Source organism: Aquila chrysaetos, chromosome 3 (genome assembly GCF_900496995.4).
Source record: "Aquila chrysaetos chrysaetos chromosome 3, bAquChr1.4, whole genome shotgun sequence".
NCBI classification, from domain to species: domain Eukaryota; kingdom Metazoa; phylum Chordata; class Aves; order Accipitriformes; family Accipitridae; genus Aquila; species Aquila chrysaetos.
This window is the reverse complement of record NC_044006.1, coordinates 23,899,147-24,129,913: the sequence shown is the minus strand read 5'-3', so window position 1 is coordinate 24,129,913 and position 230,767 is coordinate 23,899,147. Positions and strand designations below refer to the sequence as shown.

The 230,767-nt window shown below is 41.7% G+C and overlaps 6 protein-coding genes, 1 long non-coding RNA gene and 1 other non-coding gene across 16 annotated transcripts; 3 read left to right on the top strand and 5 right to left on the bottom strand.

The window, feature by feature from the left end:
* Positions 1–3,691: 3,691 nt before the first annotated feature.
* LZTFL1 (leucine zipper transcription factor like 1) lies at positions 3,692–15,132 on the top strand. 4 transcript variants are annotated; one of them, XM_030010629.1, is made up of 10 exons: positions 3,692–3,821; positions 5,325–5,449; positions 5,926–6,120; positions 6,618–6,678; positions 7,531–7,599; positions 8,982–9,047; positions 9,184–9,261; positions 12,584–12,742; positions 13,227–13,330; positions 14,151–15,132. In XM_030010629.1, the coding sequence occupies exons 1-10, from the start codon at positions 3,819–3,821 to the stop codon at positions 14,167–14,169; spliced, it is 879 nt and encodes a 292-aa protein (XP_029866489.1). In that variant the 5' UTR covers positions 3,692–3,818; the 3' UTR covers positions 14,170–15,132. The 4 variants fall into 4 exon arrangements, with proteins under 4 accessions (XP_029866489.1, XP_029866487.1, XP_029866488.1 ...); XM_030010627.2 differs by having other exon boundaries at positions 12,569–12,742; XM_030010628.2 differs by lacking the exon at positions 3,692–3,821 and adding an exon at positions 3,843–4,126 and having other exon boundaries at positions 12,569–12,742.
* Positions 15,133–15,240: 108 nt separating this feature from the next.
* On the top strand, positions 15,241–34,483 carry SLC6A20 (solute carrier family 6 member 20). Of its 4 annotated transcripts, XM_041122092.1 has the most exons (12): positions 15,241–17,271; positions 17,392–17,552; positions 25,706–25,846; positions 26,441–26,532; positions 27,143–27,370; positions 28,670–28,780; positions 29,172–29,413; positions 30,326–30,488; positions 30,975–31,179; positions 31,958–32,117; positions 33,163–33,328; positions 34,282–34,483. In XM_041122092.1, exons 3-12 carry the CDS (start codon positions 25,732–25,734, stop codon positions 34,429–34,431), a joined length of 1,632 nt encoding a protein of 543 aa, XP_040978026.1. In that variant the 5' UTR covers positions 15,241–17,271; positions 17,392–17,552; positions 25,706–25,731; the 3' UTR covers positions 34,432–34,483. The 4 variants fall into 4 exon arrangements, with proteins under 4 accessions (XP_040978026.1, XP_029866485.1, XP_040978027.1 ...); XM_030010625.2 differs by lacking the exons at positions 15,241–17,271; positions 17,392–17,552 and adding an exon at positions 17,577–17,846; XM_041122093.1 differs by lacking the exons at positions 15,241–17,271; positions 17,392–17,552 and adding an exon at positions 20,563–20,913.
* LOC115339950 lies at positions 21,811–34,285 on the bottom strand. The gene is made up of 5 exons (XR_003922873.2): positions 34,044–34,285; positions 32,194–32,506; positions 31,819–32,102; positions 26,416–26,875; positions 21,811–23,345 (listed from the first exon to the last, which is right to left on the bottom strand). It is a non-coding gene; the product is annotated as an uncharacterized LOC115339950 (long non-coding RNA).
* Positions 34,484–35,702: 1,219 nt separating the features above from the next.
* Positions 35,703–41,792, bottom strand: SNRPD1 (small nuclear ribonucleoprotein D1 polypeptide). The gene is made up of 4 exons (XM_030010631.2): positions 41,598–41,792; positions 41,036–41,112; positions 38,337–38,528; positions 35,703–35,886 (listed from the first exon to the last, which is right to left on the bottom strand). The coding sequence occupies exons 1-4, from the start codon at positions 41,609–41,611 to the stop codon at positions 35,810–35,812; spliced, it is 360 nt and encodes a 119-aa protein (XP_029866491.1). The 5' UTR covers positions 41,612–41,792; the 3' UTR covers positions 35,703–35,809.
* Positions 41,793–42,142: 350 nt separating this feature from the next.
* On the bottom strand, positions 42,143–74,376 carry SACM1L (SAC1 like phosphatidylinositide phosphatase). 2 transcript variants are annotated; one of them, XM_030010622.2, is made up of 20 exons: positions 74,156–74,373; positions 66,348–66,445; positions 64,610–64,684; positions 61,944–62,071; positions 60,793–60,942; positions 58,137–58,196; positions 56,483–56,516; positions 53,612–53,713; positions 52,721–52,806; positions 52,445–52,531; positions 51,916–51,984; positions 51,729–51,808; positions 49,654–49,752; positions 46,813–46,951; positions 46,516–46,585; positions 46,353–46,425; positions 45,801–45,894; positions 45,626–45,718; positions 44,907–44,964; positions 42,143–44,216 (listed from the first exon to the last, which is right to left on the bottom strand). In XM_030010622.2, the coding sequence occupies exons 1-20, from the start codon at positions 74,206–74,208 to the stop codon at positions 44,080–44,082; spliced, it is 1,785 nt and encodes a 594-aa protein (XP_029866482.1). In that variant the 5' UTR covers positions 74,209–74,373; the 3' UTR covers positions 42,143–44,079. The 2 variants fall into 2 exon arrangements, with proteins under 2 accessions (XP_029866482.1, XP_040978025.1); XM_041122091.1 differs by lacking the exons at positions 42,143–44,216; positions 44,907–44,964 and adding an exon at positions 45,187–45,455 and having other exon boundaries at positions 74,156–74,376.
* A 323-nt stretch (positions 74,377–74,699) lies between these two features.
* Positions 74,700–74,772, top strand: TRNAR-ACG. Its single transcript has one exon. It is a non-coding gene; the product is annotated as a tRNA-Arg (tRNA).
* An 848-nt stretch (positions 74,773–75,620) lies between these two features.
* LIMD1 (LIM domain containing 1) lies at positions 75,621–109,631 on the bottom strand. Its single transcript, XM_030009894.2, has 8 exons — positions 108,358–109,631; positions 98,858–98,959; positions 87,815–87,882; positions 86,443–86,505; positions 84,853–84,983; positions 83,674–83,725; positions 82,916–82,984; positions 75,621–81,942 (listed from the first exon to the last, which is right to left on the bottom strand). The coding sequence occupies exons 1-8, from the start codon at positions 109,526–109,528 to the stop codon at positions 81,805–81,807; spliced, it is 1,794 nt and encodes a 597-aa protein (XP_029865754.1). The 5' UTR covers positions 109,529–109,631; the 3' UTR covers positions 75,621–81,804.
* An 11,266-nt stretch (positions 109,632–120,897) lies between these two features.
* On the bottom strand, positions 120,898–210,016 carry LARS2 (leucyl-tRNA synthetase 2, mitochondrial). 2 transcript variants are annotated; one of them, XM_030008647.2, is made up of 22 exons: positions 209,887–209,986; positions 208,859–208,904; positions 206,949–207,199; positions 204,982–205,110; positions 194,835–194,926; positions 191,312–191,372; positions 183,392–183,481; positions 179,041–179,184; positions 166,836–166,943; positions 165,148–165,307; positions 161,813–161,917; positions 158,913–159,028; positions 157,658–157,941; positions 154,276–154,374; positions 151,844–151,981; positions 142,552–142,655; positions 141,179–141,361; positions 138,750–138,919; positions 137,631–137,708; positions 135,424–135,535; positions 126,731–126,858; positions 120,898–121,263 (listed from the first exon to the last, which is right to left on the bottom strand). In XM_030008647.2, exons 2-22 carry the CDS (start codon positions 208,869–208,871, stop codon positions 121,084–121,086), a joined length of 2,745 nt encoding a protein of 914 aa, XP_029864507.1. In that variant the 5' UTR covers positions 208,872–208,904; positions 209,887–209,986; the 3' UTR covers positions 120,898–121,083. The 2 variants fall into 2 exon arrangements, with proteins under 2 accessions (XP_029864507.1, XP_029864509.1); XM_030008649.2 differs by lacking the exon at positions 208,859–208,904 and having other exon boundaries at positions 209,887–210,016.
* Between the last annotated feature and the right edge of the window lie 20,751 nt (positions 210,017–230,767).

Below are 230,767 nucleotides of genomic sequence, written 5' to 3'. Positions count from 1 at the left end.
GATTTGGCAGAAATAGAACAGAACTTGGGGTTACACCCTCTGCTGAGGCTAACCACAGTGAAAACTGCACTGTGCTTGCACTACATCTGTCTTTTAATATACCTATTTTCCCCTCCGCAGGTAAAAGGAGGACATTAACCTGCTTCTCTCTGAGCAGGCTGTTTTACTGGTTCAACAGCCCCTCAGTTGGTCTGTTCAGGAAAGGCTGTGGTCACGATTCGCCATCCTCTATGAGGAGAATATTTGCACTTGGGGAGATCGGTGCCTCTTGTACGCAAGCGAATAATGTTATCTAGGAACTTTCTATAGATCGAAACACTTGAGGCAAGTCCTAGGAACATAAGACTGGACATGACAAGTCACCTCAGCTCTTCCATGTTTCTCCAAAGTGAGGCAAGACAAAGCACCTGGGCTGTTCCTGGCAAGCAAGAGTTGCTTTCCACTGAGTAACCACATCTTCAAGCAAAGAAAAGAAGACCCTGCATAATATCATCCCCACCCTAGACACTCGCAAACACTTTGCAAATCAAAAGCATGGTTCTGTAGATCTTTTCAGCATTTCTTATTCCACCAATAACGCAATTCAGCCAGGTTAATTGCTTAGGTAGACTACGCACAGGGTTTCCTGGGGCTTTCCATACCAAGCTAACAAAAGGGTGTTCTTATTCCCATTTCTAGCGGGTGTACAGAGTCATTACAATGATCCAAAGTGTTTGCAAGTTCAGACATAAATTTTGAGATGTGTGAGACCTGCCTGGTTTGGTTGCTTTTTTTCTTTTTTTTTTTTTTTTTTTTTTTGAGGGTACATTGCGTTATCCTAACTTCCCCTTGACTGACCCAGTTGCGGGTGGAAGCGCAGGCAGCACTCCTTGAATGATTCCAGACATAACACACTGGGTCTCCAGAAAACAAGGTACCTACGACCCGCAGCCACCTGCAACGACAAAGGTCTGAGTCCCTCCCCGCTGTCACAGAAGGTCGCCTCGGCAGACGCAAGGTTAGATGCTCCAGCGGGGAGCCGGGCTGCCTTGGTTGCAAAGCCCCATCTCTCTCTCTCTCTCTCTGACTTGGTATTTCGAGAAAGACGGATTTGACCTTTTTAACGGTGCTGAAATCTGTGAATTACTAAACTCTTAGTCTAGATGGATTAGGTATTCTTTTGGGGCTAGAATGTGGTTTTCTAGTTGTGATGAGTTCTCATTTTCTCAAATTCTCAAAAAAGGGTTTAGCCATGAGTTTTTCAAAATGAATTTTGCACAGTTGTTCCAGGCCTTTGTTCACTCAAGAGAATCTATTTAGGCTTCACCATTTTAAACTGCATCAGATCATCCTGGTTACACATATGTTTTACTAACTGTATCTATTGAAATGTTTTACAGGGCCAAACATGATTTCTAGTAAGGAGGATTAATGGGTTTAATTCAGTGAATGATGTCAGCATGCACAATATTATCAGTGCTTTTGCATAAGAGATTGGTGATGTGGTAATGGTAAATCACACTTGTGACAGCAGAAACTGTGAATTAAGTGCGCTTGCACAGGGGCAGTTTGCGTGTACAAATACTCAAAAGTGAATGGTAACAGACGATATCATGGCCAAAGCCAACAGGTTATGTCAGTTGTAAAAACAGATAGGTAAATAGTCTTAAGATTGCATTTAAGGAATCAAGAGTTGTAACACGGGGTCCTTCTCGTGCTCCTTGATCAAAAAATTGAAAAAGATTAAAAGTCCAATCATGTCAATGGACGAATGTATTCATTATCGCAGTTTATTTTGAAGACAAAACCATTGTAATAACTGTAAAGAACACAGATACATCTAGTGCATTGCATATGGAACTAACAAGTGTTGCTAATAGGCACATTACAAACAGATGGGCTATATTATATACTATCTAATTTCTACCATCTCTACAAAAAAATTGTAGAACTCATTTTTTTATGGCTGCTATGAAAAAATATTGAAAAAAATTGTGTAAATAGATCATTACCTATGAATAAAGCCCATTAAAATCGATTTGTAAGGCCATGATATGACTAAGACTCTGATCCTTCCATCTTTTTTAAAATGCTTCACACTGCATAAACTCTTTGTACTTGAGTCCCAGCTGTTGCTGGGAAAATAACATTTATTTCATTGTTGTATCATCCATCTGTTTCTAAAGATAATTATCGCTGTGATTTCTGTTTGCTGCTTCAGTTTTGGTTGTTTGCCTTATGGAGCACAAGCAAAACTAAACTTAGGAGTGTCCAGGTTTCAGTTTTATTAAGCACTCACCATATTGTATGCATCTAACACTAGAACGTTATAAACAAGTTTATACTGTTTATAAACAATTTCAGGTTCTGTCATGTAAGGGCTATTAGTCCATATTTAAAAGCTATCAATCTTGTCCAACTCAAGAATTCACCATGGTTTCCCTAAGAAGAAACTCCAGCAGTTCCCCGGGGTACTGGGTCCAGTGCCAGGCTCCCCAGTACAAAAGAAGAGATGGACGTACTGGAGAGAGACCAGCAAAAGGCCACACAGATGGTGAAGGGCCCAGAGCATCTCTCCTATGAGGAAAGGCTGAGAGAGCTGGGACGGTTCAGCCTGGGGAAGAGAAGGCTCAGGGGGAATCTTACCAATTTTATATAAATACCTGAAGGGAGGGGGCACAGTGGACAGAGCCAGGGTCTTTCCAGTGGTGCCCAGTGCCAGGACCAGAGGTGATGGGCACAAACTGACACGCAAGAGGTTCCCCCTGAACACCAGGAAACAATTCTTCACTGTGAGGGTGACGAAGCGCTGGCCCGGGTTGCCCAGAGAGGCTATGGAGTATTCCTCCTCGGAGAAATTTAGATGTCTGGACACGGACCTGGGCCACCGGCTCCAGGTGGCCCTGCCTGAGCAGGGGGTTGGAGCCGATGAACCCCTGAGGTCCCTGCCAGCCTCAGCCATGCTGTCACCCTGCGATCCGAGCGTCCACCCTGTTACACCAGAGCAGCGTCGGAGCGTCAGGCTACCGAATGGGAGGTATTGGGTGTCACAGGGTTACGGCAGTGGTATGAACCAGGACAGATCAGATTTGCAACACCTCGTGCGATAACACCGAATGCAAAGATCTCAGTGCACAACGGAGCTCCTAAACGAAACTGCTTTACCAATTACAAAGCTCATCAAGGCACACCCACTTCGCTTTTATTATGATTTTAAGGGGTTCCCATTCACTTTGCTCACCTCCGTCCAACTGCCAGGTGTTCCCTCCCCAGGAGACTCCCTCCCTCTTTCATATCTTAACAGTGAGAGAAGCAAAGAATCCCAAAAGCTGAACAACTCTTTTATTTCCTGATGGCATCAAGAAAAGAAAAACAACCGACCAACCCCAAACCCCCAAATGTTGCAAAAAGCCCTTCGCACAGCCCTTCCCCCCTGCTTGCTCCCGCCTCCGCCCGCCCCCGTTTCCATCGGGAAGGAGGGCACCCGCAGCTCCACCGACGGACCCCCACCACCCACCCGGGCCTGACAGGGCGCCGCGCAGTTGGGGGGGGGGTAGGTGCGCATGCGCAGGCGGTGACAGGGGGGAGACAGGGTCCGGCCCGAGCGCGAGCCCCCGGCGGGCAACGGCGGTTGCCCCGGGAAACGGGCGCCGCCGCCCGCCGAGAGGGCGGGGCGCTGGGAAGGCGGCTGCGCAACCCCCTGGGGAGGGGAGGGGGCGGGCGGTGCGAGTGACGTGCGCCAGCCGCCGCCAATAGGAGCGCAGCGAGGGTACTCGCGAGGCTGCGTTCTCTATGGCAACCGTCAGCCCCGCTGCCTGAGCGCCGGCGGAGCGGCCGCCATGGTGAGTAGCAGAGCCGCCGGCCCTCAGTTCTCCCGGGTGGGGGACGGCGTCGCCGTCTGGCCGACCTTGTTCCCCGCCGCAGCCGTGAGGAGGCTCTCCGCCTCGGCCGGCCGTCGCCGTGCGCCGGGGCAGGGCCCCGGCAGGGAGGCGGCCCGGTCAAGTCCCACCGGGGAGAGGCGGCCCATCGTCCGGGGCGGGGGGGCGGGTAGGTCTGCTGCCTGTGGAGACCAGTGGGGCTGGGGTTTTGTGCGGGATCCAGTGCCCCGGTTGCTGAAGGGCGTCTCGGCGCGGCGGGCCTAGAGATGGCGAGTGGCTTTGGCCTGCGTTGATATGTTTATTTACTGGTTTAATTTCTTTCGAGGCTGTTTTCTAGATTGTGAGGTTTCAGCACTGTCTGCCTTTCTGTCTGTAATGAATAGAAACTTTTCACCTAAAGAAAACCCAGCAACAGCAAAGAGAACATTAATGGAGCTTTTCCTATCATCTCTCATTTGTAAGATGTGGGACTTTGTGGGAGACGTGGGACTCGCAACCATGTTGTTTTATTTACTGCTGTCGCTGTTTCCTACGCTGCCTTTACTTTCCAGGCAGTTGGGGTCTGCGCTCACATTTTCAGCATTGTTCATCCAGCTATCGCAGTATTGCATTTTGACTGGAGCTACCCTGCGCAGTTGGATTAATAAGGACTGGGTGATCAGATTAAGTGTTTGTCTGAATTGCTACGTTGCTGTCTCCAACACCAGCAATACTAAGTACATTGGAGTAAACAAAATGGACTTCACCTGTGGTTGCAGCAACTCATCGGGGACTGTGATGATAAACTCCCATTTGTGCCCTGTCGTGCCTCCTTGTGGCTTGTGCTACCTGCAAGGGCAAGATTTATTCTAACATAATTGGCCATGCCAATACTCCTCCTTTTCAGATAGAGGCATGCATAGAAGGGCTAGTTAGCCAGATTTAAAAACGATTCCTTCTTAATTTGCCCTGGGAATATTTGTTTCTGGGCAATAGGCTGTTGAGAAACAAATTCAGATTATCACTTGAGATTATATAAGAAGTCTCAAGATTTTACATATAGAATAGCAAAGAAACATAACATACTTTCCTGTGTATTTTTGTTAGCACATCTATAAAAGATACATCATTCGGCTACTTTGTACACATGTACGCCTAATACAAATTTACTCAAGAGCTTCCTCTCCCCTACAGTCCTTCTGGTTCTGATCCTCTGATTGTCTCTGATTTTGTGTGACTTTTCCAAGGGTACTGGTCACTTGAGGACTTGCTTCCAAGCACTGGTGCTTTTAGAGGCGGTGCACTTATGTGAGGTACATAGGGATTACATGTATGAAAGTATGGTTGTTTTTTAACATACTAGTTAACATGATGACACTATGAAAGCAAGCACAGAAACTAGTTGGAAGGCAAGTCTTCATGAGGCTTGTGCTCCTTTTTACTTGCTTCAGTGTGCATTTGTCTTTGTGCTTATATCCTTATCGGCAGGCAGAGCTAGGCCTTAATGAGCACCACCAGAATGAAGTGATCAACTACATGCGCTTTGCTCGTTTTAAGCGTGGCCTGTGTCTCAAAACAGTGGATTCTTGTTTTCAGGACCTTAAGGACAGCAGGTACCGTGGGGGGCAGTTCTGAGCAAGAATAAAGCAAAATATGCTAGCAACAATTGCAGGTTTAAATGCTTTATGGGGCGACTTTTCTTTGTTTACATTTGTATATTCTTAGTGAGGAAGAAAGACCCAATAATTTTTGGAATGGTACAAGTCAAGTCCTTGTAAAACTAAGTTGTTCAAATTCTTAGGAATTAACATAGATATTGACAGCATGACATTTACTTTATATTTTGCTTCTGATGTCTAAATTTGATGCAAGACTGTAGCTGAAGTAATATTTGTGATTGTAATGTTTCCAAGAGAAAATTTAAATACAATAACCAATTAGTAGCGCTATGGTTATCTAATAACTACTGACAGTGAATGATTTCAGAAGGACATGGCGTTATATAAGTGATACCTGTGTAGCGAAGTCTCTTAACAATCCAAAATTGTTACCTTTATGTTACATGACACATCTTGACTGCTCTGTTTAGACTTGTTGAGGAAACCTTCACAGTCGATGAGGTGATAGACATGCTGGATGGACTGCGGACTGTTGTACACAGTGAAGTGGAGTCAGAGCTCATAAATACAACTTACACCAATGTTTTACTTCTGCGGCAGCTCTTTTCGCAGGCTGAGAAATGGTACCTTAAGTTACAGACAGACGTCTCTGAATTGGAGAATCGGTAACATATACTGGGATATACAGAATGTCTTTCAATAATAAGAAAACTTCGAAGTGTTGAATATTTGCATTCTTTTCCTAACCATAGAAACCTATTCTTTTACTATTGTATTGATGATAGGTTAGTTTCAAGTCTTCCATCTATAAAGTAGCAAGATACGCAATAATTTCAAATTTGTCTGGAAGATGTTTTTATTGGTAATATTCTTACTTTAATTAATCAGTTAAGAGCAGGTGACAGGATTTGACTAAAAAGCCTTTGTTGTCTGAGTAGATTATATTTTAATCAAGGATGCTAAATCTTGACAGTTCTAATGCATATACCATACCATTGCATGACATGATCTGTTGCATTTATTATATTTGCATAGAACTTCATTCTGTACTTCTAACAAGAATCTTGCATGCGATAATGAGCATAGCATCAGCCTGGTAAAGTGTGTTTCATAGCATAGCTCTTTTAGTAAATAAATGCCTCCCTTTATTTTTCTTTTCAAGAGAATTGTTGGAACAGGTTGCTGAGTTTGAAAAGTCAGAATTTACATCTTCGAACAAGAAGGTAGAGTTTTATTTTAATCAAATCATAATCAAATGTCATCTGGAGTCATGACAGATGTTTAAAATACTTAGTACTGACTCTTTGTGTTTAAGAGAGAAAACCAAAACAAACCCCCCACCCTTTTTTCAAAACGATCTTTGAAAGTCTTCAAAAAGGAGCATTTTGCAGTTTGGCACCAAGGCTCACACTGAATTGCCTTGGCTGTTTCCAGATTGCAGATTCTGCACATCCAGGGCATGTCTCATAATGCTCATCCCAAAGTCAGCCAGACCAGGGATGTGTTGGAGCGTCTGCTCCCAAGTTCCCTTCATCCTGGAAACTGGGATAAGACTGGGACGTTTGCTGTCCCAACATGGAGTCAACAGCTGAGAAGATTCCACAATGCAGATGTCACTCTAGCTTATCTTGTATGATTATGGTTGCACCTTATTTGGTTTGTAGTGTAAAGGTATATTTAGTTAATATATATTATATTTGAATACTTAAAATAAGAAAATTATTTGGAGCTGTGTAAATAGTTTTTACTTTTACAATCACTCAAATATTTTTTTTCTGTTTTCCTTGCTCCTTTGTCTTTGGTTGCCGTAGCATTGGTAGTCTTTTGTAAATTCAAGTTTGCAATCCTTTTATGTCTCTCTGCAGTATTTTTGTTTAACTTTAGCTGAAAGTGAAGTATATAACTTAGGAGCCGAGGTACCAGTAAAAAATTAACTTGAAATACAAGGTCATTCATTTGCTTTACAAAAGGAAGCTGAATTGACTGTCAGTAGTTATCTTGCAGACTAAAGGAATACTTTTCTTCCTCCTAGAAATGTGTATAATTTAATTTTTTAACCTTTATTATTTCTTTAGCCCAGTGCAGATCTCATTAAACCAAAACTGGCTCCATTAAATGAAGGTGGGTCAGAGCTGCTAAACAAGGTGAGAACTTGTCTGTTCATGCGGTTGTGGTCAATGACCATTCTGCTTATTCAACTGAACTGGATAGCTGTACAGTAATATTTGTATACTGCCTGTCACTATATAGACGTCAAGGTAATATACCCCAGAATGTAAAGGAAAATGCGAATAAATTAATAAATATTGTAAAGCAGCTTAAATTGTGCGGTTATCATCTCTAACATGTATTGCAATATTGACCTTTCTTTTGCAAAGACATTTTGACCTTTGTAATTATTTATTTTTCCATTTAATGAAGTACATTAGTAGAAACCAGTATTCAGGTTGTTCCGTGCAGCTGGCTGGCTTTCCAACAAGGAAGTAAATTAAAATATGTAGCTGGCTGAAATGATTAGGTTATCAAACATTTTCTGTATCACTCGAAGTCAATCTTATTACATTCAGGTTTTTTCTTTTGTTAGTTGGTTGAATTCCTCCTAAAGAAACAGACACTTAAAGAATTTGGGATTTACTAGTTCTGAAAACGTCTGACTTGCCACTTGCTAGAGATTTTCAGAATTACAAAACACATTCCAGTATTTAATGTCATTGATAGTTTTTATTAGGTATTGAACTCATTTAGTTCAACTGAACTTTTTTAAAATGCCACACTTCTTACAATAGGCTTTTAAGTTAGGAGCAGTCAAGATATTTAGCGAGGAGTTGCGTTTTCTGTCTTCTAGCCTGCATTACTAAAATGATCTGTCAAGTATAGTGTCTGAATCAAACTGTTGTTAGTCATTAAGATAATTAAAGCATTCAAGAATTCAGACTTGTGTTTTACTTAGATCAATGTAGTTCTTTCTCAAAAATAATTTCAAAATCTGTTTCATAACAGTTTTTGTTGAATATGTGCATCTGATGTCTTTTTTTTTTTTTTTTTTCCCCAAAAAAAATAATTCAAAGTTTATATGGTGAATTTACTCTGACTGATAAAACATGGTTATTTCCTGTGACACAGAACATGATATGCAGTAACCTGGTATTTGTCCCTTTTAAACAGGAACTAAGAATCAATTCTTACTTGCCTGTTGATTGAAAATACAAATGATGAGCAGTGATGAGATTTGCATTTTTGAACACGCAATTTTCTTTATTGTGAATCTTGATACTAACAAGATGCTGAGCTCACTAATCTTAATTCAGTAAAGCATGTGCCAAATTTAAGTGAAGTAATTTCTGATGACTGAGGCAGAAAACACAATAAATAAATGGATTACTGATTTCTTATGAAGGCCATTTTTATAAGCATTTAGAAGCTTGTTTGCTTTCCTAAGCTATGAAGCATATTTTCTTACCTGCAGTATTTGGAAAATTCAAAATAGCACAAGTGTTCACAAACTTTTTCTCATTCATTAACCCAGACAGTTGCTTGTCTCCAAGAAGAAAATGAAAAATTGAAGACCAGACTCAAGACCATAGAAACACAGGTAAATTCCCTGTAAGATTGGATAATTAATGCTGTTTACATATTACAAAGTATCTAAATAAGAATCCCATGGTTATTATTCTTGTGTTTTCAACTAAAATGTGTTTCTGAGGTTTTACATTTTCAATGTATTGCAGGCTACAGCTGCACTAGATGAGAAGTCCAAGCTAGAGAAGTCACTGAAGGATTTACAGATGATCCAAGGAGATCAAAAGGTAAATATAATTAGGATTTCCCCCACCGCCCCCCCTGTTTAACACAACTGTTGCCTGTACATCTACAAAGTTGGTCTGTACAGTGTGTTTCTTTTCTGGAAATACAAAAGTTCAAGTTAGTATTGTCATGTTCCTGCTGACATTCTCTTCCTGCTGCTCTGTCAGTCAGCAGATAATCCAGAATGTTAGCTGATGTTATGGTATGTATTTTGTGTCACACAGACCGTGGTAAATTATTATCGGAAAGTATTACTCCAGGTACTATTGGGAAGTAGTGTTCCAGAGTTCATATTCTCAGGGGTGATATTTGTATTAACAGATACAGATTTGTTTCTGTTTGTTTCTTCCCATTTACTAATGAAAGAATGATATCTAACCTGGGTTTTGTAGCAACAATAAAACGCTAATTATTTCAAGCATTTGTCACATTTGATATTGACGTGAACAAGCCAGACTTGATGCTTCTCACTTCAGACTTTAAATACCTAAATACTTACATCTAACTGTCCAGTGTCCTATACTCTTAAACGTCAATTGAAGTTTTGCTACAAATGTCAATGATAATGGGTCAGATGGCAAATGTTTGATTTTATGTCGTTCTACCCATATCAGCATACTGTCAAAAATGGTTCACCGTTTATTTTTACTACTTAAGGTTCTTAATCTTTTTTGTAAATGAGGATTCAAACGTGAGTTGCTACTGCAGAAAAAAACCATAAGAAGCTAGAAGTCATGCAGGTTGATACAGATAAGTCTGTTCAGGTCACCTTAGTATTATTTTAAGTTTGTACCTTTATTTTGTCAATAATTAGAATTCTCTAAAGTTTGTTCATGTGTGATTGTTTCTTAAATTTAAAATATTTCAGTTCAAACTTTTAACAAAATTAGAACACTTTAATCCCATTATTTTGAGAAACTGACTTTTTAAAATTCCTGCAGCATTTACAGATTTGGAAGTGAAGTTCAATGTCATAAAACATTTTCACTTTAATTTTCCTGTTTTAATCCTGATTTCTTTTTATTTTGCTTTCTAATTGGTTTATGGTATGTACTTGGCTTGCTTAATATGTTATAATTTTATCTAGTAACTTTCAAAATCTATATTCAATAATATTACTTAATAGGGAACTTGATTTATCAGTCATGGCAAATATTTTCTTTATCTGTTTTGTTAAGCCTTGAATTATTAAGGGTTTAAAATATTAAAGGGGTTTATTAAATCCTGGATAATAGTGTTTGTAGCTTTAAAAGATTGGAAACAAATCTCATCCTACTTTTCTGGTTAAACATGAATTGGCCTCAATGTCAGGGCTGCTGAGTATCTTCAGCTTTCATGTCCTAATTTGCTCTCTATAATCTGTCACTTTCTTCTCCAGCTCTTACATTTTCTATTTACAGGGTATATATGTTGTTGAAACTAACTAGTAGATATAGTGCTGAAATGTGCTACTTTATTTAATCAATTAAAGTGTTAGTTGTTTGGAGAAAATGCTGAATTTTATCTGGTTTCACTCTGTATTTTTATAGGATGGGTGTCAATAAAATCATATGAACCCAGCTGCTCATTAAGGCAGTAGTTTTCAAACTCTTTGGACACACAAATGACTGCCAAACTACAATGGCTCTTAAGGACTAACTCTTGGCTCAGCAGATTTCTACCTTTTTTCTTTCCTTGGCTTTTTTTTTTTTTTTTAATAGTTAATATGGTTCCACACACCAAGTGTGAACCACGGTTTGGGAGTAACTGCTCTTTTGGATCAGTTTAACTTGAGGATTTCTAATTTTTACATAATTTACTTACATCACAGTTGAGAAAAATTATCACTGTCTATTCCGATCTGAAACGTTACACGATGTAGTGCTTTTCGTCATTGCAGCCTTGGACTCTGTCTCAAAATTCAAAATAAACTTTTCTTCTGTACAGGTACTATTATCAGGTGGTTTCCTATGCTCAAATCTTACCTTCCTGTTCTGGTTTCGGTTGGGATAGAGTTAATTTTTTTCCTAGTAGCTGGTACAGTGTGTTTTGGATTTAGTGTGAGAACAATGTTGATGTTTTAGTTGTTGCTAAGGTGCACTTAACCCAAGTTAAGGATTTTTCAGTTTCCCATGCTCTGCCAGCGAGCAGGTACACAAGAAGTTGGGAGGGAGCATGGCCAGGACAGCTGACCCGAACTAGCAAAAGGGATATTCCATACCATAGAACATCATGCCCAGTATATAAACTGGAGGGAGTTGACTGGGAGGGGCAGATCGCTGCTTGGGCATTGGTCAGCGGGTGGTGAGCAATTGCATTGTGCATCACTTGTCTTTTCTTGGGTTGTGTTTCACTCTCTTTATGTTACCTTCCTTTTCATTACTATTATTGTATATTTTTGTTATTATTGTTGTTGTTATATTTTATTTTATTTTAGTTATTAAACTGTTCTTATCTCAACCCACGGGTTTTACTTTTTTTCCAATTTTCCTCCCCATCCCACTGGGAGCGGGGAAGAGTGAGTGAGCGGCTGCATGGTACTTAGTTGCTGGCTGGGGTTAAACCACGAGACCTCCACATGGAAAAAAGAGCAGAACTTCCTCAGTTTTAGATTTTTGTTCTTTTTAAGGTGCTGCTCGTTTGGCCTCAACCTGAGTCATTATACTTTTGAGAGTTTGAAGCTGAGCTTTTAAACCTGAGAGGGTTTTTTTTTTAAATGGAAATCCGTAGAACAGTTACATGAATAAAATGTTTTGTGACCCAGAACTGATGGCCAGAAGAGTTTGGGTTGTTTCTTCTCACAAGGAAGCAGGAAAGTTGCTTCACAAGCCACTGTGGAGGCTCTTTCTATAATGTATCTGAGAACAGTGCAGTATCGGTACCTGATTGATAATGAGCCTTAACACTTTCATCCTTTCCTACCTGTATTACACTAATGGCTTTTGAAATGCCTGTGATCCTTTACCTGCTTTAAAAAGACATTCTAGCGTAGACATTCAGATCTTAAACTGTAATTTACTATTTCAGTATGCTAAGTAACTCCTCCTGATACGCTTCATCCTGTGGCTTCACCTAATTCCTAAAGAGGTGAAGTACAAGAACTTGAAATCTCAACTTGGCAGAGAAGACATTCCAGCCATCTTTAAAATGCATTTATTAACAAATTTTTAAAGTTATAAATTAGTTAGTGCTGTAACTAGTTTTTTTTAGTAGGAATAATGTGAACATAATTATTAAAAATTAAGATGTACCAACTTTATGTGGAATTTTGCACTTTTAAATATTTCTTCTCTTGCATTTGACATATTTAAAATATTTTTTCTATTGAAGACTAATGCAAACCAGGATATCACTGAACTGGAGAATAAGGTGGCAGCTTTGAAATGCCAGTTTGAGAAGACTTTGAATGACTCTACTGCAAACCAAAAATTCTTGGAAGAGAACTTGGTGACAACAAAACATGACTTGCTTAAGCTTCAGGATCAGCTATCCACAGCTGAAAAGGTTAGCATTTTATTGTAATGTAAAGATGAGATCCTTACTCACATTTTAACCGATTAGTAATTTAACAAGCATACACTACAGCATGCAGACTTTACTGGGTCACACTTGTGCCTGTGTATTTTTGTTATTTCAGTGGAAAGACACGCATTATATGTAAAATAGCAAAACCACAACTAACTGCATGATTACAACGAGATGAATACTTAAAAATTGCCTATTTGTCTCCACAGAAATTGTTCAATGAAAAGTGTATTCCCAGTCTTCAGAAGACTTTTAGCCTGATTTCATTAGAAAATAAAGTTTGTGTTTCTCCGCCTCTCCCAGTAATCTTATTTGAATCTACTAGCAGACTTCTAAATTTGAATAATATAGAGAAGCTATTATTCTGAAACTTGAGGAGGAAAAGCAAGTAATCTTTTTTAAAAAGCATATTAGGCTGGTTTTCATAATAGGTAAATAGTATGTTGATGTTGTTATTATGTAGGAATTGGAGAAGAAATTTCAGCAAACATCTGCCTATCGCAACATGAAAGAGATTCTCACTAAGAAGAATGAACAGATAAAGGATCTACGTAAAAAGCTTTCCAAGTAAGTGGTGCTGTTCTGTCTCTCCAAACAGGATCCTTCTTCTGGATCCATGTTCTGCTCCCATTTTGTTTTTAAAATGTGAAGCTGTTTCTAAAACAGACTATAATTTTTCCCTTAAAAATAATTTCTATTAGGCTGTTCCTGATTTTTGACAAGCCAATCCTTTTAATGGATGCTAGGTGGATAGGATGGATATGTGCAACAGCAGCTACCGTGTAGCAAGTAATGAGAGAATTTCGTATGGAGAGGATACAAAATATTCATGGATATTGTAGATAAGCCCCCAGGTGCTACACACAGAGATACAGATGGGAGATGTACCAGATGCTTTGGGATTATCTTATTTCTTCCACACTTGTTTATGGGAATGACAAGTCCACAATATATAAACAGGGTATTGAGTAAAGAAAGATGCACCTTGGCCATTATATTGCGTAGAAGACTATCATTCTGCAAATATCAAGTGAGCTTTGGCAACATGGATGCCTTAGACCTATGCTGTAGGAGGACAGAGGTGGAACTTGAAACTTCTGTTTAAATTTCTGCCTGTGTCTTGGGATTTGTGGATGGGTTCCTGGTCATTCCTTCATTCTACTATTTGATAAACTGGCCAATTTTAAAAGGAGAAAATAGTCTAAAAAGTATATACATTTATCTGTGTCCAAAGTCATACAGTGAACCTTGACAGGAATGCATCACTAGTGGGAGTAATTTATTACTTGGGTTTCATATTTTCTTTAGAGACAAAATGTCTCTTTGGTATTTTCTACTCTGTTTTAATGATTTGTTTTATTTTGTTTTGTTTTTTGTTAATCCTCAGGTATGAGCCAGAGGACTAAAATACCAAAAACATCTGATCTATCAGAAGCTGCCATAGAAAGAAAATGTAGACTGGTATTATTTTTCAGTAATTTTTGTTTTGAATGGTATATTTTTTGCTTCTAGTGCTTAAAATAACTTTTTATTAATACTAATAACACACTGAAACTCCTACCTTACTTCATTGTAAACCTACAATTTATAGGTATTAGTTTCCGTAGTCATGTTCTTAATTGTTAATCATCGACATTCCTTGAAAAATAGCAAACAGGAGTTTACTGAAGAACTGAGGTCATTCTCTACAATGAAAGGAGTTTATTTTTGTTAAGAAAAGAAAAAAAAGAAAAAAAAAAGCATTAAGGTTTTTTGATGTCTCTGAGGTGGAAACTCCAGTTGTTATTTTGCATAGTTAATGTAGCCATGAAGTGGCATTATGTGTGGAAATTCCATCAGTGGAAGTAATAAGTAGGAGGAAAAAAATGAAACATGCTGATTCTGTAATGTTATTTCACACTGGACATGTCACACCTCACCAAAATGTTGTTGTTAATGTTTTGCTAGAGGATGTTCATTAGATAGTGAGGTAAATATTCTTTATAGCGGAAGCGCTGGATCCTTTCAAATAAAGCCACTAACTGAAGTTATGCTTTTTCACTTGAATTTATTTGAAACAAATTTGAACATCAGAAGGCAGATTCTGATTTTGCCAGTATTCTTAACAGTAAGATGATAATCTGAAAATGCATAGGGAAGTTCCTAATGGAGCATCTTTCTTGGGAAATAAGTTATTTTGGATGTTTTCATCTCCTTTCTTAATGTAACCTCACCAGAAAATGGCTTACTTCTTTCAAGTGTTTTACTTGTAATCCTCTGCCTTGCTTTTATCTGGCAGCCTCTTAATAGTGCATTCTACTTGTTCATCTGTCCCTGTTCATATGTATGTTGTATTTTACTCCAAATAAAACCATAATGTTTTTCAAACATTTAATCCTTAAGGAGCTGGGTTTTTTTGTAAGACTGTTTTGTATAGCTCTTTTTTTAAATATCTGTAGAAAGGAGTGGCAGATCAGCAAAGAATGTTGCTAGAAATGCAAACATGTAAATTACAGATTCATGCTCAAAGCCACACCACATCAAACAGCTGTAAAAACGTGTACCAGTGGCACGGCTGGGAAAAGGCTGGGGGGGGCAGGGGTATTACAGAAACTGGCATTTAATAGTGCTCATCTCAGGAGCTGCTTGAACTGAAATGGATCGTTTTTCCTCATTCTTTCTCAAACGAGCAAAGCTGTTAAAATTGCTCAAGGAGTGATGTGCCAGTCCAATCTGCCATACACTTGCAGTCTGTAAATTCTTTTGTTGTTCTTTGCCCCCCACTGGTTAAACAAGATTGGTTTGGGATGAAGTCCTGTGTCTGTAGCATGATATTATTCCTGTAGCACAATAGTAGAGCTTTATGGGGTGACATACTCCTCATGCAGGAATTAAAAATAATAATAATAATAATGAAAGGTATTATTTTGCCCCTTGTACAGTCACTAAAATATTAAGTTCTTAATAGGGATGTGCCAAAGAGCTTTCTGGCCTGTGTTTGCTCAGAGCAATTATGTTGACACCAACAGGAGTACTTACCTGGGTGAATATTGTGTTTTTCTTTGTAATACAACTCTTTTTAATATTTCTAAAATGGCAGGTAAATGGTGAAGAAAGGCAGAGAATCTCATGACTTCTGGTGGTCTTTTCTGATAAATCTTTGGCTGTTGACTTAGCTAGAATCTTGACTCTGTGATAGGCCTTTGTTATCTGCTTAGAAACCATCTCAACTAGAAAGTACACTATCAACTTCAGTATATGGATAGGTCTCAATGAAATAAGTTGGCTGTAGGCAAGCATGGTTACAGACCTTGTTATCTCTTCAAATGAGTAAGGCAAATCTTGTAGAGGACTGTGCAGTGCAAAATTGAAACCCTGACTTTGATTACTTTCATTTATTTGCGGATTGCCAGTTTAGTGAGTATGAGATCAGTGTGATGCTCTCATTGGTTTGTGTTGCACAATGGCTAAGTAAAGGTCTTGTAGAGCTCTTGATGAAAAATACATCATCTGTCAAAGATGAGGTATCTGTCAAAGAAGACCTGGAGCATTATACAGTAGCAATTCTCTCTTTGTTGAGATAGGTACAATATTTTGAAGATGGAGATGACATCTGAACCTCTCCTGACAGTGTCTGATGTTTCTAAAACTTCACTTCTTTCCCTGAGGTGTAAATTCTAATTGCTTTTACCAGCCTTTGTTCTTCAGAATTTCATTATACTGCTCAGATAGACACCATCCATTTCTTCCTCTTCAGCTGTTAATTCCCTACTTGTGCCTGAAGGGAATGTTTAAAAAGAAAATTTCTCTATAACTGGCTGATCTGCAGGGATCAAATCTCTTTCAAGCTGGGTGGGGTTTTTTTGCTTGCAGACAGAAGAATATTTTCTTTGGGAATGAAATCTAGGCAGCTCATCTTCACTAGTATTGACTCTGACAGCTAGCAACCAACCCTATGCTCTAACTGTGACTTGAGTTCAGAGGTTGATTGTTAATAAATGAGCCAGCAGTGCTGCATGCTACCATCTTAATGAGACAGTACATTACCCAATGTTCTTTAACTGTTCATAAAGTACTCCTTAATCTGTTTTTTCTCTTGTAGATAATAGCCATTTTTTAAAGTGTCCTAAGATGAATGCTAATATGTATTAACACTTAAACTGCAAGCGCTCCTCTTTATCTGATAGACTGATGTAAGGACAGCTGCAATTTGGACAGTTCCCACATACCTTGCTTTTGGGAAACCCACACTCATCTGCCAGGCACTTAAATTTCAATCCAGCCAAAAAGTTCTTATGATTCCTCAGTTTGATTTCCCTCTTCTGGCATTATCAAAGATGGCTCTTGGCTTCTGCGTGATACCAAATACTGTCAGACCACAGTGAAACGATTCTTACTGCCTCAGGAAACAAACGTGAATCGTCTTGGGATGTCACGTGCCTGAATGGATTAAGCTTAAAAAGTTCGATCTGTTCTAGGAGGATGTGCCTTCTAAAACATATTAAAAAACAATTTAATGTAATTTGAAGGTAAGTTTGTATGTGAGCAGGTAAGAATTGTTGTCGTAATTATTATTGTAAATGATTCTAACTGGCATTGAGCAGAGAATGTGCCCACAGGAGTTACCCTCTGACTGTTGATTTTGACAGTGTCCAAGTGAAAGCGTTGGCCCAGAATTCCTGCCCAGCTGTGGCTGCCTACAGACTCTCCCTGAAGGCACCTAGATCTGCCCTCCTTATCAGAGTCTCCTCTCAGACATATCCTGAAACATTAGGCAGCCTATTTGGGGTCAACTCTTCTCCAAATAAAGGCGGGTAGATAAACGTCATTCTGTTTCAGCAGTCTTAATATCTATAGACTTTTATTTTTTAATTATTTTTTCATTATTATTTTTAGGAACCTGTTAATGTAGTGTCTTGGAGTGTCCGTTTTAAGTGATGGTGATGCTGAGTGGTTGGTGCAGGACTCTGACGGGGCAGCTCACGACTGACAACTGCTGGTGAATAAGAGAGCGGCCCAGAGACCTCCTCAAACTGCAGGCAGGCTTTGACAGAGAGAAAGCATGAACTGGCAGAGGGCAAGCAGAACTGACTGAATAGGCCACGTAGCTTTTTTTTATTTTAGTGAGGTGCCAGTTTGTGGCTCTTTTGTTTTACACAGGCCAGTTCTGAGGTCTGGGTGAATTGGGTGCAGTTCTGTGAATCAGAACTGTGTTGAGTGCCCCTTCATGCAGGGAGTACCCTAAAAAACCCACACAGTCAGAAGATGGATAGAATTGTGGTGCTAAAGAAAAGCAAGGAAAATAAAGAGGGACTCTTCTCAGGTGTGCTTTTCTTGGGAGACTGAGGTAACGCAAAACAGTTTTAAGGGTGTTTAAGAGGCTGGATATGACTTCAGGGTGCAGACCTTAAGGGCATCATCTACAGTTTGGCACCAAGCAGCAAGTAGTAGTGATGAGCTGGAAGGAATAACTGCAATCCTAATAACTGCTTAGAGGAGTAACTGTAATCTCCAATAACGCATAGAGCAGTCACCCAACAGTTGTCATGGCCTATGAGTTGTCAAAGATCTGGAAATCCAGCTGGGTTCTTTCTTTCTCCTAAAGTAAGGAAACATGTAGCTTAGAGTAGCAACTGTGAACAGAAACAAACAGAAAAACTGTTAAGTAGGAGCTGCTACTCTCTTGGCTGTATATCTGCTTCCCTTGATAACATCACTAAAGATTTGCAGAAGCTGTGGAGACTCTTCCATCACTTCCCTTTGATGATCATCTAATATGCTAACAGCCAGCATGTTTCCATTTGGAAGTGGGTGCCTCCAGGAATGGCAGATACTAAACACCAGAGCTAGTCCCTGCCAATACTTTGTCCCTCTCCCACATGTCTGGCTCATCAAGGAAAGCCCAGAGGGTTTCTTTTTAAATTTAGGGGTTATATGCTACATGTTGGGTGTGGCATAATAAAGTCCAGGCTACCTGGTAGAATTATCTAGGATTTGTCTATACCAGACTTCTTCCACTGCTGCTTATTATTCCTTCCTCCCTTGTTTCCATCTCTTTTGCCAATAGAACTGTTAAGCTTCTCTCACACCCTCAAATCACGGTCCCCAACCTGTTGCTAGGACCGCAGGCTCCCTTTTTGTGTGATTTAAGTAGCTGGCAGAGGCGTTTGGCTTCTTACTGTACTGGCATCAAGAGACGCAAACCCAGGATTTTTAGTCAGTACCTTCACCTAAGTACTTCCAATTTTGCTTCAGTGAGAAATGGGATTCTCTGCTTTGTTTACTAGCTTCTGATTAGGTTTACATAGGGCAGTTCTCATGCTGTCCCATCAGTCCCTGGCCTGCTGTGGAAGTGAATCCCTGCCCTTCTCACCCACTCCCCCAAACCTCACACTCTCAAATTTGTTAGGTACTGGGGGAAAAAATTCTTACTAATCTTCCTTTAACATGAGCAGTGAAATGATCAAAAGTTCTTGCCATGTGTCTATTAGAGGCTTATCTTTGTCCCTGAAGATAAAGCCCAGGTCTTCCCCCAACCCAAATGAAGGAAGTTCAAAGGAGATAAAATCTTGAATAGCATCAGAAAGAGCATATTGATTATCTATCATCTGAGGTGTATATGGAAAGTCCCACAGCCAGAATTCCTGAGTGTTACCTGTTTAAATACCTTTAAATATATTTAAGCCTGTCTCTCAAGGAGCCACTGGATGACAGGCACTTTGCTGGCTGCCTATGAGCATAAAAAAAACCCTCATAGTAGTTTGTGATCCAAGCTGCTTATGAGACTGACATTTGTGAGAGAGGCAAGGATTCGTTTCATTGCATCTGAACTTCCTGATCTGGCCTGACCCGAGCTGAGGACACTACACCTCTCTGCCTGCACAGTCTCCCCAGTCCATTAGTAAACTAGTTTGAAATGTAATGGGAAGGAGGTACAGAGCCAAGGAAATGTTTAACTTGATTATGCTCATCAGTAGCAGTAATCTATTCATACGGAAGCATCCCAAGTGCTAGTGATGTGCTGGGTTTTTTTAAGGCTGTCCTGTCTGTGAGTTATTAAATGCTGTAAGTTATTTATAAGCATCATTTGTAATAAATCCCACTAGCAGTGATGGACGTTTAACGTTTTAATAATTTGCAAAAGTCTTTGTGATGTAGGACAGCTAACGTATCTGCAGCTTCTCAGTGTACGTCCTTCAGTTTAATAGCTTATGGATCTAAAATTACCTTGGATTTTTCCTTCCAGCAGAATTCAGGTTTACCCATGAGACATATTTCCAGGGCTAGCTGGCATGTCTTGCCTGCAGAATTGCAACAAGAACTGCAAGGATGTTGCAGAAGAGCCACAAGCTCCCTCAAAACTATTCTGGAAGGGTTTGGCAAACCCTGATGTTTTCCAATGACAACCTCCATTTCTAGCAGCACAAAAACGTGCTGCGAAGAATGGATTCACTCATGAGAGATGCGTAAACCTCTTGCAGTCACCTTTTCTAGCACGCAAAAAAGTAGTGTCCTGCTTTGTGACTTTGCTACTACAGGTGGCTGGTCAGCAAGTCCACCAGACTGGTTCTCCTCGTCTCAGCAGTGCTGCACAATATACTCTGCAGTTTGGGCTGATGTCCAAAGGCCCCGTGGTAGGGGTTCTCACCCGCACCCGCAGCTGGATGCCTCGGCTCTGCCAGTGCCTGATGGGATGCTGGAGCAGCACACACAGTGCCGGCAGGGAGCAAGTTCCTGGCGCTGGAGGAGTGAGACTGACAGCAGCTGAGCGAGTCTTACTCGTAAAATGGACCTGAAAGGTGCTCAGTCCTGGCCTGAAAAAAACCACATTTAGACAGAGGAAGGAGGTTGAGTCCTTGGCTTGTTCAGTCCCTTTTTATTGCTACAGACGCTGCCGGCAGCCTCCTTCACTGGGAGACCTGTCTGAAGTGGTTGAGCTCAAAGTGTACCTTGGCAGGGGCCCAAGGTCCCAGGGTTCATGTTGAGATCTGGCATCTCAGTGTGCGTTCAGACGACCCAAAGGCCTCCTAGGTCCTTCTGCCTCCACAGTGGGCCACAGACACCGTCTCCCAGTGGCCTTTGTATATATTTGGTCCCTGCTGCTTGAAAGTATTTTAAAACAGCAACCCCTCAGAAAAGTTCATCTGCAGCAGTGGAGTTTGAGCATGAAGGTAAGTGAAAAGAGACTGGGCTATTTCAGGCTCTCATACACATGCAGAGCAGTAGAGGGAGGGTAGTATTCCTGGAGGGTCAAACTTGAGTGTTGTACTCGAGGCTGCAGCAGGCTGGGCACCTGCATGGCTGGTAGGGACTGTTTCAAGGCCACTTTGGGAACTGGGGAGTGTGCTGGGCTGGTTGGGGTGAGCACCAGCGCACAAATGAGTGATGGGATGTCTGAGGACCTGTTTAGGGCAAGGGACGCTAGGAGTAAAAGGCAGCTCTGACAGTCACTAAGCCCAGTCCTAATGGTGTGGGAACCCCTTCCCTATGTTATCAAATCCAAGCTGGTGCCTCATGCACATGAATGCCACTCCTAGGGAAGAGAGCCCTGTGGGGAAGGAGTGTCCCATTTCCAAAACCAAACTGCAGCCCCAGTGTTATTTCCTCCCAGTGTCAAGTCAGCATGTGAGCCGATAAAAATCCCTGTGCTCACATCCTTCCCAGAAATGCCAGTCAAAACCCAAGCAGCTATTCACCCAAAGTACCAATTTTATAGTTCTGTCTGTGTCTATAATCTATTTACCAGCATTCCTACTTCAGTATGTGCCTGTTAATAAGATTAGTAATTAAAAAGCTTGATAGGAATTGGCAAGCATAGCTTCTCCGCCTTTCCCTCCCCTCCAAGCCGGGCTGGTGTGGAGTCTGAGGCAGGGCTGGCAGAGTACCTGAAGGAGTGAAGGCAGGAAGGCTGTGCTGAAACTTCTGCCTGCCAGTAGGCAATGGAGAAATCCCGGCCGCTATGGGACAATCCTCTGCAGTTTGTTTTTGCCTGCATTTCCTATGCCGTAGGGCTGGGAAATGTGTGGAGGTTTCCATACTTATGTCAGATGTACGGAGGAGGTAAGTGTGGTTTATGTTTCTTGCTTCCCTCGAGGAGGAGTGTGGCAAGCTTTAAATCCAACAGTATGTTGTCCATGCTACACCCTGTCCACCCAGCAAGGTCCAGGGCAGAGTAGGAGGTCAGGCTTTTTGTTGGTGTGCAATCTCTTCTATTGCTGCTTTATTTTACATATTCTTTAGTATAAGGCTTTTACCTGACAGCTGCCCCAATATAGTGGCACTCATTTCCTAGAAGTGCAATGAAATAGTGGGAAGGCCCGTGTTTTCTTAAAGGATGGAGGTAGAGTGAGAGATGTAGGTCCACATGGTGTTAATTTATTACTTTCTTGCCCCGTTGAACCACTCTGAAGGCATCAGAAACTAGTTCAGTTCCTTGTAGGTTCACATATGGGGACTTGGAACATACTGAGAAGGGGAGATGCCTACGCTGATTTAATTTAAGGATCAGCTGTATCCTTTCAAGTTTCTGTCATCAATGTGTTGTCTTTTATACAAAGCCTTACTTTAGGAAGTGATAACTGGGCTGCGAATCTGCCTTGAAGTTGGCTGAAACTCCTTAATCGACAGGAGTTCTGCAGCTAAAGCCTCCCGGGAAGCTTTGAAAACAGGGAATGAATTGGTTTGGGCTCCAGAAAAAGGCTCTTTGAAAGTTTATCCTTCTCCAAGGTCCAAAGTGAAGAAAGGTGATGTCTGTATTGTATACCAGCCACAGATGTTCTTCCTTAGAAATCAAAAGTCAGCTAATTAGATTAATTAAAACCAAACACTAATAATCTCTTCTAGTATACAGCTACCACTGGTTAATGACCATGTTTTGAATAATCCTTAAAGAGATCCTGTCTTTATAAGACATCCCAGTATTATACTGATTCTCGCACTGCATCCATTGTCATAGTGTTGGACGCATCTCAGTTGGGCATTAAGTAAGTGACACAATGAGCATCTGCTTCATTTGCTTCTGGTCTGCTTCCACCTTTTCTTCCTTTCAGGAAGAAACATACTGAGGTGTTTGAGTGCTTTTTGCTTGTTTTGTGCTTGTTTTGTTGGCTTGTAGCTTACTTCTAAATAGACATGTGGTGGTAGGAGTTGGTTCATGCTGGTTTTTGAAAAGCCAGCTCAGCACTGGGACTGCATCAGAGCTGCTCTCTGGGATCAGGTCAGAAAAATCCAGGTAATACAGTGGGTGAAGTTACAGTAGAGGCTAGATGCTGCAGTGGCTGAAGCTTTCTTAGATGGTTCAGGTAGCAGACGTGACAGACATGCTGCAATTCTGGGTGTATTCTTCTACACAGATGCTTTTGAGGGTAAAGACTTCATGTCTGACAATGAACTCTAGCACAAAGCTTAAAATGCAAGTGTTTCTGTATGCAGTTGAACTGCATGTGATTAGTTCACTAGCAGCCTATCCTGGCAGACATCCTGAAGGCAGCAAAACTCAGACACTGGGGGGGGGCTCTGCGTGCTTTAGCTTATCAGCCATCAGCAGTGTAGTAGATGGTGAAAATTCTATGAAATGCAACCAAAACTGGAACACTTGATTAACCTGAAAAAAAAAGATTAAATGAACCCAAGTATTTTCTGAAAAGTGTGTTTTTTATAAGAATAGTTTCTCCACTATTTTTATCCTCCCTGGTTAAATTTCCCAGGGGAGAGGCAGCTGTCCCTACTGTGAAACTAAAAATCCTGACAGCAGGCTTTGCTTTTCTTAATTGTTTTTCGCTGCCCTCTTAAAAAGGATTCAGTGGCTTTCCAGGGGTCTGCAAAACACATGCAGACAAAACACTGTTTCAGGAATTTAAAAGCTGGATATGCCAGAGACTGAGCTTGGGGGGGGATGCCAGCAACTGCTTGTTTGGCATCTTCCTTGTAGAAAAGCACAGAGCCAGTCCCTGTCCTGCCCAGCAGAGCAATAGGGCCTTTATTGCTGATGATACTCATAAACAGGATATCTGCAGACTTTACAACCTCCTGTCTTTCTGTTCATCAGCACATTGTCTCTTTCTCCTTGCTCTCCTCCAGAGAGCTTGACCTGAGCAGAGGTGGGGGTTCAGACCTCGTAGGTGCAGTTAGTCTGCCCGTAAGCAGGCTGGGCCAGGCTGAAGTGACACTGGGGTGGGTTTACAGCAGGGTGGGTGCTCAGCAGTGCTTGACCCTGAGTGAGGAAGCCCCTGGGCACCAGGCGGGATGCTGAGCAGAGGCGAGGGTGTCGCTGGCCAAGCCCGGTGCCTCGACCAGACCCACGGCACACTCCACATGTTGTGCCAACTGCAGGGGTCTGGCGTGGGAGCTGGTTTTTGCAGGCAGTTGGCACTGTAGGGAGAAACGCTGGGTGTAAATGAGCAGGGACGTCAGTGGAGCTGTGCTGGTTCATGGCGGATAAGGAACTGGTTCATATGGCTGCCCTGAGTCACTTTTAGATGAGCCATTTTGGTTCAACCCTGTAGGGAAAGTAGTGTTGGGAGCAAGAGCTGCGTGCAAACAGAGTGCAGAGCAAGGGGCTCAGTCCCGGCACCCCCAGCTGCAGGGGGACATTGGGGTGAAGAACAAGCCTGAAGGCACTCTTCCTCCTTGCAAGGTGGCAAAGCCAACGCCAAGCACGTGGCAATGCTGCTGGGAGGGTGAAAAAGCCTTTGCAAAGGGCCTAATGCTGATTTCCCCCCGTCATATGTGGCAAAACTCCCCTCGGTGGCTGCTGGGGCAGCTCGCACCCTGCTGGGACAGAGCTGCTGTGGGAGCTCTTAAACCTCCAACAGCTCCCTTGCAGCATGGGAAGTTATCTAACAGACTAACAAAGGGGTTGTTAATAACAAGAGAGCCAGGAGGTGGGAAATTAATTCCCAGAATAAACCGGATTATTGCTTGGTGTTTATTTCCAGTTCTTTGCCTCAGTCACTCCCCAGAGTTCATTCCTCCATGGTGCTGCACAGAGCCCATTGCAAGGAATGTTAATGCCACAGATTAAATCCTAAATAAGAGATATTTACGTAAATATTTTTGGCTTGCTGTAAAAAGGGAAGCAGGAAAGCCTTCACAAAAATCCAGGTTTTGACTCAGTCAGCAGCTCTTTCTGAAGTGAGCCCCAAGTCGAGGACAAGGATTTTTTTTTTTTTTTTTTTCCCCCAGCAGAAATTTAAGCCAAAGTGCATCCTGGTTGCCAGGTGGGAAGGTCCTTTCCCCTCCCTCACTGCCAACCTGCCCATTCCTGTGGGTCTTAGTTCGGGGGAAGCAGGTATGAGCAGATGTGGGGTGGGAGGAGGCTGTATGCCTCCTTCCCAGGGTCTGCTCCCGCAGGTGGGACCCTGGGGCAAAAGCCTTAACCCCTTTGCTGGTGCTTTGCATGGGAGTTTTGGGGGTTGGTTGTTTTTTTTAAGCCAGGCCAGACTTCAATATGTTACTCAAAACTCTCTATTCAACACAGATGTTGCTGTTACTTTTTCATTGAGCACTTTGGCTCTGCCGCTGAACGCCACACATTAAGTAAATCTTTCCCTCGTCCTCCTTCTCTCATTATCTTTTACAAGGTTTGGCTGGGGGTTAGTTACCCTTTAACAGCCCCAGCCCCGAACATTGCTCAAACCGCCCGCAAAACACCTGAGCAGCCCTGTCATGCCAGGGTGGTGACCAGCACAGTTTAACAGCAGAAATCCCAGCTCTGCCAAGTGCCTGCGGAAAATTCCCTGGGCCCAGGCGCTCGGCACCCACTGGCACCTGGGACACCTCCCGAAACCCTGTGAAATGTCCTTCAGGGTTGGGCCGTGCCCATAATACACAAGGTGCCCGGAGAGGACCCAGCCCCCGCCAGCTCCTGGGACACTGATGGGGCGATTTGACCACAAATAGGGCAACATGATGTTTATTATGCTGCTGATCTGCTGAAGGCTGTCTGTTGGGTTTTTCTTGCAGGTGGCTTTTTGATCCCATATTTTATCATGCTGATAGCTGAGGGGATGCCGCTACTCTACTTGGAGCTGGCTGTGGGGCAGCGCATGCGTCGGGGCAGCATCGGTGCCTGGAAAATAATAAGCCCCTACCTCTGCGGCGTCGGTATGTTCTCATCTTTAAGTGTCTGGGGATCACAGGTAATTTTTGAATGGAGAGCTTTGTCTTCCAGAGAAGAAACCAGGCAGGAGCTGGGGTTTTACTGAGTCTCACCAGGCTGAGCAAAGCAGTTATCCAGACACCTCATGGCATGCATTCACCCCATCCCTTGATGGGCATTGGGGCCAGACCCCAGCTCACTGTGCTGGGCCCCTGGACTCGGTGTGAGTCCCCCTGCCCTCAGGAAGACTGCCAAAATCATGGTGTGAAGGCCAGCACTAAACCCAGGCCCTGGGGCTGCCTGCACTGGGCTTTGACCCCAAGAGCATCTTCGCAATAAGCTCAACATGGAGTGATAAAACAGTGCCTTAATTTCCTACCATTGCTGCCTACCGTTTACCAATGTCCACTCTTAGCTATGTTGTTACGTTATCACATTACCCTGGTAACTCAAACTGTCGTTAATTTGCTTACACATTTTATTTTTAACCCTGATGGGAGGAGGAGGCAGCTGCAGTGGTGGGTGCATGTCCTGTGCTGACCACGGTGCCCCTCCTCGGGGTTTTGCCACTGACCGAGTGCCTCCCTCCATGCCCGCAGGTGTTGCCAGTGTCATCGTCTCCTTCTTCCTCTCCATGTACTACAACGTGATAAATGCCTGGGCCTTCTGGTACCTCTTCCACTCCTTCCAGGTGTGTGGGTGCCCGGCGGCACAGCTCGGCCCCGCTGTGGCTGCGGAGGGTCGCAGTGGCGTTGTATTGGTGCTGGATGTTGCATGATGGCACCTTCGTCAGCTGGGGTCGAGGGGTGGGGCGGGCAAAAGCTCCAGAAACCCTCCAAGCGCTTTTCTGGGAGGAAAAATGAGGCAGTGGTGTCCCCCTCCAGGAGCTCCCCAGGGGCATTGCAGTGTCTTCTCCTCACCACGAAACACAGGTCGAGGCCAGGCCCATGATGCCTTGCTTGCATATGCCTTGGCAGCCATGGTGTCCTGCACCCTGGGATGGGTCTGTCTGAAGGCAGGGGAGAGGGTTGGCCCTGGGGGAGAGGATCGGAGAGGGTCATTCCCAGGGGAGAGGGTCAGAAACCATCAGTCCTTGGGGAGAAGGTCATCCCCAGGGGGGAGAGGGTCAGAAGAGATCATCCCCAGGGGAGAAGGTCATCCCCAGCAGCACAATGTGGAGACAAGCAAGGCCCGGGCAGAAAGCCACCCTCCTTGCCTTCATCCCCCCCGTCCCCCACTGGCACCCTGGCTCTCCCCACCATGCTGACAGCAGGCGCTCTCCCCATGTCCCTCCCTCCCAGGACCCCTTGCCGTGGGCCACCTGCCCCCTGAACAGCAACCGTACCGGCTATGAGGACGAGTGCGAGAAGACGTCGTCCACCCAGTACTTCTGGTACCGGCAGACCCTGAACATCTCTCCGTCACTGGAGGCCAGTGGGAACGTGCAGTGGGAGCAGGCGCTCTGCCTGACACTGGCCTGGCTGGTGGTCTACCTCTGCATCCTCCGTGGCACTGAGTCCACCGGCAAGGTGAGAGGCGGGGGCAGCCCCACTGAGCCCGGGCAGGGCCTGGGGAGAATAAATGAGTGCCAGAAGGCAGCGGCTGTGGCTGCTGTTACTTGGGGTTATGGCATTTCCCCTGGAGCAGCCAGCCCCGCTGCCTCTGCCACCCTGTTAAGTTGCAGCTGAAGAAGGCTCAACCAAAACACTGAGCAATATTAAAAAAAAAAAAAAAGTCCAGAAAAGTCCTTTAATTGCAGCCACCTCTGCTGCAAAACCAGCCACCAGGCTGCTGGCCCTGTGGAAAGCTGTCTGCCACAGCAGAGCCGTGGCAGGAGACATCTATTCCTCAGTCTTTGCAAGAAAAAAAAAAAAGACGTCTACTGGGCATTTTGCTCACTTTTTATTCACAGCAGAAGTTATGGGCAAGGGGGAAAAAAACAGTGTCCTGGCTGAGCCTGCACTAAGAAGTAAGCTGAGGGCTGTAATCCCCAAATCGTCTTAGCCGAACGCAGAAAGCCAAGAGACTGTAAACTAAGAATAACCTCTTAAACTTGTTGCAGCTGGCTTTGGGGGCAAAAAAGAAATAAATAGCCAAGGAGCACTGAAACAGCATCATGAAGGCAGGGTCTTGTTGGGGAGGGCACGGGGGGCTTCCACTGCATTCCTTGTGCCAGAACAGCAGCGGGTTATCTAAGTTTCTGGGTGAGCTATTGGGGTACATGCCAGCAAAGATCAGATTCTCCCTTTTTGTTTTTTTTCTGCAAGTGGCTTTTTCCAATGTGGAGACTGAACAGTTAAGATTCAAATTCAGGGGTTTGATCAAAAGCTCATGGAAGACAACTGAAAGACTTAGTTCCCCCCATCCTCCATCTGGGTTACACTAAGTTAAAGTCTTTTTCCCATCTGAATTAAAATAGTTTGATTTTTCACCTTTTATGAGGCCTTCCTCCAGAGCAGATGATGGATAACCTTTGCCTAATGAGTTTGTGTAGATAGTTGCAAACTGGTGTTACTCCACTAAATGCTGCAGAACTGAGTTTGTAAACGCTGCAAGTATTTTAGATTTTGTTCTTATTTTTCCAAAGAGAAGACCCTGGGAACAGAAGCACAGGTCTTCATTATTTATAAAAACTTGTCTCCCAAAAGCCCAGATCTAAAGTTAGATTTATCTGAAAATATTTCTTTGAAGATTAATACAAGGTAACAAACACAGTAGCGGAAACTATTTATGTAAAGTAAGTTGGACTGACCATAGTAGATTAGCTCTGTCTTATGTATTCTTTACATATTACAATTTTACAAGGTATTTCCCCCTCCTTCCCCCAGGTTGTCTACGTAACAGCCTCTTTGCCATACTGTGTTCTCATCATATACCTCATCAGAGGATTAACACTTCATGGAGCTGTGAACGGGCTTGTCTACATGTTCACACCAAAGGTACAGAAAAATAATACTGAATTTTTCATGAAATGTTATTAGTTACCAAACATGTAGGTTTTTAAAAGGTGGTGATGCTCCTTTTCCTTATATTGAATTTTTGCAGCAGCAGCAGCTTAGGTCAGGCTGTTGGAAACTGCAGCTGAGAGTGGCTGGAGGCTGTTCTGCCACAGTGCCCATAAGCTGCTTGCTTTCTCTTGCAGAAAAAGACCTGCGCATTAACGTAACCTGTAGCATACTACTTTCAGACTGAGCAGTAACCCTGCCCAGAAAACACCCCTGAGCTAAAATGGGTGCATGAAGGGGCCTGTCCCCATCCCCATCCCTGCAGGCTGCACCGGGCATCTGTCCGCAGCTTCATGCTCCCGCTCTCCCCATCTGGTTTTTGCAGCTGGAGCAGCTGTCGAACCCTAAGACATGGATCAGCGCAGCCACGCAGATCTTCTTCTCGCTGGGCCTAGGCTTCGGGAGCCTCATTGCATTTGCCAGCTACAATGAGCCCACCAACAACTGCGAGAGGCACGCCATCATCGTCTCACTGATCAACAGCACCACATCCATATTTGCCAGCATTGTGACTTTCTCCATCTATGGCTTCAAGGCGACATTTAACTACGAAAGCTGTATAAACAAGTAAGAGCCTGGTATTTCACTTGTTATTCACCGCAAGCCTTTCTGGGGAAGGTAAGAGGGGAGGTAAATAAATAACAGCATGCAGTGCTGCCAGGGTTGCCCCGAGATCAGATCTGATACTGTTCTAATAAAGCTAATGGTGCTATTTAAAGCGATGAAGGCTGAGATGAAAGGTCAGGGCGGGCTTGCTTTTTGACACCTGGGTGCCACTTCCAGGCATGGGCCAGGTCGAGAGGATGCGTTTGCCTGGGCAAGTCACAGCGGCGCCTTCCCCTGTGCCCTGGTCCTGGCACATGCTTCAGGGGAGTGGGGGTGGGGGCTGATTAATAAAATGCAGCAATGCTCAGATCCCCCCCTTTAAGGCTAAGCCCTGTGCCAAAAGCTAAGCCTCCTCAGCGGCGATGGTCTGGAGGTGCCCAGCAGCCTGCAGGATCGTGCCCCAGGGCAGCAAGCTCACATGCGCTTCCTGGCACAGGGCCTGCGGCAGTTACACTTTTACTCATATTTTTTTACAGCTTTCAATCTATCTGCTGATCAGAGAGGAAATCAGAGCTGCTAGTCCCTGCTCGTTGCCAAAAGGCTCGTTAAATTGGTGGGGTGTGGACGTGAGACCGGAGGGCAAAGGGGAAGAGACGCCAGCCGGCACTGGCTGGCACCCAAAATACCTGCCTGGGAGCAGCAGTGTGGGCGCAGGAGCTGCTCCCTCCAAAGCAGAGATGAGCGCAAGGTCGCCCACGTCCCCACACCATGCTGGAAGTGCCGAAGCTCCCACCTGGGGAGACCAGAGCCTTGGGGCTGGCAGAGCATCCCTGCATGGTGGGGGGGGGTGATGGGGAAGGGGACAAGGCGTAAAGCCAGCCTCAATTTTATACCGTGGCTTGAAAGCCATTAAATTCCGGTAATCTTTCCCAGGGTGATCCTGCTGCTGCTGAATGCTTTCGACCTGGAGGAAGGCTCTTTAACAGCAGACAACCTCAACGAGATGAAAGACTACCTCATGGCCACCCACCCACAGGAATACGCCCAATTATCGCCACAGCTTAAAAACTGCAGCTTGGAAGCTGAACTAGATACGGTGAGTCGCTGCTTTGTGCTGGCACCTGGGCTTCACTCTCTCCTTTCCCCCCACGGAGCCCGGGCAGCCCCTCAGCCCCACATGGGCACATCCGCAGCCCCAGGAGCCGCCTGGCCAGGGGCTGTGGTGGGGCTCATTTCTACACCTCAGGATGGGGCAGGGGGCACTAGCTTAGCCCGACAAAGGGCTCACTTGGGTCATTCACAACTGAGCTGGGTGGCAATGCAGCAGGACTGCGGGCTCCAGCTGCGGGACAGGGCAGGTTGCAAAGGTTTGGGGCAAATGTTTTTGCTATGAGCAGCACTACGCCAGTTTCCATGCAGTTTGAATAAACTGGCAAAGATCTCATCTGCCTCTGCTGTGCAAAACCACTGTGGGTGTATTTTGTCATGGTGCAGGGTCAGTCTCTTATATCCCTGTTCTTATGTCCTTTACCGGGCTGAGGTGCTGCCCATAACTCACTTCTTCCCTGCTTCTTGCTGGCAGGCTGTCCAGGGGACAGGACTAGCATTTATAGTCTATTCTGAAGCGATTAAAAACATGGAGGTGCCCCAGCTGTACTCTGTCCTCTACTTCGTCATGCTGCTGATGCTGGGCATCGGCAGCATGCTGGGAAACACTGCCGCCATCCTCACGCCGCTGACCGACAGCAGGGTCATCGCCACCCGCTTCCCCAAGGAGGTGATCTCAGGTAAGCGCCCGCCACGTCGCAGTATAGGCCACACACTGAGAGCACGCGTGTGCGCAAAAGCTTTGGTGCTCCACAGCTGTGGAGGGTCCCTCTTTTGACCTCAGGTGGAGCAGGGGAATATCAAATACACTGGTGGAAGGGTTTGCCTGCCCTTGGGAAATCCTGCCCAGCCTGTACAGCACTTTTCCCTCGGGAGCTCTCAAAGCACTAGAGCAATCATGGCTGTGTATTTGCAGGCTTCCCAACACACCCCAGGTCCTTCAGACTGGTGTCTACTGCCCAGTGAAACTCAAAGGGCCAGGACAAATGTCAAGACACCTGCAGTGAGTGGCTCTTCCGTCACATCACCAGTATCCCAACTGTGAACCACCTCAGTCTTTGGCCAAAAGTGATACGCACTCCCATTTGGGCACAGAAATCGTTTGTCCCACATTAAAACCTGTTTTAGCTGGATGCCCAGCAGTTACAGCAGATGCTGCACACACATGGGACAAGGCTCTAGCCAAGACTTGGTTGTTTTGACCCTGCTGGGATGATGTGCTGTGACTGTGCACGTCTAAGGAGCAGCAGTTTAAAGATACACCAGCATAGTCACACACACACAGAGACAGGTCTTTTCCAAAGGGAAAAAAAAATTACCTTCCTCCTCTGAAAAAGCTGCTCCCCTGCAGAAATCAGTAGAAATCCCACCAGCTTTTTAGTCACAAGAAGTATGACATTTCCCCCATGCAATTAGATTTCCAGGTGTAACAGCAGGGTCCCTGTTTTATCCACGCAGGTGTTGTGTGTTTCATTAACTGTGTGATTGGCCTAATCTTCACCATGGAGGCCGGAAATTATTGGTTTGACATATTCAATGACTACGCAGCCACCCTCTCACTGCTGCTCATCGTGCTGGTAGAAACCATTGCTGTGTGTTATATCTATGGGATAAGAAGGTAAAAGCTTGAACCCTCCTTTCTTCACTGTGGGATAGCTGGGGAAGTGACCACTGGCCAAGAATAAAAATACTACCTTGGGCTAAATTTTTCTCCTACGCTATGGTACCAGCAAGGCGATGGGTGTCCCCCCTGCCCTGCAGCCTCCTCCAGGGCCTCAGGTTCAGGGCTGTGCGGGGGCCAGGCTGGGCTGACACCTTCTCTGCAGGCCAGGGAGTATTAATGAGCTGTACACACTGCTCCCTGCTCTTCTTGGCTTTGGTCTCCAAAGTACCTTCTGCCGAAACTCTGCTCCTCCTTTCACAGCAATTCAGTGCAAGCACAACAGTGCCAGTAAGTCTGGTTTCAAAGATGGTCACCTTGCACATCGCTGGTCTCCCAACTCATCCCTTGTGGGTAAAAGCAAGAATCAGCATCAGGAAAGGTTTTAAACAGCAGAGGTGTTTGTGCTCAGGGCAGCTAAAGGAAAAAGCTTTAGTATTTTCTGTCTTTTGTCTATTTGCTGCACAGTACGTGTACAGGCACCTATGCTGGTATTACATCCTTGATGAGTTTAAAGCCTTTGAGGCAGATCCAGGTTTCCTGTGTGATTTTAGGTACCATCCCCAGCATCAGTACTTCCTCAAAGAGAGTCACATAACAGTGCTGAGAACAACTCAACTACGCAAAAACAAGCAGTGTTTTCTCCACAGTAGTTAAGTGTCATTGCTTTTCCCTGCCAGCTTACAGCAATAACAGTCTGAACTTAAGACTCCAGGCAGAATTTGGTTGGGGCTTTTCCTGCTCTACCTGTTTCTAGCTACTGCTCTGCAGTTTGGGATCCTCTCGGAAGCCCTGCTATCTTTTTTATTTGATTTCAGCCTCACTGTATGATCCAGTTCTTCAGACAAGACCCCTCTGCTCATTACTCTTCTGGCCAACTGTACTCCCCTTTCCTATTTTACATATTTAATTCTGTAGGTGGTTTTGAAGTAACTCAGATCAAGGTATCGATTGAACGTATGCAGCTGTTCTCAAAAATATGTATTTTTGTTTTTAAACACAGATTTGAGAAAGATCTTTACACCATGATTGGACGCAAGCCAAACTGGTACTGGAAAATTATGTGGGCTTTTGCTAGTCCTTTGCTAATTATAAGCCTATTTATATTTTACCTCACTGACTATATCCTCACAGGAACGCTACAATACCAAGCATGGGATGCCACACAGGTAAAATAGTTTTGGTTTGTTGTTTGTTTTTTTTTTTAATTTATTTTTAACTTTCCTTAATTCCCGCAAGGACACAGCCTTCCTTCCTAACTACATTGTTCCACAAAACTGACTTCTGAAAGCTTGCAGCTGGAGCTGGGGCCATCCCTGGTAAGGTAAAATGGGGAGAACTTGACCTAGTGACAAAAATACAATGGTTCTGTAAAATGGACTCATTTCCCTCTACGATTCTTAATTGACCCCTTCAAACAGTAAATTGTATTTGTGTTGAAGACCCAAATATCATCTTAAAAAATACACTTTAAACAGAAAAATTACTTTCAAAGTATGGCATTTTGAACAAAATTAGTGGTGTTTTAACAGAACTGAGCTGCTGCTGGAATATAGTCTTCACTAATTTCCATATACTTTTTCTTCATGGCCAAAACACTTTTGTACTAATACTGAACTGTGTATTTATCACAGAGGAATTACTACTGGATAAGTAACCACTGGTTTCATAACCTTTTGTAGAAATGTTTTTAGCACACAGAAACAAATTATGCACACTGTTTTCGTGTTATCGCTGATTTGGGACCTGCAGTAGGCCTGCCCTGTTGACTAGGTGTCAGCATGAGCCCCACAGGCTCCAGGAGAGGAACACAGAGACCTGACAGAGGTCAGGGCTGAGCCATCTCATTAAGAAACACAAATCAAGCCAAAATCTGCTCTTTACCAAAGCTTGCAGAAGTTTTTCCCACTATTTTCGTCAGCAGCTCTGTTCTTGTTGTCAATTTTAAGCATGTATGGTTGGACAAAGAAAACCACCGAGGACAGTCATGGGCTGCTACAACCTGCACATGCTTCTCCGCTGTCCTGCTTAGATACACATGCGCAGCTTTGCTCCAGACCTGGCTCCAGGACCCTGAAAACCACCGATCCCACAGCTCCAACATTGCTTCTCTCCCTTGCAGGGGCAGCTGGTGACAAAGGATTACCCAAGCTACGCCCTAGCTGTGATCGGGCTGCTGGTGGCAGCATCCACCATGTGCATACCCCTGGGAGCACTAGTAACTTTTATAAGGAAGAGACTGAAGAGGGAAAGGGTTTCAACTGTTGCGTGAACGCCAACAGCTGGATTTGGGAAGACCTTACCCCCACTGTCAGTGACCGGGCACTTCTGGAAGACAGCAGCAACCATTATTTGTAGCAGCTATTTATAGAGTTGAGAATCGTGGGTGCTATATTGACCAAAAAGTGCTCTTAGGAGGTTCCACGATGGTTTGGAAAAAAAAGCTCTTCTCTAACAAGATGAAGCTTTAAAATGGCCTCTGTAAGAGAGGGAAAAACAGAAGAGCAGCTCACAAAATGCTAGCTAGTGCATATCAACCCATTACACAACATTAGGTAATTCTTTTCCACTCTGTTGTAGCACTGCCTATGTGGAAACATGAGCAACCAACTAAGCATGTTCCTGCACCAAAGTACCGGCAAACACCCTTGCCATTCAAGAAAGCCACGCTTAAAGCATGCATGTTATTTGAAATGACATCTGTATTTCATCAACAGATGAAACTGTCAAAGTCTTGCAATACAAATGTGATAGTCTCGTTCCTACAAGGGAAAAGTCAGTAGGATGGTATTTGAGATCAATGTGGCCAACACTGCTTCTTTCATACTTGTGTCCAGCAAAGCAGTTTGTTTATATATATTTATCTATACACACACACACACATATATATGAGCTGCAGAAGTTCTCTCACCTCCAGAAGAAGTAAACTTCCAATTCCAGTATGTAATTGTGCACTGTGCTGTACTTTGTATTTTCTAGGGATGCGCTTCAAGTACACCAGAAGAAATCTGTGATAAAACGCTTTACAAGCCCCACCCAAACAAAAGTATGCCATATCATTAGCTCTGACAAAGTTCATATCCAGGTATACTTTAATCACGAGATGTAGCAATAATCCAGCAGTTCCACAGAACTGGTTAACTTCCCTCTGTGAGCATTTTATAAAGAAAACAACGTGTTTAAATTGTAAGCTTAGTAAAAAAACAGTAAAATTATAACTATGAACATTAAAGAGGTCGCTCTGAAGAACAACATAAGAGACACACTCACGGGATGCGGGTTCTTAATATAGTGTCTTAACTATGTAACCATCAGAAGATGGCAAGTGCCTCATAAGAAGGATTAATTTCAAGCAAACATTGTTAAAGCATACCAGCACAAGTCTGTCTCTCTGGGGCAAAAAGCAAGAGGCAGCTGTACAGCCTTCAGGGGTGGGTGAAATCTTGACACACACAACCAACACCAACAAGACATGCTTAGTCTGCAACAGGCTCTAGAAACAGGACATGCCTCCCTCCCCAGACTTAACTAACAAAGGAAAGATTACTTTTTCACATTTCAGTTTATTAAAAATGGATACCATAAACAAGACCTGTACAAAAAAATATCCAAAATTGCCCAGAATTTGGTAACAGTTACGTGGTGAGAAGTTATCGTCTCGGGCCCCCTCTTCCTCTTCCACGGCCTCGGCCTCTGCCACGGCCTCTGCCACGGCCTCTTCCAGCAACTTGGCAGATGAAATAAAAAGGATAAATCAAATGAGACCCAGGAATACTTTCATTTTCATTAAAACATTCTGTATCAAGCATAAACAACACACTGCTTCCCTGTGAGGAGACATCAAGTCAGATATTAAGGCTGTCAATGCTCAATAAGTTTCAGACAACATTTTCATCTTTTGTATCAGGTTTTTCAGTATGCAACTTCCACAGGCTACCGTCTGTCTTTGGCTTCACTGCAGAAAATGAGGGGAAATAACAGTTGGCTGCTCCCAAATGCTAGGATAAGTCTGACAGACAACTATGATTCCTCCTCTTTTTTTTTTTTTCCGATAAAATCTAGTTTTTCAGGCATCAGAAAAAGCAAATGCAAGACAAGAGTATTTTGTTACTGTTCATTACAGTGGAGAAGAGATGGGTTTTTTTGCCACAGCTTGCACTGTGTTTTATAAAGTACTCTGCTGAAGGGAAATCCAAGTTTTAACATGCTGTGAGATTCCCGAGCTCAGCCCTTCTCAGGCACCATGTGAAAGGGCAGCATTTTGAAAGGATCCCACCACCAAACGGCTCCTACTGTTTTCAATGACGCCTCTGCCAATTTTGGACGTGATTCCTAGGGCAAAGTCTTGGCTGTGTGCTCCTACTTTTAAATGCTGCTATTTAACGGTAAAGGGCAGAATAACTGAGGCTGCAAGCAACTGCTGGAGGTCACATGATCCATACAGTGATAACACGTCAGTTCACCCCTTTTTCCTAAAGAAACACAACCTGTCCCATCAGGTTGCAAGGCCACCCTACAAACTTTTGAAATTACTGGTTAATTTCAAACAAGTCTGTCAATGTAGGGCTCAAAAAGATACTTAAAATTCTGGGGAAGTGGGTGGCTGGGTAAGAGACACACACCAGCATCCCCACTCACGCAGCAGGCTGTAACAATTACTCTGTTCCAGCTGACAGTGCCTAGGTTAGAAATGCAGTAAAGACAGGAAGAGCAGAGGCACAGGAGAAATTTGTGAGAAGCAAGGCATCATTTCTTTTGCTGGTAATAGACCGACTCTGTAAAATACGCCCAAGCATCAACACCTGACTAAAAGATTACAGCATCTACTCGCATCAGTAGACAGTCGTGTTCACTAAGTGCCAGCACACTCGGGCCCAAGGCACACGTGCCCCCTACATCTCTCAGCGCCAGCATCCTGCCTTCCACCGACGATTTCGCTTGCCAAGGACAGACCACGTGTTAGATGCTGTTGAAGCCCAAGGGTGTTTACAGATTAAGGCAAAGCACAGCACAAGAGTGCTTCAGTACGTGGAAGATGCAAGGAGTATTAAACCGAGGTGAACAGCGCTATCACAGCTCCTCTTCTGTCTTCAAAGTTAAATAGTGACGTTCTTGTTCACATCACACCATGAGGTTCAGAAAAAAAGTAGTCCCAACCACACTCATTTCTCCATGTGGTCAGATTATTTTTAAGGGACATGAGAGGAGCAAAACACTTTCCAGGAGCTTTATCCTTATTCTCTGTAAAGACAGCAGCTGCACCTGCACTTCGTGATGCACGCACCTGAGGGTTCCTTATACCATTTCAGTAAAGGTAAGCACACCAATTTGTAACATATACATGGATCAAAGACCACAGATCCAAATACTTACTTAAATGCTAATTACAGGAGAAATGGTACTACATTATTTTAGAGCACAATTAGCTTTCACTTACTATTCTAAAAATACACAGATGGCAAAATATATACTGCCTGAAGACAAGCTACAGATTTTCTGGGGTTTACTGGATATTAATCTGTAATAGTGTGGATGAAAACTGAAATTGCTCTCTATACCATTAGGCTTCTAGGGAGAGGGTTTTTGTACAACAGCCTTTTGAAAAAAAAGTTCCAGGAAGAGCACACAGTGGAGCACTACTGGGAGCCAAAGCTACAGAGCTGCTCATCAGAACACAGCCTAGACTTCCTCAGCTCCTCAAATCTCTCAAATTCAGTTCTCCAACAGATTATTTGTATCCACTACCAAGCGAGATTTCAGTGAAGAATTCAGCACTGTTCAAGAGGCTGTTCTGTACTGTCTTATTAGGCTACGTGAAGTCCCCCATACAAACCGGGGAAACACAGCAGACATTTGGAGAAGAGGAAATGTAAATCTCTTTGGTGTCAACTCTGAGCCTGTGATAGGTTAAAATTTACTCAAGCTTCAAAACATTTACATTTTTAAAAACAGATGTGTGAAAAGCCACACACATAATTTCACATGAAAGCAAGCTCTGCAGATGCCAAGAAGGTGGGGCAAGGCAGACTTAGCCAGTTCAGTATCAAACCCTCAAAGATGAGAGAACTAGCTGCCAAATGCAGGTATTAAGACACTCAAACCAGATGCCTTCAGGTTCACAGTACTAAAATGCATACAAAGGCAGAACAAACACAAACTGGGAAAGCAGCAACTGACCTGCTTCTCTCTTCTTGGATTTGACTTTTGGTTCAACATCCACTAGCAAAGTATCCAGAGGCAAACTGTCTGGCAGAATGAAGTATCGGATGTTATTCCCTCGAATACTCAGCGTCTCCAGCTGCACAGGTTCTCTGTTCTTCAGTGTCATTTTCACAGCTTTGAGATGCGTGTTCATACTGACATCCACTCCTGAAACAACACAAGTCTCATTTCAGGGATGAAAGCCTGTAAGACCATCCCTTGTTGGCTATTTTTAAGTGTGCACATGTTGTGTTCATTAACACTGGCTTCTACCACTCACTAATTCAGCCTCTAACTGAAGGAAACAACATGGCTTTTTCTCTCTTAAATTACACTTGCAAATTTATCAATTGCTGCCTTTAACACCTCATCGGTAGAGATCTTTATCTAGGTCCTGGCAATAGCAATTTTGTAAACAGTTAAAACAATTCCTTTGAACAACAAATAAACTGCCACTTATTACAGAAGCCTAATACTAGTCTTTTTACTCCTTTAAAAAGAAGCAAAACATACCTTTGAGACAGAAAAAGAACTTGATCATTTCCTCTTTCTGTAAGCCTTAGAAAAATCCAACTGCCAAAGCAGCATTTATTTTCTGATAAAATATGTCTAATACTAGTGTGATATCTTCCATGAAAGTACATGAAATACACCACTGTAGGGAACAATCATTGTGGTTACAAATTCCGTGAACAGCCAGTATGTAAGGGCTGTATGGAATCAGTACGGTGCCCACTATGCTGTGCTATGTGTGTAATCCGAAACTGGAAAAAAGTCTCAGTTGGATGCATGTATCACAGAAAGACAAACTGTAAGATATCTTACCAAGGTAAATAACCCAGAATGGCAGGCCAGAACCAGAACCACCGTTGTGCTGTGCTTATTCCATATATTTCCCTGTCCTCTCCCCTTACTCCTAGATTTTACACAGCTGTCTGGCACCTGCGCTCCACCTGAGCCGCCCCCTCGGTTTGTGTAAGGTGTGCATTGCATGAAACCTGCCCCTCCAGCAAGCCTCCTCTGGCCGGCTGACGCACCAAGGGGAAGAGAAGATTGTATGGTTCACGCACCAGCGCAAAGGGAAGATTGTCATTTTAGAAATATGGATTGTGTTCAAAGTTTTTACAGATTTTTAGCAGAAAAGGGGAGAGACTTTGCCCAACAATTAAGCCTGCAAGAGCACTGAGGTCAGGAGACAAGCAGTTTGTTTTCTTCCTACCTAGCTGGGTTCAACAGAGCATGCTGCAATCAGGTACCAGGGTGGTGCAGTCAGATATAATCAAAGCTGATGGATCTGGCTGCAAAATAATGCCCGTTTTGAGCTTTGCCAAATCTCAGCAGATTGCTACTGGCCAAAAAAGCACCTAAGCAATCCTCTGGAATACAACTCTGCCAAGTTTGAATTTTATTTTTTTAACAGTGTCTGGGCAGAAAAACTTCTAAAAGCAGCCTGCGGTGAGTGAAGGAAAGGAGATCAAGCACATTCATTAGCTTAACTGTGAGGGTTTGCTTCATTAAATACAATGTGCCCCCCGGATTGTCCCTAAAGTAATGCTAACGTGAATGTTCTCAGAACAACATCCCTCACTGATACTAGTAAAGCAAACAAAAGTCTGCATGTTTTTCAGTACATATGAGGACCATATAACGAACCATAAAGGCTATTGCTACAACTTTCAGTTCAGTGATAAAACCAAGCACCCACCAGACAGTAAACACCCACAAACTTGTATGACAGACCTTTGGCAACAGCCAGGGACCAGATTCTCAACACCAGGATTCCTTTTGGCCGCGTCCCCCATCAAGCTATGTCTTTTCAAACCCACTTCATGGAATCAATGCAAATATATGCAAAGATTCATTTCCATATGAGTTCACCGTAATCTGAGCAAAACCATGCTCAACAGAAATAACTCATTTTTTAAATTAAAATTGCCTACACACAAAATTTAACCAATTTAAGACTGTATCAGCACTTAACATCTGCCATTTATCTGTGCTACCATTAAAAAAAGAAGCCCTTCTTCAGCCGTAAGGTCTTTATTGCTTATTTCACAAATGAAAGTCAGATGTACTTCAACACCTTACAAAAAGTTAGCTGTATATCCACTACCAGTTTGACATAGTAGTAAAACTACCTCACCACCATTATCATGCTGCTAAAATTCTAAGAGGACACCATGCTTACACCAGCTTTCCCATGGTTTGGAAGGGTTTACTTCCTTCAACCCCAAGCCTGTTTGTAAGGAAAGCCTGCAGTCAGGCTTAGTGACTCCCAGGACTACACTGAATTTACTGCCTCCCAGCAGCACCCTATAAACAGAAAGCTTACTACAAAATATATCAACAGCGCACGGGCGAACTCGCCCACTGCTATGTCAAAGATTATCCATGACCGACTGAAATTTCCAAGTATTCCCGTGGTTGCCTACGGAAAGCTGGCTGGTCACCACTCTGCACTCTGTCCCCAGCAGCTTCTGCCAATGACCACCCTCTTCTGTAACGAACACACCTCCCGCTTGCACGTAAAGACGGGAATTAAAAAGGAACATCTCCCGATCCTACAGAGAAGGTCCCCGCAAGAGGGAGTACGGAACAAAAAAAGCTCAGTCCGAACCACGGCTGCCCGCTGTGAGCAGCAAGGTAACAACAGGCAGTAACTCTGCCGGCCGTACCTGTGATGGTTCCGTGCACCTGCGTCCCGTTCTTCAGCTCGATGGTCACGGTCTCGTGGCTCAGCTTCATGAGAAACCTGGGAATTAACAATAAAGACCGCTCACTCCCATGGAGAGCCGTACGCGTTGCACAGCCTCTTCCAGAAAGCCCCCAGGCACCACGCACTCCCGGCTCCCGAGCCTTCCCCGCGCCCGCGGGGTCTGCTAAAGGCGTTCAGCGGAGCGCGACACGAAGGGAACTGGGCACCGAACCCAAAGGGGGCCGGGCACCGAACCCGACGGACCCTCGCGTCCCGCCGACGCCGGCAGACGCGGCTGACACACCGCCGAACCCCGCGCCCCACCTCCCGGCGAAACCCCCGTTGCTGTACGAAAGAGGAGACGTTTTAAGACTCGTTAATGCCTCGGGAGGGCCCTTCTAGCCGATTGCGGGTCGGTTTTTCCCCCCAAAAGGGCGGAGTGCCGAGCAACCGGCGTCGGCCCCGCTCCTGCCGCCGCCCAAAGGGCCGCGGGGCGCGCGGGCTCCCTCCCCGCCGCCGGCAATCCGCCTCCATCCGCTCACCTGACGAGCTTCATGGCGGCGGGAGGGCGGCGCTGGGGCCGGGCGGCCTTCGGCAGGGAGCGGCGGCCGGCCCGCGGGGAGAGGAGAGCCCCTCGGCGGGAAGGGCCGGCGGCGCGGGCGGTGCGGAGGCCTCCCCGGAGCAGGCCGCGCCGGCTCTGGCGCCAGGAAGCAGCCGGCGCCGACCGCCGTCAGTGGGCGGAAGGGGCGGGGCCTGCGGCAGCGCGTGCGCGGTCCAAGGCCGCCCTGAGGGAGAGGGAAGGCGGCAGCCATTTCTTTACAAAGAAGTGAGGGTTAGTGCTAACAAAACCCGTCTCCGACGAAGAGTGCCAGAAATCCGGCCGGAGTCGTTCTCGGGCGGAGAGCCGGCCGTGGCAAGGAGGGCGGGGAGGGCAGAGGCTGAGGGAGGGCGGGGTGCCAGGCCAGCAGCGGTTCTGCACAGAACAGCAGGGTCTTCTCAGGCAACGAGCATCTTCCCGGGGAGAAACGGGGGCTAAGGAACTGGGAACGGTCCGCTCCGAAGCGCAAAACGCACCCCAGACAGTGTATCTAGAAAAGTTGAACGTTTTATTGTCATTTATGAGTACACCAGTTGTGATTTTAGAAATACAGACTCTTTGCAAAGCACTGAAATACAGGTGCTGTCCACCTTCTAAAACCTACATTATTTCAGGTCTTACAAGCAATTCAAGTTTGGTCTTTGCTGCAACAAGTTCATCACCCAAGAAGCAAAGATTCAGTTCTAGACTGCAAGATGACTGAACCGAGCTTCAAACGCCACCCGCCAGCAAGCCATCCAAACCACAATTTTCAAAGATGGGGTCTATGATGGTCTTGTACTTTGTGCCCATAATGGAGTTCACCTTAAAAAACTTAGTTTTAGAGGATTTTCCAGTTAACCGTCAACTGGTATTTCCATTACAGCATCTAGAAGCAAATAGATACTTTGCAAGTACTAGTGCTTATGAACAGGTTATGTTTACACAAAACCCAGAGAGGCCTCCAGAAACATTCAAGGTTAAAATGGACAGTTAACAGTTGCAAAAATCTGTACATATTTTCAGTCATAACACAAGGAAACACTGGAGTATCAGTGTGTTGTGTTCTAGCTTCAATAGTGACAACTGTGCTAGTCCTAGTATTTATTCTACATGTTCCTCCCTTCCCCCCATTTAAATTTTATACTCACAATCTGAATATACAGCTGTACTTACAGGAAATATTAAACAATGCACAGCGCCTTAAGCAAGTTCCATGTCTGGTTTTGAACAAACCATATAAAATAAGTGACAAAATAGTTTAAAATTGGTCCTTGATTAGGATTACTTATTTTTATACAGCTTGGAAGCACTAATTTTAAAGACACACATTTATTATTAACCAGCACAAATTATTCTGTAGCTTTTTTTTTTCCTCTTTTTTTTTTTTTTTTTTTTTTTAAAAGAGTGTGTTACAGTATCATGCATGAAAAGCAAGCTGCTGCTCCCAAGTGCAAACATGGAGTTTAGACTAAACACCTTCTCCTCAGGTTGTCATTCCTTCTTTCATAAATTATTTCAACATAACCAAGAATAGAAGCAGCTAACCAGCAAAACAATATGAAGTTCACCTTTTACATTGTGACCCATTCTAAAGTAATAGAGTACTTTGGACCTTTAGCATAAGGAAGGTTCAATAAACACTGCAAAGGATTTTTACATTCTTTGATTTCATTTACATCTTTAGAAAGAAAACTCTGCATTTTAACTTGCTAACTAATGAATCATCATCTGGAGACGGTAGTATTGAAACAGTGCAAGACATCTGCAACTTCAGGAACATCCAATTACACTGTCCTTTCACCCAAACTACGATTAGTAGAATATTGCATCAGTCCTAGATAAACAAGACAGGACAAAAAGCTCATTTTAGAAGAGCATTAGGATTCAGAAATCTTTTATATTTAGTGAAAAGAATCCACACACAAATACGCACGGACTCCTTCACATGGACTTTCTCACAACAAATGTAATTCAGCTCTAAGTCTTAGAACTAGACTTTTAATTGGTATGAAGCCATCTGTTCAATGCTTCAACACCTGGGGTTTTTGACACATGAACAGCATCAGAGCTCTCTCCTGTCAAGCCAGAGACCAAAAATTGAGCTGAAACAACCCAGGTGGACTATGAGCTTAAGCAGTCCACATATGCCCTAAAACACACCAGACACCAAAAAAAGCTGGCTTTCATCTTTGCATTATCCCAGTAAGAGTGGAGCCCCCTCCACTAATGCAATATTCCAAAGACCACTGCAACTAAGACTGTCAAGTCAGTTCTCAGTTGAAAGCTACCACCACCAAAGGACACGATTTTCTCCTCCCCCCCCCCCCCCTCGCTAAGGAAGAATGTTAAAAAGACCACTATTTGGTGTGGAAAGCAGGTCAGTAGAGACTCCAGGTGTGGCTCGAGGAATCCTCAGTACCAAGCCGCTTTCCACACACACAAATTCAGTCCATCTTCTCTTTCTGGACCAGCTTGGGTGCATCTACAAAATCCTTGCCATTGTAAAGGATGATGGCAAAAGTTCCAAAGCTTGCACTTCCCCAGAAAAGCACATAGGCCAGTGTCTCTGTCCATGTATCACCTGTCAAGGTTCAGATACAGATTTTAATTCATTATCTCCAATTACCAGAGACAGGTTTTTCTAGTACAAAAGCAAAATATTTCAAGCCCTCCCTCAGAGATCTGCTGTCAAATGAAGTTAGAAGTCTTCCATGAGTACTGGGGTCTTCTCTTTCTGTTTTCTTACCTAGGAAGACTATGATGGCCACACAGTTCTTAGAACACTTTGAACAGACAGCTACAGAAGTCAGAGTCAATAACTGTATTGGCACTAATGTTAGAAAATTCAAGGCAAAAGCAGGTGGCCAAAAACTTTGCAAATCCCACCACAGATTTTGGTTAGGGGGACATCCAACATAACAGGCTTATGCCTAGATCTGACTTTTCTGAACTGTCTTTCTGCCCCAAATTAGGTAGATATTCATTCAGCCTATAATAAAGCTAGATGTCTACTCAGGTGCAACTAAATTTGGGGGCAATTAACTGGCCCTTGAGTGACTTCTACAAAAGGTTTAACATTGTTTTCTGTAGTACCTCAGGTTTTTCCACATTAATGATATTAGTGCTGAGCCTCAATCTCCAGAGCCATGCTCAAATACCTTTTAGTATGACTGAGAAGCAATTTTATACTGAATAGTTTCTGGTAACCATATAGAGAAAGTCCACACCCAAGCAAGCTCATTTTGTGAAATTAAACTCAATATTGACTTACCAGCCATTAGCAAACAAATAATGCACATGGAGAAAGCAACCACCATAATAATAGGCAACTGGGGAAAGAGAAAAACAACAATCACTTGATACAACAGCACATATATTCCTTAATTTCCTTTAAGATGGGCTATACTGCAAAGCTATTTACTTGCTTTGCAATGAAGTTGCTTAAATAAAATTTTGGATAGCTCCAAAATTTGGAAAAGTGTGTTCAATAACTAGGTTAAGAATTAAAATACACCTTCTATCTATTGAGAGGTTGGTGTTTTGTTTTTAAAAAAAAAATACACCAGCCACTAGTTAAACCTGTAGTGTCCCCAGATCCCATTTCACAAAATAGAAGGGGGAGGGGAAAAAAAAAAAGTTTTTTTTGCATTACAGTCTATGCTTCTGCATGAAGTGTGAGAAGAGATCTTCACAAGCTTCTTCTGCAGAAGGAAACAGTCATGATGGTGACTAGTAGAATTTCTCCCTCTCCACTTGATGAAGCAGATTTAAAAAAAAAGCAAGCAGCAGTTTTTTCAATACCTCAAGGACACTCCATTTTCTGTCAAGGGAACAGTCTGGGTTTAGTCCTATAAGCAGGTATCATAGAAACATAACCAGATTATAGGGACACTTCATTACTAAATAGACATGTTCTACTTAGTCAGATGAAGCAAGTGACTAAAAGGTGGTATGTGCTTCTCCAATCATGAATAAAGTCTCCATACTCACAGCTAAGAACTTCCAATCTTTCTTGACATGTAGAGGACTAGCAGGTTCCACTTCATCCACTGAATAATTTCCAAGAAAAAGATCAATCGCATCCTGGAAGAGAAAGGGAGACCAAGAGTTAAAATGCACAGCCATGTTTATCAAACATTTCCCCACAGTTAAAAGCTTAGCTTACTTGTCTAAATCCATCAGAAAAGTTATTTTTGTAGTAACGTATTAATGAATTCCAGCCATCCATTATTAAGCCCCACTGAGTCCTCTTCCCAGTTCTGCAACAGGAAGTTTTGAGAAATATTTAAAATAGATTTATAAATTCAGGAAGACAATTTCAGATTTACAGTTCTTTCATTGTTCGAATGTGTACTTTGTTTAATGAACACCTGCATGTAAATACATTTATCTACTGCTGCCTCTGCATTATTACCACACATACTTGTAACAAAGCTTGAAAGTAAAATTACACTTCTCTCCACCCCACAATATAAATGTGCCTTGAAGAGGTACATTTCCTCGGTTTTATTTCTAAATAGCCTTTTCTCCTTTCATATAAACACAGTGAAGAATGGTGTTCTGTAGATTTTAGTCTGACATTTTACCAGTTGAACCACTGCAAAACTCATTAATGGCCTAAGCCCCAAATTAATAACCTTCTCAGATGTGAAGGCTTAAAGAAAATCCCAAACATCCCCCAAAACCCACAAGGCCTTTACAAGAAAGGCTGACTTGCCTTGTGTAATCTGTCTTTAAGGCACCAGTTCCAGCATATTGTTTGGCACAAGCATTAGCATTATCAGCCCATGCTGTGAATAGGAAAACATTAAGAAAGATTAAGGAAGTTATGTACGCTGTTTGGAAAAAAAATGATTGTTTGAACTCTATAAACAGCCTACCATTTTTGTAGATTTTCTCAAAGTCTGCTTGCTCTTCAATTCTCTGTCCGACATGCAGAACACCTAGCCTCTAAAACACAAAGCATACTGAGGCTCACTAGTAGTTCACTAGAAAAATTAGGATTTGCTTTCAGAAAAAGCTATATTTCTTAAACTAGAGTCTGGCCAACACATTTCAAGTAAGTAGTACAGTAACTCAAGTATGCAAGCTCTTATTCTAGTGTTAAAGTTACATTTCCATTGCAAACAGAAAGCCTCTCTCCTATCCTAGCTTGTTAAACAACAATAAATATTTACCTGAAGCTGGGCTTGAAGAGATCGGCGTGCTAACAAGCTCTGAATCACATTAGTCCGATCAAGGCAGTCCATGCAGTTACTGCGGAATATTCCTTCCTGCTGAGCCACTATTTTACCATCGGAATCAACTAGAAAATAACTAACACATACAATCCACCTAAGTATTTATAGGTAACAGTCCATATAAACCACATGTTTTCAGAAGTAAATATTCTAGCAACCAAAAGACAGTTGTCTTGAGCATACAAAGACTTCTTAGCCATGTCTTTGAACTTTGATGCCTCCCTGAATACTTCCCCTCCCATGCTGAAAAATAGCATCAATATATGAACATTTAGTAACCTCAGGGCAGTATTTACTCTTATCATTTAGAAAGCAGCAATATTGAGTTACATGCCACTGGGAAGAGCAGCTTCTGGTGCAAAATCAGCGACTTATATTTTATGTTCTTTAGTTATTAGAGGGTCTTAGCTCCACAGATACCAAGATCATTAGTAGAGTGTAACAGCAGAAGTAACCAGATTTGTGTATCACCTGGTCACCTGGTTCAATCCAGTCACCACTGCGTGAAAAGTCATATAAGCTGTCAGGCACAAATCTTCGAGGAAGGTAGTCAGATCTTTAAGGCCACTACTGAAAATCTGCTACTGTCACTTGCTCATCTCTTCCATTACATGAACATCTGGGGGAACCAGATGTTCCCTCTTGCAATGGCATATGCTGTTACCTCAATCTTTTTAATCAGCTAAACCAAATGTTTCTAGTAATTGATAACAAACAGCTCATTTTAAATACTGAATTGCATACAAATATTCTGATAACTGAGCTGGTAAAACAAATATGCTGATCAAGTTATCAGCTGGATGTGTGAATAGGACAGAACTACACTTGTCCTTCTGCCACAGCATGAAACTTCCAGTTGCCTAAAGATTTACAGATCATATTCTGTAGATTCGGTTACTCCATTATGTAATTATGAACTCTGAATGTGAACAAGCATATTATCCACTGGTACTGTACAGCATTTTAAGCTTATAGTCTTAAGAGTCATGCAATACTGAAGTCAAGAGCCTTAGAAGCATATGCATTTACTTTGATCAACCTTGTGTTAACAAGACCCATTTTTGTCATTCTTGGAGAATTAGTTTTGTTAAACCATGTTTTACATTGTTGTATGATTAAAGGAGACAATAACACCTATGAAATCTTCATTTTCCCCTTTCTCCTCCCCAAGCTTTGCCTAGAACAGATATTAGGATAATTAGTGTAGTTGAAGAGTAGACATTTCTGGTTAATAAGTTAGTTTAAGTGCTGCATCTCCTATAATTGCTCTAAAAAAATTAAAAACAAACAAACAACCCCCCCCCCCCAACCCAGCACCCTCCCCAAACCCAACAAGCCAGCTCTCCTTTCTGACAGGTCTTTCACAACTGGATTTAACCTGCAGAAAATAGAGTTGTTTACCTCCATATAATTGTTTACCTCCCTCAGGGTTACAGAACTATTTTCTAAGAATATCAGAACTCAGACTTTTCCGTTCCTATTTAAGCAATAGTCACCCTAGATGAAACAAAACAAGGCAAGGTAGAGCCAACCTAATCTTGAGGAAGAGCCTTAATTTTTTTATCTTGTTTTAGAGACACATAGCCTTTTTTTTGTCTGTCTTCATTTCAAAGAAAGCTGGTTCTTTTGTAAGCCTCCAATGGCAGGCGACAGTAAACAAGTCACAGGATTCAGTATTTGTTCTAAGAATAAAGGATTCTTGCTGTATAGTAAACCTACATGCTTATTTCTCCTTTGAAGTGCTCAAAGCCAAGTTATTCTTCAGCTCTTCATGTGGTTTTTTTAGGCTTTTTTTTTTTTGGTGGTGGTGGGCAGACAACATTCACTATCATCTCATTAATTTATACTACTCCCATAGCCTTCATTCCAGGCAAGAGATTTCATTCATGAGACTCCTGTTCTAGTCCGCAGCTTACCTCATTTGTTTTTTGGGTTGGTGTTTTTTTTGTTTTTTTTTTTTTTTTTTTAAAGATAGAATATACCACTACCAGTTTTGTACTGTTTTAGCTGATCTACTTTGTGCTTTAGGCACAAGACTTTAGGAACAGGAAGGAAGCAATCGGAAAAGCAGAACAAAGTAAACAGTTTCCCTAACAATCTACATGTCTACAAGTAGCAAAGACCAAGAAGTGCGTAAAACCACACACTTCTGGGACTAAACAAAAATTTAAGTTGATTTGGACATTTAGTCTACCTTTTTATGACTAAACAAAATGAGAATTTGTTTCTTTATGGGTTACTTATGTTAGCAAGGTTACTTATGTTAGTCAGTGCCAAAGTTTGGTGCCACAAGCAATGTGTATTAGAGAAAACACTTTTAAAAAGACAGCAGGTGCCTGTGGAAGGAGCACTAAGTATTTGATGCTATGTAGCAGAACAGTTTGCTGTCAACACCACGTGAAATTACTACTGGATGAAAAAAATATCACCTAAGGAGACTTTTCTCTTTAAATAACTTCGGTTGTATGCACACTTATTTCTTTGTCTAAACTTTACCCAAGGTACAAAAGCAGCTTGAGTCACAACACAGGGTTACTACGATTCTCAGAACCATTTTACTGGGACATGAAAAGGGCTCTACATCTTATCCACCACCAGGTCTCTAAGCTTGCACATAGTATCAGCAAGAGATCAGAGATATGGAAACACTAATGCATAGGAATGCATCTTCTTTATAGAAGGTTACAGCTCTGTTTTACTGTGCCTAACTCAAGACAATAGAAACTATGAGAAAGTGATCTCATTTTAACAGTGCAAAGTAGAACCGCAGAGCCTTACCTAAACTCATCTTGCTGTTCTGCTAGTTGATCCATCAAAATCTGAAGTCGATCCCACCTCATCCGACTGCACTCTTTATGGAAGTCAAATGCTACATATCTGTTAAGAGAGAGAAGCATCTTTTCAGATTACATACATACCACAGTAAAGGTCTCAAAACCCCACAGGGAAGGGCTGATCTATAAAACAGGTAGTGACAGAGGATTTGGTTTTCTTTAGAGATGGCTTCCAGCAAATACCTTTTGATTTTGTCAGTGCTCTGTAATCTTCCCAAGGCTGCACCCTTAGCATGCACGGTGACAGCATTTACATTTCTTTACAAGATGCCACCAGTCTGGGGAAGCACACATTCAGTTCCAAGTTACTCATTCTACGTTCCAGCTAGTATTTTTCCTCCAGAAAGTACAGAAGGGATCTGGTTTCACCCCCCCCCCCCCCCCCGGATTCTTTTGCCCTCCTCTCTTCCAAGCAACTGCATTGGGAACTTCAGTTCACTTTGAAATAGACACAGGTGTTGAAATGCAACATTCTTTGCTGGCATACAGCATAATTCCCTTGACAGCTCTCTAGAAACCTGAGTCAGGTTCTGTTTAAACAGCTAACCTACTCTGTCATAAGAAAATTACAGAGCTACTGACTTGGAACAAGATTTTAACAGCCAATTCACTTCTGGCAAAAAGTGCTCTAGATGAGTGGTGTTTGATTCAATGTGTTTATATATATGTTTGCTGGGAATTACAGGGCAGTACATTCCTCCCCTCAAGTATTCATAATACAAATGTTATTATTTGCCAAGTTTTCAAGACTACTTGCATGAAGAAAGATGGTATATATACTCTGAAGACTCAAGTCTCAGTCTGGCAGGTAAACACCATCAAAACTGATTAACAAAGAAAAAGGATTTTGGCAGCATTAAGAAGATGGGGCTGACAAATACCACTTTTTAACAAACAGAACAAGCATCACTGAAACACACCCTGACAGAATTTTACATCTTGGTTTCCATCAAATGGTTTTATAGCAAAGATGTATGGAATTCCACAAGCTTTGTACAGCTAAGGTATCAATACCAGCCTAGGTGTGAGAGTGAGGAAAGAGCTCACCTTAGAAGTGGTCTTTTTTAATAAAACCAAAAGAAAAATCCACACCTACACACCAATAACACAAACACACCCCTGAGGGTAGTAAAAGAAGCACACAGAAGTGAGAGACACATCTGAAACTACCCTGGTGAAGGCAGCAGCAGGGCATCTTACAAGCAGAAAACAGCTTGGAAAAAATTCAAAGTATGTCAGGATTCATAAGGGCATTTTGATTATACTCTGCAATTCCATAATTATGCTGACGGAAGTGAATCCTTATTAAAACAGGATGCCTTTTTGCTTAGAGGAAGGATTTTGTCCTTTGACATACATGAGTGACAAGAACACTATACAGCAATTTCAAGGAAAAGGTAGAGGTAGGTATCTGCAGGAGTTGGATGCTAGCCCTCCCCCTAGAAGTTAGTGAAAACAAGCACAAGCAGGTTGTAAAATTGTATACTGTGCTCAAGATTCCCACAAAGAGATGGAATTTCTCTTACGATTAAAAGTGCATTCTCCGCTCTCTTGGCCCATTGTTACACTGAGGTCCAGGCATTTAAATTACATGTTCCCCTTACTGTTTCCTCCTTTACCTCATCACTGCTTTGCTCACACTCAGCACTCCCTTACTTAGTAATGTAACCAAGCCCTTTGGCCAGAAGCTAGTTCTACAGAGCATTTCTTTTTCCTAAAATGCAGGAGATCTCCACAGTTCTCATAGCATACTGTTACTCCAATACTGACATTACCATTGCCTCTGAGCTCCCTTTATTCTATCTGTCTTTTCTCTGTCTCACACACTTCACGGTCTCATTTCTGCTTAAAATATGAGCTCTGAGGTAGGGGCATTGGTCATATGCAAGTTACTTCATAAAAATAAAACTCAAAACAAATCAGACAGTTGGTAAAGGCCCCCAAAGAACTGATGAATCTGTGGGTCTGAGGCAATGCTCAACTTTCAACACAGGATGTATCATTTCACTTCACATGTACCTGACCATTCCATTTGCCATGCTGTTTACCATTTTTGCAAATGTTTGCTCAAGAGGCTTCTCTGAACCTTTTTGGTTAACCTGGGAGACAGAATAAAAAAAAAAATTTTAAAAAAAGAGACAGTATTACTCAAAAGCCTGCTTAAAAGAACAGCAGCTTTTTCAGGAAGAAAAAAGTGAAAGCATACCAAGTTGACAATCATTTGCTTTCCATAGCTAATTATTTGCGAGTCAAAATGTCTTTGGAAGCCATCCATCTAGAATAGAAAGGAAATGTGTTGACAGATGTACACTCCTATTGAGATCTGTGATTTACAAGAAATCTCTATAATCATCATTTTGATGATACTGCACAGATAGTTTTATAACTAAGAAAAGTATTTGATGTTCTCTATTGTGTCAATACATTTCTACTTTCAACCCCCCAGTCCATTCAGCTCTCCTTATTAAACATGCCACAGATAACGAGTATGGTACAGCTACTAAAACCGCTGCAAACAAGAATCAAAGAGAAATTACCCCCATTGATGTCTGGATTTTTTTCAGGCTCTGAACTCATCCTAAGGAGTACGAGGCTTCTTGCTACTACTTTTTAAAAACAAAGCTCAATCCAGTATTGCTGATTTTTATTCTTCTGATTACAGTTTGTTACCCTATCACACAAACATGAGCCCAGAAATATATTAAAACCCCAAGACACAACAAACACTCACATACATGATTTACTGACTTGCTGATCTGTGGCTTTGGTTTATACTTGAGGTTTGGTCTTTGAGACCAGAAAAAAGGAATTGATCCACGGGTCTACAAAAGAACAGAAATAGTTTTAAACAACAAAACTTACAAACTCACTTGCCATTTAAAAATAAAACAGACTGGTTTGGTTTGTTTATTTGTGTGCATGCACATCTTATATACAATCTATGTTTAGAAACACAGAGCTATCTATGTCTACATCTTAAGCCAGTGAGCAGTTCCTTACACTGACTTTACCTGAACAAACGACGCCTTGCTCCCCTTGTAATGCACAATTTGTTCCGTTTCAACAAAGTTCGCAGCATGTCCTTCTGAATCAATGCCTATATAGGAAAAAGACCACATTAACCAGCTCAGACTGGCTGCAGAGCAGTGACAGTATATCAGCAAAAGGCTTCCTACCCATGCCTTCTAAGCGCTCACAGAAAGCATGAAAATACCACTGAGCCACCTCAAGATGGTAAATTAAACACACCTTTGGCAAAAAAGTTTAACACAATCTGTACGAAATTTAGCTTGAAGAAGTACAGTTGTGCTTAACACATTTTGGTATTTCTAGCCCTAGAAATTGAGGGGTTTAATACAAAATAAAACACGAGTGCTTTGACACCAAAATATTCACAATTCAATAGCAATGGTACTGCAGAAACAGACCAATTGCTTCAAAAGCATGTATGTTGGGACTAAGAACAGAGAAGGTAATTTAAATCCATTTCCTTGTTCACTTTTTAACTTGAAACAATTAGAGAGCACCACTATTCAGGGCTCCTCTGCCAGCACCAATGATACTCGCAGTTGCATTTACTGCTAGGCCAAAAGGGCTAGCACACTTGCATTTAACTCCAATAAAACCAGTAAAGTGTTAAAAAACCACTATAAAAAAACTTTTGCAGTTATCTCTAGGAGGAATAAAGAAGAGTCAGTTTTAACAAATACCAGAACATGCTTCCATTCATCATACAGGTTCCTAGTATTTTCTTTGATTTTCTTTAGTTTGTCTCACAAGGTCCTTGCTCTATTACAAGCATTTTTTGTGCAAGTCATTATACAGCAATTATTCTTAAAGGTAAGTCACATGTATAGATGGAATTCACATTATTTTTAAAATAAATCAATTTGCTATTTTACCTCTTACATAATAGCGTACACCAGCCCTGAAACAGCTTCTTCTGGAAACAAGCAGCCAGTCAAAACACTTGCCATTTATAGAACAAGAATGCATAGTAATAACTAATGACTAACATTAAGGAAAAAAACCAAAATTTCATTAGGATATTTTTATATATCAAGAGGTAGGAAACATCAAGGAACCAAGTACCCATATTCAAAGAAATCTGTAAACATCTCACACCAGCAGCAGTTGAACATTAAACTTGAGTGAGTAACTTAATATTAGGATCAGTATGCACATCACAAAAAGACAGGCTATAGGTGATATCATTGATGATCACATATTAAAACTGCTATGATTTTGAAAAAACGGGATTTAAAAAGATTAATCTGATCTTATGGTCCTATGGTCACTAAAAGGACTGACCTCTGAGGTTCTATTCAGTGCTACATCGATCTCATCCATAATTTTATTAAGCTATCTTAACAGTTTCTTGCCCCTATTGCTTTTAACAGAAAATACCACTTCAAAACTCTTTTCTAGGCTTTTAGAAGAATGACTAAGTTGGGCTGTTATACCTTGCACCTGTAAGTGCAACATACATCACATTTACAGATGCCAGAACTAGCAGTAATGTAGACTGGCTTTCAAATCCATGTGAAGAAAAAGAATGAACATGTACCAAGTCTCCAGTGCGAGCTTTTTACACAAGCATGATTTCCTGCTCAGGCTAAATACCCAAAGTGGCAGATATACCATAATCTGGGACTAATCAACAAACACGGGCCATTGACAACTAGTTTCAGTTTTAGAGTATTGTTCTGTGCTGTTTATAATTGTCTTTATTTGGGACTACAGTAAACTATCAAGTCTAGTAGAGACCAGCATTCATCGTGAATAATTTCTCCAGGCAGATTCACAGGCTTTCTTCCTTTGTTCCTAAAAATAGAAACCTACAACTTTAAAGCAAGCAAAAGATCAAAATTGTCAATTTTTGCAAGCTGCACTATTAGCATACTACAGTCTTCTATTCTTTGAGGAATCTAGACACTTTGTCTTAAGGTTGGTAAAGTAAACAAGACATTTTATTTTTTAAAATAGCACATTTTACAGTGAAATCTAGATTCTGCATTTATGAATCAAATAGGACATAAAGCAGCTGTGTCATATGTGAGCACCTACACTATGTTAAAGAGCACACTGACTACATATATGGAACATCTTGAGTTATGTGGGCAGTTGTGCTAATACTGTTTGTAAAGAATTAAAAAAATGATACAAATTGGCCCTATCTAGTCCAGAATGTTCTCACAATTCATAACTTAGACTGAAAAAGACCGATTCCTCTGCTTTCCTGGAAAATTACTGCCAGGTCCTACACCCTTTAATTCAACACTTGTACAGCCAACAGTTTCCTGCAAGAAAGGTTACCTCTGAACTTAGCTGCTTAGCAATAGTCAGCCCATTTTCTGTCTGCAGTCTCTGTCCTAACTTGAATGGCAGCTTGCTACTGGCTACTTCCACTCACACAAAAAAGGAAAACACAACAATTGTTCTTTAGAAGGGGCTTTTTGGAACAGCAAGGGAAATATTAAATCTACTTTAGGCTTTAGGTGGTCAGTCTTGATTACCCAAGTCAGTCCATTATTTCTCATCACTGCAAGACTAGAATCCCAGTCCAGATAGCTGAACAAAATCTATTTAGGTTTATATGGGGGGAAAAAAAGAATCTTTTATTTTATTGAAATAACTGTTAGCAGCCCTGGAACAGTCTGCTTAGGGCTCTTCCTAGTATTTTCATCACTAAAAACCTAGTTTCTTTGAATTCCTGGGTTCTCTAAGGTGTTTAGTTAGTATTAGAATTATAGTAAAACATACATTATTTATGCTAATTATTTATAAAGTGAAAATAGGACAGAGGAAGGTGTTAATTGCAGTCTGCCAATTGCTAATTGCAATCTACCCAGACTCTTCCACCCAGGACCTGCAGGATAAGGCCTGGGTTGTTTTGATAGTTCCCTTTTGCTATCTTTCCTTGCCTCTCCACCTACTCCCACAACATTTTCCATTAAATGAAGTCACAGGGAAGAAGGGCTGTAGATCTGCCAGCTGCTAACAGCCCTACCAGAACAACCGATGCAGTCTAGAAGCTGTTCCCTGCACACACCTGAGGGGCCTTTGCGATAGAGGAACTAAGGAGAACGCAGCATGTCCTGCTCTGTCCAGTCTTGCCAGTCCTTCTCATGCTGCCAGTCCAGGAGCACCTGGGACTTCTTGTTGATCACACACTGCATGAGGAACACTGCCTCCTGAAAGCATTAGGCTTACTCACAGCATACACCCCTTCTCAAAAATAAACTCATAACTGCTTTGCTAAAAAGACTGTTACCCAAGGCATTGGTGCAGGAAAAACAGCTGGCTAGGAGAAACATTTCACAAGCCTTCAGTAGAACTCCTTATCCTTTTATTCACCAACAGGAACATCCATAAGCACTCCTTCAAGTCAAAACTGTTCACCATTATTTTATATTCAAAGTAAATGCTACATGACAGTATCCTTACAGCAAGATAAAAAGTACTAAGGCTGATGTAAGAGCATTTGCCATATTCATCTTAACCTTCAATCCCATTGAAAGAGTTATGCAATTCGTGCCTGTAAAATTAAATACATTAACCCTTAAGAGCAGAATATTCAAGTGAGTTATCACACGAGTGAGCTGTCAAAAAAATATGTAATGCTCATATCTGAAAGAGCTACACCTTAATTCTGACATTGCGTTCTATGTTACAGTTGCCAACACAGCCAATAGAGCAGCTTCCTCAGCAGCCATTTTGCTATTAGACTACCATATTCAGCACTGAGCTTTATTTACAACGTAGAAGGATACATCCATGCATCACCGGCGTAGCAAACCTATGGATCTGAAACAGACACACACCACACGTTAAAAATATTAAGCACCAGCAGCCAAAAGAGGTATGTGGGTGACTATGCTTTGTCTAGGAGTTTTTTTGATAGTTTTATATACTTTTTATCCTTTACTTTTTGTTCAGGGTGCAGTAATTCTTTCTGAGAAAAAAGTTCAAGGAAAACAGCAACATCTGTAACCCTTATTAGCAGCAGTGAAAAAGTGAAAGTCTATCTAATCCTAATTAAGTGACCTTGACAAAAAACAAGCTGCTTTGATGTCCTATACATGACATTTACTCTTCTACAAACATGCCAGATATAAAGCAGTACACACTGAAAACCTTTTGATATGGTATTTGCTGTACCTCCACAGTAGGATGTAAGCAGAGATGGTAGTTAACAACACAGGGCTTCAGTAAGGGATACTTCTGTGTAATTAATACTCAAAATGCTTGTTCCAGGGTTTTTCTCACCCTGCCACTCCTGAATACCTTTGGTCTTTCAAGAAAATATAAAATTAAGATTTTCCAATACTGGAAGTCAGAAATAACACATCTCATTACCTAAAACTGTTACTACAGCAAGTCACCTGTAGTCAATACTAGGTCACACTTCCCCTCACACATCGGTTATCTCCCTTTTCAGCTTCTCTGTTTTGCCTCCTACATCTGCTTTCACTAACCAGTGACACTGGGATTTTTGTTGCTCCCACCACAGCTTCTCTCTCATCTCCCAAGCTTTGATTGCATAGCACTACGCAAACTATATACCCAGTCATATGCCTCCAGAATATGCACAACAGCCCTTTGCCTTATAAGCCGTTATCTTCACATTCCAGAAGCACTGCACAATCCAGCCTTTTGGAACAGTGCTGTCTAACGTAAAAGCACATCTCCACAGGTTACCGAGACAGAAATAGAAGCAGCATGTCATTCACTTCGATAAATGAGAAGTACTGATAGAGAGAAAAGGTTGTGGTAGCACAGACAATTCAAGAAGTTTAACACACATCTGAAGTCTCTAGTAGGAAGGAGCTTAGATCAGTCTGGCCATTGAGGTACTGCAGTTGTGGCTCATGGTCACGCACCTGTAGTTGCTGGACTAAGTAAATTCAAAGGTTACACTGTGCTAGTCTTCATCTGAAATAAACTGAAAGGGTCTAACCATTAGTCTTACTCTTAATTATCAGCTTTATGACCTACTCACGAGGCAAATGGAATTTAAACTGCACTTGTGGAGAAAGTTGCTAGCCAGTCTTAGGAAAAAAGTGATGAGCCAAACCTTGCCTATACCTAAAGATAAGTAAGCAGCTAAACTTCAAAAAGCTACAGAAGCATACGCTGTGCAGTGTAACTTCCCCTTTGGTTTATACAAGCATGATCTCAGCACAGTATCTTCAAATGCAGGCACTTCCAAAAGTCAGCTTTACTACATGTACTATTGAGGACATTGACATAAAATTGGGAGTTTGAAAGCAGAATACTGTCACTGTGCTAAACTAGAAGATGAACAGCCACATTATACTAGATTTTGGCTGTCTGAAACAAGAGACAGAATTACAGGAAACTGTTGTATACTTATAGTAAAAGTACATTCATCCTCTATTAATATAATCATTACAAAGTGTTTACCTCTGGTTGAGCAGCAAATTCTCTAAGAAGATGTCCGTTCCATACAAACCGTGGATCTGCCTGCAGTAAGAAAAAAAGCCAACATGCTTTTAGAGACTGTCAGTTCTGTTGAATTAAACATAAAGGCAGTATTATTGTATCCACGCATTACACAAGTTTAGGTGAACAGGTATACACAGGGATGGAATGCCCTTCTCTCATCAGTACCCTTCATACCCTCAACTAGAAATCTAAATAAAATAAAAATAGTTAAAAGAAGAACAGTTCCCTCCAATCTTTAAGGGCATTCCCTGATACTTCAGGCATGCTAAACCATCAACAACTGAGCTGCAGTATTGGAAGAACATTCCAGTCTTCACCCTAAGTAAACAGGGCTTGAAGAAATTACCCAAAATTTTAAGAACAGTAGCAAGGTAACACTCCTAAAATGGGCAGAAGGTAAAAATGCAAGGAGTCCTGTATGCAATAATCAACCATTCCGAGAACTGAAAGTTAAACAATACCTGTAGTTTAAAAGACGAAAGTATTTATATTCTGCTGTGTAAGTGATCCTCTTCAACTTCACTTATTTGCTATTCTTAATTCACCTCAAAAGTACCTCGAGCAGGTTGCTGAGCATGTTCCAGAAAGCTACCAAATTAGTCACAAAAGTGATGTTTGCTGTAGAACGTAGTGCAAGCTCTGGGAAGTGCCATATATCTCAACTTCAAGATGAGGCAGGCAGACAATATATCACTGAGGATGAGGGTTAATTCAAGCTCAGCATTGGAACAGTCCTTTGTCTAACAGAAAACAATAAATACAACTATCTGCCAGGAACTGTTCAAATCCTACTTGCAGTGTCTTGAACTAGTGAAAGAACATGATATAATGCTTTGGTGCCCCTATACTGGGTCTGTTTCCTTCTACCAGTACTGTTTAAAAAAGAAAAAAAACCAAAAACAAACCAAACACCCACAAATATCAAACCAAAACACCCCCACACCAACCACAGGCCAGGCTTCTCTCACAGAGGGGAACTGCAGATGCCCAGAACTGCCACCACCCTTTTGTTAAGGCATTATACTTTAGCCACGAGTATGAAATTACATTAAAATTGTTTTAACCATCTAACATCTGAATTTACTTGAAAGTGACACCTTTTTACTGTACTTTGCCTTTCAAACAACCTTCTGAAGTGCCACAATTTTAAGGAAACCAATCCTTTCATGTCAGCAGCTGCTCTCCCTGGCAAGAGTACTGCCAGAGCAGCATTTGATAATGCTAAATAGTCCCCAAGTATAAAATGATTTTTAAATTGATTTTTTTTTTTAATTAAATCTTTGAAAAAGTGTACTGCTTGCCCAGCTTAGATAGTTTCAGTAACTAAGAGACAACATCTCGTGACTCCACTGCCACCTCTTCGGCAGAGGAAGAAAGATTTCAGTATTCCAAGGTTCAGTATTTCAGTGTCTAGGCAGTTTAGACCTTGTTTACACTGCAGGATAGTAAGTTACCAGACTAAGGATTCTGGAACTCTGGAGGCACAAGAGAATTTCAAGCTCAAATTGCATTTGGCTATGTGATTCTGTTGTCTTTAAGACAAAAGCAGCGTATTAAATTCATGCTTCAAACATAAGGAATAGGCATAGTTTAGACAGAATACAATATCCCAAGGCCAACAGCCATAAAACCCACAGTTCTGTTCGATGTTATCCTGGAAGAGAATACGAAGTTAAGTGCCATTTATTCCACTTCAGTGTTTTGTTTTTGTTTTGTTTTTTTTTTTTTCTTCCCCTGATTCTAGGTCAGAGGAATGACTTGCTTTCTCACAATTTTTCTACTTAGTTCCTTCTTGTTGCAATTAGAAATGTTCAATATTAAAATCAGAGGTGAACTTTCATTTATTTTGAAATTTTTTAATCCATTTAAAGCAGAGTGCAGAAAGTACTTTTAACTACCTGATCTAGAAGTCTGACATCACATCAGAACAGACTTCTGGAACTTTATGTTGCTCACAAGCTAAGAGACTTAAGGAAGGGTGGACTAGTATGCTCAGTCGCAACCCCTAACAGTTTCCATAAAATGCTGCAGTGCTGAACAAACTTGTGTACTGAAGCATTACAGACCAGCAATTTCCACCCTTATTCTGAGCACCCTACAAAGCAACTTGAACTGTAACTTGATTCAGTCAGTGTACCTTGCACACTTGCTTGGTTGCTTCTTTTTCCTTTCACTGTCAGCTTCTTATTCCAGAGAACTGCCCCAGTACAACTCAATTAACAAGATCACAGCGATAGTCTAGTTACACAGCTATTTTTTCCCAGTTCAATTATAAGGATTTGCATCTAAGCAACATGTAATCTGTTTCACTAGTTTAAATTAATGATTAAAATAGTAAAGCCATTTTTAGTTTAACAGAGGACCATAAACACTTTAACAGTATCTGCTACCATTTAGCATACTAATTCACTGTAAAAAAAAAAAGTTTAAGCTCAAGAGTAACGGGACCACAGACTTCAGCAACAGCATCCTAAACTTTATGTAAAGTTTCCTTTAGTTTGTAATAGTTTGTTTTGACATCATTTAAACATCAGCTGCATAAACTAAACTTAAGCCACACAGAACTGATTGACAATGTCTGAGACACAGATACTAAGCAAAATTAAATCCTTACCCTCTCTAGGAGGCTCATTTCCTGGAACTCTGGGCTCGTGTTGGCTAACCGTTGCAGAGTGTGCGTTAGGTCGTACGTTGTTGAGAAGTAAAATCCATCCACGCTCAAGACATGATTAAGCATTGATAAAAATACTTTATTGTCCTGCAACTGTTGAGAAAAAAAAGGACAGAAGAGCTCTCATTTATTACCATCCAAATATCTTATTCTTATAAGCTACCACTACTTTGTGAAGTGATGAGATGAACTTTGCTAGTGCTCTAGCAACACATGACATCATCCAGAGATTACCATACGAGGAAACCATAAGATTGCAATTTTGATACCAGTTCACTGGTAACTTACAGCTAGCACACTGCAACCAAATTCTGCAAGAACAGTGGAGAGCAGAGAACAGTATTCCTGTGAGGTAAATAGCTACTGATATTAAACTAATATTAGCGACTTCCAAGCAAAAAGGAAGCCATTAGTTTCCCTGAAAACCATTCAGTCAAAAAAACCGAGACAAGATGGCAAAAGAAAGGATATAACTTGCTGTTAGGATTACCCAATAACTAATCTGTTTTCTGGTTCAAGTTTTAGTTAACCTCACTCCTTTCCTGAAAGAGCATCAGATTCCCTTTCGGCTCCATTGGTTAGACACCCTTATCTACTACTCTTTATCAATCCACAACATATCCACTGTAAACAATTTTCATACTTTCCCTCCCTCTCAAAAAAAAATTAGTTCTTCCCTGCTGGGTAATTATGTAATTGAACAATTGCATAAATTAAGCAAGACAGATAATTAGAAGACAACAAGGCAGCTTATTGTAGGGGCTATCAGAACTGTGAGAAAGACTTAACGGGAAGAGTGTTGGGAAGAGTATGCCATCTTTAAAGGAGCAAAAATGCACAATATGCAGATCAAACTCTGGGGGTGATATTCCAAGTTGCACAGTGTGAGTTTCTTATCTTGAATGACATAACTTAACATACATCTATATCCAAATATTACATCAAGTATAGTAGCTTGAACAAATCAAAGAAAAAAAGTATAGTTCAAAGAGCTGCTTAAAAAAATTTTCATAGTTTCATCAAATTAGGTCCTGTGGTAATGGACATTAACATAAGGTAACATTCCCCCACACTCCCCTAATCAATCCACCTACCTGAATATCAGTTAAGTGCAGCATGGTCTTTTTGTAGGAGAGGATGTCAAAGTCTGTTGCTTTCCAGATTGCATGACTGAAAATCTCACCTACTTTTTTCTTTTTTGTTATTACAATAAGATATGTGCCTGTAAATCAGAAAAAGCAAACTTAGAAAAAAAACCAGACGTGCATATTAAGAAAAGCAGCCTATCACCATACCAGAAAACTGAAACCAATAGGAAAGAGTGAGTTTTCTTCAAGTTACACCTAGGACTTTATGTTCTTAACAGTAAGGGGCTGGAACAGAAGCAAAATGCACTTGCTAAGCTACCCATTTCTCTGTGCTCACAGATCTTGAGGTACTCATTAAGTTTAAGGAATTAAAAAAACATGGACAAGACAGTGTCAGCTACTCCAGACCAGAGACAGTCTGGAAGTCTTTAGGCTTGCAAATGCAGAAAGAGGACAATGGTCTTGAATGTGGTTTGGAAAGCACAGACCAAGTCTGAAATACATGAAAGGAAGCATGCTTCAGAATCCAAAAAGCCTATTCATCTTGTGCTAAAAAAAATGCTCATCCTAACAGGTTCAAAACGGAGCAAAGAGAAGGGTTTTTTTTTAATAATTTAAGACAGGAAGTTTGTTGTTTTCCTGGTTGCATAAGCAACAAAGCAAAAAAACCCGTAATTGTAACAGTTCACTCAAAACAATTAATTTACACTTGTCGGTAAACACAACATAGCCTTATTTCTAAGCCTATCGTATTTCAGTGCCATTTTGGTTTTGAATAAAAAGGTTACTTTATTAAATTGGATCTTGATAGATAAAAATATCTCACCATCTACATCTTATAACCATTATATGCTTACTTACAACTTCAATAGAGCAAAGCAATGAGCAGGCCGTGCAGAAGCACAGAACCACAAATCTAGTACATTTTTGTACTAAAGCATTCAAAGAAGTATAAATGCCAAAGCAGAAACAGTTCATGTGTGCAGTAAGTTTACCCATTGTTTGTATTTACTACTATACCTAAATATACACCAAGTTTTATGGACAGGTGAATTATTATATGGGGTATCTAGTCTATAGTTAGTCAAAGAACAGGTACCACCCCCACTTTTTTTATCTCTGCAGGTCTAGTGTTATACCTTTTATTTGGGTGGAATATTCAAGCACTTGAGAATGCTCTAGCATGTTTGAATCTCGAGTTAAACACTGCTTTTGGTTAGTATGTCAGAAGCATCCACATACCTTATAAAAACAGCACATTACATCCACAACTATACCACAAAGATGCTGCACAAATAGATACATTTAATCTGACATGAATTTTCAGTGTTGTCTCTTCCTATTTGGGTATGCAACCTTCTGTTTGAGATTTCAGAGCTTCAGATATTACTTCAGCAATTTTTTTCCCCCCTTAATACTGTAATAGGCAAAGAATATTTGTGCTTGTTAAAGACACTGCATTGCTATATATGGAACCAATTTTACAGTTAACAGATAACAGTGAACTGCCTAACAACACTTAGCTGAACAGTTACTTTAACTGATATCATCTTTAGTTTGACAGCTGTATACTAACAATCAGTGCAAAGCTGTGGGGGCTGGAAAGAAAAAACCCAGGCTATTAAAAGAAGTTACATACTTCTATATTTTATCTAATATTCAGCCAGATGAATGAAAGTCATTGCCAAGCCTGCAAGTTGTGAAAATTCCCCTTTGGGGCAGTTCAGTTTTAAAACAGTCAAGGCTTGTCAAGTACCTAAGACAGAGGTGTCCATTACATTGCTCTTACTCTGCAAGATCCACAATTCTTTAGAATATGAGCATATAAAGTTCAGTAGTTTAAGATCCTGCCAGAAGTTACTGCACTTAACACAATGACACTTTGCTTCAGTTGAGAATACTGCCATGAGTGAACTTAAATCCTTTCTACGTATGGAGACTTCTATTCAGTATGCATGCTCCTTACTACATCATTTTTCAGACTACTTTAGTTCCAAACTCTAATAAAGTCTATCTTTTGAATAGCAACACTTAACTTTCCTGGAAGCTTAGACTTTACACATCAGGTTTATTTGTGGCAGTGACTGTTTAGATCTGAACAGCACTGAGATACTTGGAAGAAGCAGACAGCCTATTCTTACCTTATCCTACAACTCCCTGAAATTTAGAATAGTCCCAGTCTGTCCTTTTCCTTTTAACATTGAATTTTCTTTTTATTTGGAAGGCTGGAACACAATCATTACTTGAACAGCTGCATCTACCAATCTAGCACCCTGTCACTCTTAGTTATTTGTGTACCAAGATTATTGATTTAAAGTCAAACTTCACGACCCTGTATTTGACTGTTGCATCAAATCCTGCAGCTAAGATTAAAACAGTTATGAAGAGTAAGTAGACAAAGTTCTTTGCACACATTTGAAATGCATTCCTTAAAACTCAAAAACCTGTCAGTTAACCCCACCTTTAGAGCAGCTACAGGTTTAAGAGGTACATGAACATTCAGGATAGACTGTATTTGGATACCTCCATCCTCTAGCAGCCATAAGGAAAGTCCATCAGAGTGATCAAAGTGTAACGTCAGACACTTGCAAATACTATGTTTGTCTTTAAAGCTTCTTTAGCAATACAGCTGGCCTAAGTATTTTTAAAGAGCACAGTTCTGCCTTCCTTACCTGCCACCAATCGGATTGTTCCCAAAATACCATAAATAGGCCTTGTAACGGCTGAAGGGGGAACATCTTTCTTAACTGAAAAGCAGAAGAAAAAAAACCACCAAGATTTCAGACTGCTTCTTTCATGACAACATTGGAAAACTATTAAGCTAAGTTTGTCAAAGCTCCTTGGTCAAATCTCAAGTTTTGCTAGAGTCTGAAGTATAAGAAGGAATGCATCAGAATTTCAAAGCCTGATGGGGGGGGGGGGGTTGAGGGGGAACGATGTGGAAGCATTCTAACCCAGTTTCTCATGTTTAATCAAAATAGTCATTCATTCAATTGAATAAATTCAAGCTCATTCACATGATAGTATAGCAAGTAGACTCCTCAATAATGTATTGTCCTGTCAGCTTCCAGAAGCTTTTTGTTTTGAAGCCATCAAGACATCAAGGACAAACAAACCATAAACGTTTGTGCCTCCCAGTTTGACTGCTTCTTCTGAGCCTCCACCTATTTCCATTTCAGAAGACCTAGTTCACTTTTTGGTCTATCTCTGCAACACTGCCAACAACAGCTTAGATGTGGCAAGGGATACAGCATTCCAAACAACATACCAAGAAATCCAAAAGGTATCCAAATATCAATTAGAAGTCTTAGCATGTTAAACTTTCATCTATCCACATTTCTAGAATAACAGAAGGGATATTGGAGAACTTTTAAAAAAAAAACAAAAAACCCAAAAAACACCACAAAACACCCACACCAGAGTAAAGCATTTTCCCAGAGTTTAGAGAACACAAAAAGATAGCACGTGAATTTTCCTCTGCTTTAAACACCTTGCAGGTTCATCTGGTAAAACACCAGCAATGAGAACAGATGTAGACTAATAAAAGACTTGGGATAGCTATCTTTACAGTTTTGAAGGGACAACTTTGAAGTAGAAATTGAAATATTATACTACAACACCAAAAGTGTCAGTGGGATGGGTACACTGCTCTTACATGAAGTATGCAAGAGGCCTAATAAAAGAAAGAGAATGACTGCTTTTATATTAGTATTACTGCAGCATTTCTGTCTGTTTAGAGATTAGTAATACTGAGGTACAAACTCCTGAAGTATCAAAAGGGATGTCACCCATCACCTTCATTTCATGTTGTCATTTAATGCAAGTACTTTGATTGTTTTTATGCATTAATTTCAAATTCTTAAAAAAAATTCAAGTAAAGTTTTGAAGATCTCAGCATCAGCATGCTGAAGACTACTTGCACTGACATTTGAATCCAGATTTGCAACACAGAACTACATTTACAGTGAGGGGTTTTTTTTACTGTTGTTGTTTCTAGAGGCTTTATGAAAATTTAGGTTTCAGTATTAAATAAAATACAGCACTGGGACAATTTGGCAAAAGCTGCAGAAGCCCAGTGTTCAACCCTTTCCATGTTTGATCTTGGAGTTGTAGCACAAACCCCAACTAGCTTGGATGAGTCAGTTTTTACTGTGGTGATGGGCAGTCTTACCAAAAAGAGGCAAGCACTATCACCCTGGTTACCCACAGCATCAATCCCACAGTGAAAAGGCATTTCAAAGTTCTTTGTAGGACAGAACACAAAGCACTATTTTAAAAACAGGAACTAAAGATGAAAACAATTTTCCCAGTATCAACTTAAGGCTCTGAAGATCTTCTGGGAGTGCCTAGAGCAAAACAGACAAAAAGGACAAGGAACCCTATATTGAGAAATACTGGTGAGGAGAGTACCTGTAAGAGTGACTTCCGTGGAGACTCTATCAATTGCAAGCACATCATCTGCTCCATCATCACAAGCTTCCACATAGAACTTCTCTGGTGTTATATGCCTTTAAGAGAATGGATAAGAAAAAGGAGTTTGTTTAGCAACACTTACTTTGGGTTTGTTTATTCTTCACTACCTGAAGACAGAACAATCAATTTTAAACCTTATTTCATCTGCAAAAACCAAAGTTCTCACTGGATTACTTCCCAACAGCCAGTAATGATAACAGTGCAAAGAAAGCAAGTCAAGCTAATCAGTTACTGCAAAGTCCATGGCTTGTTTAACAATCTTAACTCTTGTTTATTACTGGAATTTAGAGACATGAAAGTGAGTTTGTGTACATAGGGGTCCACTCTAAGTCATGTAAGCTTGAACTATGTCACTCAGAAGTCTGATAAGCCAAAACCAACCTTCAAAATCAGAAGTTTTTTTTAACAAAACACCTTCTAATATATCAGAAAATAAAGCACCACATTGCTGATGCAAGTCTAGGAAACACAAAAATAATATCCAAAGTGGCAAAAACACCTGTTTCACATGAGTGTTACAAGTATTGTAAGAATCCACCGGAAACACAGAAAAAATGGAAAAGTTAAAGTGGCAGACAAGTTTATTGAAGCAGGTGTCTCAACATTACCATTCCCCAGATTTGTTAGCAAGGTCTACATGACATGCATGGGGTAACCGGTATGCTCCCCATCTGACACATCAGCCAAATCACATGCTGACATCCTGTTCAGACTTCACAGCTCTTTCCCTTCAGAAAAACTGTATGCAGTACAACACTAGCCATAAAATTAAACATAGTTTTCAGAAATATCCCTTAAAAATATACCTGTTGAGATACTTGCAAGAAGCCAAGCATGTTGCACTGTGCAGCAATACAAGAGGTATGCAGAAATGACTTGTAGCTGTAGGTAGGAAATGCTAAACAAACAAACAGAGCCCCAAACACTCTTGAACTAGTTCTTAACTCTCATAATGATTTTCTTAGTTTAAGGCTTGACAATACCAGGGGTCAGAGTTCTAAACATCTTGTTCTGGAAACTTATTCTACAGGATTGATATTTTTAGGCTGCTTCTCCCTAAATAGATCTTGCATTTCCTCACATCTTTTGTATTTTTTTTTAATCCTTCAGAAAGCTGAATTAGAATCCTAATTTAGATCAGAAGAGCCCTTTGAAAGAGGTCTTCTAGACATCTTTTAACATGTCTAACACCCCACCTTCCACGCACTAAAAGCGGTGCCAACTTCAAAGTTTATCCTACTTCAAAGTTAAACCCTATTTCTTAGGGTGTGTTTTGACTCTCTCCGAGGATGGGGATTCTACAACTTCTCTGGGCAATTAGAGGAAAGCCAGGAGACCAAATGCTTAACTGAACTGAAAAAAAAAAAACCCCAAACAAAACCAACATAACACAACAAACCATAAAGCAATCAATAGTTAACTGTTCATCAGGTAATTTAACTTTCTTAAAGGAAAATTAGGCTATGGGTCCTAAAATGGGAATCACATCAACAGTATTCCCTTTGTAAATCAGCCTTCACGTGAAAGCATATGAAATGCTTTATCTTTGAAACTAAAAACATCAGAGCAAGAAATACAAACATGCAGTCTGTTGAACACTGATGCCTTAAAGCCCCTACTGTGCTTTCATTGCTCCTGGTTTTGACAAAGTGCACATGTGCACCCATGGCTCTCTAAGGGGGGGTTCATCACAATAATGGTGAAGAGCAAACAAACAAGTTTACACAGATAGAATGGGCAAGACAAGCTTAAGGACATTTATAAGCCCTGTTTATTAAGGAATTTAAAAAGAAATCAGGAGGTACTATTTAAGGTACAGTCAGAAACCTATTGCTAGTTGGTAGGAGACAGAAGTAGGCATTTTTTTCACAAGAGATAACTGCAGCTACTTAGCTTCTGTTGCTTTAGTTGAAAAGCCAGCTTTTTCTGGGAGGTCAGTTGACACACAAGACTCCAGCTAAAAAAACCTGGGGAAAAGACACTGCAAAGTTTAATATTGGACCTGTTATGCCTTTAACATAGACCCTTATACGCTCTTACTCATCTATCTTAAGCAAAATAAGCTGGAAAAAAATCTTTGAATGTAGTAGGTTGTAAAATAGTGTCCAAAGTAGTGAGAACGACAGTTTCAGTTCTTGAATACTCTGTATAAAGAGCACAACATAGACCAGACAGCTACACTGACAGTACAAAGCACAACTAAGCATTTCCATCCATGATCAGTATTTTTAAAAGCTGCTCTTTTCATTATAAAGTGCAACATGGCCATGACTGTACTGTAGTCTCAGCAATGAGATTCACTTGCATATTAGTTAAAGCCTATTTTCAAACAGCTGAGAAAAAGCTTACAGGTGTAGAATATTTGTCATCTAAACAGATTTTCTATTTACTACACTCAAGAATAATACTTTCTCCCTGAAGAACATGAAGTCTTTTACCCTCATCATCCACGAGTTAAGAGAAATGAGAGAAGTAAAGCTGCCAGTGCAAATTATACCTGCTCTCTCAGTATGTCATACACCCTGCTTCACTAGATCAGCCCCCAGCATTTCTCTCTCAAATCCTAGACCATATTTTGTCTCCTGCCACTACCATTGCCCTTTTAACAGGTTTTTTTAATCACCTTTATCTCCTCTTAAACAATGCCTGTGCATTTCTAACTTTGCTTAAACTACATTTTACCCTCGATACACACACAAAAAAACTTTGCCATCAAAATCCTCCTTCCCACGGTCCTTTCCAAAACCAGATTTGGTGACAAAAGTGTCTTGGAGAACACAAGACAAGTGATCCCTGTTTTCAGTTCAATGGACCCAACTGGCTCTAGGCTTCAGCAGCTTGCAGCACACTGGAATAGTCTTCTTGTTGACTGTTTTGGAGCTTTGGTTGGTTTTGTTTTGGAGGTCTTTTGCGGGGGGGCAAGAGGAACTCAAGGTGCCAGTCTAAGAAGTTGAAAGAACTTAAATACTTCTCTGTTGGGATCACCATTAAAAACTGCCTAAAATACAACTGCACAACCCAAACTGAAAAGCCTAATGCCCTGCAAAATGTTAAATCCTTGCTTCAGAAGAAGTGGGAGAATTAGTGCTCTTCAAAGTTTTTACCAGAAAGATGATTCACTTAGTCCTTGCTTCATTTGTGCAAATAGCTGAAAGTTTTCTAAAATAAATATAGTTGAGGAAGAGGCCAAGACTCAAATAGGTTTCAGCCCAAATGCTGATTTACCAACTTACTGATTACCAGAACTAGGCTAGTAGTCTCATTCTTGTTTAGATGAGCTTTTCAATCATAAGATTGCTATAACTAAGATGATTGCCTCTCACTTCTCTTTCAGGAAGGAAGCTGATGAACATCACATGCAAGAACATTTTTCCACAGACTCTACTCAGAACCAAGTCTGTATGTCTATCACAAGCTTAGAAAGATAATACACATGCTTATTTTACTGATCTGATTAAATGCTGAAAGAAGGATCATTCACAAAGACTAGGAACCTGCAGACAGATTCATTCTATTCTTTTAATGAAATAAGGAACAGATGAAAGTTGAAGTGCTAGTATTATATTAAAAATAATAATAATAAAGAAATCAGTATTTTCTAGAAGCCCATCATGTCTGTAGTCACTTTTGAAACTGGTTTTCATATACCAGGCCATATTCTGGTTTTGTAGAACCTTCACATTTGACACTGGAGCCTGCCTCCTCCTTGGCTATGTCATCACTACCATCTATAACCATCCAAAACATCAAGAACTCTTAACAGCAATATCTTTCTTTCATTACAGCTTAACAGCACATAAAATCTTCACAAAATTTGAGTTCCTCTCATTTACTTTTTTAATGTGAAAAAAAATCCCTGATCACCATTATCATGGACTATTTCTCAGTGTTGCTAAAGAACAAAGGGAGTGATAGAAACATTTGACATGGATAGTATAACTCATGATACTCAAGAAAAGGAAAGGTATTGAAGAACTGCAACCACCAAATTAATGTTTCAAGCATTGCTGAAGGTAACTTGGATCTCATTTTGAAAATCTTCTCCAATTGAAACTGTGTGGATTGCTGCCAAGAGATAAAGCAACTCACTCAGATTTTATTCCTACAATTCAAGATTGAGAAAGTGTTGATTCCCAAGATAACAGAAACATAAAAAAATGCCCCTAAACCAACCAAACCACTGCTTGCTCACCCCAGGTGTAAAGTCAGCTTCATTTACAGTTAAGTGAGATAGGTTTTTTTTTTTCATTTGTATATTTGTTGTGAAGTTTCTCTTCATTAGTTATATTATAAAGCAGTGTTGTATATCATGAAGATGATGCAGAGCTGCATCCCACGTTTTAATTAGGTTGATCTTACAGACAAGAATATTCCTGTGTTCAGACACAGCATGGAAGAGGACCCATCATGCTCTAGTGACAACTAAAGATAGTAGTTCACTCAATATCACTTAAGCCTTCTGGGCCTCAACAGCCAAACCCTTACTTCAGTAATTGATTATTTCACCATAAATACTTAACATTGCTCTAATGCAGGAAACTCTTTGATGTCAGCCTCTAAATACTGTAATAAAGCAAGCCAAAAGCACATCCTGTACTCTGCAGCAATGCATTTGCTGTACTCAAGATACTGAAGTGGTCTGCAGTGAGATATAGGAAAGACATTAGTATAGGCACAGAGTCCCAACAGCATGTTAAGTAACAGTGCTAACACGCTGATGGTTTCAACCCTCCAGAGATTCCAGATTTTCTAGGTGAGCAAGTGTGCTAATTATACATCTACAATAAATATTACTCCTTGAGCAGAAACAGCTCAAGGAACTGGAACATGTCCCATGGAGCAGTAGTTGTTGCAGGGAGAAGAAAGGGAGTATAATCCCAGGATTAAAAAAAACCACTAATGGAAATACCATTTAAAAACAACAAAAAAAGGCACCTATTAAAGGCATAGCTTCATTAGTGAAACTGAACTGGAAATAGTTATTAAGATTACAAATAATTTACTTCATAAGTTAATGCCCTCCTGAGCTTCATCATGACAGCCACTTAGATTAAGCAGAAAAAAAAAAGGACGTATAGCTGTTCTTTCTAGAAGTATTACCCAAACTCTTAAAACTCAGTTTAGAAAACAAGTGGAAAAAAAACCCCACAAAGACAACATGCACTTTTGGGCCTGTCCCCAAATACAGACAGGCAGAAGGCACTGTGTACTAACAACTGACAAGTACTTTCAAAAAGCATGTAGGCATAACTGTGGGCAGGAGGAGTTAAATTTGAAACACAACTACTGTCAGAGACCCACAGGATACTGAGAAGGCTATCAACAAGCTAAGTCTTCACCCAAGCACAAAGAAAAAAGTGATTTTGAGCGAGCCAAAACAACAGCCAGGATTCTCTCTATTCTGCAGACAGCTTTATCAATTGGTTTTTATTGATTAATTGGACTGGTAGCTTCACCACCATCCACTAGCTTGCTACCTGCAATAGCCATTTGAATTTTACCATTTATTCCTGAGGCTACGAGAGGAAGTTAAATAAGCATAGCAGTGATGCAGATGACAACTACGGATAGTGGTTTTCAGGTTAATAGTCCTCCCCTATAACTGCTGGTGTAACTCAATTAGTTCCAACGGTAGCACAGACACTAGACATCAGCGTTTTCACTGGTTCACCTGAACCTGACTGATGACACTGGTCAAGGCACAAAGGGGTTGAGTCGCTACTTTTGATAACGTGAGAAACACAAGAGGTTTGCATTCAAAGCTAGAACTTGCAATTGGAGGTACAGAATGGGACCCTGCAGAGTGCTACAACCAGTGAAGCTCCATACAGGACCACCAGCAGAGGTATGGTTGCCAAATCTGACCTTTTCATAGTAAGAATGAGAAGTCAGTTAAAAAAACAAAAAAAACCACAAAACAAAACACTGTTACCACTAAATCCCCAAGGTGAAGTCTAGCCTGAACTCCTCAGAACATTCTCCTTTGAGCTTGCCAACCTAGTAGGGTTGACTCATCACCCAAGTTATGGCACTATATCTTAAAATGCTTGGTAGAAAGTCCACAGGCATTACTACAACTTGGTGTAATAACAGGAAAAAAAGCCCGTTTTTCAGAATGCAAACCAATTGTTTTCAAGTTTATGAAAAAAAATTCACGTGAAACTACACTTGAGACAGCCTTGTTCTAAAAAGATCAAGGCTTACTTTTAGTTAAGATTAAACTTTAAATGAGAGAATTCTTTACTAGTCTGTATCCAGAAAGTGCTTTTACTTAAAACTCTCAGTATGAATGACTGTGTACTACAAGCCACACAACTGCTACTCGTATAACTCACCTTTTCTCCTCTGCAGGCAAAAAGACCACAAGTTCAGCTTAAAGAAAGACAAATACTGTTTAGGTGACAAGAGGGGGGAAAAAAAAAAAAAAAAGATTTCTGCCAAACAAGAGAGTCTTTCAACCATCACTGATGATCTTACTCTTCAGTAATACACAATTATCTACACTGTCTGTGTACCCTCACATAGCTACCTAATCAAAATAAGGAAAGAAGCCCAGTGATTTTTAAACACGTAACAGCATTATGACAAACTGTTTATACAGATCTCTGAGACAGATCTAAGCATGTTTGCTCTGAATCCAAAAGATGACTGTCAAATGAAATTTAACAGAGCATTAAGTACAGTTAAATCAGGCTTAAAAATCACTTTCAGATACTGCTGCCTGAAAATGGCATCAGTAACTCAATTAGAGTTTCAGGCTAATATTTAGAGGTCAAAAGCCTGGGAACGCCTTTAGGACACACAAGGACATTTCACTGTTGGCTTCAGACGGCCATGAAGAGTCTCATGCTCAGAGGAGTTTTCTCAGGAGTTTCAACTGGCCAGCGTGAGGGCTTGCAATGGAAACGCCTCTTCAGTTTTAACTTTGTATTGCTTCGGTTATGCAACTTCTTTTGCTGTATAAAAGGCAGCAAGCAAACATCTGGCACAGACAAGTTCAAAGGGTTACACTCTCCCCTAAAACCTTTGCTTTAAAGAAAAAAAAAAAAAAACCAAACCCAAAAAACTATGGCAAGACGTTAGAAGGATTTATTTGACAAGTCCCAGCAGGCATTACGCAGGAGAGGCCCCAAAAGTTCAAAAAAAAAAAAAAGCATCAACTGGCATCAAAACCGTACCCACCACCCCCCCATCGGTGCCCCAAGAGACTGACGGCTACGGAGCCTTCTGCTGTCCGGAGACACGGCCCCCAGGAAGCTTCACGGAGCCCCACGGGTGCTCGGGGCTCTACCGGAGCCCCCCCCACCTCAAGCGAGCACAAGGCGGCCAAGGGCCCCCGCCTCCCCCGCCGCCCAGCCCCTTACAGGCGGCCCCGGGCCGGTCACCGGCGCAGACCCGCACCCATCAGTCCTCCCGTACCCGTGGGACAGAAACGGCACGGACACGCCAGCCGCCGGCAGCCTTTCTACCCGGAGCCGCGCTATCACAGGGCCGACGAACGGCGGGGGGGGGGGGGGGTGGGGGGGGGGTGGTGGTGTCGGGAAAGGGAGGTCGGACCTACCCCTCGCAGGGCACCGGGGCCGCCGCCGCCGGCGCGCGGCCCCGAGAGGGGAGCGACGCGCGGGCCCGTGAGGGGACAGGACAGGCAACCGTTGCTCCAACGGCCGGCCCCTCCCCTCCCCTCCCCTCCGGCAGGGCCGGTGACAGAGCCACCTCCCCGCCCCCCCTCCCGGCGGGTCACTCACAGCTTCAGGCTGGCGTAGGCCGCCGCTGCCGTCGTTCCTGCCGCCGCCGCCATTCGTCCCCCCACGTCCGGCCGCCGCCGGCTCGGCCCCGCTCCGCGTCGCTCTCGCCCCCTCCGCTCCCTCTCGTCCGGCCTGACTGACGCGGCCCCCGGCCGTGAGGGACGGCAGCCCACACAGGACAAACCTCCTTGGGCACGTTAGCGAGCGCCACAGGGCGGGGCACCATCTATGGCAGAAGGGGGAGGGCCTAGGCTGACTCTCTGGCCCGGCGATTGGCTGAGCCACGGCGCTCTAACCCCGCCCCCGGCGCGCCAGGGGCCACAGGGGCACGGCGAAACGATGACGCGAGGGGCGGAGGCGTTCGAAGGAAGCCGGTGGGGATTGGCCAGCGCGCGGGTGGAGGGGTAAGCCACGCCTCAGGAGAGCCGCTGGGAGGAGTGTCGGCGAGGGGTTGCGCTGGATTGGCTGTTCTCTGGCTGGCGGCCCCGCCCCGGCGGGAGAGCTGTGGTGAAGTGTGTGTGGGCAAGAGAAGCCAGTATGAGCAGGGCCAGTGGCGCAATGGATAACGCGTCTGACTACGGATCAGAAGATTCTAGGTTCGACTCCTGGCTGGCTCGGTTGCTCGTTTTTCTTTTTTTTTTTTTCCCCCCCCCCTCACCCCCCGCCTCTCTTTTTTTCCTCCTGGACTCCAGCCCGAGGGTGCTGCCTGTACCCCCTCTGCTCTTGGGCAGCCCCCCTACTCCTGCACAGACCCACCCCGGCCACCCTCATGCCCCCAACGTGGGGCTCCGCCAGGTGTAGGGGCCTCCAAAGCACCCCAGGGTTGGGTGGCATTGCAGGGGCTCGTGCCCTTCTGCGTGGCCCTTGGCAGCCCCCCACCACGGGCACCACCTCAGGGACGGCTGCTGGAGGGGAGGCTGGAGCCCACCTGGGCACCCTGTCTGGGCTGCAGCAGGGGTCCCAGGTCTGGGGGTTTGGCACGGAGCAGGCCTGGGGCACCTCCTGGCCAATTTTTCACTGGATCCAGCACTCTGGTATCATCCCCTGGTTTTGGGCAGCTTCTTGCCTCCCAGAGCCCCAGGAACTCTCACCAAAAGCTTCTAAGGAAGCCATCCCCACCAACACTGTACAGGAGACACCCATGCTGGGATGGGAGCCTGCTCCCACCCGTACCACATCCCTCCCCAGCTCCTCACCCCGGGAACCCTGCTCTCCCCAGAGGGACGCCGGAGCAGGACGGCCTCCGATGGGACTGCAGCAAATACCAGCTGCCTGCGAAGGACTGGAAACCCCCAGTGAACCCCACCGAGGAGGTTCCCCCCGCCGTTGCTGCTTCAGCGACTGAGGTGGGGGGAGAGGAGAAAGGCAGAGGTTGGGAAACCATCATTTCACAGCGTAACTCCCTCCCCGTGGACTCAGGGCAATGACAATGATCATAATTTTAGGAAAGACTTGATGCTGAGCATTGCTTTACGATACTGTCTTTAATGACTGAAATCACAACAGGCCAGCGGCTTCGCCCCCACTGCCGGCCTTCATTCTTTATAAATATTTAACAGCACAGAAGAAGAGGGCTGTGTTCACAGGTGGCTAAGGTTAGTTACACCAGCACAAATCCTAAAATACTCTCTCCTGGAGTTGAGCTTTGAAGGAAACATAAACAAAACAATTAGTACCATTCAGTATTGTTAGCCAGGCTCTGGATTTGCTTTCCAGATACAGAAAGCCACAGCCTGTGTGTGTATGTGCCCAGGTCCCTGTCCGGCCGTGCACCGCAGACCTGCTGCGTGGGGACGAGGGTCGATGCCAGGAGGGCTGAGAACCGCAGCCCGGTCATCCTGCCACCGGGCTATCCTTGTCGTCTGCCTTTGGGGGCTCTATGCCATGTATTTTCATGTGGGGACAGTTTCTTCCCATCTCTCATCTCGTCTTAGCAGGCTACTGATGCATATTGCCACGCGAGCTTCTGGCTGCCCTGGAAGAAAGCGGTGTGAGGATTTTTATGGCTCAGAAAAGCTTAATTTTGCTTCTCCTTAGGAAAGGGGTGGGTGAGCAGCTCCAGGCTCTGTTTGGGCTCATGGCAGGAAGATGCCTGCCCAACTGGCACCGGTAAGTACACGTAGTGCCACTGCAGCCAGCGAACAGCAGGACACAGAAACAGAAAAGAGAAATGAAGGGACAAACACTATGCGATGAGAGGAGCAAACACCCTCCCAGCAACACAGATAGTGGGCCCTGTCAGAGCATGGGGGAAAAGGGATGTGTATCTGGCCATAGCCCTTCCCTGCCCATAGGTACTGACTCCAGAGATGTTTCCCCAGCGATGAAGCCTGGGTCAACTTGTCCTTACATTCACGCACAGAAAGTTGCTCAAATGCACCGACAAATACTTGGCACGGGTACAGAGGTGTGAAAGGCAGGTCTCTCGCAGGCAGCACGTGCCGCACGTCCATGTGCATAGGCACGACAGCACGCATCACCCTAAAAGTGAACACAGAGCACGCAGCCGAGGCTGACATGGGAGAAGCACAGTCCAGACAGGTGTACGCAGGTGCACTACCCCTCAAAACCCCCTCTAATAAATGTCCAGAAATACAATAAACCAAAGCAAATCCCCTCCATGCTGCCTTCTCCCCTGCTCTCTGTAACCACCTGCCCTCTTTTCCCTACAACTACTCTATCTTCTGAGTCACATCCTTCTTTCTCCATGCACCTCCACTGCTTCAGTACATCTTTTTGTTTATTGAACAAAAAAGTTGGCAGTCCATTTCAGCCATCGTTTCAAGGCAACTTGCACACTGCCACAGATTCACCCTCAGGTATGCCTTATCTGTAATAACATCACTCTGCCCTTGATCCAACACTGACCTACGCACACACATTGATTTTCATGTACGTGCGCAGCCTTATTGGTTTCAGTGGGACTGCTGGCGCAGTTGAAGTTCAATGCAGATGGAGTCCTTCATGTGATTTTCTCAGCAACAGCAGCGGAGTACAAAGCTGCCGCTGCATCGACCAGCAGCAGGCTGACAGATAATTTGGAGGATCAGGTCAAAGCGTTCAAGTAAGGATGGAGAGCATGTGTCAATTTTCCTTGAAGCAAGGACTCAGTTTTGCTGTTGCTGAAATAATAAAGTGGTAAAATTTCCAGGGAAGTTTAAAATAGGGACTAAATTCATTAGGAAGCCTGTGCCTGCGATTCTCCCCAGGGCTGTGAACTCACAGGAGACAGAGGTGGAAGTCACAGCAACGCTTACGAACAGACCCGAATACTGAAGTTCAGAGATGCCAAAGATTTGCCCAGTGCTAAAAAATCAGCACAAGGAGAAAGCAGAGGAAGATATTTACTTTCTTCTCTCAGCAGCCAAAGATAACCCTTTCTTTTGAATGGCCAGCCAGACCCATACCAGCTCTTACGAGCGCAGTTTCCCCCTTTCAAGGCTGCCATAGCACACCTGATGCTGACGAAACTCCACCATTTCCAGACCAAGGAGCTATTTACTCTGTAGTAAAAAGATCTATCAAAAAATCATTTAAACCCTGAAAGACTGGGAAAACATTTTAAAAGCCCCCAAATGAAACTCAGAAACTGAAGAGCCACAGACCTCATCAAATGCTCCTCACTGGGGTGTTTGAAACTGCTGTTCCCTGTGTTTAACATCAGGGTAGTTTCCTAAATCACTTTGATCACAGGTGTTTCTTACACTTTAAATTACACGAAAATATCTGCTGCTTCTATAGCTGGGGCTTTTCCCCGGCTTTTATGCAAACATCCCTATTTAAATGAGTTTCTGTATTCTAAACAATAGAAATTTAACAGCATGATCTGAATGAAAAAATCTATTAAGCTCAGGTCCTGAAAGCAAATTTCAGGGAATTCACTTAACTATTTGCATGAGAGTTACTCATTACCGGCACAATGGGACTTCCAAGGCTCCCTTACCCTAAAACCAGTCAGAAGAGCATGCTGGGGGAGGAATTAAGACTAACTTTTCATAGCACATTTCAGCATCTCAATAAATAAAAAGAGAACAAGGTTCACGTGAACAGCAAAACCCAATACGTATCAGCCAGGAGATAGGCAGAATTTAACATGTTTTCTGAAATTCTTCCGCAGAGGACACAAAGCCTTGCACCTCCAGCTCTAGGGGTGCCTGCCTGCCCATTTTTCCCTTTGGGGGAGCTGCCTGAAGGCAGGCAGTGAGGGTTTGCAGCTCCACAGATGCCTGCCGGGGGAGCAGGAGGAGCAGAAGCCTCCCCTGTGCAGGGTGCCCCTGCCTCCCCCCCAAGCCTGGACCCACCGTCAGGCAGCTGCAGAGCCAGGGACAAGCGTGCGACAATCAACAGGGACTCAGACACCCACAGCCTAGGAGAAAGAATAATGAGCTTAAATGAATTCAAGCTCCCAGAGACAAAAGCAGTGCAAGTTAGCATGCGTAGGGGAGCAGGGCAATGCAGTAGATGCTTTAGCTTCAAATCCACGAACTCATGCTGTCTGTTTTCGATAGCTTCACATTGTTGTTTCTAGCTCTTCGTAAATACAGGAAAGGAGAGCATTGGTACTTAATAATTTATACGGGACCTCAAAACTGAAAGTAGGGCAGCCTTCACTTCCCCAGAGCTGAGGGATACGGGACGGCTGACAGGAGTAACAAGACACTGTGGGAGCAGAGATCAAACTTTCCGGTGATGCAAAGGAGGCTCCTGCAAGACAGCTCGCCACAAACAGGCTGCTCGAAGCTTTCCACGAAGGGAAATTGTCCTTCTCCCCTTCCCCTTCTTTCCTGTTTACTTTGGGGGAGGCTGCAAGAGTGAAACAGTAGTTTAAACTGCAGCTTAAAAGGAAAATAGCAGTCCCACTAGTGTTTTCAGCTCTTTCCAAAACGAAGGCCAGAAAACGTGCATGAGGGGTTGCTCTAAAAATCAAGAGCTACCAAAAGCCTGAGCCACACAGCAGCTGATCTCTCAGAGACGGAGCAACAGATGAGCAAGGCTGGTGTTTCCAGCTCACTTCCAGAAGCCACTTTGATAGCTCGCTGCCTTCGCTGCCAAAGGAAGCTCAGGGAGAGGAATCACCTGCCCAGGACTCTCTGAATTATTTACCAGGGACATCAGCTGGCATTATTTCCCACCTCAGTCCCTGCAGACAGTCCTAAGATCACAGTCACACCTTGAAACTCCCCTGCCCCAGGCCTAGCTGCACTGCAGGACACAAGCTGATGTGATGCTCCGGGGTGAGAGCACTGCAGGATCTGCCCCAGCTGGTTCGTTGCCCCCGATCCATACTGCCTGGATATAGCACCAGTTATATTTTGTGTCGGCTCCCATCCCTTCACTATCCAGCATTTGGAGGCTAAATTTAAGGCTCTAGGGACCTCATGTATTTGGGGTCAATTTTACCTCCTCTAAAATCACAGGTAAAACTCTCCAAAGATATATATGCCTCAGAGCCATGTGTACTGCAGTGGGAAAGTCCCCCCCCAAGCCTGGAGCTTTCGGTCACTCACTGAGGGGCTGCATGTCCCCAGGAGAAACAGTGCTGCAGAGCCAAGCTACAGCAAAGCTGGAGCTCCGGATGGTTTCCAGCGCAGGACTGACCTCCCGCCGCGTGCTGCTGTCCCCATCCCGAACAGCAGCAGCAACAGGCGCAGGCACTGTTGGCGCAGCAGCATCCAGCCGTCGCTGGATGGGGCAGCAGGCTGGATGGTCTGTCGGCCCCATGAAACTCCATGCCAAAACCACCAAGCTCCTGAGGCTTGGGCAGTTTCAGACATTCACATTTCAGCCAAGGCAGGCTGATACAGATGTGCAGGAGGGTGCTGACAGGCCACTGGTCTCCATTTGTTTTACAGCAGATGCTTGTGCCTCTGTTTAATACTTAGTGCAGCAACTGGCACCACGCAAAATGGAAGCCCGGGGTATTTATTAGCATGGGCAGAGACAAGCAGCTTGCTGCTACCCGGTGCCTGTGCTGGTCCCGATGGATACACGAGGCAGCCTGACTACACGGTATGAAGTTCAAGCAGCTGCCTAGCTACATCCCTGCTACTGGAAAAGAGGTTTGGTTGAACCATAGTGAGTTCTCATCATGGGCTTATTTCGGGAGTCCCAGTGCCACTGCTCAACTAATTTGCTGTAGTTTCCTCACTAAAATGATTTTCAAGAATGTCATTGCAGCCTCTACCAGCCAGAACCAAATTTATGTCTTTAGCGTAGATACATGAGGATTTAACTAGTTTTCCACACAATATGTTGGAAAGGGTAGCTAAGATCCCCAGCTGCATCTGAGGCTTTAAATTAAAAGCTTCTTCTTAAACAAAAACTTTGTACCTGTACACGAGGGTCTGCACAGCTTTGGTACCTGCAGAACATGCACTGCAGGCACACCTATCATATATGTAACACATACTGGGGGAGCAGATTTCTTTGACTATAAAGCGGGGGGGGGGGGTGTCAAAAAGAGAAACAATTTGCTTTTCTGCTTTCTCAGCAGAACAGAAAGTAAGGGTCAAACTCTCTAACCCCTTGCTCAGATAAGCTGTTATTGTTCATGGGAGCAAATCTGTTTATATCAACATACTCATCTGAGTACAGGTTGTGGAGCTGGGCTCTAAATCCCTGTGTAACAAAGCCTTTGTAATGATCTCAAGTTTGTTCCCAGAGCTCTAAATAAGCACCATTACGAAATGGCTTTGTGCTGGGTAAACACCACAAGAAGGAGTGGCCAGGCTGGGGGCTGAGCTGTGGGGACAAACTGGAAAACTCACGCAAGTGTCTGCATAGGGAGAGCTTTTTTCCAAAGCGAGCTCTGCAAGCAAGAACGAGGATTGATTTCCCCTGTGTCCACGCTTTCAGCATCCCGACCTTTCCTTTCCAAATATGATCCACTATTTAGACTCTGACACAGCAGACTGGCCCCTGCGTATCACGCTGACACGCAAACCTGGGCCCCAGGTCATCGCGGTAGCTCAGCCTAGCTTGTTCCAGTTTTTTGTTCTGTTTGAAATGGGATGTCGGCCTCCAGCTGCCAGCCAGCATGCCTGGTTTGTGCTCGGAGAGTTGGTGCTTTTACAGCAGACTTGATACCGGAGTTCGGAGAATTAACTGGAAGGTCTGAGTATGCCATTTTGCACAGAACCCTTTCTTTTCTTTTCCTAAAGAATTAATAAAAAGAGAGAGAGAGTCTAAAAACTGGTATTAATAGGTTGATGTCCTTCAGGGAATCTGATGAAATGTGCTTGTCAGGAAACGCTTAGTAGACTGACGGGATGTCCCCAGCAGGCAGGCAGGCAAGCCTCTGGCTTTTTATTGTGCATGGCACGATCTGAGTTCATAGGAACGACAGCAAATTGTGCTTTCACTGAAGAATCTTCCAAAATGAGCCAAGAGGAATCTCCAGACAGCAGAAAAAGGCACGTAAACCAATCAGTTTAGATAACACGCCACATTCTTGGTCAAGTAGACATGGTCTGATACAGCTGGAACTCACAAGCATACAAACTCTGGGAATCCAGCAAAAATCTCTCATATCCTTTTACAGGAACATTGTCGACTGGTGAAAAACATGCACAGGAAATCAACTGAGGGTGGGGAGAGGGAGATCATGTAACAAGTCTTCTGTCCCGGCTTTCCGATGTCGGCCATGCTGGCTAGTAGTGGTGCTGGTACGCAGCTGCTGGGGTTGTGCCGTTCTCTATGTGTTTCAGATGACAGGAGTGACAAAGCAAATGTTCATCTAGTGGGTAGCAGCGATGCCCGTCTTCATCGTTCAGTTCCATCCCACAGTCCTGCAAAGAGAGGCCGTGCAAATTATTAGAGCATGTGTTCATCTTCCAGTGTCAACTGGGGTCTGGCTTCCAGGAAGGTGGTTTTGTGACAAGGATAGAAGACACCCAGCCAAACAGCTCCTTCCCAGTAAGTCCAACATGTGCCACGAGAAGGAAAGCATCTGACATTGGCTCTTTGAGGGGCAGCCTCGTACAAATTTGTCTTAAGCAGTTTTACTGAATAAGCTTTATCTCGTGGCGAGGTGCAACCCTACGTATTTTAAACGTGCTCATGTCTCCTTACGCTCTCAGGTAGGATTCACCTCTTCACATTACATTAATTGCAGCTGTACTGATGTGAAACCAGCCTGCTGGGTCAGGGCCTCTTTTCACTGCATTATGAGCACAGTGAGAGAAGCCATCTATTTATTTTAATTCACAGCACAGAAGTATGAAGGCTCTCTGGGAAGCCCTGCACGGAGATCAAACAGTGTTTAAGAGCTGGCATCTCTTGGGATTTTTTTTCTGCAGCCATATCCTTCCTCCAGCCCTGACGACACATTCATTTCCCATGAGAGTGACGGTAACTTACACTGCACAGGATCAGTCATCACCTTAGCATTTTTGTACAACCTGACTTGGAAATTGGATACAGTAATGTGATCTGGAGCTCAAGGCTTCTGAAAGGCAGCAATAAACCTTACTAAGTCACCACGTTTCCTTCATTAACAAATAAACTGCCAAGCTGAGAAGTGGTAATTAACTCTTTGCCCATAACTTCATGGATAGCAAATGAAATCGCTGAGGCACATTGCTGCAAAAACTTTTGTCCTCAAACTGGAAATTTCTCAGCCACGGATAGAAAGAGTTGCACAATGCAAAGTTTGAATTGCTCATCTGCTGCCATTGAAAGGGCAGAGATTTATTTGCCTCTTAAAAATAATACTAGTTATCACTATTAAGTGCCCAATCCCTGAGAAAGTTGCTGACCCACCTCGCAGTGATAACATTCCACGTGGTAATCCTTGTCCATGGACACAACCCGAATGGTCTCATCAGAACCCTGTAAGCGTTCAAGCAAAAGAGAAATGACAAAGGATTACAGCAGGATCAGACACATGCACTCTCTGTAGATTGCCTCCTGCAAGAATGTGAACGTTGAGGAAATGCATTTGGGCTGCTGGTTGGACACCACAAATAAATCCTGCCACCTGCAGTTATTTTTACAGTAAAGCTTCATCATAACTGACTGCAGATATCCTCTAAAATGTAACATCAGAAATTTAAAATTCTCTCTGTTTAACAGTCACATCTATCTCCAGTCACGCATTAATGATTTAGTAATTTCAATATATCACATTTCTCAGCATTTTAAATTGGTTTTGCCCAAGATGCATCTCCTGCAAGTATTAAAATGAGTTAGTCCCAGAGGGGTCACACAGAAGTCATTCATGAGTGCCACCAGCATTTATTGACACGGAGAAAAGGTATCCCGAAAATAAAACTAGCAGCAGTGCAGGAGATGAAAAAACCAGCCTGGCCCAGCAAGAATAAGCTTCATTATCGAGCAAAAGGGTCACATCTCAGGAACAGCATTTGAGCTTAGGTCAAAAGGTTGCACTCCAGAGGGAGCGATCATCTCTCCCCATCCGCAAGGACATTCGTCTTGGCACAGGGTCAAGTGTGAAAGAGAGCAAGACCTGAGACATGATGCTCCCTCCCCTGAGGGGATGTGGAATTAAAGGCTCTCACCTCGGAGGGCAGAATGGGAAGTCCACACGCTGCACACTTGGGAGCTAAAACTCTGGAAGAGCAATGAGAAATTGAAGGCAAGTTATAGATCAACATAAAAAGAGAGGCCTGTAAGTTCTTGGTGATAAGATGAAAAGCTGCAGCTGTAAATAACTTATCCACAGGAAAGCTTTGCATCCCGAGATCAAAAATTCATTTTAGCATTGATTGTAAGTAATGCTTGGCACACGTTGCTCAATCAGGCAAAGAGAGACCTTATGTTTTACACTTAGTGCCAGAAAAAAACCCAAACCCACTGTAAAATTCTTGGCTGCTACTGAGAGATTTGGAAAAGAGAATGAGGAGAAACTGAGCAGGACTCTCCCCAGAAAAACACGTCAAAAGAACTGGCAGCCTCGGGGCAGGAAACCTCAGAGAAAATACCGTGGGACTGTATGGTTCCTTAAGGCCTTGTAACACAACATAACACGATAAATAAATAATTAAATTAAATTAAATTGCAAGGAAATATGCATCATTTCAGAACAACGGTGGCACATGGAAGCAACTCTAATCTTGGCACAACACAGAACAATTCCAGGGACTGCCTGAGCAACACTTAATGCTCTGCCTGCTCAGAAAACGGAGCAAGGAGCAAAGCACGCCAGGACACTCAAAATGTATGCAGCTCTAGTATCATAACTACCAGCTAAGAGCACAGCCATTTTATTTTACTGTCTAAATGCCAAGTGATTTTTTTAAGTGGATTTATCAGTTGTTTAATTTAGAGCTGGGTAACTTTTGCTTTGCAGGTTCAGTAGTGATTCCTTGAAAGTCAAACTCAGCCCTTCAGCTACTCAAAAAGTAACTCACATTGACTTCCACAGGCATTCACAGTCTTACTTTAGAATGGACTGATTTCTTACATTACTGAACACTTCATGAGCACTATTTCTCACTATCTCTGCTTTGCAGAAGGGGCAGCTGAAGCCCAGGAGTTAAGTGACTTACTCAGAGTTACACAGGAGTCAATGGCAGGACAAGAGGAGAGACATTGGGGATTTCTAGGGTCTAGCCCCATCCTCAAACTTCTAGCTTCTAACCCTGTTCCTATTTTACTAATCCACACTTCCTAACTAGCTGAAAAACTAATTAGAGACTTGCTGATTGGAGCATCTCTGCTGTTTATTTTGTCCTTACTTGTGGTAATCTCTGACACAGTAGATTTTGTTTTCAGAGTCTACAGTGAATGGCACACCATCCAGACACTCGTTGCAGACCACACATCGGAAGCAGCCTGGATGATATGATTTCCCGAGAGCCTGCAGGATCTGCAACAAATGAAGAAACAGGAAAAATGCATGTGAACAGCCAATAAAGGTGAAAATAATAAACACACAGCTTTATGCCAGGCAATGCTGCTTATTCATCAGTGGGCCTGTGTCTTTTTTCAGGCACCTCATCTGAAAAATGAGCTAACAGGGATGGAAAGGGCAGTATATATCACCTGGTTCCAGAGAAATTGATTATTAGCATGGGTAAGAAAACAACTTAGAGTCTCAGTCAAGGTATTTAGCATTACAAAACATAGAAGTGACGGAATTTAAAGGAAAGAAAATTTCTGAAGCCAACAGTTAGAGAATACTTAGGATCACAAGGCAAGACGTAGCAGGACAACAAAAGGAAATACATCTTCATAATCTCCATGAGAGGCTGAAACAAATACTATTGCTAGGTTTCCATAATTCCTTAGATATCCAAGAGCTTTGTACTCACTAGCCTGGGTTTCTAACTAACACAGACTATGGAAACTGCATTGAACTCAACAGCTGCAATTCACCTGCTGGCTTTGGGGCAGCAATTACTACCTGGAATACCATGGTCCATCAGCCAAGCGATCAGACTTCTGAGTATAAAATAGCTTTTCCAATTTTAGTGCTTTCCAGTGTGAGCACGCAAGCAAAGATAACGATAAGCATTAGAAAATCTTGGGAGGCGTACTGTGAACTGACCACCCAGAAATTCCAAATTTCTTTGCCTCAGCTGTAGTTTTACACCACCAGCTACACGATCATGAATTTGTCTCCCTCTGACTCACCCACAGCTGAATGCTGCCCAGTGTCGGCTAAAGGCCAGCTGACCCCCTGAGCCGTGACCCACTCCGTGCACATCTTGAATGGATGGATGGTACCTGCTGTAGGCTAATGAGAGCTGCCTGCTTCAGCAGGATGTCCATGCATCTACTGAAGAGTTTGCAAGGACTTGGGCAGATCTGAACTGAGGTCTGGATCACATACTCTGGGTCAAACCTGTTCCCCAGAGCATCAGCACTCACAAAAACCAGCAACAAGACAGTAGCTTCATTCTGAAGGTATGTGGGAAGTCTCAGCGTGACTCCAGGAAAGACAGGCTCAGCAGACCCGCACCGATGCCCCGCAGCCGTGGAGCACTGCAGAGCCACGGCACTTCTGAGCAGGAAGCATCGACAGGGTTATGAATACACTGCCCAGGGGAAGCCCGAAAGAGGATGAAGGAGCTGAAGGCTCTGCTTTTCAACGTGCACTGAAAACAGGCAGAGCAAAGTCTCTGCACCACACACAGCAGGGCGCCAGCTTTACTTCCTTGCAAAAATCAACAAAAGGCTTAGTGGATTTTCTTTTTGCTACCAATCTCACACTAGGCACACTACCAGCTGATCACAGACAGTACTGGATATGAATATATTTTGCTTTTGATGCATTCTTCTAAAAAGCTGTGGGATTTTTTTCTCCTAAAGCAATTATCACTTACCATGTCCATTATCAAATGACCACAAATGAAACACCTGTCAGCTGACTGCTGGAAACCAGAATACTGCAAGGACAAAAAAGAATTGGCTTAAAATTTCACAAGGCTAGTCAAGCATAAACAACAATGTATTGTGGGGTGTTATTTGCATGGCCTTTTTCTGTACTCTTTACACAAGCTAAACTTTCCAGTGCCTTTTTTCAGTACATGAAGCTGTGGATGGGTTCCCAGAGGATATTCAGTAAAGACACCAGACTTCCAGGGTTCAGAAGGAGTACAAGTTCCTGTAACTTCCAAGTCCTAAATTTAAGTTTAATTGAGTATGTCAGTAAATACCATAAATGCACATGCAAATAAGGCATTTACTAAGACTTACATGCTTATTTGATCACATGGATCTACAAGACAGGAACTTACTTGTGTTTATCACATCACAGTATCTGTATATATAGGCTTGGAAAGCCAAATTCTTCCTTTGGTTACACCGTTATAGGTCTACTGAAGCTTCTTTGAGGTCAGTGGTATTGTCCCAGCTCCCTGTTAGTATAACAATCAAATTTGGCCCAGAGCAACTTTTCTGCTGCTATTGCTGAGATCTAATGGTAAGGAACTGCCTGCCACGTCCACAACATGCACCTCAGGCACAACACCCTGTCGAAGGTTTCAGTCCTATCTGAATGGTGGAAATGCAAACAGGAAAAATGAAATATTTTAGATGCATTTAACCAATCTTTCCATTTTCAGCCTGCATAGAATATACTGATGAGAGCAAAGAAGATTAATTCGCTTCTCTCTGACAGAAATCACGAGACTTCCCCAATAAGTAGGCAACTATGACTTTTTCAAGTCTCAATGAAGGCTTCATCTATCAGGACTCAGGGACAGAAGGGTGTATGGCTTTTTATCTCCACCAGCCAAGAGAGGACCGTGGGGTTGCTTCATGCTCAGGTACGTTCACACAGAATCCATTGAGGGCAACACAAAGATATCCATTAAGATGCCCAAGCAAACCCAGTTCATTGGAAAGGGCAATTCACTCATTCATTCTTCTGTAGCCATTCATCTCGCTCCTGCCTCCACAGCACGGCCACAGAGACAGGCTTTGAAGGAGCCATCGCAAGAGATCACAGCTTCGACTAGGCGCTCTGCACTGCAAAACCATGGCCTCTCACTTGGTGACTTCCAGCACCACGTGTGGGCAGCCACCAGGGTCACCATGGCTGGGGCTGACCCTGGGTAAATGGTGGAGCAGAAGGGCCAGGCAGGATGCTGGACCAGTGCTGTGCAAAATGCAGGCAAAGCTGACAGGCAGAAAGGCTGCGTGTCTGCAAGGGAGGCTGAGATGTGCCAGCACAAGGGTCAGCTGCGTCCTTACCAGGAAATCTTCTTCACAGAACACCTTGCCGTTGACAAAATAAAAGGCTTTTCCTCTCAGCTTTCGACCTGAGGAAAAAAAACAGGGAGAGAAGAGAAAGGTCAGCAGGGAGCAGGGAGAAAATATGAGCAAAAACTGGCTGCTGAGAAGCGAACGAGGACATCCGAGCATGGCCGCCGCACAGCTGGAGACGAGCACCCAACCCCAGCATGGGTCTTCTCAGCCTCCAGCCTGACTAACCCCAACTCCTCTTCCACTGGCAGTCACTGATGAATGCCAATAGCTGGATCCAGACAACAGTCCCACCTCCGGGCAGGAGGAGGTAGCTTTGCAAGCCTGGACCACCTCCTGGCAGATTACAACACAAAATAACCTGGCAAGAGCGAGTGAGGGTAGTCTAACTCATGCTGGAAAACACCCCAGGAGAGGAGCAAGGAGGAAAGAAGAAAGGGCATGCAGAGAGTGATCCATACTTCACAGCGTTCCTCAAAATGTCACACCCGTGCTGTTCTGCTAGAAGGTGCCTTCAACCAGCAGCTGCCAGGTAAGCCACTGCAATACCCAACCACCTGGTCTGTCCCCAGCAGAGTGCAACGCCAGAGCGCTCAACACGCTCCTCTGCTCCCTACCAGCACATTTGCTACTGCAGTTGCCAACATGAGTTTGAAACCATTTAAAAAAGAATTTTTTTTTTTTTTGAACCAGAATGTTGTAACAGAGTCAAGATGAAAAGTTTTTCCAAGAAAGGACTCTACATGTGGGGGAAGATTTATATTTACTGCAGGTTTTGTGTTTATGCCTCACGTTTGCTGTCTGTTTTCAGTTCCACGTAACTAAGGCAATGCATGCTCCTGCTGCCACCACTTTTAAACACCCGGAGAACAGGGCTAGGTTTTATTTATTTATAAAAAGCTGCTCCTACGTCTTTGCAGCCTGGTTTCCCTATTCACCCAGGGGTTTGAAATGCAGCCTAGAACTGGAGCGGTTCTGCTTGCGCTGCGCGGTCAAGGAGCCCCAGGTGTGTGCCCAGAGGCAGCGCCTGGGGCAGGGGAGCAGCCGCTGCCCAGGCACAGCCGGAGCAGGACCTGCTACAGGCTGCTTGCAGGGACCTGCCAGGCATCGCTGGAAGAAAATCAAGCCTCCTGCTTGATATGCTGCACGTGGTAAGTATCGTTAAAAAAAGCGATCATCGGCTGCTGGGTGTATAAATGAGGACGACACAGGGCAGTGGTCTGGAGGTCACAACTTGCTGCTTCGTGGCATGCGCCTACCTGGCAGCCTTTGATGAATAACCATGCTGGCTGCAAAGCTTTAAGTAAAGGAGGAAGCCGAGTAAAACCACCTCAATAAACTACAATCTTTTCTGTCTCCTGAGTACACCAGAGGGCACTCTCAGACGGGGAAACAACTCCCGCTCCTCCCTGGGAAATGGAGATGCTCCAGTGAAGGTCTAAAGTTTCAGGCAGACCAACATTTCAGCAGTAGCCCTTAGTGCCTTGCCCAGGTTTCAGCCAGGAAGGCAGGTGGAGGACGTGGCAGCGTGTTTCTCGAGGAACAAACCCCGGTTTGCACATGCAGCAGCTTCGTGGTGAAGCTGCAGGCGTTGCTCAGCTGCGTGTTTAGCGGGCGGCATAGGATCCAGAAGCACGCTGCCCCAACACGCTCGTCATCCCCTGCTCTCCTCTAATCCCAGCTGGGGACAACTGCATTACCCGGAGGTCAGAGATGACCCAGGGCACCAGCCCATCCTTGCACCAATGCAGACATCAGACAGGACATGGAAGAAAACCCGACAAACCCAAAAGCATCCCACTCTGATTTCTCTCACCCACCCTGATGCTTTGCCAAGGTTGCTGACACCAAAACAGGACCCAGAGCCCAAAATAAAAAGTATCTGATCTTGGACACGCTAGCTCTGTGGCCCATAACCAAGGGTGCGTATTTGTATGATGACCCCCTCCTGCGTGCCTGCCTGTCTGCAGGTAAGCCCGGCACGCTTGCCGGCAGTTGCAGAGCCCCAATTTCTGAGGAGGGGAAGGAGAGGCACGGGGATACCTGGGATTTGCAGCACCCTTGTCAACAGTGGTCCTAAGCGAGTTAACAACAAGCCTGATGCAGCAGGAAGTACCCCTGAAAATCTCCTGCTGATTTAAATACAACATTGGGATTTGGCACTCCTAAAAATGAAAAACAAACAAAAAACATTTAACTTTGATTTTAATTTACTTGGTAGCCTGGGCTCCAGTTGAGCGCAATGGGCAGGTGCCCAAGCGACTTTCCACCTGTATGCAATGTCTCTCCTTAAAGACAAGCTGGCAGTGGTGAGGAAAAACATACGTGTGGAGCTATGCAATGAGGAGACACTTCTTTGGACGAAGGCCCTGGCCGGTGCATAAGCAGCCATTCCAGTAGAAGAGATGAGGTTTGGATCGCTGCCACCACATCATTCTTCCACGGTGACAAAAAAAGCATTTACCGGCCATTCTGCACCCGGTGTATTTTTAACACCATGACATTAGCATTAGGTCAAGATTGATGGCGACAGACCTTCAGAGAAGGTGCCACAGCCGGCACGTTGTGTCTGGGCTTCTGCTGCAAGCTCATTCAGCAGAGGGATAAACCCCTTTATAAAGGATTTATAATTTGGCTGTTGGCATTATGTGGGTCCATGAAGAAGAGGTGCTGACACCAAAAGCACTTTGAGGGGGGGGGGGGATGATTTAATTACTTTCTTTAGGGAAGAGGTGGTCATTTTGACTATTTTTAGCTCCTCTCCATGAGTCTCTTCAAGCCTACGGCAGAAAAGGAAAGGTGTAAAAGGAAATTTGCCAAAACCCACGAGTAATCAGGTGCCCCTGCAGCCACCGCGGGAGTGGTGCACGCAAACAGAGCCGAATTCTTCCTCTGCTGCTCTCAGCCTCTCCCTGCCCACATCGGGATGGGCTTCTCCCAACGTCCCTTTGAGGCGAGGAAGCATCTCCTCATCTTACACGTGGGAAAGCAAGATGCAGGAAAAGCTCACTTCCCCACGCCGTGCTGGGGACCATCCCGGTGGAGCTGGGAAATGCACATTCTGGCTGCAGCCACACCAGTAAAATGAACAGCACTGGGACTGCCCCACAGTGCAGAGCAGGACGGCCGCAGCTTCTGTCCCTGCACTGAACTCCCTGCTACAGGACAGTGCCTTAAATTAAACAAGTCCCTCTCAAAAGCGATACTTCTGACTGTGTGCCTGCAGAGGCTGGCACAGGTTTCACTTTAACACAGAGATGCTGTCATACTTTCACCAAAAGAAGGGATTGAGAACTTAAATGGCATATAAGGAATCACACATTGATCACTGCCTACTTTAAACATGCATCACTTTAAATATGCGTCATGATGACTACAGAGGCAAAATCCTTTGATAAACCCAGGAATATCAATGCATGGCTTGCCGCTTTCAGGATCAATTGCTCTACTACACGTCTTAAGCTGCTGGCTCCTGACCATATTTCACTTTCACTTCACCCTGAATTTAGCTAATCTCTCACCTGAAAAAATTCAGACAATTAAAATTCTTCGGCATTTCAACCGTACTGTCTTCAGCCATTGTTAGAAGATTTCTTGTTCCTCTCCCTGCCAGGAGGTTTGAGCCCTGAGCTTTTATGTATGGCTCATCCCTAACACATCTGTCTAATCTGTTTAGCTGTGGGACCTTCAGGATGACCTCGAGGTCATTTCAGCACCAATTTCAGAATATTTCAAGCTTAGTCACTAGTGCCTTTGTGCTAAAATAAACACACTTTGCTTAGCAGCTGATAAGAGGCATACCATCAGGCTGCACTCCCAGGATGCCAGTGCTTTCGTCCATAATTTTCTCAAACGACAGCTCTCTCCTTTTGAAGTTCATACGGAGAGGGGTTTACCAGGGACTCGCAACGGCCCAAGGAGGATGCTGGGAGATGCATTTGCTTGCTGGGGAGCCGGACCCAACTTTCTCTTCTGAAGTTGCTTTTCCATCACTTATTAAAAGGACAATGGGGTCACAAACCCATGTTCACAGACAAGATATTGCTCTCAATGCATATAACGGTACAAGGCCAGGTCACACACCAGTGGGACAGCAGGCTGGAAACACCATCCATCTAGCTGCTAAGGATTGAAACAAGCTCCTCCTCAGTCCCGGGTGGCTCTGGCTCAAGCTGCAGTCCTTCCCCAAGTTTTCACTTCCACCACATAAAGCCGCAAGGAGGTTCGGATCGAAGAACCTATGCTGGTCCGTCTGGCAGTAAGACGGGCGCAGGCAGAGCCCAGAGACCCTGGCTCCCCTGTACCATTCACAAGTCCCTGCTGCCCACAGTTCAGCAGTACATGAGACCCACCGGTCCCCAGCCAGCATGTGCATTTTTGGAGCCCTCCATGGATACTTTGCTGACAGGCAGTGTGGCGTCCTGCCATGCGCGGCAGACTAGTTCAAGCATTAGAGAGCTCTACTTCACTTCTGCCATCTGTCCCATGTCTGTTGGCCGCCCTTAAAACTGGATGCAGCACTGAGGCTGACACAGAAGTGTCGATATTTTCAACCCGCTCTTGAATTGGGGCTCCACAAAAGGGTCACTTAGATGCCTGCACATCCTCTAAATCAGGTAAACTCAGACTGCGATCAACTGGCAGACACCCCACGTCAGACCAAAGTCTTGCTGAAACCATGGGCTGGAGGATAGGATATCTCTTAGAAGAAACTGTGCTAGGACATGTCTCTCAACTGTACCGGCTGTACTGTAAAATTGCAAAAAATGCCCTCTGTGCTCTCACCAAACATTTGAGGCAGTAAAACAAACAAAAAAAAAAGACCTGATGCCTGGAAGCCAAAAGCATGCTCTGGCACATGTAAGAAAAGGTCAGCCGCCTCTAACGGCAAAGCAACCACAGGCAAAGGCAGAAATGGCTCCTCAGAGGGAAACATTGTGAAACCACAGTAGGCAACACAACTGAGCAACACCTCTCCTTTGCTGATGGCAAACCATTGCAAGAAGATATTAAAATATTTTTCTTTTTAGGGAAAACCCCTTAGAAGCTTCAAAATTCAGAGGTAAGATAAAGTCACCCTGGGACAAAGCAGCGCTATGATCCAGGGAGTCCCTGCTGAGGGACTGGTCTTCAACCCAGTGCCCAGCCGCTCTCTGCATTGCTCCGGGGATGGCTGCCCTGTTCCCCAAAATGCACCAAAACCAGGCGGCCGTCGGAGCTGGCCTCCCACCCCATCACCCACCGACGGTCATCGAAACGCCCGGCGGCTTAGAGGAGGAAGGAGGGGGAGGCAATCTTTGTGTCCTCGGTGAATGTAACTCTGCATCGAAACTATAAGAGAGAGCAATTTTTAAATTTCTCTAGGTATGGAAGAGGCCTCAGTGCTTACTAAGCCACTACTCAGAAAATTACTCTCAGGTACCATTAAAACATTATAAGAAACTCTCTAAAATCTTTACAGCACAGTTAATCCTATGCCTGTTCTTAACAAAAACCAGTACTTTGAAGATGACATTATAAAATAAAAAGACTAGAAAGACTGGAAATATATTCCATTAAAGGTTTCAACCTTTTTTCTCACATTGTCCTAATGATTTCAGACTTTCAGCCAGCACTAAAACACATGCAATCAACTCAGACCACTAGCATATTGATAAAGCTCTGACTGCATCCCCTGTTGTGTGAGCTGAACGCTTGCAGCTTTCCGGCAGGGATATCTACTGAGGACACCTGGACCATGCCAAAGCCCCTTCAGCTCAGACCCCAAAGCACTACCGCCCTGAAATCTGGCCAGGAGAGGAACAAGTACCATCATCCTACCGTGAAAGCTGCCCCGGTTTTTCTCATCTGCGGCAAGCACTTCTTGTGCCAAACAGCAGGGATTTCGCACCAGCGAGCTGAGAGACTGAAGACAAAAAGTCAGCAAGAACAAAGTAGCAAGTTGGGCTGGAGCAGAAACACACACTGATGCCTTCCCTGTCTCCCAAACTGTAAAGCCAGGGACATCTGAATCTTTTCTGACATTACTTTTGCTAAAAAAATATATATTATTTACTACATGGACTCTGGCATGATAATTTTATTAAAGGGATGCTGAGGAAGGATTACTGGCAATACTGTGATGATCTGCATGTTTCTCACACGTGTCGATCCGTGTAGTGGGTTTATATCCAATTACAGGCAGTAAATTCTGCCTCCACTAGAAAAGCTGGCAGTTTCTACATCTGAAGATAACCATACAGACACATGTGCCGTGGGGAAATTCACTTGGCAAGGCTGGCTGTCCTGCTGTCTGGGATTAAGTCGCACTTGCAGAAAAAGGTGACTTTCTACTAGTAGACTTACTTAGCGGTGCCAATAAAAACCATGGCCTTGTTGTTCCAAGAGTTATATACCAGTACAGGACACGCTTATTCAACATAATTAGCCCAAAGACACCAAGAGCTGCATTGCTCTAAGTAGCCATGCTTTATAAGCACTGCAGCAAGACTAATTAGCCCAAGCAGAGGGCTATGCTCGCAGACAATACTGCTTCGATAGCTTAGCTACCTCGGTTAGTAAATGACCCTTGATACCTCTAAACACAACTACATTGTGAAATATTAAATAAAAATATATATACCCAGAGGGTGGCAAGAGACAGCCAGCTCGTGTGATTTCAAACTCTGCCACTGGAACAGCAGCCTGTTACCCTTATGCAGACATCAACATTAATCTGAGCTTACAAAAAAAAAAAAAAAAAAAAAAAAAAAAAAAGAAAGTAATGCAGTAATGTTGACGTGTCAAAGATCGAATTCTGTAACCTGGCAAACACACAAGGTTTCCACCTCTTTGCAATAAGGGGCCAAAGTCTGGTCCTCGTTTTGGCCCTTCTGCTGTAGTTCAACATTGAATGCTCCTTCAAGCCACCTTGCAATCAGTTCTTTCTTTCAGACTTCCTTCCTCGCCTACTGATTTCCTTCAGTCATCTCTGACGCTTCCCTTGCACTTTTTTAGCTTTCAGATTTCCTCTGAGGACTAAGAGGCTCAAGTACAAGGCCCTTATGCTCTAAATTATGCTGCTAGCAGAGCTTAAAAAGGTCTGTTTTCCAGGCAACCTGCGGCAGTCGGATATAAGCCTGGCTGAATCCTAGAGAAAACACTAAAACACCACAATAGGTTAGGGTGGTACTGTCTAGTTAAATCTGTATCGTTTATAAGGTCTCCCTACTACCTAAATAATAAGTATCAACACCTGCATCTTTTGTGTTCTGAGGAGGTATAAACTAGTGGTTCAACTTACATGGTTAATGTGTAACAAACCATTTGATAACTACAACTGTTTGTACAAGAAACTGAAAAAAAAACCCCCAACCCCAGAAAAAAAAACCCTCAAGACTGAAACGGACACCTTGAGCTTGCAGGAAATAGCTGTATGAGTTTCGAGGACTTTTTTTTTTTTTTAACCTACTTTCATGGCCCTCCTGTAAAGCAAATATAATTTATTACTAATCCTGCAGAAAGAGCCCGAAGTTTTTTCCTCTCCCCCTCTGCAAAAAGCTGCCTTGTTTGTGTCTCTGCCCTGTAACAAACAAGAAGATAAATGAGACATTTATGCCAAAGTAATCATTCTAAATCTGTTGTTTTGACCTCTAAGCCAAATTTTCTGCATTACATGCCAGTGGCTCAGATAAAACAGTACAGTTTTTTTTCCTGACAACTGAACCCTGTATGTGCAGCTCTGCTCAACAAATTGCTCTATCGTTTATCTTGAACATATGTGTATCAGGAAACAGAGAGTGCAGGAAATTTGGCACTATGAGGTACCACCCCCCTGCCCCCTTAGACCCTCTTGGTTTTCTGCATCTGGGAAACCAATGCACATTTGGACACAAATCCAACTACAAGCAAAATTAGAAATCCTCACTAAAATGAAAACAGCAGGACAGCGGATATAAATATCTGGAGGACAATATGCTTTACCTTAATAGGTAATTTTGTGTATTTTATTTATTGGAGTGGAGATATTCAGCATTCCACCAGAGCAGAAATTTTAGGATTGAAATTGTGGGTGACCTTGACTTCTCAAAGACAAGTTTGTACTGGATAGTGTTCAAGATGAACTCCACTTGACCTTAAAAGCACTACCTACTTTTTAGCTAGAAATCAGAGTTTCCACACAGACTGCTCAAAGACGTGCTTTCCAGCTAGACAGACAACACCATCCAGACAAATAGGTATTTTTCTGGCAGATAAAATGGTCTCATCCTATTTACTGCAGCGACCCAGATGACAGAAAGCCTGCAGAGAGGCACGCGCTCTCTCCGGGCAAACGACAGGGCTGCGTGCCCTTTGTCCCCGTAGCAGCGGATGGTCCGGGGGGGTCAGGGAAATGACCTCGGTCTGTGGAAAGGGGGGATTCCCCTCGGGCACGTTTCCTCCCCGAGCGCAGGGCAGGACGGCACGTACCACCCCAGGCATCGGTTAAGCAGCTGCGACGCAAAGAGGCTTCGTGAAAAGTCAGCCAGCTACGCCTTCACCAGCACAAGCGGCCGGGCAGCAAGCCCCGGAGCAAGCGACTGGTGCACGAAGCCCCCGCAGACCGCAGCGCAGGAAACCACCCCCCTGTGCTGGAGGGTTTCTCACCAGCCTTGCTACTCGTAGAGGGGCGTGCTGTGTGAGGGAACGCCGCTACTGCGGGGGCCGCTCCCCTTCGAGCGCTGGGAACCCCGCGCCACCAGCCCCTCCATCCGTCCGCGCCGTCCTGCCGGCCGCCGCCGCGTCCACCTTCCGTCTTAGCACGGCCGCTGCCCCAACGGGAGGGACTTGAGCTTTCGTGAGTGACTACTCTCCAGCGCGTAACAAGCCGAATTAGGCTCTCGCTTATACTCCCGTGACTTGCATTCCCCTTTTTTACCTCGTATGGAAATACAGTGTTTTTACAGCAACATTATTATTGCTCCCCCCCCTTTCTATTTTTTTCCCCCTATCATTTTCACTAGCCTTTTTTTTTTTTTTACTTTCCATTTGAAACCCTTTGCCCCAGCACATCTCCTCAGCACACTTCTCAGTTACAGCCTGGGTAAGAGAGAAAATGGGCTTCACTTTGCTAAACTTAGCTTCTTTCCATTTTTGTAAGTCTCATCTGATACCCACAACTTTTCATCTTGCATTGGAAATCTTTGGAAAGGGTTGCCTTTTAGAAGAAGCAGCAAATAGCTATTCTTTCAGCCTTCACCAACCCACCTCATCAGAAACCTGATTAAGCTATTTTTTAACCAAACACAAACAAAGATAAACGGAAGTAACCACTGATACCTCTGCGATCGCAAATACTTCTCTAGCGCTCGTCTCCAAATAAAGGTGGTAAAATCCATTCTAAAAGGGGGATTGAAAGTGTTTCTTTCTAAAGCACCAGTTGCACAGTAGTAATTTTAGAAATTTAAGACAGCTTGAACCTGCTGCTGGATTATTTTTAACAGGAGCTTTGTGTGCAAGGGCAGTTTGGAGGCTGCCCAGCCACGGAGGGCAAGAGCTCCCTGAAGCAAAGCCCCGGCTGCAGCCAGGAATCCTCTCTGCGGGACAAGAGTTCGAATTAATTTATAAGAGAAGACAAAAGAGTGAGCTGCTGACTTCTGAGCCTTTAGGAAACTGCCACCACGTGCAAACACCACTTTTTCTTTGCCATTTTTCTGTCTTTGGTCAGATGACGGTGAAGTGCTCTACTGAAAACATAGGTGAGGCAAGCAGCTGGTGTCGGACAGCTGGGAAATGAGCAGAGTTCAAGGTTCAGCTATTATTAAAAAGCATACACATCTTTCTATATTTATTCCCACTTTACAGCTCCAAATAAAACACATGCAGTCCTGATGAGTTTACAACTCTAAATACAACACAGGAGAAAAACCCTAAGACTCATCTGGGAAAACCAAACTCATATATACAAAAGCACTAGAAAGATTATTACTATTTTTTCTGCCACCACATATACAGCTCCATTTCTAAAAATACTCTACTAGGCCTAGAGTTAAACACAACAAAATAGAAAAACCACTGTCTTACAAACACAGCCACGATTTGAAATCACGTGGCCTGTTCCTCACCCCAGCTCCAGCACGGACCTCCTCGAAAAGCCGCTTAGGAGGATCCACGCGTTGCAGCATGCTGTATGCGCCAGCAAGCTTCAGATGTGGGTCTGACAAGCGGCAGGGAGCTCAGCAGGGCCAGTTGAACTATTTACCCTGCTTCTTGGGCAGATTTCAGAGGGCTCATCATTGCTGCTCCCAGCCTGATACCTCTGGCACAATAACCAGCTCCCTCCTTGCAATAACCAGAAAGCAAGCTGGCAGAGACATGCCCCTCATCTCGGGGCATGTCTCCATTTCTCCAGAGAAAGAACAAGCAAGATGTGTAACCTGGGTCATTCATGCACTTAGATGCTTTGACCGGAGGTCCCTCAGAAGGGCAAAATCATTTTAGCACGTAAAACTAACGCATGCAGTGAAAGCACCATCACCGGACCGACCGTGCAGCAGCTCCATCTGAAAAGGTGTCTCTGGCACTCACGGAGCCCGCTGTCGATGCTCGCGCCCTGCCTGCGTCCTCGGCACGGTGCTGACCCGGCGGCTCTCCCTGGGGTCCGCAGACTGAAAGGCCAGAAAGGCTGTAAAGTCTCAGCTGACCAATAAAAAACCCTCTACATGCTAGCTAAGGCATATTCACTGCCACTTTGAAAAAAATACTCTTGTAAGTAAGAAAATGTGGCTGTAACTGAGAGGCAGAGGAATGAAAACAACCGTCCCCCATACCAGAAGGCAGACGGCCGGCACAGTCCAAAATATCTTTTCTACATGCCTTGCAAGAATCCGTTCAAAAACAAACAGCAACCACCACCACCAAGACATACAGCTGTGGCAGACTCCAGCTGACAGATAATTCAATAACCACCTCCCTCTTTTCCCTCTTTACACCAGAAAAATGCTAAGCCTGAAGAGTTTGCCCCAGGGCCCTGCACCGGCGGCACTGGTGGCACCGGCGGCAGGAGGTACTCACTGCAGGCTCCGCAGGTGAAGCAGCCATCGTGGTAGAGGTTGCCCATGGCCTGGCAAGCCTGGTTTGCTCCGTACACCCCCTTGCTGCACTTCACGCAGGTGCCTGGAAGAGAGAAAAGGAGACAGAGGTGAGGAGCAGGACCTGGCGGGACAGCTGGGGTCACTGGCTGGGCGACCACACCTGTAATTCAGCATGGTCGCTTGGCAGCTGAGGACCAGGCGGTTCATTGAAGCCACGAGATGTAGGTGACATCAGTGTCACCTACCCTGAGAGATGCTGTTAACAGTGGTCACGACGACAATCGAACCTCCATGGTGAAAGCCTTTTGCAAAAAAGTAAACTGCACAAGAACAGCTGTGTCTGGCTACAGCAACATCTCCTTTATTCTTCCATCCTTCCCTGCAACCTTTATATATGCAGGCAGAAACGCAGCGAGGCTGCCCAAAACCACTAGTAGTGGCCGGGGAGAGAAAGTCCTTGTCCAAGGAAAATGACACATCAACCCTGTGTATGTACTTCAGGCATTACCCTGTGATTGTGCCAGACTGGTTTTAAAGCAGCATCACCCTTTAACTACTCCAAATGAGCAACTTTAATCCGTGTTTAAGCAAATAAACACAGATCTACCCAAGCATCATCTTGCTGGAGATCTTAGTCATGCCGTGGTTAACAAAACTTCACTTCTTTGGGGGCACCGCAAGCTCTGGAGTAATTGGAAAGGTCTGGTGAAAGTCAGGAAGAAGCCCAACGTACTTACGACAGCACTGAAAAGTAACTCCCAACTCCGGCAGCACCACGCTGGCACTCCCAGGGTGGTTAACAATTTCTTCCTGCAGCAGATAGCTGCAGCCGTCAGTTTTCACACTACAGGGATAAAAATGCTCAGGAGCCCTTTGCAGCCGCGCACATATGGCTGCTGAAAAGCAGACACTTCATTTTCCCGGAGTGGACCTGGCTCTCTGTGCTGCAGCTGCCTGCATGCATTCAACCAGCATGCTGAAAGCCATCCTAGCGCTGCTCCAAGCCCCCTGCTCTCAGAGCCAGAGTCCAAACTGACACAAACCTGGAGAGAAGGCTGCAGAGAATAATTAGTTGCTCTGTTTTGTCCAAATCTGACCTGAACTAAAATGCTAGCTTGGCTGCGGTTCCACCCCAGCACGCAGTCTGGCACCAAGTTAGCAAAACTTGCTGGTTCTCTTTGAACCAAGCAGATTTATCTCATTTATTGAAAGAAAGATTTTAAGAAAGCAAAAGATAAATCATGCAGGCTTTAAAAAAAAAAAAAAAGAAAAAAAAGGAAAAAAAGGACAAGACAAAGATAAGAACATTTGGCTTTTCAAATGGATGTGTCCTCCCAGGAATGCATATGTTCAGCGGCAGCCTGAGATGCTGTGCAATCATCTGACACAAGAGCTAATGGCTACCTCGCAAAACTCCCTCCCAACTACAGCAATGCTGAGCAGAAAGTTTTGAGAGCAGAAAACCTGCCAACTTTTGCTGCTCGAAGCCTTCTTTCCACGACATTCACCAGGCTTTCCATAGAACCAATATATTTATTGCACTGCAAGTGCTGCATTTTCCCCTTCTCTGTGCCAATGAGCAGCTGCTCCAGAAAAAATCACCAGCGTGCTCCGATTTCCTCCTTTCCAGAAAGCAGCCGGGTGACACTGAATATGGATGAGCAGCAAGAAGAAGCAGGAGGGAGAAGGCACAGCAGCTGAGTGCAGGCGCAGCACTTGGTAAAGATGTCAGCAGGCATCTAAAGCCACTATAAAATACCCTAACGCAAATCCCATGGAGGGCAGAAATTGCTTCTGCTGTCTCCTGTCCAGCCCATTTAAGCTTCAGAGCGTAGGCACTGCCCCTGTGGTTTCCCCAGCGGGACAGATGATAGTTCGGCCAGATCCTGCAGGAGCTGCCCGGGCTCCCACACCCGCATCCGTACCCAAACCTTCCTCCATCATCCGCCCCTCGACCCCCCCATCCTTCCTCCCTGCTTTCACTACATGCTCCACTTCATCCCCTGCTTAACGCTTTTATCCACTTCTTTCAATATTTAGGCCTTTAAAACATGGAAAATAAAGTCACAGAATGAGAGGGGCTTTAAAATAAATTGACAATGTTGTCTGTAAAAACTATAATGTGCTAAATTACCCAACTATGTAATAACCAGCCATGCTATAAATATTTATAGCTGTCCTGTGGCAAGGCTGACAATTGAAAAATGGCATTATAGCAAATCTGTGTATAGTTCATGTTTTCACTTCTATCTGCTAAATCTTACTTGAAAGCCAATTAAATCTCAGTAGCAATTGGAATTATTCTAGAAATAAGTCTTTGCTTCTCCCAAATATAATATTCTGAAGTATTTTAAGCAACATACTTGAGCCTTCATCTCTGACTCAGCACACCTGGCCTGAAAGGGGGGAAGAAAAGTGATTTTTTTACTGATTTTTCCTTTCCACTTTTTTTTTTTTTCCCATTCGCTCCCCGCTGCCACAATGATCCTGTTCTTTCGGCTTAGGCTACGCAAGGAAAAAGCGATACCTGTTGCTGACAGCAGCCAGTCGCTGAGCTCGGCAACACGTGTGTGAAGCCAGCCTGAAGGAAAGCAGCGCAGCACAGGCCACATCCAACCCCATCCCGCAGCAAAACGGGCTCTGCGCCCTGCTCCGCGCCAGCTCCGACGACTATTTCCCGAAACAGTGCTAAGCGTGCTTTCTGCTAGCCAGGGTGTAGAGTTAAAATGTCAGCAGCATCAGTCCAGCCCCACATGCCGCTGACACTAGTCAGCAGCTCTGGGTAATTTTCTTGGCATAGAGCAGCTTTTAGCAAAAACTTCTGTCCTTAGCTCGAAGCAGAGGGATCCCAAGTAGCCACAGCTCAGCAAGATGCCCGACTCCTGCACTCCGTCACTTTGCTGCACATAACGAGCGCTTAGGCAAGCGCCGATCTGAGCAGATATCCCCTCTGAAATTACAACTTTTAACCCCAGATGACATTATCAAGGCGTTATTAAGGAGAAATGAAAGGTTTCTCTTTTGCCACTGGGACAACAAGCCCAAAGTACCGCACATGCGCAGCGCCGGTAAATTCACGCTCGAGCGCACCGGCAGAATGGTAGCCAGATTTGGAAAGGGAAAGGGATGGAAATTGCTGATTTCGGCTCAATTTCTGCCGGCAGGGCAGCCGGGCCCCGGACAACAAAGAAATCTCTGTTCCCTTTCGCATCATGCGGCAAGCAACCGCCCGCGCTGCAGCTGAGCGCCTGAACAAAGGGACCTTTGGGGCAGAACTGGGACCGAAAACATGCCCTGTAAGCCACTTCGCAGCGCTCGCCGTACTCCATCTCGGCACTGCAAACCAGAAGGAGGGCTGCCACCGGGAACAGCCTCGGCTCACAGGTCCGATGCAGACCTCAAAGGCTATCAGAAATGAAAGCGCTCAGTCTGAAATGTCTGTCCCACCCTCAAAGTTCAACAAGTGCATTTCCATTTACCGCTGGACTCAAAGCCTTTAGAGAGACATTTCTTCCTCTAAGTGTTGCTATTTCACTTTTACCAGAAGGAGCTCAGTTACTATATCCCACTTGCTGAAAATCCAACGCAAACCATGCTGAAGAGCAGCATTTTCTGGGACTGGTCGGTATGATTTATTTCCACATGCCAGACATCATCTGTCTACAAACCCAGAACACAGTTGTGGGTTTTTCCAGCAGCATCCCCCTTTTTTTCAGCAGCATCCCCCTTCTAGCAACATCCAGGACAGCCAAGCTTTCCTACACGTGCTCCTGGTCGGGTTTTCTAAGACTGTCACTTAATTTTGGAGGGCCAAATGTGACGGTCTGCTACTTCAGTGGTGAGATTTCCTCGCCATGTCAATCCGGTCTCAGATAAAAGCAGTGCAGCGGCAGGATGATTCTGGTGGTGTGGGTCTGCATACGTAGCTAATCCAGAAACAGCACTTGGAAGAGTAAGACTGTCCTCCCCTTCCACTTACTCCATGCAAGCCACATTTCTACGATCAGCTTGACTCTTCTCCATCACACGTAACTTGTTTTTTGCCCCCTCCTTACAGGAGGCTGGATTTATGCTGAAGAACCCCCAGCTGCATTTGGAAGAAACCCCCAGCGCCTTTGCACATAAATACCTCTGGTATCATCTTTCCCATCTGCCCAGACACGCACGCGGCTAGCCCAGAAGTAGACCCTGATGCTTCTTGGCAGAAGTTGTACCTTCACGAGGGTCCTCCCCATCAGAGTGGGCAAGAGGAAAGCTGGCAGGGGAACTCTTACCTTGTTCCTCTTTTCCCGCTCTGATGGGGAGGACCCTCATGAAGGTACAGCTTCTGCGTTTCCAACTCACCTATTCATAACAGCAGAACCAAGCCCTCCACTTGGACACCCATTTTTCAAAGACTGTCCGCTGAGAAAAACACTTCGCCCTGTCATACCCAACGTGATGCTCAGTTCTTCAGGTTTTACTTCAGACCTTCTCCAGAACCTGATGCCACCTCCCCGTGGCTCATCTTAACCAAGTAATTTCTATGTCAAACTCTAAATTGGACACATTGTGTGTCTCGCTATGCTGTTAACCACTACTGTGCAATTGATCTTGCCGGAGAGCTGATTTCAAGGAGATCTGGAGGCCCAGGTGAGATCGAGCGCTTGGAAAACCTGGTAGTTTGGTCCCGTTCACCACTGGGTGACTGGGTGACTCAATGGTAGCAAACATGTACAGGCACTCCCTGCCCAAAGAACCAGAGAGCTGGTAAATGCAATTTTTCTGTACCATTTTTGCATGCTTTGTTCTTGACCCCCGATTTTGCTGTAGACAGTCGTGTACACACTGCAAGCGAAGTACAAAAATGCCATCAAACTCACGTCAGTGACATTTTAAGTACCTTATAGCAATGTCAGAGATTATGTTAACTCCAGTGCCACATGAATGAGGCTCCTTATTCCTTTCAGTCTCCACTGCCACAGTATCCTGGCCGGACGACCTATTGCTCCTCTGCCTCGACTCCTTCCTTTTTCTTTCCTTTTGGTAGATTTTTCCTTAGCTTGCAAACCCAGCTGAGCTCCCAAGAGGAAGGGAGGAGAAGCGCATGCTGCTGTAATCTTGAAGAGCCGTATCCCAGGCAAATAGTTATTTGCTTGGTTTCTCGCAATGAGATAAGCTTTGCAATCTGCACACACCCACTAGTCCACGTGCCGTGATCCTTCCAGCTTTCCTTGTTCCACCAAGACCCGTCTCACCCTGCCTCCTGCTCCTCTCCGCTGCAGGCAGGCATCTCCTTCCAGCTGCGGTGTTCTCCCAGAAGCAGACAGCAAGGGATGCTCCGCTCATTCCCGGTGGAAACAACGCCATTATCATCACCCACATACAAAACAAACCTCAGAAGAACTTTCATTTTAACCAGAAATTCTCCACTTGGCAGCCTTGAAATTACCCTTGCTGCTGCTGAAGCACCCTGGTGCACCATCAGCAGCAGGGTTCAGTAAAGTCTGCAGGTGCGTACAGCCTGAAAGTTAAGTAAATTGTGGTTTCGGCAATGATAAAACACTAACTTCACTATACACTAGACTTCAAAAAAGCGCTGCTGGCCTTCGAGCTGATCACACCCATTCAAAGGTGCTGGCATTCCAGGTCTCCACAGAGTTCAGCGATTCAGCTACTGCTCTACTTCTGGCAAGGGGAAAAGAAATCTGCAGACTTAGCCACGAGATCTTCTCTGCCAGACTGCTGGGAAGCATCCCAGTATTTCGCTGCAAAACAAGATGCCTGGGGCCCTCCTAAAATACCTGCAGCTTATCAGCTCTGCTCGAAATAATAAGGAAGTCAGAACTTAACACCTAACAAATATTTATAACAAGAAAACCATTTATAAAAATTGTTTTAGAAAAAGCTCTTGGTAAGGGTGTAGATAGCATTCATCAGATGGAGATTTCCATCTAGCTGTATGAAATAAGCACTGGTAAAACCACGATGCTACACATTACACCTCTAAAAGCACCCATCTGTGCCTGCAGACCAAGGAACTGCATGGTACCACAGGCTCTGCTAAAACAGGAATGGTAAAACCTCCCCGCAGACCCCAGGCCTCTCCCCTACCAAGTCACTTCCAGACAGTGCAGGCAGACACTTGGTTTGGTTGTGCACCTGCCCAGCTCTCACCCGAAAACTCATCCGGCACCAGTCCTCGGGATGGTGCCGCCTCACCCAACCCAAAACGCCTGCGTTGCACTGGGTGCTGCTAGCGGAGGAGTTGCAGCTCCCCCACTCACTCCTGTTCAGTGAATCTTCCCGTTCGCCAAGTGGAGACGAAGGCTGGTGCATCCAAAGGAACAGCACGGAACATCAGTGGGGTTCAGGCACCTTACTCCTGGACATTCCCTGGAAATGGTACACCAAACACCTGAATACGACCTAAGCTGGCTTCCAGCAACACCTCCCAGGGACATGGGGCCCCTTCTCTGCTTCACGGGAACCAGCCTCTCTAGGCAGTGATTTCAGGATTTCCCTCCCCAAGCTTAAGACCTGGGTGATACCTGAGACTCCCTACACCCTCCTCGACAGCCCACATAAATCAAGTCAGCACTTCAAAAGCACTCTTGGAGAGCCCAAATTCCTCCAGAGACACATGCAGCCCATGCTGCTCACACATAGGCCACTATTTAAAAAAAAAAAAGAAAAAAGAAAATTCTTGGCTTTGTTTGCTTCTTTCCTTTCACTTACTACACATATTCTGAGCAGACAAAAGTATTTTGTACAGCAACTGGTGCTGACAGATAACCAGACTGTCTGTTACTCCTCAGCAGAGATCCTACTTGTGTTATGCCTAGTCCCTAGCTTATCCTTTCCTAGGCTTTCATTGACAAACACTCATTTTCACATAGTGAAGGAAAAAGCAGCTCTTTTACTGTGATCAGAATTAGTTCCTCATGATAAACAACTGGTCCAGACCGAGACAGACTGAAGGACTGTATGTTAACAAGACAGACAGACCCATCTTAAAAAAATCCCCTCGTTACAGAAGCAGCACCCAAAATTAGGAGAGCTGAAAGCATTTTAGATAAAATACTTTGGTCATTTGCACTTCAGTCCTGGTTTCATTTCCTGCCTCCGATGTACTGCAAAGCTGCCACATTAGCCATCCCCTCACTGGGGGACAGTCTGCAACAAAACAAGCTGTTGATCCTTTTTATCACTATTGCATAAAAGTATTTATTTTCCATCCTAAAGTTTGCTAGCTTGAGGGTAGGGCATAGCCAAGATAGATTCAGAAGACCAGCTGGGTCCTTTATTCCTCCAAAGGAAGTAAGGTAACTGAAAAAATGAAAATAAAAGTGAGAAAGAAAAGGGGAGGAGACCCAGAATTAAAATGCCTCGGTACTTGCCCCTTCCTGCTCCTTGGTCCTCCACAGGCCAGATCTGCTGAGCCTTCCCCCACAGAGCTGAGGCTCCATAAAAATTGACTTCTTCCTCTGCCACAACTGCATCGTTTTGTTTTCCCCTCTCCTCCTTCCCAAATTTCTCAGACGCTACACCCTGGTGTAAAACCTCCTGCCAGGAGGATGTCAAAAGACCTCACTGGGGACCAGGCAGCCTCCATCTCTCCTCCCTCCCTCACCGGGCTCACCAGTAACTCAGCCGCCTGACCAGCAGCATTCTCCGCGCTGCCAGAATTACTCCTGCTTCACCACAAATTTCCCGCAGGACGAAAGCCTCCCCCTGGCGCTAGCCCCTATTTTGTGACACAAAATGTAAAAATAATCCAACCACCGAATAGGTCCCTCTGCTGTCTCACCACATCCATCCCCATGCACATTTTGGATGAGGTATGATCCAGCTGGTTTACTTGCACCGTGAGGAGAAGATGCACGCAGCAGGGTCTGCTGAAGAGACCCCTCACACCTCTCCAGTGGAGCTGAATGCCGCCTCCAGCAAAATATTCCCATTTTTGTGCACTGCCACCCACCAGACTGTTCTCCCAACCCCATTTTCGTTATCAGCTCCTTGTCACGGCATTCAGCACCGCGCCCCCCTCCGATGAGGCTCCCTGAGCTCATTCAAACCGCGCGCCGCCCGCGCAGGACAGAAAGCACCAAAACATGTTTCCGGGCCAAAACACTCCAAGTACAGCAACTCGACACATCACTCTTCTGCAACAGAATAAAAACACGTCTGCCCTGCCACAAGGCTGAATCCAGTCTCAGACACTAAGATAAACAATCCCAGTACAGCCCTCTGCGGGCAAGTACCACCGCCCGATGCCAAGAAATGCATTTGGTTATGCAATTTGCAACTGAGCACTCGGTGGTCCCTCCCGCTACGTCCCCAAAGCTCGGCGTGAAGCCCACGGCTGCTCCTGTGTGCACAGACCACCGCTGAGCCACGCACCGACCCCACCGGACAGGACCCCGTGCAATGGCACCTGTGCAGCCTGAGCTGCAAACCCTTCCTCCGCACCAGGCTCTAGAGTTTAATCTGCCCCTGCTTCTACTTCTGTGACCATGGGTTTAAAATCATGAGGAAAATCCATGCTCCTGAAGTTTGTTAAACTAACGGTGGATTTCTCGGCCTTCCCAGCAACTTTGGGTTTCCTTCTCCCAAAAGCTGAACTATCTCACCTGCTATTAAATGGCAAAGTGGCGCGACAGGGAAAGGAAATGCTCAATTTGCCCCTGACCTTCTGCCATCCTGGGGTAGTAAATTGTTTTAATCCAGCAGGACATTTAATATCCTCACGGGGAGATCCTCGCATGTAAGCGGTCCCTTTTCAGGGCCAAGCGCCAGTGATAACCTCTGGTGGTCTGGACTACTCACGGACCCAAGATTTAGGGAGGAACGTGCCTACGGCCTGTTTTTCTGCCGCCTTCAGGATGCACCCATCCTTTCACAGCTGATGGGGACCAGCACTGGGGGCTGGGGGAAATCCTGGCAAGTTTAGGAAACCACCACCCTTCCCATCCCCAAGAAACTTCTCTTCAACAGATCTCACAAGCACACCTGGCCATGGCCACCTCCGTGGGGGGAGCTACCACCAAGCCTCCCCCGAACTCTGTGCCCTTCTCCGTGCCCGCAGCGTACGCAGGCTGGACGGCTGCCTTCTCGCCCACACATGGTCAGGCAGCGTACTTTTAAGATGCAGCGAACCAGGAGTACCGTCAAGAAAAGTGAAGTGCCTCCGTGCCGGCAGCGAAGGGCACTCACTTCGAAAGACGCTGCTCCAGCTTCTTCTCAGCGCTGTCCTCTCCAAAGCTGCTAAACTACCTTTGCTTTAAAAGTTAAGAAGTAGGATTAAAGAAAAAAGTGTTGCAGGAGGAAGAGCTTCCAGTCCTTGTGATAAATAAAAGTTGAACAACAACCACCCCCCCGAGCAGCTGAGAAAGCACAATGAAGCAGGCGTACAGGCAAAGGCAACCCTGCAGGTGCAAACCCTGCAGTGACATTTCACAACGAACGCTTCTCACACCGACTGGCGGACTGCCTTCTTACCGAAGTAATCGGCCTTAGGCCGAGCATCCATCTCCTGCTCCAGGCGCTGGGTCAGGGCCTCCAGCTTCAGCTCGGCTGCCGACGGCCCTTGCTCTGGCTGCGGAAGGAGGGTCTGGCAGGGCAGCTTCACCTTCGCCGTGCTGGAGCCCTCCAGGTGCCCGGCGTCCGACCGCGGGCCGCTCACACCCTCCGGGAAAAGCGGCTGTGGAGCATCCGGAGCCGTCAGCCCACGCGAAGCCAGGCGTGAGGAGCCCGGCTCTGGGCTCGCACCGCTGCTGTTGGGCCGGTGGTTTTGACCGTGGGCCACGAAGTGGCCAGCTGGGCTGGGGTAGGCAGTGGTGTGCTGGTAGTCCACGCTCGGGGCGGCGGGTGCAGAGCCGGAGGAAAAGGACAGCGGGACACCCTGGTACCACAGCTGGTTGCCGTCCCCTCCGGCCCTGGGACCGCAGGGCTCGGCGGGGCCCGAAAACCCCAGGGCGGGCTGCACCGAGGGGGCCGAGAAGGAGGATGACCTCTGCTGCGGCAGTGCCCCCGGTGCCCCTTCCTCTGTCCCCGCCGAGGGTGCCGGCGGGGTCCGGGCATGGGAGAAGGAGGAGGACCTCTGCCCGGCTGGCGTCGGGTCACGGCCCCCGCCACACCGCCTGCCCTCGCTGCCGTTCTGCCCGCCGCGGCAGGGCTGGGGGTCGCCGGGGCTCCCGGTCTGCTGCTCCCCGTGCCCCACGCCGGGACGTGAGCCCCCCGCTCTGGGGATCCTGTCGGGCTCCGCTTCCCAGCCCCGGCACCCGGCCTGGCTCCCCGGGGCCTCGGCGCGCAGCCCGCTCTCGCCAAAGCCGCGCTCCCCGCCATCGTACGGCCTCGTGCGAGGCCCCTCAGCGGCGGAGGCCGGGGGCGGTTTGGCACCCCGTGCCGCCGGCGGGCTGGGCCGGGGGGGGTTGAAAGCAGCTCCTCCGTTCAGGGCGGCCATCAGCATCTCCTCCTGCTGCTGCTGCTGCTGCTGCTGGAGGTGGATCTTGGCCATTTTGGTGGCGAAGACCCGCCTGGTCTCCTCGAACTCGGGGTTGTTGCCAGCGGCTTTGTCCACCCGAAAGAGACCATCCTTGGAAGCCTCGTACATGTTGAGGTCTTCGATGAACTTGCTGGCTTCCAGACCTAGATCGTCGTACTTATCCATCCTGCCCGGCTTAGCGGGCTGACCCCCGCGTTCCTCCTTCTCCTCCTCCTCCTCCTCCTCCTTCCCGCCGGGTTCTGCCGGCCGTCCCGCCGCGCCGTCTCACTCCCGCCGCGCCCGTTCCCGGCGGGGGCGGGGCTGAGGGGCGGGGCCGAGAGGCGGGGCGGGGGCAGAGCCCCCGCCCCGCCTCTCGGCCCCGCCCCTCAGCCCCGCCCCCGCCCCGACTCCGCCCCCGCGCTGCACTAAGCGTCACCAGTCAGCGGGGGCGGGCGAAAGACGTCACGTGCGGCTCTGGAGACGTAAGGCGCGCAAATAGCGCGCTGCACCCAGCAAGAAAAAAAGAAACAAAAAAACCACCTTTGTGAAAAAAACAGCCCCTCCCCGTGAAAAACTGCCGTGCCGTAACTATGGTGCCAATTAGCCTTTATAGCAGGAAATTGCACGAATTTTCTTCGTTTAGATGTATTTTATATTGTACGTGGCGTAGTCATGCTTAAGTCAGCGTGACTGAAGGACCCCGGCTCATTGCAAGAAGGTCAGCCCCCGCCCCGAAGCATGATTCAGATCAAGAAAGCAGCAGGTGGGTGATGACATCATAAAAGGACAGTTGCTTTGGCAAACAGCGGTGTGGGCGCGTAACATAGCGATTGGTCCCATCGTGTTGTACCTCAATGCTTGAAAGGTGCAAGGACCATGTGTAAAACCCCATTTGGGGTGCCCCAATGTGACCGGCACACCTCATGCGCGTGACGAAAGACTTACCCACGTGATCCTATACTTCGCGTCCCGGCCTCTCTCCTCCATCGGCGTGGGCCCAGTTGCGTAATTTCCATGGCAAAACCCAGCTGGGGGTGCCTGGAGGTCATGGTGGGCTGCGAGGGGATCCCTGCCAGGCTTGGGGGAGAGGCCGGTTTGTAGGGAGCCGTGGCACCTCTGAGTAAATCAACGGGTGCAGTTGATCCTATGGGCCTAGTCACGTGCCCTGCATTCCCAGGACTTGTTGTTTTAATTCTCCCTCAGGCTCCAGGAGGGAGGGCCAGGTGTTAAGGAATGTGGAAATTCGCTGCCTTTAATAATCGCGAATTGGTCTGCGACCAAAACATGTCAGAAACCAAAAAAATCCCCTCTCCTCTTTGACCAGGTCCATTACAAAGGCACTGCTGAGCAACTGAGGCCGGATCTAAACCAGCCTGACTCTTCCAGCAAGTTTTGGCCAACATGCTTAAAAATCACAGCACTGTGAGCCCCTGGAAAAGGGGCCTGTCTTCTCTCAAAGCAACCTCCAAAATGGTTTGGAGCCTTCAGAGAGGCTCCAGGCAGGACCAAGTGGCTCATCCCTGCAGCAACAGCCTTCGGCTCGAGCTTGAGCCGATGAACTTCAGACTCGCAGAAGTTAGCCCAGCCATAGCAGAGGGTTAGATGAGGGGTTTGATGGTTTCTAGGGGAGGCAGGTGGGTGGGAGTCCCAGCGCAGGGCGAAGCACAGCCGCGGAGCTCCCCCAGTCCCCCGGAGCCGGGGAAGGGGGACCCCAGCACGTGCTGTCACTAACCATCGCCTGCCGAGTGCTTAAGGGATCAATAGTGCTGGAGCTTTCACACAGTATCAGGAAAACATCCCATCTGTCAAGCAATCCCATCTATCAAACCTTTCCAAGCCTTCCTCTGCCGTGGGGGTGAGGGAAGGAGGGAGGTCACAACTTCCCCAGGCTGAGCCCCACAAGCCCTGCTTCACTTTGGGAGAAGCTGGGTGCCCGGGGGCTAAACCCCCCCCCCCCCCCCCCCTTTGCAAAAGCCCTGGCAGTTCAGGAGGGTTTAGCTTGCACCTGGATGTCCGTCATGCAAAGGGCAGCAAGCCTCTGCCCATGCCGGGGCTCTTTTGGCTGGAGTGGAAAGGGCCTGCCTCCCGTTTTGTGGTTGGGAGAGGCCACAGTGGCCCCCAGCAGCCGCTTGGTGCTGGGCAGGTGTACACTCAGGCCACCAGTTACCGAGAGCAACTACCTCTTTTGAGGGACTTGAGCGAAAATGTTGAGTCTGTGGTTAAGCTCCGCTGGGGCAGTGAAAGCCAAAACTGAGTCTCAATGTCTAAAGAGCATCCTCGGAAAGGGCTAGTGCAGTGCAAGGCCGGTTTTGGCAATGTCCTGGGCTGATGAGGGGTATCACGGCAAGTGGCTGAAGTGTGGGGTGCCTCCTCCTCCCCGATGGCTTCGGGGTGCTTTTGGAGACCAGGTTAGCAGAGATGCTGAGTTTTCAGTATCACCGCTTTCATTTAAAATAGGGGAAGTCCAACATTAAAACGATGAGCAACAAAGTTGGGACCAAACAATGAATTGCTTGAGTCCGTAGTCGTATGGCCCGAAAGAATGACAGAAAGGAAAGAGAGCAGCAGGGAGGTAAGGATGGGAGCGTGAACTCCACCACTGCTTTACTCACGGGAGGAATCTGTGACGTTAGCGGACAAAGAGCAATCGAAAAGGAAATTACACATCACTCTCGCATCTTCATCCCCCTCCTCGCCAAAGGCTGTAAAGTTAATCAAGGGGAGGCACGCTCCTGTCCAGCATATCAGAGGCTCAGGTGGTGTCTGTTGGGTTTTTTTTTCTTCAGACACACTGAGGTGAGGCTCTTCAGACCTCTAGGAAACCAAAACCCTGTGGCGGAACAGAAATATTTGGGAATAGACATCTCTGCTTTCAGCTTTCAACAAACAAACCAAGGAAGAAACTTCCCTCAGACCATGTTTTTTTTCTGACTTTTTTTTTCTTAAGGGTCACGCAAACATTTTCTGCCATTACTTTTTATCTAACATCTGTAAGTCATTTTACAGCCAGGCCTGCAGAAGCTCACCACCTTGGGCGGGGGGGGAAGCAGCCTTCTTGCCAAATGGCCGCTCTGGATGCTGCTGACCTTCACCAGCTCTGTAAAGTACATTTCCTTCCTATGCCAAAGGATCAAATCAGCTGTCTGCAGAACAATGCTCATGTGGACGACGTGGAAAAGGCTGCCGAAGCCTTTCGGATAGGGAACCGTCGCGCTGGGCTTGGCCTCCTTCCAGGCTCTGCACGCATGAGCAGAGGCTTTGATGGCAAGCGCCTTCGAAGGGGAATCACAGCCAAGTGATTCAAAGGCATTTTGGTGTTTAATTTGCAATGCTTTCAGTGAACATTAGGCAGCAAAATACCTTTGAAGTTTTGTGCTTGGATTTATTAGTTCTGTGGGACTTGGGCTAGGGGTGTTCCCAAGCGAGCAGATGATTAACTTGAACTTTCTACTAGACTGGAGATGTAATACTACACTGACTTGCAGACCCTTCTGCCGTGATTAGATATGGTCCCACATTTTTATAGTTCCTGTGAGTTTTACAGCCCATGCCTATTAAGAAATTAAGGGGTCCACGATTGCTGTCGTAGCACAGGACCAAAATCTACGTGCCAATTTGAATTAACTTACTCTAAACCCTATCCCTTGAAGAAAACCATTGCTCATTTAATCTGTTTTTGTTCCCGTGGGCAAGGCTTACACGCTGCGTTTACTCATGCAAAATAATGCTGACAGCTTGTAACCCAGCCCTGCTCCACGTGGCGAGCGCAGCTGCCCGCAGGGCGGAGGGAGGCAGCGATTTGGGGAGATGCAGCCCTGCATCGCGTTCCCCCATTTCGGCCCCATCTCGGTGGGAGCACTGGGCACATCGCCTTGTGCCATGGCTGGTGGTGGGCTGGGGCGAAGCGCTGCCTGCCTGGGTAAACAGGGAAGCCGTGAACGAGAGTGGGGAGGGGATCATCTGTCTGTCTGTCTTGCTGCCATGTTTGGCTCTGCGCTCACATTGCAGAGAGATGGAGAAAATGCGGAGAAATCCACCCCCACCCCCCCAATCATTTTTCTGTCTGGGAGTAAACGCCCTCAGATTCTGAAGCATGGTGACAGTGTGGGGCTGTACAGTTTATGGACAAAGATGATGATGAGGTGTCTGGGTGACAATTTATAGCTAGATCTCTCCCCAAAAGCAACTACCGTATACTCACGCTACCTATTTGCAACCAAACTAACACGAGGCACAAGCGGCTGGCAGCATACCACTTTCTTTGTGAACATCTCCAGGTCTAATCCCTGGTGCCTGTGCCTCCCTGGGCTGTAGCTGTCCCAGGCAGGTCATTTCCCGCAGGAGCCTGGAGTATGCACGCCACTCCGCAGTGCCCAAGATACATGCTCTGGTGTGTTTTAGCAGGAAAGTAATAAAGGCTTCAGTGCTAGAATATAAAACAGAGTGAACAATTTATAAGGCAGAAGTATTTGCGGGATGGAGCCTGCCTTGGTTCTTGCAGGAGCAAACCCATCTCTTGGCTCTCGCCAGGTAGTGCCGCAGCATCCCCGAACTCTTGACAGGGAATTGCACGGGGAAACGATGAACACTCCCCTTCCAGTTTTCTAAACAGGTTTTTGATAAACGTGCAGTTTATCTGCACCAGCTGGGCGCTTTCTGCCAGGAGGATGATGCACAGGGCTGTAGGGTACATAGGAGGGTGGCGGAGGGAGGGTTGGAGGAGCCGGAGGGAGGGTTGGAGGAGCCGGCAGCGGGAGGTGAGTCCTGGGGCGGCTGCAGGCAGGAAAGCTGGGCTCAAGCCAGGGGGGCTGGGCTGCTGAAAGGGCCGCTGTGGAGGTGGAGAGGCCAAACCTCAGCCTCCGCCTTCCAAAAAGTTTGCATTCCTCCGGGAGGCCTGCCCTGCCTGCTGCCTGCGCTGCCCGCACCTCTAACTCCCAAGGTGCAGGGGCAGGCCGGTGCCCTCCGCTGTACAGCGTGCATCCCCTGCCCCCGGGGTCAGAGCAGAAATGGGTCCAGACTGGGATGTTTTGCTTGTGTTGCAGTACAGCTGCCTGCTGTGGGGCACGATCTCTGCAGGGAACTACACTAAGAGTCATTTAATTAACGCAAATGGCACAGAAGGGCCGGGGCAGCGCTGGGACAGCTTTGCAAACTGCCTTTCTAGAGTGGTACGGATGCTTCACAAGAAAGGCTTTCGGGGCCATGTTCCTTAAATAACTGTACCTGCAGCGTCAGTTCAGTGGGGATGCTGTGGGCCCGGCTCACAGGTGGGTAAACTGAGGCAGGGAAGGGTTACCTGGCAGAGCACACCCTGGGGAAGCGAGAGGAGCCATGGGGAATCACCGAGATCCCAAACAGGAGCCCAGGCGGCAGCAGCAGCGAGAGAAAAGGTTGCGAATCCCTGAAGCTGCAGCGGTTTGGTCTCCCCGAGGAAGGCCAGAGCCAGGTGCCAAGCTGCTCCAGGGCAGAGGACGTCCTCCGCCTTCCTCGCTTCGGTTTCTCCAGGTGCCATCAGTGGTGGCAGAGACCCCGGTCTCCTTCACTGTCACTTCATGGGGCCAAACACTTGGTTTCAGTGGCTGCAGAGTCGCACCGAAATAACGCAGGCGGCTTTGGTGGTTTTCCTACTCCTGCTCAAAGGACCACGGGAGAGTTTGTTCTCTACTAAAAAGAGCCTTTTATCAGGACAAGAACTTGCTTGGAGAATTTTCCAGCTCCGTTTCCCTGCCTCTTTATCAGCACATTAACGCAAACAGCACCATGACCTGTTTAACCAACATACATGGCCTTTAGTAATCCTGGGCTGGAAGCACTCTGCAGGTCAGACGACATCCTGCCATCAATCATCGGCTTCAGGTGGCTTGGTGGGCTTCGAGTGGACTTGCCAGATGCAGTCAGTACATCCACCCCGTTCCTCTGTGCATGTCCTAGGAGCAACTCTCTGACTAACAGATGTTTCTAAATGCTCTTTCACATGGGAAAATTGGGAAGTATGTATTTTTATTGCACCCTTGCTATTTCATCCAGCCACGTGGATCTCCAGGGACAGAGACGTACTTAAGAAAAATATTCATTTCTAAAAGCTTCTATGAGTTTTTTCACAATACTTTCTTGGCTTAGCCAGCCCGGCAATGCACATTTGTATTTCTGTTTTGCAGCAATTAGTAAGATTTGCTAATTACACTGTTGTGTATTTAAAGACAATTGATTTCCCCTTGTAGCAGAAAACAATTTCCTGTTATGCCAGTTCTCTTGATCTTCATCAGAAACAAACCCAGGCTGCCATTGCCAGTAATGTGTCACACTCCTTTATTAAACCGCTCTCTTTCTGCCCCTGCTATGTCTCCTGTGTTTATTATTCCTGATCAGTGCATTGGATCATCTACAGCTGTTGTATGTATTTCGCTTCACATACTGTTGGCACCAAGTGCAGTTACTGGAGAGCAACTCCCCTTGCTCGGCAGCTTGTGCGTCTCTTCTGGCAGGGGGAGGTGGGTGTACGGGGAGAACCTTGGACCTTTTATGCTTGGTTTTGGCACGTGTAAAAAACTACTGGTAGCTAAGGAAGTTCAGAGCCTTAGATGTGAGTGTGGGCCTTCCCCTTGCAGCCAGCCCAGAGAGCATGCTTCTATCCGAGAGAGTAAGCACAAAGGCACACATTTCTGTTCATGTACATGTATATGTTCTGCTTAGAGTTATACTGAAGACCAGGCTCTTCAAATAAAAGAACTTCTTATGCCCCAAATGTCCTAGGCTGAGTATCACAAGTCCAACCAGAAAGAATGTGAATATTAAATTCATTATACTTCAGCTTTTCCCATTTACATGCTCCTTTGCTGAGCCAGCAATTTGGCAGCCTAAAACTGAGAGCAAATTGGTGTGGTGCAGGTAGACAAGCATACAAGGAAACGTCCTGGGTGTTCAATATTGAGGGGTACTTTTGATGAGATTCCTGTGATCACAAACTCTCACAGGTTTGGGCCGTGTTCATCTGACAACAAATACAAGCATCTGCCTGACCTTGACTGAGTTTCCAGTCCCGTGGCCAACGTAAAGGCTGGCAGGTAGAACAAAAGCCATCAGGACTTCTCTCTGCAACGTCGCTAAAATACTCCCATTCAGAGACACTTAACAACTCAGAAACCCAGGAAAACCTGTTCAAACTCTCTGACCACCCATAAAACTAGAACTAACTTTGCATGGCAGGTGATGCTGGTTTACAACTCTCCAGGGCTAAAACCAGACCTGAGCTTACCCAACCCAAGGCTTACTCAAGTGAGAGAAGTGCCAAGAGACACAAGATTGTGTGACTCGGGGCTCCTGGCACAGTCGGGGTTAGTGAATTACAGAAGACTTTGTGGTACCAGAAAGTCACTTTATTCAGGAAAGGGAAAAAAAATCCCACCTTTCCTCCCCATGTCAGGCAAGATCTCTTTATCATCTGGGCTGCAGATGAGAGCTCTGATCCTGTCCCCTCCGGCACAGAGATAATGCTCCAGTTCAGCTCTCCTCCTGATACGGCTGGAACATGCTAAAAACTGCCTCTGATCTACTGTGATCAGCTTTGTGCTGCTGCTTTGAGACAAAAACCCCATTTCCACTAAAAAAAAATAACATCTGTAGTTCCAGCAACATTCTTTAAAGTCAAAAGCAGATGTTACCTGGACTGATCAAAATCAGTGGGCTAGGAAGTATATTCACCACTCAGGTTCTGGTGATAGACCTGGCTTCACATTCAACACTTCTCTTACAGCACAGTCCCTCGATACAAAATCAGCTCAGATCCAAATAGGGAGGGGACTGAAGAAATAAAGCAGCAGGAAAGGCACCCAGGGAAACCAGTGTATGTACTCTTCTAAGTTGGTAAATACACATAAATAAAGCCAATCCACTCTCTGTAAACTGTAATAAGTATTGCAAAACTAGAAAAAACCCCCAGTGAATTCTCCCCCATCCTCATTTATAGCCAAGCTTTTAGAAAAATCTTATATACTGCAAACCTCCCTAGGAAGAAACAACCAGCAAAGTGCTAATTAACATTCCTTCTAGTTCATGTTGATTGTAAAACGTTTAAAGAGGAACAGCTTTCTGTGGGGCTTTACACTGAAGAGGGGGAGACAAAGAAGAGAGACTGCATGACCTGCATTATCTGTGGAATTTCTCCCTCCAGAAGAAATAAGCAGGCTTTTACAAAGTCAGATCACAAAAAGCCACCATTAACCAGATGTCAGTTCTCAGGCATGACTTTAATCTGGTAAGTCACCGAGAGAGCACACAGATTTTATTTTGCACCAAATCTCCGTGTTTGGATTCTGGTGAAGGTCACGGAAAAATACATGCTTGTTCAGCAATGCCCTCGTAGAGGTTTTTTTTCAAAGCATAAGTGGGACAACCTGGCTAGAGAACTGCCTTAGCTAGTGACCTGCGCTGTACCATTGTTCCCTTGGTGTCATGTAAAAAGCCCCATTGCCGTGCTGCAAAGCAGCATTGGCGCGTCCATGACATCTCAGTCACCGGAGAGGACTATGAAACAACCATGCCCAATAACACATTCTTCTACATGGTGGGGTCTTCCAGCACATTTCAGTGTCCCCATCACCCCAGCGCCTGAGATCCTTTCTCCTGAAATCAATGGCACTGGAAAAGTACTTAGTGACCTTTCTGGACTTTGCCAACTTCTATTTTTCCAGAATCAATGTTTGAAGGCTGGACTGTTTGGAAATTCAGTTGCATGAACGATTTTGGGGTAGCAAGTGTGCCAATAATTCCTTTTAAAATTTTATATTACTTAAAATAGAAATTTGATACAGACTAGTTCAGCGCTGTGACCAGTCTTCTATCACCTTGAGTGACAGGGTGCAGAAAATGCCCTTTCCGTGTTGTGGATCTGTTTCTTGTTGTTTGTCCTGGGTCTGTTCCACTGGGTTTAGCAAATCTCCCAAATCTTCTTTGGCTCATCACTTCACGGAAGGACGACAGTGGCACCATATCCATTTTAACGTGTGTGACGAATGCAGCGCAAGTTCCGATGTGACTGATCACCCATCGGTGCCCTTCCTTCTCACTTCTCAAGTATCCCCTCCCAGATTTAAAACTTCCATACTATTTAGCCACTGAACTCTTCAAGGGCACGCAATCTCTGGGAACGTTTTATACCACCTTCAGCATAAAGATGCATCTGTACCATGACACAAGTAGCAACCGTTAAAGAAAGAACAGGCATCTGCTAAGTTATTTTAAAAAGGCATGGTAACAGGTTACAGCCTGTGCATCAGTATCAATCCCATCTAGGCACAGACCAGACCTGTGAGTCACAACTATCGTTAAGAAAAATGGCAACTGTGCTTCAGAGCAGGTCAACCTTACACGAAATGTTGGCAGCCGTCAGGACAACTGCACAGCTCCACAGCTGGCACCTCTGCCATCTTCCAAACGTACACTGTCCAGGGCGTTAGGCTCCATCAGACTTTCTGCATCCTCTCCCGTCCTCCCTTTTCCACCACCTTTCTTCTATCCGCTGGACCACACTGAATTTCAACTCACTGTAAACACACTGGTGTGACTTCTGACCAAAGACTTTTTGTGCAATTGCTGTTCGCTACCTTTCCTTTTTTAGCCTGTAGAAGTCCATTCCTTATTTTGATTTTTGCCTGAATCACCAAGTGACATCTGCAATTCACTTCCTCCGGCAAGAGCAAATACCCACCAGTGCTAACAGCAATAAACACTGTGGGCTGCTGCTCAGCCCTGGAGTGACTGCAGCTTTTGTTTAAAGGCACCGATGGGCTGCTGGGCTTGCAACATCTTTCTTAATCCTTGTAAATTTTAAAAGTTTTTATTTACATCAAACATGTCACCTTTCCCCCAAAGAAAAACTCCGTTCAAATGGTTCCACAGGGCGTGTTAAACTTTTATATAGGGAAAAAAAAAAGCAGGACTGTGCTGTGCTACAGATTTTACTTTAAAGGATCTCTTTCACAGTCCTTTTAGGGCCTTCTGAACAGGAGTTTTATGAATTTATAACAACATATATGTCAAGCAGACACTGGAATTCAAATTATTTTAACTCCAACTAAAGGCCTGTGTATGAATGTCTGAATGCATTCCTTTGTGGTTGAGATTTTTGGAGTCTTAAAACTGCAAAGACCGTATCTCCATTATAAATATTCCATTTCTTAGTCATTCTTGTGTCAAAGGACTGCTGGAGAGAAAATCTGCATGAACGTGGTCCAGGAGGAAGCAAAAATCAGAAGAGTTTTGTTGCCGAAGCAGGGACATGTAGAGCCAAATCTGCTCGCTGAGCTTGGCATCTCTGTTACGTAGCCACATCTTTGGTACCAAAAATGCATAAAACCAATACGAGTATTGGTATTGCTTAGCTAGTACTCACACTGCAATGTGATCTGTCTTGATCCTAGTTGCTTAGGATCTATTGGACTTAGTTACTGTTATGGGGGTGATTTTTTGTTGTTTCCTTTTAATCTAATACAGTCTGGATGACTGCTGGGCTGGCGGGTTAATACAGACCTCTGTATTTGCCTAGCTGGTTGTTAGTGCCGACTTCTTAACTGTCAGAATGGCTTATAAATGGCTGGCTTATGGGACTACTTCATTTAATGGCTGTTAAAGAAAAGACATTCTTACACAATAAACCCTGTAATTGTTTCTTTGGAAACCCATTTTCAAGCATTTGCTAAATACAATAAACATCTCCATGTGGACGTAACAGCAATGCAGTGTACACATAAAATGGTTGAAATGAGGCATGAGAATGGCTTTGTGTTTTATGAAAGTCTGATTGATTTTTAGAAACCTGACAGCTATTTCCACTTAATAAACCCCTCAGAAAAAAAAGAAAATTTTGATTCAAGTTTTACGATCTAGGCACTACAAGAACTAGGAGTAGAGGCAAAAAGGGCACTGTCTGCCTTCCCCATTGCTGCATTTCTAGCAGCTGACTCATTGCTTTCTTGAATCCCCTGAAAGTCTCTGAGATGGCTCCTGTGTAGGAAGTAACATCCATTCTGTTCTGCGCAGAAACAACCACCAGCACTTTGCTGAAGTTGAACCTCTCATGTATGAGCCAACACAAATATGCCAGTGAGGAAGGAGGATCCTGGCTAAGGCAGGGCTTGGCTGAATAATCTGACCTTTTTCTTGGCTTGACTCTGAAAGGTATGTGAAATACATCAAACCACCCTGTTCTGGCTACCTGCTGTGCCCAAGGCCATTGGCCCGCGCTAAAGAAATCCTTTTTAAAATTAACACTCTGTAGAAACATTTTCTTACAACTTAAAATGTTAGTTAATGGTAGGGTACCCAAACATGAGATATAGGGAGCAAAGGCTGACTGTAGCACACCTGAACATTTGGTATAGCACATACTCAGGGCAGTTGTTTAGTCCTGCATTTAGCCAAGCCAACTTTCCAATAGGATATATTCCTGAGGCTGACACTAAAACCCATGCGCCTTATATAATTTACATCCTGTTACAGTCATTTAGTTCTTCTGTGCTTCCTTCTCATTCTCCCAGAGAATACGGACAAACAGCAACTTACTGTGACTCGGTAAGAAACTTTAATTCTGCGCATTTCTCCACATTGAAATGAAGATTTAGCAGCAACCTGATTTTAATAACGTTTCTTCCCCACCGTTACATGAGATTTAAATAAACAGTATTTTTGAATTGGTTTCATCTCAAAAGATTCCAGTTCCCTTTTACAGCCCAGCAGAGCCTTTGCTATTCTTGCACTAAGAAGTTGATAAGGGCAGTTCTGGGAGACAAAAAGGCCTTTTTAATGGTTCGTCCCTGGAGATGCTTGACGCCAAGTTCACTTTGAAGAACTAGCTCGTGGACTTCTTCAAAATTGCGGGCTGCTTCCTGAGGCACAACAACTGTGCCACAAGCTTTGTTATTGATCTGAAAAAGAGACATGAAAACACAAAAAACCAGAAGTTACTAGACTGATTTATACAATTTCATTTCCCAAATCCAATCCATCTCGTTACACGGGGAGGGGGGGAAAGTGGATCAAACTCTTCTCTCCAACACCAAACTTTCTACGTAGAGGGTAAAATGCTCCATACCTCCTGTCCATCTACCAGAAAATAAGAGAATGAAATTCTGACTCATGATACTCAAGGAAAATTGAGAAGTGGCCAAAGGAAGTCTTAGTTTTGAAGATAGCAAGCAGCATGTGACTATGCAATTTGGCGATCTTTTAAGTTTAAAAACACGATAGTTACACAAGCTGAATAATGAGAGTGAACATAATGGTTTGTTAGATGGGAATCCTGGTTTGTACATACTTCTAGGCTGCAATTTGGATTCTTTAGAGCTAAGTGATTCCTTGGAGAGATTCAAATGCAGGAATTATTAAAATAAAAATATTTGTGGCTGAAAAGATATCTGAAAGATTCATCATTGCTTATTTTTAGAAAAATAGGCTTTAACTCATTATATGTTGCATTCGTACTAAACACATGATTCATTAAGCCAACACTGACCACAAAGACGACAACCACCATAACTTTCCTGTGTGCGACTGGTTTTCAGAGCAGCTTCCATACTGGTTTGGCATCAGCAGGGCAGAATCATGTAAGTAAAACTGAGTAAGGCCTTCAGTGGCCTTAATTTATAAAATGGTCTTACAAATCCTTTCTGTCATCCAGGAAGAGCAGATAACGGACAGAGACTACAGAGCCTTACTGAGTACCTTTCTGGAATTGGCATAAAATTCATTATTACAAAAGCTTTCATATTTATATGGAATACTTTCAGTGGATTAATGAAAAGAATATCAATCCCACATTTTAGCAAATGAAATAATTTGAATTTTTTAATCCAGTTCAATCAATCACTTGCATAAAAATCTGCTGCAGGTACTGCAGATCTTTGATCTTTAGACATCATTGTAATGAGTTTTCAGTCATCTAAAAGGAACATAAGTTGCTTCATATAGCTTGGACACAAAAATGCACACAGCTTGGTTTTCACCTGGATTTTGTCTAGGATACATGTATGCAACATACCACGAATGAGAAAGACCTACTTCACCTAGTTTGTACTTTATTGAAAATAAAATAATCTGTGCAATTCTCTAAGTGAGGAAGCTGGGACAGATTTTTAAGGAACAAGATGAAGTCTCAAATGCAGCTGGGATGAGTCATTTCTGGTTTTTTGACTACACTTGACATTAATTTGCAGTGATAATGTAGGGTGGCTTTTAACTATTCCTACATGCATCCGTAACGTGGTATCATAAAAGGCTGGCTGTGTTAAACTTTGCCTTTAGCACCTGGTGCAAAGTAAATCCCTTGAAAAACACAGAAGAGTTCATTTTTAAAGCTTTTGTAAAAAATAAATACAAGTAGTTCTTTTTGACAGGGCACTTCAGAGAAGAAATGCATTCCACAGGAAAAAGAAAACAGTAAAATCCAAACAGATACAGTTTTAGTGAGTATATAAAGCCAAATTGTCAGCTCGCTGCTAGGACACACAGCCTACAGTTCAAAACTATGCCTGCTTAGTTAAAATGTCATTCACTGTCCTCCATGATGCAAATTAATATGTCCCAGAGGATGGATGTTAGCAGGGGGAAACTTGCCACAACTAGCCTATTTGGTGCCGTTCTCAACAGAAGAGCCAAGCAGTCTAAATCAACTTAGTAAATAAATGACTGCTAGCGGTTGTGTTTTCCTAGAAAGGTCGAGAAGCCTGGGCGACCCGACACTGTGTACCTTCCCACAGCATCTCTCCTGCTCTTCCCACACCACGCTGCGAGCTCAGTCCAAAAATCCTATCCAACGGCAGACTGGTTATGATTTCAGCACATGTTTGCAGCATGGCTTTCATTATATCGTAGGTATCGTGATGCAAAGTCAAATGTATTAACACCATTCTTAAAAGAAGCATCTGCAGATTTAATCACACACTGTGCGTAACAAGCATCCTATTCACATATTCTTTTAGTCGAGGGGTTAGATTCTCAGCAGGACAAATATCTTCTGCTATGCCTCCATCTCTCTCTCTGTATCTCCCTAGACCAGCATAACCCTTGGCCCCTCCAGGTAAACGTGCCAGCACAAGAAACTTGGGTGCTGGCAGCCTTGTTTCTCTGAAAAACCATGGCAAACTGCAAGAGGAGAAATAAATGAGGCTTGGGTTCTTTCTTCCCGAGGAAGGAAGCTGTTGCTTTTTCTTTTCTTCTTCTTTTTTTTTTTTTAACATTTGACATTTTAGACTATTTTGGTTCTAGAGGGAGCTAAAGGGAACCAGAGAGGTTATGAAGGATGAAGTGAAATCACAAAAGACTGAAAAATAAGCACCTGGAGGCTGCAGAGAGGAATTTTTAGTTCAACTCAAATATTTTTTTACCATTGATGCATAATCCTTCTGAGAAGTAAAGGAAAATAAAAATCTGTGCACTGTTACGCCTTCTTCATACGCCAAAGCAAGAAACATGACACCAACTTTGTTTTATAAAAACATCAGTCATAAGACCACAGCTGCTAACAGTTCTGCACCACCTAGAAAATGTGAGGAATGCTAGTCAGAAGCATGTCCATAGGATAAAATGCACACTACATTCATGTCAGATTTTTTACAGCATTAACAATATATGGTACGATTAAAAACATTCAATTTTGCAGTAACATTTAGAGTAACAGATACCATGCATATCCAGTGAATTTAAATGTCCATCTTGTAGGCAATCTGTATTGTATCAGCCAAGGATGCAGTGAGTTGGTTGCTTTTGCTGCTTTGGGTTAAATATGGAAAGCCATAACTCCAGCACAGACAGGAAATAATGAAGTATTTTGTGTCAAGAGAAATAAAACCATAATGTCTCAGCAGGCAAATCCCTGAGGCAGTCTGATGTCTTGAGAAGAATAGGGTTGTGGCCCAAAGACTCAGTTTGACTGTGCAGCCTTGTGAAGAGACACTGCCTTTTTGCAACTAACCAATTCATCCATATGTCGAGTGTGTCTTGGTTTAATGAGGGCAATTTATTTTTACAGCCATACAAAAAACTACAGTGTTCACAAGACTTTAAAATATTCACATTTATGGTGACTTCTCCCTGCTCCTCCATATTTCCCTTTTGCCTTATTCTCACGGCAGAAAGCCAGGCACACCCCCGAGGCACTATTTTTAAGAATTATTCCCAGTTCAAAAGACGAACTTGTCTCTCTGGTCTTCCAGACCTCACTTTCTCAGAACTAAGGAAGGTGTTTACATACTTCATATTCTTCCATGAATATATGGCTGAGAACACAGGGGTTGCTTTTTCTCTTATTACAAGACTTCTACTCAAGGCTATGGCTTTGACAAAGTCAACCAGGAAAAGAAACAAAAATAATTTTGCTTTAAACAACCGTTATGAAAATTAATTTCTCTTTTTCTGGTTTCTTTTTTTGAGAAGTAAGTTTTTAATGTCAGCAGAAAAATATCAGTGAAATGCTTAGGCATTTTCATGTTCAGTTGTGTAGTCTTAAAAACATTGAGTTCAGAATTTTCCCTGTATTGCTGAAGTTTTTATTTTAAAGATATGTTTAATAACGTTTGCTTTAACCACAATTGCAGAGAAGTTTCTATAATTACACAATTTCTCATTCATGACTTCCTTATAAACTGAACACTGGAATTTAAGATGTTTGCTAGCTGTGCTTGAAGGTGAAGGTTTATTTTAAGCTTGAGCAAAGTGATCATACCTCAGTGAAGATTTTTGTGGATATGTGACCTTTTTACTTGTATAAATAAATGCTTATCACTTAAAGCAAGCAAGCAAGCAAGCAATAAACCCACAGTAAATATTAGGCTAAGTCTGCTATTAACGCCAGCTGGCACTTAAGTCCTTCTCCTTGGTTTGGGAAAACATGACAATTGAAAATTTCCTCAAAAAATACATACTCTGTGGCCTCTGCTAAGTAGGTATGTTGAATGTTAGAAAATTTAGTGTTTTAGCAGCATTTCTCATTCTATTCAAGTGGACCAATTGAGAGATCTAGCAAGATATGAAATTATTTGCAAAGATACTTTGATTACAAAAACCTACAGCAACATGACTTCCCCTAAATCCAGCCAATCTCTTCCCTCCTCAAAAAAATCCAGCTGAACAAAAATAACCAAACTGCCTTACTACTTCTACCCAAAGGAGCTAACACAATAAAATACAGATGAAATGCATTGCTTCTGTTTCTCTTTTACACACACACAGAGGGAACATGCAGTTTTACATGACCAAATGACATTTCTTCTAGAGGCTCCGTCTCTTTCAATATCCAGAAACTCAAAAAGCATTTAAGTTGAAACATTTAATTTAATTTAAAACATTTAAGTTTAGAATGTCTGCATGGTATATTAAAGGTTATTCTTTGGTGAATAGCGAAAAAGGCAGGAGTCCTGCAGATCTAATAGTATGCAACTACGAAATTACAGACCATCATAATGCCTAAGCATGAAGAACTTGAATGCAAATTGACCAGGAGTCAGTTGATGGAAGAGCCGAGACACTACTCATGGATCCCACGCCCTTGGCTCCAGGCAGTCCCTCTATGGCCTGCAGTGGCACTTGCTGCTACTGTGCACTATCGAATGATAAACAATGCCTGGGAGCATGCTGAATACAGGCTAGTTAACTAGAGATGTGGGAAAAAAGACAGTGACCTACACTGTGCATGTGCACACACACACGTTGGAGAATTACCAGCTGACTATATGTAGTTATATGTCCACTCTTCTACCGAACTGCTAGCTCTTTCCCTAGACCACAAAGGTGTTAGAGCTCAAAGAGAAACCAGAATGCAGTTATAACATTACCAAAGATACCTGTTTTTCTTCAACCTCATTCCTGCAAATATGCTCTGCTGAAATGTGCCAGAAGTTCGTCCCGAGGCAGATGGGAAACATAATTTGGGAAAAATCACAGCAACTTAACCCAGCTTATGATAGGTTGTATTAGGCAACCAAAGCACTACAGGTACCACAAGAAATGTCACCTAATTACACATTTTTGTACAGGGCCAAGTTCCTAAATGCACTGTTTGGCAAAAAATCTGGAGGGACCTGTATTTTGATCGTAGTTTTGACTGTACTGTCCTTGCCCACAGCTCTTCATCGGTCAAATCTCCACATGTACTAATATTCAGTCACTCAAAAAGATTTATATTTAGATTGTCTCCCTTCCAGATTTGCTACATTTTTTTCATTTAGGAAACCATTTTAATTACTCAGCACAATGGTAATTGCAGCTTCTATTCTAGCTGACCTTTCACTGAGCCACGTAAAAAGGGAACCGACTTCCACCAGAGCACAAATTTTGTCATCCTCTGAGCTCGTAATGCATTAGTTGGCCACCACTGAAAATACATGAAAACGATCATACCAGAACAGACATCTCCACAACATCTGACGGCTGAAGGAACTCTGGATCTACTTTGGGCCAGGACTGATGCAGCACATCAGCATCCCAGTGATGATGAGTACAAAGTTTATTCTGCGTATGTGCCAAACCTGGAAAATAAAACCAGTCAAACATACAGCTGTACTGTAACCAGAACATTCGATCTTTGGAATTCGTTTGATAAATAAGAACAGAATAAAGTTGACTTTAAAAGCAAGTCCCTTTGGAGGAAATAACATTGTTTAAATTAGCATAGAGCACATTATAAACAGAAAGATATATATCTTTGAAGTGCTTGTTTTATACCATGTGTAGGGATGCTAACGTGAACAATGTGGGCCCATTTTAGATTTGCATTAGCACTCCATAACTTTGCCAAAAGCACAGAAGACCACTGTTTATTACTTTAAATTGTAATACTGCAACACAAGCTGACCTCTACTTCTGGAAGTCAATCATAATACTGAATTTTTTTTCAATAAAACCACCAGTTTGATTAAAATTTTACTAACAACTCAATCAAAATGATAAACAATTATGGGTTATTATTTTACCATCTGTAATATGCTGGGTAGTTTCTAAATTTGCAAGTCAAGCTACTTGCAAGATTTTCTCATATTTTGTGAAGTATCTCTTTTCTCACAAATTAAAGGTGCTACGTAAGAATACCTTGCACAGCTTGCTTTCCTTCTTATGAGACGTACATTCTGAAACACTTTATCCTTCCATTTTATTTAAAAAAAGCTCCTAAAATGGCTATAAGTGATCTCCTTTTATTAAATAGGCTTTGCTCTTCCCAAGACAATTCATTCCTGATTTGTTTGAATAACAGGAGAATAGGATGCAATTCATTCTGAAGCTGCATTCTTTAACTAAATAAAAGCTTCGGCCTGGGATTTATGTTGCTGTTTACTCCAGCTGTATGACAAAATAAAAAGATTTCACTTAACAAGAGGCTGTCAGATATGATCAATATTGATGATGATTGCTCTTGTGATTCTCACAAAGCCAGGGGATTTTTAAATTAAAAACATTCGCTGTGTATGAATAAGAATACAGACTAAAACTTTTTGTAAGCACAGGCTTCATCCAGAACTGCAAAATGTATGTGAAATCTCATCTGGTTTAGGGCAACTCCAGCAAGCGCATGAAGAAAACCCATCAACACAAGATCCACTGTTGAGACTGAGGTACCTGAAGCTGTTAAAAAACACAGCACAACGGCAGACATAGGAGCAAAACCAACCACACGTAATACATACATGAATTTACCTAGCTGGATTGTTTAGGTTAAGACTGGGAATAACAGCAAACAGAGACATAAAGAGAATGCAACTTCCTCCAGAAAAATCCGCCAGATTTTTGTCAGCGCTTTTTCAGAGAAAGCACTTTGGTAAAATGACACACAGCCTTGTTATTTGCTGAATGATTCAGCAAAGGGCACTGGGGTGGACCAATGGGAGCTATTTCTAACGGCAAGCAAGAACGTGCACATTTCCTAAGAATAACAACTAAGCCACAATCTTATTCAGTAAATAATTGATTAAAACACTTCAGTGGATCTGGTTTTGTGTATTTTTTTCTCTTGCAACAGTAGCTCAGAAACTGAAAGAGTAAAAGATAGGAACTCAAGCAGAAAAAAAAATCTTTGCATTGGTGATTCATTATCACATTGACTTTAAAGACAACAGCTGCTAGATTCTTCCCTTTTTGGCTTTTGAACAGCCAGATGAGCTCATTGCTTTTCAACTGATCACATGCCTTGTGGCAGAATCATGCATACTCGCCACTCCTTATTTTCCTGTTGAAGTGGATTCTTCAAAATATTTTAAAACCACTTTCTGATACAAGTCAAGAGCTTCTATCTATTAAAGCAAAACCAGTGTCACTCTTAACCCCTGTGGAAGCTGTCAGTCCTAACACACCTACTAATAAAAAAAATTAAAATGTATTCTGAAGCAGATAAAGTGTGACTAAGCACAATGTCGATCCTTTGGTTCGTTTTCTTGCTACAAAAATGAGCTATGAGCTCATCCGTATTAAAAAAAAAAGTGCAAAAGTCAACAGAACTAGTTTCAGAAAACGGTTTGACAGGAAACCAAAATGAAGGTTTTAGTTATGTTGCCTGTTTGGCTTCCTGCCTTAATTCACATTTCGTGAGCTGTAGAACACAGAAAACACAATGATTTGGTTTGTATTTTCAAAATGCAACACACACAAGACCAGAAACTTCATTGTGATGATCCAGAATGGTGACGATCCACTTGTCAGGACCCAGACAGAACCCTCCTCCAGCCTTCCCACTTGATTCTGAGACACTACACAAAGGCACTGTTTGAGAAGTCATAAACTGTCCATTTCACAGACTTTTATTGTGGAAACATTAAAAACCTGTTTTAGTGTCTTATTGTACTGGAAAATGCCTAGTAAAGTTCACTTTATGAAGCAGTGTGCATTTTGCTTTATATTTTTTTTGATGTATTTTGCTTTTATGGCTATAGATTCCCTTGCAGATGTAGGACAAAGCCAACTGAGTACATTTTTACTTACTGTAAGCTGCTTACTTATATGTATACATCTGTACAGCCATACAGGACAGATCAAACACAATACTTGTGCTCAATCTGAAGCCCTCATCCTGCTATTGAGATCTGCTTCAGTGGACTTCACTGACTAGCAAGCTAATATGAGAACAAGGTTTCCCTAACCAGTAACTCACAGCACTGGAGCCCAAGTTAAAACACCATGTTAAATGTGTATTATGTTACTGTAAATGAGTGAGTTGAGAGAAGGAGGGGACAGGACAAGACTAACAACATTTCAGCTCATGGCAATGTTTTAGCAGTATTACATGAGTATTTCATAAGCATAATACTTCCCCTAAGGTGCTATTTGGCAGGGAAGAACAGATTCTCATATTAAAGAGATTTAAGAAGGAAGATATGGAAGCAATCGTGTATCAGCAAGGTGTTAGGACAGCATGGTAATTCTAGTCTTACAGAAAAAAAGCACTAGAAAAAGTTATCAGTAAAATTCCAGCAATAGTGCAACTAGTTGGACACAAAATTATGTAGGCAAGAGAAACAGATGTGATTATGGAGTAAACTGAGTAAGAGCTGGCATGGGACAAGCGCCGGCACAGAGAGGTTAACAAAGCAGAAAAGGCAAGGAGGACGGAAGTCTTAATGGGCATCAAAAGGAAGTTAACGAAGGCAGCTGAAGCAACGCCAGATTCGGAGTTTAGGACGAGGGATCTCCTTGTATTTCCTGTTAGAAAATCAGCGGGAGCAGTGTAAGGTGACTATGAGGGTCCGTTATCCAAATGCTGATACCTTTTGGATTTAGCAAAATCAAACCAATAGAAATCTGTGTTAAGCAAAAATCCACCACACTATCAGACAAGCAGGTCAAGTTTTTATCAGACAAGCAGGTCAAGTTTTTAAACAGCTCGGAGTGGGAGTGTGTAAGGGTACGTGCAGACGCATTCTGGGTCAGTATCTTACTCCCCTCTGCAGCCTCTTCCAAGGACAGGATGGTTGCCAAGTTACTTTGTTCTTGATATGCTTTTTTACTATTTAATGACTCTTCCTATTTGACAGATTCAGGCAAGCTGCATATCCGAAATACCTTTCTGCAGCCCAGGAGGAATATGTCTGTCAGTCATATGTGAAATGGTCTGCAATCTCAAAGAAATGACAACAAGACAGCAACAGCTGTTTCCAGACAGCTCTGAGAAAAACTGTTATTATACTACTGGTATAGTAGTACAGAACTGGGTTAAGTCAGGAAAATTTACATGTACTCAATACAGTACCAGGGGATTCATTTTATGTTTCCTAGTGAGAGCTGTGGAGCACCAAGGTGGGTTGTGGAAAGCCTGGGTTACTAAAAGCTAACTCTAGAATCTGTTTCCAATTCAGCAAACTCCATGTGAATCCTTTTAACCTTCTGAAAATGATTTGCCTTCCTCCATTTGTACAAACTTACTATCCTTCACTTTGGGTTATTACTCTTGGAGGAAAAAAATATTTTTTTAATTCCAAATTGTGTTTCTTCTTGGATTTGTGAAGGGGGATTTCTGCATTCAGATTTTCAATTAAAATCTGCAACATCAATTAGCTTCTAGTCAGCGCTATTCTTTACAGCAGCCTTCTTCAGCAAGGACTGAATTCAAAGAAATTCTTGCAAGAGCTATTGCAGTGACAGTTAAAATGCTGCCAAGACAATTACACCATTACAAATTCCAATAAGTACATTTAATTTCAATATATCTTAAGATGTGTTTATCATCAGTATATATCTTTCATGTGCCATATCTAATAAAAATTTAACAACTCACAATAAGCAGTTTCATATCCTTGTCTGAACAGCACAATACTGTACTACTACAAACTAAAAAAACCCCAAAATGTCTCAAATGGTGTCTGTATATTCCTCAGATACAAGGTTTCAGGAAGGAAACAGATTTCCTCATCCTGTTAGTGTTCATAAACTGCCAAGATATCAGCCGGATGAACTCTTCCCACGCTGAGGGGCTACAGTCGCTTTTTATGTTATTAAGCGATAAACCAGTGTATTCACTGCACAATTAAGACCATTAGGTTGACACACCAAAATACTGAAAACTGTTCCTCCTCTAAGCGGAAGAAAGAACTCCTTCACAAACAAAATACCGGGTTATCATTGTTCAGCTGCTGAAAGGTGAGGCACTGCTCAAAGAGCATTCAAGCAGCTTTTCCTTCAAACTGGAAATACGTACTGCCAATACTGAAGTATGCTCTTCAGCCAGCTCACAAAGAGACCAAACTCTTCATTTCTACCTGATGCATGAAAACAAGATGGTCACATACAAACTAAACCCCATTGGAGAATAATTCTTCAGCTGCAGAAGAACAAAACTTGCTGTACCTTGAATCTATCTAATTTTACTTTAATTATACTTAAAAGTTGCACGTTACGTCAGAAGCATCCTCGGGATATCAAACTGCAGTTCTGAGTTTGCAAAGTTCATCAACAAACTAACAAAGAAAACATAGTGGACTAAAAAGCTAAAATTTCAAATGAACTCTGATGCAACTCTTGCAAAGCAGGATAGCATTACTACAATCAAAATTACTTACGTCACTGATGCTAGTCCTTACTTAAAATGTCAAAAAAGCATTTTTAATTAACACTCTAAAATAATCCTTGTAGTTTTCCTAGTCTTTTCATTAGTTGGTAATCATTAAGATGGACTGGTTTGCAGTTAAACCCAGCTGTAAAGAACTTCTTTGCTAACCAAGAGCATACCTATATACACATTTACACACTTAGTTTTAATTTTTACAAGCTATTATATTAGAAAACAGTTTCACAATTATTTTTTTTTACATTTCATTGTCATCTATGTCGAATAGCTTTTAGATTGAAATGGAAATCAATTAAGATGCAAAAAATGCTTTTTTGCTATTTAAATATAAGTGCATTCAGAATGGCATTATTTAAGAAAATCTGTTAGATACTTAAAATTTATCATATCATGTTCTGCAGTTAAACATTGTTTTTTTGGAACAAAGGAGAATATTAATGTAATTACTGAATAAAACTAACAGTGTTAAGATATTTTTGGAAATCAGAGCCTTCAAGATTTTAATATTTATACATACTAGCCTCTTTTGCCTAGCTTTTTATTCCAAACTAGAAAAAGAAGAAAGGTTGGCTGATTTTTTTCAATTTCCGGAACACCTGTCATTTAAACTGAAAAAAATACTATTTGCACCTGGGGAAGAGCTTCCAGTTGTCAAAAGTTATTTTATTACCTCCACAAAGCCTCATCTTAGCCAGAAAGTTCTATAGTTCTGTGGTTTAACTGCCTTCAAATCTTTGGCAGAATTAACTTAATACAATACCTTAAGTCAGGGTCTTGTTGTAGGTTGTCATTATTTCACATTTAGTTTTAAATTCTATCGTAATTTCTTCTTAAATGTTTCTTGACAATAATCAGTGATCAGAAAAGCATAAAAGGAGAGATTACAATGCAACATTAAAAGTATTATTCATCCTGTGAAGCACAATGCAAACAGTTGGAATTAATGAGAATGGTCTTTTCTTCTCTCTTTTAAGGCTGTAGTAAAATTAATATTAAGCATATGTCATTATGTAGTAAACACTTTCTAATGAGAAACACTAAAAAAGAAAGCAAAATCCTTTTTCTTCAAAAAAAGCTTAAATAGACAAGGAAGCATAATATGGTTCAGAGTTAACCCAAGTCACTGTTCGTACCAGCCTTCCTACTCAACTGCAAAATTATCTGTTTGATAATAACTACATGGCTTCCAAGTTTCTCAGTTTCATTTTCCCTTGTAGAAAGAAAAATGCTCCTCCTTTTAATCACTAAACCAAACAAAACGTAAAGGCTGCGTACAAGTTATTTTAGAATGAAATGTCAGTATTTAATTATAAATACATTGCTTATGTGTTGTTTATTATTGGCAGCAGACAGAGGCTTCCATCAGAGTGTGGAGGTCCACTGCTATAGGTGCTGTTTATAGAGCTAATAATATACAAAGTCCTTTTCCTGACTAGTTTACAAGAGAGGAAGCAGCACTATCCCTACATTTAGATGCAAAGCCAAGGTACAAAAAGAGAGACTTACTGTAAGTGTGGATATGGAGAACTAAAGCACAAAGAAAACGAAATAGAGTATTTAGAAAGGTTGATTTTTTAAAATCAAAATTATTTAAAATAAGAAAGCATCATCACCTATACATAATAAAGTTTAAGAAATTGGTTACATCAGAAGAGCAACAAGAGTTGGTGGAACCAGATTCCAATTCAGAGCGTGAACTTGGGGGATCTTTCTCCACACGACAGTTGGACATTTTTCACGAGAAATCCCAATCCCAGGACAGAATTACTAGATGTTGGCTATTTCAAAATAATACAGCCTTCTTACCACAATGCAGTAGTTAAATGTACATACGTTCTAATGATAAAATAATTTAATAAGTTTGATGTAATGTAATGATGATCATGCTAAAAGAGACTGTCATTTTTCATGTTTAGTCACAACATTCTTCAGGTAATAATCACCACACAATGTTTTTGTGTGCTAGTTGCACTGAACTACAATGCACAGTCTTTGGGCCACACAAGCAAAATTTTATCTTTAAATGCAGACAGAAGGTGAGGACAATACACTCCCAATTTTTATATGCTACCTTTTCATTCTTACATCAGAAAGAGATCCAACAAATGTTTTATCATTCTCATTCTCCAGTGATTTTAGTAGTAAGAAAAGACTTCCTTCTCTAACATTCAAAACGTTACAGCATTAAGCTTTACCTTTGACAAGTTATGTTAGTTGAGACATCCTAGTGTTGTCATTTTATCAAACATATTTGATAATTCTGTATTCCCTAACATGTATTCGAATTTCAAGTTCACAAGGGACTTTCTGTTTAAGTAATGAGCCTGGACCTCTTCTGCCTCCATCTCAACCAATGCGGAAAACAAAGTCATGGCAATTACTTCCATTTACGTATAATTTTAATTAGACGGTACTTCATATTGTAAGATACTATTGACCAGTAGTTTTCTCCAGATGTCTGATGCCACTCTTTATTCTGAACAATTAAGGTTGTATTATGACATCTTAAAAACACTGGAAATGAAAACAGAAAAAACCCCACTCTCCCTAATATGTCTTGCTGTATTCAGAGTCTGTCCCTATGTTATTGCTTTGAACACGAGCAGCCTTTCTTTGGCAGGTAACATTACTACAGGGCCATGCACAACTCTGAAATACAAGCAATTTAGTAGCTCTGCTCTGTAAACACTTGAATGCACGAAGTTTTAGGACGACTGTTGAAAATAAAACTGTTAAAACAGCATCCAAAAGCTAATGTTAGGTCCAAAACCACATAGCAATTTGTGGCCAGTCTTAATGCAGAATATATTCCTATCTTCCCACATACGTCTTGGGACTTCTCCCAATAAACCTTAAAAGCAATGGCTGAACTCTGGCATGCAGGTCTCTTATTTCACAGGCTTTAACTGTAGCAGCACCACGCAACTTAGCCCACTTGGGATTCAGAACTGAAGGTTTACAAGCGTGACAGATCTTAAAAAAGATTTCCTGTCTACCATTCCCACTTTCCACGAGAGGTTAATTTGCAGCATAACGTCCCTCAGTCTCTAGAGAATTCTACAAGAGTAGGGTTTTTATTGAACACTCCTTTAGTCTTTTTAGTATAGAGCCCTCTGACATGGCTCTCTGTGGCTGAATTCCTGAAAGAAAATATCTGCAGTCCAAAGACTCTGAAACAGTTGTTTGAAAAAGGGCTGTTTCTGTCCTTACATTCAGCTCTTAATACTGCCATCCAGATGCAGGAGCAGCTAGCAGCTGACATGTGAATTCCTCATACAAGTCCTGTCTTGACTTTTTTCCTTCCTTCTCCCTTTCTCTGCCTAGTCTCAAGAAATCTACCTTTCTATGCAAGGGGAAAGAAACTAAAGCAGAAAGAGAGATCTGGGAACACCACAATCTTCAAGTCTGTTTAGGAATTATGACAGAAAGGGACAAGACAGATGCAGAATTCAGGGTTAAGTGACACATGTACTACGCTAAAGACTTTTTTGCAACCTTTTTGCCTTTTTTCCTGGAACATCAATAAAAAGTTTATTTCTATAAATACCTTTCCACATCTCTGATGCAATGTGTGGAGCCATAGGTGCAACCATAATGCAGAGTGAAGCCAAAGCATCTTCAAATTCTGTGCTGTGGAGAATAAGAGGCCGAGAAGCTTGCTAAGTGAAAAGAGAGAAGGAAAAGAAAATAAATTGTTAATATTCTGAGGTGGGGAGAAAGTAGTTTAAGAAAAAAATGCAGTAATAAAATCCAAAACCAATGTCTATGCTTAGGACAGCATAATTTCACAATAAATTGGAAACTTATGGTAAGTTCTGGAGAATTAAAATCGCAACTCTTGGTCACAGAGTGCTGCTCTCTAACACTTGGAAGCCAATCCTGAAGAGGCTGATGCAGACCCTTGGGGATCTGCTCTAATACAGGAGCTGAGCACAGAGCCACACGGCCAACAGTGGCCCTCAAAAACATTTTGAGTGCCGCCTCTTCTAGAAGTGCAATCTTAGATAAAACCAGAGCTATCTGAGGAGAGGTGAAGTACTTGTATAAGAGAGTCAAACTGTGCTGAATGCAGCATGGGTTTTGTTGGGATGAGGTTCAGTTGTACAGGATCCTATAGTGGCTTAAGTAAAGCTGAATTTAATGACAAAGTGAGGTTTTAAAGCTGAAGGAAGCTTTGGGAACGAACAGTGCAGCATAGCCTTTTACAGTTTGATGTCCAGATTGCTTTAGTAAAGTGGTCAGCTTCTCTAGTTTAGAAAATTTTCAATTTCTTGCAGAAGGTGCTAGACTGACAAAATTTGAACCTTCATTCCTCTATTTATTGTATCTTAATAGAAAAGATATAGCACTAAAAGTAGCTGGATGAACTTTTTCCTTCTTTGCCTGTTTGAGAGATTACATCGCATGGTAAATTCAGATTCTGCGTTTATTTTGTAATTTGCCCCTCTAATGAAACAGCACAGAAAAATGTCAATACATGTTAGCTTATGAGAATTATTTGGTTGGTATGGTGAACACCCATTCCCGTCTACTAGAAAATTGTCCAAAACCAGTGATTTGTTTGGCATAGACCACAAATATTGTCAGACGACATCTTCTTATCACTAATACTAATGAGCTCAGTGCAAACTTGGTTTGAGTAAGTTTTAGTAACTACTCTCTGCTTTCTGTATTTAATCTTCACCCACCTCCCCACTTCCTCCTTTCAAAGGGGAACAAAAGAGGAAGTGTCAGCATGCTATACGGAAACTTGTTCTTGAAAGATACTGCACTGACTTCACTGGTCAAGAAATATGCCAGTGTTCAAACATCTGGCTGTCTGTAGGATACTGATTTTTATTTATTTATTTTTTTTAACATTACTCATCACCATCCACCAGCCCAAAATGCATATGAATCACTGAGTTGGAGATAAAGTACCATGTGTCACCTTCCCAACAACACACAGTACCCAGACTTAAGTTACCTCAATACAGCACTTATGCACACCCTACTTTACTTTGCCAATAATCTCCTTGGAATCTATAAGGTATAAAATGGTATTTCAATAGAGAAGTTGAAAAATCCAGATTTATCACTTCTCATCTAGATCAGGTTACCATTGTACGCCTGAAGGATTGCTCAATCAGATCTAAGAGTAGTAACAAAAATAACAGTAATAGTTTATTATATTTGCTCTACTGCCACTGGCTGATAAACAACATAATCTAAATAAAAAATGCTAAAGACTTAAGTTATTGTTACATTTGTTTTAAAAAGGGGAATTTGCAAACTCTATTACTAGCAGACAGTTCAGTGGTGAAAGCTGTCTCTGAGGAACGTAAGATTATGTGTGATTTTCCTTGCAAGTAATAACCCTTTTCTTTTAGTCAGAATGTTTGGTAATTCTATAATGTACTGCTATACCTAGCTACCTATGCAACTTGGTTAAAAACAAAAGAGAACAAAGAACAGAGCTAAACAAAACGTATCCTTCTGAAATTACAGGATGCAGACGTAAACACCAGAACCTAGTGGCTCGAATACCATCAAGGCCTTCCTGCAAAACCGTGAGTTTCAGGGTCACAGTGATACTAGAACATGCTGCTTTTGAAGTGAATAATTCAACAAAGCTCTTGACTTAGTAGCAATGTTTATGACAGTAAATGAGTTATGGAAAGCTGGACCTATAGTTCAGGCAGCTCCTCCTTTGTGTAAAGACTTACAGGAACAGGGGCTGAGAGAAAAATACTTTCATTAATATCGTGTACTTACATGGAGTATATTAGTGAGGCTCATCAATCGGGAGATAGCTGCATTGAACAAATGATCCTTTGTGAAGTACTCTGTTACCTTGTATTAGAAGAAAAGGTCTGTCACTAATTACTTAAAATTCTCAAACATGGAATATTGGTTTTTTAAATGAAAAAGAATTATTGATAGTCGATTTCCATTTGTGAAACACACCCATCATCTCTTTCATGAAAATCACTTTGGCATGCAAACACATCATATACGCAATCACATGTGTATGGGAAATAAATATTCATAAAAATTCAGTTGATTAGCTTTCCCTCTGTTTCAGGATTTTAAAAGCTTCAATCAATGCCAATGAGAAGTGTGTATTAGTAATCACCCTCTATTTCCTTTAATAAAGTATCTTCCATTTGCCCCTACAAGAGGCCTTCATACTTGTAAATCCAATTAAGCTGGTGAAAGCCTGTCCACAGATTGCAAGATTATAATTCTAAAGTCTGTTAAAAGACCTATAAGGTCCCTCACCACAGGGTTTAAATCAGGAGAAGTTTTTATCCATAGAAAAGTATTTTAAGTTAATTTTGCAGGTATTTATGTCTCAGAACTTCTGAGTCTTGGATAACTGAATTGACACTAATCACAGCATGAAACAATACATAAGAAGAGATGAACAGTCATTTCAGTAATTTTTTTTTTTTTTTAGGATACGCTAATATATTTTCACCAACAACTTTTTTCATTCTATATGAAACAGCAGGCATCATAATGAGGTGTGAAACAAACAGATCAAAAGCTTTTATTAGGGATAACCTGCATAACTCACCTACAGCTTTGCTACAGGAAATGGAGTTACTGGAAACCCAGATTGATAACATTTCAATGTCATAACATTTCATCCTTTAAATGAGGCACAAAGCAGAGAAATTTTGCCGATCCAAATCTTACTACTTTGCAAAAAATTTCTGTCCCATAGAATTTGTTGGTAAATAAAATTACTTGTACAGAGAGTAATTCACTTAAAAATTATGAGCTACTCATCTGGGGAAAAAAGCTTTTGGCTCTAAGTCAAGCACACAGTTTTAGCATAAGCAGCAACTTATTTAGTCATTTACAAACTATGCAAGTGTTTCTTTTAACCTCAGAAATCACCAGATTCTTCTGCTCCCAGATCTTTCTGGCTTCAGCCTTCTCTTTCTTATTCAGAAGCTCAGGATTGGGCATGGTTCCTGAAGTCCTTGCTTCAATAAGTTTGGTTACAAGTGCCCAGAGACGCGTCTGCCATCTCTGAACACCTGGCATAGCATCAGCTGAGATTAATGAAAGATTACAGAAACAAATTTCAGTTACAATGAATGAATCCAAAACTTTAAAGAAAAGCAGAAAGGAAACTGAATGCTAGAATTAAACATTTAAAAAAAAACCAACCCTGCATTTTAAATGAAAAATGTCAATGCAATTACAAATGCCTTTACAAATAATGCTGGGTTGCCTTAATGAAAAGAAATCAATAAGATAAAACAAAAGTATTTTTCTGCAACGACTTTAAAACATATATTTGCTGGTTTAAATATATAAATATATAAATGTATAAACCAATGATATTTGCTATATCTGTAAAATAACCCAATGTTATGTCAATGTTAGAATGCTTACCTCATGTTTTAATGACTCAACAAAACAGTTCTACATGCTCTCATTCTTCAAACTCGTGGAACAATACAAACATACATATATACACACATGCATGCACACACATTTTTTAAATTGAGATGTTTCTTCTAAAATTTGATTTTAGAAATCACATATACTTCTGTTGCTACGAGATGCTACTGCGCTAATGAGTATAGGCTGTGATCCTTGGTACCACCTTTTGACACAGCTTCGTTTGTGAAGGGGAGATTATAAAGCTGTTCACCCTGTTCACTGATTGGTAGTAAATTAAATTAATTTCCCCCAATTCAAGTCTGTTTTGCCCGTGATGGTAATTGGTGAGTGATCTCTCCCTGTCCTTATCTCGACCCACAAGCCTTTCGTTGTATTTTCTGTCCCCTGTTCAGCTGAGGAGGGAAGCGATAGAGCGGTTTTGGTGGGCACCTGGCCTCCAGCCAAGGTTAACCCACCCCAACTTGCCTGATTTCTTCAATTTAAACATTCACTAGCTTGTTATCATTAAGAAATTTAGACCAAAGCTTAAAGATTTAAGAGATGCTTTTCACCTACTTTCCATTTTTTTCCCCTGGAAGTATCTTTAGGCTGCTGACATCTCCTTCTGTTCACGTTTTCCAATACTCTTCCAACATGACACGACTCTGAAATCCTTCTTTGTATTTCTCAAGTGGTAAACAGGTTGGTTTGAATGACTAAATGCATTTTTGCTAGCATTATACCTGCACGTGCTTAGCTTTCTTAAAAAATGTTTAACCACCAAGCTCTAGTATACTTTGCAACTAAGATTCTGTACCCACGATTCTCACACTAATTTAATTATTCCATTTTCAAGATGGAAAAGTACAGCAAAAAGATTGTGCATCACTGAATTAGCTGCTTCAGAGGGAATTATGTACCTGTGTACTGTTAGGGATGCAGGAGTTAAAGCTTGATTCCAAGTGGTTGGTTTTTTTTACAAGACCCTTTCATCTGCCTAGCTCTGTTTGGTTGTGATTAGATGGTGACAGAAAGTAAACTGAGAAAAGTCATAAAGCCCACTCCTCCAGTACATTCCATAATGCAATAATAGATAAATGAACACATATGAATGTAAAGGGTGACAGACACCAACTGACAGATTCCAACTGAAATAATGCTTAGTGCAGGCTGAACTAGGTAGCAAGAAGCTAACACCAGAAAGAATGAAGTACCACCAGGCATGGAGTGTTTTATTAAAGCCTTATGCAACAAGAGGGCTAGATGTAAATGTATGCATAAGACATTAAAATGTATGAACCACAGTAGATAAAAGAAATTAAAATCTGTCAGTGTGACAAATTGCATGATGGCAGTAAATAAGTGTGTAGGAGGGTAAATCTTGTTCAAGAAATAAGCTCATAAAAATGTCATGTGCGTACAAATATTAGTTACTAGGAACTCCGATTATCTTCTAATGAGATTCTTCCGAGAAGTATTTCATAGTCCAGCTTACAAAAGCCAGTGCATACATGTGTAAATAATGGAAATAATAAAATATTGCAAAGTTTTATCTGTAATCTGGTATGATTTAAGCAGCAGCTTATAATGAAGAAAATAATCTTGAAATAATCATTTTCAATCGTCACTAATAAAAAATTAAGTTTGCAGAAGAAAATACCACTTAAGAAGTACTTTCCATACATGCTTTTAGCTCCTAAGAGGTAAGCTGCTTGCAATAATCTTGCAAGCCTGCCTCTCAGTGACAGCTTTGTGACCAGCTCTCTTTTGAAAGAAACAAACAATAAAACCTGCTCATTATACTTTTTTGATTCAATTGTTCCAAAACTTGGGCATCAAGATCTGTATTAATTTTGTGTTTAAAATTTTACACACTAGAAAAAAACAAACCAAACCCAAACAACAGAAACAATCTGACTTACTTTTAGCATCCCACAAAATATCTTGTTCTGGAGGAGCAGCAAACAGAATGTAAAGACGTAGGGTGTCAATGCCATACTCTTTGACTAATTCTTCAGGGTCTATTCCGTTGTGCTTAGATTTGCTCATTTTTTCCCAAGCAACTTGGAGCTTCTCACCAGTTTTTAGGTGAACTGGTTCAGTTCCTAAATATTAAGGCATACGCAAAATATTAAAACAAATTTTGCTCATTTGTAACAGCAATTAATTTTGTTCTCTAAGCGTAAGAAGAAACAACTATTTCTAGTGGGTTTTTTTGGTTTCCAACAGCTTAAAGAGGAAGAACAAACATTGTAAACACCCTCTTCCCTCCCAAGTTTTTCCTACTTAATGTTTTAACACAAGTAATATCCAGTGCTTCCATTCCATCATGACAGAAAGTCTCCTTCTACCATGTGGAAGCTGTATCTGGCACTCATCCTATGCACTACCTTGACAGCCCCTGAGATTTAAGCATTGTTATAACCTGACATTTAAAACCTCCTAGATAGGTGTACTAATTTGGTACAATTCTGACCTGCACTTAGCTTTTACAAACACAAGATTTATATGTTTGAATTGCAGTAAGTTATCCTGACAACGTGCCTTCTGTTGCATGGATTTAGAGATGGAGACAGGCATTTACACTGATAAAGGTGCAACCCAGCAAAATCACCTGCTACAAAAAAGCCCTAGCTTTTCTGGAAGAAAATAGGATAGTAGACAGTGGTAACCATAAGGGGTTTGTTTTGTTTGTTTGTTTAACTGACTTATGGGGTTTGTATATAGGAGAACAACAGTGAAAACAAGGTTGTGTGAGAGGAGAGTGCTTGAGGGATGCAAATATGACCAAACCACTCTTGTTGCTACAGGTCCCCAAGCGAGGACTTGCTGCTCCAGCTTATGCAGTGAAGCCACTGGAAAGAATCTGAGAAACAGCACTTTTTCCTATACATGTTTTACATTCCTAATATCTACTGAATACACCAACATCTGCGTTAGCTTTGCCACAATGTTTTTGTAGGTCGTCTGTTTGCTGGGACTACTAGCTCCACTCAGCAAGCTGCTGAGCACTGTCTTAACAAAACTGACTTCTGATCTTTTGGACTATACTGGAGCTAAAATAATACCAGAGCACTGTTGCTGTGTTTGGATGCAATTAAAAGCTGCTGGGTTAGTAGCGTCTCTACTCAGCAGTGCATATGAATCCAAAACTCACAGAAGTCGCTCTCCAGTTTAAATATTACAAGGATTCATTTTCTCTTCTAAATTTTCCCAGCACTGAGACTTGTACACTGAAGCAGTCCCTGACTTTCTGGATACACCTATGCCAATTTTCCCATGCAGTCTCTCTTACCAGTGAGATCAACCTCCTCTCTCTTCAAACACCGGCCTGTTGTTGTTAGTCTGAATGTCTGATTCTTGATAAGACCTTGAACCAAGAGTTTATGGAAAGGCTCCCTAAGGATGGAAGGAAAAAGAAACTTGTCTGTTGAAAAGAGCTGTCAAAAGCATACTTTATGATAAGCCTCAGGTGTTGAACCAATCAGGCACAATTATTTAATGCAACAAGAATGTCAAGCTCACTATACATAAATGGTTGTCACCTTAGAAAGAGTACTTTGTGCATTTATTCATGGCGCCTGGCTGGCAAGTATAAGTATTTATTTGTATTCTGCACACATTCTTGCATCCTGATTTAGTACTGAGTTATTCTAACATCACTTTTCAAATTAGCACATGGATAATACAAAAAGGTTTCTTGGCCAACAGTGCAATTTCACTAACTTCAAGCTAAATCCCCATGTGTAAAAACATTCAAGTACCTGACCTCACTGCCTTACAAATATTTAGTTCTAGCTTTGAACAAATCAAAATCTCGCTGCACATTTCTTTCTATAAACGGAGAAGATAGTTTCTCTAACATTAGCACTTGCATGCCTCGTCCCTTTGCAGAACTAGCCATGAAGACCTAGCTGTAAGGAAAAAAGTACACTAGAAAAACGGCAATGCTGGAAAGTTATTATGTTAGCGGATCATTTTTTTAGCATCTTGAACATTAAAACTTTACTTTTCTAGCAAAATTTACATCAGGAAGAGTAAACTCTCATCAAATGTGTGTATGATAGAGCTAAAAAGAGCCTTAAAAGCACCAAAGCTAAGGGCAATAGTGCACACACACATAACTCCAAGTAAGCACTGCTCTAGTTGGCAGATACATTATTGCGGCCACCTCCTTTAATGATCTTGCATTTCTAATTCGAGTCAGATGTCTGTCACTGTTTCCACTGAAAAAAAAGACAACAAAATTAATCTCTAGAGTTTTGGTTGCTACTCAATAGGCCAGGAAAGTAAGGCAGTTCTAACAGCAACCCCAAGAAGAGCAGGGGCCAGGGAGGAGGTATGGAGCCAGATGCAGAAGGCATACACAGTCTGAGGAGCCTCCTCATGGGACCCCCAACACAAAGACATTGGTGACCATAATTTTGGAGGACGTGCTAATCAGCGCTGGTTACTACTGACTTGCACCTCCTACTGCTCACGTGTGCTCAACATTAAGCAATCTGAATCCTCCACACTTCCACCTAACGACACCCCACATATCTACCAAAACAACTTACGTAAAAAGAATGCATTACTCCTATTTACATAGTTTTTTAAAAAGCAAGAATAAATCCATCTAAAGAAGAAATGGTAAAACCAGACTTCCACATTTTACTTCACATGTACAAAAAAGTCATAATCCAAAACACGACTCACTTTTAAGGAGTTAATTTATTATTTTACATTATTAGGAAATATAAATTATATGACAACTCGTGGTTTAAAACACAGTAATTTATTTAATAATATAGTTAAAATATTATTAAATTATATAACAATTATGCATGTTTTAACTGTATTAAAGCAGATATCTTCCAAGTACTAGTCTTTAAATCCTTTGAAGACTCTGAATTAAGGAGATATTTGAAAGAAAAGCCTTAAACTGGGAGAGAGAAAGTGACAGGCTTCATACTTTAACATATTCATGTTTGAACATGAGTTTCCTTCCTTGCATATTTTGTATACTTCTAAGTATTGTGCAAGTACTGGCACATAGTGGCATACCATTTAGTCATCAAGCAGTACACGTTTCTGCCATGCCACCTGGTTTTATCAACAATGTTAAGTAAGACTTGCAATTCAAGCATCTCTCTAAATATTTTCCAGACAATATTTCACAGGCTGCCTGAAAAACACTGTTGTTTTGAAATAAAGGAACTTGAAGAGTGAGAACTGAAGTCAAATTTAGACAGTACATACAAGAAAAAGTATTTAAAAAATAGGAGGCAATAATTGTCTAAAATCTCAAATTACTATCTCAAATTATCCTCGTGAACTAGAAGATGAAAATCAGGAAAAAAAATCTTATAATCCTATTGTCAACAAATGGTGGAAAAATGCTTCAGGACATAACTGTTCAGGATAAGTTTCTTCTGCAAACTAAAGACATTACACCAAAGAAAGATAAAAAGAATTTTTCCCCCTATCATTCAGTACTTCAGTTTGTTTAAGATCTCAAACAGTTATTAAAATAGCTACACTTGCCACTATCTAAAATAAAGCTAATGAGGTAGGCAGAACATCCAGATCAGATAGGGCTCTCCAATGGAAGTGTTTTTTCAAGGAACACTTATTTTTAATGACAAAGAGTTAGTTCAGATCACACGCCAAGTTATTAAAAGCTGAATGCAGGAATGAGCATTTCCTATTTTTGTTTATGCTGACAGAGGCTACAAAAATGCAATACAAAATACATTACCAAGGATGGGGACCCCCCCCCCCCCCCCGGCCATGTTCCTAGTGGGAGACCACAGGAGAATGAAGACATGCCCAAAATGAGAAAGCCAGAGCCCATCTAATAAACACAGGGCTGGGAAACAAACTGAGCCCTGTACTGAGTTTCTCCTGAAGCACAGTGATTTTGCCAGTGCTGTGGCTCCATCTCATGCTCACAGGCAGAGTTACACTTTAATTTACATTAATAAAACTGCACACCTAAACCCCTCCCCTTCAAAGAAAGTGATGCATTTCTTGGCTGCGGAAGGGAACTGCCAAGACGCCGCAGCACATCAGGTGTGATGCAATTTTGATCAAAATACTGCAGCACCCAGTCGTGGCCTGGTGTCATAAATACCTCCTGAGCCATAGCACTGCAAACAATGGAAATTAAGCTATGTTCAGACAGATAGAGATTTCCAGCACAGTAAACAAAGAGGCAGCTTGAGTTTCTTTGAGTGCTTGATCACATTTCAGATTGTAAGGATGCTGGAACAGGATATGCCTTCACCTGCCTGTGAAGTCTGTTTGTGCCCATGCTGGAGTATGGGCACTGTGGCCTTAGTTGTGTGCAGCTTTTGATCATGTTGTACGTCAGATAGGACCCCACCTGCAAAGTCTGCCTGACACCTCTGGGAAGGATCAGCTGTGCTAGCCACGAAGTGTGTAATCCATCTTTTTCCTTTCAGTAATGTTCATAGATAGGTTCATCTCTACGATAGACCAATTTCTCTATTCAGGAGCACGCAATGGATGGACAAACAAGCGTGACTGGCAGATCAGGATCTCCTGCTCAGTGCCACACCCTCATGCTCATTGCCCTGCTCCGTGCACAGTGAGTTGTGGGACTTTCAATCCAATTACAAATGACCTGGCTGGAAGGACTCTGTGAAGCCTGCAACAGTGATCAACAGCAGACTTGGAAGAAGGGATAGCCCTAGCAAGAAAGCTGACTGCGTGCGTTTGCATCCTGCACCTTCAGAAAGGTGGGCCAAGAGAGCCCAATGCTGTGCCCTGGAGTGAAGACAAGATCTTGGTCAGTCACTGTCTGATGAGTTCAGGTTCCTGTGAAACCTGCTGTTAGGTCTAGCTGTAACAACCTGGCAACCCTGTGGAAGGCCAGAACAGAAGAGATTGAAGGATGTGGAAGCTGATCATTTTAGGCAGAAAAAAGATCAAACGGTATTGAATGTTTCAAGATTCTACACAGTCAATAGCTGAGTGCTTTTACTTAAAATCAACACTCATGATAAAGTCCCCAATGAACACAGAGAAGCTCTAACATCCTTCCTTCACAGAATAAGCCATTTCTCTCACACACATATCTTCTTTTATTCTGCAACACAGCTATGTGAAAATAGTGCCTCCTTACTTCACAGATTTTCTATCAGTTAGATCTGCTGACTTAATAGCAACAATAAAGTTTTTTATTGCTTTAGAATCCTTCAGGGAGAATGCGCTAGATCCCATTTCCAGTTATTCATCAGACAGAACAGATTACTAAAGTCTAGGGAAGAGCCAAATTCTGTGTAACCTGTACTTGCAGTAACACAGTTGAGCAAATGTAACCGAGTGTGTCAGCACACACTTGCCATGGTGGATTAAGCTGGAACAGATGAGGAGGTTGCTGGCCCCAGCTGCCTACCTGGCCCCTCTCCCAGCCATAGTCACAGCTGGGAGGGCTGACAGGCTTGTGAATTAATTCTAGAACTGATGCACTGTAGAGACCAGATTGCTAAAAAAAAAAAAAAAAAAAAAAAAAGACATCAGTTCGGGCTTAATCTGTTCTCACATGTATCAATACCCAGAGGGTGCCATTTATTCTGCCTTGGCATTACTGAGGAAATGAGTGACATTTCCCACCATCTCCAGTTCAATGCATTAAAAAAAAAAAAAAAAAAAAAAAAAGTAAAAGATTGTCCTGGTTTCAGCTGGGATAGAGTTAACTGTCCTCCTAGTAGCTGGTATAGTGTCATGTTTTGGATTTAGTGTGAGAAGAATGTTGATAACACACTGATGTTTTCAGTTGGTGCTAAGTAATGTTTAGTCTCAAGTCAAGGATTTTTCAGCTTCTCATGCCCAGCCAGCGAGAAAGCTGGAGGGGCACAAGAAGTTGGGACAGGACAGAGCCAGGGCACCTGACCCAAACTGGCCAACAGGGTATTCCATACCATGGGACGTCCCATCTAGTATAGGAACTGGGGGGAGAGGGGGTGGGGGATCGCTGCTCGGGGATTAACTGGGTGTCAATCAGTGGGTTGTGAGCAATCGCACTGTGCATAATTTGTATACTCCAATTCTTTTACCATTACTGCTGTCATTTTTTTAGTGTTACCATTATCATTTTTAGTTTCTTCTTTTTATATTCTATTAGACCGTTCTTATCTCAACCCACGAGTTTTACTTCCTTTACCGATTTTCTCCCCCATCCCACTGGGTGGGCAGGAGTGAGTGAGCAGCTTGCGTGGTGCCTAGTTGTTGGCTGGGGTTAAACCACAACAAAGATCATGCCCCATCTTCAGGGGATATTTAAACTGCATTGACACCTTTACAATTTTAGATGTCTGCAAGCACTGCATTTTCTATGAAAGCATGTGTGATGTCTGTAAATGCCTATTTTATGTATGATGCCTATAATATTTCTGTAATAATGAAGAACATCATATTTGAAGAGATTGCTTTGAAAATCTAAACTATGGAATTTTTAACTTTTGTTTTCAATCTCATTATTATATTAATAGCCATTAGGACAGAATTAAAGACTATCAGGAAATATTTCAATGGATTTGAAAGTCAGAGGATAGATGCCAAACAATGAAAATTTCCATGAAGAAAACCTATCAAAATGAAAAATTAATACAGATTAATAGGGGAATCATAAAAATATGTCAGGATACTAGATAACACTTTAAATGGTGGCAGCTCTCATTAAGTGAGATATAGCAGAATTTTACTAATTTAATCAGTGAACAAGACCTGAGCTACTACAGAAAGACTGAAAATGCACAAGAGGGCAGTGTTTTTTAACATTTTTATATTCTCTCTCAGAGCTGTGGGCTGTGACACCATGACTTTAAGCTTCCTAACAATAAGCTTGTTGTTTCTAATCACCCTTTTCAGATCTGTCAGACCAGCCCTTGAGCAGTCCTAACAGAAGACTGAGCAGAAGTGGCTTCTGACCAATGCTAAAACATTTAAAACACGTGGTAATATTTATAAAGGAGTTATGATTTCCATATCAAAACAAAATCCTAATTTGACTTCATGGCTTAAAAGCACCTAATGCTTTAACTTAAGTAGAGCTAAAGCAAGCAATTTTGTGCATGATGATGAATTTGTTACAGTCATCTTGCAGTCTGAGCACACGTATAAGCAGTACAAACCACAGATCCTAGGGGCAATACTGCAACGTTTCTCCACATGTGCAACGTTCTTGAGATTGTGTATGGCATCAAAGGAATTCTCCACAGTCTTGCAAACTGCTTCTACAGAAAGCAATTTTGATCTCTGCTATTGGCACTAGACATAGTCAGTGCTTCTTAAGCATTTTTTTTGATTGAAGTTAGAGTTTTCTTCTGCAATTTACCATATTTAGCCCAGTCTACACTACACAGCTTTGGTGCTACTGCTCTGTCACAGTGCAGTGTGAACAAAACACATTCCAAATTAATACAGCTACAGAATTACAGAGTCTTAAAATAATGTAGGTTGTTAGGGACCTTTGGAAGTCATTTGGTCCAACTCCTTTGGTCCAGACCTAACTTCAGGTTGCTGAGGGCCCCATCCAGATGAGTTCTGGAAATACCAGTGATGGAGATCCCACAACCTCTCCGGTCAAGCTGTTCCAGTCTGATCACCTTTACTGCCAAAACTGTTTTCCTTCTGTCCAGCTGGACCTTGCTGCAATCTGTGACTGTTAGTCCTTTCCTTTCTCTGTACATCTCTGAGAAGAGTCTGGTTCTGCATTCTCTATAAACGTCCTTTAGGTAGCAGTAGACTGCAGTTACATTCCCTCCTTGGCCTTCTCTTCTCCATGGTGAACACAGCCAACTCCCTTAGCCTCTCCTTGTATGCCATATGCTCCAGCCCCTGACTATCTTAGTGCTCCTCCACTAGATCCTCTTCAGTTTGACAATGTCCCTCACACTAGGGGGGGGGGGCTCAAAATGGGACACAATATTCCAGATGTGCCTTCCTGAGTGATGAGCAGAGATAATCAAAGCTGGACATGGTTTTGCTAATGCAGCGCAGTATACCCTCACTCCAGCTGCTGACTCACATCTAACTTTGTGTTCACCACCCTTCTCTAAAGCCCTTCTCTGTCATAATCTTCCCCACATAGTCGGCACAGCCCCAGCTGTTTCTGTGGGTAATCTGCTCCATGTACCTGAGATTCCTGTCAGCACTTCAGACTTGCTTCTCCAACTCACCAAACTCCTCTGCGTAGCAGCCCTGCCATCCAGAGTATCAATGGCTTCTCTCAGTGTCCAGTGATCAACAAACTTGCTGAGGGTGAGCACTTTGTTGCACTGCCCAGGCTGGTGATGAAGACTTTAAATAGAATTGGTCTCAGCAGCGAGTCCTGAGGAATACCACTGGCAAGCAGCTGCCAGTCAGACTTTGAACATGGACCCTTTGAGCCTGATGGTCCAGACAGTTTTTCCATTAACGCTGTAGTCCACCCATTCAGCCTGTATCTCCCCAGTTAGACTACAAGGATGCCATGGGAGAACTTGTTCAGAGCCTTGCTAAAGTCATGGTAAAAGATATGCCCAGCTCTCTCCTCATCCACAGAGGGAATCATTTCACCATAGAAGGAAGGCAGATCAAGCTGGGCATAATTTCCTCTTGGTAAATCCATGGTGGCTACACTCCTAGTCACCTTGTCTTTTATGTGCCTGGAACTTGTATGTGTCTGGTTTACTTAAGTGATCCCTAGCTCAATCCTACTTTACAGTGGGTAGTACCTCTCTCCTTCGAAGTCTCCTACTAAGCACAGACTTTGACAGCAAAAGCCAAGGCAAAGATTGTCCTTTGCTACTAGGGTCTTTGTCTGATTTTTGCATCAGGCCAACATTTTCCTTGACGCTCTTTTCAATGTATCTGCAGAAGTCCTTCTCACTACCTTCAGATACTTCACCAGTTGCAATTCTAGATGAGCTATGGCCTTTCCTAATTCCACCCTGCCTACCCAGTCGATGCTTCCACATTCCTCCAGGGATAGCCCATCCTCATTTCCACTTTCCATGCACTTCTTTTAGTGCTTGCGCTCACTCAGTAGGTCCCTTCTCAGCCAAGCTGGCCTCTTTCCATGCCTCCTCACTTTCTTGCACACCAGAGTGGACAACTTACTTTGCAAGCAAACCTCCCCTTCCTTGTGATCTCACTCTATAGTGACAATACTTAAGCCACCGTAGTTAATGTCATTTTGGGAGGTGGAAGAATTTGACTAGCAAAAGAACATTTTGCTGCTGTGTGTTACAGCTCCACTAGATGCCTGATAGATTAGGATTGTAAAGTCTTTTGTAGAACTGATAAGCCTGAAATTGCTTGCAAGGGAAAGCTCTGAAATTATCTGCTTAAAGGAATAGTGCCTCTGAGAGGAAGGGTCTACTTCAAGAGGTCCACTCCCTGAGAGAAGAAACAGCCTTCCTGCTGCAGCTATGCAAACTGGAGACAACAGAGTGAGACACAGGTATACAAATCATCCATAACCAAAATTTCAAATACAGCCTTCACTGCAAAATAGTTTGCAGTCAAGAATGAGCAATGAAAACACATTGCCTATTTTCATCAAATGATTATGAAATAACTTAGGGAAATACTCTGCTGGCTCCACTAACTAGTCCATCTTTTTCTGGCACACAGCTACTTAAGTTCTAGTTTTGTAGCAAAACTACTGCATTCAAGAGAGCCAAGTGCCGTGTATATATAGATTCCTTTCTAACATCAAGTTTTTAAAGTGGATACTAGTAAAGAATGAATGTATACAAGTTGCCAGCTGAGATATTACTGAGCAGGTCTTCTCATGGGATCACTCATTTTGACTCAATCTGTTCAAATGTCTCTGCTGATGGGAGAACAGGACAGATCACCGGGCAGTATTTCACTGCTCTGACACTAGCATCCTCCCAGCTGAGGCATTCCTGTGATGGCATTTTAGGGTACAAGAAGGGCAGAATTTCAGCAGAAATGGGGATGTCAAGCTAGGAACCTAACTGAGAAGACAAAGAATAGAACATCATATGAATCACCTTCCTGCCTCAAACTTTACCTCTTACCAAAACAGAGGATAATGAATTAGGCTATAGCAGCATCAGCAATGAGAGTAGTTAAAAGTAATTATATAAAAATCATTAAATAAAAAAATAAATTGACAGAAGATAAATATACTGCTTTTGCTTACCAAGAAGTGTTTTGCACTGTTCAGCTCCAATACTGCAGTGAATTATAGGAGTGCTTACTTTTCTACATATGCATGGTTCCACTGAAACTAATAGTATTACTTGCAGGAAGTTACCTAATTTGAAATAATAGCACTGCTCAGAATGCCTGAAGTTACTCATTTATGCAAGCTTTTGCAGGCTGAAAATCTACAGCAGCATTTTATCACTTGCTCTCAGCTAGTTAATACTCATGTAATAAAAATGCTATGTATGTATGCATACAGAAAATGCGACTGTGAGAAACCAAGTAGTTAGCCAAGACTGATAAGCAGAAAAATTCAGGCTTATTCAATGTAATGTTCTACCATCATAACAATGTCCACTAACACTCTTGCTAGTCAAATGAAATATGAAAAGATTTTTATAGAAATATATAAGGCTTACTTGTGTTTTGTCATCTTTAGATCATGGCAAAAATGGCTGAAAAACCTCGCATAGAATAAGTGCATAACTGCATGCTCCTTTCCTCCGATGTACAAATCCACAGGCATCCAGTAGTCTGCTAAGTCACTGTTAAAGGGCCTGAAAAAACACAATTATAGAAAAAATACAATGTGGAAAAGAAAGATCAGCTCTACTAAAGCAGCCACTGTTTACTGACAGCAATACATTGTAATAAAACTTTTATTTTGCTATCAGATCTTTTTAATTTTTAAGAATTGATATGCTTATTATAGACAAAAATTTAATTTCCACTGAGACGCAGATCCACAAAAATATTATTTTCCTATATTTTAGGCAAGCAACTAAGATTTCACATACATTGCCCAAGAAAGTGATGAAAATATTTGCTTGCTCTTTAAACAATTTTTTTTAATGAATACCCTGTGACTAGCCTTTAAATTTTTCAGTATTTATCAAGTTTTACATACAAATATATTAGAGTGAAAGACAAAAGACATGACCACTCAAAACCAGTTCATTTTTTTTAATTGGAGGTTTGCACTGTTGCCATTAGGGGGCAATGAAGCAGTTTAAGGCTGCAAAACATTCTGAAGAGTCAGATGGGTCATTGCACTCCAACTGAAGGATGCTTGATGAATTTACAGTAAATTTGTCATTTGCAGCATATTTACTGGGTCGCTGGAGGTCACCTGCATGGTTTCCTAGCATTGCTTACTGCTTCACTAGATATTGTTATGTCTCCTGTAATGGGCTCCTGCCTGTAAAATACCATTAGTATAGATGTTCTTCTTTAATGTATGCTTTATGGCCCTGTTCTAGCAAATTTTCTTGTTTTGTCAGTCTGTTTGATTATTCCATCTGTAATTTTTGTAATAACAACACTTTTTTCCTCACAGATGAGCCCAGAAGCAAATTGTGGATCTGGGATTCATGTCTTTACTAGAACAAGTCAAAACTAACTTGTTCATAGTGTTCCAAAATCAACAGAGTAATTCTCCTGAACTCTAGACCTGTGAAATATGGCTTATGGAAAGAAAGGGTTTACATATATGCAGCTTAGCTAAAAAAAACCCAAATAAATAAATCAAATGGAGGCAGCGATCTAGTGCAGAAGTCCATATATATGTTCAATATAAAACAGATTTAGCTGCACTAAACTTTGTTATTTCGACAGCTGGATGTTACATTTGACTACTTCTTCTTCAACTACTGGAGAAGCCCTTCTTGCCCACGCATAAAAAAATATTTCAAACTGTCACTGGAGAGGAAGCAATCTGCCTAACTTAATATTATTAATAATAAATTCACACTATCACTAGAAAATAATTAAAATTAACATGAAATAAAAGTGTTCACAGAAGATTTTTCTTTAGTTTAACTAAACCAGTGCTGCCAATATAAAAAAACCTAATTGGCCCATTCAGTTGCTATACATTGGCTATTCAATTAGCTATACTAAATCACTTGGTATGTAGTATGTACCCAGACACTGCTCTGGACAATAAATAAACAAGTTACTCCCCAAACAGCCCTACATGTGGTAGCAATATCTTAAAAATGCAACTCTTTCTATCTTCCTCAGACTACGTGGTAGAGCTGTTCCACTAATTCCTCTTTGGAAAAACCAGTGCTATCAGCAGTGCTACTACAGGCAGACTATGAAGCAGAAAACCAGCTAAATAAATACATCTATCTTCCCACGATCTCTACACTGCAGCCACTAATACACAGCACATGAAAACATCTCCTTTCATTAATTATGCATGTAGTAGAAGTGCCACCACAGTAGGAGCTTGCTGCGATACTACTTCATGTTAGGTCTACACCTGAGGAAGTACCAGAGTTACCGGAATTCAAAAGGAGAGAAATGGAGGTGCCGTTCTCGGCAGCTGGATGTCACACCAGTGTTCCTCTTCTTGCCGGTGGAAAAGCACTGTCTGTCCATGCAGTTAACTACTCAGTGTACTGCGGGGGAGGGTATACACTCCATGCAACTTACCACAGTCTCGGAGAGAGTCATGGTTAGCCGTCATTCTTGATGGCACCCTCCACTAAGGACTATCTTTAGTTCCTCAGCTGAACTTTTCTTCTGTGCCCTGCCCCATAATGCCCTTCCATGCAAACTTCTGCCCCTTGCCCTGTAGCTCACAGGGTTGTGCCTACACATCCTGCTCTTGTAGATCTCCTGCCATGGGAGCAACCATATGCCACATTTTTAGAGCAGTTCCAGGTCTACCCTGCACGGCACTCAGGCCAGAGGGCAGGCACAAAAAGAGGGCAGCACAGGGGTTTACACCACCTTCTGCAAAGGCAGGTAGAAGCTAGAAGCACCAGAGTGTCTGGCCTCTTCAGTCCCTTCTGTTCCGTGAAGTGGGCTTGCCCCACGACAGCCCTGTGCCTGCAGCCCTCACCTGTCCCTGTTGTGAGGGTCGGTGTACCTCAGGTAGTACCAAGAGGAATCAACAAATGTGTCCATGGTATCGGCTTCTCGCCGTGCTGCTGCCTTACACCTGAGCAAGAGAGAAGGAGAAAAGCTCTTTTCAGATTAAGTGACGAACTTGGAAAAAAAAAGCCGTGTACAGAGTGGCCACGAAGACATTTAGATTGAAAACCGAACAGGTCTGAACAGTCAGAGGAATGACATGTTCAGAAAAAGTCCAGCACCAGTAACAGGGCCGATACTCGTTCCCTCTCCCTCCCAAACCAAACAAAATGCAAACCAAAAAGAAGCCTGAACAGCTATAGCATCCAGCAATAGCAGAAGACGGCACCGCACCGGACAGCCCTCTTGATTGTATGTTCCAGGAATTTTTTAGAGTTGCCATTTTAAAAGAAACGAAGCAAGTCTTAAAGCAGAGACAAGCATAATTTGCCATAAAGTTAACGGGCACTGAATATATATAACACTCGTTGGGTACCAGCAGACAAATCATTTTATAAATATTTAGCAGAAGGAGCAGGTGGTTGCCTCTCACTGATTGTCTGTACAAAAAGGTCTTTGCAGATTCCATTTATCATCTCTAGAAAAAATGAACTTAGTTTAATTTCAGCTTTCACTGAAATGTAGCAAATCTCTTCCAGACCTTGTAGCACAATTTTAATTTGTGATTACAGCAAATCAATTTTTGCTTGGAGTTATACTGGCAGCCCTGAGAAACAATTTTAAAATAAATTTTAGAAGCTCAGGTTACTTTCTGCTAATTTCTCCCTGAATATAAATTGTTTGTAGGAGCCAATAATCACATTTAATAAACTTCCACTTGTTGTAAATGATCCCTCTTTAAAACTCTTACTGTTAGAACAATGGCATTATTCTAATTTCAACAAAACTTTGCAACCTGTGACATACTTTTATATAAATACCACTGGCTATATGTAACAAATGTATGCAATTTATAACTGTATGTAAATTTAAATGTATGTGTATGTGTAATAAATATACATAATAAATGGGGACTGGCTATTTAATATTTTCCAACTGCATATTTAGTCTCTGATCAGGCTCGATGACTGAGCTGCAACATGTATCTGCCTGTCTACCTGATACTTCAGCTTGGCTTGCCGAGGCAAGTTTACGAGAGTATCACCACTTAACCTTTTCCTTCACTCTGTCTCTGCCCCAGGTCCTTCTCTACCAGCAAATTTTTCTTTCAATGGGAATAATGTAAAAGACATTTTACTTCTAACTGCTTTTTAATATAGAATAAGCATTTTAATTAAACTGTACATATAAGCAGACTTGGCCAATGTAAAATAATGCTGATTACATTGAAACAGAATGGCTTTTCAGTCAAAAGCAAGAATAGAGTCATTGAACCATAATTGTATCTGCTTCATGCCCCTGATGTTGCCTGTACTCTAAATGGACATGGCTCACTAACACAGAGACAGCATGGGCATCTTTCAAAATTTATGCAATTTATATCAATATTGTGATACAGGCACAATACTGTAATCTCGTTAGACTATCTTCAGACAACTAACCCAATTACCTGGACTTGTATAACAATGAATAACTTGGGCATCTCCTCCCATTTATGATTGCTAACTTTATTGTCACTCAGATACTCACAGACTTTTGTATCTTTCCATCTTGCTTTCCTTATTAATTCTAGGTATTAAATGCAACTAATAAAAAAACTATTACTGGAGAGAAGGCCTAAAGGAAGGGATGACATAACTTCTCAGAGCAAGGAAAACCAAGGAAGACTATGCACACACAAAAGTAATAGCTCAACAGACTTGAAACTGTAGCAGACATATGGATGAGCAATACTGAAGACAGCTGTCAAATAGGTGAGAATTAAGAAGCCAACTAAAGGTGAGAATTTTAAAAAAAGTTAATTTCAGCAAACTACCACATTTTAGGCTAAGAAACTAATCCTGTATGCCTTTATTTCTAACTAAACAAATGCCCTTGATTAACTTCTAAGTAGGGCAGCCACAATAACTACCCAGAAACCGTAAGGATTTGCTATACATCAAAAGTACATTGCTGCCTGGTAGACATCATCATTTTTTAATTAAGGTCAGGAGGAAGCCAAGAGTGCAGACAGTGACTTCCAGTCACATCAGGAAAATTCTTCAGTTGAAATTAGGAATTGTAGACCAAGGCATTTCTCGGGATTTTACTAAAAAAAATCTAAAACTAAACTACTTGTTTAGTAAGGCTTCCCTGCAAGAGTCACACTTTAAAATACACTATGTATGTAATTTAAATAGGCACATCTGAGAAGAAATTTTCTATGCAGAAACATGGAAGTAAATGTGTGTTTTACATAACATACATGTCATCAACAAAGGTCGAAACGCATGTTCTCAGAGAACCACAGAGCTGCTGTGCGTAAGCTACCTAATTAGAAATGAAAACCACACTGATATCGTACCCTTCAAATGTTGAAATAATGTTAGATGTTATGAAACTGCTGCATTATCAGTGAGACCCCTAATGACATTTATATGTCTGATTCCCCTGCCTGGCAGCCTGATAATGTTCCCGTTTGGTCAGTCTGTTAGTAGCAGCGTTGTATCGTACTACTGATGAAAAACTTCTCTGGGACATCTCATGTTCTACCAGTTCCTTCTGCAGAATCTGTATGCAAACTCCAGTGTACAGAGTATCTAAGCAGCCCTCAAGATTAGACAACTGACTTTCATGACATATCTCTCACTACTTAATTTAGGCTGTCTTATTTCTTAAACAGCTGGACTACAAACAATAAAGATTACAGCATTGACAAGATGCATATACTTCCTATCTCCTTCAATCTGAATTACATGCTGTCATCTGTAATGTACAGTGAGCGTGACTCTTCACGATAAAGAATTACATAGCTGAGGAAACACTTTATTGTTGGACTCTTACTAAGCAAATGAATACAACGTTAACTTCCTTAACAAAAGGACATAATAATCATTATAAGCTTTATATGAACTCTGCTGGTGAAAGATAATGAAAATTATTGTAATAAATGAAGTAAGAAATACTGTTAAGAAATGGGGGGTAGGGAGAAAATCATTCTAGTCTCCCTTTTTCTTTCCTCCAACTTATAAACCGTGAGCTTTGCTTCAGCTTGTTTATGAAGAAATAGCAGTGGGTGTCTGTGTTGCAAAAAAGGAGTTTTACAGAGTATGTATGGAAAAAAAAAAACCTACGCTGGGTCAGACCAAACATCATTTTGGAGTAGTATCCTGTCTCAGAGTGGTCAGTTGAACACTTACGGAAAGAGCACAAGAAACAGGCAGGTACAAAGCAATCTCTCCCAGTCTGCAGTAAATGCAGCATTGGCTTACCTGGGACAGAAACAGTTCACCCATTCTGGAACTGTTTCTAAAGGTGAGGCTCCCTTTCCTGTGAAGGTGCTTACATCGGGCAACACCACAGGTAAGTCTTCATAAGGCACGGGGACAGTGCCGCATGTCTGGCAGTGAATGATAGGAATAGGTGTTCCCCAGTACCGCTGTCGAGATATTAACCAGTCTCTTAATTTGTCACTCGTTAGGTCTCCACCTATTCTTTTATTTTTGGCCTGCTGGGTAACAGCTTTTAAAGCCTCCTGCCGAGTCATGCCTGTGATCTGATTTAAAAAAAAGAGAAGCAGAAGAAGAAAGAAAAATTTATACTTGCTGTCAGTGAAAATGCAAGAACAGGCAAAAAAAGTCACAAATGCAATTTCTAAGAGTCAAAGTTTGAGCCTCATATTAATTTCCCCCTTCCCACTGCTTAACTCAAGAGACTATTCACTTACCAGCTACTCATTTAACCCCCCTTGCTCAAGGGATAATGTTCTTCATGGTCTGAATAGAACAAGGCTAAGAAAGAGTCTTGTAGACCTCTTCAGCCTTTATTGGCAGATATTTGCATTTACTGCTGATATTTTAATCAACTGCTGTACACTGAAACTTCCAGAATATCACCAACACAAGGCAGAGACTGAGGAAATGCAAATGGTAAGACAGCTTTCGTTCTCCTGTGTTCATCTTAGGTTTTTCTATTCTTGCTTCCGCATACATCTGAACCACTTAGACCCTACCTTTAATGTAACAGAATATGAGCTTTGTGTCTGCTACCAAATGCATTTTTTTGAGAACTATAACACCATATATATCTTATTTAAAGACAAGATTTCTATGTCACTTTAGGCAGATATGTTACCATAAAGGCTTATACCACATTTCAGTGAACATGTGGAAAAAGGACTAATATGTTAATATTTAGCTTAAAAATCTATTGAGATGATGAAATAAGAATCAACTTTTAACATGGGTTTAATTATTCAATTTCCATTATAAAACTCAGACCAATACCGTACCTTCCTCTTATGTACAAAAGGAAAAAGTTCAGTTTATTGCTACAGAAGAGCCAACACATTTCATCATTACATTATTCCTAGAAATTTGGTAGCGTGAGCCTGGCTTGATTCTTTAAAAGAAATAAAATAAAATAAAATAAAATAAATCCCTTCAAAGTATTTGGCACTCTTGAGAAAACTTATTTAGTTTGCATTGTTATTGTAAGTTGGAAAGAACTCCATACTTGTATACCCACCTCTGCAGAATTAATGACTTTCTCCAAACCATTTGGCAATGTCTCAATGACTTCAGTGAAAGAAATGCCCAGATTCTTAGCTACTGCAGCATCTTCTGCACTAGTACTAGGAATTCCTAGGAGGCAAGAAAAAATAAATCAGTTCTGGGATTGACTAACATGGATATCAATCATCAGTTTGAGGATAAAATGTATTATTTCTATGATGCTCTCTTTATAATGACTTACGTTTGCCCAAAGGAGTTTAAAAATCTAAGAACAATAAAAAAGTTTTCATGTTCTTTAAGCAGTGAAATTCAAGCAGCAATAATTACAAACACATTTTCTCAGTTTCTCTGTAATCCAAATGTTCATCAATGTCCTACCTCAGAAAAGGCTGAAAATTTGATGGTTCCAAAAAAGCCTAAAAATAAAGCTACAAAATTTGGATAAATAATAAAATTTTCAATACAGTTATATTATCTAAATATATTTAAATAATGCAAATTTTAATTATTTGCTAATATGAGAAACAAATACTAAACAAACAGCCAAGATAGCCTTCTTGTTTCAATAGTAAATTTAATCTCTTTCTAATTTCATAGTTTATTAAAATGTACCACAACACAACAGTCTCTAACATTACTATCCCTTTAACTTATTATGAACAACATGATTTGTTTATAAAGTCAGGAAAACAATACAAATAACATCAATTTTCTATTCAGAATATAACTACTAAGAGCACTTCCTACTGCTGCTCACGTCAGTTATAGAAGTCACAGTACTTAAGGCTCCTGATGCTATCTTTCCCTTTGCGTCTTATTTGGGACAGTCATACATCCTAGTTCTAATTTGGAGGACTACCTTTCAGGATGAGTTAAGAAATGTCCTAACTTTATCATCACATGTATTCTGAAATAACACTGAGATAACAACAGATTTTTTACTTCCACAGAGAGATACATCTTTCTGCACATTTTTTCCTTTCAGTGATAATTTATTTAACATTTTGAACAATCTTGCACAATTGCTGTCATCTTTAAAAGGCAAAGAAATTTATTCCGACAAGCCAATGCCAACATTAAGTTGGTGAAAACTACAGACAAAAACTCTCAAATATTGCTGAGCACATTAGAATTATTAACATACAAACTACTTCATTCAAAACCAGTGTAACAATCATCTTTGTTCAGGCAATGAAATGCCTGCTATATGTTAACTCTGTCAACACATGGACGTTTGGAAGCAGATAACTAAAGAAAACCAAGCAGAACTCCCCTGTGACAAGTAAGTCCTTAACTAGCAAAATACGGAGTCGCTATTTTATCTTTCCAGCAGATGTACGCTCCTGCCATTTCAAGGCCCTATTATAGAATAATGTACGTATCTTAATTTGTCAAAGAGCCCTGCAGCCTGCAACAGGTGGCTTCACAATATGCTCTACAAATGGAAAAAAGTGGGTCCCACTTTCTGGTCCTCCTCCTTTTGAAAAGATGATGCTATTAATGTACATTCGCAAAGCTCAACAGCTGGCATCCAGAACTTCCCGGGAAGAGCTGGGCTGTTTCCAACAGACATAAGGCCAAGGGATGTGCCAGTGAGCCAGCTGGAAGCTTTCAATGAAAAATAAGATTAGGTATCTCAATTATTTGGCTTTTCTTCCATCAGGAAAGGCTCTGGGTCTCAAAACCAGATTAATTTCTGAAGTGTAAGATGCAGGCATGTTGTTAAGTAAGGTATACAGCCCAAGTGGGTAATTTCCATCAGCCTTTTGAGGGTCATCCAAGAGATTTTTGCACCGTCAGCTGGTTTTATTCAGTCCAGTTGTTGTACGGGAACAGCCAATATTGGCAGTGATGTAGAAAAGCAAGCAGCAGCTCCAGGGCAGGAAAGAAGTATCAGCAACAGCGAGGCAACAAAAGGGAGTCAAAGGATAAGGGAGGTAGTGGAAAGGGGGAAGAAGAGATAACTATTTCCTATTAGGACTGGCACAGAACATTGCCTGCTCAATGCAGCTGAGATGAGACCACAGCAAAACACAAGAGTAAACAAAAAAGCTCAGTGGGTGCAGATTAAAACTGACACCATTTTTAAAAGTTAGTACAATTTCTGATTTTCCTTAGAAGGACAATCACATCACCTAACCACATGCACTCAGCTCCCCACGTTGAGGGGCCAGGCTCCCTGTGCAGGAAAGGGGTAAGACAAGCTGCTTCACAGGACAACTTTGAGAACAGAAGCCCACTCCAGGCGATTCAGGGTATCCTCTAGCAATGACCTTCCCCCTCCATTTATGGATCCTCAATCCTAAATTATGGGAATGCTTCCTTTAGAGATAAAGGATCCAACATAACTGTCCAAGACCACCTGAACAGAATTATTACCTATTCTGAATTATTTTACTGACCTCGACACAAATATTTATTTTATCAGATAAAAGTCAAACTTGGAAGTTTTGTACATTTACTGTCTGAAACATTTCTCTGTAAGGATGCACATAATTTACGTAAACATAAGACACAAAAAAGCTAAAAGTTTGGGTTGTTTGCAAAATATTTATATCAAACAATGGTACAGTTCTGTTTTGATTAAGGATGGTGAGAGACAGCCAAATACGCGTGCACTGTAAGTAATCAATCCTCTTAAGATATGCAGATTCTCAAATTTAGCTCATTAAACATACTAAGTTTATAATGTTTCCATTAAAATTTATCATCCTGTAAATCTCTTCCCCCAGACACATCCCACATAGCTACTCTTCCCTGCCTTCTTCACTAATGAAGAACAGGAATGAAGAACAGAGTTCCAAAGTCGAGAAGAGAGCCACTGTGTTCAAAGATTTACCGCAATGGTATCTCATGCTCCAATGCAGCAACTGAAAACTGTACTATTCTACTTACACATTAAATGTCACATACCTATTTTAGTATCAAGAAAATTCTCAAAATTGGTTTTTGCTGAAATGACTACAGGAATCTCCTGATCGGTAAGCAAATTCACAGCTGTCACTGAAGTGAGTGAGTCTGAAAACAAATGTAATGAACATGGTAAGCAAATATGACAGAAAATATGCTAAGAACGTTACTTACTGTTAGAACTCAGTTTATCTTAAACATGCATGAAATTTGAATTACAATTTTGTTTAAAAAAGAATGAAAATGAAAAGCCTAATCACATTTCTAAAAAGCTCAGACATATCAAAATCTTCAGTAAGTCGGACTGATACATTTTCATGATTAGAAAACATAATAAACACCTGAAAAGAGCCAGAGTAAGATTTGGATTGTAATAAAAAAATTGATTCGTTGACCAAAATGCAGGCCTGCTGCAAAGCTCTATTAAGTCCTGAATTATATACTAGCATACATTATTACAAAATTACGCAAAAAAAATCCAGTTATTCAGATGAAACTGGAGGCGAGCATATATCCTACACTTACTATTTGCTTTCTTACAGAAGAACTACAAAGCACAAGAAATATTAACCAGCGTAAAAAAACAAACAAACAAACAAAAACCAACCTAAATAACCTATTGATTTCCAAACAGAATATTCATATTAATATTAGAGATGAGGAACCCAATGTCTACAGGGAAGGGGAGAGAGGAGACAATCAAGGGCGAGAACTGTGATAAACTGAAATTGATTTACAATGTGTAGCTTGGGTGGCTCGACAAGAATAAAATCGAACCTGAAAGCTCCAATTTCTGAGGATTCAAACCCCAGATCTCAATTTAGGCCTGTTTCTAACTTTTTCAGTGCCTTTAAGTTGATGATAATTAAAATAATTAAAATACAGACAGCTTAGGCTTGTATTGCAATGCATAAAATCTGCTTGAAATAAAGTACCAGTATTTTAGAGAACAGGGCTACTATATCTCATCACTCTTCTTAACACAAGTGATATATTTACTTATTTCTGATTACTACTTTTTGAAATTTCAGGTGTCTGAGATACCCAGATTCTAGAGAAAATTTCTCACATTCAAACCACTGCACACAGCTTTCCTCCTCTGTTTAAAAAAAAAAAAAGTACAAAAGGAATCATTTCACTCTTTAAAAGCAACTACCCAAAAAGCCTCATGAACAGGAAGCTGAGTGGGTAGGACAGTCTGCTTTTAAAAATAACTTCTCTCTTCCAACCAGCAATAATTTTATGATGGAATCCAAAATAGTAACTTCAGTTTATGAAGGCACTCCTTCTTGTGCTCATTTGCTCACATCATTATTAAAACAGCTGTAAAGAGATGGCATTACAGTTACAGATGTAAAAGAATGTACACATAGTGTTATAATGAGATAATGAGCAATGTAAGGGTCAAATCTCAGACACCTCACGCTGTCAAAACTAGAAGACTTACCAGATTCTAAATTAACATAAATTTTTCTAGGCTAAAAAATTCAGTGTTTGAAAACTGGCTGCTCACCTCTATTTAAATAGTAATAGCCTGAAATACAGAGCAGTATTCCAAGAATAAAGGTATTAGAACTTTAAGTTACTTTGCCATACAACAGCTTTTTTTTTTCCTCGCCTACAAAACAAAAACATACCCTCCTAATTATTTAAATGACAATACAGTCAAAAAAGGGAGTTACAAGACTATCTCTGTTGAAAAGAAGACAATCACAATTAATTAAATTAAAAATTTAATGTTACTGGTGATTTTTTTTAAAAAATCTTGGTTAACATGAAAATATGGTCTATTCAAGGCCATACAAAATTTCTTTTTACTTAAATGCCATTGTTGGCCCTTCATATGTACCATGGCTGAAATGCAAATCTGAAAGTCCATGTAGAAATTCTTCTCCTTTATGTTCTCTTCTTTGAAAAATACCAGTCTGTGCCTTTGAAATGCTCAAGAAATAGTAAGAAATATCAGCCAATTTCAACTGCATATAAGAATGCATATAAGTGTATTTGCAAGTAGCAGGAGTACACAACAATAGCAGAGTTATGCTTCTGGAATTGTGCCTTTTTTTCAAGGACTTATGGCTGTCATTATTCCAAATCAGTTTCTTTAGCTCAACCAAAAGGTGAAGTTTATTGTTAACAGACACAAAAAAGCCTTTCCAATTATTTCCATGTAAAAACAATATAAAAAATATACTGTTGTCCTTATTAAAAACAAATTTTGCACTTGTGTGGTTTGGATTAAAGCACAAGATCCAACAAAGACACAGGCACATGCATGAATGTGCATTTTGTGGTTAGTGCTTTGATTTGGCTGAACTGTAAGAACTGCAAATTTGTTCCTTTGTTCCTTAACAAAAATTCTCCAAGCTTTGCTCAGCCCCGAGACAAGGACTCTTACATACTCAACACGTTCAGGCTCCATTTTTTTCTGCTAGCAAACAAACTTTTTTTTAAGGTTATAGAAATGAAGCACTTGAAACTAAAGCAGGTTCTGTACAACCATCACAATTTCCCGCAAGATTCCTGCTTCATTGCTGTTGACATCAGATGTTATATAGTCAATGAAGCCTCATCTTTACCAGTGAGGAAAAAAATAAATATTGAACACCAGCCTGAAGTAGAAACAAAAAATATTCAGTATACATTGTATTTACTCTTGTAATTTTCAGGTTTTCCAAACAACAAAAAAGTAGTAGGCCAGGAATGTTAAATACAGGCCAAATTGGTGGTAGGAGTCTTCAGGAAACCAGTTAACACCCATTAAAGAATTACCACTTATTTGTATCCTCTGTACAAGTCATGACCTGCTATAGGGATACTCTGAATTTATTCCATTAGAGTCTTGTATTAACTAAGGATCTGCACAGCAGAGTATTATTTTGCTATCTATCAATGATCCACTTTGCTATGTATTGGTGATCTATTGCCCTCTTCATATTCCCTACGACAGGAAGATATCACTGGTGCAAGAGTTGGTTCTGCTGTCTTTGTGCTAATGACAAATTACCATACAGCTGTGAGATTTTCCAATGGGCTGACACAGTCAGAGTTGGACTGCTCACTTCTGGTACATGAGGAAACAAGAATCTGTTCCATTGCTTTTATATACTATGAAGTGTTACAGCCATGGTAAAAGGAAGAATTCTAACGTAGCTGCTTGTACCACATCTGAAGCCAGGACAGGCTGATGTGATACTGTTTGACATACACCAAGAATCAGAAGACCTGTTCCCTCTCAACAGGAACAGCTCCTGCTCAGCTTGACACACATTCTCTGAAGATCATTCTCTAAAATTGTTAGTCTTCTACAACAAAATGCAGTATGAGAAAAATATCACCTTTCCCTGGGATGAACTCCCTCTGAAAGACTTCCTTGAGACTGCTATTCCCATGCAGCAGTCTGTGAGTCGGTAAGATATATAAATGGGAAGCTCCATAGATGGCTTCAGGCGTATAGGTGTAAGCTGCTAGCTTCTCTCCTGTTACTTCACCATTAACCTGAAAAAGAGCAGGAAAATTCCCACTGGAAGTGCAGTGGTTTTACATTTCCCTTCCTTTTTATGCAACTAACAAATCTACATCACCCTGTAGAAATACACAGTTCTGAATATCAAAGCCAGATGCATTCCTGCTGTAGGGAGTTTCCAGAATCAAACCTTGACAAAATTTACTTTTAAGACCTTGAGAAAGTTGCTTTACAGTCTCGCCTCAGTTTATCCAGATATACCTATAAAATTTTTTTTCTAAAATCCTATGGTATATTACATTGTGCTACTGAGAGAGATTTAATCCTTGGTTAAGTAACTTGGAATCCTTCTATTCACTTTTAATACATATGCCCTGTTTCCAAGAAACAGAAATGAGATGTAACCTCTGAAATCTAAAAAAAGTTTAAGATTTTTCAGCTACCAGGCTTTCCACCACACTTCTCTGATGAAGTCAATGCTGCAACTTATGTACAGGAATAAAATAATAAAAGGTGGGACAACATTAAAACAACTGGACATAAAATACAAGTAATAAACTTAGAAGACTGCTTAAGAATTACCACCTGGCACTATCAACAGGCTTTATATCAATTAACTGTGGAGTGTATGGGGGTCTAAGAAGGAGATTTTTCTACAACAGGTATTGATGCACATTTTCAGAAAAAATTGATAAAAACAACTTAAATACAAAAATGCACCTTCTAGCAGCGTCCAGTTCAGAAGTATTAAGAAAGTTTAAGCTGTCTCAATCTGAAGTTCCCAAAAATTCAGTATTTTAAAATAAGAAGTCACTTTTAAAATCTTATACTAGAGGAAATAAGTACAATAAAGCTTTGAAGTACAAGGGCTGAAATTCCATCAGGTCTCTGAAAATCTCTTCTATCACTACTGTATTCAAGAAGCCTTTTGCATCTCTTGAGAAAAATGGGAAAATCTGAAGTCCTTCTGTAGATGATTATAATTTTCTTAAGGTTTCTTTTTTCTTCCTCTCCTTTCTTTCTATCTAGACTTCTCTGTAGGTCCATCACTACCTAACTGTGTGGTTTTCGTTATTCTAATTATCGGATGTAGTACGTGAAATAATGGACAAATCTAAGTAAAGGGACTTGCCTGAGGTCAGCCTGGGTCTGACAGAGAAGATGCTGTGCAAGGAGGAGCAAAAGCCCAGCTAGATCCCAGCTGACGTGTGCAGTACCTCTTAATACTGCTGTTGGCACTGCTCCCCTAAATGTCCTGGCTTTCAGGAATGCTTATTAGCTGGCATATATTTTGGCATAAATACACACAGCCAGTTTGCATCCGATGTTGTGCTTGAACACACAAACCCTTTCCTAAAGAGGACAGCAGGGAGTATCTCTTCAACCCACAAGTGGTGTTCTTGGCGAATCTGTGCTGGTGTGGGCATGAACACATAATAACCTCTTTTAGTAGGTTTCAAGCTTTTTAGATCTGAAAACCCATTCCCATTTCACACATCACACATTTCAGGGGTTGCGGTTAGCCCAACCAAGATAGCAGTATTGAAATTTCTGACTTACCTTTAGCAAGAAGTCAAGATAGCATCCAACGCAGTCACCTATCCAATTTGCTTGCATTTCTTTTATACCATACCACTCAGGGAGATCGGACAAAGCATCAAACATAGCCTGATACAATAAAATAAAGAATTAAGACATTCAGCTTTTGTAAGCATACAAATTAAGACTATGGGTTTAATTATAACAACAGCAAAATTATAAGGTGCTGGTAAAAACATAGGAAGACGTGTTTTTGTACTGCTGCTGCCTCGAATTCATCTCTTTGAGAACAGAATTAACACAGCACAAGCCAGAGGCATGTTGTCTCCAACAGAGACCCTGTTGCTATTAGAAGCAGCCTTCCTTTTGAATGGACTAAACCTTCAACACAGAACAAAACCCTTAGATGAAAACAAACACAGAAAATATTCCCAATGACTGTAACTTGTGGGAAGTTTAAGTGACCTAATGAGCTGAACAAGACTACAGATACGTAAGAGGTGTGCTTGCAGGTATGAAGCCTACATTGGATTCTTTGCTCTAGACAATAGCCTGGAGATGGCAGTCAGACAGAAGACATTTACACATCCTAAAATTTTCAAGCTCTGACTTAAAATGGCAAAATAGTTTCCAGCTGCCAATCTATTTTTCATATTTCATATTGATATTTCACCAAGCACAACAGGCTGTAAAACTGAGTGGGATCTTTAGGTGATATCATCCTGTAAAAAAGACCCAACCCAAATCATAATAATAAGGGTCCATATAAAATAAAAAAAATAATATAATAATATAATAATATAATTATTGTAAGCAACCAGCAATGAAGCTGGTGAAGGGTCTAGAGAACAAGTCTTATGAGGAGCGGCTGAGGGAACTGGGGCTGTTTAGTCTGGAGACAAGGATGCTGAGGGGAGACCTTATCGCTCTCTACAACTACCTGACAGGAGGCTGTAGCGAGGTGGGGGTCAGCCTCTTCTCCCAAGTAACAACTGATAGGACAAGAGGAAATGGCCTCAAGTTAAACCAGGGGAGGTTTAGATTGGATAATAGGAAAAATTTCTTCACTGAAAGGGTTGTCAAGCATTGGAACAGGCTGCCCAGGGAAGTGGTTGAGTCACCATCCCCGGGGGTATTTAAATGATGTGTAGATGTGGTGCTGAGGGACATGGTTTAGTGGTGGACTTCGCAGTGCTAGGTCAACGGTTGGACTCGATTATCTTAAAGGTCTTTTCCAACCTAAACGATTCTATGATTCTATATTATGCAGCAGAGAAGAAATTAAGTGTTGGCTCCTTCATTAGCCATAATGTCCATTAGCCAACCTGTAACTTCGATGTATATTTATAGTCAGCAAGAGATATATCCATATATTTATGTGCTTTCTGATGTGTGGCATGGAAGCATAACGGACTATTCCAACTCAACTAATATTTGCCTGAACAATTTGAACAGTATGTTTTTAATAAATGAAATCTATAAAAAAGAAAAGGAGACATACAAAGGGATGGATAACTCAAAGCTCATCTCATTTTTCACTTCATAACACTTCACATTTTTGTTGTGAATACTCCATGACTGCCCACAATCTTTACTTTGGCAGAAGTACAGCCAGAGGCATGAGTCACTTGGACAGATGGTGGATATGCTGAACAATTACAGTTAAAATCTAAGAATAAGGCAATACGTTTGTCGTGGTTTAACCCCAGCCAGCAACTAAGCACCACGCAGCCGCTCACTCACTCCCCCCCACCCAGTGGGATGGGGGAGAAAATCGGGAAAAGAAGCAAATCCACGGGTTGAGATAAGAACAGTTTAATAGAACAGAAAAGAAGAAACGAATAATGATAATGATAACACTAATAAAATGACAACAGCAATAATGAAAGGATTGGAATGTACAAATGATGCGCAGTGTAATTGCTCACCACCCACCGACCGGCACCCAGCTAGTCCCCGAGCGGTGATTCCCCGCCCCCACTTCCCAGTTCCTATACTAGATGGGACGTCCCATGGTATGGAATACCCTGTTGGCCAGTTTGGGTCAGGTGCCCTGGCTGTGTCCTGTCCCAACTTCTTGTGCCCCTCCAGCTTTCTCGCTGGCTGGGCATGAGAAGCTGAAAAATCCTTGACATTAGTCTAAACACTACTAGCAGCAACTGAAAACATCGGTGTTATCAACATTCTTCTCATACTGAACTCAAAACATAGCACCGTACCAGCTACTAGGAAGACAGTTAACTCTATTCCAGCTGAAACTAGGACAACGTTGAATAATTTTTCCTTAGCTGTGACTCCCAACATCAGTGTGCAAGCTCTTTATTATCTAATTAATTGCTAACAACCTGCAAGGATGGACAGTAGCTACTACATGCTGCTCAAATTAAATAGTGGGTAGTTAGATAATTAGTGAATATACAACTCATTCTTTTTCAACTGTTGTGTTTTAACTACATTCTTAAATATTTTCAAAGTGAGATGCATAAAAGACATCAGAATTACTTTCTAGTTACTGCTCTGTTGTATATCTATCATTCAAAATACAACAAAGGGCATGTCCTTCATAAATCATAATATCATACTATCACTTGGGATTATTGCTTTCTACATCCTTAAGAATCGAATTAATTTTCTGATTATTTAAAAATAAAACAATGTTAAGATTTTGGAAGGGTTTTAATCATACTGTGACTTTAATCAGTTCTAGCTCACAACTGCAAGCATACTATGTCATAGAGAATTCAAAATTCTCATTATTCTCATTAATTTTAGTGTTCCAGAGACTACTGAGCTTTATCAGCCATGAATAATCCATGTACATATATACCTACCAAAGAATAATGAATAACTGGAGATATACAGAGATATAGAGAGCTATATAGACAACAGTTGGATATATTCTTTGTAAGAATTTTATGCCTTTTAGACAGAATGAAATTGTGCCAATACACACAGAACTGACTGGACACATTAGCATATTTTTATAAATTCTCCTGCTTGGATATCCATCCTAATCTACACTACATTTCGCTGGCAGAAGCAGCTAAGTGTGCATGTGCTCTACTGAAACTGTACTGTTTTTGCAATTGCTTGCCAGCAAAACTTTCTAGATGTTTTTTCACTGCAAGATCCTTAATACTAGTGTGATAATGATTTTAACTCCAGTTACTTGGCCTTATTAGGAGCCAATCTGACTTAGTCCAATTCTTCTATTGATAATGCAGTTGCTTCATGTAGCTAAATACATTAAGAGCCAACTTAGCTTCACCTGAACGAAGATAACAAAACTTATTCTGCATGATGACACAGCCTAGCAGAGTTTGCAAACACAAACCCTTCACATCTTAATATGCACACAAACAGTAGCATAGTGTGATTAAAAAAACCCAACCAAAACAACCTTAAAAATTTTTTCAATATGGAATTAGGATTCTCTGTTCTTTGTACTCAACACTACTTTGGTTTCTTGTCAAGGCTACGAATAGCAGGTGAAGTAGAAACTGAACATGTAACACACAAACACTTTACATAGTGTTACAGAGGCAAAAAATACACAGTATGTATACTGCTAGCATGTTAATAAGTGTTTCTGGATGGTAAATTAACCTAGGGAACTCACTACAGCAAAGTAGAAAAACATTAATTCTTACACACGAGTGCACTTGTACATTCAAAATTCATCTGTGCAAATTAGGAGGTTTTTAAAAATTGCCTAAGGGAAAGTCTTTTAAAAAAAAACTTTTCATTTTCAAATCCACTTGCACCACACCCTGCAAAAACACAAATCTATAAATGTATGTTAAAACTATTATTAATTTTAAAAAGTTACATATAGCCTGTTTGGCTATACGAAACTCTTGAATTGAAGCTGACCAACGCTAACACAGAAATTCCTGAATATTATAAGCTAGTGTTTGAAAAGTTAAGTATTAACTCCATGAATTGTGCTTCCATGTTCTTTGTTAAAATCACTGCTATGTTTGGTAAAACATCTTTTGAATCATTAAAGTAGTCCCATGAATTCTGCTCCAATTATTATTTTGCAATTACTGATATGATTCCTTAAACAAAAATTGTGACTCTTAAAGGCATGTACATAACTCCTAGTCATCTGTGCCACAAGTTTGTTAACTAGGTAACACAGAAAAGGCAATCAACAAGAAGATTCCCAGCACATAGGCAAGTAAACAAAAGTAAAACCGTGTTGAATTCTGCAAGGGACAAAGAACAACAGCAGCATTACAATCCAGTAAGCAGAGAATTATAAGCTTATCAAATAAACTCCATTTCCAAATTTCTGATGATGACTTAATAGTGAGAAACTTGGAAACATGCGGTAGCAGAGTCTTTCTACTTTTATTTTTCACGGCTCAGGAAGAGACAAGAAAACTTCAAATCCAAACGTCTAATTACAGGAGAAATTACTCCCATCTTAATTAAACACATGTCAAGGTAAAGCATAAATACATTTTGGCAGTCTTCCAGATCTTAAGATAGACAGACTCAGGAAAAAGCTAAAGAAATCAAAGCTACATTCAGGGATGAGAATGACTTCAAGGCTCTTACACCTTTAGGAAATTTTGACTTAAGTGCTGGAGAAGTTGAACATTCACGATAAACTAATGTTTCACAGGACTACTTTACTCTTTCAGAACACCTAGAGAATTCTGGCACAGCTAGAAGATGAAGGTCAACCAACTCAGATGATCAGAGAGTCACAAAATCAATATGAGTTTGCTGAAAATTCATCACCGACAATGATGACCAAGACTGAAACTAGAAGTAAAGCATTTGAAAGTGGAAAACTGATCTCACATATCCAGCTGTTTAGTCTGTTGAAGATTCGTAGAGAAAACAGAACTTCCGTTTAGCAATCTTCAGGAAAAAAAGGTCCATAAAATCACAGAACAGAAGTGCTTTATAAGTTCCCATGAGTATCTCCACTCCAAAAATCCCCCTGCTTGTAGTTCAAAGAGGGAAGATTCTGCTGAACACCTGAAAAATTCAGTCTCTGACTTTGGGAATTAAAATTTTTAGTATGATCAATGCCTGCCACTAATTTCATACTTAGTGAGAGTATTTCAACTCCTTCATGAGAGTAAATGAAATAAAGTGAAAGATCTTAATATAAGCTATAAAGCCATATGTCTACTATTTTTTCAATGAAGACACTTCAATGAAGTTTGACAAATTTGCAACATAACAACAAGACTAAAATAAAAAGGTCAGCAAAAGGTTTCATTTCAAAAGCATTCAATTCATTAGCAAAATAAAATTGTCTTCTACTAAATTAAATAAACCACTTTGCTTCTGAGGAAGAGTCAAAGAAATATTCAAGATCTGTTTGGATTAAAATGAAATTCTTCACTTTATTTGATCAAGCTCCCACAAGAGTAACCAAATACAAACTAAAATTACATGAAATCATTTAATATAACTCAATATATTAACTAAAGTACAGGAAATTAAAGTTAGGTTGCCCACTGTTTTATTTTGCACTCTATTGCACAGTTCCAATTGTGATTATGCAGTACAGCTTCTGCTGGTATTTAATCTCTTCTTGTTTTGTTTTGGGTTTTTTTACGTTCAGTGGTTTCTGCCCGTGCTATTGTAGGTCACTCTTGACTTATTTCCCATGTATGAAGTATACTGAAAAAATACATTAAAAAGGAGCAGTAACACAGATACTGTGTATACTTCAAATTCCTTCTCATAAACGTCTGAACTGTCAGCAGTTTTCCCCTTTCTTTACCCTATAATTTATGGTCAACAAACACCACTGGTTTGATTACATAGGACTGAGGCAAAGAAATGATTCCTCAAAAGCAAAACGTAAAGCCAGCGTTCTTCTCCAGAGCTGTTCTCATCATAGCAACTACCAAAGAGAAGATATTCCCTTTCCAATATAATGAAGCGTACCTTCGGGATTGATTCCATAAATATAAAAGCTCTTTAAAACATTTGTTATCATTTTTAGTAGTCCTGAGCATTCACTGTTTTGATTAACCTTATACCAACAGGAACTTGAATTTATCAGTTTATCAGGTCCATCCTGTTAGGAGAAGACAAGTATGAGCTAGACCCCAGGTGTGGGAAGTGAAAAAAAAAAAAAAAAAATCACACAAAGCATGAAAAACTGAAGAGCCAGCATTTCTGTTCTCCTCAGTGACGAGGCATTACCTCATGCTATGAAATCCAAAGTACTGTCAAGACTCTTAACATCCTAAAATGCAGTACTTCGGTTTCGTTACATTTCATTACCATTCTGTTCAATATATCTCAGAAATAAAATAGAAAATAAAAAAATCAATCAAAACACGATCACGTGAAATAGTTCCAAATGTATTCAGACCAAAGGGGCTGTCAGATGCAGTGCAAATGCAGAGAAAAGCTGGAGAAGAACTGGTAAACCATTTGTTGCTTTTCCTTCACAGAGTCAGCACCATGCTAAACATCTAAGTTCCTGCACTCCACAGAACATGAAAAGGATTTGTCTCTAAATGTCTGTTTAAAAAAAAAAAAAAAAAGAGCACTACTTATCTGTATGGCAACTGTAAATTAGAGTGGCAGAATTTTGTATGTCCTGTCACTTTCCCCAGTATTTAAATTAAACATACATATACTATCCTTATTGCTGTGCAAAAAAGGGAAATGATTTAAGGCAAAACTTGAAGTTTCAAAGTTGCTTTTATTTTATTTTGTTCAAAAAAAGATTATTTTCCAGTTATTTGGGTGATTTTTGAAAAGTAAAATATGAAAACATATTGTATAAAATTAATTTAGGAAGAACAGGGAGTATGCAAAGACTAACCTTATAGATTCAGATTTGAGGACTCAGTTGACTGTGCATAAAAAAACATAATAGCAATTTACAGGTACACACAGAAAATACTAACATTTACAGATAGACTTTTCCAATGAATCTGCCTACAGATTCAGCTGGGTAACCATAGCAACTAAATGTTTTAGCTTAAACATCTTAAATGCACAGACAACAATTTGAATAATAATGCCATCAGTTAAGGCGTTATACTTTTACCAAAGAAATCTGTCAAAAGAAAAATGACAATTAAAATGTTCTTTAAAAATCCATAAAAGCTGCTAGACCATTTCAGATGTACTACACAGTTTAGAAAAATGGGTCATGATTACTTTATTACTTTACATAAACAGAATGCTTTCTGCTAAGCGTTTAAAGCATGGTCAATATTTTTGCCCTTTGAAAAAAATGCACTGCCAAAGGTAAATTGCCATGTGGGCCAACACTGCTTTGTTAGTTTGTATTTTTTATTTCAAGGACGGACTATGAGCTGGTGCAGTAACAATAAAGAAATCAAAGCAAATCCACATAAGACGATTCCTCTGGACACAATAGAGATCTAAAGAATAGGGTGTGTAGGAATGAAACACTGACTCCTGTAACACAGGAGATGACTTCACAGCCAATTACTGATCACGTAACTTCTTGTTGCTATTCGCCTAGTAATTTAAGCATTGCAGATGAAGATTACCCTTACTAATACTTCTTTTTATTAAGGTTGTGAGATACAGGAAAAAACGTAAAATGAGACATGGGTGAAATAGCAGAACACAGATGACTAGAAAGATCATCAATATTCAGTATAAATAAGTTGAATAGTTACAACAAAATAATTTGTGGATGCTCCAAGTAGAAAATAAGTCGTATGCATATATATTCAGCCATTATTGCTAGCTGGTAATTTGCATGAAGAATTAAGGGATAGCAGATTCATTAAATGTGTTTTAAACGGAACCTTGTCTATGGAACATGGTTATGAAACAAAGACTTACATTTTCCTCTAAGCCACAGAGGAAAAGAGTTACCTACCAGAAATAAAGCTTTTTTTCAACATGATTTTCCACTGTGTCAACTTAAAAGAAAACTCAGGGATAAATTCTGGAAGGAATAGGGAACAGGTTTGCAGAGAGCCTTCTTGCAGAAAAAGGGTAAGGAAAGTGGAGCTTCCTGACATTTGGTCTTGAATTTCTGTAAACTTTTCAGAAGAAATAAGTCACCATTGAAGATGCAAGCAAAAGGTGACCAGAATCAAATGGCTTTCCCCATGAAATACCAAAACCAGATTAAGGCCTCACTGGAGAAAGATGAGTGGGAGAAGTAGAACACACTTAAAGAATACTAACCCTCTAAGTCTAAAAGTAGCCAAAGTGGGAAAAAAATACAAATCTTCCCCAAAAGGTGCAAGGATTAAATTACTATCAGATAATCTCTTCGTGCCTCCTATTTTTTTAATTTCAAAATAAAAAGTAGTGAAACTTCAGCGGATAACAGAAATCTAGCCATACAATTCACTGAAAGCTTCATCCACTTCGCTCTCTACCTTTTCCCAAACTCACACATGTAAGATGTAAGAACATCGCACACAAGGAAGGAATAAATCTGCTCTGTGCCCATGAACTTGTCCAAGTTGTGAGATACAGGAAATATGGGGCTAGGTGTGTTCTGATACAAGTTCTGGCAGTATAGCTCGAAGTCCTAAAAGCTACTCTATACTGACAGAAAACGTAGATCTTTGGATCATAATGATTTTGACCATGCTAATCTGGCACCATCTTGCCTTAACCTTCTGGATACCTTCAAAAGAAGCAGAACTGGACAAAAGACGTTCAACAGGCAATTGACTCAGAAATGGGGAATAAAGACCTCAGGGCCAGACAAGTTCTGGAAGGGCAAACTTCTATTTCTATTAGGGTTTTTTTAATGCAAAAATGTTGACCATGGATTTGAAATCCCCACTAAAGATAATCTTTTTAATGTCCTCTCAGATTTCCCATTTACAGGAGTCTGGCATATGGAGTGCCATAAGTAACCTTCACCATCTAAGCCCAGCTTGGATAAAAATGCTTTCTACTACTTCAGCATCCTGAGCCTTCAAGTGCCTGAAAATAACTGCAGAGAAGGTACTATACACATGTTCATGGCAAGCCCCAAACAACTGAAGAAAAAGAGAAGTGAGATCCATAAAGAACCTAATTGTTGTACTCATTCATCATTAGAAGCACAAATATCTGAAGTCTCTGAACAGCAAAGACTTTCAAGAAAAGGAAGTTGTACTGGTAGTGGTTCCAGTCCATGATGTAAGCCAGGAAAATCTCTTTATGGACATGAGTGTCTTCAAGATCAAGAGATATGAAATAATCCCCCCTGCTGAAGTGAAGGTATTATCACCACTAATGTTATCATCCTAAAATCATTTAAGTGATTAAATATCTTTAGCTTCTTAAAGAGATGTCTCTATCCTCCACATCAATTAGGACTAGCTCTGTAAAATCTGGACCCTCCACTCCAAGATGAAAGGCTCTGTAAATGATAAAAGTAAATGAACGTCTTTCAATAAAGTCCGGTCTCCTGGGAAGGGCTTTTGAAAAGAGGTGGGGAAGAAGGTTTGAGGAATAGGCTAGGAAGAGTGATTGCTGTAACCATGGTGTTCAACACTATGCTATTTAGGATGATATAGATTCAGATCAACTGTCAACAGCCTGAATCCAAAGAAAAAGTATACAAAAGAAACAGATTTAGAAGGAAGGACTCATGTCTCTTACCACTCCTTGAAAAGTACTGGGATGACTACGGTAAGGAATGAAGAAATGTGTGCAAAGTTGAGTTTTGAGGATAATTAGTCAAGATATTCAGAAAGAGGAGCCAAAGTTGTAGCATTTAAGATCTGTAATTTGGCTTCTGTCAAAATGCTATTGTGAAGCTTCTTGGTTATGCCAGTGTGGGCACAGAGTCTCTAAGAGACTGAAGTACTTGGCCAGTGCTAGCTCAGAGACGGTCTCCCTTCCATGGACAATCTTCAGTTGCAGCTTGCAGTTCATGGGCTATTCAGAGCTGTATGGCCAAAAGAGTCTTCTTCAGAAAGTAAGGCACAACATGCTACATCATCTAGCCTCTCATAACTTGAAAGAAAAAACGTAAGTACCAAAAAAGGGAATGTATTTATCTTAATCTTCCAAAGCATGAAATCCACCTAATATTAGATACTGGACTTACAACAGCAGAGCCTGGTAATCTGCTATTCTTATTTGAAGGTTTTGGGGAAAAAGGTAATTTTTTCTCCCTCTCTACAACCAAATGTTCAAAGCCTTTGCCAAAAGAAGCAGAGTGAGACTGCTTAAAATGTGCCAGAACCACAGCAACAGAAATGGGAGTCAGTGGCAGGTGAGTAAAAAGGAAAATCCAAACCACCTGCTGATACTTGGTAGCATCTGTCACTGTAGAAGAAATGGAAGCACATGAAGACAATGCTTGCCAAAGCACTTGCGCTGGGAGCAATATGGCATCATTCATCAACCTGGTCATATCAGCTAGCATAGACCCTACAGAATATCAATCATGTGCAGAACAAAATTTTGGGAAACCTTTAAGAGATCTGTAGAGTACTCAGCTGTCCTCTGTAGTAATGCTTAAAGGTTTTGTACAGGTTGATATAAATGTTCATCCCCAAATGAAAAGTAGAAGCAGCTCTCATTTATGATGCCACTGAGATGTTCAAGAACAAGGGGTTGTTTGTACTTTTGACCTTCATGTAGGTAGGGTATATGGTAGTCTCCTGAAGTGACATCTATGGGGGGGGAAATGAGGGGCTGTTGTGGAGGCACAAGTTCCTTCTTGTCATCAGCTGAGCCTACTTACTGGAGAATGACATGTGGGAGATGTGATCATCCCAAGAGCTGATGCCTTTCCTGTAACGACATTTCTTAGGTCAGAGACTAAAGACAAAAGATAAAATCCTCCTCCCCAGAGGAGGGCGGATATTGAGCAAGAGGTAATAATCCCATAAGCCAAGGGTGTTTTCAAGGTTACTGAAAAGCTCCTCAGTCTTGTCTTTTGGTCTTTAGGAGTAAAAATGTAAGGCTGATTCACCCCTCTTAGGGGGAGATAAGTGAACAGTGATTTGGTGCAAGCAGGGATACAGCCCAGAAATACCAGTCATTATTTCCTACAACCTTTATAAAGACAATAGACAAAAGATGTATCAGTAAAGGTAGAAACTAGTGAAGCTCCAGCCTCAAACTGAGGGAAACAGTCAGCTGGGGCAGACCCTGAAATATCACAAAAGTGATCATGAAATCTGGCAACAAGAGCACCAAGAAAAAGCTCAGAACATTGTGATCATTTTGTGATTGTGCAGACATGCTCCATTTTTCCTTCAGCTACAGCAGATGTTCCCTCCTTACTGCCAGAACAGGCAGCACAATCGGAAAACGTGCATCAAGCACCCTCTCTGTGTATGAGAAATCAAAGCATCAGGCAGGATATCTAAAGTTTTTCTCTTTATCATGAATGCACCTAGAGTGAGACCTGGATTTCTTCTCCCTGGATGATGGTAGAAGTTTGATCTCTTGAATCTGAGAGTCAGGAAAGGAGTCAAAGATTAATTTTTAATATTTTCTTGGGAATAACTTTCTCAATCCGTACTTGAAGTCTCAATACACAGAACACTTGGATGGAATAAAAACTTCACTCAGACAAAACAGGTAGTCAACACCTTTCATCTCAGAGAGCATAATGCCAAAATTTTGAAGAATTCCTAGGTGTGGAAACTATGCTGTCCAATCACAATCAAAATTTGAGCTCATAACAAAACAGGATGTTTAAAGAACTTGAAAATATTTTTAAAAATACAGATAATCAAATAGAGTGGAGTATATGAAGTAAGGTAAAACAGAAGGTCCAGATGGAATCTTCAATTAAGAGCAGTTAATCATAAAGAACTATGGTTCAGACACAAGTGGAAATGAACGCTAGGTGACAGGCTGTACGCCACTGCTTATACCATGCCTGTAAGTCCAATAGGTTGACTAGGCAAACAAGTTTCTGGCTCAAAAGATTGCACAGCTGTACACTCAAAATATGCAGAAAAGCTCTTGATGGTAAACACAGGATGACAACGTGTGAATGCAGAATTCATTCATTCACTCCTAATTTATGCTTTTTGATTTCTTCAAAACTTAATCCCACACCAATTACTTAGAATTCTTAAAGACGTGAACTGAAAGACTTCAGGGATAATAATTTTTATATACACACACACAGAGGGATAGATCACATGTATTACTATATAATTATATATTACACAAACATGCATATATAAAAGACCACATTCAGCTTGATGAATATTTCTGGAGGAAAAGTTGCCCCTGTTAAGTGCTACCATAATTTCCAAAAACTGTATTCTCATACCTTTGCATAAGCAGTAGTTTTGATAAACCACTGTTTGAGGTATTTCTGTTCCACTTTCGCTCCTGAACGCCATGAGCAACCATTGTCATCCACCTGTTCATTAGCTAGAACAGTCTGATCCACTGGATCCCAATTAACCAAGGCCTAAAAAAAATTTGCAAGAAGAAAAAATATTTTCAGCAGCTATTTCAAACCCAGAATCTTACTTTTCAGACACCAAAAGAATTATCCAGAAACACTCCTTGGGCCCCTGACTTTTCTACATTTTTATAACATCCATTTGAATCAGCAACATGGACTCAATTGAAGATATTTTGAATATTCACCTTCTCAAGAATGCAGTTGGCAGCATTTGCCTTGATTGACCATGCTAGCGGGATAGGCTGACACTTCAATATTAAACAGGTAGGTGTACCAGTTGGCTATACTGCAAATTACATAGTCTGATGCTTAAAAGCTGTCCACCACTAATCCAAAAGCATTGAGTCAGACTGAGGGGGGTGAATAACTGAGGATCTCTAGAGGACAGAATCACAAAGAAGTATTATAGCGGTGAACTATATTTCAAGTGAAAGAGTTGGTATTTTCTGCACATAACTTCTGTCAACTGTCAGCTACTTTTGGAATCATCTTTCCTTATCAATACAAATATATTAAAGAAAATCTAAAGTGAAATAAATGTTGATGTTCAACTCTACAAACCTTGGTTTTTGAGGGCTAACTGAAACACCTGACATAACATACTGGGGAGGGAGCAAAAATCAAACTCACTCCCCGCAGTGTTGAACAGTTTAGCTGATCATTTATCATAAAGGATCTAAGACCATAAATGAATCCTAATGGTCATTACAGAAGTGGTATTCAATGCTAGACATTAACTTGAAAAAATGAACAGCAAGAAAAAGAAAAAAAAAACCACCAAAGCGATAAAGAAGAGTAATCCATTATATTGAGTGTTATTTAGTATTTGAGCTAAATCAGAGCTAAATCAGCCTGACTGAAAAGCGGTAGCTCCAGCTCCATAGCGTTCTAATACATTAAACATTATTTGAAAATGTCAAATGCATTCTTTGGGTATGGGGAGGACTTAGTATCTCAATCTAAAAACTAATCACTGTCCTCATATTACTCACTTTACATTTTATCTATCACCAATCACCTTCTGACACTGTCCTCATATTACTCACTTTACATTTTATCTATCACCAATCACCTTCTGAAATGCCCCAGTTTCCAAACAACTCATATTGCTTAGTTTTAAATATGCTACATATCCTCAGAAACAGTAAATATCACAACCATTTTACAAATCTTATCTTATCTTTGTCTTACAAAGCAGAAAGACAGATGCATGGATCCTCTTCCTTAGGAATACTGTTGCCGGTTTTGTTATCAGTGTGTGTGTGTGTACGCATCTGTGCGCATGAAGTCTGCTTACCTACACTGATTATACAAAATTTATTATAATGAAATGAAAGAAAGTCACTCTTTGAAAAAAAACAAACTCACCTTCAAATGAAGCTTATATGTCACTGGTTAAACTTTTTACACTTTGCCTACCTTTTATCTGTTACCTACCAATAACACCGCACTGGTTTTTATAAGAGGCTTCTGAAAATTCATTGGCAAATTAAGAGCAATCAATGTATTCCACTATTACAGATCTATTTTCTAGACTTTCAGAACACACAATTTCTTCAGTAATGATACAACACATTATGAAGTTGGCTCTAAAGTAACGATCTTTATAAATTAAGTTTTGAAAAAAATCCCACATCACTACAAAGTTAATATAACACCTAAAGAGAGATAAATCAGATAATATTAAGAAGTAATAAAATGCCAGTTGCATAAAGCCGTATTAGCATATGCTTGTATTAAACTGGCTATGACTCAAAGTTGAGAAAAAAATACTGTTTCTACTTTGATGATACTGGATTAAATCTGTGATGAAAATTTTAGAAGGTAACTGAAATTATTTATATGAGTATAATTATTTAGCATAACATATTCTCATGATTCATAACAGGAAGACTTATCTAAACAAATCAAGCAAATATGCATTTAAGAAATCCATAGCTGAAAGGTCTTGCCTGTGAATTTTTAAAGTTGCATTTTGTTCCTTCCATCTCTCTCAGCCTATTGACTAATATCCAGAATCTGGATATTAAATTAAATCCTTAGTTCCTACTTGTACCTCACACAGGCACCTTCTTGACAATGACAGCATCTGAAACTATGGCCCCAGGAATCCGCTAAAAGTCATCTACACAAAGAGAGCCCAGTGCAAAAGTGTATAGAGCATGCCAATTATTTAGATCTCCTCACTACACCAATGTAGACCATATGGTTTTAAGATAGGATTCATCTTGTCTAACTTCAGGTATCTATAGCATAAGTATTTATCTCCAGGTTTGGTGTCTATAGTTCCATTACAGTCTACCGCTATCTAATCAAAATAATAGAGTCTAGGTAGCTATTAATCTCAGCCTCAATGAGACACCCAGATCTAGCCAGGTCAATAACCTCTACAGCGTATTGACTAGATCAGTACTGCAGGGAGAGAGGATTTTGCTACAGTGAATAAAGATGCCCTGTGGCACCCAGACAGACATTGTTAATTCTCAGTAATTGCAGCTCCTGGACATTCTGTGTCTCCCTGCCAGGGTAATTTCTGGCCAGACACACATACTCCTGCAACAGAGCATTAACTAGGCTAATACTCTACATGTATTATTCTTATTGCCACAGTAAGGCTATGAATTATCTCCTTGTACCCAAAATGAAATTGTAATACAGGAGACTTCAAGCTGTGCAAAAATACTGCCTAACATATATTACAGATACGCTGACAGCGTGGGATAAATACATGCTTTAAGTATATATGACTGTTTGAAGAGACCCAGGGTTACAGGCTAGCTCTGCCATCTGTTTCCTGCCAAAAAGCAACTGGTTCATATCCACCAGAGATTACATCCCCTACAGGTTGACAGATGCTGATTTAAGTCCTCAAACTGATCCTTGACTCTTAAGAGGGAAGTAGATCCAATCACTGGTACGCAAACACCTCCAGGATCCCACACTACTTGGAGCCTGCATGCAAAATTTGTTTTGTATATCATCACTGCTTCTAACGAAGCAGCAAGCCTCTTGCTTTTCAGATTCACCTGGGGCCACTTGTCAAGCAAACAAATTTACAGATAAAAATAAGTTTGTTATGGCAAAACTAAGGGTTAATTTTTTTATTACAAACACAAAAAATAATTACAGAAAAAAAAAACAAACCATGAAAAAAACCCCACCCTAAATCCAGCATGTTAGGAAGTATCAAATATTGAATCTTTTTGCTGGTTGTTATTTAAGATTTCTGAATACATCTTGCCTATGAAAATAGAAGAAGTAGCTCAGTAACACCCTGCCATTCCAAATGCAACCTTTCCCCATCAACTTCTTTCTCTGGGTTCAGAGAATAATTAGAGTACATCCCTAATTATATCCTATGGAGTTTCCAGGTTTCTACAGAATACAAATGAAACATCAAAGCATATTTAAGAAATCTTAGTTTCCACTTTAAGTTAGAAACGTTCACTAAATTGCAGCTTTGTTTATGTGCAGCTATTCACGTATTTTGGAACTGCATTGCCTTGGCTATACAGAGAGTTCTTTGGAATGCTCATTTAACATCGTTGTTTCACATCCTGCTTAAGAAGTTAACTGAACCCTTCCCTTTTCAGGTAGCCTGATATATGTTATTTATGAAATATTGTAAGGTCAATAATTTCTTAAAGTACTGCTAACAGATAAACAGCTGTGATAGTCATACAGCACCTAGTATTTCTGTAATACTTTAGAGATCACCAACAGGGTCCAGGAATTGGACGGTTAGGCACATAATCTCCTATTATTCTATCCAATCCTATCAGTTCTGAGACAGTATGACAGTAATGTTGTACAGTTAAATAATCTCACTGCTGAAGAGACTCCGAAGGATCACATTATCTAGTATGTTTTCATGAGAGGGAAGTTAACATCTAGAAAATTCTATATTAAAGCCATGAAATAAACTAATAGTAGCCATATTCTGATCCTGCACTTCGATGTAAATCACTGACAATAAACATTTCTGATTTGACTGGCTACAATACCCATTCATGTTAGTTAGTTACATATAAAATTTAGTTACATATAAAATTCAGTTATATATAAAATGTATTCTGTTTTGCAGTGATTTAAAACCAAGAGAGCACAATCCACTTAATGAATAAGAATGAACGATCCAAAAATGTGCCACTGACATGAGTGACTTGAGCAAGTGCACCTGCAAAGTATAAAGGTCGAAGTTTGCACCTACCTCTTTTTGATACACTATCCCAGCTTCAAAAAGCTTAAGAAAGAGATATTGTGTCCATTTGTAGTACTCTGGTAAGCAAGTGGTTATTTCCTGTAGAAAAAAAAAAAAAATTCCCAAAGCTATTCTTAGTATTTTCCTACAGCATTTTAACTTAAACAGTTAACTCAGGAGTATGTAATATACTCCACAGAGAAAACACAAATGTTTGTTTATGTATGTATTTATGTACAAAACCAATTTGTGTAATGTTTATAATGAGTGATACTCACCTGTACACAAAACCAGAGAACATGGGCTTTGTGTGGGTTTGAAGCACAAAGAAAAGTTTCCCTGTTAACATGGAATATAAGAGCCTTGTAAGATCAATGCTGATAGATATAAGAACAGAAGATGAATGGAAATGACCACAGCTGCCTGACCAGGGAAACTTGAGCAAAACTAGAAAAAAGTAGATGTCCTCTTAGCCAGGTTGCCTTTTCCTCTGAGGCAGCAAGGAGCTGGCTGCAGAGAAGCAAGCAGACCGGGAGAGCCTACAGCAGAAGCAGTAGGTACAGGAGGACAGCAGAACAGCACTGAGACCAGATGGAGCGTCTGGGGCAGACAGGATGGAATATGGGGAAAGACTCCAAATTGCAAGATGAAAGACTTGCAAAGGATCTCTCACAATCAAAGGTCAAATAAGCAACCATTTCAAAAGGCAAGCCAGCTCAAGTTAGGAGAATGCTCTAGGTCAAAGTATGGAAAAAATGAGAGTAATAAAAGAAGTCACGAATGAGGGGGATTGTTAAAAGGGAAATAGAGATAAAAATAAAAGACAACATAAGAAGGAGGAATGGGAGTTAAGAGAACAGCAAGTAACAATATAATGGATAGCTTTTTTAAAATAACAAACATTTTCTAAGTTTTTAGAGAACTCAATTAACAAACAACCTACTTATCAACTGCTTATAAAGTTCCATATTTTACATGTTTGTTCTTAAAAAAACCCCCGTGTTTCAAACAAACATCTTAATATGTAAAGAAGACTAAAGGATTACATGACTATAGACTCCCAATTTTCTCTACACAACCACAGTGGTTTCACAGGTGCAATGGAAACACATATGCTTGCACCCACATATTTTAAAGTTTGGTCAAAGTGAAAAGAACTGTGTACCTCAGTGTTTAAGTGCTCATTACATCATAAATATGTAACAATAAACAGATCCCATTTCCCTCCTCAACAGTTTTCCTGTTTAACTTGCACTTGTTTAAAGAAGAAATTTCTACAAACTTTCTGTTTGACCACATTTGTACTTATTGAAGTGGAAGATGACTCCTATGCTGAACTTCAAATCAACAAGAACATCTCTTGATTTTAGAGTTACAAGGTTGACAGTAAGCCACTGACAAAATTTATTCCGTTTGCAAATAGTTATCAACTACCTGAAATAGCTCCAAATGCAAAATGTCTTTCACCCAGGCTTTCCCATCATCTAAGCTTCCCACTACACGACTTCAGCAATATCATCTGCTACTCAAATGACGCCTGAAACTCTCTAGCATAAAAATGTTATTCTTTTTCTACAACTTTATATTCCAGTGCCGAAACGTTACTTTGAACAATTAATATGACCTTTGAATAGCTGTGCCTCAGAAGTGTGTAAAAGAGGCTTTCAAGATCAGAAAGAGACACTTAATGGCAAGTTTTCAGCACAGCATGTGAAGACTTAGCCATGAAAAACACTTGCTTGATTAAATCCCTGTGCTCTGCACTGAAAAAAAACCCCACTTGATAAAAGTCTGGTCTCCATCTCTCCAACTAAAACACTATCCTTTTAATCATTCTTTTTTCTTTTTTTCTCCCCTGCTTCTCCACACAGTGACATTAGTTCTTCTGCCAGTGTGATGCCACTACAGGCAACGGAGTTTCATCACTGGAATATCAGACACACAAAAGCAGAGACACAATCGCTTTTGGTACAATATAAGATTATGTGAGCAACAGACAAACAGGTAAGACAACAGAAGTGAGTTGTCAACTAAAAATAGTAAAATGGACTGAGATTTGTCCTTTTGGTCCTGAACAGCAGAAGTGTGTCAACTGAAACAAAAAGAGATGACATTTCTCAATCCAAACAGGCATGTTTAGACTGAGCTACAAGCTACACAAACCCCTGGGCACAGAATCCCATGTACATGCTCTCTCACAAGTTGTAAAATGACTTTTTAGAAAGAAATGCAGCAGACTGTACCACTGAAAAAAATTTGCTGTGTGGTCACTGAACTGCAAAAAAATCACTCAAGCTCATCATTTAACTCTATAACCATGAAGGTTTGCAGTAACACTTGGAATTAATGAAGAAAGAGAAATCACATCACTACCAAGTGAAGTGAGCTGCCGATGACAAGCCAGCAACCTCTTGTCAATCTCAAAATGTGTTTTGTTATTTTCCCTACCATTTAGATCATTAAGACTTACAGTGAAAAATAATTTTCCATGTATTCCAGTTACTGATCTTGATTAAATAAATAATGTCTGGTAAAAAGTTTCCATTAGGCTGCTATCATGCTTGAATTAAGGTGAATGTTAACGTTCCTATTCATACTTTATGAGTATGACAAAGATTTGCAGTGCATTAACAGAACTAACTTAACTCAGAAATACAGAAAAAGGGTTTATTAAATGGTTTGCAAAATAGCACAATGGAGCCCTTCCACCCTGCCAAAAAAATATAACCTTCTGCTTCTCATTTGTGAGCTGAGCACTAGTATATTAGCACACGTATAGAACCCCGTATCATAAAGCAGTTCACTAAATATATATAAACAGGATATTACCATATTTTCTCCAAAGAGAAAATATATCCTAAAAATCAGAACCCTTTTACAAATATGAAAAATGCTGCTCAGCTGACCACTGCACGTGCTCTTCAGTGCTCTGTGACAGATTTAGTGATAACCCATCACCCCAGCATTTCCAAAGGTAAAATGAAATGGGAGGGACAGCATCTCCCTCTTCTCCCAACCATTTTCCCTTTTCCTTTTGTCAACTTGCCAGTTAAAAAGAATATCTGATACTGTCACCAAAATGCATCTTTATCTTTGGTTACTGTTACTGCTCCTTATTCCTATAGGAACGACACTCATTCATTAACAATTCATTAAAACAAACCACCTTTAAAAGTGGTCTGCTTTTAAAAATAGCAGATATTGCCAAGGTATAGAAGAGAAAGACCCTCACCTTTACCAAAAACTACCTTGCTTAATCCCTTTATCGCAGCACAGCAGCCTGTTCCTAACAAGTAACATGATGGAGGAGTTAGTATCTTCTTTATTTTTACAAATAAATTCTCAGTTACAGACTAAATAGCAGTACTACAATTTAGATTTGACAGCACTGCAACTTGGGAAGCAACTGATTCATGTTAAGATTAAAGGGCTGTTCATTGTTAAAAAAATCTGATAAATAAGCCTCCAGCTACCAAAAATATGGGAAAACCAACAGTAAAGAATCCTGGGTAAACAAAAAAAACCCTAAAAAAACCCCCAACCAAACTGGATGGAAGATTTTGGTCATTAATAAAAGAAAAAACCTATTTTTCAAATGTCTTGTTTTATAATTCATTATTTGTTCTAAATCTGCTCCATTCTTACAACTTCCCATTATGTAGCTCTGATCGTAAAACTGGTTTCTGTTTGTTTTTTAAGAAGGGTACACCTTCAAGCTACTTTCATGACTATTTTCATTTTAAATAAAAATAATATTTACAAGCTGCATAAAAGTGTTTATTTGTTATAAGATCCACCAGGCTTTGTGAATAACATGTAACTAGACTAGACAGAAGTAATTTCCTAGTTTATTACTAATAATTTTATTTTTAGCACAGTCTTATGCTATCCAGAAGACAGACAAGTTACACTTGATACTTATTAAAAAGGTGATAAGGAGAAAAAGTCTGAATGGATTTTTTTTAAAATCTATTTGGGAAGATTAAACAGTCTTTAATCTATTATTTGCCTATTTTGGTATTAAAGGCCATGTACCACCTCATCTGGGAGTATAATTATTTGATTTTCAGAGGTTTAGAGCTAGACCAAGGTACATTTCTAAATTAATTTGAATATTTGTATTTCAAAGGCCCTTAGTTTCATGCTTTATTAGCTACAAATACAAACGTCATGCAGTGTCTACATTTTAGAGCATGAATATCTTTCTTGCAAAAAAGTAGCCTTGTATCAATGGTTTCCTTTTTTATTTAATTACAAGTAGGGTGACTGATTATCAGTGGTATGTGGATAAAAAGAAAATTTAATAGGTAATGCTCTATCTACTGTTACAGTTTTATGCATGCTCAGGCAGTACACAAGAATGACAACTTCAAAACTAAACAGAAAAATATCTGCACAAAGAAAATCTACCAAAGATTTCATCTTTTTTAATGTACAGAGCAGAAGGGGAACATTACTCTTATGCAAAAAATTATATCACTTGGAATGCATGAATTGAAAGGACTGAAAAATGTTGGCAGAACGAGCTACCTTCTAGCAGAAAGTTACAGATTGATAATACAGTGGTGAACTGATGGCTTACTGGGAACATGCATTCAGTCTGACGACACTCCTGAGCAAAAGAAAGGAAAAATGTTATATGCTCTCCATCTCTTGTTACTGATGATATGAATCTTTGAAAATAATATTGTCTAATTCCCTTGAAAATCATGTTTAAAAGAAGTGGCAGGCAGGTTGCTATGCTGTCTGAGATGGTATTTTGGAGAAATCTGATCACCAGGAATGCCCAAATTATTGTTATCTTAAAAACAAAACATAGCCACGCGATGGTTGTTTTTTTTTTTTTTATCTTCCAGGTGTTTTTAATGCCTAAGACATTTCTTCCATCCTCAAACTGCAGCTTTTAAACCCTGGATCTGACAAACAAATGTTCAGAATAGAAATGTTCTCACTCATTATTTTATTAAAATCTCTCCCCAAAATCACACCATTTTCAAAGTGATTTAAAAATGTAACATTTATTACTTGAGGCACTTAAAATACCTACCTGTTTCAGGGAAAAAATATCAGATCACTATTAGTATTCAAAACTACTCTAAAGCAAAGTACTTACAGAGCTATTTCATGCATTTAATTATGTTTTTAGTTTGCTTACATTTTCTGTTTAGGAGAATAGTTTTCAAGTGTCTTTGTAACCTGGCTTTCTGAAATGATCTAATTAGCTTTTAATAATGCCTTATTTGCGATGCCTTACTGGTTAATTAATTTCACTGACTGCTAAAACATAAAATACTTTTACATTTTGATTTGTAAGACAGAGAGAACAATGAAAAAAAACCAGATAAATAAAAGGAAATTTCTAGTATCCCAGACACACTGGGATTTGTTCATAATAATTTTACCAAGCAATAAAACTACAACTAGTCTTCATATTCCTGGACAGGACTTTCTTGAACACCAGACATGACTTTATAAGCAGCCAGCTTCTTCAGCACAGCTACATGCACTAGGTATTCAAAATGTACTTTTTATTGTTTTCCCACTTTTTTTCCCCCCTTAACATTTCTAAAATGGTAAAATTTACTTAAGTTTCCTTCACATCATCTAGGCATATACTCTAAGCTGGCCACAGAGGACAGAGACAGTTAACATAAAAGGTTAGCACGTTAAAAAGGCAATTCACTGCACGCTGAAATAGGGATCTAAGGTAGGGCAATGGGTTCCCTGAAGCATGTATTTGCCAAGTACTATGCTCTAGCACAATGAAGAAGCACAATTAAGCAACACCAATGAAATTAAATTAAAAACAAAGTCCTGTTTTATACAGTAGTCTTGGTTAATTAGACTAACCCTTATAAAAAGTGTTTTTCTTGCACTTTTCATAGGTGTCACTAATGCTGGTGGCTTTGTTTGCGTTGTCACAGTATTTTGTAAGCCACTCATTTAGTGCCATACAAGTATAGAATAATAAAAAAAATATTCCTTACCTCAAAGAGCTCACTTTTAAGATAAGTACCTGCACAGCACAGTGCATTGCTGTGCAAAGATGCTTGAGTTAGCCCAGAAGCAGTACAGCTAAGGCAGCAAGATGCTCTGCCCAGCCTAATCAGCCTTGCAGAGAAGCAGGCATTATCAGCCTGGAAAATATACTCTGCTACAGCTTAGCCGTTCCGCTTCCAAAGATAGCTCTTTCATGGCTAGCTCAAATATCTGTGCATTGGGAGATCATGTAATACGGATATATTTCAGGCATGATACATTTTTTGCAATAAAAAACATACCTTTTTCTAATGGTTACCATTCAGGTCACTCTTACTCCAGTTAATAAGGCAGGCTTTCTAGGTAAATAAAACTTAACTCATAAGCTAAGGAGTGAAAACTCCAAAATTCATTGTGTTTTGAGAAACACTTTTTAGCTGTTTCAGAATCTTACCTTTCAAAAACACAAACTATGTGCCCCTAGAGCTTTTTAAGTATTTCAATTACACAACTGTTCAAATGGACTTAGTTGTAGAGTATCAAAGCCCTTTCCACATGTATTCAGTGTCTTGAAAGGTCATTAACCAAAACGTGATTTACTAGAAAAGTGGAGGTAAACCTCAAAGAACAGGCACAGAGATGACGAATGACTTTTCCCTGTGTACTTATACTTCCTGCCATGGTCTTCAGTACTGCCGGTTCTTCATCTCTTCTTCAGAAAGGAAGGGTTAAACAGAAGTCCATATACAAAGGTGAATTTTCTCAATTTTCTTTAAAGGCAAATCTGCAACATTCAACTCCTGTGTTCCATAATACAGCCTACACATATGATTTCACTGTTTTCAAGTATCACTGTATTACACATGCAGAAAATCTCTGAGATACCAACAGTTTTAAATATAAGAAAATAATTGCCAAGAACATGTGCAGTGAACCTTCCACAACATATCTTTTCTTTTCAGAGCAACTTTTTGGCTACCAAGAAAACTAAATCTTACTAAAAAGCCTTACACTGAAAAATCCTGCCATACATATGACATGACGAAATATGGTTTTTTAGATGCAAGACATACAAATAAACAACTTCACCTTCAAGATTGAAGAAAACATATGGCAGGTCTCAGACTGCCAGAAAATTAATCCTTTTCAGATATATAATACTGTTATAAAAATCCGAGATTAGCATCTCCATCACTCTATTCAAAATCATATTAAGGTGATAAGCAACAGTTATTGGTGAGAATATAAAGGTAGTAGCTGACTTTGATTCAATGGTAAATGCAATAACCTCACAATTGCTTCAAAAATTAATTTCTTTTTTATCTTGAAAATGACATTAGCTTATGTCCGATCACATTTGGTAAGGTTTTTAAAGTGAACACCTGATTCTCAAGCATTAGTGTTTTAAATAAATTTCTGTTTTCCAAAATGGTCATGATAGCAACACCTATGAAAATGCAGGCTTATGCTTCGAATTTAGAATAAAATAACCAAACCACCTTTTCAAGTTACAAGCTTTAAAACCTTGAGTATATTATAAAAACATACACATTGAAAAAAGCACTCCTCAAAACATATATACCTTAACACAAAGGCATGCTGTTTCATAAGTATCTATTTAGACTATTGCCTAATTTCTAACACAGAAAATTGCTACTTTGAAAGTGCTGAAAAAGCAGAGAGAAAAATCCAAGTGCAAAACTGAAATTACTTTAAAGAAAAGAAAGATTCTCCTAAACCTTGAGATTATCAGATGATATCAGTATGTCAAAAGTGAGAGAAATCTGATAAAAAGCTTGAGAGAAGCTCAATTTTACAGTTTAATAACTTAAACCGGTCACTTTCAAATTCTTCTATATTGTCATAAATAAAATGGTGAAATTCCATATTTTTCAATGTTCCATCATACAATAAAATAAAGCAGCATCCCCTTAAAAAAGAAAATCTTACCCTTTCCCATGTAAAAGACAGACCTAGTGCATCAAACTGTTCCCTCATGTGTTGAATATTACTGCAAAATAAAAAAAAAAAATTAACTTAAAATATTTCTATCATGTGATCATATTTAAAATCAGGTGCTTATGAAGTTCTGAGAAATCAAAAGCACTAGTTAATCTCTAAACGTTATTATCTCACTAGCAGTCAAACTCAAGGAACTGTCAGAATACTCAAATAATAATTTTAAAAGTTCCTAGTGCATTCTGGTTCAATTTCAATGGCTGTGTATACAAGACAACAATTTTTCTTCTCTTGATTTGAGCGTAACTGAAAAGCAAATACGGCACTGCAGTTTGAGGGAAACGTTCCTGAAGCATCACTTCTCATTATTTTTAATTACCTTTACTGCAGCTGAGCCAAAGGACCCTCTGAAACCTTCATGATGCAGCAGAACGCACTTTCACCATCAGTTTAATCCTGCTTTCTTCTGGCAATGCTATCCTGGCTGTATTTTGCTTTGGCTCTGGCGATCATGTGGCTATAGGATGAGTTGAATCAACTTACCCATTCAACTGAAGACATGCCCTATGAAAAGTTCTCCAAAACAACCCCACAAGTTTTCTTGCTTCCCTCTAATCAACGGGCTGATCAAACCAATATGGTGGCTACAAAAAAGCTCAGCCAACACAAAGGAGGTGGTGGGAACATATATCCTGGGAGGTGACAAGGAAGTCCTAAACTTCTGGTGGCAGCACAGCTATAAATAAACTTAAGTCAACTGCAAAACTGTAGGGCTGGACCTTGCCCCAGATGGACTATATTAAAAATGTGAAATAAGATACATCAGAATATACAGCGAAGCTTTAGTTTGAAAAGGTACTAAATACAGTTTACCAAAATAGCCACAATTACACAATATTAACTAGTGACCTGGTGTGAATTCATTCACATACTTTAAAATTGCTTAAAATTTTTTGTGGACTTTTAACTTTCTACTAAAATGCATTATGTCAGATAAAGTATCATCCATCCTCCTTCAGTGGCTAATCTGACAGTCATGAAACCAAGCATTTAATTCTGATCCAGAACGAACTTGCACTGCTGAATAACTGAGTAATGCAAGTATCCACTACTAACAGTCGCAGAGCCCCAGTTACGCTAGAAAAAGCCTGCCTTTTCTGGTAAGGTACCTTTCCTGGTATGGGTATACTAGGAAATCCTCTTATAGACTCACAGCTTAGACTGGGACAAACCATACTTTCAGTAGTACTGCTTATATTAAAGACCCACTCAAAATGAACTGTACCAATAAAAAAAAATTTAAAATTTGAGTGTATTTTCACAAAGCTTCTGCCACTACACTAACTCTTACTAACAAAAATTTCTGTGTGTTTTGTGTAAGTAACTCTGTCTTCAATTCGTTTTATGTTTTTTCCCTAAGTTTGAGAACATAAGAAGTAATAGTCAAATGGAGTTCATTTTAAATCCCTTTGTCAGAAAAATCAGGATGCTCTGAAATTTGGTTGCTCACTCCTGAAACAAGTAAGCTGGAATGCCTACAGTGTCCCCCCTTTTACAGGGGTGGCTGTCTCCGCGCCAGGGATGACTAAAACGCATCAGGCTGCTATCACATCATCACAGCATCATGTTCAGTTCAGTCATCCCTGCTGCAGGCATGAGAAACATTCAGGACAGTGACAGCAGAGAAAAACAGGAGACAGCAATTACTTCAGTGGTCAGAAGTTAAACTGCCTGTATGATGAACCAACTCCCTTCCTTAGCATCAACAAAAAAATTGGGTATGTAAATAATTTTCCTATTTGGATGTTGTTATAATCAGTCCCAAAGGTGATGCACTAACTTTTTTCAGTTTGTTGTTATAAAATTGTTATCTAGCTCTTAAAACTAGACAATCACTCGTTTCAGTATTAAGGCAATTTTCAAAGCAAAATTTTCTTCCAGTATAAAACATCTCGTACTTGTAACTACTAGCTAAACTGCTTTAAGTGTATGGAACAATACACACCTATTTACAAGAAAACAGAAACAGCACAGAAAGTAGCAGAAAAGAAACAGCTCAGGCTGTGCCCTGCCACAAGCTTTTTGATATGACCTGGACAAACTGCTAAGATGAGATAGGCTGAGCTGATTCAGTTCTTTGCTATGGCACAGTCTCTGCGCTTTTCTCCTGAGCCAATGCAACTCAGGCAGATGGCAGAATGGCTTTCTTCTGAGCTGGCAAGCCAAGTCAGTTCAACACAATGTCCTACAAGTGCCAAAGCTAGTGTAGTAGGTGAGGAGGGACCACGTAGTCAAGAGAAGGGGAGAACACTAACCCTTTTATAGTCAGCAAGTACTTAATGTCAGCCTCGTTGTCTCAAAGTGACAACCTTCACTTCTCTCTGCCTCATTTGTCGTGTAGGCAAGGATCACAGTAACGCTCTATCTGGTGAAGGTTCCATCAAGATAACTGAGGTAAAAACGAGGCACTCGGATGTAACAGATACATAGATTTGTTTTACAGCTGAGCTTCAGTAGGCTTATTGAAGGAAGGCAGAAATCATCCATTTACTGACCATGCTAAAATATATCTGATAGCCCACAACACACTGTGCACAGTGATTTTTCAGACTCTCTCAAAAGAACAAAACCAGGTTTTTGTGTCTTGATGGTAACTGGTTCTCACGCATATTCTTATCTAAACCATACATGGAGGAAATTTAAAAAAAATTAGCATAACTAACTCAGAATTTGTGTGTAGTGCACTCATGCCTTCTCCCTAAGTGAAATCAGTTGCCATCGTATTTTAGTTGGAAAACTATCAAGTATCTCAACATGGGACCAGAAGCATGAGAAAAACTTAAAAGAAACAGCATTACCAAAGGAGGAAATGGATCAAGGTCCAAAAAGATACTACAGCTAGATTAATGCATCCAGAGCACAACGAACTGCTTCACTTAAGATTGGTTTCTGAGTCATTTATAGAAATTAATGTTTACTTACGTAACTTTCTACTCATTTTAAAGAATATTAGGGGAACACAACACCCAATTCTGCGGCCTGAAGCCCAAAAATTTCAGCAATAATGGCTGCTTATCACTTTCCAAGACCCAGTCTCAAATGACACAACTATCTTCTTCCTCTTTTGCATGGTACTGAAAACTGCTAGTATATCTAACCACATAGTTCATAATTCTCAACTGTGTATTCTATACTAAGATTTAGCTCACCATAATGAAAGTCTGATTTATTTCTTGCTCACCAATTTGGGTGTTCAGGAACTGTCACTCTTTCAATAGTCTACCTTTTTACAATTTAAAAGTCATTGAGATTAAAACCTCCCGATACATTTTTTTCTTTTTTTTTCCAAACTGAATGATCTGCGCAGTCCCATAAAACATCAGCAAATAACCCTGGTTCTTTCTGTACCGTCTTTCTTCTACACTGGTTTTGCTCTGGTTTGCTGGTTTATGGGGGCCACAGTACAGGTATTCACAGTGGAAATGCCATATTACTTAAATTCATTAAAAACTACCTTTGTGTCCAGCTTGCAGGGTGAAGCCCATGTTCAACTGCAGCATTTTCTGCTGGTAAACCAAATGCGTCCCATCCCATTGGATTTATCACCTGTCAGCAAAAAGGAAAAACACAATCTTACATAACTTTCTGGAATGGCATCAGCAACACACACAGGCCTCCAAATAATGAATGGTGTTTTGCATTTCAGCATTTGTTTTGCCTGAATTGAACCTCTTTAAAACATGCCAGCTATGGCTAGGTCTGTTTTAAAAGATGAATACAAAGCATACTTGCTATCTACAACACGATGTTAGAGGGAGCCTGAAGTATTAAGTATTAAAGTAAACCCTCATGACTATTTCAATACCAGGTTGACAATGACAAAAATCAATGCTTTGTAAATTTGTGTCGTGGTCAAAATTAGCAGTTGATGCTACTGCTAAATAGAAAAAAATATTCATTCCAAAGAAGGAGAAGAAGAAAGCAAGTAAAACTAATTGCACCAACTGTTTTATAACTGTACCAGATGTGTAGCCTACTATTTTTTCTCTTTTTGTTGAAGAAAAAAAAAAAAAGAAAAATACCGTATGATAACCTGAAATCCAACAGATAAAATGAAGAGGGTGGGGAAAACCAGTTTAGTCAAATTTTACTAAAATATCTTTTGTAAATATAGACTACAGGCTGACAAATTGTATTTCGTGACCACAAATAAGTAAAGGGGGAAAAAAATGTTTACTACAAAATATAATAGATAATTTCTGTTGAAATAGTTATGTATCTTTCCTATTAACATGCAAATTATTTAGAAAAATAATCTAGCAATACAGTAAGTATTCAAAAAACCTGTTTAATAACCAGGGAAAGAAAGGCCAGTACTTAAGATGCTGTCATTAAACACACTTGTATATTGGATACTTGATAAAACCAATCGCATTTCTTACACCTACAAATGTGCTATAAATTCAATAATTATGATTAAAGTTACACAAGTTTAACAATAGCAAAACATGATTGAGTAACATTTTACAGGTTGTAAGAAATCAAAATTTTTACCCCTTAAAATATGTATTTATATAAAGAACTTGTTCTTTAGTGGCATGTAAGTAAACAAGCAGTAAGAAAGCAAGCCCAGCAACACTAATCTCCTAAGCTATCTCCATGTGAAAAATCTGCTCGTTTCGGAAGCGTAAGAGCTACTTTTCTCACTGGCTTGAATTATATTTATTCTTCTTTGCCACAACCTTCCAATCCTCTGACTTCAATGGATTCTTTCATAAAAAATATTTTATATATGTGTTTATAAAGGTGCCCTAGGCACCAACTCAGCGTAAAAGCAACAGCATTTAACAGCTGTGACTCCTCAGCATTCTCGTTTTCAATACTGAGCTAAACTAAACCTGCTGTATATCATTACTTTGCTGCAGCAAAACCAAAGGTACTAACCTGTCAACAGCTGTGATTCAAGCCACCACAGTAAGCGTCCGTGCACAGCACATTTTTGATATACAAATCTAATAGAAATCAGAATGCTATTCTGTGTTAGAAGTTTTCCCTATTATCAAACAGATCATTGTTCCTCACATCACAGCATCAGAAATAAGAGTCCTAACTCCTTACTTCCCCACATTATAGGTGTTACATAGAAAATCTCATTTGGAGTCTAAACCACTTGTCAACACGCCATTGAAGCAAACCCCTCCCCAGCCCTTCTCCTCTCCCTCCCCCGAAGAGTAGTCAAAACTATTGGTATAAAAGAGAAAAAAGAAAGGTAAACTTTACATAAACTACAAATCTCAACAGAATTTTTTAAGGACACACTAAAATATTAGTTTCTGCAGCTGAGCTCTTTTTGACCACTACTATTGCTGACAACCTGTCTCTGGACAGAAATGATGAAATAAACCAGATTTTTTTTTTTCATGTATAATACATGTTTTCTCTTATTTAAACCCCCTTTGTTTAGACAAATGCCCTACATTTGCAACCCTACAAATGCCGCCTTTTACTACAAGCTGATGCATATTAAGTGAGATTAGAAAAACTACTCAATTAATTTTTGTAAAATTCAGCTTCAGAAGATCTCCTGGATATAGATAAGCACCCAAAAGCAAAGCACAATCTCATTTCTCACACTCATGAGCAAAAAGATGTGGGAAGAACAGCTTCACTACTGGCTACAGACTCCCCCAAAAGACTGACTGATGCTCCAGACAGCTAATGTGCAGGCATTTTATCACTGTCCCATCAGCACTAGCAGGAGTTATCTGCTCACACAGATCTTCCTAATTCTAGCATGTATATTAAAATACCATACAGTGTATTCACTTATCACATTCAAAAGACAGTTCAATTTAAGAACCAACAGCATTCTTCAAGTTAAAGGGCTGAAGAAGTATGCTAATTCAAGTTTCAATCAGAAACCTGAATTTAAAGAGACATTAAAAATATCCTCAAATTAATCTCCAGGATAGATCTATTTATGTAGTTGCTATAGAGATGAATGTAACATGCACAGTGGTTTAGAAAATTATTTCAAGTTTATTGTCTCTTTTACTTCTCTACCGTGAATGGATTTGAAAGGTTTGTGAAAGGCATTTGTCTAAACAACAGGTCAGCTTCTGGCTGGAATGTGTGTTACATATCTACAGTTAAAATGCCACAGTCGCCACACAGGACTTGGCATTACATCTTAACTCTACTTAGACAACATAAAACACAAGACTGAGATTAACTATATAGTTCTGGAAAGCATAAAAAACCTCGACAGACATGGAAGAGAAGAAGAAAATATACAACTAACATGTCAGAATTTGGCACAAAGAATAAAGGAACAGTTCGGCTGTTCAAAACAAAGGAAAAATAGGAAGAAAGCAATTTTGAAGACCAAAGGGTATTCCTTACAGCTCCTTGATGGTTTGGCCATAGGCTCGAACTAGCAGAAAACACTGCTGCTCACTCCAGAATTACAGATGAACAGAAGAAAAAAAGTCATCCACTTTCTTGAATTTCAATCTGACTTGATTGCTTCTGACAGCAGTCTCTAAACCTTATGCAACTGAGGGATCAATTCTGCTCACTAGAGTGACCGTTCTTCCAAGCATGGCTTCTCTGTCCAGATAGTATTTTCTCTAAGCCGCAAGGAGAAAGAAAAACAAATAATGAACGTATCTTGCAAGACAGCAGGACTGCCTAAGTCTAAGGATGCCTATACCTGGTAAAAGAAGGCAGGTTATAGTTTTCGTCATTTTAAGATGGCAGAAGCCAGTACTACCACCAAAGGCAGATGTGTGTTTCTGGTCTTCACAAAGAAGTGGACAGGTAAACTCTTCCTGGTTAAAACTACTAGGTTAGTTTTGAACACAGATTACGTGGCTTAAGATCCTCAGAAGTTCCCATGATCAGGCAGGATCAGCTATGAAAGACTGGCATTTTCTACCCCTCAACATACTATGTTTTGCACAGGAACTTAAAGTCACAAGGAAATGATTAATTAGGGTGTGGAGAACAAAGCACTTGGTAACTACCACACTGAGTGGTCTTTTCAGGAGCAGATTATTAAAACGGAAAACAGTCGCATCTTGAAACATTTTAGATCGCAAAGACTCTCACTTCATATTAGCTCGAAGCATCGCTTTCAGAATCATTTCACAGCATGGTCAAAAAAAATCTATCGATAATGACGGCTAGAGCTCTTAATGTGACTGTGGGACAAAGCAGAGGAAGACACAGTAACTCCATGAATTCATTTCTGAGATCTCAGCTCTTCCTCTGAGAGGTTTTTCATCTATTCACTGCTGTAACAATCAGCCCATCGCACTGACGTTAGTAGGCAAGATCACTAAGTACTCTGTAACGCAAAGCTGACAAAGATCTCATAACACTCAGTTCCATGCCTCTGTCAACATAACTAGGACGGACAATTCAGTGAATTTTCCTTAATGTTTGTAAGGAAACAAAGAACTTGTTTGCTCTCCTGATGTGCTCAGTAGCTCTCAAAACTATGACCAGGGAGCTGACGTATCTTTCCTACATCCAAATCAGTGTATTCTAAATTTTAAGAAAGATAGCAGAATCAGTGTCAAAAATGCCTGTAAATAAATATATTTCAGAGAATGTGTGATAAGAGAAGACAACCAAAGATGAAAATGAAGAGGCTTGCTGACAGATTAGTGATCTGAATCAATACAGCAAAGTCTACATTCCTGTCTCTATTACAGCCCCCTGACACACTCGACGTGAACTAACCAAGAAAGGCTGACAAAATAGGTGATCCGTAGTCAAGAGTTTCAGCTGCCAGAGAACACCCTTGGCTCCAGCAGCAACTTTCTGTCATCCTCCTTGCACTTATCTCACAATTGTGCAACCACAAGTGAGACAGTAAGGACACGTGGCTGGAGAGAGGAAAGGAGAGGACAGCTGCCCCTTCCACTGGCCACCTACAATGAGACTGAACATGTTGAAAATCGGATTTGTAAATTGACAGATTACAGATACAACACATTTTAAATACAAGACCTCCACCTGAATGCAGCCTAGATTGTCTTTTAAGCGTACTAGGTAATAAACACCAATACACAACTGCTAAAAATTACCATCACCATCAAACAAAAAAACCCCAAGCAGACAAGGCACACCTGGAAATAGATTAAAATAATGAATTTCTGACTAGTGCGTATATTCTAGCAAGGACTATTTCAATGCTTCTCTGCAACAGAATGCTGCATATTAGCATTCTGATAAGGCACTTTCAAATTAAAAAATAATCAGCCCATGAAGATTTCTATTAAAACCTAAGTCTGCTTATAAAATGCTCTCATTTATTTCTTGTTCTCACAAGATACAAAATATGAATAATTATTCTATGTCCACACACTACCACAAACGTTTAGAAAACAAAGGTGTCTCTCACCTCCTTAATCTCACACATTCTTGTCTAACATAATTGCATTTAAAATAATATCTCATCTTCTCTTTTTCTTTCAAAATGAAACAGAGTGAGCTCATTAACACCTTCAGTACTTGCTACTGGAAAACTAAATTTAAGTAAGATCCAATTCACACAGGATAGGACACTTGTAATACTTTCCACTTGGTTTATACCACAGAAAATAACCTGGCAAAAGGACACAACAGCCTCACACAAAAAAAATGGTGGAAGCAGCTAATGATGATCAGAAAATGGAACTCTACTGAAATAATTCATCTTACTGATGAATGAATTGTAAAGTTTTAATTAAACTTGCCTGTCTTTCTTCAATACCATTCTCTTTTGCAATTTCAAGAATATTAAGATTCACTGCTGAAAGGGAAAACAATTAATGAAAATACATCCAATTTAAAAAAAGAAGACATTCTGGATAGAACAAAAACACTCTTTAAGTCATTTGGGGATATTGTGGAACTATCACTGACAATATTCCAATCCCACCTATCAGGAGCAGTCTAAATATAAATTAAGAAATCTGCTCCTAGTGTACAGGAATTTCACCCTGAATTGTCCGATGATCGTTCTCATTTTTGTACAACTCACACATGAGACAGCCTCGCTGTGCTATCAATTTCAATTCAAAATTTTATTAAAAAGGTATCACAGGAACTATTGAACTGAATCACTCTCTGTTTACTGATTGCTAAGGGAATAATTCTCAGTCCTCCGAGAGGCACAAATTATCCACTTTGGAATTTATCAAAGACATGATAATGATAGCATGATAAAGTAATGGTAAATACTTTTTCCCCTGAGCAGCAGCAGACTGGAAATCTGCCATGATGAAAATAACCATGAATATCTCTATAATTTGAACATGGCACTCTCAAATAATGAATAGGAAATCTCTTAACATCTTACAAAACTCCTACATACGAATTCACAACGTGCATGTAAATTCACAGAGAAAACACAACCAGAAACTGCACTTTATAGTTCTGGATGGGTTTATTAATAGATACAAATTTGTAATTTAAAATATATAAATTACTTTTTCATAGCATTTTAAAAGAAATTGGTTTGTAATAAGATCTGTGACTAAACTCTCCATACACAAAAATTGTTTTAACTGCACTTCAAGAAAAATGTTATCCTTAACACATTTTGGAAGGAGACAAGCTCAGTGCATTCATGCTAAGTAACCTATACGGTTTACAGTTCCCATGCAAAGACTTCCAACTTCATCTTCAGTAATCAGAACGTAAACAAGTTATCTTATAACAGATGTACTCTACAAATCATTTATGCAGCAACCCAATCCAAGTGCATGACAGCGTTTGTTTCCCATGCACTGCCTACAGGTCCTCGAGGACTACTGGAACAAGACAAAGCTTCACTGGTCAGCTCTTCAGGTAAAACAAATGGGACTTCACCACCCATCGGCACAATCGATGTACTGGCCCTATATCGATACAACTCCAGTGATTACCTCCGTACTGCAACACACAAATTCATGCACCCCCTACTGAAAACTCTGCAAAGCTTACTACTCATTAGTACACTGAAAAAGTGACTGACTACCTATTGCAACGTTACACTTGCATTAGATCCCACCCTGCACAGCATTTAATAAATGACTAGCCAGTCACGTATTGCAGAAAAGGCTGCTTCTCATTAGGTAATCTGTTTGATTGCCCATTTTCAGTGTCGTAAGTTACCAATATCATCTATGGCTTTATGTTGAAGCAGTATTTCTTCCAAAAACAAGGAGGGGATAAAAAGAGCAAAAGTATTTATTTTTCCCACTTAAAATGCTGGTGAAGTACAGGTTTCTGGCAAGTATCAGTAGAATTCAGTGCATATTACCTCTCTAGAATATTTTAACTGAAACAAAATCAGATCCTATCCAGCTAGAAAACTGAAATACTAATGTTGCAGTTTAGAAAAACAAAAAAACAGCATCCAAATGATTTAACACTTTCCCAGTTAAGATTTCAAACTACCTCCAATATGAAGAAATTACACAAATGCATTCCAAAGAATGGTTCCAATTTACTAAAGGAGCTCTAATCCCTTTCTAAAGGCATTCAAGCTTATCCTTACTTAAGTATTACAACAACAAAGCCAATTCTTGCCTGCTCAGATTAAATCAATATGAAACTAATTTACTATTTTCTCATGAAAGCATTCTCTTAAGAAAAATATCTCCACCTTACTGAACATACACTACTGTCTTACTCAACCATATATACTAGTCAACTATGTACACACCATATATATTTTCCCTGATATTTTCCCTCACTGTTTATTAGACAACAAATACACATTGCAGTGTGAAGTTTTCCCTGGGAACTTTAAGTGTGAATGTTTTTGCCTCTATTTTTCATGGTAACAGCCCATTATTCCTCGTTGCCTTACAAACACTTTCAACCTACCTGTATCACTTCTAGCACAGTTTTATGACTTCCTAACCAGGGTCAGTTCTACACCTGTATGTAGAGATATAGTTCCTAATATTATTTTCAATTACTCTTCCTTTTTTTTTAGTTTGGAAATGATGGAAGAAAAGTTTAAACAACATTACTACTCCAAAGTCTTACCCTAAACTTGCCTTGAATACCTGAAATGTAATCACTTCTACTTAGAATTTTGACTTGGGAAAAATTAGCAGTCCCTGAACTTTCAAACATGCAATATTAAAGCTGAATTTCCGGAAAGTAAAAAAAAAAAAAAAAAAAAAAAAAAAAAAAAATCAATAGAATAACTTCAAAGTTATGCATACTAACATTTTTTGTTTCTAAAGCATTCTTTCTTTTTATGTACTGAAGAATTACAGTAATTCCCTGAATACACGGGAAAACATTTTTCTTGGGAATATCTGATTTTATGTATGATAAGACATAACCATGTCATAGCCTACAACCATCACAATAAAGAAATTTTAACAGAATGTATAACTATGACTATGGCCAGAGAAAACATCTAGAGGCTGATAAATTAATTGCGAGGAGAAAATCAATTATAAAGGCTTTAATTCTAAGTGATGGAGAAATTAGCATGGCTAATAAAGAAAAGGTTTTTTAAGGCAAATATAAGTTCCAACAAGTTAATGTACATCACTAACACAATAGCTCTCAGTCTGACATACTCAGGAAATCATCTAAGAGATCTTTAATGTCTCTTAATTGTACATGAAGGTTAAATTCTTTGGCTGCCCACCTTTAGTCATAAATAGATGTTCAAAGTGATTAACACAACAGAAGATACACGCATTTATAGAAATTCAGCATGTTCTACAGGCACTCTAATACCTTCAAAGTAATTTTTACATGAAATATAAAAATAAGCTGAAATGCAAGATTTAAAAACTTTGTAAGACTTTCAAAACTTTCCTGGGAAAAAATAGGCAATCATGGAAATAAAACTTGCTTTCACAGTGGCTCTTGTACTTCATTGCAACTATATTATCTTTTCATTTTCGCCAAAGCTAGAATACTTCCCTTGTATTCAAAAACTAACACCTACAGCATGTTACTGGACGTAGACAATTATTTTCACTTTATTTTAGCTAGTACAAGAGGGAGCAAGTTTTCATCTTTCTGAACAGAAATCTAGTATCTCCAGTGTTACTGATGAGAGATGGCTGATGTCCTGAAATGACATCTCCAGTGGTCTTAACATCAAGCAAGAATCAACAGTCCCTTCAAAAGCCTAGTTAGCACAATTTTTTTATTGAGATCTAAGCTCTGGTCATTCAGAGAAGTTAGGAAAGATGAGTGTTACAACAGACATTGGGGTTTTTTTCTCATTTAAAGTCTAAGGCAGTTATTTCTTTTTCCTGTAATTTTAAAAGCATGAGAATGCATTTCTGTAAAGCAGCAGCACATATTCAGTGCATGGTATGTTCATCACTGGCATAAAATACACAGTATTTGGAAAGGCAGCACACTGAATAATTCAGTGACAATACCTTTAAGAGTCTCATGGATGGTGATAAATCCAGGAAACGCTACACTTCAACAGCACTTGTAGCAAGGAAATTGCACTTAGTACCACAACCAGCAACTAACATTTATTTCTCCATTTCATTTTCTTTGTACTCTTTTGAGGTTCTGATTCCTATATTCTTGAGCTGCTCCTCCTCTCTCATACGTTAGAGAGAATTCCTTTCTGAGTCTCATCCTAGATTCTTGTTTAAGGCTATTTCTTTCCTTCTGTTCCCTGCCCCAAAATTGGGTATTCTCTTTCCGTGCTCCTCCATCCTACTGTTTCCAATTCTTAACATTTTCCGCCTACCAAATGTCTTCTACCTCCTTAATATGGTTGTCACTCAGGCTGCAATTCTCTTACATCCTTCAAATTTTACCCGCCAGCCTTTACTGCAGAACACCAATTAGGATCCCACCTGTAGACTGCAGGGACTCTCAGCTCCACCTTCTACCTACCAGAGAGAGAGAAGGGAGCAAGGGAAAAACAATGGCAGGCATGGGGCAGACTGGGAAATGGAGGAATGTGGAAGGGAAAGTGGGATTTCTCCTTGCAGATGCAGCAAGTAAGTTAGTCTTAGCCTACCTGGTAGGCTTGCACCTTCAGAAGACAGCGTTTTGTATGTATGAGCAAGGCTGAAAGAGGCAAACCAAGGGGTCAGTCGCTACAGAACAGAAACTTCTAGTTTCTTCTTCCACATGATGTGACGTGCAACATGACCCTGCTCATCTGACTTGTAGCAGTCATGCAAAAGGGTTTCCCTCCCAGCTGGCACAGAGGAGCAGGATGTCCCCCTGAGTCTGACAAAGGACATCGGTTCTCAGGAGCAGAAGAGGTGAAAGGAGTTGACTTCTGTAGTGTCTTTTTCTCTTGCCCACTACACCTTTTCCTCCCCCATGGCAGTAGGGTCTTCAGTCTCCTCTCACAGAAACGGTGGGGCCCACAGGTCTCATCGACACTGTGCCATGCAACAATAAATTCATTCAGGTAGCTGATACAGCATTAGCTGTATCATTTGAGATAGCTTCTAACAATTTGTTATCAACAGTGAGTTCTTAACACCACCTGTTTTCAAAAAGTCTCAAATTTCAATATTCCAAGCTTCACAGGTCATTATCTATGCACCTATAGCATATATTCCAAATAAACCTTCACCTTCATGGCTTTTGGAAAATACTGATTCCTGACCAATTACAATACTAAAACATCAAAAACCAACCCAGTCCTACTGCCCATCTTTTCTTACCTGCATCCCTCTCATTTTCTGGAACCGAGCTACTGCATCACTGATGGTGTAGACACGAACATGGCCCATGTGAAGCTTTCCAGAAGGATATGGGAACATAGAAAGCACATAAAATTTTGGTCTTGATTTCTAGAAAGAAATTTTTAGAAAGTTGTAACTACATGAGTTAGCATTTCACTTGAATACATGCGCACATTATAAACTACACGGCACGATGAAGAGAAACAAGGTTTTGCTGGAACTGATCCAAGTGAGCACCGACAAAGTTCATCGGATCAAATTCTTTGGGGCTGTAAATGGAGATGTTTTACCAGACTTTGCTGCCATCTCATCAATTTATATTGATATTTATACAGCACTCGAGAACTATGTTTTTCATTAACTTTTACTCAACAAAAGATACATTAACGTAACTGCAGCTTAACAAATCACCATTCCCTACCATAGCATCTGTAACTGATTATCTATCCGTTCCTAATCTGTCCCACCAAAAAATGAAAACATGACAGATTAAATTATCCTCTTAACAGTTTAAACAAGTGTTGTACTTTGTATTTACAACAAACATGGAGCTCACTCCTGGCCAGTTGCTTTTTGTCAGCTGAACTGCAGTAACTTGCTGAGTGACAAACTCAATCATTTGCAATTGCATGAACATCCACTGAAGTGAAACCGTTCAGTTCTACTATGTATGCTCAGATCCAAAGACATCTTGCAAGCAGTACCTTGCATAGTGAAAAGTAAAAATTTCATTTAGTTAGGTTTGAGTAAATGGACAAAAGTTACAAAGAAACCAAACATTATCTCTTTCACATAAATTATTCTTAATACATCTTGATTAGCATTGAATTTATCATCGATACATGCTTGGTAAGTTCCCACAGTATTTTTTTTTATGTTAATAATGAAAGAAAAAAATTATGGGCAGCTTTTACTATTCTGAACAAAACTCTATTCATATTTGTCAAGTACTTCTTCTTTACCACTTATGTCCAATAATAGCAAAATCAGAAATAATCTGAATACTTCATTGCAGCACTATACACTATTTGCCTCTTAATACGAGTTATTAAATCTACTTCAACTGTAAGGATAAACAAAAATATCATTAAAAATACAATTTAGAACTTAGCATATGTATGATATATATATGACACCTATGTATACATGTGTCGTCAGATATAAAAGACACAAGCCTAACTTAATGCTTTCCCTGCTACCTGTATGCATGCACACCATTTTCATCTCAGGTTTCTTCCTCAGAAAAAGCAAGCCTCTTTTCTCTCTTCGTCACTTTGATAGAATCAGTTTTTTGTTGGAGAGGGGGCACATTTTAGGAAAGAACAAACAAACATGAAGGGGCACAAAAATGGTTTTATACCTATGTGACTGAGCATAATTGAGAAGGCAAAAAGAGTCAGAGACCGAGATTACCACTGTTTTCAAGATCTTTTATTGCATGGGAAAACTTGTTTTTTCTGCAAGTCACTCATTATTCCTAGGACACTGTAAAACAGAAATTATTCTTGAAAAATCATCTTCCCTTAACATAGATTTTAATGAGTCACAGTGTGTAGTGTAATAGATTTGCAATAACCATTGGGAACAAGAACTTGAGAAAATTGTTTACAAAAGTTACGAATATAGATGTTTCTTTTAATACTTTAAATAATTGATTCCTAAATGTGGTATAATATACAAAGAAAAAATTGATTAAACACTTCCTAAATTTACAAGTTCATACTTTGCTTATCACCCTGTTTATCCTCAAGATTTTTTTTCTTATTTTACCACCTATTTCATCAACAGTTTTTAATAATCTACTATCATAAAAAAGTATTTTCCCCCAAAATGTAATATACTTCTCATCATTATAAGCCAACTGTACTAAGTAAGTTTCAATTAATTTCGCTCTGAGAAAACAAAAATATCAAACATATAATTTCCAAATTTCTCATAATGCTTACATCAGTTTCTGAAATTCTGCAGACCCGATCCTTTAATCTCGGGAGCCACCAATTTTCAACTCTTTTTCTTGTCTCCAACCCATAGCTTTTTTCCCATTTCCCCGTCTCACTGTAAATAGTTCTGACACAAGGAGGAACCAGTCTTCTCTGCCATTTAATTAATCCCAGGAAGCCATTTAGTTGCCTCTTCAAACATGAGGAACAAGTGCCAACTCTCTGACAAACTGACTGCATTCTTAAGGTTATGATATCTGAAAAAGACAAAAACATGTATTTCAGTCTGCAATATATAACAGGAATTTAGTGGTTATTATGATTATACAGAAATTTGGTAGCTATGAAACATATTTTAGCTTGATTTAGATTACTTGGCTGTTTTCCACGGTACTTGCATTTTATTCCCATGTGTTTGAATTATAAAAGCATTTATTTTTTAGCCAAGAAAACTAACTGTGGCCCTTGCACAAAACAAACCTCTTCTGTTAGATTTCTTCTCTAATAAGATACAATTCTCACATTCAATCTCCCATAAAAGCAGGATCAGTCAAATGAAGGTTCAAGAAGCTCAGTTGCCTGAACAGAAGATGGCTAACAGGGTGTTAGTAAAATTTAGAATGAAGTAGGGAGAAGAGGAAGTTGGATGAAATTATCTTGCAAAACTACTGAATTTGTCATCACTGAAAAGACATGGGGGAGGATGACTATAATTAGTAGATTTCAACTAGACATTCTAAATTGACTATTTTGCTAAGGGCTTCCTCGTCAGTATAGCTTCCTGCAAGAACTACATGAGAAACTTACACTGTTCAGACAAGATATAATTTAACAAGTCAAGCAAGTAAAGCAATCCAGTTCTCTTTCAACTAAAAATCCAGTTAAAAGAACTCCTCATACACTTTAGTGTGAGTCTTCTAAAATAAAACTACTCCGATTTGAGAAAGATCAAATAGCCCGCATGTTTGGGATCAGTCTCAGTAAGATATTTACTGATTTTACTTCCTACAGTAGGAAATACAGCATTAAAAAACCACCGCCTACTCTGAGATTTCTTCTTCATCTTCACCCCCAATTCCTTTTTTAAAAAACTTGTTTCTTTATTTACATCAATATTTCCTATCCTCTATGGTTGTGGGGTGGGGTTTTTTTTCAAATTTTGGCCTATATATGTAACTGTTGTACCAAGCTAGCTATTCAGTCTGTTCATAATTTTTCTTGCAGTTACATCAGTAAAATCTCTGTGTAGTGAAACCTTGTATAAGAAACAGTTTTATTTATGTATTTCCCATACGATAGCAACATTATCAGTAGAAATAATTGCTATACCACCTAAATTAGGTCCCCAGTAAGCTAGTGGGAGTTATACTTCCTTAACATTCACCACATATGCGTACACAAGCCCTCATTGCCTGTCTCATTACACACCTACAGAATTGCACCTCTTCTCTCTTACTTATCAAGCAGGCTCTTTTAAACATTTTTTCATTTACATACATGCCTTACATTTACATACTTATTTACATACACACCAGCACTTTGAATTTTTTGTTGCTAATCTCTAAAATCGCTCATTTGTCATTATGACAAATCCAGGGCTGAACTCAGGATTCCCAGTGCAGGTACACATGAGTTATTCAGGAGACACCTAACTTCTCCTCCTCCATAACCTTACACTCACTCACTCAAAATTAGCAAGAACATTTCAGTACTTCACTGTTTTGCTTATTCTTATTCATGATTTCCATATTACTTAGGTCTTATTTCCATTACTTCAATTTATTTTACAACAGAAAGGAGCACTTCCTTATAGCAGGCCACTTTCAGCATTGCTGACTTACAAAATACATATTTTAAAACAAAACAGTTACACACATGCGAATTCTTCACCTGCGCACAGCTGAAGAGAAACCCACCTGCCAATGTCATGTCTGCCAGGGCACATTTGGGTGATCTCAGGCCCTACGGGTCACACAAGCAGTGGATGCAAGTGAGAAAGGGACCACAGCCTGGGTTACACAGCGTTAGAGCAAAGCTCGTTTAAACACAGGGACTTCCAGGACGAGAAAGAGATCTGCAGTCTCTTTCCTGCTCCCAGACCCCCTCACACACAAGATGCAACGATCAGCAAGCCACACACTGGGCCAAGCAAGGACGTGCAGCACAGAGAACAACCAAATGCCAAAGACATGGCACTACGTGATTTTGCCTTTCCAGACAGGTGTGCATGGGACTAGGACAAGAAGGATGCTCCTCCCCGCCCCAGTTAAGGGCATCCCAGGCCAGCACTGTGTGGCTCTTCAAAGGCGCAGGTTACCAGCCACAACTGTCCAACTCGGGCAGGTGTGCCAAGAAGGGAGGAAGGGGCTGGACTGACAGAGGAACAAAGGTTGAAACCCTGCTTTGGAAAGATGGAATAAGCACACAGGACAGGGGACCTTTACTGCATTAAGGTACTGAAAATTGCTTGGTAAGAGCCAGCACATTTCAGTCACTCTGGAAGTGAGGCAGGCAATCAAGTTCCTTTCTTTACCCTGCGGCTCAAATTTGAATTAAAAAAATCAAAACCTCCCTACACTCCTGCCCCCCCGCACTTTAACTAGCAAAAGCCCTGGTGGGGGGATGGCCGGCTGCTGGGGCAGCAGGCACGGGAGCAGGCAGCTCCCTCGGCGGGAAAGACCAGTCACGGCGGGGCGGGAGACTCAAAGAGGGGTGCTGCGGGTCACCGCGCCGCCGGCACGGCCGCCTGCGAGGGGCTGCGGCGGGGGCAGCCAGACGAACGGAGCGGGCCGGGGGAAGCGCGGAAGGCGCACGGTTGCAGGCACCGGAGGCAAAGGCCGCCCGAGGGGGAGCGTGAGGAGGAGCAGAGACAGTCAGCAGTTAGAGCCGTTGGCCCGACAGGAGGCGAGCCCCGCGCTCGCGCCCGCCGCTGAGGGACCGTTACCTGCGCGCGGGAGCCCGCTGACCGCGCCTCGCGCGCCCTCAGCTTCTCTTCCTCGCCGCGGGCGCCGCCATCTTGGTCTCAGTTTTGGCGCCGGCGGCCGGTACGGCGCGTGTGCCGCCTCCGCCCCGCCTCTCGCGCATGCGCCGCGCGGCGCCGGACCCGCCGGGGCTTTTGCGGAGAGGGAGTGGTGCGGCACGGCTTCTCCCCGCGGGTGGGCGTGGGGAGTCCAGAGACCGGTTGGTGGCCAGTCCGGCCCAGTCCTGATCCGTCCTGCCCAGCCCAGCCTACCGTGACCCGGCCCGGCCCGCCCAGCCCAGTCAAGTGCCTGAGGCCGTGCCGCGCGGGTCCTGGCTCTCAGCCCGAACCAAAGTGTCTGAGAGCCGACAAAACCTGAGGAAATCTCCCGCGTTCCGAAGCCCCGAGCCTCACAGTAGGCAGGGTGGGAGGGAAGCGTGGGCCTCCGACAGGGCAGCCGTTCCGAAGGCTGCCGGGCGCCATGCCTGCTCAGGCAAGTTCCCCTGTGAGCCTGCACTGAAAACTTGCCCTGCAAAATCTAGGGCAAAAGTTGAATTTCAACAGCGGTAGGCAGTTGTTAACATACTGGAGGTGGGTAGCAACCGTTTTAATTGATAGCTTAAGGTACAGGTACGCATTTTAGAAGACCAAACAGCACCCCACCGCAGACTGAGCATGTAGACTGCATTTACACGTTACAAGGGCTTACCAAGATCACAGTCTTTGCCTTGGGAATGGCGGCCTGGTAGCTCTGAAGTCCTTGGCCCCTCAGTCCTGCAAACATTTCAGTAGGTGTTTGATGAGGAGGACGGAGGATCAAAGCAAGGTAGTGACCTGAGGCACACCGAAGAGCACGCTGAAGGGTCCACAGGATCTTGTGCTGGGCAATGTGAGGCTGCATTTGTCACTATATCTTTGTATTTTGGATATTTAACATGCAAACCTAGGAGACCAACAGTAAATAAAAACATTAAATTAACTGGGATTGTCTAAATTGCACGGTGTTTGATTAATATTGCTTGCCTCCACAGCATATACAGATAATCTGTAAAGTGACCGTATAGTTTAGGGCTAGATTTCAGTAGCATTTTGTCTTCAGTAATTTTATTTCCCTCTGTAATTTTTTTTTTTTAAAGATACAGATCCTGAAATAAAGCCTGTGATAAATTCATCTTATGTATTAATTCATCTTATGTATTTGTTAATCAAACCGGTTTTGTAAGCCTTGCACAGTATGTTCGCTTTTGCAAGGCAGCGTTAGCTCTTGCAAACAGGTGCAGTTGGAAACTTTGTAACTGTAAGGTCCTGCTAAGTGAACGGGATAGATGGGCTTTCAATGCCTAATGAGGAAGTATTTTAAAGTACCCATGCTCTAAATGACAAGAAACACAGAAGAAGACTACAACCTTCATCCCACGACCCCCTTAGCAACCAGGCGCGCAATCGCAGAAGACACTAGACAAGGCCACGTGGGCCGGGACTCTGGGCTTTAACCCGGCAACCACGGACTATAAAAAGGGGACTCTAAAGGGGTTGGGTGCGCGCCCGTTGGTAGAGCAGAGACTCCCCGGCCGCCCAGCGCTGTTTTGCCTGTTTGCCGCTTGCTTCAATAAATTTTGATTGGATTGTCCATGGGCTGGCATATAATTTGTCGTCGCCACTTATAACAAAGCCAATAGTTGTTTTGTGACATATTTTGGACTAATGAGAAAAAAAAGCAGAAGTCAATAAAGATAATCTAGAGCAGTGTAATTAATTTTACCTCTGGCTGGAAAACAACATCTTACCCTGTTGTCAACACTGTACAATTCAGAGTTGGTTTTAATTACTGCAAGTAGCTCAGAGTAGCCTCCAAGGAACAAGAATACTTTTTTTTTTACCCTGGGGATTGTGCCCTTTTGCTGCTGATAACTCTTGATTCTTTTCATTTTTAAACCTTTTTCTTCACTGTTGTGTTTCCAGCGGAGTTTAAAGCAACACTTTCTGTTTGTGCAATGCAATGCCTCCAGTACAGTGAACATTTTTGTACTCTAGGGATACGGGCTTCTTCAATGACTAAAAATCAGTATTTACTGAGTATAAGCTTTCTGCTTGGTTGTGTGTACCTGTCAAGCATGCTTAAATTACAGCCTTTTCACCGCAAAAATGAACTGAGAGTAGCTCTGATGCTGACCCTGCTTATAAACTAGTACAGCTTCACCAGGACTGTGTGCACAATTTTAGTTTGCTTTCCTGTTGATCTCCCTTTCAGCAAGCGATGGTGACTTTGGTCTAACAGACCTTCCCATCTCAAATATCTGAGCTGCCGTGCGAGTTCCTGGCTGGCAGGGGGGGAGGGCGGGCAGGGAGACGACCGGCAGCACAGTCCTTGTCTGAGACCCTTCCCCAGGGCTGGGACATGTTTTCACTTCAAAGGGTGATTTCCCTTACACAGGCCCTGACCCCTGCATTCTCCTGATTCATGTGGAGCTGTTTGAGGGCTTGTGTCCCTGCTCGCTCCCTGTGCTCTGCTGGGGTTACTGCCTGCTAAGGAGAGACAGATGAGCGAGCAGTGCATCCAACCCCTGCCTGGCCTATTAAGATGAACCCTTGTTGAATTTAATTTTCATTCGTATGGTGGGCTGTGCAGCTCACAGCTCTGATTTGTCATCCCTGTTGGATTCAGCTCAGGAACCTTAGAGGTTCCCACTTCCAAAGAGAAGGGACCTGATGTGGAAGAGCTGGCCATCCTTGTTTGCACCTCTTTACTCTGGGTGTGTAGTGCCCTTCACCTCAACTGGGGACAACATGGTAGAGCTCAGAGTGAGTGGAGGTAGCAAAATAACAAGAGAATTATTTTTTGTTGTCTTGAAAACATTTTGAAAGCCCAATCTCTGCCTCAAATTTAGAATTATGATTTTTTAAATACATTTCAATCTCTGGACTGTTGAAGTACCTAACATTAAACTTATTGACTTATATTTTTCGAGGCCTGCCATCAAGATTATAGCTGATTGAGTAGTCAGACCTTTGTCTTATCTTTTTAATCCATTCATTTCACTAAAATACTGCTTTCTCATCCTGACAATCTACTTACGTGTTTCATTTGCTTGAAGCTGAGGATAATCTGTTTAGATTAATAATAAATTAATCACAATCTTAAATGCTTCCAAGGAAGTTAGGTGGATGCTATACACAAATGCAGACCTGCCATATCGCAGGAGGATTTAGGTCTGGGCCCATGTGGAGCCTCCAGCACTTCTCTATTCGCCATATTATGCAACAACCCAAACTGGGCTTGGTTAAAGTCAGATGTAGCTTGTGATACTGTTGAAATGGGAACTGCAGGAGGGATTTATAAATGGGTGGAGGCACAGTATTGTGCCAAGTCTTGGCTATAGGTGCCACTTTGCACCCACTATTTCCAAAAAATAAACTGGAGAAAACTAAAACCCAAAGAATACCATTTTCTATTATTCCTTATTTTCTTTGGGGAGGACTTGCTGGTCTGATTTTGATTAGCTGCTAACAAAAACAAGCCAAGCACATGCGACACAGGTTTGAATTGTCTGTTACTTCAGGACATGTAGAAGATGACTTCTGTCGAGATACTAATGGGGACTTACTCTGAGAATGTATTGAACTCTTAATTTGTGTCACTTTCCCATTGATTTTATTGAAGCTTATTGTGCTGTCTGGATTCTGATAGCGAGGAAGGCAGCCAATATCAGATGAAGCTAAACAAGGTGCCTGATTATCTGTAAACAGAAATTAAAACTAGGTGAGAAAAACTGAGACCAACCAGAAGCATACTCAGAAGGAATGAAGAGCAAAGGTAATTTGCGTAGCATGATAATCCATGAAGATCAAAACCAATGCAGATACACACTGTTATTTGGTATCTGGGCTTGTTCATTGGCTTATTCATGGTAAGAGTAGTAGTGAGTTGCCTATCTATTAAGCACTAATTGTTTGGCATCACTGTTTTAAAAACACCGAGGCCCCATGTCAGCAGTAAGTCCCAGATGTGGCAATGAATGATTGTCCCATGGTGTGAAGACGACAGCCAAAAGCACACCAAAGCTTTCCTCCAAAGTCTGATACTGACTGGTTTCTGTAGTCGCATCAAAGTCTGCTAACCTCTCTGAGATATCTTCCTCATCCAGCAATGGGAGGTCAGATTTTCCTGTCTGCTGTGCCCTGTCTGCGTGTTTGGATCGGTGGAAGGTTGGCCAGGTTGTGAAAGAAGGTAATTCACCAGCTGTATGTATGACAAACAGAAAAAGAGCCAGAGAAAATGACCAGGGGCAATTATGCTCTCTTTAAATGAGAGGGAGCTTGAGATATCACTAAAAATTACAGAGAGTTTAGAGGCTACTCTGCCTCTGCTTTGTTCTTTAATTTCTACATTCAAGAGCGTCCAGATGTGCCAGGGGCTTAAGCCAAAATATCAAACTAGGAACCCCACAAATGGTGGGGTGTATTGTAATGGGACAAATACAAGAGATCCTCAGGAGACCTACCCCACCTTCACATGATCCCCACCTTCCCCATGGGGATTTTGCTTGTTAACCTGGGCTGTTTGCTCAGTCTCCTTTCATTATGGGAAATTAATGATATAATGACATTTGTACTTGCCTTAATAACAACCTTGGTAGTAAACTATTTTCCATAAGGCTAACATTCCCATTTTCTTTTTTAGACTTTACACTAACTTGTTTGTTAGCATTTTTTTTAATCAACGCAAAGCCTGGGAATGATTAAGTAGTTAGGTAATTCCTTAGTTCCTGTATGGGAAATGTGCAGAAGTGCCCCAGTTGTCTGTCACTTGAATAGATGTGCTTCCCAGATTTCCATACAAGCATAATTTTGCCTTTGCTGATAGTTAACCAGAATTGATGCTTGTGTTTCCTGGCATTGCTCTTTTGCTCCTACATCAACAACATGACTGGTATTTTTCCAGCCTCCTACCAAAAGAGGATTAAAACCCAGCGTTTGGAATACAAAATAATTTTTACTGCCTGCATACTTCAAATCCCAGCCCCATTTCATGTAATTAAAGAGTTTGCTTGTTTTTTTCCATTAAACTCCATGAGAGTGGCTTTTGCTTCCGAGTCTCATTTTGCCTTTGTTTACATATACATGTATTTAGTGGTTTTGCTTTAAAACACAAGGTCAGATAAAAAATGCAGGTGATTGGATTGCATGGATGTGAAGAATAGCACTTGAGAATATAAAAAAAGCAAGAAATTAATAGACTAAATTAAAAAAAACCCCAAACCTCTCAAAGCCATGTCCACCATCTGAGCCTAGATCTCAAAGGGAAGAATTCTGAGTGAACTCATGAAGATCAACAGAAGCTTCATTTTTGCAATAGATTTTATTTAAAAAGCACTCACATATTGTGGTAATGGAAGAATAAACTATTGAAACAGGTAGAAGAGGTAGAGTTATACTTTTGGTATAGAAAGGAATGGATTTGGGCAAGACCAGTCACGTTACTAGGGGTGGAGCTTCACCTGCTCATAACAAGTATTGCATGATGTGGTTGATGCCCGCTCCAGCCGGGGACTGGCCTTGAAGGCAGAGGAGGTTCTTGTCATCCAAACCAACACAGGTTCGTCACTCCTTGGTTTTGCAAAATGAAGATCTTACACAGTGCGTCAATGGAAGAAGAGATCAACTAAATAAGAAGTCAGCAACCTCCCCCTCACCATCCAGGGGTCTGAGGTCGGTGACTAGGATGGCCCTGTCTGCTTGGAAAATCCATGAACCTGTGCCTGTCCCTGTGCCACTCATTAAGCCACTGAAGGATATGGAAGGATTTTGAAAATGTGCAAGATCCAAAATAAGTGGAATCGTATTTATCAGCGTTGTTTTAGCAGGCTGATGTTGGCCCCTAAGCCTGGAGCTGGGACATGGGCCTGAGTCCATTTTGAGTCCTAGGTGAGCCTTATTCTGAGGGGATTTTGTGCAGCACCTGTATTGTGTTGGGTGTTTGCAGCGGGGTGCATTTAACCCCAAATGCACATCCTTGATGTTCCACACAAAGGTATTGGACCAGTGTCTGTGGCAGTTGGCAGATTCTTACTGATTCAGACTAAAGTTTGTGAGTATGGGTGTGTGTAGGTAGGGAGAAGTTATCAAAATCAATGCACCTTCACTTTTTTGCCTTTCATCAACAGTCCAGTTTTCAAGCAAAGAAATCTGTGCTGTATTTTCATCTTGGCCACCTTCTTCTAATTCACTAGCACAATTTCGCTTTTGTTTGGCACTAGTTATACACAGTGGTGAGCAAAATTAGCGCTTTGCAGCATTCAAAGCTCTACGTTTCTTGCTTTTAATCTGGAAAAAAGCTGTAAGACTGTTTATAAAGTTTTGAGTTTAGAGTCACAGGGCTAAGAGCCCAATCCTCACAAGCTGGTGAACTCTGGTTATGGTGATACCATATTGTCATTAAGCTATCCGCAACTCAAATGCATCTGGGAATGTTATGTCTCCTTATTACAGCTAGGAATGCAAAATTTGGAAACCTGGCTTTTAATTCTCCTCTCTTGAAGCTTGTCATTTGAGATGGCAAGTCAGTTGTGTGCCAAGAGGCAGGCGATTCCAGCTGCTTGAAGTCATCAGTGAAGGCTGCCCCACTGATACAGTACGTTCCCTCTATACGTATGTCGGGGAGAAGATCACCCATCTGGACAGCCACCTTACAGAGAGGCACTGTGCCCCTCTTCCTCCACCTTCTTTCACAGTTAATTTTTGTATTACAAAAGTGTCTGCTACCATGTCAGACAAGAATAACAAGACAGACACCCATTAATTAAACCCTTGTCATGTGATGATGTTTCTTTCATTAAGAACCAGGCCCTCATATCTAAAATGGACATTTTCCGTTCACTGTGACTATTAAACCAGCTTTTTACACTGATGGCCGAACTTCATCATTGCAATTATCTAACAACTAGATTGCACTCAAACTTTGTAATGATATCTGACAGCAGGAAACAGTTTTGAGTGCTGGGTAAAATCATCCTGCACACTGGGTTTGTCTTGTTGGCTGTCAGCTGGCTCCAGAGGAAGAACTGGAGTAGAATAGGAGGAAAAATATCTGCAAGTCTTAAAATTAATGAGTGTTAATTGATCTTTATTGTATGGAAAAGTTAAAATGTTAATCTTTACTAAAAAGCTCAGTGTTATAAGTGGCGACGACAAATTATATGCCAGCCCATGGACAATCCAATCAAAATTTATTGAAGCAAGCGGCAAACAGGCAAAACAGCGCTGGGCGGCCGGGGAGTCTCTGCTCTACCAACGGGCGCGCACCCAACCCCTTTAGAGTCCCCTTTTTATAGTCCGTGGTTGCCGGGTTAAAGCCCAGAGTCCCGGCCCACGTGGCCTTGTCTAGTGTCTTCTGCGATTGCGCGCCTGGTTGCTAAGGGGGTCGTGGGATGAAGGTTGTAGTCTTCTTCTGTGTTTCTTGTCATTTAGAGCATGGGTACTTTAAAATACTTCCTCATTAGGCATTGAAAGCCCATCTATCCCGTTCACTTAGCAGGACCTTACAGTTACAAAGTTTCCAACTGCACCTGTTTGCAAGAGCTAACGCTGCCTTGCAAAAGCGAACATACTGTGCAAGGCTTACAAAACCGGTTTGATTAACAAATACATAAGATGAATTAATACATAAGATGAATTTATCACACTCAGTGCAGCTTGGAAGCTGTTGTATGCACATATTTACATGTATGTGTATATGTTGTCCGTGTATATATATATATAAACACATAACGCACATGTGCACATACAAATATGTATATGCGTGTTTTCTGTCCATATACATATAAATGTGCCCCAGATGGAAATAAATGTGATCTACCTCAAATTTTTTTCAGTATTTCTACACACAGTATAATTACTAAAGGAGAAAGAATGATTACATTATTCTTTCTAGTTAAACAGAAAACAAGATGAAAGGAGCCTGGGTTTACCAAGGGAACATGGTGCCAGAATAATCTGATAGCTTTCCTTAAATGAGATAATGGATTTTCCAAAATAGAAAATTTGGTAAATCTCATTTGGACCTTAGCAAAGCACTTGATACACTCCTAAATGGGAAAATATTAATGAAGCAAAAGACGATGGAGGTTAACAGAGGACACGAAAGGTGGGGCAGAACTGACTGATGGGAAAGGGCAGAGGAAGAGCAAGAAAAGAGTCAAGAAGCAAGTTACTGTGAGTTCCTCAAGGGTCAATTTTAGGACCATTGCTGGTAATATCTTCATTAAGTACATGTCCTAGTTTCAGCTGGGATAGAGTTAACTGTCTTCCTAGTAGCTGGTACGGTGCTATGTTTTGAGTTCAGTATGAGAAGAATGTTGATAACACTGATGTTTTCAGTTGCTGCTGGTAGTGTTTAGACTAATGTCAAGGATTTTTCAGCTTCTTATGCCCAGCCAGCAAGAAAGCTGGAGGGGCACAAGAAGTTGGCACAGGACACAGCCAGGGCACCTGACCCAAACTGGCCAACAGGGTATTCCATACCATGGGACGTCCCATCTAGTATAGGAACTGGGAAGTGGGGGCAGGGAATCACCGCTCGGGGACTAGCTGGGTGCCGGTCGGTGGGTGGTGAGCAATTGCACTGCGCATCATTTGTACATTCCAATCCTTTCATTATTGCTGTTGTCATTTTATTAGCGTTATCATTATCATTATTCGTTTCTTCTTTTCTGTTCTATTAAACTGTTCTTATCTCAACCCGTGGGTTTTGCTTCTTTTTCCCGATTTTCTCCCCCATCCCACTGGGTGGGGGGGAGTGAGTGAGCGGCTGCGTGGTGCTTAGTTGCTGGCTGGGGTTAAACCACGACAGTACATTAGCCTACGAAGTCAGCGTGCTCTTGAAATCTGAAGACAAAGGGACATTGCTAACATGGAAGAAGACTATCATATATTAAAATCTTTCTGACTAGGTAAGTGGAAAGAAGTGTTTGACTAGAACAGAATGTCAGGGCATGCATGTCAGGGTTAACGAGGAATTTCTCTAAGGGAGATGAGAGATAACTCGGGTGGAGAGAACTCTGGGTGTCGTAGATGATCACAGGGTGACTCTGAATCCACCAAGGGATGAGGCCATGAAGAAGGTGTACATGCTCATAGCATGCATCAGACAATGTATTTCCAGCAGAAAGAGAAAGTGTCATTGTAGAAGGCATGGATGAATGCACATCTGCAACACAACTGCTGTCACATTTCTCTAAGAAAGATGAATTCATCTGCAACAAGTGCAGAGGTCCCATAAAGCATGTCATACAAGAGATGACATAAAGTGCTGCTTAGTCTAAAAAATAAAGGCTATGGTAAGATACTGATTTCTTTCTAAGAATATATTGGTTAGCCTAATACCAGGAACAGAGAAGAGCTATTTAAGGAAAAGAATAAAAAACCCCAAGTAACCATATTACATTTAGACTGGAAAGCAAGAGCAGGTTCTCACTATTGGATCAGAGAGGTCCTCTAACAACCTCCCAGAGGAGTGGAAACAGCATCCCCCCTCCAATAACTTTAGCAACTTTTAGGACAAAATTCAACCCATTAATAGAAAAGGTGATGTGGCATGATCTCTGTGGAAAGCCAGAGTCTGGTGGCCTCTTTAAATACTGTAACTGGTCATCCAAGTCCTTATTTCCCTGGAAAAATTCTAAATTACCTTGTGAAGTAACATTTAAAATGGGAGCCTTGCTCACTAGCTGCAGCGATGAAAGAGACTCGGGACGACAATGAGCTGGTTCCGAAGCAGCAGCAAAAAGACCTCTTTATTGTCTCTTACAGCATATTTATATGTTACTAAAACAGGAGCGCATATCTGGCTCGGCTGGGATGTTTGCCAGTCCTCAGAACACTTAAAGATAAACACACACTCCATAGGCATATGCGTGACTGTCTTCAGCCACATCTTCCCAGGCACACACCAGGCAGTCCTCCGACCTGACCTTGTAAAACTAGTTCTTCAAAGGCTTGGCAAACATGCAGCACAAGTTCTAATGTTCACTCCTGATTCAAATGCCAGGTGTTTCAAGCTGCTCCCACATCTACCTCTTTTTTGTTAAGGAACATCAGGTTCATGAGGAAGGCAGCGAGGATTCTAGCTTTGAATCGATGCAATCCTCGCACTGCTCCCCAGATGATTCTGATTGCTGCAAACACACAAATGATTAATAACCCTCCAACAGCAATAAAAATTCAGATACACAGATTCAAACCTTCAAACCATGTTTTTCGATTTAACCATTTAACACTATTAGACAATTCTTCAAAAACATCTTGTTCTGCTAATTTTGCATATTTCCCATTTGATCTTGTAATGTCTGTGCAAGATCTTGGATCTCTCCTGCAATATTAGTAGCAAACGCACCTTGTAAATGTGCCTTCACCTGATTCCAATCGCATACACTTTCATTCCCTTGTAAAGGAGTTACACACAGCCCTTGTTTTCGAAATTCCCAATCCCAATGTAATTTCATTCTATTTTGTAATGCACTTTGTCTATCTCCATGTGATGGGTTGACCCTGGCTGGACGCCAGGTGCCCACCAAAGCCGTTCTATCACTCCCCCCTCCTCAGCTGGACAGGGGAGAGAAAATATAACAAAGGGCTCATGGGGCGAGATAAGGACAGGAGAGAGATCACTCACCAATTACTGTCACGGGCAAACCAGACTCAACTTGGGGAAAATTAACTCAATTTATTACCAATCAACCACAGTAGGGTAATGAGAAATAAAACCAAATCTCAGAACACCTTCCCTCCACCCCTCCCTTCTTCCCGGGCACAACTTTACTCCCGGATTCTCTACCTACACCGCCCAGCAGCGCAGGGGGACGGGGAATGGGGTTTACGGTCAGTTCATCACACGTTATTTCTGCCGCTTCATCCTCCTCAGGGGCAGGACTCATCACACTCTTCCCCTGCTCCAGCGTGGGGTCCCTCCCATGGGAGACAGTCCTCCACGAACTTCTCCAACGTGGGTCCTTCCCACGGGCTGCAGTTCTTCACAAACTGCTCCAGCATGGGTCCCTTCCACGGCGTGCAGTCCTTCAGGAGCACACTGCTCCAGTGTGGGTCCCCCACGGGGTCACAAGTCCTGCCAGAAAACCTGCTCCGTGGGCTCCTCTCTCCACAGATCCGCAGGTCCTGCCAGCAGCCTGCTCCAGCACGGGCTTCCCATGGGATCACAGCTTCTTTCGGGTACCCACCTGCTCCGGCGTGGGGTCCTCCCCAGGCTGCAGGTGGAGATCTGCTCCACCGTGGACCTCCCTGGGCTGCAGGGGGACAGCCTGTCTCACCATGGTCTTCCCCACGGGCTGCAGGGGAATCTCTGCTCCGGTGCCTGGAGCATCTCCTCCCCCTCCTTCTTCACTGTCCTTGGTGTCTGCAGGGTTGTTGCTCTCACATGTTCTCACTCCTCTCTCCGGCTGCCATTTCCATCTGTCCCGCAACTTTTTTTCCCTTCTTAAATCTGTTCTCCCAGAGGCTCTACCACTGTCACTGATGGGCTTGGCCTTGGCTGGTGGCGGGTCCGACTTGGAGCTGGCTGATATTGGCTCTGTTGGACACAGGGGAAGCCACCAGCAGCCCCCACAGAAGCCACCCCTGTAACCCCCCGCTACCAAAACCTTGCCACACAAACCCAATACACTCCAAGCCAAATTACCACTGCTTCTAAAGTGTCCAATCATGCTAGTATTTGTTGATCAATTTGTACCTGGGTATTCGTTTCAGCTGTAACATTTTCTAATACGTTAGCTACTGCGTGAGCAGTCTGAATGGATTTCGCAAGCGCTGTGGTAGCAATGGCGGCAGTAGCTGCAATAATGATAGCTGATATTATAAAGGCAATTAGCCATCCTATAAATTGTTTTGGGCGACTATTTGTCCGCTTTAAAAGCCTTGATAATTGACTTAATCCTGATTCCCCTTCCCACGATCTGGTCATATTTATGGGGATCCACAATTCAGCACGATGTCGCATTGGCATGATTACTGTAAGATTTAGTTCAGATATATTCTTATGAGTAAAACAGCTAAAATACCAAGGTTGACTCAGATTAGTTTCAGAAGCATGGTTATGTAAAGCAATATCTACAGATTGAGCTGCTACAAAAACATAAGGATGTGAAGTACATATCATCACCGAATCTTTGTGATTCTGTGTCAGGTTCAAAGTATACAATGAATTGTTCTTTCGATAATCACCATGAGCTATTTGTCGTTTTATAAATGGCATACCTATCATCCATGACTTCATGAAAAAAGGGTCCGGTGTTGTTATTATACTGAGCTTGTAATACTGGCCCAGACAATCCTCCCTCGGACCCTTTGAGGGTTTCATTTGTTACTTGTGAGAAGTTAACTGGATGTGATGAACTACTTATAAGGTGTCTTCTGAGTCCCCAATCTACAATCAGAAAGATTAGTGCCATTAATGATTGAATCATGATCAATGTCAATAATAGAGATAAAAGTCAAATTTCCTATATGGGACTGTTTATTCTCACATTGGTGATAAAGCAAATGAAATTTGGGTGTCACTGGCAAACAATTATTTACAGCTTGATTGGATAAGCAAAGAGGAGGAAATTCAGAATAATAAGTATGTGTGTCATTGACATGGATCCATTCTTTCTTTTCTTCTCGTGGGCCACCATACGCCTCCCATCCATTTTGTGTCATTACTAGAGACAGGAATCTCTGAATCCCACCATGTTACTGGCCTAAACAAGGGAGGGTCAGTAACATGGGCCCAATAAAAATGTTGCGATTGAGCCATGGTGACTATGTAAAGAAAAAAGATCAGAATTCTTACAGTACTGTTGCTGACCAGTATTGCCAGGTACGCTAAAAAAGGTGTTCTCTGGAGTAGGAACCGCTCCTACACATTGCATCATCATGCTAGCTTGTTGCTGCATTCTCTTCAAATCTCCTCACGTGATAGCTTTTTCATTCTCGATACGCTGCTTTCTCCTCATTCGTTTCTCCTCTTTCAAATTCAGAGTCTTCATCTGCAGGATTGGGTTGTCCGAGTGGTTTCATCAGCTCATGATAGGGTTTACGTGACAAGCGGGCAGCCACCTGGGTCCTGCTGGTAGAAGAACACACGCATACCCTCTTCCCTGAGTTATTAGTGCAATTTGACCAAGCCATGAGTTACTTACTAATGGATCTTGACATAATACTTTTGGTCGTTCTGTAAACTTCCCCTGTTCACCAGAATAATACTTTTCCATGGGTGTGACAGATTGTTGAGAATTCACATTTAAAAAATTTAAGGTATAAATTGCATTGTCTAATTGTTCCTGTGGGCTCATATTCCCCCTTTTTGTCTTAACAGCATATTTTTTAAGGTCGCATGGCTGCGTTCAATTATACCTTGTCCTTGCGGGTTATAGGGTAGCCCTGTGACATGAGCTATACCCCATTGTTGCAGAAACAATTGTGTGCTTTTAGCGGTGTAACCAGGCCCGTTGTCTGTTTTTATCATTTTGGGAACCCTGAGAATTGCAAAACAAGGGGTCCAATGTTTTTTAATATCTTTTACCTTCTCCCCTGTGTGTGCAGATGCACACAGCACTCCAGAAAAGGTATCTATAGATACATGTACATACTTAAGACGTCCGAAAGAATTTACATGGGTAACATCTGTTTGCCATATTTCATTAGCTTGTAGGCCTCGAGGTGTAACACCACTAGGAAAACTGTGTGGTGTCAGTTGCTGACAATCAGGGCAAAAGCGAATAATGTCCTTGGCTTGAGATAAAGAAATCTTAAATTGTTTGCTCAAGCCAGCAGCATTTTGGTGAAAAAAGGAATGGGATGCTCTTGCATAATCAAATCGTAATACAGCTACTGTCAGTGAATCCGCTATTGCATTACCTTTTGTCAAGGGTCCTGATAAAGTGGTATGAGATCGAATGTGAACAATAAATAAAGGATGTTTTCAATGGGAAATCAAAGACTGAATTTGAAAAAGCAAATCAAACAACTCTCTGTCATTAATTTCTTTCAGAAAGGCACCATTGATACGTTGGACAATATTAACAACATACTCAGAGTCGCATACTATATTTAAGGGCTCATGTGAAAACAATGTGAGGGCATGCAAAACTGCCCGGAGTTCAATTTTTTGAGTAGATCCGTCATGTTTTGTTATGGAATGTTTTCACTCATTGTTGTCATGCCACAATACAGCTGCTTTTCCTGTCTTTCCGGAGCTGTCTACAAAAACAGTTTTAGCATGGTTAATAGGTTTCCATTGAACAATTACATCTTCAGCTAGAGGTAAATATATTAAGTTATGTAAGAATTTATCGGGTGGATAGGAAAATGTAATTCTGCCTACAAAATCAGCCAATGCAATCTGAAACTGCTCGGAATTTTCTAAAAGGAATTGATAATTAGAGGTAGTGAGCAGCAGATGAATTATTTCTGGATCATAACCAGTAATACTTTGCACCCGAGCACGCCTTTCATTATAAGAAGAGCATACAGTTCAGCTGGAGTAGCGATTGTTTTCTTTAGCGTGTTGGGGAGAAAAATCCATTCCAAATAATATACTTTGTTTGTAATTTCTAGCTGTCCTATTAATCCAATTGGCTGATGCTCTGTCCTGAGTACAAAGAAACGGACAGGCAAAGAACTCCTTATGCGATCTGCTTTCATCTTTGAAATGTGTTCAGTAACTAATTTCAGCTCTTGCTCTGCAGCAGAGGTCAATGTTCGCTTCGAAGCAAGATTGGAATCGCCCTTTAATAAATTAAAGAGATTACACAGTTGATGATTAGCTAATCCAAACATAGGGTGAACCCAATTAATAGCTCCTAACAGTTTTTAAGCATTGTTGAGGGTGCCGATTTGTACATTTAATTTTAGTGTCTGAGGCTTAACGTGTCATTCAGATAAAACCCACCCTAGATATTTCCAGGACAGCATGGACTGAATTTTCTCTTTTGCAATTTGCAATCCATGAGCTTGAAGTGCTATCAGTAATTGTTCTAAGGTTTGATCAATATATGTTTGTTCTTTAGCACTGATAAGAATATCATCCATATAGTGATAAATGATACTAGAAGGGAACTGTTGTCGAACGGGTGCCAGAACGGCAGCAACATACAGCTGACAAATTGTAGGGCTATTCATCATTCCTTGTGCAACACAGTCCAATGATATCTATCCATTGGCTGTGCATTATTTACAGAAGGCACAGAAAAAGAAAAATGTTCACAGTCTTCAGGATGGAGAGGGATAGTGAAAAAGCAATCTTTTAAATCAATTATGAAAGGGTTCCAATCTGCTGGTAAAACAGTAGGATTTGGGATTCCTGGTTGTAAAGATCCCATTGATTGCATTACTGCATTAATAGCTCTCAAATCATGCAATGGTCTCCATTTCCCTCATTTTTTAGGGGTAACAAAAATGGGGGTATTCCATGGGCTAGTAGACGGAACAATGTGCCCTGTTTGAAGCTGTTCCTGGACTAGTTGTATGGCATGAGTTAACTTGTCCCCTTTTAATGGCCACAGATCAACCCAAACTGGTTTTTCTGTTAACCATTTCAGTTTGAGCAGGGCTTTAATGTCAGTGACCGCTACAATAAATTTGACTTTTCCGTGGTTAATGTCATGTTGCATTGCTGCAACAAGTCTCGTCCCCATAGATTCATGGGTGTTTGCATTTACATAAGGTTGAATCCATGCCCCCTTTTTTCAGGGCCAGTTACTGCTAACAAATGAATGCTCCGAAGTGGTACTTGCAACCCCCCTATTCCTGCGATGGCAGTATGTACTGGTTCTACAGGCCAATCAGGTGTCCAAACATTTTGAGACATAATCGAAACATCGGCACCTGTATCTGCTAGTCCCGAAAACTCTTTTTCCCTGTATTTGAATTTCTAATGTGGGCTGTTTTGTAGTACTAGCTTTTGTCCAAAAGACATTTTCATTTGTGCTACCAAAGTTCCCTTCACCTCGGGGAACTTGTTTTGAATTTGGAACCCAAATAATAATAGCTAATTCTTGGTATTCTAATTTCCAAACAGAGTACCGTGCTGAGGTAAGCACCGTTTTCATTAATGCAAACCAGTCCCAAGGTGTCATTATATAAGAATTCGAGATAGCATCTACAATTCCAACTGTAAACGTGCTCTGTAAACCATTTTCCTGTACGGACTTCCTCAATTCTTTAAAAACCTGATAAGGCAAGCCGTTGTGAACAGGGTTTTGATTTTGGCGAAATATTACAGGGAAAGGGAAAGTAGTACGATCTCCTTGTGACACAGTCTCTTCCCTGCACCGCTGCAAGGCACAAGCCACAGGACTAGACAGGGGCATAGAGTCAGAGGGATTAGCAGGAGAAAGAGATACAGGCAAGGCAGCAAAGCCAGGTTCTGTTTTAAGTTCTGCAAACCCTGGAGGGGGAGTACCGGGCGGTCGGGGTGCGTGGTGGGGCGGCGGCGAAGCGGGCGCGGAGGCCGCGGGAGGCGGCGGCGGGGACCCGCAGGCGGTGGTGGGGACCCGCAGGCGGTGGTGGGGGCCGGCAACCCCGCGGAGCCCGTGCTCCCGCCCGCTGCCCGCCGGCCTGCCGGCGGGGTGTGTGCGTTTGCGGTGGTGGTGCGGGCGGTGGTGGGGGATATAAATCTGGTTCTGGTTGGGGGGCCGCTGGAGCCGATGGAATAACTTCGTCAGAATCACGGTTATTATCACCATCAGCCTCAGGTTTTTGTTCCGCATCAGCCTCAGAAGCCTTTAACGGTTGTAAAGCGGCAAAAAGGAATTTCCACGTTATAATAGCTGAATTGGGAAGTGCAAGCCTCAGCTCCTTTCTTGTTTGCATGTGCTCCCCCACTCTTTCCCAAAGCGTTGTATCAAAGGTACCGTTCTGCGTAAACCAATTACAATGTTCTTTTACCAAGAGCAATAACTGTTCTAGCTGCTTTTCAGTAAGCTTAAATCCCGCTGCACGAACCATTTGTTGCAAAACCTTTAAGTATAAGCGATGCTCTTGTGATACAGCTTGTCCCATCGTGCTATTCTACACAACCCCGTAGCTTTTCCATTCAGCGGACGCTACTGTTCCTGATTTTTAAGGAATTGTGGCCACAATTACTCACCCGTCGGGTTGCGGGTCGCCGCAAAGTTCCTCTGAGCTTTCTGCTGTCTCCTGGAGCCTCACACGGGGCACCAAAAATGCGGCGATGAAAGAGGCACTCGGGATGACAACGAGATGGTTCCAAAGCAACGACAAAAAGACCCCTTCATTGTCTCTTACAGCACATTTATATGTTACTAAAACAGGAGCGCATATCTGGCTCAACTGGGATGTTTGCCAGTCCTCAGAACACTTAAACGCACACTCCACACGCATACTCGTGACTGTCTTCAGCCACATCTTCCCAGGCACACACCAGGCAGTCCTCCGACCTGACCTTGTAAAACTAGTTCTTCAAAGGCTTGGCAAACATGCAGCACAAGTTCTAATGCTCACTCTTAATTCAAACGCCAGATGTTTCAAGCTGCTCCCAGAACTAGCAATTAGCCTGGAATCACAAGGTAAGGCAGATACAGCCATGCTATCCCTCCTACAGTACAGTGGGAAACCTGAAGGTCTCATAGATGTAACGCAAAGTTGGCATTTCTCTAAATCACTTTCTGCTCCCCCTTCAAAGCTCATTATGCTTTAATAAAAATGAAAATTTACATTTTGACAGGGGGAAGGTTCTTCTGCACATTTTTCAACAAAACTGCCTGCACGGCTTGCAGGCATACCAGATGTACCGGATAAGCTCGCTCAGCATTCCTTACTCCCATTGAAATGCCTTGCTGGAGACGGGCAGGAGAGGATGTTCCATGCCTTTCTGTCCCAAAAAGCAGATTCAAGCAAAGGACATGCAATTTCAGCACAGGATATACCTTGATTCATACTTTATTGATGTAAGAAAATCACTTGTTCACTCAAGAATGACCTAAGCCGAGGAATGATGGTCATGGATGGTGACTCAATGCTGTTCCCCATCAGCTTTTTTTTACAACTGAGCCGTGGCAGCTCCTTGCTCTTGGGGTTATAAAGCAGGTAGTGCTGCAAAGGACAAACAGACTGTTTTCTTGTGCCAGGACATTGTGCCCATTTAATACCTAAGGTAGCCAGATTGTGTGGATCACTTTGTCCCAGGCCAGTGAGGAGCCGCGTGTGGGACTCTGTGGAGCCCCCCTGGGCACAGGGCTGGGGACAATGTTCACCAGGGCCTATTTTATCTGAGGAAGGCTTTGCACTAAGGGAGAACATTCATCCAGCAGCAACCCAGGGTACCTGAGTCAGACCCCTGCTCTCTCCATTGACTACAGAAGGAGCCGAAGAAGGGAGCTGGCCTCCCCTAAGGATAGCTTTTGTTGATATCGCACTCAGCCGTGCCTTCTGGGCATGATGGACTTTTGTGAAGATGTGAAAGCTGCAGGACATCAGTATTTTATGTTCCTTTACCAATCTGCTGCTTCTCTGTGATGCCAGGATAAGGAGAAAACCTGCCGAAAAGCCAACAGCACATAAGAACAGCTTGATAAATTGAGCATGAGAAATTTCACAAAATGTTGAGTGTGATGTTTTGTCCAAATCTGTGTGCTGCACTCTTCTGACACAGTAAGGGCTCCATCACCAACAAACACAAGAAATGATTAACGGGAAGGTCCTAGGAGGAGTGAAGTTGCTGATAACCTGTTGTCAGAAGTCAGACTCTCAGCCCAATAGCGAAGCAGAGAGGGGAAACAAGTGCTGGGCTGGGAGCCCCAGCACCCAGAAAGGGTTCAGACCAGATCTGGGAATGGTGAAGGCTATTAGCTGGGGCAGCCAAGGCAGGACCAGCACAAGAGCAACTAAATACTGGACCCAGCAAGCCATGATGGCAGGGAATGCGTGCACAGGGGAAAGGGGAATCCTGCTCACGGTCCAGCAGAGAGACTATCGTGCTGCTTTAGGATATTGCATATATTACAGCTGGGAAAGCTATGACGCTATTATAGTCCCCTGCTGTCTCATGCAATTGCAGGTACCTTATGTTCTTCATTAGCACTATTTGCAGTTCTGAGTCCTGTTAAAGGAATTTTTAATTTAATCTTCTTTGGAAAGGAAGCAAAACAGTATTGGTAAAGCATTGTGGATGCTGTTTGAAGTCTGGCGGTCTTTCCTAATGATCATCTACTATGATTTAACTTTTTTCCTTTTTTTTGCTATTTTTATTAATTTATTCATGTGGCTATCAAATAGATATATTTAATGCCACACAGACTAGGGAGATATTAAGTCCATTACATAGAATGGTCTTGGTCGTTAGCTATAATGCATATGCTATTCAGATCCATTGGTACTAGATAGAAATCCGCTTGCTTCCCAATGATTAGATAACTAATAGGACGATGGAATGCTCTGGACTGCAATTCCTAAATACCAATTAACACCTCATTTTCAGGATTTGATGTTATAAAACCTGCCACTCATTTTCTCTTTGTAGCTGAAATTATAGGAAAAGATGTCACAAAAACTGTATAAGAAAGTGGAGTATATTGCTTCTCAATAGATGTTTGAGATGTATATCTAAAAAAAGAAAATATATTTTAAATGTTAAGTAGCTATATTTCAACAATGTAAGACTTTTTACATGAGTGCAACTTTTCTTTCAACAGTTGAGAGTGTCTCTTTGGAGAGTACGGCTCATTTTAGGTTCTGTTGCCATAAATAAACTCAACAATGCCAAGTTATATTCTGGAATTCAAGGCAAGTTTTGCTTCTAGCTATGCAGACCCTCAGGGATGCTGAGGTGACCTGTCTGTGTGTCCTGTTGTTGTGTCCTACGTAAGAAGTACAGGGTTGCTTCAGCAGCCAAACTCCACTTTTTTTTTAGTTCAGCTTGAACTTGTGAAAAAGAACCTGCATGAAGTAAACAAAATACCAAAACACTATTCAGGCACTCTGTACCTACGGCCCATACAGTCAGATTCCTACATTTTGATTCTTACTTCTAAAGGTTTCTTTGGACGTATTTTTTCCTGTTAACATTCCCAAGTATAAGCAGAGCATGTAATGTTTGCAGCTTTTAAGTACGTTTTGCAACCCAATACTTATACTGTTAACCTTATGCTAATTTAAATATTATTTTCTACTCTTTAACATTCAAAAGCCCACTAGGGGAATTAAGATTAGAAGGTAGCTTGACACCTAGAATCCCCAGCCCACATTAGCACTGCTTTTATGTGAACACAACAGTAAGATTTCTTCAGGCCTGTCCAGGATATTTAGTGCCTGTTCTTTATTAAGTGTTTTGCTGTATTTGGAGAAAAAATGGCCCATCATTTGTGTAAAGAAGGATAGAAAAATTGAGGAGTACTTCTCACTCACTTTCAGGCCTCCATTGAAGTACTCCTCACTTCTCTTCATCCTAAACCAAGGGCTTCTCCCATGCATGCCTGCCTGCGGCTGAGGTGTTATTCCAACACAGGACGCTTCCCGCAGGACACTGTGGACAATCGTTCAGCAGCAGTTTCTGGACTGCTGGACATGCTGGGACTCGCAACACGCTGGGGAGCAGTAACCCTGCCTGCGCGAGTGGTGGTACCCCCGTACGTCCAGTGTCACAAACGTATGTTGGCGTACTGAGAGCATTCCACAACCTGGAGTGATGCTGACAAAGGCTGTTGAGTGATGTCTCCAAAACATCTTCCTAATGCTGTGGAGTTTCAGGGAGCTCCTCTGTGTGCTGAGGGAGCCTGGAGCTAGGAGCCAGCACAGACACTGGTTGCACAGATGTGTTGGGAGATGGTTACCACAGGCTATTGTAAGTCTATGACTT

Coding starts and splice junctions, on each gene's coding strand:
- LZTFL1 (XM_030010627.2), top strand. Junction 6,121..6,617: donor GTCTCTGAATTGGAGAATCG/GTAACATATACT, acceptor TTTCTTTTCAAG/AGAATTGTTGGAACAGGTTG. Junction 6,679..7,530: donor TTACATCTTCGAACAAGAAG/GTAGAGTTTTAT, acceptor TTATTTCTTTAG/CCCAGTGCAGATCTCATTAA.
- SLC6A20 (XM_030010624.2), top strand. CDS start 21,682: ATGGAGAAATCCCGGCCGCTATGGGACAATCCTCTGCAGTTTGTTTTT. Junction 27,371..28,669: donor GCACTGAGTCCACCGGCAAG/GTGAGAGGCGGG, acceptor TCCTTCCCCCAG/GTTGTCTACGTAACAGCCTC. Junction 33,329..34,281: donor AAGCATGGGATGCCACACAG/GTAAAATAGTTT, acceptor TCTCCCTTGCAG/GGGCAGCTGGTGACAAAGGA.
- SNRPD1 (XM_030010631.2), bottom strand. Junction 38,529..41,035: donor GGTGCACGGAACCATCACAG/GTACGGCCGGCA, acceptor GTGTTGTTTCAG/GAGTGGATGTCAGTATGAAC. Junction 35,887..38,336: donor ATCCAAGAAGAGAGAAGCAG/GTCAGTTGCTGC, acceptor TCATCTGCCAAG/TTGCTGGAAGAGGCCGTGGC.
- SACM1L (XM_030010622.2), bottom strand. CDS start 74,208: ATGGCGGCGGCGGCAGGAACGACGGCAGCGGCGGCCTACGCCAGCCTG. Junction 46,426..46,515: donor TGAGAAAATCTACAAAAATG/GTAGGCTGTTTA, acceptor TCCTATTCACAG/CATGGGCTGATAATGCTAAT. Junction 44,217..44,906: donor TATTTGTTTGCTAATGGCTG/GTAAGTCAATAT, acceptor GAACCTTGACAG/GTGATACATGGACAGAGACA.
- LIMD1 (XM_030009894.2), bottom strand. CDS start 109,528: ATGGATAAGTACGACGATCTAGGTCTGGAAGCCAGCAAGTTCATCGAA. Junction 86,506..87,814: donor TCTGTGAAGAAGATTTCCTG/GTAAGGACGCAG, acceptor TTGTCCTTGCAG/TATTCTGGTTTCCAGCAGTC. Junction 83,726..84,852: donor TGTGTCAGAGATTACCACAA/GTAAGGACAAAA, acceptor TTGCTCTTCCAG/AGTTTTAGCTCCCAAGTGTG.
- LARS2 (XM_030008647.2), bottom strand. Junction 205,111..206,948: donor GCAGAATTTCAGAAACTGAT/GTAAGCATTATG, acceptor ATTTCTTTCTAG/AAATCAAGACCAAAATTTTA. Junction 142,656..151,843: donor CTAAAGATGACAAAACACAA/GTAAGCCTTATA, acceptor TTCCATCCTTAG/GGAGCCTTTCCATAAACTCT.